Source organism: Dama dama, chromosome 29 (genome assembly GCF_033118175.1).
Source record: "Dama dama isolate Ldn47 chromosome 29, ASM3311817v1, whole genome shotgun sequence".
NCBI classification, from domain to species: Eukaryota; Metazoa; Chordata; class Mammalia; order Artiodactyla; family Cervidae; genus Dama; species Dama dama.
Genome location: NC_083709.1, coordinates 37,936,218 through 38,180,234, shown reverse-complemented (window position 1 = coordinate 38,180,234; position 244,017 = coordinate 37,936,218). Strand labels below are relative to the sequence as shown.

Genomic DNA, 244,017 nt, shown 5'->3' with positions numbered 1-244,017 from the left:
ATTGGAGAAGGAAATGGCAACCCACTCCAGTGTTCTTGCCTGGAGAATCCCAGGGACGGGGGAGCCTGTTGGACTGCCGTCGATTGGGTCGCACAGAGTCAGACACGACTGACGTGACTTAGCAGCAGCAGCAGCAGGAGAAGAACATTGTTTCTGAGTCCTTCAAAGAAAACCTAGGTGCCAGAGGTAATGAAAATAGTACTTTCGGCTGTTGTGCATAATCATATTTATGGCTGTAAAACACTTTAGAGACTTAACTTTTGTTGGTTTCCAAGCCTACTAACTCAACAGACCTGCTTCGGGTTCATGGAATCTACATCTAATAGATTAAAAAAAAAAAGAGAATGCCTGATATTTCACCTTTTGACACTTGCAGTGCCACAGCAGGGAGTCACAGCCTTCAGTGGTAAAAATATAGTTGCCATGGGTGGAATAGTAGAGATGCCCGGGAAAATTCCATAGGCAATGCAGGTTTAGAGTGTTACAATGGAGATGAGCATGAAGCAAGCAAATGCATAATTGAGGAATTCAGTGCAAGCGATGGTGAAAGATTAATGAACAGCTAGAATACACTGACCACATCTTCAGTTTATTAAATACCTGTGCTGCTTTGGATAGCAATGCCTGCCAGACTGATAGACGTGCATACGATATACACACACGTCTTTGTTCTTTGCTCTCTTAATCAAGCAGTAACTTTCACTGTGGGCTTCCCCGGTGGCCCAGTGGTAAAGGATCTGCCCGTCAATGGAGATGAGGATTCGATCCCTGGGTCAGGAAGATCCCCTGGAGAAGGAAATGGCAGCCCACTCTGGTATGCTTGCCTGGAAAATTCCATGGGCACAGGAGCCTGGCAGGCTACAGTCCACAGGGTCACAAAAGAGTCAAACACAACTTAGCAACTAAACAGCAACAAGAAAAAAAAAATACTTTTGCTGTAACTGCATCATAAAAACAAAAAGTCTGCCCTAAGTTCATACCTATTCTAGCAAGCGACCCCCTTGTTCCCTTCACCTTTTTCTAGTCCACGTCCGCTGTCTGGGGAGAACCTAGAGATACGACCCTATAGAACCATGTAGGCAACAATGAAATGGGTCAGCCTTAGGTTTAGAAAGTCCTGCACCCAGATTCATGCTGTGGTCTGGATCTGTGAATACCAGCATTCTGAGAGACTCCTTCCTGAAGCAATCTGATCACTGTTGTGCTATCATTCATTAACTACCACGGAAATCTCCAGCTGTCATCATTGAAGTCTTTTACGGGCATGCCGTAGATATTAAAGGAGCATGTTAATATTACATCATGTGCAGCAACAGCTGATGCTATTTTATGGAGGCAATATTAGAGAGTGTGCAGAAGTATCAAACTCCAACTCCCACCATCTCTGCTTCTCACGGCTCTCCTGAAGCCTGATGCGGGGCCGCAGTGTCAAGCAGCTTTAATCACAGCAAAGATTCAACTGATCATTTCAACGGAAGCCGATCTTATCCCTTAAACTAGGTATGTATTTAACGATTATAGAAGCCTTTCTCTACACTCATCACCCAACTTCTACTGTAAACATGAAGACAGGAGGATTTTCTTTGAAGTTTCCCAGGGCCAGAGAGAACATTTCTCCTTCCTTCTAGTTCAAGCCAGTATGTGGGAGTGTACCCTAGGAGTTGTATGACTCTCTGGCTTCTCTTAGGCCTTGTGTCAAGTGGAATGGGCCTTCTGGCCAGCTGGGACATTACGTTTATATGTGCTCAGTTGTATCTGACCTTTTGCAACCCCATGGACTGTAGCTTACCAGGCTCCTCTGACCATGGAATTTTCCAGGCAAGAATACTGGAGTGGGTTGCCATTTCCTACTCCAGGGGATCGATGTCCTGATTTGTGAAATCTACTCAGAGCAAACTCAAGGCTTATTGGGGCTGTCTCATAAGTTCTGCTTGCTCCCCTGAGATCTCCTCCATGAGCCTATCATAAAGTCTGAAATTTCCAGCTCTCTACTTGAGAGAGAGCAAGATCCAGACGGTGACTGTTAAACTGCAAATAACTTGATGACATTTTGGAAATGTTGTTAATTTTCTTAGGGGTGATAATGATATTATTATCCTTAATTGCATAGGAAAATAACCTCATTTTTGGGTGATGCGTATTGGAGAATTAAGGGTGAAATGGCATGATATCTGCAATTTACTCTTGAATGGGCCTACAGTATAAAAATATGTAGTGAACACACATACACACATTCACACAAATGGAAAGATAAGTCAATATGGCAAACATAACAGTCACTTCAGTTGAAGTGGAGGCTATAGAAGTCTTCTGGGATCTAATTTTTTTCAACTATTTTGTATGTTTGAAAAATCTTCATGATAAAGAAGTAGAAAAAATTTAGATGCCAGAACATATCTCAAACCCAGTGAATCAGTTGCCTTGGGTGTGAAACCAAAAAAGCCTTACTTGTGAGCACCTGAAGTAAGTTTGAGGCATGCTAAAATATGAGAGTTAACGAATTATAGAGCTAAATGCTAATAGAGGGGTACATGTAATAGGTATATAAAAAAAAGAGGTAATGATTTGGGGGAGAAAAAAAATTCAATTGAACACCTCTATTTCCTTTGGACAAAAACTGCAGTTTAGTTAACTGAGCAAGGGAACTGGTATTCATAAGCTGCCTGAAAATGAAATTTGAGGAACTTAGAAGAGAGTTTTGGTGAACAACAGGAGGATCAAGAAGGACCGAGAGAACAGCATGATGTTCTAATTCAAGAAGAAACCTGAGCCAGTGTTCAGAATTCCTGTGACCGGAATTCTGCAGTAGCTCCCACCTACTCATTATCTGCCCTGGTGGAAAGATCACCAGCAGAGCTTTAAAAATATATTGACAATTGCCTGATGGCCCCAACATCTACCTCTAATTATTGGAACAGAACTTCTGTATTTTAAATGCTCATGGACCATTCTAACACACAGCCAAGGTGAAGGAGTAGTTACCTGTATACGAAATCTGAACTTTCCAGTTGGTAAATTCTGTATCCTCAAGGGCAGGAAGCTGTCATAGCCATCTTGGTACCTCAGTGGGTCAGCTCAGTGCCTGACGTTTAATCCATTCTGAATAGATGTTAACTGGGTGAACTACACAGATGAATGCACATGAATTAGGAGCCCTGGGCAACTGTAGACAATTTGAATATCCTAGAAGGTGAGAGAGGGAAGGGAGCTCAAGGGTGAAGCAGAAAGGAGAAAAAGTAGACACCAAAGAAAATTCCACCTGCTTTGAACTATTTTCCTTAGAGCTGTGCCTGGACTCATAGTCACCTTTGCAGAGGGCCAGGGGAATTAGGGGGCTTCCCAGGTGGCACTGGTGCTAAAGGACTCGCCTGCCAGTGTAGGAAACATAAGAGACATGGGTTCAATCCCTGGGTCAGGAAGATCCCCCTATGGAGAGCATGGTAACCCACTCCAGTACTCTTGCCTGGAGAATCCCATGGACAGAGGAGCCTGGCGGGCTACAGTCCATGGGGTTGCAGAGTTGGACATGACTGAAGTGACTCAGCACAGCCATGGCCATAGCACAGGGGGATGAGGGGCGTAAAGCCTCTTTTTTCAATCTCTGCACATGGAGGAGGCCCCTTCAATGATAGTTTCACCCTGTGTTCTCATGGTCCCAAGAAGCTCCAGGACATTATTTTTCAAATGTTCAAAGATTACTAAATCCCATGGATCCCAGGGACCTTGATGGAGGCACCCTTTTAGTGTTTTATGTGAACAGCCGTAAGAGGTAAAATCTGTGCATCCATTTAAATTTTTACCTATTTCTTGTCTGGGGTTTAGGCAGGATGCAGGTTCCCTTCATTACTGGAACTGTGACATAAAGAGGCATGTACTGGAAACTCTTATTCCTGGGATATTGAACATAAATAGGCGTGTTTCCCTCGGCTGGTAGACAAGAGGAAATTGTGACCATTTCCTTGAGAAACATTAACCCAAGTCCACACCCAGAGATGGGTCACTGGTTGTTTCTTTTGGACGAAAGGACGAGGAATGAAACAAAACAGGAGGGAGCACGGCAATAAAATGAAAATCTGAGCTCTCTCCCGGAAACACGGGTGGATGACTAGGGCCTGGCTTTGGAAAACTCGTATTACGGGAAAGTCCATTCCTTTGCTTAAGGTATGATTACTCACCCGTTTCACCATTGCCAGCTCCTGAAAGTGAACATTAAACAAGGCGAAGAGGACCCACTGATGTATATTTAAAACTCCTTCTCTGTTCTTGAAATGGAAACTTGACTTTCTTGAGATTAGCTCGGAAGAGATTTGTGAACATGATTTCCAAGTTTTATTCCAGCTCTTCTGGCTTCCATGGTTTCTCTCCATTCCAACTGACCAGCTCCACTGTTAAAATGTTTGGCTCATGAAAATCTTGTAGAAGCTCAGGAAAATTCTAGATGATCTCCCCTGAAGTGTGTCCATAACCACAACAATTATGCACATTTTGGGGGGGGGGGGAGTCATGAGGCCCTCTGAATCTACTGTGTAAATCCATACCATCTAATCTGCTCAGAAATCTTCAAAAACTCTCCACAGTCTATCAAATACATTTTTAAGCCTGTTGGCTGCCATTCCAAGTTCCCCACCCTATGTACCCCACAGACCTTTTCAAGAGTAGTTCCCAAAATTCATTCATTTACCTTTACAAATATTGAGTTTTTATTCCTTACAAAATATTAAAATTATACATTGTAGGCATATGTGTATGTTTCTGAATATATGCAAATATGTAAAAATATCAAAATATGTAAATAATAATACTATTATATAAGAAATAAAAAGAAATATATCTAATAATATATTATATGTAATATATAAATGTAATATAAATATATAAAACTTTAGAAATGGGAGACTATATATATAGTAGTAATATATAAATGTAATATATATATTGTAATATATAATTAATATATAAAACTTTAGAAATGGGAGACTAACAAAGATGTATAATATACAGGACTTGCTCACTATTATTGCTTTATAATTTGCATATATTATCTCTGATATTATATTATAAGCTACAGGGTGGGAGGAAATGTGTTTTATCTATGTTTGCTTATCTGAGGGTCCTCAGAATAATGTCATGTATAGCATAAATTATCAGTGAAAATTCAGAGAATACATAACATTCTTAATTAAGAACTAAACTGACAGGTTAAGGAGACTATACACACCAAAAAAATAAATTATCAAAGCCAAGTTAACCACTCCCTGTAAGGAATACTTCATGCTATACTTTCTAATAGAGATAAAATAGTATAGAAAAAACACCTCTAAAAACTGTTGTAAAAACAAGCTGGAATCCTGTATGGAGAAAAGAGTAACCATGGAGCAATTTATATAGAATATCATGTTTGTAGTAATTTAAAACTCAGCTTTATTGTCACATTTTCACAGATTATTCAGTCTAACATAATTAACCTCTGGCACACTTGTCTATTTTATTTTTTATCACTTATAGCCATCTGATATTTTTCCTTTTCAGTTGATTGATTGATGAATTGATTGATTTTCAAGTTGGTTGTCTCCCTGCACTAGAATATGAACTCTGTAGGACCAGGGACCTTGTCTGACTTGTTTCCTTGCTGTGGACACAGCTATAGACCTACAGCTCTGTCTTGCACGGAACTGGTGGACAAATAAATACTTGCTGAGTAAAGGAACATATACACAAAAATAGTATGCATTACTTATGGATGTGTATGTACCTTTACAAAAATATAAAAGGTATTGGAAGTGTAAACAAGACTGGGGGGTGGTAAGTATTGAGTGCTCAGGGACTTGGGGGATAGATCAGCATGGTAGTTAGAGAAGACATATATGTGAAGTGGTTCATACTTTTAAGAAAATAGACAAGAAGCACAAGATGACAAAATGTTAACTATTCTGGTAGTGGGAAATTAAGGGTCTGTTGTATTGCTTTTTGCACTTTTCTATGTCCTTTAAATGTCTCAAAACAATTTTTTTTTTTAAAGTCTGAATAGAGAAGAGTGAATTTATCCTAGCTTTATAGGATCTAAAGCTCTCTAACGTGCTGTTACCTAAACCTGATCATCACAGTAATTCTGAAGTAATTATTACCAGTCTTATTTTATACAGGAGGAAAATGAGACCAAAATTGAGGAAGGGAGCTTGCCATGACCACCTCCTAAGTCAAGGCAATGCTCTGCTGAGAACTTGACCTAGGGATGACCTCTCTTTCAAGAGATAATATCACTGTCCTTCAAACATGAGGGCTAGACCAGAGGTAAAAAATAAATTAGCCTTGAGAGCTATAGGCAAGAGACCTAGAGGAGTTAAATCTAAATTGACAAACAGCAAATCAGGAAACATTTTAATACAAGTAGAAAATATGCTTCACATGATCTTGGTCAAGTTGCATAAAATTTTTAGGCTTATTTTCCTCTCCTACAAAATAGGGTATTTACATACCTCATGTGATTCTTGTTAGTATTGTACTATTTATGTATTTACACATGACTTAAATTATACAATTTATTTAAAAGACTCAGGACAGTATCTGCACTTAATAGACTGTTCAACATTTGTGTGTTTCCTCTGTTTCTTATGCTGCCATGTATTATGTCAAACAGTTAGACATTGCCTTTTTTGTAAATAAAAATCATCGAATGTGGGCAATTTCATGAGTTTCATGCTGCTGCTCTTTGAATGTGACCTCCGCTACAACCATCAGCTATCTCATCTCAAATTCACACATGAACAAGGGCAGAGCAGAATTTGAATAAAATTGATGATTGTTTGGGGCTTGGGCTGGAGAGTCTATTTGCAAGGATAGATAAAAGGGATTTGCAAGTGTGTGAGGAGGAGAAAGATAGTCAATTGGCAGAGATAGGTTTACATAATCAGGGTGAGGAAATTGCAAACTAGACAGCTGCTCAATAGCTTTTGGCACCAAAATATATTGACCAGCTGGGATATCATTAATGCTTAACAGTTTTATCCTTATGACCATATCTTGGCCAATTAGGTTGTCTTTGACCACAGAAGGGTATAATATATTCTAATATAAATGTTGCATGTATATCTCTGTAGCACGTATTCTATTGCATTGATGTGTTGTAGAGTATACACTAAATATAAATGCATTTGTTTCTTCAGAACACCAGGTTAGATGGTGTGACTAAAGAGGAACAGAATTAAAATAGACATTAATTTCTTTAAAAAAAAATTATTGTTCCGGGATATACATTCTTGGGTACACTGAAAGTAAAGGGGTTCAAATAAAATTATTTTTAAGATGAATTTTTAAAGAATGATTTTAGAAAAAGAAATATGGTTAAGGAAAGTCAGTTCTGCACTCTTTTCATACAAATAAATACACACAGGAGAAATGACTGACAGACAGTGATTGAAGGACCTTAACAGAAAGCGGTTTGCAGTGTTAAAAGAAACACTTGGACCAGTGTCATTAGTCTATGAAACCATTTCAGAAACACTCTTACTAGATAATCTCCCAATAGTGCCCTTAAATTAATGGAGAGGTAAAACAAGGGCAAAATATAAGACGAATGCTATAACGTTTCCCAGAATGCATCATACGTGAAAATTTAATACATTAAAATATTTGGAATCTTTTCAGAATTTGCAACTGTGGCATTTACAGAATAAAATTTGTAACAGAGTTTTTATGCAGTAACACAAACACAGTCATACAAACACAGAACCATTACTAAACTACCTAAACCAAAATGTATGAGGAAACAGATTCCACCTGTAAATTGTTTTTTAAATTTTAAATCATTTGCAGTTTACTTAATTTGACTTCTACAGGAATTCCTTGGTTATTTGCATTAACATCTCTGGATTAACCTTTAAACCTGATACTGATCATATATTTTCCTTCCCCATAATTTAGGTACTGGTTTGTTTACCAATGATTGATTGTTCCTTCTGCCCATGTAAACCACTAAAAGTAACATCTGTGTTCCTTCTTCAAAGCTAGAGACCTGACATTAAGAATTTTATATGGGAAGTATAAAAAGTAATGAGGCAACCAAACACCAAACTCTTTCCACTTATGGACCTACTTAATCATCTGATAGAAGTCAAATAAAACATGGCCTGAGAGCAAAGACAGCTACAAGGATCAGGAATCCTCTCTACAAATACCACATAGACATGTATACATACATGCATACATATATTGCTCAGTCGCCCAGTCGTGTCCAACTCTTTGTGACCCCATGGACTGCAGCCTCCCTGTCCCTCACCATCTGCTGGAGTCTGCCCAAGTTCATGCCCATCGCATCAGTGATGCCATCCAGCCATCTCATCCTCTAATGCCCTTTTCTCCTTCTGCCCTCAATCTTCTCCAGCTTTCCCAAGGCTAACTGAATTCTGCCAAGAGAAAGCCTCTGGTCATAGCAAATACCCCTTTTCAACAACACAAGAGATGACTTTGCACATGGACATCACCAAATGGTCAATACCCAAATCAAACTGATCACATTCTTTGTAGCTGAAGATGAAGAAGCTGTAAACAATCAGCAAAAACAAGACCTGGAGCTGACTGTGGCTCAGATGTATACGTATATATATGTATATATAAATACATATATATATTTGCTAATGCTTTGACAAGGTATTAAAGAAACCCATTTTATGGTCTAGTTTATTTCTTTTCCATCTTCAGATGGAGGGCTCTTACCAAAACTTGTAGACAATAAATCATGTAGTAATAGTAGCAGAAAGGACCTTAGCAATTGTCTAGTTCAAGTCCCTCCTTTATAGATGAAAAACTTCAGGAAAAAGCTTCTGCAGCTCATTAACGTGCTATACCCAGTTAGTGTCAGAGTCGAGACTAGATCCCAAATGTGCACTGATAAATGGATGAATAAATATCATGACCTCTAACTCATTTTCACAACTATTTTGTAAACCATCTTTCTCTTAAAATATTACATACCCATTTAACATTTCAGACTGAGTAACCAGTAATTTTGCTGATAATGGTAAGATAGCTTTTCTTTCTTTTTTTTTTTTTTATGTTGAAAATCCTGGGATAAAGGGATCTTGGACATGAAATTCTGCCCGAAAGCCAGCCTGTTCGGGGTAGCCATGCTGATGCTCTGTCTTCCCCATGCACTGACATTCCTCCACCAGCATCACCACCTTGACCACCATAGCCAGGCCGGTGCAGTTGAGCTGTAAGTGCCTCGTGGTGAACTTGGCAGGCAGGCAGTGGGAGCAGAATGTGTGGGGATGCTGCGCAGCTTCAGGAAAAGGCAGGGACCCGCATTTTCCAAAGCAGAGGTTGTTCTGTACAACCACTTCCTCACAGTCTTCATGGGTGATAGTCTAAAAGGCAAACACATCTCCATTAAATTATCTTGAATCATTTCTTTAACATACATGATGCAGAAGCTCTAGACTATTAAGTCTGAGGATGTTAGTTGCTCAGTCATGTCCAACTCTTTGCATCCCCATGGACTGTAGCCCACCAGTCTCCTCTGTCCATGGAATTCTCCAGGCAAAAATTCTGGAGTGGGTTGCCATTCCTTTCTCCAGGAGATCTTCCCGATCCAGGGATTGAACCCAGTTCTCCTCTATTACAGGCAGATTCTTTACCATTTGAGCCACCATGGAGGCCTTTCCAAGCCTGAGGATAAGTTAGACTAAAATTTAAAAATCTTTCCAATGTTGGATACATTTTGCAAATATCCAAGTGATGGTATCTTAGGAGCATAGAGCTACCTCAAGTAAATTTCTTTTATTGGGTAAATTAATAAATTAACCTGTAGGAAATACCTAAGGTAATATGAAAACGTTTACACTTGAATGCCAAACTCTTAAGTTTGATGTTACTGGTCTGAAAAATTCTAATGGCTTGCTTCTTGTCAATAATGTGTCTTACCCTTCTACTCTTCACGGTGCATTGTACATAATAAATTCTCATTACATATTTGTTCAATAGCTCACAGAATAGATCAGAACATCAAGAGTTTAATTCTGTCCTATTTTGCAGTGTTTATAGTACATTCAAATTTATTAAAGTTGCATGGAGCAAAGTTGCAGCACCTACACCTCTAAATCATGTTGTGTGACATCATCTCTGCCTCTCCCGTAACCCCAGACACCTAGCTTTATGTGCCCTTCAAAATATATGAGCCAAACACCTTACTCTTAATTTGATTAGCAATAGAATTCAAAATAAGAGTTCGAAGGAAACTTGATTGCCCGGTTCTTAGGAGCAATTTTCTAATTATACATGGACCAACAAAGCAGTCATTATTATTTGATCATTGCCTCGTCACTGTAAGTATCCTTGCCTTTTCAGAATACTTAACTGCCTTGCACAGTCAATTACCTTATAATACTGCCTGCTTAATTGGGTAGCTTTACTGGACTGTAAAATTTTATTCTATCCTGCATTGCTTTTGGTTCACTATCTCTGTGTTTAAGGACCTGATGCAATTTCTCAATTTTAATCTAACATTTGGAGCGTGGGCTTTGCCAGACTGACTGGAGGAAGTAGATAGTAGAATGCTCCCTGGTCTTAATAGTGTGGAATCAATCATCCTAACCACAAATCAGCCAACACAACATGAATTGGGAGACAGGCATTTCTAAGGGGAGGAAATGTGATTTCATATCAAGATTACTTTTTGAAAGCTTATGAGAAAATCTGCTGTATTAAATCATTTTTGCTATGGTAATGCTAGAAATAATCTGGCAACTTTTGCCTGACAACCTGGACATAGGTGATAGACCTATGAAGTAGCTGGGTGTGAAATACAGAGATTAAGACCATCATACATGCATGTTTGGGGAGGAGTCCAGCATATCCCACTTATCTGCAGATGGAACCCACCTGCTCATCCATGTCTAATGGAGTGTAGAGATGCAGCTAGGGAGAAGTTCCAGTGATCACTCTAAGTTCCCAATTTCGTAACTGGGGGTACAATCAATTACTTCTCCAGATAGACCACACCAGTGTAAAAACAAATAAATAACCCCCCCCCAAAAAAACACAAAGCTCTGTGTGATCAATATGAATGATTACTAACATTAGCAGTACCATCATACCATCTTTGTAGCATTTCCAAGGTTAGAAACAAATTTAGGGAATATGAGCATACTTTGCCAAATCCCATGATGAAGGTCCAAGGACCAAATCTGGAAATTAGGAGACTCAGACTCCTGGCACATTCATCCCCTGCCTTTCACCCACCCCAGCTGTCTACTCCCTCCTGAAAATCTGGATCCCCGCCCCCACCCAGAACAAATACCTGGCTGAAGGGCACTGTCCTACAGGTCTCCTGGTGTACTTCATGGCTTTTGATAGGCAGGATGATCCCCTGAGAAGCTGGACTCATTCTGAACATGAAGTGGTGCCAGAATTTCTTGGCTTCTTCCCGGAGAGGAGACTTCTCCATCGGCATCCTATCCTTGGGCTGAGTGAGGCCCCAAGTCCCAGGGAATAACTGCTCACTGACCAAGCCCTGGGATGGGTGCAGCTCTCTCTCGGGCTTCTTCCAGAATCTCCCAAACCTGGAGAGCATCTTTTCTCTCTGCCTCTGGCCCTCCTCTGCAGGGTTGGCACCTATCAGATGTGGCATGGCCACAAACAGATCTGGCTTCTCCTCTGCTTCCTCCTGAGTGCCCATGGAGAGCTCTCTGCGATTCCTTTCTAGGAGCATGGGAGAGACAGAACTCTGCCTCTGGCGACCATCCCCGCGCTGCACAGCCTCCCCTAGAGGCAGGAGCACCAGCAGCTGAAGGAAGAGAAGATGCATGCTGTCGGGGCTGCTTCTTGCAGATTTACAGACTGTGAGGCCCAGAAAGAGGTTCACTCCTTGCAGGAATGTGACCAGGGAGATGCTATATATGGATACCTGCCTTGTGGGATGGGAAGGCAGGTGGTCAGTAGCCAGGCAGAGTAAACACATCTCTTGTTTGCTTGAATTATGGAGTGCTAATAGTGTTCTGCCTTCATTTTGGTTTTGTGTATTTTAGAAGGCTCCAGTGAAAGCCAGGGACCCAGGGGGTAATTAGCTGACACTTTATCGTCTGAGATTTAAGGAGCAGTATTAGTGAAAACAACACTTCTTTGCCTGGATTTCCCATCACTGTTATTAGGGCCAGAGTAAGCTAACATCTGTGGTGCATCTGCTTTGTGCTGAGATTGAACTGACATGTTTTTAAGAGAGAGTTTAGTCTCTCAGTCGTGTCCAACTCTTTGTGACCCCCTGGACTGCAGCACGCCAGGCTTCCCTTTCCATCACCAAAACTCCGGAAGCTTGCTCAAACTCATGTCCGTCAAGTCAGTGATGCCATCCAGCCATCTCATCCTCTGTTGTCCCCTTCCCCTCCTTCTCCTCTTTAAGAGAGAAGTGTATCAGGTAAAAATTAATGTATACGTTTAACCAAAGTTCAGGCCATTAGGCTCTACACACACACACACACACACACAGGAGCAGCCAAAGAAATATATAAAAATTGTAAGAAAGAGAAAGGAAGAAATAGAGGGATGTTACATTCATTGAGAAGGGGAGGCTCCTACTACTGAGATGTGGTTGTCGATTTTTGCATGGTAACAGTAATGGGAGTATAGTCTCCTTTTCCACACATGGAAACTCACAATTCCCAAATAATACCCTCACCTTAAGAATCAAATACTTGGTGCTAAATTTCACAACTGGTTAATCATCAGATAAACTTTTTCAATTGTTCACACAAATCTCTCAACAGGATTCTATGTAATAGACTGACAGCTCATTAGCCCTCGGTAAGGAGGGGGAAATGTCTTTCCCTCAAGCCACCCTACTGACATTTTTTTTTTTCTCAAAACAAAGAGCCAGACTTGAAAACGTAGATTCTACAAACCAGGTTTGATAGCTCTGGGGCATGAAGCTGGCTGGCCCACATCATTTTCTTTATTCTGCAATAATTGATGACCAGGTTAAATAAAGATGGAGGCAAACATGAGTATTCAGGGATCAAAGGAAAATTTGTTAGATGACTATCATTTTTAAAACATTATAAATCAGTCAAAGGTGTAAGAAAGAAACATTTTCACAAAAATGAATCTCAGAATTCAGTTCCATCAACCCTATACAATATTTGAATAGTATTTCCATTGGGAATCAGCCTAACACCTGCTTGCCTTTCTCCCCTTTTAATTCAGTCATCATATTTCTTGCTTTCAGTAACACACATAATCCTGGAACATGACCCCTTTTTTCAGTAATGATTAATCTTTTTTTCTAAGAAGTGACCCACTGGAATATTTTTTCCAGAACTACTGTTCTTCTTAGTAGTTATGCCTGATTTCTAAGAGCTCAGTTCAGTTTAGTTCAGTCGCTCAGTTGTGTCTGACTCTTTGCGACCCCATGAACTGCAGCACGCCAGGCCTCCCTGTCCATCACCAACTCCTGGAGTCTACCCAAACCCATGTCCATTGAGTCGGTGATGCCATCCAACCATCTCATCCTCTGTCATCCCCTTCTCCTCCTGTTCTCAATCTTTCCCAGCATCAGGGTCTTTTCAAATAAGTCAGCTCTTCGCATGAGGTAGCCAAAGTATTAGAGTTTCAGCTTCAGCATCAGTCCTTCCAGTGAACACCCAGGACTGATTATCTTTAGGATGGACTGGTTGGATCTCCTTGCAGTCCAAGGAACTCTCAAGAGTCTTCTCCAACACCACAGTTCAAAAGCATCAATTCTTCAGCGTTCAGCTTTCTTTAGAGTCCAGTTCTCACATCCATACATGACCACTGGAAAAACCATAGCCTTGACTAGACAGACCTTTGTTGGCAAAGTAATGTCTCTGCTTTTTAATATGCTGTCTAGGTTGGTCATAACTTTCCTTCCAAGGAGTAAGCATCTTTTAATTTCATGGCTGCAGTCACCATCTGCAGTGATTTTGGAGCCCTAAAAAATAAAGTCAGCCACTGTTTCCACTATCTCCCCATCTATTTGCCATGAAGTGATGGGACCGGATGCCATGATCTTAGTTTTCTGAATGTTGAGCTTTAAGCCAACTTTTTCACTCTCCTCTTTCACTTTCATCAAGAGACTCTTTAGTAATTCTTCATTTTCTGCCATAAGGGTGGTGTCATCTGCATATCTGAGGTTATTGAGATTTCTCCTGGCAATCTTGATTCCAGCTTGTGCTTCCTCCAGCCCAGCATTTCTCATGATGTACTCTGCATATAAGTTGAATAAGCAGGGTGACAATATACAGCCTTGACATACTCCTTTTCCTATTTGGAACCAGTCTGTTGTTCCATGTCCAGTTCTAACTGTTGCTTCCTGACCTGCATACATGTTTCTCAAGAGGCAGGTCAGGTGCTCTAATATTCCCATCTCCTTCAGAATTTTCCACAGTTTTCTAAGAGACAAAGCCTCAAATAAGTCCTTTTACCTACAATAATGATTTTTTAAAAATGAACCATCATTTTTTCAGAAATCTAATCAGAAGAGATGTATTTTACTTGCACCAAATACCCAGAGAACCTGTGCTAGTATTAAGGTACAGTTGATCCCTATTAAATAAATGTTAGTATTTGTCATTTTTAAGAGTATATTTTAAAAATTGCCTACTGTTTGAATTTCTTAATTTTCCTCAGCCATCCAATGGAATAGACCTCTCAGAACTGGCCACTCTAATTGTATAATTTATATTAGCTGGCCACTTAATTATAAATATGGTGTGGGAGCTAACTATGATAAGTTCCTGGTTCCTTTTACTTTTTTATTTTCAGTTTTTAAAAAAATCTTTATTATTGGAGTATAATTGCTTTACAATGTTGCATTAGCTTCTGCTTTACAAAAAAGTGAATTGGCCACATGTATACATATATTCCCTGCCTTGCCCTTAAGCATCCTTCCCACCCCTCTAGGTTCCTAATTCCTTTTAGACTTTACTCTTCAGTGCCTAAAGTTCCACTGCCATCAATCACTGTGTCCAGCATTTTCCCAGACTGAAGTCTATTCCAGAAATTCTCCTTGGAGTCTCAGGTTGCCTGTCTCTGAACATAGGATACAGTTAAAATAATTTCTTTTGAGTTTAAATTTATAGAAGGGTCACTTGGTGGGTCAGGCATCATATTAGACACTAGGAGATGATAAAAAAAATGATGAAAACTTAGTTTCTGCCCTCAAGTAGTCTAGTGGTGTCACACATTTTATGACTTTATTATATTAGCTGTAGGAATGTCAGTTATCCATATTTAACCTTTATTTAGTCCTAACTCCTCTTCTTCTGATATTAATTTTGGTGTTTATAAATGTCACTTAAAAACTCCTCAGGGAGGATTTGCTTTTGCCGTTCTGTTATTCCTGTTGAGAAATGTGTAAATATCTTGAAGGCAAACCTAGCAAAGTAAAGCCTTCTGTGATGAGTACGATAGTATGGAAGTTTGTCTTCAACCCCTGGCTTTTGCAGCTAAGGGCAGGAGACATTCACCGTTCACCACTGTGTCCTTCCCTCAGTGCTGAAGCTGTGTATGTGATATATTACCGTTTATTCTCCAAAACAGAAACACTGTGGGGTTTTTCAGCAAAAAATATGCTGCCTCTGTGGGTCTTTGGTAATAGAAGCATATAGTGATCTCCCAATTCGGATGAAACCAAATGGAGGTAGGTGTGGAGGGGCTCTCCAGACACAGCAGGGAGCTGTGGTGTGGAGACAACACCACAAATTGCTGATGTCCTTGGTAGCAAATGCCAAAGCAGAAGGCAGGTCTGAGAGCTCATGAGCCCAAGCCTGCCTAGAGCTGCTTCCTGAGACCACCTCCCGCCTGTGTGTGAGCCAGAGTGCAACTGTACTATTCTCAATTGACAACTTGTATTAGGCACGATCTGAACTCAGTTTAACTTGACCTGTGTGTGTGGGTGCTAGGCTGTCTTCAGGAGCTCCCAGGGTGTCTGTGAGAGAACAGTAACAGACAGGTTTTCTGTCCCTCTTCCAGACTCTCAGAAAGAAGCTAAAAGCAGTATAGTGCTCTCCAAGGGAAAACAGACAGTTCTTTTCTAAAAATCCCAGACCTAAATCAACAAAAGGTGAGAGGCAGTATTGGGGCGGGAGGTAGGCACTAGAGCTAAACAGAGAGACAGAAAGGGGAATCTGGGTGGATGGATTTGTGGAAGAAATCTGTTTAGAGCACATGCCATTGCTTCACAACTATCTGTCTTTTCAAAATATAGAGTAGCAACAGGACTGTCGGAATTTAGATTATTTAAAAAGAACTCAGAAGAAGGCAGAATCTTTCTTTTACCAAAGAACAAGAAAGGCAGCAACTTTAAGGTTTAAGAGTAAGTGATGTCCCCTTAAACCCTTTACCATCATGATTTAGTTTAGTAAAGTATTTAAAACATAGAATTCTCCCCCTGTACTCTACTCCCTGCTACTTTGTATAGAAAGAAAACATTAGGAAGTCCTTCTTCTCCAAAGGAGGGACTTTCACTTATCGGACTCATAGATACACTCATTCACACAGAATATATCCGAGTGCCAACTCTGTGCTAGGTCCTGGGGATAAATTAGCGACAGTGTCCTTGTCCAGGCCTAGTGAAGTTTGCGATCTAGAGGGAGTTTATTCAAAATGAGTTACACAAGGAAAACCAAGGCAGACACCATTCCTAGTACTGATGGGGGACTTTCAAGTGGATACTAATTAAAAAGGCACAGTGGACTGTGTTTCTGCTCATTTTATTTGATAAATATTTGCAAATAAAAACTGCACAATGTAGTATGGTACATATATGCAAATATTTTATTTTATTTTTGATTAGGTAATACATAAGTATAGTAACAAGATTGAGATCATAAAAAAATTTGTATGATAAAAGGTAAACCTTCCTCTGACCTCCCAGGCTTGCTGTCCTGCCATGTGGCCATCACTGTTGTCAACTTATTTATAGTCAATCTTTTAAAATAAAACAAATAAACAAAATTTTAAATTAAAATACTTTAATGTGAAAGAGCCACTGAGGGATGTCAGGGAGAGTGGAAATTTAAGTCAAATTTTAATTAAAAACCTTTGCATAAATGAAAAAAAATTAAGTTACAAAAAATAAATGTTACCTGTGTCCCCCCTGCTCCATATTCATATGTTGAAGTCATAACCCCCAGTACCTCAGATGTAACTGTTTTTGAAAACAGGGCCTTTAAAGAGGTAATTAAAGTGAGGCCACTATGGTGGGTCCTAAACCAGTAAGATCGATGTCTTCATTAAAAAAAAAAAGAGAGAGAGAGAGATTGGGACAAAGACACACAGAAGAAAGACCAAAGACAAAAGAAGACGGCTGTCTACATGCCAAGGAAAGAAGGAAACAATCTTAACAAACACAATGACTTCAGACCTCCTGCCTCTAAAACTGTGAAAAAACAAATCTGTACCATTTAAGCCGCCAGGCCTGTGGTACTTTGTGATGGCAGTGATGGCAAACTAATACACCACTTGAAGAAAAAAAATGTAGCCAATAGCAAAGGACAAATATCACATGGTGTACCGCATTATAAAACTTCTCTATTTCCACATTTAGGTACAGATTCCAGTATTACCTTTTAAGGTCAGATTATTCAGTTTCAGCGAACTTACTGTTCTGTGTCCAAATCACTCCCACACCATGAGGAAGCATTTTATTTTTTGCTGCTGGGGCTATATCTATTACCATGCGCAAGTCATGGAAAATACCTAAATTTGACAAATAAGCTACCTACCAAGGTAGCCGAGAGGGCTCCTATAAATCTGAAAAGTAGGCCAAGGCAGCCGAGGCAACTTCGCCCTGTGCCCCACCCTCCACCATCCATCCATCCCTCACCACCCACAGCCTCTAGTTAGAGTCAGTCCAAGATGTCTTCACTGATCCTAAACCTCTGTCATCACCTTCTTGCTATTTCTTAAAATTTACCCTGATCAACTTTCACTGCAGAAAGCTGAGAGAGAGTAATATAAGTGGAAGTGGCTTCAGATTTGAAGCCAGAAAAGCTTTATCTGATTCCTGGCTCTGCCTTTACAGTTTATAAGCAACATGATCTCAGGGACTTGACTTCGTGTCCCTAAACCTTGCCGGAAACAATACTACCTGCCCTGCCTTCCTCATCGGGCTCATTGCCTTTCTCTTCACCCCAAATCCTACTGTTAGCCTGGGTAACTTCAGGATGAACTTCAGGATCCTGGGTCAGTTCAGGACAGGTCTGAACAAATAACCTGCCGTCAGTGTTACATGATGTCCTGTTCAATACCCTGGCTGCAGCCTGGTAACTTCCACTCAACAGGCCGCTCCATCCCCTTTACATTCTGACCCCTGTTATCCCCAGGAATTGTTCCACCTCTAGACTGTGAACGTCACATTCCACTTTCTCAGCGCAACTTTCTGTGGCTTCTATTCTCTCAACTGTCTCCACAGCATTTGTTTTCTGCTTCATCCTTATAATGGTTCCACCAGAATTGCAGTTAAATAATTACTTGTGTGAACATTTAATATTTGTCTCCACTTCGGAGTTTGAAGTCCATGAAAGCAGGGGTTCTGCCTTTCTTAGTCACCATCTCAGGTCTTTTCTTATAGTAGATGTTCAAAAATACTTGTTTAAAATGAATGAATGAATATCTATAATTCTCTGGTCTTCATTTTCTTCCCTATCCAGCTTGGATCCATGGCCCGTCATTTCAAATTTTTACAGTATTCCCAACTTCCTCGCTCCCCTTTTTCTTGCATGACCTAGTAGAATTCCAAACCTGGAAACACCCCGCTCCCTCTTCCCTGGGCTACTTTGACATAGAATACTGGCAGAGATAATGACAAAATGGTGAAAACTGACTCTATATAAATTATCTCCCATTTTAACTGAACTGTCAATTCCACCAGCAATCTTTCTTATTACTCTAGTCAGCTCTCTTCATTTTCCAGGTAGATCATTTAAAAGTCTTCTCTAATAATCTCACAGCTCTGACTTCTCTGCCTTTCATTTTCATTTCTCCTCGACATTTTCAGCAAATGATCTCACCCCCGTCTTCCACAGAGAAAGACAGAAGCAATCAGATGGGAGCATTTCCTTTACTGGACTGTCAGACCACAACAATTCTTTTCTCCTTTCCACTCTGTTCTTGGAATCCATCCTTTCCCACCTCCCTTATTAATAGTCTCTCCCACCCTGTATCATTCAATTCCCTTCACTCCACCGGTTGCCTCCCATCAGCATTTATATAATGTGTGCTTGTTTTGAAGCTTTTAAAAATGCCTCTTTGATTTCACAGCAGTTTCCAGATTCTATTCTTCAGTGGTGTCTTCTGCCTTCCTAGACAAATATTGGGAAAAAATTGTCCAAGCCCAAACTCCACTTTCTCACTTCCACTGACATATCAACCCACCGAAGTCTAGCTTTTTGCTCCAGCACTCCTTTAAATCTTTCTTCCGAGGATCACCCATGACTCTGTGTAGCTACTAGAATGCTCTGCAACATTAAACTCATTTCTTAGGAATTTGGTCCTAAATAAAATGGAGAAAGAATGGGAGATCAGAGTGGGCAAAAGAACTATGAGAAACCTGAAATCTTAACCTCCAGGAGCCGACCTATCATCCAACCAGCTTCCTGGGGAATAGAAGTTTTACAAGGAATCACCTCACCCATAGAGTTTCCCTGGTGCCTCAGACAGAAAAGAATTTGCCTGCAGTGCAGGAGACTCAGGTTTGGTCCCTGGATTGGAAAGATCCCCTGGAAAAGGGAATGGCAATTCACTCCAGTATTTTCACCTAGAGAATCCCATGGACAGAGGAGACTAGTGGACCACAGTCCATGGGGTAGCAAAGAGTGGGACATGACTGAGCAACTAACAAACACTTTCACTTCACTTTCACCTTACCCAGAACACCAGGATTTATTTGCAGCTCCTTCTTTACCCTGCCATTTAGTGACTCCTCAGCGTTGGCTCCATTTGAACGCATGTGTGTCTTCCTAACCAGGAGGAGACTCTCCTCAGAGGCGAGGTCTATGTTTGCTGGAGACTGCACAGTCAGCAACTTGGAGAACAGGAATTTTGCTGAATGCATTTTTCTGCTTCTTTCCCCTTCCTGGCGCCTCACTCTATGCTTAGGTTAATGAATGTTGGCTTCAACACATCAAATCCAGGAAAAATTTTGGATAGCAACTTCTGCCATGGGTCCTTGTCATGCTTTCCTTTCTAAGAGATAGCACTTTGTCCTGGAGAACTTATCCTTAATTCTCTGTGTTTAGACTCTATTTTAAAATCAAATTTCCATTAGATCTGGGAAGACTCAAAATAAAACTTTATTTTCCAACCTGGCCATAGTCTCAGAGTAGGTCTTTGAACTTTGTCATACCAGCCGCAGGTCCCAGGCAAATCTCTTCTGAAAGATGATTATACTCCCAGAAAAGGCAACTCAGGCCAGCAAACTCTTGTGTCAGGGAACTTTACACGGTTCATAAATTGCTTTCCTCTAGTTGGAAGATGGGGATGGTGTATCACCAACAGAAATGAGTGTAGGGGGCATCTGTCTGAAAACTGTTCCCCCACTGGCCACCCTGCCAGTTTCTGCTTTTACAATGCAGGCAGATTGAGGGAACCATATTGTCCCTATAAGCTCATAACACATGGACAAATGATTAAAAACACATGGAAAACAGTTCCACGGCTAAGCTAAAATTCAGATGGGAACGGAAAATCAACTTGCAAAGCTTTCAACTGTCTCGAGGCCAAATGTAGGACAGAATGTAAAGAAGAGTTGCCAAAAGGGAGGGAAGTTTGGGGGAAAAAAACGAAAGCCATGGATAGGAAACCTAAAACAATGGCACCTTGTGTTGACAACGCTTCTCTAAACCTCTCCAAGAGTAGGCACCAAAATCAACTCTGGAAATATTAAGACCTTCCTTTCACAAAAGATTTTAGACAGATTTATATTTTCTACCCTCTATAAATAAAGGTTGGCTTTGCCATCTTGGCAACACCTATGCAGAAGCATAATGTTAAGTATCTGTAACATAAATATTAAAATATTACACATTTTTCCCTCCAAGGTGTGGGAATTAAGTTAAAAGGTGGCATGAGACAAACTGTGAAAAATCATGAGAATAAAGTGCTAAAGCAAAGCAGAACTTTCCAGGAAGGCTTGCCTTCTGTTGTGTTCCTGACCCTGGGCCTGAGTTTGCTATAAAGTCGGGCAGGCCTTCGTCACATTTGCAAAAGTTCAACTCTTGATTCAAACTGAAACTCTTAGAGGCCTGCTATTCATGGCTAGTCACCACCATGACCTAAGGATTCTGCTTGGTGGGAAATCTTAGGCAAGAAGGTGATTTACTGGATGTCAGTCTCAGCTGAACTTCTCAATCCTTCAGCTTCTAGACGAATCTTTCTTGACTCCCGTACACTTCAAACCACCACTGTCTCCATTTAGTGGGACATTCCCTGTGGCTCAGGTGGTAAAGAATCCATCTGCCAATGCAGGAGACACGAGTTTGATCCCTGGGTTGGGAAGATCTCCAGAAGGAGGGCATAGCAACACACTCCAGTGTTCTTGCCTGAAGAATCCCCGTGGACAGAGGAGCCTGGTAGGTAGGCAAAGAGTTGGACATGACCGAGTGAGTAAGCACACATGCACGAACAACCCACACACACGTTCTCTCGGGCCCTGATGAATCCTCAGTATATGTAGCGAGTGTGTCACTTACTGAATATAAAAGGGAATTTTGAGGATACGGCCTCACTGGGGAACCACTCTTAGAAAATAACTATCACCCAAGTCCTTACCAGTAAACAATCTTTTAGCAAAACAAACAATCCTTTCTGTGAGTGGAAAAGCTATTTCCTAACTTTTCTTTCTTTATAATAATATTTGGGTATAACAGATCTGCATTTGTAGAGATGTGGGTGGACGAGGAGGCTGGACACCGTCGGGGAAAGTGAGGGGTGGGATGAATTGGGAGATCAGGTTTGACATCAATACACTACCGTATGTACAATAAATAGCGAATGGGAAGCTGCCCTGAGAGAACTCAGCTTGGGGCTCTGTGATGACCTGGAGGGGTAGGGTTGGGGAGTGGAGGGAGGTCCAGGAGGGAGGGGATATATGTATACATACGGTGATTCACTTCATTGTACAGCAGAAACTAGCAGAACACTGCAAAGCAATTATATTCCATTTTTTTAAAAAAAGATCATGCATGAAAGCAGGGCATCCTGGAGTTTTAAAGAAAGAAGTCAGTCTTCTAGGTTCTTCCAACAGCTGGAAACATCTCTACGTTCAATAAAATGTCCTAATACATGGGAATGTTCTCACTGGTAATATGCAACTTCAAAACCCCAGCTGTCCCACTCCTGCTCCTCCTCCCCTGTTTACTGGTCAGGACAACACTGCTTGAAATTGTCACCCTCTTCCAAGTACTGTGCATTACACACACACACACACACACACACACACACACACACACATTCTTATAGCTCTTCAACCTTTACAAAGATGTGTTTTATTGAATGCCTACTATGATCCAGGCATATTCTTCATAGTTTCACACTTAATTCATTTAACAATTTCTTTAGAAAGTCATTATTACCTTCACTTTCTACATGAGAAACCTAAGTTTAGAATACACAGCTAGCCAGAGGTGGGATTGAGATGTAAAACTATATCAAGCTTTTCTCCCTTGTCAGTTTGCCTATTGCAATACGGCTATTAAACTTGTGCACACAGTATTTTAAATTCTGCTATTTAAAATTAACTTTGTACAATAGAATTATCATTTTAAAGGAGGCAATAGAATATTCCATTAAGCATTCTTCTGTTGTTGAACATTTAAATCATATAAATTTGTTCCAATTTTTATTGCCCTGAAATAGATATCTCTGGGAGATAGTGAAGGACAGGGAAGCCTGGCATGCTGCAGTTCATGGGGTCACAAAGAGTTGGACGCAACTTTGCAACTGAACAACAATTCATATAGCCTTCCTTTTCTTTTGAAACTTTTCCATGATGTTGTAGACATTATTTCATTGTTTTACTTCTCTAAACAGCTTTATTGAAGGATAAATGAGATACAATAAACAAGATATATTTAAAGTGTATGGTTGGACAGATTTAGACACATACATACATATAAGTGTGGATGCACGTGTGCTAAGTCACTTCAATTGTGTCCAACTCTGTGTGACTCTATGTCGCACAGACAGAGGAGTCTACCAGGCTCCTCTGTCCATGGGATTCTCCAGGCAAGAATACTGGAGTGGGTTGCCATTCCCTCTTCCAAGGCATCTTCCCGACCTATGGATCGAACTTGTGTCTCTTATATCTCCTGAATTGGCAGGCTGGATATGTATATATGCGTGTATCTGTGAAACTATCACTACAATCAAAATAGTGTGCACATCCATCCCCTGCTAAACTTTCTTTGTGCCCCTTGGCAACCCTTTCCTCTGTCCTTTCCTGTCCTCCTCGGTCATTTCCAGATAACATCTCACTTACTTTTTGTCAACATAGATTATGTTGCATGTTCTAGAATTTTCTGTTAGTGGAGTATACATACACTGTGTATTTTCTTGTTGTCAGGCTTCTTTCACTCAGCATAAATATTCTAACAATTATCCATGTTGTAGAAAGTTTTCATTTGCTCTACTCCTGCATAGTATTTCATTATAGGGATATGTTATAATTTATTTATCCATTCACATGATAACAGATGGTTGTTGACAATTCTGGCTGTTACAAACAAAGCTACTATGAACATTTATGTACAAGTCTTTCAATGGAGATATGCATTTTTCTCTCTTGGGTAAGTACCTAGGAGTGGATTGGTTGGATCATATACATGTTTAACTTTTGAATAAATCACCAAATTTCTTTCCAGTGTTGTTGGGCTACTTTATATTTCCACCAGCAATGTATGAGAGCTCCAGTTCCTTCAACATATAGTACGGTCAGCCTCTTTAATTTTCGCTATTCTAGTAGAGAGTAGTACTATCTTATTGTGACTTTAGTTTATAATTCCTTCAGTCAGTTCAGTTCAGTCGCTCAGTCGTGTCTGACCCTTTGCGACCCCATGAATCGCAGCACGCCAGGCCTCCCTGTCCATCACAAACTCCCGGAGTTTACTCAAACTCATGCCCATAGAGTCGGTGATGCCCTCCAGCCATCTCATTCTCTGTCGTCCCCTTCTCCTCCTGCCCCCAATCCCTCCCAGCATCAGGGTCTTTTTCAGTGAGTCAACTCTTCGCATGAGGTGGTCAAGGTATTGGAGTTTCAGCTTCAGCATCAGTCCTTCCAATGAACACCCAGGACTGATCTCCCCTAGGATGGACTGGTTGGACCTCCTTGCAGTCCAGGGGACTCTCAAGAGCCTTCTCCAACACCACAGTTCAAAAGTATCAATTTTTCAGTGCTCAGCTTTCTTCATAGTCCAACTCTCACATCCATACATGACCACTGGAAAAACCATAGCCTTGACTAGACGGACCTTTGTTGGCAAAGTAATATCTCACTTTTTAATATGCTATCTAGGTTGGTCACACCTTTCCTTCCAAGGAATAAGCGTCTTTTAATTTCATGGCTGTAATCACCATCTGCAGTGATTTTGGAGCCCCCAAAAATAAAGTCAGCCACTGTTTCCCCATCTATTTCCCATGAAGTGACAGGACCAGATGCCATGATCTTAAGTTTTCTGAATGTTGAGCTTTAAGCCAACTTTTTCACTCTCCTCTTTCACTTGCATCAAGAGGCTTTTTAGTTCCTCTTCACTTTCTGCCATAAGAGTGGTGTCATCTGCATATCTGAGGTTATTTATATTTCTCCCAGCCATCTTGATTCCAGCTTGTGCTTCTTCCAGCCCAGTGTTTCTCATGATGTACTCTGCATATAAGTTAAATAAGCTTGGTGACAATAAAGAGCCTTGACGTACCCCTTTTCCTATTTGGAACCAGTCTGTTGTTCCATGTCCAGTTAATATAGGAAAACATATTTTCATGTAATCTTTCATCCATATATTCTCTTTGGTAAAGTATCTGTTCAAATATTCTACCTCTTTAAAAAATTTATTATTGACTTCTTAATAATATGATATAATATATTCTTTTTTTATAATATATTCTTATATTCTATATGTTGGAGTTTAAAAAATAGTTTGCACACAAGTCTTTATCAGATATATGCATAGTAAATATTTTCTCCCAGTCCATAGCCTATCATTTTTTTTAAACAGTGTTTTGGATAGGATGTATTATCCTTTTATAAGCATTGTTGGATTTTAATTGGCAAATTTTGGGAGAATTTTTCCATCTATATTCATGAGGGATATTGATCTGTAGTTTTCTTTTCTTATAATATTGTTGCATGGTTTACTTGTCACAGTAACACTGGCCTTAGAGAAGGAGTCAGAAAATATTCTTCCCTCTGCAATTTTCTGACTTTTGTGGACTTGGAACTATTTCTTTCTTAAATATTTGTAGAATTCAATAGTAAAGCTATCTGAGCCTGGAATTTTCTTTGTAAGAAACTACAAATTCAGCTTCTGCAATAGTTTTAGAGTTTTCTCAAGTTACCTATTTTTGCTTGATTGAGATTTGAGAGTTTGTCTCTTTCATGGAATTTGACCATTCAAGTTGTCTTTTGATACAAGTTGTTCATGACAGTCCCTTATTTTTCTTTTAGCAGCTACAGAATACATAGTGTTGTCACCTGATGTTACTTCTCATTCCTGATATTAGCCATCTGTGTCCTCTTCTCATCTTTTTCCTCATCAGTCTGGTTAGAGATTTACCAACTTTATCAATACTCTCAAAAAAGTAGCTTTCGGTTTCACTGATTTTCCCCTACTGATTTTTGTTTTCTATTTCACTGGCTTCTGTTCTGATATTTTTCATTTCCTTACTTATGTCTTCTATCTTTTGAAGTGGAAGCTGAGGCTAATTCTTTCTTTCTTTCTAATATAGGCATTTAGTGCCATAAAATTCCCCATAAGTACTGCTTTAATAGTATCCTACAAACTTTAATGTGTTTCCTTTTCATTCAGTTTACCATACTTTTTAATTTCCTCTTTGATTTCTTCTTTACTTCCCGCACTAAAGAAGTCTATAATTTAGTTTCCAAACACTTAAGGGTTTTCCAGAGATATTTCTGTTATTGATTTCTCATTTAATTCCATTGTTGCCAGTGAACATACTTTGTATGACTTGAATTCTTTAAATTTATTTTTTATTGAAGGATAATTGCTTTACAGAATTTTGCTGTTGACTTGAATTTTTTAAAATTTATTGAGACTCATTTTATGTCCCAGAATATGTCCTGCCCTGGTACATGTTCCCTGAGAACGTGAAAAGAACATATATTCTCCTGTTTTGGGGTGGAGTGTTCAATAAATGTCTATGAGGTTAATTTGGTTAACAGTGTCCATAGTTTTATAACCTTACTGATTTCCTGCCTACTTGTTCTATCGATCCTTGAGAGAGGGGTATTGACATTACTGGCTATAATTAGAGATTTTGTCTATTCCTCCTTACAGTTCTCTCAGTTTTTGCTTCATGTACTTTTAAACTTAGTTATTAGATGCATAAATGTCTTCTTGATTTATCAACTCCTTCAAATGTTAAGTTTTTATCCTTGATAATATACTTTGCTCTAAAATTTACTCTGATAACATAGCCACTCCAGCTTTCCTTTGACTAGTTTTAGGACAATGTATCTTTTTTCCATTTTTCTTCTGTAGGGTAAGTTGGGATTGATTGCCTTTGGGAAACAAAAATACAGATAGGAATAGAAGTAAAAGGTGAACTCATATACTTCATTGCTCGGAAAAAGTATTGCAGGTTACCATAAGGCCTTTAATGGAAGTGTCAGTTGATTTTTGTTCCTTTCTATCTTAAGATAAACTAAATTTTATTGCCTAGCAGAATATATAAGACCCATAAAAACTACTCAAAATGAACAGTTATATGTGTAAGTTATGAGGACAGTATATTCATTTCCTGCATGATCCTGTTCTAAAGACTTATAAAATTAATTTTAAGAAAATCAAGGCATTCTGGATATTATAGGCGTCCAGACACATGCCGCCATCAATAACCGTTCTCCCATGATTAATGGGGGGAGAGAGGAGGAAGATCAATAAAGCAGCACTGTAAATTTAAAACTCTGTCACATCAGCATTTTCTTTCCCTTAACCAACTGTATTAACAAATAAACAAAAACCTGAGAGAGACCTGGGGCAAAGACTGGAAAAAGTATCTTGGATGAATTGCATAAACATACAGCTAATACATCAACCCATTTATAGTTTTCTAAAACACATCTTTATGTGGTGATTTTTAATAGCATTTTTTATTGAGATATACTTCCTATAACATACAATTCACCATTTTAAAGTGTGCACTTCAGTGGTTTTTAGCATATTCACTGTGTTGTGCAACCATTGCCACCATCTAATTCCAGAGCACTTCCATTCCCTCAGAAAGAACCCTGTTCCCAAAGCAGTTAGGTCCAATTTCCCCTTCCACCGAGCCTCTGCCTAAACATTTCACATAAAGGGAATCACTCAATATGTGGCCTTTTGTGTCCATCTCCTTTGACTTAGAATAATGTTTTTAGGTATATGGTGAACCTCATAATACTCACCACTGGAATGGTGAGGTATTTTACTGGAATATAATAAACCATTTGCTCAGAGTGGTAATAAACATATGGAATAATTACAAGAGACCCAGCCTACAGTTTGGAAGACTGTAGCTCTCTGGCGCTGATTTCTTCTCACTTTAACTTCTGAGGACTTCGTTCCTTTCTGCCATATGATGTTAGAGGAGATGACATCAAAGATCTCTCTTCCTTATTCCTGTTACTCCAGGGATCTCAAAGACACAGAGACACACACTGCTTGTCTCTTTGGAAAAAATAATTGTTACAAAATTAATTAGCCAGATTTGAAATCTTTCATTCCCAACCTGATCTGGAGACAGGAAATTTGAAACAGCTGTTATCAATAACACCTTGACCTGATTATAAATTCAGGAAGTTCACACCAATTTCTTAATCAGTTGGGAAATAAAAGACAGTCTGAGCTCTTTGTATCAGCATGGCTTTCCTTTCGATTCTGAAAAGGGATAATGTAATCAATCACTTCTACTGTGACTTTCTCCCTGATATATATATTAAAAAAATAAAAGCTCCATGCTTAGAAGCAACTATTAGAAATTTACATATACGTACCATGCTTTTATACTTTAACTTCCTATCTCATCCACCACATATATCCAGTATCTACAACAGTATCAGGCACTTCACAGTCAATATTTGTTGAATGGATGGTGGATGGATGACTGGATAGATGGATAAATGGATGGAAGCTGTAAAATGAAAGGCTGATCTAAATAGTAAGGATGAAAAATACATGTTCAATTTTTCTCTCCATTTCTTCTTAAATGGGTAAAATAAATATAAAATGTTAAACACTAAAGGAATAGTAATTCAGAACTAGAAATAGCTTATTTTATTAATTTTTGTACAACACTAGGTACAGTACAATTAATATGCTGCTTTGTCACAGAAATTAATCAGTACTAGTATATGGTTTAGATTATACAGAACCATAGTATTAAATATGTGCATATTCTTTTTGGCTGTTTTAAAAATAAACCAAAAAAAATGTAAATAAACATCACCTAGTTCATTTTTACCACCCCTTTGAAGAAGATGGAATAATTGTCATGTGTTTTCTGAGTTTATATTTAGCAGATATATACTACACATATGTATGTCTTGTTAAACACCAACAGTCACAAGATTCTGAAAGCTACACATTATTGAGCTGGGTTAATGCCCTTGGATTATATGGGACTTTTCCTGAGTCAGTATTCAAGTCTGGAGAGAAGAACTGGGTGGCATTCAAGTCCTTCTTTCTGATGCTCTCTTTCTTAGCTACCAATCAACTCCCATCTCTTCCTATTCAATCCTTCTCTCCACTCTCCCCTTATCTATAATCTCCCTTTCCCATTCTATCAATACCATTACTCCATTTCCTTCCTTCCCACTCCTGCCATAACCTAAAGGATGACGATAACCAATCAAGGTGGAGAGAAGCATGATGATCATTTACTACTACTCCCCCATCAGTCAAAGACCAGTCATGAGAAGGAGATGAAGGTCATGTACCCACATATTGCTTAGCATCCACACTTGCTTGAATTTTTATTTGTACCTTCTTCCAATTAGTTGGATTTTACCACTTGATTAATGTTTTCATGACCAGGAATATTTTAAACATTCTTCTAGATTTCTTTCAGTTGCTATAAAAAGCAAAGCATTCTCTCCTTGTGCTAATATTTGCATTACATTTTAATACCACTGACATGGCAGAAATGTATAATAAAACCTACCACACTGACTAGGTTTACGCAATTGCCATGGTTCTGGATTTCCAGTCAATGTGGATCTAGGAATTCCTCATTCCTTGACCATTTACTTTCCATCCTAGGATACAATCTTTCAAGTAAACAACTCCTCATTTCTTTATTCAGCATCCCATCTTTCAACATTGCAGAGGCCCATGGATCGGAAGGGACATCAACTGATACAGAGAATGGGTTTACCCCTTCTGATTCAACACCAGAAGCTGCTTGTATCATATGGAAGACCTCTATATCAGGGCAATTCAGATTCTACTTGTGATATCTAAGGTAAGGAGCCTCCTGACTCCACACTGATGTTGGAATTTAATAAGAGGTAGAATGTCTAAATCTCATTCCAATCTGTCTTTGTATATATTTCTATTAACCAAAATCTTGATAAACAAGTACGAATAAAACAAGCTTGTTGTTTCTTATATCCAAAAAATGAGACTGAATTTCTTCAGTCACTTTTAGTTTCTCGCAAGGTATTATTATAACAAAACCTGCACCAAAACTTTGATCTACTTGGTAACTCTGTTTTGATTCTGAAGTGACTCTGGTACTCATAATAGCAAGCTACATGGGGCACAACCATATTTTTCAGGGATTATGAAAAGGAAAATTGTGAGTAAATGTTTCAGAAATAAATTTCTAATTTCCTGTAATTAAGCTTTGATTTCAGAAGGGAGTTCTTGTAAGGCTGCAACATGCTTTACTGCTACAAAAATGTTTCACTCAGCTGCCATTATAAATTAATAAGGTACCTTTTCATTAGAGGATCAGGTTAACATGGCAATTCTACACATATTAAATATTTAAGGGCTCACAATTATATCAAAATCCTTTCTGAGAATATAGGCTTTCAAGGACTCTGTTTTCAGTACTCCTTTTCTTTGTTCATCTGCATAGTTCATTGGGACACTTTTGAGGAAGCCATATTTTTCTTCCATGTGTTAACCATCATCCATATATGCTTTTTATTCCAAGTGTCCTTGAGAAACACTACTCAGTGCTACAAGCACGAATGAACAGAGAAGCTCATTGTTGCTTCAAATGTCTCCTGACTCTGTAAAGCCGGGGAAACCCAATTATTCGCTTTAGAATGGCACAACCGTCTTACTGGAAAAGGAACTCTGTTGTGGGAAGTGACGGGTAGACTTCTGAAGGACAGGTAACCCCTGAATTCTTACCTGAACTACAGCTTTGCAGATGACCTTCCATCTGCCAGATTCTTCCACATAAAGCCTTCCTTTTTCACCACAGAGAATTCTCCTTTTTATCCACAGCCTCTCAGCTTTCACATTTGAAAGGACTCCAAAGGGACAAAGCAACCCTTTGCAATTCAACCTTGATTTAATGAACTGGCATGGTAAGCCTCATTCAGATGGAAGTGGTGGAAGCACCTGCAATATAGATTTCAGAATGTACTCATTTAAAGCATTGGGGGGAAAAATCTGAGGACCATGAAATTACTGTTGACTGAAATATAAAGTCTCCAGAATAATCAAATTTTGTACCACATAATACCTTGAGGATTTATTTCAAAATGTACTGAGTTGCAAAAAATTTATCTTTTCCTCTAAGAAACATTCATTTATCGATCTTCCTGGAACTATTGTTTTTCTTTTCTAGATAGAATCCTTCAAACACTTTGATAGAAGAAATGTACCACATCAGTCACGACCCTTTGCTTTCTTTTGAGTAATATGCACAAATCCTGGAAATAAATAGATAAAAACATCCCAAGTGGACACTTGTAGGGCCAGTTAGAGTTTCCTAGAGCACACATAATTGTGAGATTTTCCCTTTCTACAGTCCTTTGTGTGCCATTTTCCTGGCCTTTGAACCAAAACACAGTCTTTGCCACGCTTTGAACGTTGCGGGGGCCCTCTCCTCCAGTTGGTGAAGGTCACAGGTTCGCCGCCAATCCACTCCCAGTGGCCAGCACGCACTTGGTCATTCAAACCTAACATGAATCAAAGAAGGGCGCCAAATGATCGTTACTACATTTACAACTTGGTGTCATATCAGCCCACTGTTCTAAGCTCAGTAATCACATGCAATTGTGAGCCTACATTCTAAAGCACGCACTAGGACCTGGGAATCCTGTAAGATACCCTGAGACTATGAGGCTTTGGTGTAAGGCCAGGTAGGAATCCAAACCCTAGCTGCACCGCTTGCTAGGTGAACATACCTGGGCAGGTTATTTAACCTCTCTGGGTTCTCCGAGTGTTAGTTTTCTCATCTCAGAAATGTGTATCTAAGAAGAACTAGCTCTATGTTGAAGATTAAATAAGATAAGGCACATAAAGCTCATGACATAGAAGTGTTAATAAATGGCACTTATTATTCATACTTCCTACAGGCAGAGTACCCATCACAGGGAAACAGATACATTCCTGTCTATTTATCTTCCTTGTGATTCTTGGGTATCATATTTGAAAGTAGCTTATTAAGTATTATTTTTAGTCTGGAGCTTAAGATTTTTTTAATCTGCTACAGTTTTAATAAAAAGCAGCTTTTCTCAATTTGCCTCTCTACTCCCACTGGCAATTTTTTTTTTTTTTTTTTTTTTTAGTTACACCTCAGTGTTACAAAGCTCTTAAAATTTTTCTTAAGGAAGCATTCCTGGGATGGGTTGAGAGAGTAGCATTCGATGTATATATACTGTGTTGTGTTCTGTGCTGTGCTTAATTGCTCAGTCGTGTCCAACTCTTTGCGACCCTATGGGACTGTAGCCTGCCAGTCTCCTCTGCCCATGGAATTCTCCAGGCAAGAGTACTGGAGTGGGTTGCCATGCCCTCTTCCAGGGGATCGTCCCAACCCAGGGATCGAACCTAGGTCTCCTGCATTACAGGTAAATTCTTTACCACTGAGCTATTAGGGAAGCACCCATATATATACTACCATGTATAAAATAGCTAGCTAGTAGGGAGCTTCTATAATACTGGGAGTTCAGTTTTGCATATAGGGTTATCGTTATCACCTTTCTAAATTCCATATATATGTGTTAGTATGCTGTAATGTTCTTTATCTTTCTGGCTTACTTCACTCTGTATAATGGGCTCCAGCTTCATCCATCTCATTAGGACTGGTTCAAAAAGAGACACAGAAATACAGAACAGACTTTTGAACTTTGTGGGAGAATGTGAGGGTGGGATATTTCAAAAGAACAGCATGTATACTATCTATGGTGAAACAGATCACCAGCCCAGGTGGAATGCATGAGACAAGTGCTCCGGCCTGGTGCACTGGGAAGACCCAGAGGAATCGGGTGGAGAGGGAGGTGGGAGGGGGGATCGGGATTGGGAATACATGTAAATCCATGGCTGATTCATATCAATGTATGACAAAACCCACTGGGGAAAAAAAAAAAAAAAAACAAATAGGAAAAGGAGAACGTCAAAAAAAAAGAAAAAAATACTGGGAGTTCAGACCAATGCTCTTGTGATGATCTAGATGGGTGAAATGGGGGGAGGCCTCAAGAGGGAGGGGATGTATACATACAGCTGATTCATGCTGTTGTACAACAGAAACTTACACAAAATTGTAAAAAAATTACACTCCAATTTAAAAATACTAAAAAAAAAAAAAAAAAACTTTAAAGAATTTCCCCTCCTCACTCTCTTTTAGAATAGAGATAAAAATAAAAGAATAAAAAAAGAATCCTGTGCAATAGGATTACCTGGCAGCTCACAAACCAAATTTGACCGTGAAAATGGTCTTTGTTATGCAGCATGTAACCTTCTCCCCATTGGTTCTCATTGGATATTTTGGGGGAGAATAATATGAAGTCCTCTTGGTTGGGAATGACTTGTCTCCTGGATTGTTTCTGTGAATTATTGATCAGGTGATGCTACGCCCCAAAACTTTGTGGAATTAGAAACTTGACATTAGTCATTGTGGACACAGGGAAAATTTATCTTCCAGGCTTCACATAATACTCTCAGATGGCTTCAGAATTACACACTCACTGAGTATCACAGAGATTTTTAAGAAGCTGAGTGGGTTTATTATTATTTCCTTAAATACAGTATCTTGAAGAGATGGTGAGAATATTTACTTTAGTATATCCTGAGAACTCTAATTCTAAAGTGGCTTGAAAAGATTTGTGATTACTGTTAAAATTGTAGAAAATATTAAAACTTTAGAAAAAAAAGGACACAATTAGGATTAGCTATAATTTTAACTAGAGATAAAAAGTATTTCTCTTTGGCTTATTTCTTTTTATGTCAATACATATAGGTATATATTACATGTGTATACATCACTTGTATATATGCTTTTTTATTCTAAATTATTTCATGCTTCATATGGCTGTAGACTGTTTTTCACTTAGCACCTTGCCACCAATGCAGTACATTACATATTTTATATATAATATGCATCCATTATTGAATGAATCGATAAACATAAGGCAGTTATATCTTTAATATTCTTTCATATGGCTATATTATAATTCATTAAACCATTCCCTATTTACAACTATCTTAAATTTTTTGCCTTTAGAAATAACATTTAAAAAGTTATCTTGCTTTTAAATTGAACCACATTACTTCTTTGAGATAGATGCCTATAAATGAAAGTATTATGTAATTAAAATGAGTTTTAAAAGATAGACTGTCCAACCATCTAACTATTGCTTATTATTATAGACCACAAGTATTTGACCCATGGAAGGGAGACATTCTCTTTATGGTCTTGCCCTCCTCCTCAGGGTAACACCAATACTTGCCTATCCAAAAGGGCTTCCTTCCGCTGATGTCCCAAAGCCATCGCATGTGCTGCCTGGAGATGACAGTTACAAGGCTGCCCTGGTGACTACGTGCAAACAGAAAAACCAGAGCGTCAGTGATGGGGAGTTCAGCATTTCTGCTGATGTGAGATGCAAAATGGAAATCACAGCTAGTTCAAACTAGAAAACTGGCATATATGTAGAAAGAACTTTCCAAGATTTTAATACTCCATTTTTTTTATATTAATGAGTATCTGTGGGGGAGGGGGCGCTTGCATCCGTTCTAGGTCACAGGGTGGGGTAGGTAACAGCAAAGAAGTGATACTGTATTATAATATCTGGGCTTTAAAGCACAAATTCTTTTCAGAAAATCAGCAGCTGTTCACTTATATAGACTAATTACTTAGTGTCAAAAAATGACCTCTCTCATGGGAAGTTTACCTCTAAATTGCATAAATTTGGCAATTACCTGGTTAATTTGATTAGTAAGGTAACCCAAACTACCAGATAAAATTACTGGAAGCCAACATTTTGAGCTTAATGTGTTTAGTCAAATGCCCAAATATGTTACTCTTTTTCATCCTACTCAGGGAAAGGAGCTCAGCCTCACCATCAAACCTTTGTATGTTATGACGAAATTAAAGCACCTGTTCTTACAAATACATATAAACATCTTCTCCAAAATATAATTGTATTTTTTATATGTTTAAAGTTTACAGCGTAGTGCCTTGACTTACATAAACTGTGAAATTTGGTTACCACAGTAAGTTTAGTTAGTACCTATTACATATAGTCACCAAAAAAAAGAAAAAATGTTTTTTCCTTATGATGAGAATTCTTAGAATTTACTCTTAACACCTTTCACAACTACCACACAATAATCATGTTACACATCACAGCCGCATTCTTTATCTTATAACTGGCAGTTTGTATCTCTTGATTACCTTCATCCAACTCTCCCACTCCAAATTCCTCACTTCTTATAACCACAAATTTGATTCATCTGTTGATGGACACTTACATTGTTTCCATGTCTTCACTTTGTAAAAAAATAAATGCTGTTATAAACATGGGGGTGCAGATACCTTTTCACCTTTTCAACCTAGTACTTTCATTTCCTTTAGACATATTCCCAGAAGTGGAATTGCCAGATCATATCATAATTCTATTTTTAACTTTTGAGGGGCCTCAGTACTCTTCCATGGTGGCTGTACCATTTTACAATTCTACCAACAGTGCATAAGGGTTTCCTTCTCTCCACATCCTTGCCAGCATTTGTTACATCTTGTCTTTTTTGTGACAGACACTAACAGGGAATTCTTTATGAGTTATTTTTGCAGCTATTCCTATAAGTTATTCCTATAAGTAATGTTTGATCCCAGTTCCCCAATAGTGTTCATTTAAAATTCTTTAAAATGCTCTAAGTAAAAAGCCAATAGATAATTCTTTTTTCTTTTCTTCTTTTTCTGATACAGAAAGTTTCAACAACAAAAAAGGGTAAAAAATCACCACGATCTTCTTGCCTAGTTAATATCTATTGATGTTTTAAAAATCAAGAAACATAATTAGTAATACATACTTGTCACAAGTTTATGTTGCTGAACTGAATTTTTTTTTTTCATTTTACCTACAACTATCCAAGCTTTAGATTCATTTCTCTGCTTTTCCAGATCATGTATGGTGAATATAATCTAATCTATCTCTTAATGATATTTTTCCTACTAATACAGTACTTTAGTGTGATATAATGCAGTGATGACTCCTAGGCCTTCTGAGATATGTAGGCACTTTTCTGCTTCTCTGAATGTCCTCACGGTGCCGGATTCAGGTCGTGTGACTTGGTTCTGACATTTCTATTTACTGTCAGCTTCTGTCTGACAGTTGCAACAGACTTGATAGCCAATTCTCTTCCCTCTCCCTCAGATCCAATATGGCAATTCTGTGTTTAAAACACAGAATATGAAATGTGTATTAAAAATAGCCCAAGGGAGGGTTTGAGGGGCTGCTTCAATTAATGTGACATATTAGAGTGTGGGAGACCTGGGTTCCACTTCCTGCTCGGTCCCCAATTTCCTTATGGATGTAACTTCAGCCTCAGAGTCTTTATCAGGAAGGAATAGATTTTATTCAAGGATATTTAACACCTCCTTCTGCTTTAAGATCCTTGAAACTATCTTTAAAATAAGACTTTGCAAACTCCATTTTAGCTGCTCAAGTACAAGTTTGACTTCTTTATTGATGCTCTGAGAAGAGCAAGAGCAAGAGGAGAAAATAGCTGTGTTTAGAATAGGTAAAATGTTAGGCCACAGTTATTTACAAAAATAAATATTTAGGAATTTTCATTTTATAAAAATGCCAATCATTTCCTTTTATTCCCATATACAAATAGAAGAGAGAATATTAACCATATAGATACATATATACTATAGAGATAAAAAAAAAATATAGAGAAACATACAAATAAAAAATCTTTTAACATTTCTGAAATTTGAAGGCATTCAAAGTGTAGAATTAAAAACATAAATCTGAATTTTTCCAGTTATAGAAATAAACATCTACTTCGTTAGAACTTTTTGATTAAATATAGATATATTTTAGACTAACTCTTTAAGGATAGGTCAGCAGGGGTTCCAGACACTCCTGTGGGAAACCAAAATGGTTTCAGAGATAATGATTTATAATAATAGAATTACCAAATGTACAGTGACTGCCTAAGGAAATGAGCAGATGAGATTATGATATGTAAATTCAAGAAATACCTAATCTCGGAGTCTGGTTCCTCTGGGCTAGAAAAATAATAAAACACCAATGGGGAGGAAAGGAGAAAGGAGATAAAGATTGAGTTGAGTTAGCAATCTGATTAGGGGCAACAGATAAAGTAAAATTTGCTGTGTTTCTTAAGATATACATGCTGTAAATGACCATCTGTAAAAGACCATCAGGTAGCAAAGGAGCCTGAGGAAATATAAATCAGAATTGAAAAATGGTCCCTGAGATCTAAAAAACACACTAGATGTGTATTAATTCTAATTATAGACTCTAAAACCATCTCCTAAAATGTATTCATGAGAAAGTAAATAGCCAAGTTATAAAATGTTGCAACTATTAATTTTACATCATAGAAAGAATTGATAATTCCCAGGGGAATATTCATTGTTCAAGGCAAAGAGGTTAGAGAAGAAGAGGTCTAGATGAACCTGAAAAGTAATGGGTGAGGGAAAGCAGAGGCCCATAGAATGAATGAAAACATGTTGAATGACAGAGGAGGTCTTGGGGCTCAGAGGAAAATTATACTGAGGAGGTGGCCTTACCATTCAAAAATGTTCCTTTTAAAGTGACTGATCCAAATCTTTTAGTTTGTTTTTAATCTGCTGCTAGATATTTTCTGAAATGCCTCTAACTATTTTTAAATGTTCTTGGGATAATCATTCTTCATGTCCTTTTGAAATAAAATGCATATTGAAGATTCATACAAAAGTCAGCAGGTCAAATATTTATACCCATTCTTCACTTAAAATTAGAAAATTTGAAGTATTTTTGTGATATTTAAAAAATCTTATAGCAAATATTTTTTCTTTACCTCTTATACACCTTTGAATACCATCAGAAATGGTATTTGATAGACACCTTAATTTCTGGAGTAATATGGTACATACATAACATACACTTCAAAATACTTTATATTACTGATAGATACATAATGAGTCACTTTCTAAAATATGATGGAAAATCTCCAGTTGCCCCCTAAAAACTTTCTCTTGTTCTGAAAATTTTTTCAGTTTTACATCTAAAAAAAGGTCTCAGTACAATAGTTTAAAGCAATTCCCTGAAACCAGTTTACAAAATTAATTTCACAAAGATATGAAAAAATTAATTCTGAAACTGCTTATTACATAATGTTTGATTTGCTGTATATGGTCACCAATCCCTTTAAATTCATAGGGGAAACAGAAAATTTCCATCACTCTTATACCAGATTTTATAATAGTTTACTACAGCACAAAATACCTATGTATGTATTTCTTAATATCATTATTCTGAGATTATGATCTTCCAGATTTTGGTGTCAAAAAACATTTGTTATGAAACCATGGCAATTTAAGGTAATCTTATTGATGTCATCATTTTGCTAACCCTGCATTAGTATCCTAATATATTTTTTATTTTATTGATCCACCTAATTGCCCAAATCTGTTATAGTTCTGTACACTAACAACAAAATATCAGAAAGAGAATTTGAGGCAATAATCTCATTTACTATTGCATCAGAAAGAATAAAATACCTAGGGATACTTAATGAAGCAAAAGACCGGTACTTAGAAAACTATAAGGTGTTGATGAAAGAAACTGAAGATGACAAACAGGTAGAAACATATACTGTGTTCTTAGGTTGGAAGAATCAATATTGTTAAAATGACCATACTACCCAAGGCAATCTACAGATTCAGAGCAACCTCTATCAAATTACCAGTGGCATCTTTCATAGAACTGGAACCAAAAAAATTTAAATATGTATGGAGACACAAAAGACTCCAAATAGCGAAAACAAAGAAGAATGAAGTTTGAGGAATGGTACACCCTAACTTCAGACTATAATATAAAGCTACAGAAATCAAAAGAGTATGGTACTGGCACAAAGACAGATACATAGACAGATGCAACAGGAAATACCCAGAAATAAACCCACACACTTCTGGTCAATTAATCTATGACAAATGAGACAAGAATATACAATGGAGAAAAGATAGTCTCTTCAATAAGTGGTGCTGGGAAAACAGAAAGCTACATGTAAAAGAATGAAAATAGAACATTCTCTAATATCATATACACAAATAAACTCAAAATGGATTAAAGATCTAAATTTAAGAAGAGATACTATTAAACTCCTGGAGGAAAACATAAGCAGAACACTCTTTGAAATAAATCTCAGCAATATATATTTTTTTAATCTGTATCCTAGAGTAACGGAAACAAAAGCAAAAATAAACAAATGGGACCTAGTTAAATTTAAAAGCCTTTGCACGGCAAAGGAAACCATAAACAAAATGAAAAGACAACCTACAGAATGGGAGAAAATATTTGCAAACAATGCTACTGACAGTGGATTAATTTCCAAAATACATAAACAGCTTATATTGCTCAATATAAAAAACAAGCAACCCAATCAAAAATGAGCAGAAGACCTAAATAGACATTTCTCCAAAGAAGACACACAAATAGCCAACAAGCACATGGAAAGGTACTCAATGTTGCTATGTGAATGTTACTCAATGAGGTATCACCTCACATGGGTTAGAATGACCAACATCAAAAAGCTTATATTTAATAAATGCTGGAGAGGGTGGGGAGAAAAAGGAACCCCCTTATACTGTTAGTGGGAATGTAAATTGGTGCAGCCACTAGGGAGAACAGTACAGAGGTTTGTTAAAAATTTTAAATCATAGTTACCATGTGACCCAGCAATCCTACTCCTAGGCATATCTGGAAAAGAAGAAAATTCTAATTTGAAAAGATTTTCATACGCCCCAATGTTTATAGCAGCACTATTTACAAAAACAAAGACATGGAAGCAACCTAAATGTACATCAGCTGATGAATCTAAAAAATAAAACAAATGAACTTATTTATAAAACAGAAATAGAGTCATAGACACAGAAAACTCATGGTTATCAAAGCAGCAAAGGGTGAGGGATAAATCAGCAATTTTGGAGTAGCATTAGCATCTATTAAAATCATAATAAAACATCACCTACACCCACTAGAATGGCTAAAATCACAGAGACTGACTATGTTGTAGAGTAAATGGATAAATTTTGTCAATATTTGACCACAAGTCATCTTTCATTGAGTGTTCTGTTATCTAATTACACTTTGTCCAACCTGTCTGGTTTCATAACCATCAATGCCTCTTATATTGTTCTAGGCCTGGTGCTATGAGATCTTCCATTGCTATATATTTCCAAATCAGTGGGCTGGGATTCCTATTTAATCAATAAATGATAGACTCTGCCATGCTGCTGACTCCGAGAATCTTCTGACTTTCTTCAAAAGTTGGAGAGGCTAAAAAAGAAAACTGTGACATCGGCAGAGTTTATCATAAAAGAGCTATGATACATCAGTAAGGTCAGCCCAAATCTGTTCTGAACTACAGAACTCCCTCCAAGCTCCTAAAACAAAGCCAGGTAGATGTTAGACACTCAACACTTGAATGAATGAAGAAACACTAGAGTTCCATGAGAAAACAGAAACATTAACAAAGAAACATCAACCAAATGAGAAATGGGGTTTCTTACTGTTCCCTGCAAGCTTGGGCAGCTGTAGTCCACGTGCCTTTCTGCTCTGTGATCAAGGAGTGGCAATAGCCTGAATGACGGTGCCACCCAGCTGGACAGGATTTATCTTCCACTGCCTGAAAAATAGTTGTCCATGCTCACATCACAATGGTCTTTACAATCTAGAGTCTGTTCTCAACATAGAGAATCCTGTGAGTCCTCTAATGAAAATAATTTTGTCACTAGCAAGAGGTCAGCCCCGATCCCAATTCTCCACTTTGAGAACCGCAATGATTTCTTATGGGACACATTGGTAAAGTCAGCCATGTTTTAATTTTACACCTTTAACATTAAATAATTGAATAAAATAAGTAAGCCTCTTTTTAAATTGTAGTGCTTAACTACTGTGTTTTGTGATTTTTAAAACATCAACTGGCCATCTTTTCCTCTTCACCTTCAAAGCATAACAGGGCAGGCAAACAGTAGTGGACAGGGCACCTCCTCTCCCTCTCTCGGGTTATGATGGGACTTGACTGCTTGGCCTGTCCCACCTTGGTGTGGGGGCTCCAGGATCTCCAGGCAATTCCATTGCACTTGTACAGTTTTTGGAGGCTTTCTTCAAAGTGGAAGAGTCCCTTTAATTCCAGTGTGCAGTTCTTTGGGAATGAAGGCAATAGGTCCTATGGGAAGGAAAAGTAATTTAGATTTGACACCCTGTAAATTGATCACACTGTTACCTCTTTTAGGTCATCATTTGCTGAATAGTGTTTGAATTGAGTAAACTATTCCCAAACTTGAAGGCTGTTTTCAGCTCAGGAAACAGCTTGTTGTAAGGTGAGTAGGAAGTGAAGAGATTTTCATACCTGTCTGGGGAAGTGTGAGCCGGTTGTGGATTCCTCCTTATCGGCTCGAGGCGGTTCTGTCACTTTGGTTGCCTTTTGGGGCTCACTAATAATGGATACGCTGGCCTTCCGTCTGTGAGTTGGGGAGCTGTCATCCTCCAGTTTCAGGGAAATCATCCCATGATACTTGAGGAAATCAGCAAACAACAATGAAGACAAAACAAAACAAGACAGCAAACAAAAACATTTGTTGTGAAAACAGGCAATTCAAAAACTGGATCAAAATAAAGAGATAAAAGGATTTTTTCCTGACCACCCAAGCCTCTAAACAAAATTCAAACAGGATTTTAAGGAAAATATATAAATATAAAAGTTACGAAAGGTAGTTTAACTAGATATTTTGCATCCATAAATACAAAAAAATTTAGCAATTCTCTCAGACTGGCAGGCCTGGGGGTTGCAAAGAATTGGACATGACTGAGTGACTGAGAACACACATTGCTTACACACATATGCTTACGTTATAGATTCTGTCTGTTCTATTTCTATAAACAGAGGATGGAGGCACCTGAAATCAAGACAGGAAATAAATAGGAACAAAATTGGCTTGAATAACAATTAATAATAGGGCAAAACCCTTCCAATAAGATTTTTTAGTAACTAAAAATTTCTAAACATATTTTTAAAAGAATTTCCAGGCCCAAATAATTGGGGAATTTTTAAAAAGTCACTGAACTAACCACAACTTATCACTGTTGACTCAGCTATTCTTAGTCCCAGTTAGAAAAGACATCCTTATTTTTTTGGTACATCTATAGTGCACAGAGGTCCAAGAAACACACACACACACACACACACAAACACACACTTACTCATGAGTGTATGCCTAGTGAGAATGCTATGCTAGTAAGTTCAAAGCCATGGTTTCCACACCCAAATGATCTCATTCTTTTTCAGGACCACGAGTCATTCCCTATCTGTCTTGACCACAAAAGGAACCAAAGCAGAAATCATATGGATGAGTCAGGTTATCTATCACTTCAGTCAGTACAATTAATGAACTATGTTGATGTTTGTATGTAAAAGCCACTTCGCGATGGGACAAGGAACCATGAGAATCTCTATGGCCCCCATTCACTGTGAGAACCAAAACAGCCTCCTCAGCTGTTTCAGTAATTTCAGATTACTTATTAAGATCCTTTGATCCTTTTCATATGCACTCCACACATCAAAACCCAGGAGGTCCCCATCCTTACTGTTTTGCCATCCCCTTGGGTCCTAAGCTTCACTGGAGAAAGATCTTCAGAACCAAAGTCCTGCAGGGCATCACCCCTGGTGACTGCTAGCTGCTTAGAAGCTGGAAGGGGTCTTCTTTCCAGATGAAAGGAACCAGAAGTGGTGGGTGAGGAAGCCCCTGGGGAGAGCAGGTGCCAAATGCCCTTCTCCCATGCACGGGGCATGTTTGGATTGAAGGCATATGAAGGATGGCACTGCCCTGGTAGCACACAAAATGGTAGGTCAGTTCATTTTACACAAACAGATAAGTGATCACATCGACGCAGCTTGTCATTAAATTCAGATGGATGATTTTCCCACCAGATGTTGCCTTGCTGCCATTTGCCAGAAACCCCTTTACTCTTCATCAGTTTCCACACAGGAAAGCTATGCCCTTCTGCACATCTACAGGTGATTATGAGTCATGATACTGACTTCACAAACCACAGATGAAAACCATTGTGGTGATTTTATAATCATCCCATCTACTTGGAAAATAGACTGCCTTCATTTCATATCAACAGAACGCCTCCATATTATTGGGTTTATTCCCTGATCAAGTATCATTCCACAGACACTTTTACTTGTTCACCCTCTCCCCAGTCTCCATAGGTAGAAACTGGAATTGTTGGAAGATGTTAGTGAAATCAGATAACAGTTATTCAGATGAGCATTCAACTGTTAGAACAAAGATTCAGTCAATCTTAATGGCTCTCCTTTGAATAGAAATATTGCCAATTAGTATGAAAAACGTCTAAACCCAGAAGGCACATTTGGATACCTTATACTTCATGTGTCAAACGTGTACTTCATCTATTTATGTACTTAATGTGACCAGAAAAGTCTACTGGAAATAAAAAGAATTTGGTGAGGCAAGGTGTTGCGAAGAGATGTGGAAATATGAGTATGGTAAAGGAAAGAGGTAAGTGTCTATATTTATTATAGAATGAGAAAGAGAAGTGGAGATAATTAAGCGAAGAAAAATATATGGCCCATAGGGCATGACCGGTGTAAAAATTGGAGCGTAAGACTAAGCATTGTAACTGGACACTTGTCAAATGCTAAAAAGATGAATAAGTAGAGGTTATTTGGCAGAAAAAAGTCAGTGTACCAAGGACTTTGGCTGATCTTTATTTAGTTCACAGGTTGTTCTTTAGCATATACCATCCAGGACCTGTTTGGCTCTGCAACCCAAGGTTATTCATTAATATTCTCCAGCTGCTCCTGAATCCCCACGCCAGCTGCACCTTTCACATCTATTTTCCTCCCTCAGAATTTTCGTGGTCACACTACAGTGAGGGCTCAGATTTTAGGCATTAAGAGCTCTCTTCCACAGAGGAAGATAATTACAGCCCTACAAACTCGGGGCGGGGAAATAATTGTCGATAGATTCTCACCAACATTGTTTCCCCCTTGGTGAGAACAACAAACGGGTAGGGAAAAAAAACAATGAGGCACTGACTTGTTGCTTTTCTCCAATGATCGTTCTTAGCAGGAGGAAAGCCACATGAAGCAGAAACCAGAATAAAGGGCCTACATCATGACTGAGGTTGCTTTCTTGACAAGAAATTAAGCATTTTGATTTGAAAGCGTTATCCAGCACACTGGCTGTTGAAAGCAAGCAGCTACAGTGCCAAGACTGCTCGTGATTTCAAGATGAGGATCAAAAGAATACCTCCTTTTGAGTCCAAAATTTTCACTGCAGTTTTTGTCTTTGTGCCAAGAACCGCATTCACAGGGGAGTTCAGAATTACTTCAAAGACCTCATCATCTTCCTCTAATCCGTCATAGGTAATTGCTATATTCCACATCTTAGTTGACATTCCTACAAGAAGTAAACATTTTAATTACTCTTTAATTGCTATTTCAATCAACTAGGTGTCAGCGAAATATATTAATTAACATGTCTGCAGCCAGACTGCAGTAGCCTGAGTGAGCCATTGTACTGCAACCAACTTGCTGAAGTCGTGCTGTTCTCCCAAATAATATTAAAAGACCACATTTGTTCCTGGACAATGATGATTCCGTTTAAATGCAAACACTGTAGCAAAAAAAAGCAAGCTGCATTAGGGAAGGGATGAACAAAAAAGGGTGAGCTAAGACCCCAAGACTTAATTTTTTCCTAACCTGCCCCTTCTTATTTTAAGAATAAACAAGTACTGCAATCTTAAAATCTTAATAGTTTGGAAAATCTTAAGATGTTGATGCAGTCAGAAGTGATTATTGGATGGTACTCCACGCTATTCATGGAACCCTTGAAATGATTGATTTCTAACGACAGCTGCTTCCATCGGCTGCCCTACTTCCTGCGATCCTTGTAGCCCGCAACCGCTTTTTCTGATGATGTAATACTCCAGAGTTTGATATCCTCCTATGGAGAATTTATAGGCTGGGGGGGTTCTAGAAATAGATGGAGCCAATTTTTTCTTTTTTCGCACTTTCTGTCTGCCTCTGTTCATGGAGTTACAATCAAGCTTGGATCACAGTAACTTTGCGAACTTAATACAAAACAGTTTTGATGTTACAAGTGTATCTCCAGCCATCCTGTCACCACTCAGATGGAATGCAAAGCAACCCCGGAAGCACAAAATATTAATGTTGGAAGAAACTTCAGAGATTGTCGAATCCTGACTATTTTCCATGACATGTATAGCAGGACATCCGCCCCAAGGGTTTATTTAGAAGAAAAAGAGTTGGCGGGAGGAAAAGAAAGTATTGTTTAGTGGAGAAAGATGGCTCAATTTTAAGGGGAAAAAATAAAGTTATGGTGTAAGATTCAAGAACTAGGTTTTGAAACTTTATTCTGGGTCATTTACTCATCGGCTATTCAAGTGCTTTTATTTCTATGTGCTAAGTTGCTTCAGTTGTGTCTGACTCTTTGCAAACCCCTGGACTGTAGCCCGCCAGGCTCCTCTTTCCATGGGATTCTCTAGGCAAGAATACTGGATTGGGTTGTCATGCCCTCCTCCAGGAGATCTTCCTGACCCAAGGATCAAACCAGCATCTCCTGCATTGGCAGGCAGATTCTTTACCACTCCCATGAACTCATTTATATAAATAGTTAAACATTTTTTTCCAGCCTTTTCATCTAAAAATCTGAATTCTTTTCTCACTGTTCTCATCTGCCAACAGATACAGAACAGACAGTAAATACTACATGTATGTGGGCTCCAGAGTTGGAAAGACCAGGAGGGAGGAATGGGAAAACAACATGAGCAAAGTCAGAGAGCAAAGCAGAGGCCTTAATCAGGAGGGCTGAGCAGAATAGCTGGCTGGAGTCGAAGGGTCTTGCCAAGGAAGAGAGGTATAAGGCAGCACTGACATCTTGTAGCCAGATTGCAGAGAGCCCTGGACCCTAGGTGGTCAGATTCAGGCTTTAAATCCCAGGCAACAAGGAAGGCTCTTGAAAATGGGTGTCTTAGAAAACTGAAACTGAAAAGTATTATGTGGGAAGATTTAGGGGCCCAAGCAGACAAGCAACGAAGCTAAAAGTTGGGAGTCCACATAGGTAGCTGTTGTAATAAACTGGCATGAAGAGAAAAGACTTGACAATGAAGAAAGCATATGAATACTAGGGCTTTTAATAATTAGAGAGCTCTTTTGACTCTCAAAGCCCGTAAAGTTAAGCAGTGGTCAAATAAAAATCCAATACAAAAAATTTTTGTCCAAGTCTCAACCATTTGCCCTCTTAAGGATTTTTTTTTTTCAATTATAGTAACTCCATCCTCCCACCTTTAAAGAAAACCCCTTAAAGTTTTTTAAAACCTTATGGAGTAGAACCATATAATTAGAGAAAATCTATTCCAAGTTTCACTGAAGTACTTTTGATTTGTTTGCCTGCATTTCAACTCTGCTTCTATGTTTACCAGGTGTGCACATAAGACCCACTTTTTTTGGTTAATGGGGTTAGAAATAAGAATTTTCTTAGTCTTTCTTTTTCCTTCCTCTCCCACCTTCAAGGTGCAAAGTATTTGTGAAGTCACAGTGATTATAAACAATTTCAGAAGGCTTGAACTGGCCCCCTGTTCCCATAAACAAAAGGTGCTGAAGAGGAAAGAGAAGTGTCAGGCTATGCAGACAGAGCCCACTTTACAGAGTGAGTTAATTCCTGGATATTTTCCTGCAAAACAGATTTCACTATTGAAAGACATTTTCTCAATTTTTTTTTTTTTTTTTGCAAATGCCACATGAGAGAGCTGTTCCTTTAGAAAACATTTTGACTCTTAGGCATGGTGAAGTCTCAATTAAGAATGTAGCAAAGCCTTCAAGAACACCTATTTTAAAGGAAAACAATCATTTTCTTAAGAATATTTGCACTTTGACTCAAGATTAGACACAATCGCAGGTTGCCAAGTAGTCAGGGTTTGTTTTCGATTTGGCACAAAACTGCCAGGCGAGTACAGATCCCTAGAGCAGAAAGTCCCTCAGTTTCTCTTCAGCTTCTTCCAAGAGCCCTCAAACCTTAAAATATTCTCTCTGGTTTCTCACTCTCTGTTCTTCCCCAATCATGGAAACCGCTGCTTTTAAAGAAATGAGCAGATTACTTTGGGTAAAAGGGGTGGGAATGGGGATGAAGACATCAGATCTAAAAGAGGTAAGGATTAACAAGATGGGAGTAAGTAAGTATTTGCAGGATCAGTGGACAGGGGGAAATGTAACAATTTCCAAAGGAAGATAACAGTTTATGAAAGTTTCTGGCTAATGAGTTCCAAAACAATGAGCAACCAAATGCTGTTTCTTTTTCATTTATAAACTATGTTTTCTTATTTTCTTCAAATGTTTAAATAATCTATAAACTCTTAACTTGCATCTGGTCCCATCACTTCATGGAAAATAGATGGGGAGACAGTGGAAACAGTGTCAGACTTTATTTTTGGGGCTCCAAAATCACTGCAGATGGTGATTGCAGCCATGAAATTAAAATATGCTTACTCCTTGGAAGGAAAGTTATGACCAACCTAGACAGCATATTAAAAAGCAGAGACATTACTTTGCCAACAAAGGTCCATCTGGTCAAGGCTATGGTTTTTCCAGTGGTCATGTATGGATGTGAGAGTTGGACTGTGAGGAAAGCTGAATACCAAAAAATTGATGCTTTTGAACTATGGTGTTGGAGAAGACTCTTGAGAGTCCCTTGGACTGCAAGGAGATCCAACCAGTTCATCCTAAAAGAGATCAGTCCTGGGTGTTCATTGGGAGGACTGATGCTGAAGCTGAAACTCCAATACTTTGGCCACCTCATGCAAAGAGTTGACTCATTGGAAAAGACCCTGATGCTGGGAGGGACTGGGGGCAGGAGGAGAAGGGGACGACAGAGGATGAGATGGCTGGATGGCAAAACTGACTCAATGGGTATGAGTTTGAGTAAACTCCGGGAGTTGGTAATGGACAGGGAGGCCTGGCGTGCTGCCATTCATGGGGTCGCAAAGAGTCAGACACAACTGAGCGACTGAACTGAACTGAACTGACACTCTTAACTCTTTAGAGCCTCCAGAGCTCTTTAATATCTACTCAAAACAGCATGCAAACTCTTCCAGAAAAATGGGCATTTCTCTCACCCAGAGAAATGTGCAAGGGGACTGCTCAAAATCCACCCAAAGCCCAACTCACTCCTGATCTTGTCACAAACAGACCTCAAGTAATAAAGACGATAGACAACAAAGACTCTTGCCTCTCAAAAAGTGGAAAGACTGAACCTGCCTTAATCTGAAGTACGTACAAGCCACAGTGCAAGTGCATCAAGTCCTTTCGCCTTGAGGTTGATCAGAACCAGTGCCTGTGGCAACTCAAAGGTAAACTTCAATACGTAATAGGAATAGTTCTTCTCACCAAGGGCGGTCAGGCTGAGGAACAAGCTGAGGCAAGTCAGAAACTTAAGCATCATAGGAAGGAGGCCAGTAGCAATATTGGGGTTGCTGTTGTTCAGTCGCCCCGTTGTGTCTGACCCTTTGTGACCCCATGGACTGCAGCACAACAGGCCTCCCTGTCCCACACCTTCTCCCGGAGTTTGCCCAAGTTCATGTCCATTGTATCAGTGATGCCATCCAGCCGTCTCATTCTCTGACACCTTTTTCTCCTTCTACCCTCAATCCTTCCCAGCATCAGCAATTGTGGCATGTCAAATGTGAGGCTCTTTGTTATAGGTTGTGTCACTCAGAAATCCCTATGGTGGAGTCCTAAACTTATTTGAAAATAAGGGCATTACAGATGCAATTCACATGAAGTCATACTAGAGTAGAGTGGACCCCTAATCTATTATGACTAGTGTTGTTATAAAAAGCAGGAATCTGGACACAGACACACACAAGAATGCCTGACTCAGACAAAGGCAGAGATTGGGTGATACAGCAGGAGCCAAGGAAGCCCAAGGATTCCAGCAGAGCATCAAATCACGGAAACGAGGATGGAGCAGATTCCCTCTCAGCCCTCAGAAGGAATCAACCCTGCCCACATTATGATCTTGAATTTCTAGCCTCCAGAACTATAAGAAAACAAATTCCTGTTTTAAAGCTGCCAGGTTTGTGATACTTTGTTAGGACAGCTCCAGCAAGCAAATACAGTCACCAAACATTATACAACTTGCAGCCACGTCCAACTCTGTGACCCCATGGATTGTAGCCCACCAGGCCCCTCCTTCCATGGAATTCTCCAGGCAAGAATACTGGAGGGGGTGGCCATACCCTTCTCCAGGGAATCTTCCCAACCCCAGGATCAAACCCAGTTTTTCCACACTGCAGGCAGACTCTTTACTGACTGAGCCACCAAGGAAGCCTGAGCTGCAGAAAGGCATTCTTTTCTATGTTTAATAGTAAGTTATCAGTTTTGAAGTGGTGATGGTATTCAGGCAATTTTGTTTTGCCTTTGCCAAAATGTCAGGGGTCAGTGGCAGACAATGGCAAAAGTTTTGATCAGGTGGCCGGTTCTTAGAGTACAGAACGTGTCCTCTGCAGGAGAGCACAAAGATACAAGCCCTGGCTGCCTCTCAGAACTTTTCCATTCATCCCTGGGCAGGTGATCAAGGTCTATCCCACACAGAGGGAAAGAGAGAGAACCATGCGGTACAATGAGGGGGAGCTACCAGCCCCCATCTATAGAAGCCAGAGAAAGGGGGGGAAGGGGGCATGGCTTCTGCCTTGGTGCCCCTGCCAGGCACAGCTGCCAAAAGTATGTCTGTCTTTCAGGCTAACTCCCCTTCTGCTGCTGCTATCTCCTCTAGGATGTCTTCCAGGATTTTTCTCAGCCAGCACAGTGGCGAATCCTTGGGGTCCCGATGCACTCTATCAATGAGTTGTTCTCATGTCTGTATTTCCCAAAGGATAGAACATCTATGGGGTAGTTCCCTGGTAGTTCAGCTGGTAAAGAATCCATCTGCTATGCAGGAGACCCCAGTTTGATTCCCGGGTAGGGAAGTTCCCCTGCTACCCACTCCAGTATTCTCAGGCTTCCCTGGTGGCTCAGATGGTAAAGAATCCACCTGCAATGCAGGAGACATGGATTTAATCCCTGGGTTAGGAAGATCCTCTGAAGAAGGGAATGGCTACCCACTCCAGTATTCTTGCCTGGACAATCTCCATGGACAGAGGAGCTTGGCGGGTTACAGTCCATGGGGTCGCAAACAGTCGGACGTGAGCGAGCGACAAAACAGCACAGCACAGAACATCTACGAGAGTGGGCCCCATGCTTTTATATTCACTTTTGCACCTAGCAAGTTTTTTCCAAAGGCCTAAAACAAAATAGGTGTTATCTAATTAAATAATGATTTTCCCTGAAAGCTGCTCATATCAAGCTATTCCAAGACAGATAATTTAGAAATGCCCTTTAGGAATTGGAATCTACATGACTATAACATTCTGAAGTTTTCCATCAAAATATGAGACAATTACATTATTTCAGCTTTGTGTCAGACCTTTAAATCATTTTCTAAAATGGCATTTCTTCTGGATTTTTGGATGTTTGCTTTAATATTTTATATATTTTATTTGTTATGATCTTTCATCTCATTTAAAATAAAATATCCACTAGTAATAAAATAAAATATGAGGCACAAAACTCAAGGCCAAACTGATCTCTCTGGAAGCGAGGTGATACTGTTCCCTGAGGAGTTCTAGTTGGCTGAAGTTGCATAATAGTCTGTCTTTTCCACAATCTCTAGACTGTCTTACAAAAACATGAAACAAAGTGTAGACACACAGTGTACCTGGGTCAAACTGAACCAGCTTCGATGGAGTCATGGTGAAATCCTTTCCAAGTGTAGCTGACACTTGGTTGACCTTAAGAGGGAAAAAAAAAAAAGAAGACATTCTTTTAACAAAAATATGCTGTGATAGAGAAATATTGAGTCTAATCTCATACTAGACTAACTCATGTTCTTAAATCTGTTTCTAACATAAACTTATGTTTTATTATAATACATCATTTTGGGTCTATTTTCCTTAACGTTAACTTTTTCCCTAGACTAATATCAATGGAAGTAAACATAAAACTTTTTATTTTTTGGCTTCTCTTTTATAAATAATTCAGTTGTTAGAGAAAGTAATGTGAATTTTAAACAATATTTTTCTCTTTGCTACAGATATCATTTTATTCCAGGGCCTTCCCTCTATCCCAACATGGTCCTAAAATCACACCCTGGAGGAAAGGAAGGGAACAGAGGAGAGAAGGAAAAGTGGGCTCTCCTGACGGAGTGCTGCTCTGTCAGCCAGTTGGAGGGATCCCATGAGCTCAGAGCGCAGCCTTCAGACCAGATGAATGAACACAAGTCCGGTCCATTCTCCTGTCTGAATGGAACCATTCCCCTTCACAGGCAGGAAGGAGGGCTCTGTGGGGATGATGGACCTGGGGAACAGCCACACAGAGGCCACCCACACCCAGAACTCAAGGCTTTAGAAGTTCCTTCAAGTAAGTTGTAAAAAAAAAAAAAAAAAAAATCGCTCTAGTCTAAAGAGACTACTGGCTGCTCCCCTGTTCCCGTTCCCTGGGGCTGAAGGACAGAGATGATTTAAGGACTCTGACATCGTGCCCTTAACTTCCCCCAAGGAGCCTAAATATATGTGAGGAACCCATAGTTAGTTTGAAACATGGTTGAAAAAGAGTTTGAAAAAAGAGGCTTCAGCTGGTTTGAAAAAGAGGTCATTGAATGAGATGTTTGGGAAAGTGGGTTACTCATTTGTTCACTTTCTTACAAGGGACGAAGGGCACAATTCAAAATGCACAGATTCCTATTTCTTTGGTCTCAGACATGATCTCCATTTCTACCAAATACCCTAACATCTGCCAGTGGTCTGCAGTGGAAATGCTTTGCTCAAGAAGAGTCCAGCCAGCTGAATAAAGCTGCACACATAGAGAACCAATATGTGGACGCAGCGGGCGGAGGAGAGGGTGGGACGAATTGGGAGAGTAGCATTGACATATATACACTACCAGTGCAAAACAGCTATATATATTGATACATCGACATATATACACCAACATGTGTAAAATAGCTAGTTACCACGTGGGAAACAGACAGCTGCTGTATAGATAGGGTGCTCAACTTGCTGCCGTGATGACCTAGATGAGTGGGCTGCAGGTGGGAGGGAGAAGATTTAAGAGGGAGGGGATACATGTATACACAGAGTTTATTCACTTTGTTATACAGCAGAAACTAACGCAACATTGTAAAACATTTACACTCCAATAAAAAAAAAAAAAAGAAGAGTACTGCCTCCTAAGCCCCTATTTGCTCTTTCTCTACGATGCCAAGGCTCCTCCCAAACAACCTTTCCCTGTGGAAAGGCAGCCCATTCTACACCTGTACCCACCATATGCTGGGAGTTGCATTTCCCCATGTGGTTCTTGCACGTGCAATTACCTAGTATTTACCACCACTGAGTTTACAGAATCCTACGTGGGAAAAGAAATGGGCTAGAGTGAGGTCAGTCCGGCTCAGGTTGGTGATTCAAACCAAGGCAACACAGAGGGTAGAAGCACTTTCTTAAGCAGCCAATCAGCTCTGGTCTAAAGTGGCAGGCTGTGCTGTGGGCAGAGTGGTCCCTGAAAGACTCAGGCTATTTGAGAAAGGCCTGCAGACACAACCGGCAGCTTGACTGTGCATGCTCAGCTTCAGCAGACAAAAGATTCCCTGCCACACCAGGACTGTTCTTCCTGCCTGGCAAGGTGAACAGTTCTGTGGCCCAAAACTCCAGACTAGAGCATATGGTGCTTTCTCTGGAGGCCCAGAAGATTATTAGGAAACCATCCACGCAGAGTCTTTCTTTTTCCATAACCAATGTACTGGGAAGTTATAGGGGACACCAAGTTTTCTGATCCTTTAACAATCATAAAGCACCCGTAGATCAGGGATACAGAACCTGTGCCCCTGGAAAGATAAATGTTGAGTCTGGTATATAGTATAATCTATGTGCACAAGGTTCTGAAGGTGATTTGAACTTATTATTGTAATTGAGACTTCACTGAGATGGCATTTCCCCCCAGAACCTAATATCATTGCTTTTTTTCCCCCTTTAGATTAAGGAGGAAGTCTTTACCAGCATTAGTATGTACAGGCTTTTCATGCTCTCATTCTCCCAATGTGCAGTTTTTCTAGTGACTCCTTAAAAATGCTTCCATTTGCTCCATGTTCCATGTCAGCAGAAAGAAATATCAGGTGACTAGTCCAAAATTAATTATTGAAAATTTCTTATATTTCAGGGTGCCTCTATTGCTACATAGCCTCTTAACTTTGCATGACTTGGCTGATGCTTAAGACAGGTATAATCCCTGACTTTTCTCATCCACTGAGACCATAGGAACTGATCTTGGTGCATGCTAAGAGAAAGCCATACAGGGACTGAAATTTGCAGACAACTTTCCTTTCCAAAGCAGAGTTTGGCCCAAGTTCACTAAGTTGGGTAGATCTTACGAAATCAAACTTCAAGAGTTAAAGATCAGATTTAAAAACTAAAGATGGGTTAGAAATAGCATATGTTGGAGCTAATGGACCTTGATAAATGATGGAGGGACAAAGAGGTTTTGTCCTTAGACTCTCCGGAACAGAGTAACACTCCTGCAGTTTGAAGTTTCCTTAGTTACTCTGAATTTCTCTAAGGAAATAGTCAAAGGCACCAACCAGCAACCTAGGCTTTAGCTTGAAAGATGATAGTTTAGAGTTGTTACCTGTACACTCACAAAGGCCGAGTCCATGGAATATCCCCTTCTGGTAATTTCCAAGGGCAACATGCCCATATTCTCACAGACCTCATATTCAGTCCGCGACCATTCAATATGAGACCACTTCAGTTCCAAACTATGCGTGTAAGAAAAGAAAAAAGAAAATCATGAGACATGCAAAGTGGAAGTCTGTGGGGCTCCTCTGCTGGGTATAAAGCAACCACTGGTTCAAACTGGGAGAAAAAAAGTGGTTCATCAACCTACACCAGTGCTACAAACTCCTTGCATATGTCTGGTACCTTTTAGTTCACAAAGAACATCTACCAGCATTATCTCATTTGTTACTCTCAATACTGCTATGAGGTAGACAGAGGATGTATTAGAATTCTATTTTATAAATGCAGAAATAAGATTAAAAGCCTATCCAAGCTCCGCAGTTATCAATGATAAAGAAAGGGACTCAAACTTGACAGTGTTTGGAAGGGAAAGGAGCAGGTGGTTAAGTTCAAGGAGACATTAATTTTTGGAAAGGACATAGATATGAAACTTCTCTCCTATATTTTGGCCTCCTTCAGGGGTACAAGATCATTTCTAGGCACAGATCTCCTCTAAACTCAGGTTCAGTTTAATAACAAGATGTCTTTGAGGAGTGTCTAGGAATTAGAATGTGCATGTATGTTACAAGTTTATCCATCTCTCCTCTGTGCATGTGAAAGGAGTGTACTAACATATAGCTTTATTGCAGCTTATACAACTGAATCAACCTGATAAAGAGAGAGAGGTCTTTTTTTCCACTCTATGTTTAGTGAGTACAACACTGGATAGACTTTAATCCTCATAATACAAAGAGGTACTTTTTATTGTCTTTTTCCTTTTCTTCAGAAAAGAACACTGAGCTTAGAGAGGTTAAATAACTAGCTCAAAGGCAAAATGCTATGACCAAGCTAATAGACAGCGGAGATAGAATCCTTAGCATAAACCTGAAACCAAATGTTTTGTTCCTTCTCTACCATTCTTCTTCCCAACTAAAGTTCTTCATGACTCTTGTGGTCTGAGCTCAAGCAGTGGACTACAATTTTATCTTTATCCTGAAATATTTCCCTTTTTGAGGTGAGAAAACTTGAAATGGTTCACCTGAACAGTTCTCTTCAAAGGTTTTCTTCCATTTTTTACCCCCATAACCTTCAGCAACATAAAGACATGAACAATCTTCACTATGATCATTTAAGTCACTTCCATTGTTTTGGTTTTATTCATTTTCCTTTCACTCTCCATTCATAAAACCCTCAGAGTTTGCCTTACTGTATTCCCAAATGTCCACTTAGATTCAGGTCGTTCCTCTAGACTTTTAAATTTGCTTCTTACAGTGTGTTTCTTTGCAGAGCTTAGAAATTCTGGGTGCTACCGAGTAGAGTGTGGAGTTCACAATTTCAAAGAACACGCCACACTTTCCTGGAGATCATTCCTAATAGAGAGTAATAACAGTCAGTCATGTGTTACAGTCACATCCTATATATTAAGTTCACTAGCAAAACAAACTCAACAGCACTGTGTTCTATTCTACCAACCAGCGGCCAGTGAGACAAAGGTAGTGTGGAAACACGGAATTATTCCAGAATTATTTTATTTGTATTTAATACAAATAAAAAGAATTTGTATTAATATATATGTTTATTCAATCAATAGACATGACATTTATTGTTATTGGCATGCTGGGCTTCACAAAACTTTGACATGAAAATAGGATACTTTTATTAAATAATATTGGGAACCTTGTGGGCCTTGATGAAATTGATTTCAAATCTGACAGGAGACAGATCAAGAAAGAAAGAAATGACAATGCTTAAAGAATCACAAGATAACAAGCAACACAGATGTTATAAACGCCAATAGAAATAACATGTTGCAAAGAATTCCTAAAGGATCCAGCCACATAAGAAAGGGAAACAAAATCAACAAGAATGATTGGAAGAGAAAACAGGAAGATAAAACAGGAAGGAAAAGGGAGCAGTGGGAACCAGTGAAATAGATACACAGGGATGGATTTCAACTAAGTCTGCCTAAGGTTCAAATGAGTTTCAAGGTTCAATCTTCTAGGAATCAATACATTGCTAATGCTAACCACAACCAGCAAAAATTCATCAATGTCACTCTGCAGGTCCAGATGACCTTGAGGTCTAAAGTGAAGTGTGATTTGATTGCTGATCTAGATCCATAAGCGGATCACGCAGAGTGACATTCAGTTTCAAAGCATTAAGGGTTTTGGTGTTCGGGAACGTGAACACATCACCCTGATATATCTTTGGAATGCTGCACAATGCTTAGAGGTTAAGGTTGTAATTACACAATGTTCTATTTTACTTGCTTAAAACTATTCCCTGCAAATAATAAATACCTATTTAAAAACTATGAAATTTAAACCAGGCTATATATTTTTCAGAAAAATATATAAATCATGAGGCACTTGCATACCTATAGGATATGTGTGACACATGCTTTGAAAGTGTTTTTTGTTTTCTGCATACTGTATTTAAGAAGGTCTTTCTACACTGAGCCTACAGTTGCTTAAACTCTACACAAACACTTGAAAGAAAAGTAAGAGATGTAGTCAGTCAGCTGGGAATTCTCCCTGCAAGAAGCCACACAGAAGTATGTTTGGTATCATGTAGATAAGCAGGTGCAGAAGCCCATGAGAGAGCTGTGGAAAGCTCTGGACTGGGAGGTGTCAGGCAGACAGGGGCTGGTTCACATCTTCACATGTTAATGACTCCCCTCTTCTCTTCTCATAAAGTTAAGCTTGTTCTGATGTCAGAAATGAAGTTTACAGACACACTTTCTGTGAAACCCACATAGCAATCATTGTAAGTCAGCAGGACACAAGAACTCCTCAAGCCCTGAGGTCAGGATTTCTTGGCCTTGGAACTACTGACATTTGGGACCAGGTCATTCTTTATGGTGGGAGGCTGTCCTATGCACTGTAGGATGTGTCCCACTGGGGACCTCCTCACTGATCTAGTGGTTAAGACTCTGCCTTCCAATGCAGGAGGCACAGGTTCTATCTCTGGTCAAGGAATTAAGATTCCACATGCTGTGGGGTGCAGGCAAAAAAAAAAAAAAAAAAATGTTTAGTAACATCCCTGGCTTCTACTCACTAGATCTTTTAGATGCAGCCATGCCATTCCATTCCAGTTACAATAGTCAAAACTGTTTCCGGACATTTCCAAATGTCCCTCATGGGGAAAGTCATCTCAGGTGAGAAAACTTCCTGAAGTGATTTCGCAGACTCATCACAACAGAAAATTCTATTTAATCTATAAGCCAAATTGTGGTTCTCAACAACTATTGTGAATGAAAGACATAGTCTGTGGGGTCTGCCCAGACTATTTAATTTCTATTCCTCCATCCTATGTCTTTCACGATGTAGGGCTGAAACCATCACAATATTGTAAAGTAATTATCCTCTAATTAAAATAAAAATTAAAAAATAAGGGCAACAGTACCTAGCATATGTAATAAAAAGATATAACATCTTACATGAAAAAGAAATTAAATGGGATGAGACTTCCAGTTCTTCTTTCAGTCAAAGACAAGGCAAACTGTTTAATCACCCAATTTAGCAATCTACCTCCACAGTCCAACATATGTAATCCCCCTTAATCTGATTAACTCATTTTCCAAAGTACATATAACATACTATTTAATTCACTTAGGTACTAAGGTAGTTAGCTAAGTAAACAGGGGTCTTTAGTTCACTGATGTATCACCAAGTGCCTTGTAGGGTGACTGGGACATAGTAAGTGCTCAATAAATATTTGCTCAAGGAAAAAAATAAAAATAAAAAATATTTGTTCAAGGAAATAATGAACTTTGTTTAACCTACTGTTTGAAAAGCTAAATTAACCACTGAAACTTTTTTTCTTCCCAGTCTTATTCACATATTTCACACAGCTTGAAAAGAAAAATTCTAGGCCAGATGACCCTCACATGTTTTTTCTAGCCCTGACTTATTCTGGATTCTTTAGGTCATATTGAATTGTATTAGCTTGAGAGAAAGATGAGATTGGTAAATGAGCATTCTATCAGAAAACATGATGTCTTATTTTCTAAGGCACAGGCGTGCTTCTCAACATTTGACAGCATCTAGAAACAGCTTTATTTTTCATAATGGGAGGAAAGTGATACTGGTATTGAGTGAGTGGAGTCCAGGGATATTGCTAAATATCCTTCAATGTACAGGACACCCAATTCACCCTCCACCCAAGCCCCACGACAAAGAATTGTCTGGACCAAATAGTCAAGAGTGTTGAAGCAGAGTCAAAAATATATACTTTCCTATATTCTATTTTGTGGCTGTTGTTGCTCAGTCACTAAGTCATATCTGACCCTTTGTGACCCCATGGGCTGCAACACGCCAGGCTCTCCCGTCCTTCACCATCTTCCAGAGTTTGCTCAGACTCATGTCCATTGAGTCGGTGATGCTATCTAACCATTTTGTGGCTACTCGGTTCATTTATATGAAGGAACAATGAACCAAAAGAACCATTTGGAATTAAACTCTATTTTGGGATTTGGGACATTAATCTAGGTTAACAAGCAAATGTAAAAAAGGTACTTGGTTGCTCTCTGCCTCAGTTTCCTCACTTCCCCAAGTACAATAATAATGAGTCTGTACTTCAAAGAGCTTGAATGAACCTTAATGAATACTCGTTAAGTACTCTGAGCTTCTCAGTGAAAGGTTTTATAGTAGCTAAAACTGTGATTAAATTATTCTTATAACTAGATCTTCAGTTATAATCAAGTAGCATATGACTTAAGAAAATCAAAATGTTAAAAAATATTTTCTAAGGATTCAATCCAAGACTTATCAATTCAAAGAGGATGCTATTAAGCTCCATAAAAATGCTATGAACACCTGTGTTTTCCTTTCTGTCTTTCTCTCATGATAATGGAGAAACGGTGTTTAGTTAGGAAGCAGCATAGTGAGTACCCCAAACAAATGCTTTGGAGTAAGATACATCTCATAACCACTTATTAGCGTGTGATTATGGTCAGCTACTCAGTCTCTCTGGACCACAATTTTCATCATCTGTAAAATGAGGGAAATTACATTCATGTCAAATGATGCAAATTAAAATTTGCTAATATGTATAAAGCACCTGTACACAGTGGGTGCTTAATAAGGGCTATTTCCCTTTCCTTCCTCTGTAGTTTCTTAGATCTAATCTAGAGACAAATACTTTAACTTCTGGCTTGCAGGTAACATGAAAGCTTTACCTAACCAAGAGTTTCAACCTCTTCCCCTATAACGTGTTTCATAAAAGTTGTTAAAGCATCACTAAATTCGCCTGCTAGGGAGGAGAAGGAGCGAGGTGCTTGGAATCATGGAGCAGCTGGAGAAGCAGTCGCTGAGTTATGAAGAACTTCAGCAGGGGTCAACTTTCATTCTGAAGTTCACCTTTTCTGCAGTGGGTGCAAGAAAGAGGTCAACACTGAACGCATGTTAAGAAACTGCCTTGGTCAGACGTCAGCTACATTCTGTGGTCTGCAAAGGTGTTTTTGATGAATGATGAGGTCCTATGTGACAGAGTTTGGGTGGGATGCAGACCATCTTGACATTCACACTGGACGTGAGAACGGCATGCTAAGGCATGTGCAGAGAAGATGGGCACTCACATTGAGGTCAGGAGGTCGTGGTGCACTGTGGGCTCTGCCATTTATTCACTTAGTGGCTGCTGGCCAATTACTTAAATGCTTTGAGCCTGATTTCCTTATCACCCTCAGAAAACTTTTTTACAAATTAAAATGGAAAACATATGTGAAAGCACCAAGCACAGTGCCTGAAATTTAGGCACTCAACCAAATCTAAATTTTGATGCAAATTCCCGTGGATTTCAACATTCTATAGTAACTTCTAATTACAAATGTCTCCTAAACATATCACATGAAAAGCTTGTGCCATGAGCTATTCTGGGGCAGGGTGGTCTTGGTTTTATAATCAAATCATATAGAGAAATGTTGCATACTATATCCCTCTCTTGAAGATTCCCGATGCACACATGCATCTTTGTGACTTTGGCAATGTGATGCATTATGCAGCACTCAAGCTAATTAGTGAGTCATAATAACTTGATCACATCAAGATTTCCTAACACTATTTCTAATGGAAAGTCTATTGACCCTTCAGGACTGATGCACAATAGGAATGCTGCCATAGCAAAAACTTATTAGCAATCAAGACTCCGGGACAATTCTCACTGAACATGAGTCCTTCTTATTCTATGAAGAGCCTCCTTTCTGCTCCTGATTGCATCCACCAGTCCCTTTAGCTTCATTGCAGAACGTTTTCACCCCTTGAAATATACAGAATATCAATCTATTAATCCTAAACCAAACAAGAACACAAAGTTCACCACATTTAGATTATTAACAAGAATATGGATTTTTCACTTTGTTAACATCTTAGAGTCCATTTCTAACCCATGATGGACCTTAGCTGGCCACCAAAGGCCTCTGAGATACTTCTTCAGTCAGTCATTGTCCCCTGCATGAATGCACAACAATAGTAATCACCACCACAGGTCCTGTTTGTCAAGGACTTTAAATAGATGCTCCCACATGTTTTACCTCATTTGTTCCTCTAAATAAATTGTAATACTGCCTCCAAATTACAGATAACTAAGATAACTAAACACTTGACCTAGGTCAATGGCAAAGTCAAAGCCCAAACCCTGTTCTTTGGTTCTGAGTCCAGTGGTTTACTATATATTATCTATCCCATTACCCCCTGTTTATTAGCCATTGAGTACACACTTATATTGAGACCTATAATTTACACTTAAGCTCCTTGAGGAGTAAGTCTTCTTCCTTTCTTGTTGCTTTGATGGCCAAAGATTGGAGAAAACTCTGGAGCTGAGTCTATGGCTTCTTTCCCCTTAGGCCAGTTCAGCACACTCATTAAGAGTAGGCAAGAAGTCCTTTAGTGCAGTGAGGAAAACCACAGATTTGAGAGTCATAATTTCTGTGCCAAAATCTCAGCTCCTTCTCTGATGAGCTGTATGAGCTTGGAAAAGTCACTTCCTATCTCCTTGCCTCAGTCTCCTCACCTGTAAATTCTGGATTATGATGGCACCTAACTTAACGGTTGTTGTGATGATTAAATGAAGAGCAATAAAGTAGGAGCAGAAAGCTATAGTATAAATGACTATGATTTATTCTACATAGGCAGCTACATTCCTGCTAGCTCTGGGAAGACAGATCATTATTCATAACATTGTTTCCTACTGGAAAAATAAAGTTCTTCTTGTTCCAAAAAGTATCTACTTACAATGAGTTTAGAGACAACTATATCCTTCAAAACCTATAAAGATACGTGCTTAGTAACTTCTACCTGCTTTCCCCTCCACCCACTCTAGAGAAAACAACTTAATATATGTCGAATCAACTCAAAGTTATTTGGGGATTAACTCTCAGTGGACATATTTTGCATTATGTTCCACTGACTCCAATCATTACAAGCTGAATTAGAAACATCTTCAGCATAGGTACCTGAAAATAGGTATCTAGTAGAAGTAGGAGTCTATTTTAAAAGTCTCAAGTAAAGTTCTATATTCTAAGGTTCTGCAATAAACTTGAAGATTATGCAAAATCATAAATCACCTTCAAAAGCAGTGTCCTTGGTTACAGTGAGGAATTGGGGGTGCAGGGGACAGTATGTAGAAACTTCCCTGGTGATCCAGTGGTTAAATGCTGTGTTCCCAATGCAGGGGGCATAGGTTTGACCCCTGGTTGGGGAACTAAGATTCTACATACTGCAAGATGTGGCCAAGGCAAAAAAGAGGTTTGTGGGTGAAGCAATATCAATCTAGCTCTATTTCTGTGTTCCCATGTGGATGACCAATGGTCGGCATTAGATCAGTAGCAAGTCTGATCAATATTTTTATGTTTATATGTTGAACTATTAAAAAGCAAGTGAAATCAAGTTATTAATATTTTGGAGTAGGATTTTTTAAAAAATTCTTGAGAATTGAATACATTTGTCTGAAATTGCAAGTAGGTAACATATTTTCTATAAAGATTATAATCCCCAGGAGCCATTTTTCTGAGGCAAGAGCATTTTAATGGGAAGTGGGCATCTCTTAATTTTAAAGAGTCATGATAGAATTTTCATGTCAGGGTCCAGTTCTTCCTTGCCCACACTATTTCCCAGATGCTTATACTGTGCATCTGGCCTGTAGTAGCCACTCAATAAAAACCTGGACCAGATTTTCTTCTAATACTACTGGCAATAGAGGTGCAATTCTGAGAGCAGGTTTTGTTCAAGATGCATTTTTCTAACAATGACTACAGAGACATCTGCTGGCAGATACTGGAACTACAATTCAGGATCAGAAAGAAAAAGCAAAAATGAAGAGATCAGAGGTGAATTTCTCTTGTCTTTCTTTGTCCATACTCTGTCATAAAAGCCCCGTAAGAAGCTGTCCTCATTATGGTGTGTGGTTTGATAGAGTCAATACTAAAACTAGAATAAATGAACAACTTTTCTCTGAGGTGAGTGGGAAGGGTATCAAACTTCGAAAGAAAGAAAACCTACTATACGTGGAGAACTGGATTGTGATTTCTGGGACCATTTGATAGCTGTTATTCAAGGTGTACCTTAAAAAAAATCTAGACTAGTGACCTGGTAAGTGAAATTACTATGGTCTGTTAATATGGTTAATTTTGAGGATTTGATCCTCTGGATTTTCTGAGGGTCCTATATTTGACATAACTTCAAAGTATTACTTAATACCTCCCCCAAGTCTGTTTTCCTCTTTCACACTGTCTTCACCTTATCCATGTTAGGTTTATTAACTTACAAAAGAAGTCGCTAGTAATTGCTTGGGTTTTGGGGGAAGAGAAGTTGTTTTGCTAAACTTTCCTGACTCCCTCATTCTCTAAATATTTTAGAAATTTAGATTTAGGAAACTGTGGGTCCTAACACAGTCCTAGAGTGACCTCTTGCTGCATGATATGTACATGAGCCTACAAGCCCAGTCCTGGATACCAGTGACTCGTCAAGACAGAAACCTCTGTGGGTGTGAAAGGATATGCATTTGTAAATGCATGCATAAAATGAATGACCCAGCCCCAAACAACTAAACGTTTTAACACTCCCATATCCTGTGATTATCAAGCAGCAACAGAAGTTTGAACTTCCCCAGTGGCTCAGTGGTAGAAAATCTGCCTGCCAATGCAGGAGACACAGGTTTGATCCCTGATCCAGGAAGATCCCCTGGAGGAGAAAACGGAAATCCACTCCAGTATTCCTGCCTGGAAATTCCACCGACAAAGGCGCCTTGAAGGCTACAGTCCATGGGGAAGCAAAAGAGTCAGACACAACTCAGTGGCTAAACAGCAACAATCGAAGTTTCTCTTTCCCAAATAAATTCTATGAGCCTGGGAAGTCATCTACCAATGTGTCCTCTTAGATTCTGTTTGAAAAAGAACATTTTACTTTCCTCATCAGATACTTTCTGGACATTATATGCAGGACTATTTAATAAGCAAAAGAATCTACCTTTGGGGAGTGGCAGAGTTCCCTGTGGGATCCATGACTTGAAATTCCATGATATCTGAATTTACTTCCAAAGATGGGTTTATGATGTAAAGAATGGTCTTACTATTTAAGTCCTTTTGGCTAAATTTCTCATGGATAAATTCACCTACAAAAAAGAAGTAAATGATTTTCATCAGTAATCAAACAAAATATTAGATAAGAGCTGATACAATATTTATGGCCGTTTTATTTTTAAACTCCTCTTTTAAAATATTTAAAGTAAATCTTTTAAAGAAATTAATAAAATGTAACCATCTTAAAATCAAAGTCAATGAACTTAAATTAGGCTTCAAAATTACTTTGTTTCAAACATTGTACCTTAAATATGAAAACAGAGAGTGAATAGGAAAATCTAGCAATAAAATCTAAAATTCTGTGCCATCCTGTGATCACTATCTTCATAAAGTAGAAATAACATACAATTCAGAGAAAACTTACATCAAAAAACTGTTTTTAATGAACTTACATCTCTCAGAAATTCATGATATAAGAAAATGAGTCACGAATATGAATTTGGTCCTGACAATGTATTCCTATGAATACCTTACAATCTAGCTGTTGAAAAACAAGTTATACATAAGAAACAGCTGTGTATCAGTATCTAGTTCTCCCACTCAAGATGAATTTAGGAAAAGTCAGCTTTAAGTCCTCTTTAGCATGGATACTGACTCATAAACTGCATCTATCAGTAAGGCTTGGGGAGTATTTACCAAATGGGCCTGAACTCAATTACAAATTACCCTCTAGACTGCCAACCACTGAGTATTTTAAAATGAGCAAGGATTAAGGAAGGGATTACCTGTCATTGAGTTCTCCAGATGCCCATGTTGGGGGCCTCGTAAAATCTTAAAGATGATCTGATTGTCATCAGTGTCGGGGTCTGATGCCTTCAACACGCGGGAAGTGATGTAAATCCCGTAACAACCATTTTTCAGGAGCCCTACTTGAGAAGGGGAATGCAAGTGTGTGATGCGGGGGGCTGCTTTGTCCAACTGGTCCACCTGAATGATCAATAATCACACACAACGTTAAGCAAAGGCTTCTCATTCCCAAGCAACACGGGGGCTTAAATGGTTCAACAATGACAAACTCTCCTGAATTTCAGATTCCTTATCCTCCTCGTTGGTTAACCCTTGTTAAAAGCTACCTCATTCACAATATCTTCAACAAATATCATAGTATCCAGAAGAGAGGGCAGCCTCCTGTTATAAACTTTGACTCAGCTTTCTTTACTTGCCCACTGTCTGACTCCCCCATTAGACCTAAGCTCCCTGAGGGCAGGCACTGTGTCTTTTTTCCCCTCAACTATTCCCTGCACCTGGCACAATGCCCAACCATTACAGAAGCTCAGGAAATGCTTGTTGGATGAATATATCAAAACTGACCCAGGAACTGTATTGCAAACTTAATATTCGTTCTACAAAAGCATTTCCCCCTTCTCCCAGTGCTTGGTAATTTACAGAAACGATGCTATAAAGGTCTACAAATACACTGAAACTTTCTTTGTCATGTCTTGGTTTAAATAGCAAAAATATTGAGTAGCAATAAAAATACTTCAGTAAAAAAAGTGGAAGGTGCTTAGCTATGGGTGTTGAGTATTTGTTTTATTGATAGAACCAGGTAACCGAACAGGTAGACTCAATTTGTAAAGGCTGTGATGGGCAATTACTCATGAGTGGAAGAGGTACATAAGTCAGACACTACCAAGGACCTCACTTGCATATGGTATGGAATCATCAGAAATAGAAATGACTCTTATTGGTTACAGAGGGAACATTTTTGGAAGAATTAGCATAATTCATCACTGATACCACAACGAGATACAAGAACACAATCTTTGCTCCCTTCATTTCTAATCACGCAAATCTTAACTTTATCCCCAAATGAAACTATTGTAATTCTAGCAAAGTAAACGAGTGTCCACAATAAGACCATATATTTTTTGAGTGCTTATATAATAAACTGTCAGTCAGCTATTGATAAGAAAAAGAGATAGGATAAACTAGTAACAAAAAAAGTCCCACAATTCAGTGTTAACCAATAAAAAATAAAAACCAGAAAGTATCAGAATAGGAGACAACTACCATTTTTGTTCAAAACAAATACATAAATATGTTCACACAGACATAGACAAAATTTTGGGAGCATGTGTACAAACATGTTCATTTGTCTTCAAATGGAAAAAATAACTTCTTTGAGTATTTCTATATGGAATTTTTTAACGGTGAAATATTTTTCTGTTAAGTTGGCAATCTGCTTTTTTAAATAAAAAAGTAATCACACCTCACCTTGTTAAATGTTTGAAGAAATAGACATTTTTATATTTTGTTGGAAGGAAAGCAAATTAGTGAAAACCTTTTGGAGATAAATTTGACATATATGTATATTAATAATATGCATATACTGTGATTCAAAATTTCTACTTTTTCAGTATACCCTACAGAAATAGATATGTAGACAAAGAATATATATATGAATATTAATTAAAATATAATTTGTAATAGCAATTAATAAAAAATTCCATAAAACTTGGAAGTCCTACAAGGGAATTGTAAACTATCTCTGCCTGAGATTGAGCGCCATGCAGCCTTTATCAATTATGTTATCAAGGAAGATTTAATGACATGTGGAAATTTTTATGAGTGGAAACAAGTAATATGCTTAATAGTACATTAGAATATCATCTCTTTTTTATTTCAGTAAAAGACTGCAAGCAAGCCACTGATGACAGTGGGATAAGGAAGAATTATTTTCTAGACCTTTTCTGTAGTTTATGAATTTTTTAACAACAGTTATTTTGTAAGCTGAAATAGCAACACACAATTTCAAAGGTTACAGTCATTCTCCGTTCCTAAAAAAGTGGGATGGCACCCTCAGAGCTGTGAGGTGGGGAGGCAGTTATCATGGCCTTTTGGGGAAGAAGCTCCAGGGTGACTAGTAGGAAGTACAGTCAATGGCAAGAGAAGAAAAAAAAAAGATATTTTAAGACATGTGAGTAATCCTCAAAGTTGGTAAATACTTGAATGTCTGGGGTTTTTTTTTTAATTATATTTTCCTTAAAAAATAGAAGTATTATAAAAGGAATAAATGCCTGCTGTGATCCTTTGCTTTTAAAAAGGTTAATATCTACACTTTGGTCTTTGGGCCCCCTGCTGTGTCTTTGGTCCTACTCTGTGTTAAAATCCATCCTAAATTTCTAGTTTCTTCTTCAAAAGCAGGTCTTTTGACTCAGGATATCAGAAGCATTTTAAAATATTAGAGTACAGACATTTTTTTTAAAAAGGCTACATCCTTACAACGATTTGTGTTGGATTTACTAAAACTATGTCACACTTGCCTAAACCATAGGAAGCAGCGACACTGGTCCTCTGTCCCTCACCCCCACCCCCATCTCCTTCTAAGAAAGATTACAGAAATCATTGCACCAAGACTGCAGAATCTTGGTCAGCAACACAGGAAAACCATAACTCAAAAAGATACATGTGCCCCATGTTCATAGCAGCAGTATTCAAAATAGCCAAGACACGGAAGCAACCTAAATGTCCATTGGTAGATAAATGGATAAAGAAGATGTGGTACACAATGGAATATTACTCAGTCATAAAAATGAATGAAATAATGACATTTGCGGCAACATGGGTGGACCTGGAAATCATACTAAGTGAAGTAAGTTAGAAAGAGAAAGACAAATATCATGTACATGTATCATTCTGTGTGGTATCTAAAGATCACACAAATGAGCCTATCTATGGAACAGAAACAGAATCACAGACATAGAGAATGGACCGGTGGAGAAGGGGTTGGGGGAGGGATGCAGTGGGAGGTTGGGATTAGCACATGTAAGCTCTAATATATATTAATAGAATGGATAAACAGCAAAGACCTACTATATAGTATAGAGAACTATATTCAACATCCTACAATAAATCGTAACGGGAAAGAATACCTTAAGAAAGAAGGAATGTAAATATATGTACAGCTGAATCATTTTACTGTACAACAGTAAGTAACACATTGTAAATATTCAATTAAAACACAGATGCAGAATCTTAGACAGACAGACAGGATTTCCTACAAAATGAATGTCAGGTTGGTGCCTGTTGGTGTCAATAAAAGACAACTGTGTTTTGTGTTTAAGTCCTGTAGCTTTGCCCTAAGTTACTCAGTTTGGGAACATAAGTGGTACACCTATGTTTAGGAGATTCAGTTCAGTTCAGTCGTTCAGTTGTGTCTGACTCTTTGCAACCCCATGGAATGCAGCACGCCAGGTCTTCCTGTCCATCACCAACTCCCGGAGCCTACTCAAACTCATGTCCATTGAGTCGGTGATGCCATCCAACCATCTCATCCTCTGTTGTCCCCTTCTCCTCCCGCCTTCAATCTTTTCCAAAATTGGGGTCTTTTCCAATGAGTCAGTTCTTCACATCAGGTGGCCAAAATATCAGAGTTTCAGCTTCAGCATCAGTCCTTTGAATGAACACACAGGACTGATCTCCTTTAGGATGGACTGGTTGGATTTCCTTGCAGTCCAAGGGACTCTCCAGAGTCTTCTCCAACACGACAGTTCAAAAGCATCAATTCTTCAGTGTTCAGCTTTCTTTATGGTCCAACTCTCACATCCATACATGACTACTGGAAAAACCACAGCTTTGATTAGCAGACATTTGTTGGCAAAGTAGTGTCTCTCCTTTTTAATATCCTGTCTAGGTTAATAGCTATTCTTTCAAGGAGCAAGCGTCTTCTAATTTCATGGCCATCTGCAGTGATTTTGGAGCCCCCCCCCCCCAAAAAAAAGTCTCTCACTGCTTCCATTGTTTCCCCACCTATTTGCCATGAAGCGATGGGACCAGATGCCATGATCTTAGTTTTCTAAATGTTGAGTTTTAAGCCAACTTTTTCATTCTCCTCTTTCACTTTCATCAGGAGGCTCTTTAGTTCTTCTTCGCTTTCTGCCATAAGGGTGGTGTCATCTGCATATCTGAGGTTATTGATATTTCTCCTGACAATCTCAATTCCAGCTTGTGCTTCCTCCAGCCCAGCATTTCTCATGATATACTCTGCATATAAGTTAAATAAGCAGGGTGACAATATACAGCCTTGATGTACTCATTTCCCAATTTGGAACCAGTTTGTTTTTCCATGTCCAGTTCTAACTGCTGCCTCCTGATCTGCATAAAGATTTCTCAGGAGGCAGGTCAGGTGGTCTGGTATTCCCATCTCTTTCACAGTTTATTGTGATCTACACAGTCAAAGGCTTTGGTATAGTCAATAAAGCAGAAGTAGATGTTTTTCTGAAACTCTCTTGCTTTTTTGATGATCCAGAGGATGTTGGCAATTTGATCTCCAGTTCCTCTGCCTTTTCTAAATCCAGCTTGAACATCTGGAAGTTCACAGTTCACGTACTGTTGAAGCCTGGCTTGGAGAATTTTGAGCATTACTTTACTAGCGTGTGAGATGAGTGCAACTGTGTGGTAATTTGAGCATTCTTTGGCATTGCCTTTCTTTGGGATTGGAATGAAATCTGACCTTTTCCAGTCCTGTGGCCACTGCTGAGTTTTCCAAATTTGCTGGCATTTGAGTGCAGCACTCTCACAGCATCAGCTTTTAGGATTTGAAATCGTTCAACTGGAATTCTATCACCTCCACTAGCTTTGTTCATAGTGATGCTTCCTAAGGTCCACTTGACTTCACATTCCAGGATGTCTGGATCCAGGTGAGTGATCACACCACCCTGATTATCTGGGTCGTGAAGATCTTTTTTGTACAGTTCTTCTGTGTATTCTTGCCACCTCTTCTTAATATCTTCTGCTTCTGTTAGGTCCATACCATTTCTGTCCTTTATTGTGCCCATCTTTGCATGAAATGTTCCCTTGGTATCTCTAATTTTCTTGAAGAGATCTCTAGTCTTTCCCATTCTATTTTTTTCCTTTATTTCTTTGCATTGATCACTGAGGAAGGCTTTCTTATCTCTCCTTGCTATTCTTTGGAACTCTGCATTCAAATGGGTGTATCTTTCCTTTTCTCCTTTGCCTTTTGTGTCTTTTCTGTTCTCAGCTATTTATAAGGCCTCCTCAGATAATAATTTTGCCTTTTTGCATTTGTTTATCTTGGGGATGGTCTTGATCACTGCTTCCTATACAATGTCACAAACCTCCATCCATAGTTCTTCAGGCACTCTATCAGATCTAGTCCCTTGAATCTATTTGTCACTTCCACTGTATAATCATAAGGGATTTGATTTAGGTTATAACTAAATCAAACAGTCTAGTGGTTTTCCCTACTTTCTTCAATTTAAGTCTGAATTTAGCAATAAGGAGTGCATGATCTGAGCCACAGTCAGCTCCCAGTCTTGTTTTTTCTGATTGTATAGAGTTTCTCCAACTTTGGCTGCAAAGAATATAATCAATCTGATTTCGGTATTGACCATTTCGCCTAACTCATCACTCAGTGGTGGTCAATGTCATATTTTCTTGCCAGAAAGAGCTCTTAAAAGCAAGAGACTGAGGAGGTCACCTCTTCTGCATTACAGATGGGTCAGTCAATTCCTGAATTATTTGACTTCTCTGCTCAGAGACATCAGGAAGTTCAGGGGAGTTATGGGAGAAAGTTTGAGGCTTTCCTTCTGAGGTTTTTTTGTTTGTTTGTTTTGTTTACACTAAAGGCAAGGAAAACCTTGTACTTTGGATGAAAAACTTTTGCAACATGTATTCAACATTTCCCTATCAGTTAACTCTACAACTTCAAGAGATAAGGCTCTTGCGATAACTACACTCTAAAAGATACTTTTGCTATTGGAAGAAACCTATTTGAAGTTCTAGTACTCTCTTCAAACTCTAACCCCTTTTCCCTCCCTGTTCTGGAGTGTAGATAGGAACTCTTACACTGGCATCCAGAATTGATAATTCCTACAAAGTTGTAACCAAATAGAAGTGAAGTGAAGTCACTCAGTCGTGTCCGATTTTTTGCAACCCCATGGACTGTAGCCTACCAGACTCCTCCGTCCATGGGATTTTCCAGGCAAGAGTACTGGAGTGGGTTGCTATTTCCTTCTCCAGATAGACTGGAACATTATTTCAGATTGGGCAGTACTATGACATTTCTCTACATAGCATGGGGGTAGGGGTAGTCAGGAGTCAAGAAAAATATTAACTGACTGAAGACTGGGAGGGAATTAACAACAATTAAGACATGTAATAAAAAAAATTAACTTTACTATGCACAAGGTATTTCTTACATACTCTACGAATAATATCAACACTTTCTCTCTTCTCCCAGTATATCATAATCTCATTCCACTTTCTGGACCTCCTCATAGTCAAAGATTCATCTTATATCCACTCCATGTTATTGTAACTCCCCACTTTCATCCTCAGATCTCACCTTAGATAGAGACTGTGATGGTTATTTCTACATGCCAATTTAGCCAGGATGTTTGGTCAAGCTAGATGTTCCTGTGAAGGTATATTTTTAGATGTGATGAGTATTTCAATCAATAAACTTTGAGTAAAGCAGATTACCCTCCATAATGTGGGTGGGCCTCATCCATTCATTCAAAGGCCTTAAAAAAACAGACTGAAGTCTCTTGAAGAGGAAGGAATTCTGCCTCCAGACTGCCTTTGGACTCAAGACTGTAATATCAACTCCTTCTGAAATCTTCAGGCTGCTGGCCTGCCTTGTCGGTTTTGGAATGTGTCAGACCCCACAATCGCAAGAGCCAATTCCTGAACAGAAATCAATCTTTCTCTCTTCCTCTCTCTCTTATCATTTATATGCATACAAATTATATAATCCTATTGATTGTTTCTCTGGAGATCCCTAAGACAGAGATGAAAGAGCAAGGGGAAATTATTATTATTTTACATAATCAGAATGTATTCTGCATTAAGACAGATTTACATCTTTTATGCTGTTGGTGGAAGTGTGTAGAACAGGGTGAACTGTATCCAAGGAGAGTGGATTCAAGGCTTTGAGAGCCAGAATATACTTGATGTGTTTTGACTAAAAAAAGAAAAACACGTTATGCCCTCCAAGAATCATCGTAACAGTCATCATAACTGTGGCAGCACAGTACCACAGGACGGACACAGCACTGGGGATGAGGAAGACTGGAGCTCTTTCTGTGTGTTTGACCAAATTGTTTAATTTTTGAACTTCTGAACATCTATAAAATGGAGACAATAAAACTTAGTTCATTGGATTTTTATGAAAATTAAATGAGATTTATATAAAGCAGGTCTGACCTACAGTTAACACTTTAAAATTGAAGCTTCTATAATTATTTTTCTCATCAATACATGGCTAGTACTGATGCAGCTCCATAAGTTTTTGGGTGTTTAATTGAAAACCATTAAAATTACAGTTAACCATTAACATGCTCTTGGACAGCAAGGAGATCAAACCATTCAATCCTAAAGGAAATCAACCCTGATTATTCACTGGAAGGACAGACGCTGAAGCTGAAGCTCTATACTTTGGTCACCTGATGCAAAGAGCTAACTGACTGGAAAAGACCCTGATGCCGCGAAAGACTGAGGGCAGAAGGAGACGGGGAAGGCAGAAGATGAGATGGTTAGATAACATCATTGACTCAATGGACATGAATTTGAGCAAACTTTGGGAGACAGTGGAGGACAGAGGAGCCTGGCGTGCTGCAGTCCATGGGGTCACAAAGAGTCGGACAAGACTTAGCAATTGAACAACAACAATGTCAGTAGATAACATAGGCCAATAAGCATCATTATAACAGTATAGTTAGATACTATAAAAGCAATTATGAGACTGAATACCTAACATATTTCAGGCAACATGTTAGTACCTTGGATACCTTATCTTATTTAATTCTTACCACAATGCTGTAAGGCATGTTTTTTAAGAAGAAAACCATAGAATTAGAAGAGTCAAAAAACTCTTTTAAGTTCACACAGCTTTGAAAATACTGAAAGCAGAAATTCCAACCTAGGTGTGTGTCTCCAAATGTATTTTGGTCCTTTGTGCATTACCACTGACTCCAAAGGTCAGTCATTACCTTGTACACAGGCAGCACATCTGTTTTGTATTCATATTAACGTGCCTGGCGCCTTGCTTAGTGCCTGGCAAACTGTAGACACACATTATACATTTGAATGAAAGAAGGAAGGAAATAGGAAACAGTTCTCCTGAAAGTCGTGTTCTCCTATCTCTGGTCATGAACTGTGTATTTGTTATACTTGCCTGGATGGTGAATGATACAGGTTCTTGCCACACTCTCCCATCCACAAGAAAGCCATTGTTTGTCCCGTCTGAGGCCATAAAAGTGAAGTGGTCAGTCCGAGAATCCCCTCCCAAGTGCCGATAGGCCACATGCCCGCTGTCCACGTCCAGCTGAGTGAAATTGTGTGGGATCAGCGCCATCCCCCGCAGGTAGAGCTGGCCATGTCGTGGGAGCTGGGCCAGAAGAAAGGTGAGCTTCTCAGCTGGAGTGTCAGGGTCGGTCAGCTGCAGGAGGTCAGGGGAGAGCAGGCCCGTGGCCCCTTCAACCAGTCTCAACCCCTTGTTCCTGGTCACCACAGGTAAGGCAGTGTCCACAGTCTCCAGTGTGATCTCAAAAACCCCAGGCTTGGTCTGAAGTCCATTGCTGACGATGAATCTGGCAAAGAGAGGCAAGGCAGCCTTCAACATGGATTCTTGTGTCACCATCTATTGGAATGAAATGATAACAATACACACCTTTACTCAAGGACATGTTGTGTTGGGATGTGAAGGAAAGCTCAAGAGCAGATCTTTCAGGAGGACACCATTCTGTCCATTAAACCAGTCACTAGACAATGTGTCCATCGACCGTTCTAACCCCCCAAGTATTGCTCAGGAGCATGGATGGTGGACTCCTGGGATGGGGCAGGTTAACTGTGCCAATGATCTTTCTCAGGCTTGTCAATACTTAGTGTCATTTCTTGCCCCAAATAGGAATTTCATAGACCAGACTCTTTTGCAATTGCATTTTCTTTGTGATATTTTAATAGACTCAGTTCTTAAGGCTGATGATTGGAAGCCCATCCAATAAAGTACTGAGTAGGCTGAATTTGGCTAATTCACTCAATTCATATATTTTTCTGTTTGTTTTCACATTTGCCCATGACAAGATATGGGGGAGTTATGTTAGACAAAGATTATTCCCCTGCTTTAAAGAAAAGAAAACTAGAGTGGAAAGATTCAGAAACATGGCAGATCATAAGGCAGGGAGGAGACAGAACTGGGAAGGACACCCGGGTCCTCTGACGCCACACCTTCTGTTCTTGCAGTTTTAGTGATTGCTGGTTTAACAGTCCACTAAGAAAGGGTTGTGGTGCCTAAGTGTCACTGCAGACCTAGAAGAGAAAACTGAAATGATACAAATCCAAGCTGAGCAAGATGTTTCTTACACTTGAAGCTCTGTGATACCATGGCAAGCTTCTGATTACATTGATCTCTAAATCACATTCCACCCACACCAACAATCTCAAAGCTAAACTAACCAAAATCATCCTTAGAACATTTCAATGTGTAATTTCTATACAAAGGACAGTGGAGACTATGATGAAATTAAGCCAACAAAATCTGTTCTTGAAACTCCAACAAGTTAGGAAATCACTAACCTCAAATGGAATTGACACATTCACCACTGGCCAAAGAAAGGTACTTCAAAACAATCATGGAATTGTGTCTATTTGTTTTTTTTCCAAGTACCAGTTCTGAAATAGTCATGGAGGATAGAAACACGCTTATGTTCCACGGATGTAAAAATCTCCTAAAACACTGCAGTGCATATAACACTGAATGATAAAAGAATTTTCTTTGGAGGTTCTTTTTTAAAATTAGAGAAGATATGGGGTTTATATTTATTTTATTAATTTGACAAATGTGACTACCAAGTTTTTTATTCTCTACAAAAGCTATCTTATCTTTCAGGGATAGAAGGTTGATGCTTTGCTGTTGAACATGAAGGAATATGAAACCAGGTTGTGTGGGCGTGATGAGTCTGCCAGCCTGCCTGAGGCAAAGGACTCAGGGACAAGAGCAGCTGGACCAGAAGTTACAGGGAGATGAGTTTGGCAGATACAGATTTTGCTTTGAAGGCTAGGCTAACATTTTTGAGCTTTCTAATTATCAAGCTGGTAAGACTGCCTACCAGGAAAATAGGATGCGATGCATGGAAAAGGAATCCTTGTCCAAAAAGTTAAAACTGCTAAGTGAAATACTCCGAATAAAGCACATTTTTGGATATTTCACATACCTTGACTTGTAAAGAATACAACCTGTTTTTTTTCCTCCCACAGCTCAAACAAGAATATGGAATCAACTTTAGAATTGTAGATGGAACAAAATCATAGTTTCCTTAAAACAAAACAATATGTTTGGATAAATATACTCTAAGCAAATAGGTAATTTCATTGCTGGATCATGGAGTGTTTGCCAAATCCATTATTTTTTAAAAAGAAAAAAAATCACAACTGAGGAAAAATATTTGTGTATGCTCTTCACCTTTTAAGTTATTAGACACCTTGACAATATCAAAGATTAGGTGATACACATTTTTAGGTCCAAAAATCATGGTCTGTTTTCAGGGGATGCTTTTCATGGAATTATGCCCATATTCCATTGTTTTCTGGTTAACTTTCTTATGTTTCCTCCCTGGAGACTATCTGAGCAGAGGTAAAAACTGGAGACTGGGCATCCTCTCAGGGCCTCCATTTTCATGTCACCTCTCCAGAAACACACTTCATGCCTTCAACTTTGCCCCTCTTTCACAATAAAGTGGCTATCTATGTAAAAACATGCTCTTTGGAGAGTTTTAAATTGGCAATTTATAGTTGAGCACAGCCTTAAGCCAGAGAACATGTAGGCATGTCAAATACTGGTGGAGAAGGAAGAAAAAGAAAATGGGAGAGAAGGGGAGAGACAGCCATCAGGAGCAAGGAGGCGAAGCAGGAGTCCCAGGGCCACATCAGAAGTGGCCACTTTGAGTGTCTGATTCTGACTTTCTCCTCTGGAGACTGAATTCCAAAAAATGCCCCACTGGGTGCCCCAAGTTCAGTCTCAAGGTGGCTGCATTAGCCACATACATGTGACCTGTGTGAGGCCACTCAAGTTTCCTCATGATCCAGGCAGTCCATCTCAGACTCCTCTCTGCCTCTGATGGGCATCTGACCACAGTGAAAATCAGCAGTCTGCCCTCAGTCAGAGGGGAATGAGGGTGAGTGGGTTAGGGACCATTTAAGATAAGAAACATGTTTCCTGAGGCCAGTGTTCCCAGCTGGGATGCTCCGGCAGCTGTCTGCACTGACAGAAAGCTATCAAGCCAGTGGCTAAAAGGATGCAATGTCCCAATATGACTGGATCAAGTACATCGCTCCACATTCACAAGTCACAGTGCAAACTATTCACAAGTGGAGAACATTATCAGAGAAAGTGAGAGAAGGGGTGAATTGGTCATGGTTGGCTTCCCAGTCAAAAGAAAAAAAAGCCTAGCAGAACCAGTGTGACAAGGTCAATGCTCTGTGCCTGCAAAAGTTGACCAGATGATCTTGCAAATGGCCCACACCATCCCCCTCAGAAGAAACCTTCCAAATAGATTTTCAAGTTTTAAAACAACAGTGCCATTGCTATTGTGGCATCCAATCAAGCTTAAGAAGCCAGTGGTATTGAGGTGGAAGCTCCTTGTGTGGGTCCATTTTGTTTAATTCCCTTTATTATGCCCCCCCTGAGAAGAAACGCAGCCAAGATGACCACTGTCTCATGAAATTTGGGGAATGACTCTCAGATCTGTGTGGGGTGCCTGCCCGGCCTGATTTCACCATTACCATGGTGCTTTCAAGCTTTCTGCATTTCCTGGCAATAGAGTTGGCTGAAGAATCTGCCATCTGTCATGGCATTTAAAAGATAAAAATGGAATCATAAATAGAGCCAGTTCTTCAGGAAAAAAAAAAAAAAAAGTCCAACCAGCATGTCAAAATGGAGGACATTAGCATGTTCTTTTAGAACCCGGCTGCCAGCAGCTGAAGTCAGCTTGCTAATCACTTGGTGTCAGCTGTCCCAGAATGTGCTGCCAAATCCTTCTTCCAGGCCAGCAGCACCAAACAATACAGGAGAAATTTATGATTCACAAAATATTTTTGCAGAAGGTAAAATCTGACCATTAAACTCCCCCGTTTAATTAATGCTGCCATAGCTTACATTAAAAGTGAAGGGAGGAGGGAAGCTCTCTGCCACAAATTTATCTCTTCTCCCCAGCCAAATTCCTTGCCAGATTTAACAGCAAGCAACATAAATTTAGGTGATTAGATTGGTTGCATATATTTAATTTTTAAAAAGCACCATGATCACACTTTCATTAAAACAGCCTTTCAGCTTTGGTTGAACGCCACCTGACAAGCAACACAACGGTTGGGTTAGTGAAATGACAAGATTAAAACAAGAGTCTTCAGCAGATGTGAGGCTCTTCCATTATAAATATGTAAAACTGCTGGCCAAACATCAGAAAGACACACACGGAGAAGGGTCCTTCCCACAAGTAAAGATTCTCCACAAGGTTTTTGGTACAGTCAGGGATAATGGAAAGACCTCTCCACAATGAGCTCTCAGCCCACATTTATCTTTGATATTCAGCTATGTCAGTTTAGGTGACTTTTTGCCTCTTCAAGACTCACTTTTCTCACCCATAAAATGGGAACAAGACATCTCTCTCAAGGTGGTGGTATAAGGCTTAAGAGCAATGATACTTGTATAAAAAGGGTCTGGTACACTGCTTGATGGGGCTTCACAGGTGGCACTAGTGGTAAAAAAAAAAAAAAAAAAACCCACCTGCCAAGGCAGGAGACATAAGAGACAAGGGTTCGATCCCTGAGTAGGGAAGATCCCCTGGAGGAAGGCATGGCAACCCAGTCCAGTATTCTTGCCTGGAGAATCCCATGAACAGAGGAGCCTGGCAGGCTACAGTCCATAGGGTCGCACAGAGTCAGATATGAGTGTAGCGACTTAGCATGCACACACACACTGCTTGATCCATTACAAGTGTATCAAGACTAGCTTTCTTACGCATAAATGAAGGGACTGGATTAAATCAGTGTTTTCCTACCCTTGCTGTTCATTGTCTCGATGAACCTGTTTCCTAATCTTGAGTCATGCAAACACCATCTTCACAATTTTTGCCATTTTCTGGTACTACTTGTACTCTTATTACCTACTATTTTGCTTTATATCAACTCATTGTTCTTCTTAAATAAATGTACTTGAGAAGAAACCTTTTAACGACTAAAAGATCAAAGTTTTCACTCATAAAAACGAAATCACCATAAACACGACAAAAATAAATACAAGAAACCAACTGTCTTTCATTCGCGCTAGACGTTGTTGGCTGATGGCTTGGAGCCTGAGGCCTGTACTCTGTTTGCTAAAAAGGGAAAAACAGTCCATACTGGAGAGCTGTTAAGGACATATGAGCACAGGGCGCCTGAGACCTCCTTCTAGAAACAGAAGGATTGAGAATATTAAAAAGGAGTTTCTCACTCTTGAATCTCTATGACTTAATGTCTCCTTTCTGGAGACAGCCAGAAAACATCATTTTGCATCTTTGTAGCATTGGTGGTACCAATCACTCATTTTACAAAATTGAGTCACAGAGTTTCTGCTAAATGAAAACCTTGCCCAGAAGCTCTCTGTGCAAAACAAACTAAAAATCAAACCACCAACAAACTAAACAAAACAAAATTATCTCAGTAACTCGAGATGTGAGCTGCAGAACACCAACAATTCTGCCCCTTCATGTGCTGTCTGGGAGAGGACCTCAGAGACTCCTGTAAATTTTCAGACACCTCAGAACACACTGGGAACAATGGATTGGGCCAGACTGGACATGGCTAGCCCCAACGGCATTGGAATCACCTGGACAGCTGTTAAAAATACAGATTCCTAGGCCTGAAACTGGACTTACTAAGGTTGTCTCTTTGCAGTGAGGCCCAAGAATTTAAATTTTGTCAATCTCTCAGGTAACTATCTTGAGAATCTAGAAACTTAGAAACTCCTAGGATGAATGATTTTATAAACACCCTCGTGTATAGTTTTTCCAGTAGTCATGTATGGATGTGAGAGTTGGATGGTGACTAAAGCTGAGCGCCAAAGAATTGATGCTTTTGAACTGTGGTGTTGGAGAAGACTCTTGAGAGTCCCTTGGACTGCAAGAAGATCCAACCAGTCCATCATAAAGATCAGTCCTGGGTGTTCATAGGAAGGACTGATGCTGAAGCTGAAACTCCAATACCTTGGCCATCTCATGTGAAGAGTTGACTCATTGGAAAAGACCCTGATGCTGGGAGGGATTGGGGGCAGGAGGAGAAGGGGACAACAGAGGATGAGATGGCTGGATGGCATCATTGACTCGATGGGCATGAGTCTGAGTAAACTCCAGGAGTTTGTGATGGACAGGGAGGCCTGGTGTGCTGCGATTCATGGGGTCGCAAAGAGTTGGACACGACTGAGTGACTGAACTGAGCTGTACTGAGAAACACTCAAGCACTGAATTGGTAATAAGATACTGTGCAACCAAATGATTATCTGCTTGTTAAAAACATTTGTCTAAAGAAAAAAGGAGGTATTAGTCTAAACTTCCCTGGATTTTTTTTACCTAACTATACAATTCATCTTTTCAAATCATCATTCCAAATAGCAAAAAGGCAAGCAAAATAATCTTTACTGACATTTAAACATTGTTTATCATAGCAGACATACTGAATTAGATAAGATATATGATAGAGGAGAGTGGCATTTGGACATGGGTCTATCCATGTACCTGATAGTTTATGGGAACCTGTCAAATAACATAGGAGTCTGCTACAGTTGTGTTATTTTATAGCATTCTTTTGAAGGCTGTATTCTGACATGATAAAAATCATAGTGGAGGACAGAAGCTTTATGTGTATGGAAGATGAATCAATGCTCTCAGAGCCTCTTTCTTAATTGGAAAATTCAGGGTTAGATGTGCACCAAGGCCCCCCAAAGGCTAGTCCAGGATTTCTGGGTTCTCAACCCAGCCCTGGGAATCTGTATTTATATCAAGAACTCCAGGTTCAGCCAGTTTTGATAACTGCTCAATGATAGACCCTCTAGTGTTTTTCTTGCTTTATGTGACTGGAAACAGATTTCAGTATTTTAAATGAATGTAGGCTTTCATTAATGTTGTATCTTTGCCTTTTCAACAGATTGTTATTCCTCCCAGTGATTTATTTGATACAGAATCCTTGAACAGGTGCACAGCCCCCAATTATAACACTGTTTCTATGGGGAAATATGATCCACTTTATGACAACATGATTTATGATATAGTTACCCGAACACATTGTGTCAAAAGACACTGTCTGCTTATGCCAAATGTTTACTAGCAAATTTCTTTTCCTTGGATAGAAAAACAGACTCAAATAAAGAGGTAAATTACTTTGCCACATCTCTCATTAGTGGAGATCCTCAGGTCTTCACATGTCTCTTCACTGAACAGCTTGCATGGAGATTTGCTTAGGTGTTTATTTCTTGCCTGGCTACTACTGTCAATTTAATTGTATACCCTTCTCTCTCATCCATCGAGGCAGTGGATGAAGAGCAGATTTATCCCGGAGCTGGAAAAGGACATATTTTCCCCTGCCTTTGTCTTTCTAAGCATTCATTCTGAAAAGTTCCCTCAGGGCTCACCTGAACATGTCTCTGTGGGCAGGTGTCGTGCTCTTATCTACATAGCAGACTGTCTGTCCTGCTACATCCATTTGGCTGAAGCTCGTAATGGGGACCCCAGGATAGCGGACGTACTCAACCTGGCCAAATCGCGGTGGGGAGGTGATGACGTAGAGAAGTTCCTCAGGCTTGTCTGTTCCATCCACAGCAAGGAGAGTGGTGGTCGTCAGGAAACCTCTGTCACCTTTAGACACCACAAGTGGCTTTGCCAGGATGACAATATCACCTGTGTGGCAGAAGAGATGGTGGTCAACATTTGAAAAATAAAACATCCATGGTGAAGGTAAAAAGCAAAGGCCAAACTGTGTAGAAATCAAAATCTCAACTCTAGGATAAGCATAGAGACACAGATGTAGAGAACGGATATATTGACATGAGGAGCAGCAGAGACAGGAATGAACTGGCGGATTAGGTTTGACATACAAACATACATATGCATGTGTGCTCAGGTGCTCAGAAGTGTCTGACTTTCTGCAACCCTGTGGACTGTAGCCTGCCAGGCTCCGCTGTCTATGGGATTCTCCAGGCAAGAATACTAGAGTGGGTTGCCATTTCCTCCTCCAGGGGATCTTCCCAACCCAAGGATTGAACCTGCATCTCCTGTGTCTCCTGCATTGGCAGGTGGATTCTTTACCACTGAGCTACCTGGGAAGCCCATACACTACCATGTGTAAACATAGCTAGTGGGGAAGCTGTTGTATGGCACAGGCACTTAGCTCAGGGCTCTGTGATGACCTAGATGGGTGGGATGGGGGGTGCTGTTGCTGGGAAGGAGGTCCAAGAGGGACAGGATGTATGAACACATGTACACATAGAGGGGGTTCACACTGTTGTAAGGCAGAAACTAACACAACATTGAAAAGCAATTATACGCCAATGAAAAAAATATTTAAGAAGTGACAAAAAAAATGCTAATATGATATAGCAAGGTTTCTATGACTGGGATTAATCAAAGAATTTGGCCAAAGATGTGGGCAGATATCACAGAGAAGGGGCAATACATAAGGCCAATAAAGATGCAAGATATGCTCAATCTCAGGAAGAGTCAGGGAACTACAGATCAAGATCACAATAAATTGCCATCTCACATCGCTCTGATAGGCCAAGATGTGGAAGGCTGAAGACAGCAAGTGTGGAAGGGGATGTAGAATCTTGCATACAGTTCTAGTTAGAGTGTAAACTGGTACACAACCTAGAATTATTTTGCAAAAAGTTGGATACTCACATCTGCCTTGACCCAGTGATGCCACTACAGTGGTGTGCTGGAAACATGTGCACTTGTACCCAGGAGGCCTGTGCTAGAAAGGTCATGGCAGCGCTGTTTGTAAATGAAAACACTGGAGACAACCCAGATGCCTTTTCAGAAGGTGAATGTATAAACAGGCTGTGGCCTATTCGTACAGTTGAATTTTGCAGAGTAGCAAAAGGAATGCACTAGAGCTACATGGAGTCACACAGAGGTAGCTTATTAACATGTTATCAGTTGAGTGAGCAAGTCCCAGAGAACTGTAAACAAAACGAAGAAACTTAACACAAAATTCAGGATGGTGGCTTTCTCTGGAGGATGGAACAGGTAGATAGGTAGATTCTGATACTGCAGTATTTCAGTTCTTGTACGTATGGTGGCTGCACAGGTGCTATTATATGTATTTAAAAGACTCTATGAGTGAATGTCTGAACGAGCAAAGAAGTTGATCACACAGAGACAAAGGATACAGAGCTTCATAAATTAAAGGTTATATCAAAGTTTGCTCACCCGAGGTTCATCAAAAAATGATCATAATTAAAATACCCTTGAGCTTCAACTTTGTGCTAGGTAAGGGATAAAGACCCTTAAAACTTTACACCAACATTGTGATAGGCCACTGCCAAGTGTCTAGGCTATAAATGAGGAAACTAAGGTGTACAAATGTTACCAACGTGGTAATGATTATACAATTAGGAAACATAAAGCTAGAATTTATACCCGAGCCATCTGACCCAAGAGCACACACTCAAACATGTCACTATTTTGCTTATGCTCTTTAATACTGGAAAAGACCCTGATGCTGGGACAGATTGAAGGCAGGAGAAGGGGACGACAGAGGATGAGATGGTTGGGTGGCATCACTGACTCAAAAGACATGAATTTGAGCAAGCCCTGGGAGTTGTTGATGGACACGGAAGCCTCGCAGGCTGCAGTCCATGGGATCACAAAGAGGTGGACACAACTGAGCAACCGAACTGAACTGACTCTTAAATATATATAAGGAATTCTTATAAACCAAAACTAAAAGGGTAAATATCCCAAAGGAAATATGTGTGAAATAAATGTCAGGTCATTTCTATTTAAATATACAGTCAATAAGATTTTGAAAAGATATTTAGTCCTATAAAGAAATACAAAATGAAAAGAAAACATCAAGGAGGTATAATTTTGCTCCAGGAGTTCTCATTGAGGGACAATTTTGCCTCCCCTCCAGGGGACATTTACCAACATCTGGAGACATTTTGTTTATGCTATCTGAGGGGAACTACTGACTTCTATAGGTCCATATAGTCAAAGTTATGGTTTTTCCAGTAGTCATGTACGGATGTGAGAGCTGCACCTTATGGTGCAGAAGGCTGCACCTTATGGTGCAGCAGCAGAAGGCTGCTGCTGCTGCTAATAAGTCGCTTCAGTCATGTCTGACTCTGTGCGACCTCATAGATGGAAGCCCACCAGGCTCCCCCATCCCTGGGATTCTCCAGGCAAGAGAAAGAAGGCTGAGTGCTGAAGAATTGATGCTTTTGAACTGTGATTCTGGAGGAGACTCTTGAGATTCTCTTGGACTGCAAGGAGATCAAACCAGTCAATCTTAAAGGAAATCAGTCCTGAGTACTTGTTGGAAGGACTGATGTTGAAGCTGAAGTTCCAACACTTTGGCCACCTGATGCAAACAGCCAATCCATTCCTAGCATCCAGACCCTGATGCTGGGAAACATTAAAAGCAGAAGGAGAAGAGGGTGACAGAGGATGAAGTGGTTGGATGGCATCACCAACTCAAAGGACATGAACCTGGGCAAATTCTGGGAGATGGTGAGGGACAGGGAAGCCTGGCATGCTGCAGTCCATGGGGTTGCAAAGAGTTAGACATGATTTGGCAATGGAACAATGACTAAATTCTAGTAGGTAAAGACCAGTTCAGTTCAGTTCAGTCGCTCAGTCGTGTCCAACTCTTTGCGACCCCATGGACTGCAGCATGCCAGGCTTGCCTATCCATCAACAATTCCCGGAGCTTACTCAAACTCATGTCCACCGAGTCAGTGATGCTATCCAACCATCTCATCCTGTCATCCCCTTCTCCTCCTGCATTCAATCTTTCCCAGCATCAGGGTCTTTTCCAATGAGTCAGTTCTTTATGTCAGTTGGCCAAAGTATTGGAGTTTCAGCTTCAGCATCAATCCTTCCAATGAATATTTAAGACTGATTTCCTTTAGGATGGACTGATTGGATTTCCTTGCAGTCCAAGGGATTCTCAAGAGTCTTCTCCAACACCACAGTTCAAAAGCATCAATTCTTCAGCGCTCAGCTTTCTTTATAGTCCAACTCTCACATCCATATATGACTACTGGAAAAACCATAGCTTCGACTAGAAGGACTTTTGTTGGCAAACTAATGTCTCTGCTTTTTGATATGCTGTCTAGGTTGGTCACAGCTTTTCTTCCAAGGAACAAGCATCTTCTAATATCATGGCTACAGTCACCATCTGCAAGGATTTTGGAGCCCCCCAAAATAAAGTCTCTTACTGTTTCCATTGTTTCCCCATCTATTTGCCATGAAGTGATGGGACGAGATGCCATGATCTTAATTTTCTGAATGTTGAGTTTTAAGCCAACTTTTTCACTCTCCTCTTTCACTTCCATCAAGAGGCTCTCTAGTTCTTCTTTGTTTTCTGCTGCTAAAAATTCTATGGTGCACAATAAATACTTACATATTCGAAAATATTGATATTGCCATGACTGGGAAACCCTGTTTTAGATGATCAAATTAGTCTTTTTCATATATTATGCTTTTTAACTCAAAATGCAACTTAAGTTCAATGTAGAATCAGCAGCCAACCTAATGTTGCACCAAAACCTGAGCCGCAGATGCTTCAGAGGGAGTTAAGATGAATACATCAAAGAATAAAGAAGAATGAACAAAGCCAGGAAACAAAATTCACCCACAAGATGAAGAGCAGAAGATAGAGCTGAGGGGAGGAAAAATATGTAGGTATTGCCTGAACCCAGTTTTTCAGCACTGTTTTTCACATTAGTCAGAGTATGGATGAGGGCCAACTATGGGCAATGTCCTTCTAAACTTCTCTCAAAGATGTCCGAGTCATTTTTTCCACCGTGCAAATCAGAAGTCATGGCACTATGGGAAAGCATAAAGTTATTTATAATGGCTCCCAAAAAGTGTTCAAATATGCTAATGTTAGGGTCTAATTTAGTCTAACAATTCAGTATAATTTTATTTAGACATGAACAATTCTGATTATAAAGTTACACTGCAACCTGAGAAAATTTCCACCAAAAGAAGGAAGGAAGGAAAAAAAAATCAAAGCCGTGAAGAAGGAGGAGGAAAGAAGGAAGAATAGGATTCTGCACAGAGATAAAAAATACCACCAAATTTAAAAAAACTTCTGAACTACTGAAAGTTTCAACAGGTTACTGTGTCTACTTGATTAAGTTTTCACAAATCCTGTTAGAAAATAATCACATGCCCATTGTAGCAGAGACTAGGGAGGACCTCACCAGGCTCAGTACTTTTTCTTCTGGATGTACTGTTCCAGTTTCCACCGCCCAGTCTCCTTAAGGATTCAGCCACTGGGATGTATAGAGGGCAAGTACCCTACTTCCAAGCCTAGCCCATGAAATTCTCCCATTTTCCTCCACATGCCCATGTGTTCATGCACAGCCGTGTACGACTCTTGGCAAGCCCATGGACTGTAGCCCGCCAGGCTCCACTGTCCATGGGATTCTCCAAGCAAGAATACTGGAGTGGGTTGCCATTTCTTCCTCCAAGGGATCTTCCTGATCCAGGGGCCAAACCCATGTCTCCTGCGTCTCCTGCACTGACAGGAGGATTCTTTACAACTGTACCATGTGGGAAGTCCGTTATCATCCACATCTCACTCCCAAAGTGACTCCGAGGCCCAAAGTGACTCCAGGGAATGCACCATGCTAAGAATGACAGGGTAGTCTGCTACCCTAATACATATGTTGTCTGCCCAGATACTTCACTTGTATTGCATTTTGCCTGGACAAGTATTTATGAAGAATGTAGTCTTACTTTTGCAAAGAGAAATAAATGTGTACAGTAACATGAACTTATTATGAATCTTCAAGGAAATAAGCAAATAAAATATATAGTCTTCCCTCTCAAAAAAAAAAATCAAAATCAATCAATCTGGCTTAAAATTTGTTTAAAAAAATTCAGAACAGCTGTAATTTTACCATAAACATGAAGTAAAACTTTTACTGTACCTAAGCATCCAATTTAATTTAGCTCTGAGCTTTCTGGCAGCCAAGGCAAAACAAAAAAAGCATTCTGTTAATCTGTCAATCAAACATGTACTAAGGATCTAAGACTTTGCTTGATCCTGAGAATATATAGATCTTGGACTATACAGATGAATGAGATAGGATCTTTACTCTCCTCACACAAGCTCTAAGTGAAAGTATCACAGTTGAGAATCAAAGACCTACTCTCTCCCTTGCTGAGCTTTCAGTACTTTTTTTACTCTCCTCCTTCTGACATTTATGTGCTGTTGAGTCCCATCATGCAAATGGTCTGCTTAATTAATTCAAGAGAAGCTTACTATCAGGACTTCCCTGGTGGCCCAGTGGCTAAGATTCTGTCCTCCCAATTCAGGGGACCTGGGTTCAATCCTTGGTCAAGGAACTAGATCCACATACTGCATATGAGAGTTCACCTGCCGCAACTAAAGATCCTGTGTGTTGCAACAAAGACCCGGTGCAGCCAAATAAATACAAAATAATTTTTTTTTTTTAAAAAGAGAAAAGCGTTATTATCTTACAACATTCTCCCTCATCCCTAAAGAGTATGTGTTAGCACTTTCAAAGTGAAAAGAGTAACAACTTTCAACCTTTTCAACAACAAAATTCCTTTTTATTATTTTAAACTTTTAAAAAATATGTTCATTTCTATTTCCTTTATCATTAGTGCATTGGAAATCTTTTCCCTTTCAAATTCTGTTTTCAAGTAATCATTCAATTCCTGAAGGTAAAACTAGAGTTGGTGCATTGATTTGTAAAATTTTCCTTAAAGCATAAAACCTTGACAGTTAAAGTAACCTGTGCAGCCATATTGCAGACAAGGCTGGATTTTTCATGGGCTTTTTGAAATACTGAAAATAACACATGAATTGGCTACTCTTGTAAACCAGGCAAAACAAGTGAGGAGCCCAAGGATCAACTCATAACTGATGGAATTTCAAGTCTAAAGGATGGAAGGGAGAAAGGAAAGGAGGGAAGGAGGAAGAGAGGGAGAGAAGATGGGAGAGGTTTACACCAGTGCACTTCTGCTGTGCAAGTCTGTCCCGATAAAGCCCACTAGAAATGCTTTACCTTTCCCCATATCCTTGATGGTGATGTCACAGTCAAAGGCCGGTGACCTATGGTCACCATCCCAGAGGTGGAAGGTGAAGCTGTCTTGGTTCTTGGAGTCCATGGCCCCGGTGTGTGTATATCTCAGCAAGTTCAAATCCACTTCTTCCTGAGTGCATTTCATGCCAGGGTACAGAGGGACCCAGTCCCTCCCTATCTGAAAGATGCCAGAATTAGTCAGCTGCCCAGGTTTCCCCCTCCTCACAAGGTGTGTTAGTGAACATCTTCCATATCCTCTGAAAACTTCCAGATTCAATTATTTTGCCATTCTACCTCATATTTTCCATTGAAATAAATGTATTGAAATCATTTCAGGCCTTGGGGGAAAAAACTAGCTGTAAGCAAAGAATTTTTGGCAAAGTCATATGGCAATTCAACTGCAGTGCTACTAAGGTATTTATCATAAGCCATCATAGCTGATTAAATATTTCAATTGAGGAGAGCAGGTGGGTAATTGAGCTGTTGGAATTGATTCTTTAAAAATTAAACGTGTTTCACTTGGGATTTCCTTTTTTCTTTTTAGTTCATATCATTGTCCAACTAATAAAACCTGTATTTCAAACCAGTTTGTTACTGGAGTTATCTGAAGTAGATAAAACACAAACAGAATGGGTGTATTTACTGTCCCTATGTTTTTCAGATTTCCTAAAGACCAAAGAAAATGATCAAAACTTCTATTATTCCCTACATTTATATCCTAAGTCAGCACAAAAATAACTACAAATATCATATATGTATTGTTAATTATACTCTTCTAAAAATAACCCAGCATTATTTAAGCATATATTCTATACAGAACTCAGTGCAGAAACTGTGGCATTTTCAATGAAAAGAGGTCTTTATGCTGAGGGAGAACTAACAACTGAGAGTATTATAAAATGCAGTAATAATAAATGTGTCTCTGATTAATAATTCTGTTATTCTCTTAAGATGTATAGCTTTCCCTAAGAGTGGCTTATAAAAGTCATCTGACATAATTCAAGAAAAATGTTATCTTAAAAATTTACTATATGATATTATCTCCAGTGCTTTTCCTATGTTTGAAGAGACTGTAACAGAAATTTAAACATTTGTTTTTTATTTCCCTTGACACATTATTTCACATGCCCTCCTCTCCCCTCACCATGTTACCACTTCCTTTTGTCACTCTATCTGATAAAGTTCTCTCCTCTTTAATGTTTATGCCCAGCTGATGTTTACACATAGGTATGCTGTGCCCCAGTTCTCACTGGGTGAAAGTTAATTATATTCTAATAAAGTTCATTGTTTGTTTGCATTACAAGGTCTATTTGAAAATTTAATTTTTAAAGCAGACACTCTTCAGGTTTTAAACCAGACAGCCTGTAATCTTTTTAACTTTTTTCTTTATAGTCTTTTCCCAGAAAGTAAATACAGAAGAAGATACATTTTGCTTTCCCTCATCTCCATCTAATTCCCTACTTGCATCCCCAAGTGTGAGCTTTGACTTGACAAAATCCATCTGCAAGCCCCCAAAGAGGAAAAAAATAAGAGTTGGACTCAAGGTGGGTAAAATGCAAGATAGTCAACAAGAAAACAAACATGCACAAGAAAGTCCAGGAGGCCTGGTCCCTGGTTTGGAGAGACTTGAAGAACCCCTAGGGAGCTGGGAGAGAACTCTATGGCGCCACATTGGGAACCTGGACCCATCTGGATTTTTACATAACCAAAAACACTTTTGCTCCCATGCCACCCAAATGTGTGAGCTCTCACTGCATTTCTGCTTCATTACTCTCTGAAATGAAATAAGGCCACAGCTGCACCTCAGTTTAAATCAGTGATTTCTCTTCACTTCGATTCTCTGTGGTGCCCACAATCTAAGACAATCGAGCTGTTCCACACAGAATACGTCCTTGCTGCTATTATCAGGCTGTGTCTACATTTTATTAAAAGTTAAGCATTCAAATAATCACATAGACATTTTGATGAGTTACTCGAGTGACCTCAAGTGACAGATCTGTAACTTGTACTGAGTTGATCCTTGGGCATCACATACAAAGTCTGAACTAGTCTGGTGAGCACCATTTGTTAAAAGACTATCTTTTCTCCACTGCTTGGTCAAAAATCGGTTTGCCACACTGGTGTGGGTCTATTTCTGAGCTTTCAGAAATAGAGATTTCTGATTCCTTGGTAGCTCAGACAGTAAAGAGTTTGCCTGCAGTGTGGGAAATGGAGTTCGATCCCTGGGTCGCAAAGGTCCCCTGGAGAAGGAAATGGCAACCCAGTCCAATATTCTTGCCTGGAGAATTCCATGAATGGAGTAGCCTGGCAGGCTACATGTAGTTCATAGGGTCACAAAGAGTCGGACACAACTGAGCGATTTCACTTTTACTTTTGTTCTGTTGCATTGATCTATTTGTTTATTCCTGTACCAAACGTACACTGTCTGGATTACTATAGTTATACAGTCAGTCTTGAAGTCCGGTAGTGTCAGTCCTTGAATTTCATTCTTCTATGTTGTGTTAGCTATTCTGGGTATTTTGCCTCTCCAGAGAAGCTTTAGAATCAGTTTGTTGATATTCAAAACTGCTCTAAAGAATAAAGCCCATTTTTTAAAATAAAAATATGATGGAAACACAGATATCTCAAAGTATGCCTGATTCTCATCAGAAACTAGACAACTTGCTTTCCCCCGTAACTTCCTATCTTCCAATTTAGGTACAATCCTAAGGAAAAATGAGCAGTGAAAAACTGTGATTTTGGTTGAATTTACCCTGAAATGAGTAAGTAAATTTAGAATAGTGTGAGCTCACTCCAAAGTAGGAAAATTAAAATTTCTACTTTTGGGCCAAATATGATTATGACAGAATAAATTCAGTTATGCAAATCTGTGCATTGAAAAAATTTAAACCTGTTACAGTCAATCTGAAAAATGAAAGTAAAAAGGCGACCAACCTTAAGTTGAAGTTGCCCATTTTGGGGAAGTCTTTCAAATAAATAGTAAATCTTCTCCCTGGGTGAGTCTTCATCTATGGCTGAGAGAACAGCACTAGAAATAATACGAGTTTCACCCATATTCATTGTAATTTCAGCCTTCCTGTAAAAAAGATATCTGGGTTGATACCGAAACAGAAGACATTGCTTTAACAGGGGGCAGTCATAATGATTATTACAGTGCTCAAGCTTCAAAAATTAGGGAATGATTTTCAGTCTCCAAAGTGCCAAACATGATGAGTCAGTCTTGTGAAACCAGCTCTCATTTCACCTTACCTGTGAAAGTGCTGAAAACATTTAGCCAGGATTGATGAGCATGGCATGAGGTAATTACCTACTCCTGTTTACATGTATAGACTTTATAATTTTATATTAAAACTTATTTTATAAACTGATATTTTTCCAAAATTTTATTTGATACAAATACAACAACAGCTCCATGAAGTAAGTGGGCTAGGTATTCTCCTTCTAATTTTACAGACAGAAACTTAAAAAGCTGAAATGGCTTACTCACAGGTATTCTGGTACCCTTTATGATAGACCATTATGAATTTGGTGATATTCAGGCAATCTGTAGCCCTCATCTTCTGGATAACTAGCATTCTAGCATTGTTTTCACAGCAATTCATCTTTTCCAAGTGCCACAGCTGCCCGGCCAACTCCTGGCATCTTGAAGAGAAGCCTGGGCAGGGAGCAGCTGCTCCTTCTACCATAGAAGCTGCTTCTGTGGTTTCATGTGTCCTGTAAAGGGTGACCGCCTTCATAGCCAATATTGCCATTTTCCCTGGTCTCACCAAACTAAAGAGGGGATTTCTTTCCACCTGTTGTTTTTTGTTCTTGGTTTTGGTCATCACACATGAACAAACTGTGACACTTTGTTTCTGAGAAAAACTGGGAAGTTTCCTTGGGATTAAGATCAAGGACATTTTTGTAGCAAACTGACCATTCTCAACAGCCTTCCAGTCCTCTGCTGAGAAGTCAAAGCCCAAACACCTCAGTTCTAACCTTACTAGGTTTCTCTTGCCTCCTCAGAACTGACACCTTCCCTGGTAGTAGGAGGCAACTTTTGCTCTCCTCTTTACAAGAGACTATATAATACCATTGAGGTAGGAGATAGATGGTAGGAGATAGATGGGCCCCTGGGCTGAACAGCTGGTGTTCGTCAAGTGGAGTAAAATTGCAGTGTCTCACCCAGACACTCCAAGGACAAAGCTAGTGGCAGAAGCTGGGTGCTGCTGAAGTAAAGAGACAAGAGGACCAATCCTGAGGTCAAGGAAAACTTCTCTGTCTGCACAGATGCAGGAAGACTCCTTGGTGGTCAAAAGGCAGGAGGCGCCACCTGTGTGGACATGTACCCACAAGCGTCTGCAGTGGAATCCATCTTAGTAAAAAGGTGCGCACACATGTTGGGGAGAATCCTTGAACAGGTCACATATGGGAAAAGAAACAAGATAGTTGGCCAAAGGTAAACATAGATCTGGAAGTACTGTCCTATGTAAGTGATTTAAATCACCTCTTTACTGCACTCCTCCTCATTAGGGTGGACACACATACCCTTTCTCTCCAGGTGTGTATTTCTCCCTTGCTTCACTCTTAAACACACAAAACGATTCTCTATGTGCTCTCCCATATGCTATGCTGTGTCTCTGATAATAAACTTTGTACCTGTTGTTACAGTTTTGGCCTCCTTGAGAAATGCATTTTTCAATAAGGATAAGAGCCAGAGTCACTTTGCTTCTAGCCTCCAGACCCTTGTTGTCTAGTGGCAAGGATTCCTCATTTTCATCCAGGCTACCCAGGTTCATTTCTGGGGCAAGGGACTAAGATCTTTCTTCAGGAACACTCATTGCTCTCTCTCCAAGATCAACAGCATTCTAGGAGGCTAGAATGATGGTTTGGGGCTTATGGAGATTAGTGGTGATTTTATTTATTTATTTTTTTGGGCCTCACGTCTTGTGGGTCTTAGTTCCCTGACCAGGTATTGAATTCCAGCTTCTGGCAGTGAGTGCATGGAGTCCTAACCGTTGGACCCCCAGGGAATTCCCAGTGGTGCTTTTAATAGAAATAGATGAACTGAAACAGGAAGCCAATACAATGAAGATGATAAGGAGTCTGGTAGAAAGAAATGGTCAGAAATAAATGTCAGAGGGTTCAAGAGAGAAGAAAGTGTGTCACCGTGTGTTACCCTGAAAGGGATAAAGGCTTAGTGTAGGTAATTTATTTGGGAAGTGACCTCAGGAACAAGTGAGAGGGAGGGGCACTAACAAGGTCCGGCCAGATGAGAAAAGCCATTAGATTTGGTGGGAAAGCCATTAGATTTGGAGACAGTTGGCAGAAATGGAAGAAGCAAGCACAAGCTATTTCTTCAACCAGTTTGGCACTGAAATGAATGAGGGCCTGGGTTACCACTGCAATCTAAATGAAGATATCTGCTTGCAATAATGATAATAACTAACGTTTATGAGAACTTACTATGGACTAACCAGTCTTTCAAATACTTTTACATATTTTAATTCATTGAGTCCTTTCAACAACCACATGAAAAGGATACGTTATTACCCTCATTTACAAAGAGGTTGACAAAGAGGTAGCAAGAGGTTAAGTAATACATTCAGTATCAAATCAGGGCTTGCCTAGTGGCTTAAATGGTAAAGAATCTGCCTGTAGTATGGGAGACCTGAGCTTGATCACTGGGTCAGGACGATCCCCTGGAGATGAGAATGGCTACCCACTCTAGTATTCTTGCCTGGAGAGTTCCATGAACAGAAGATCCGGGTGGGCTACAGTCCATAGAGTCACAAAGAGTTGAACATGACTGAAGAACTAGAACTTTCACTTTCTTTTTCCCCCAAGATCACACTACCCACAAGTGGCTGAATCAAGACAGTTTGGCTCCAGAATTTGCTCCCTTCACTATTAACTATATCCCTGTGTCTTGTTAGCAGAAGGAATGAAAAGGGAAGAGATGGAAGATGCAGTTGAGAAAAAATAATGGAGCATGTTCTGAGAGAAGGCAAGAGGTGATATGCTCAAGGACACATATGGAAGGGAAAAGAAGAAAAGGGGAAAAAAAGGAGAGATTTCAAAGCAGGGCTGAAGGAACTTTGGTGATTCTGTAGATGAAGCTATGCCAGGAAGTTTAATGGCAAGAGCCTAGCAAGAAATAGTAAATCAGATAAAATTGAATGAGTGCCTTAAGTCATTTTACCTTTCTGGTCTCAGCTGTCTTAGTGAAGAAAACAATAGCTAATTCACACAATTTTGGTGAGGATTTAAATAAATATATGTGAACAAATCCAGCACACTGTTGTATAGAAAGTATTTAATAAACATCATTTTTCACCTCTCTCCCTCTTTCGTAGATAAAGTGAGGTCATCAGAAAGGAGGCTTTTTACTGCCAAAATATCTTTCAGATTTTCAATTTTATAAATTACGATTATACTAATCGAACATTCCAGCTAGAAAATAAGGAAATAGTATGTGTATCACTGATTCATTTTGCTGTACAGTGGAAAGTAGTTTTAGTCACTCAATCATATTTGACTCTTTGCGATCCCATGGACTGTAGACTGCCAGGCTCCTTTGTCCATGGTATTCTCCAGGTAAGAATATTGGAGTGAGTAGTCATTCCCTTCTCCAAGGGATCTTCCCAACCCAAGAATCAAACCTGGGTCTCCTGTAGGCGGATTCTTTACCATCTGAGCCACCAGGGAACACAACATTGTAAAGGAACTATAATCCAATAAAAATAAATTTAAACAAATAATTATTCCTTAAATAAGGAAAAACGTTTCTAAAGAAAGATGAGTTATAAGCCCAGAAATCAATACAATTTGAAAAAATTTTTATAAATACACAAATCCTAAGGACACACACACAAAAATTTCCTATTGAATACTCTTAGTCAAACTGATGTCTGAGATGCAACTCTCCAAAAAATTATCTCCAGCATCCAAGGACCTCAGTGGCCATAAGGAAACAGCAAGATAAGGAAGGGATTTGTTTCTTTTCTGCAAAGTGGAGGAGACTTTGGGAGTTTACACACTTTCAAGAAGTTGTTCACTTCCTAATAAAAACTTAGACTGTCTACTCAATACCCATCATGCTACACCATTGACATGGTCAGAGAGGTACCAAGAAGTACACAGCTCCCTTGATCTAGGGAACTTAGAAGAGTTGGGCTTCCTAAAATTTTAACCTTTAGTTAACCTTTTAGTTCTCTACAGTTGCCAATGATAAGAGAAATGGCTGGAACTAAAGAAATATAACTGATGAAGATTCTGTATCTATGATCAAACTGATCAGGTACTGAGAAAGTTTGCAAAGTATAATACAGAATTTTTAAAAGGTGGTCATCTTGACCTCAGGTGGCAACAGGATATTGATCCCTATGGAACGCAGAAAAGGACTGGAGGACAATGAAATATGAAGATGAAAAAAATCATGGCAATATATTTCCCTCAGCCACTCTTAGCTCAAAGCTTAACCAAATCCACAGTAAGGACTGTCTTCAGTTGTATTACCACACTTTAGTTGAATTTATTTATTAATTACTCTTTGGTTTGTGTGTACGTGTATGTGTGTGTGTGCTTAAATATTTAGCACACTGTTCATTCCGTATTGTATGTATGGTCATTTTGAATTACTGACAACTAAATAGAAGTTTTAGAGGAAAACCAAATAATTAAAAGGCTAATTTGAGAAATTTAAAGGAGGAGTTATGTTAACTAACATTTGCACTGAAGGTTCTAGGTGCTTAAGTCCGTGGGAAAGTTGCAACAGGCAGGAATTGTTAAAGACTTCTCTCTGGAGGAAATACATTACACTTGCATCTAGTATTCCAGACCTTAGAACTTCATATAGAATCTCAAATGGACTCTTTTCAGGTAACTTACTTGCTCAGCATTGGTTTCTCATCATTAACTGGGGTGACCTCTACAAAAATGGTTTTAAGTATTTTATGTTTCCCATCTGACACCTGGATTGTAAAGTCATCAGCAAGACTCTCTGAATCATCATGCATGTACATCAACCTCATTCCTGGACAAAGGGAAGAAAGAGAGAAAGTAAATCTTTCTTATGATTAAACCATTTCAAAACCTGTCACAAATAATTTGTTTTAATTTCCAAGGCATTGTTATTAGCATGAGCTCATTAATCAGCACAATAAGGTAAAATCAAATTATTTTATAAAGTAAGAATACCCTCTAGTTCATTAAAAGTTCCTATTTAAATAAGTTAGTATTTGATAAGGGTCTTACTTAAAGTCATTGAGGAAAAATATATTATTCAATAAACCAAAAGAGAACAATGGTGACAGGGTATTTAAATGAAACATAAAATTAGTTCATTACTTAGGGGAATTTGTATTTAGATCCCTACCTCAAGCCAACAATCAAAATAAATCTTAGGTGAATCAAAACTTAAATAAAAAACTATTTTTAAAGCCTATATAACATTCACATGGAAAAAATGAAACTTTCATATGTAGCTGGCAGAAAAGTAAAATGATTTTTTGGAAATCATTTTGGAAAACAGCTATTTTGGAAAACAGTTTGACAGAGTTTTAGGTTTGATCCCTGGGTCAGGAAGATCCCTTGGAGAAGGAAACACCAATACACTCCAGTATTCTTGCCTGAAAAATCACATGGACCGAGGAGCCTGGCAGGCTACACTTCAGAGGGTCACAGAGTTGAACACATCTGAGCACATGAGCATATGGGATAAGATCAATTTTTCAAAAACAGTAATGAAAAAATACTTTAGGCTGCTATTTCAATGTGTCATTTCCTTAAAGAGCAAATTAGCACCTCAGAGAATAATGAATTATTATAAGTTGTTCTATATTTGTTTCAAATGTGGAGGTTTTGACAGACAAATCTCTTTAAATTTAATTCCATGATCTCAATAGTTTTAAAAAGGAATTTTTTTATTATGTGATTAAAACCTTGGGGTAAAATACCAAAATTAAAAAATATCATTTTTACTGATGCTCTTAAGGTGAAAGAAAAGATACTATTTCTTTTTCAATTACCCACTCTGTCTAGCTGAGACTTTATGCTCTGCATTAATCCAGAGCCCAGAGAAAACCCTTGAGGGATAAATGAATATAGGCAAAGGCCATTTCTTCAATTCCTCTTTCTGTGGTTTATTACTATCTTTTCTGGGTTAAATTATTAAATCAACAACAACAAACAAATTGAAATGAAACATGATATACCATTCTTGAGAAGTTCCATGGAAAAGTTGTAGACAAGTTCATACTTCTGGTCAGGGTTGGCTGATTGCTTATATTGAAAAAAGTTTCTGCTAAATGCCCTATTGATGAGGAGGCCATGACGTGGTTTGTGAGTGATACTGAACAGCAAGGGGTTCTTGGGAATGTCCCGGTCAGTAGCACTGATGATGGAAGAATCCAGCTCTCTCATCTGACCCTCACACACCTAAACAAAGACAAGAGAAGTCAGCCACATGTGAAATGAAACCTGTCTTTCTTTTGGCAAAAATCTTAAAAAATAATTTTAAGAGATCCCCACAAATTTTCCATGAGGTTTGTGTGTAATGAGTCCTAAAAAGAAATTGCTAGTTTAACATGACCTTAGAAGACAATAAGAAATCTATTCATCTTTCTCATGTGTTTTTCTGAAGATTTCAAAGCACTTTATTCATTACCATGAAGGACTAAGGATATAAATAAATAAATAAGGATATAAATAAATATAAATATACATATATACACATAATCTCATATATATGATTCATAGTTCAAAGATCAGGGACTAAAGCAACCAAAAGGATGCTTGCTTTCTGGAAATCACAGAGTTCAGTTGTAAAACTGGGTGTAGACCCTGGCTGTCCTAACCTGCCATTTTAACCTCTGCACCTTGCTGCTCTCACAGTTCTTTTTTTCTGCTTTACAAATGGCATAGATATTTGCTACACACACTGGGGGGTGTTAGGTGTATTTAATTTTCATCATTGCAGCAAACACTGCTATATCTCAATTACAGTCAACCACAGTTGAGAGGATGCTCCTGGATATACAACAGTATATATTTTAATGCTGGGTCCCTGATCGCTTCTCTGTCCTCACACCACTAATTTGCCTGAACAACCCCATATCCCACTTCAAGTTTCATAATCCTTTAAGCATAAAGAGAACTGAATGTTTTTCATTTCATGTAGGATCTAGTTATTTAGAAACATTTGTACCATTAACATGGTGCTTAGTCATCTTCATCTTCTTTTCTCATAGCAAGGGAACAAAAAAAGTATTTCTGCTTCCAACTGTGAAATATAGCAAGATCTAAATAATATGAGTATATAAGTTTAGTATGTGTTTATTGGGCACGTACAGAATCACTGTAAGAATATGAATATTCTAAAGAATCAAAGTCCAGATGAGACTGTGATGTCCTGTTCATCATTAATTATAAGACAAGGAAGAAAATATCTAGCTCTACTAAATACAGATAAACAAGAAGTAGGAGAGGGTGGAGGAATCCAGGAATGTCTTTGTGGCTGAGTGGACATTTTAGGTTTGAAGAAGACATGGGCTTTAGACTTGTGAAAATACTCTCTCTTCAGCCTCTCTTGAGGACTTTGACAAGAGCCTTCCTACAACTACTTGCATGTACATAACAAGAATCATAATATCTGACATTTAGGCTAAAATTGTGCTGGTTCCCTTTTATCTGGCCTACATTCTAAAAACTGAGATGGCAAAAAAATAAGAAAATAAAAAAAAATAAAAAGCGAGCTGGCATAATAATTTAATGCACGGTGATAGAAGTAGGGAATCATCTTTGATAGTAACTTGCATTTTTCTCCAAAAACTTAAATAAAGCAACCCAAAAAAGATGTTCTAATCATCTTTCTTTATAAAGCTTGGGACTCCTGGACTCATTGTATGGCAACCTTTCCCATTTACAAAATGGTAAATTCATTCACAAGATGACTGGGAAATTTTATCAAAAAAATGTGAGATTCTTCTTTGCACATTCAATAATTTATTGAGATTATAAATAAAAGGTTTAGATAAATAGACATAAAACACAGAAACTAGTAGACAGCTTTGAAATGGATTATAATAACTTAAAATCTCAATTTTTTTGTGCTGCAAGTTGCAGCACAACTTGATGGAAGCCCAGCTAGCTATAAAATAAATACACTTTTCCACAAGAAAGCAAAATACATATGACTATTTTAAAAAATCACTGGAAGCTTAAAGCCAGCTCTGCCAATAACACATGGGGCTCCATATTTGTTACTCTTCAACAGCCTCTGTAAGCAATTCACAGGGGAGGAAAAAGGCATGATTACTTTCAGAGAAGAGCAAGAGACAAATTCCCAGTGGCCTAATTATTTCAGAAACTCCAACCCTAGATAGATACAAGACAATAGAGGTAGGTATAGAAGGAGTCATTTGTAATTTCTTCTCTCTCTCATAATTACTGAAGTGCTCTCTGGAGAAATCCATGTGCCAACAGAAGAGGAATGGCAGGCGCTGGCTTTTAAGTCTCATTCTGAGACTTTTAAGTCTCATCCTTTTAAGTCTTATATACCATTAAGACTTGGCAGAAAATTAAAATCAAATAAAGACTTTTGCATTTAGAATTTGATGATTTTTAGTGAAAAATAAGACAAAATAATGGTTTCAAAGCAACTTTGATCAATGTCTGATAAAAGACGACAGACGTAACAAGACTAATATGAATGACACCTATTTAATAAGGGTTTCTAAGGAGATGGTTAGATAGTGTCACCAACTCAATGGACATGAATTTAAGCAAACTCCAGGAGACAGTGGAGGACAGAGGAGCCTGGGGTGCTACAGTCCATGGGGTTGCAAAGAGTAAGACATGACTTAGCAACTGAACAACAGCAAAATGTGTCTGATCATCATGATAGTCATGGCCACCCTAAAGGAAGATCTGATACACATTTTGCAGATGAGGAAACAAAAACACAGAGAGAAATAACTAAACAGGACACTACGACTAGTAAACAGCAACACCAAGTCCCTCATATTCCAAAGCCAGTACTCATTCATTTAATCAGAATATGCTGTGAGTATGTCTAGATTAAATAATTGCATAAAAATTAGGATTGTGTAAAAAGAATTATATGCTCATATGAAAATATTAAAATATAGCAATTAAAGGCTTTTTAAAGCAGAAAGCAGGGTATATTAATGATCTCTGATTTGTAGGTGAAAACATACAGAAAAGTCATATACATACATACATACATACATACATACATACATATCATTAGCATGGGCACAAATTACTTCTGTGGAAATTAATTACTAAAAACTCAACTGATGGGGAGTGACCATGCAGAGGGACTGTTAAAGAGGGAGAATTTCATAGTTCACTGTGTAAGTTTCACAACATTCTAACTTGTTTAACCACATATTTATTATTTTTTTTAAGACAACAATTATCTCAGCAGTGATATGCTGGGCCATTTTAACTATGTCTAAATTTTTAAATAAAACTAACAAATATTATTATATAATATAATGGCATTTTAAAACTGCACAAAAATAATGGTCCTAATTGTATTTTTTCCAGTCATATATCTTTATAAACAGCTATATAAAAAGAGATGCCTGTAGTTTGTGAATTAAGAGTCCTTGCTATTGTAACACTGTTTAAGGTAGCATGCTATGGAATCAGAGCACCTGGGTGCAAATCCCCTGCTTTTTACTTACTGCCAAGCTCTGTGATCTGGGGACACTAACTTAACCTTTTTAGTCTCATTTTTTGCAGTTATTACATGGCAATAAAAATGCCATCACTTTAAAAGCCTATTATGAGGATTCAATATGAACACATGTAAAGGGTTTGCAACAGGACCTACTAGCAAGTACTGCATTCTATATACAGACAACTATAATTTAAACTATGCAATTGCTACCTGTTAGCAATTATTATTATTATGACCATCATCATTACTATTAGAAAAATATTTATCAAGTGATTGCATTACATAGCATAGGTTACTGCCCTCTTTACTCACTAACTTGATGTGTTAAGTGCACATAGACCAATGTAAATAGATTAGGTGAAAACAAAAACTAGAAAATGATAAAGAGAGGCTAAAAATTCAAATTATCTTTCTTACAGTAATATTCTGCACTATAAAATCAGGAGCTTCATCATTTGTAGCGTTGATTATAATGTAAAATGGTATCTCCATGGAGCGTCGCTTCCCATCGGTGACATACAACATAAACTTGTCAGCCGTTGGTTCCATCCCCAGATGCCTGGACTGCACATAGTTAATATGTAAAGCCTTCATGTCTTTCCACTGAAACGAAGCTAGAGCACAACAAGATGGAGTAGGTAAATAAGAAAAATAGATTTTCCCAAGCTACTGGTCCTTAGTCCTTAACCCAATAGCCTACTTCTCAGCAGAGCAAATAAGAGATCATAGCAGTTGACCTAAGGATCAGTTATCACAGACTTCTATAATGACTATACCCATCAACATAAAAACATATCCATAAATTACCAGGAAGAATTAAAAGTTGCATGGAGAACAGAAGGGCTGTAACTGCTAACTAGGACATAGGGACTTCGTGCCCATCATTCACATACTTGGAGTGAATGTCAGAGAGACCTTCCCTTGATTAAAACCAGTACTCTGGAGTGAGCAGTTCTTGTCATATTTGAACAAGAAAGGAACCATCTCTTTCATATAAAGGCAAATCAAGAGTTCATCAATCATCTGCCTGTTAGTCCCTAAGTTGTCTCCAGCTCTTTGCAACCCCATGAGCTGTAGCCCGCCAGGTTCCTCTATCCATGGAATTCTTCAGGCAAAAATACTGGAGTGGGTTGCCACTTTTCTCCAGGGGATCTTCCCCATCTAGAGATCTAACTCCAGTCTCCTGCATGGCAGGCAGATTCTTTACCATTTGAGCCACCAGGATGGTAGCCTATTGTCAGCTTACTTGATTGCATATCAAGCAACTGGCAGGAATGAGTGAAATTAACTGACCTGCTATTATGGTATTCTATATTGACTTAAATCAAAAGATAAAAACACTCTGTGTTGTGTATTAAGTCACAGGCGGCAGTTTAATCGCTAAGTCGTGTCCGACTCTTGCAACCCCATGGGCTGTAGTCTGCCAGGCTCCTCTGTCCATGGAATTGTCCAGGCAAGAATACTGGAGTAGGTTGCCATGTCCTCCTCTGGGGGAATCTTCCTGACCCAGAGACTGAACCCGGTCTCCTGCATTGCAGGCGGATTCTTTACTGAACTGAGCTAGCTAAAGCCCCCACCCTAAGTCACAGGAGAAACTGCAATTAATGCAATTAATCTTTAATGCATCAATCTTTCTTCCAACTCCACTGAGACATAATTCACATATCACTGTATGAGTTTAAGGTGTAAGACATGTTGATTTGATACAAGCATGTATGTCTTCTCTGAAGAAATGTCTATTCAAGTCCTCTGCTCATTTTTTAATCAGATTGTTTAGCTTTTTGTATTGAGTTGTATGAGTAATTTATATATTTTAGATTTTATCTCCTAACAGATAGGTGGTTTGCAGATACTTTCTCCCATTCTAAAGATACTCTTTTCATTTTATTGATTGTTTCTCTTCCTCTGAAGAAGTATTTTAATGTAATCCCACTTCTTGATATTTTGCTTTTTTACCTTTGCTTTTGGTGTCAAATTAAAAAAATTGTCACCAGACCCACATTAGGGAACTATGCCTATGTTCTCTTCTAGGAGCTTTATGGTTTCATGTCTCACATGTAAGATCTTAATCCATTTTGAGTTATTTATTTTTGTGTTGTAAGATAATGGTCCGGTTTCATTCTTTTGAATGTGGCTGCCCATTTTTCCCAACACCACTTTTTTTTTTTTAATTAATTAATTTATTTATTTTTTCAGTGGGTTTTATCATACATTGACATGAATCAGCAATAGATTTACACGTATTCCCCATCCGGATCCCCCCTCCCACCTCTCTCTCCACCCGATTCCTCTGGGTCCTCCCAGTGCACCAGGCTGGAGCACTTGTCTCATGCATCCCACCTGGGCTGGTGACCTGTTTCACCACAGATAGTATACATGCTGTTCTTTCGCAACATTCCACCCTCACCTTCTCCCACAGAGTTCAAAAGTCTGTTCTGTACTTCTATGTCTCTTTTTCTGTTTTGCATATAGGGTTGTTGTTACCATCTTTCTAAATTCCATATATATGTGTCAGTATGCTGTAATGTTCTTTATCTTTCTGGCTTACTTCACTCTGTATAATGGGCTCCAGTTTCATCCATCTCATTAGAACTGGTTCAAATGAATTCTTTTTAACAGCTGAGTAATATTCCATGGTGTATATGTACCACAGCTTCCTTATCCATTCATCTGCTGATGGGCATCTAGGTTGCTTCCATGTCCTGGCTATTATAAACAGTGCTGCGATGAACATTGGGGTGCACGTGTCTCTTTCAGATCTGGTTTCCTCAGTGTGGATGCCCAGAAGTGGGATTGCTGGGTCATATGGCAGTTCTATTTCCAGTTTTTTAAGAAATCTCCACACTGTTCTCCATAGCGGCTGTACTAGTTTGCATTCCCACCAACAGTGTAAGAGGGTTCCCTTTTCTCCACACCCTCTCCAGCATTTATTGCTTGTAGACTTTTGGATAGCAGCCATCCTGACTGGCGTGTAATGGTACCTCATTGTGGTTTTGATTTGCATTTCTCTAATAATGAGTGATGTTGAGCATCTTTTCATGTGTTTGTTAGCCATCTGTATGTCTTCTTTGGAGAAATGTCTGTTTAGTTCTTTGGCCCATTTTTTGATTGGGTCATTTATTTTTCTGGAATTGAGCTTCAAGAGTTGCTTGTATATTTTTGAGATTAATCCTTTGTCTGTTTCTTCATTTGCTATTATTTTCTCCCAATCTGAGGGCTGTCTTTTCACCTTACTTATAGTTTCCTTTGTTGTGCAAAAGCTTTTAAGTTTCATTAGGTCCCATTTGTTTAGTTTTGCTTTTATTTCCAATATTCTAGGAGGTGGGTCATAGAGGATCTTGCTGTGATTTATGTCGGAGAGTGTTTTGCCTATGTTCTCCTCTAGGAGTTTTATAGTTTCTGGTCTTACATTTAGATCTTTAATCCATTTTGAGTTTATTTTTGTGTATGGTGTTAGAAAGTGTTCTAGTTTCATTCTTTTACAAGTGGTTGACCAGCTTTCCCAGCACCACTTGTTAAAGATGCCAACACCACTTCTTAAAGAATGCTTTGCCCATTGTATTCTCTTGGTTCCTTCATCAAAAATTAATTGACCATATATGTATGGCTTTATTTCTGGGCTCTCTATTCTGTTATGTTGATCCATGTGCTTGTTATTTTTTTTTCTGCTTTGATTATGATAGCTTTGCAATAATAGTTTGAAATTAGCAGGTATGATACTTCCAACTTTGCTCTTTTTTCTCAAGATTTCTTTGGCTATCTGAAGTCTTTTGCGGTTCCATACAAATGTTAGGATTATCTGTTCTATTTCTATAAGAAAAAAAAGTCATTGGAATTTTGATAGGGATTGCACTAAATCTACAGATAGCTTTGGGCAGTAAGGACATTTTAACTATATTAGCACTTTCAACCCATGAACATGGGATGTCTTTCCATTTGTTTGTGTCCTCTTCAATTTCTTTCATCAAGACACTAATTTTATGTCTTACAGTTGGTATATCAATTTTTCACTACCTTGGTTAAAATTACTCCTATATATTTTACTGTTTTTTATGCTATTATAAATGAGATTGCTTTCTCTGTTTCTTCTTCAGAAAGTTTATTGTCCATGTACAGGAATACAACTGAGTTTTGTATGTTGATTTTGTACCATGAAACTACTGAATCTGTTCATTAGTTCTAATGGTTTTTGGTGAAGTCATCAAGAATTTCCATATATAATACCACATCATCTGCAAATAGAAACATTTTACTTCTTCCTTTCTGATTTGAATACCCTTTATTTCCATCTCTGGCTATGATTTTCAGTACTACATTGAATAGGGGTGATGCAGGTGGGAATTTTTGTCTTGTTCCTGATCCTAGAGGGAAATTTTTCAAACTTTCACTGTTAAGTCTAGCTACAAGTTTGCCAATTTCCTTTACCTTTTAAAAATATCAACTCAGTTTCATTAACCTTCCCCATTGTTTATCTGTTCTTTGTTTGTTTCTCCTCTGGTCTTTATTATATCCTTCCTTCTGCTAAATATGGGCCTAATTTGTTCTTGCTTTTCTAATTATAGGTTATTTACTTTTTTAATGCAGCACTTATCATTATAAAACTTTCCTCAGCACTGCTTTTGCTGCATTCCATGTATTTTGCTGTATTGTATTTCTATTTTTATTTAAGATTTTTAAATTTCTTTCTTATATTTAGTCTTTGATCCATTGGTTATTCAGGAATGTGTTAATTTTCACATATTTGGGAACTTTCTAGTTAACTCTAGTTATTGACTTTAACTTCATGCCATTGTGGTTAAAAAAAAAAGATACTTGGTACAATTTCAATCTTTTTAAATTGTTAAGACTTGCTTAGTGACTCATTCGTTATATGATCTATCCCAGAGACTGTTTCCTATGCATTTGAGAAGGATGTGCATTCTACTTTTGTTGAATGGAATATATGTATATCTGTTGGGTTCATTTGGTCTAATATATAGTTCAAGCCTAATGTTTTCTTACTGATTTTCCATCCGAATGATTCATCCACTGTTGAAAATGGGACACTGAAGTCCCTACAATTATTGTATTATTGAGTATTACCCTCTTCAGTTCTTCTAGTATTTGCTTAATATATTTAAGTGTTCCAATATTGTATGCATATACATTTACCACTATTATATCCTCTCAATGAATTAATACTTTATCATTATATAATGACATTTTTGTGTCTTGTTATAGGTTTGACTTAAAAGACTATTTTGTCTAGTTTATGTATATCTACCGTTGCTCTCTTTCGGTTTCCATTTGCAAGGAATATCTTTTACCATCCTAACATTTTAAGCCTGTGTCTGTCCTTGAAGCTGAAGTGAGTTCCCTATAGGCAGCATTTAGAGGTGTCTTGTTTTTCCTATTCATTATACTAACACAACTAATTGTAAACCCAGCTTCTCTCGTATTTAAAATGGATATGCCCCAAAAGGTGCTTACAGAATAATTTACTTCTGAAGTGTTGCTTTTGAATGATTTTGGTTTTGGCGTTTGTTTTTGCTTTGGTTGTTTTCTTTTCAACTGAAACACCAGAGCTATTCAAGTTTCCAAGACACACTTTGTTTTTAAAATTAATGTCATTACCTTCAGTATTTCCATGATATATTTCCTACTCTTTTCTGCCTGTATCTTTTAAAAGTGAGAATAAGACTGTGAGTTCCATCAGATTTATTCTATCACAGTATTCTGTGTTGCTATGAGGGCCTTTTAAAATGTTATTTCTTCAATATTTATCCTTAAATTTTCCATAAGTGTAATTTCCATTTATTTTGAAGTAAACTCCCATACATGGGAAATTTTAAATGAAAAATTAGAATGAAAAACAATAGTATTTGAAAGTATCAGTGATAATAATAATTCCTCAAGTGTAGTACTTTGAACATTGTTTAAGTCCTAACCCAGTTATTACACATAACCTAATCAATGAGAGTCTCAAACAAAGGCTGATTATTGCTGGACATGAAACCATGACTTACCTATGCTGATGCCCATATTGCTCTTTTCAAAACCTGCAGAAGGGAGTGTGTTTTCAAGGTAGCCAAACTGGGGAGGAGAAACCAAAACAAACTCCAAGTCATCTGCTGCAGTGTCAGGGTCAGTGGCAGACAAATGGTTAACGGTAAGGGCTGCTGAGAAACCCTCATCTACAACGAATATGGTACCTGCATACAAATAATAACACAATTATGACTTACTGTGAAATCCTCTAATCAGAATAGTGAGGACAAAAGGGAGTGATTGAAATTCCAATTCAGAGATGCCTCCTATAAGCAAATGTACTTCCATGGGAGATGTTCATTTCCTTTGGCATAATTCTCCTTATGGTGAAAATATTCAGGGGTAATGGGTGGAATTTAATTTGACTTATGGAATTATATTTTTTCTTGTCTAAGAAAGCCAGACTATTATGGAAAGATAGAAGAAATACTAAATGCTCCAGTACAGCCCTTTAGTCATTTTCAAGGAACTCTGATTTCCCATGTGTCTCTATAGAAGTGACAAATGAAAATAAGAATTGCCAAAATGTTTTAATGATAAGCCACTGAATGTGGTTTATATACTATTCAAGATCAGTTGTTACCTCTGTTTGTCAGAGCGTTAATTGCCTGAGAACTATTATGAATTGCTCATAACGAGCATTTTTTTTCATGCCATAGTGCTTAATTATTCTGCAGGGATAATGCTTCCTTTCCAGAACACTGCTTGGGAGACAGTTTGCAAATTACAATAACATTCATACATATGCTTGCATTTCTTTTCTGAGAGTCAGAACATATACATAGTGCCTACAAAGAGATGATTTCCTAAAAAGCAAACAAGGTTAAATATATATAAATAGTCCCACTGGTATACTCATTCTATTCTAACAGAAATTATTATGGATAAAATAAATTACTGTCTCTACCAGGTAAATGATACTTTCCCATGTGAAATAAAACCAGAATATCTGAGTAGTACAATGTTGTCTTCATTTTAAAACACACACAGACACACACACACAAACACATTCTCTCTCCATATGGATTTATCTAAATTTTTAAACAAGTTATTTCTTTTGCCCTGTAATCTTTCACAGATCTGAGGTTTCCACAAATCTGTATTGAGACAATTATTAGAGGCAATTTTGTATGGTGGTTTTCTATTTTGACTCTAATAAAGGGCATTATTTCACAGGACCACTAGGTGAGATAACAGAAGCTTAAGAGAAAAAACATGGCCACCTATTGCAATTGAAGGCGGTTGGTTGTCCACTGGATACACTGTGATGTTGAGATCATACACTGGAAAGGACTCATGAAGAGGAACAGATGGATGAGGTCCATTGTAACAGCAGCCATTCACAAAAGGACCAGCTTCTCTGTCCGAAACCACCAATGTAATGGTGTCGAAACAAGGCATCAGGCCAATCTCACCACCTGGAAGACACAACTACAGCTGAAAGATGACTTTTAAAAAATGCAGAATACCAAGATGAAATTGCCTTAGACTTCCTCTACAAGTATAGAATGGCAAGGAAAGGAACTTACATGGTTAAAATGTGAAACTCAATTTTATTACTACGAAATTAAATAGAGTCATGAAAATAATGCAGAAATGCTTGCCCATCTGTTGCCTCTGGTGAAAACCCTGCCAGCCATCTATCACCATATGGAGGGGCAAAACAGGGCTAACAAGGGCCTGACAGTTCACAAATGAACAAGGGAGACACAGAGCTGGACTCGGGATGGCTTCACTCTTCTCCCATAATTATTAGTGTTAGGACCAACCGCAGGGAAAACAGAAGGCACCCTGTCCCTCTGGTAATTGTCCTCCCATCTGCATTAACCACCTTAATTGAACAACCACTCACTGCAGAAGAAGCTGGATAGGTGAAATACAAAGACAACCCACATCTTTGTCATTTGTTTCAGTATTTTCCTCATTACGTATAGTCAAGATGTTAGCAAAATAGCAACAGCACCTGGATAAGAAGAGACCCTAATTTTCATCTTCTTTTTACTCTTGAGAGCTTCCATCTATGTGATTCAAAATGGTCCCAACTTAAGTTGTGAGAGGAAGGAGGAAAAAAATATCAGGACTAGATACTTTATCAGTAAATAGGACAATCTATTCTTGGATTACTAATGAACAGCACAGAAGTAGGAAGGAGTGCTTACTATCCAGGGGGCAGAAAAGTTCTGTAGATGTGCTTTTGATAATTCTCATACATTACTCTAAAAGTGCCAAGAGGGAAGCAATTATGTTTGAAGTTTCAATGAGACTAGGGCACAAAAGATCAGGAGCAACATCTCTTTTCACAAGACACATTGGTCAAATCTACAGAGCATTGTACTTGGAATTATTACACCTGTTTTAAAAAATGACATGGAACTTAAAAAGGAACAAAACTGGGTCACCTGTACAGATGTAGATGAACCTAGAGTCTGTCATACAAAGTGAAGTAAGTCACAAAGAAAAAAAAACAAATATTAATGCATATATCTCCCATGTAAGTAAGGTCATACTAAAAATCTTGCATGCCAGGCTTCAGCAGTACATGAACCAAGAACTTCCAGACATCCAAGCTGGGTTTAGAAAAGGAAGAGGAACCAGAGATCAAATTGTCAACATTCAAACTGGATCATAGAGAAAGCAAGGGAATTCCAGAAAAACATCTACCTCTGTTTCATTGACTACGCCAAAGCCTTTGACTGTGTGGATCATAACAAACTGTGGAAAGCTCTTAAAGAGATGGGAGTACCAGACCATCTTACCTGTCTCCTGAGAAACCTGTATGTAGGTCAAAAAGAAAGTTGGAACTCTGTATGAAAAACTGAGTGGTTCAGGATTGAGAAAGCAGTACAACAGGGCTGTCTGCTGTCACTCTGTTTGTTTAACCTATATGCTGAACACATCATAAGAAATTCTAGGCTGACTGAGTTATATGCTGGAATCAAGATAGGTAGGAGAAACATCAACAAACTCATATATACAAATGATACCACTCTAATGGCAGAAAGCAAAGAGGAACTAAAGAGCCTTTTGATGAGGGTAATCAAGAACCTTTTGATGAGATCAAACCAGTCAATCTTAAGGGAAATCAACCCTGAATACTCACTGAATTTTGCTGAAGCTGAAGCTCCAATATTTTGGTCACCTGACATGAAAAGCTGACTCATTGGAAAAGTCCCTGATGCTGGGGAAAACTGAGGGCAGAAGAAGAGGGAGTCAGAGGATAAGATGGCTGCATGACATCACCGATGCAACAGACATGAACTTGGGCAAACTTCAGGAGATGGTGAGGGACAGGGAGGCCTGGCATGCTGCAGTCCATGGAGTTGCAAAGAGCCAGACATGACTGGGCAATTGAACAACACCACTAATGCATATATAGGGAATCTTAAAAAATGGTACTTATGAACCTATTTGCAGGGCAGGAAAAGAAATGCAGATGTACAGAACAGACTTGTGGACACAGAAGGGGAAAGAGAGGGTGGGACCAATTGAGAAAGTAGCATTGACATACAAACACTACATGTGTAAAACAGGTAGCTAGTAGGAAGCTTCTGGAGAGCATAGAGATCCCAGCTTGGTGCTCTGCGATGAGCTAGGAGGGTGGGATGGGGGCCTGGGGTGGGAGGGAAGCTCAAGAGGGAGGGGATTTAAGTATACATATAGCTGATTCACTTCACTGTACAGCAGAGATTAACAAACATTATAAAGCAATTATACTCCAATAAAAAAATGGCAGACAAGGAAATATTCAAGATGATATTATTGAGTAACGATATGATTAAAGAATGAGAAGACTGGGCTTATTTTTTTTTAAAGAATAAAGTTGAGACATTAAAATTAAACAATCAGCCTTCTACTTTAGGAAAAGTGGGGGGAAGACACCACTCATCTATTCATATTTATAAAAAAGTTAATTGGCATAAAGCTTTTTTATTCAATACTCACTTGATAAATACTTATTTAATGCTTGTTGTGTGAAAATTAGTGTTCTGCATGCTCCAGAGGAGGGAAAGACTGACATGTTGAAAATGTCAAGACAGTTCAAAAAAATATCAAATGTTCAAAGACCTACTGTATGTCAGGAGGGGACACAGTCTAATGGGAGGGAAAGAAATCCAATCTGGTTAAAAGATCACAGATGTGTGTATATATTAAGTGGAACCATATAAAATTGCTACTCTTAGCCATTTTTAACCTGTTAAATGGAATATTCATCTATCTCAGCCTGATTATTATGCATTAGGTGCTGAGGGTGAAGGAGGATGAGAACATAGGCTGATGATGGCATGGGGGGCAGAATGCACATGCCAGGGAAAGTCAGAGAAATCTTTCCAGATGGCCTTGCTCACTTTGTACTGAGCATTAAATAATGAGTGGTTTATAAGGCAGATAAGGCAGAGAACTGGGAGATGGGAGACAAGACGTGTAGGAAGAGGGAGTGGGGAAGAGATATGGAAAAATAATTCTAGGAAATGAAAACAGGTGACTCAGCAGTAAAGAATGTACCTGCAATGCATTGAGGAGATGCAGGTTCAATCCCTAGCCAGGAAGATCCCCTAGAGAACCAAAAAACTGAATATAGTACATTCAGTAACTGTAATTTCAATATCAGAAAAGCATGTGAGACATTTGTAGAAAGAGCTGGAAAAGTTGGCTGAGTGTTAAGCCACAAAAAAACAGCTACAACATGGGTCGAAGAATTCTTTACCTTGAAATGAGATACAGTCTAAAGATACAATTTATATTGAAAACAGTTAACTGGACTGCTATTTATTAAATAATTTTTGAATGGCCTCATATTTAATGTTTGGAGAATAGCAAATTAGTAATAATTTTATATCATAAAATATTATTCAATGATTAAAAGATGGTTACAATGATTTTGTAACATTTAATAATATTTAAAGGAACTGCAGATACAACATGATTGCAACTATATTAAAAATTATAATTAAAAAAAGGAAAAGAAAACATTATAATACTGAAATGTTAACAGTGATTATCTTTCAGAGGTAAATAAGTTGATTTTTCAAAATTTTATCATAATTTTCTAAGCTTTCTGTAATGAGTATATATTATTTTCATAATCACAAAAATAAATAAATAAATAAAATAATGGTGAAACAAGTGATATCAGGTTTCCCTGGTGACTCACCAGTAGAGCATTCACCTGCAATGCAGGAGATGCAGGTTCAATCCCTAGCCAGGAAGATCTAGAGTAGGAGGGGCAACCCACTCCAGTGTTCTTGCCTAGAGAATCCCATGGACAAGAGGAGCATGGCAGGCTACAGTCCATGGGGTTGCAAAAGAGTTGGACACAACTAAGCAACTAAAACAACAACAACAATTGTTCTTTGATAATCTTGCCAACCAATGTATGAAGGTAAGCACAGGGTCACTGAAATTTTAGCTCCTATTCTGAGTTTCTCTTTACTCATTCTAAACAGTGCTAATCACTACCGAGTAACTGAGTGAACATTACAAGCAAAAGTATCATTAAAATAAAATATTTTTTGAATACAGTATTTCTGTTATTTATTAACATAACAAAAATGTCTATCTGAAAGAATCTGTACCAGTGTCCTACTAGGTCTTTGAAGGAAAAAAAAAAATGTGTTAATACTCCCTTGTATGGCCGTCACACTAAACGTATAACTATACGTATGTCTACTTGTTTTCTGATAGTCTGTTTGGGCAAATCAAAAAGAAACACCTATTTGTGAACTCTGACATTGAGAGACATTGAGTAAGTGGACTATACTTCTCAGGACAAGGAAAGAGCCAACAAAACCTCTTCCAAGTCATGTACACATGTGAGAGTTGGACCACAAAAAAGGCTGAGCATGGAAGAATTGATGCTTTCCAACTATGGTGCTGGAGAAGACTCTTGAGAGTCCCTTAGACAGCAAGGAGATCAACTAGTTGATCCTAAAGGAAATCAACCCTGAATATTCACTGGAAGGACTGATGCTGAAGCTCCAATACTTTGGCCACCTGATGCAAAGAGCCAACTTATTGTAAACGACCCTGATGCTGGGAAAGATTGAGGGCAGGAGGAGAAGGCGACGACAGAGGATGAGATGGTTGGATGGCATCACCAACTCAATGGACAGGAATTAGTGCAAACTCTGGTAGAAAGTGAAGGACACAGAAGCCTGACATACCGCTGTTGATGGGGTCGCAAAGAGTCAGACACGACTTACCAATTGAACAACAATAACAGAGACTTAACAGAGCAAGGATAAAGAGATATTATTTCAAGAAAAAAGATGTCTAGTGGAGTGATTAAAGTATGCCATACTAATTGGCCCTGAGGCAGCTGGTATCCTAATAAGTTGTTTTTTTTCCAAAGTACATTTAAAAATATTATTTCAAAATGTTTTCCCCCATGTCCAAATTAAACTTGAGCTATCTCAGTTCCCCTCCTTGAATTCCCTCCCACATCACTGCTTGTATTCTCTTTCTCTGCCTTTTCAAATAAAAAGATTTGAATTCTGATACCTCTTATTTCCTGTACCACTCACCTGGCCTGGCACACTCAGTAATAATTCCCCCTGGAATCTAGGTTAGCGAGGCATACGGATGAGTAAACATGAAACAGTAATGGAGTGTGATAAAAGTTAGTTAGAGGAAGTCCATGGCATTATTACTGAGGAAGTGCCCCCAACCCAGAAATCAGCTGTGGCAGGGGTAGTGATGTCATGAAGGACAGAGGTGTTACTATCATCTTTCCATGGGAATGGGGTTCATCTTCAGGTCTGGATTATACTCCTTTGAGCATACTATGCCTACTACTGTGATTTATAGATTTCAGATGTTGACAACATTTTTTATATGAATATTTTACGTAAGTAACAAATGCCACCTAAATAGCAATATAATGCAATGCCAGAAATGTAACTATGCTAACAAGCATTTACTGTATTTCCAATCTGTTCACAACTGTCAGGTGCTGTGGGCAAGTTACACAAAGCATAAAACATCATCTTTGCTCCTCAAGAACTCAAAGGGCAAACCAGTTACTTCTTAGGAACTAGCTGATAATCAGAAAACTTCTCAAGTTAATAATATAATTACCGTAGGGAGCCTACTTCAGGCATTTTTGGTATGATACATGGAACCAGAGTGGGATGGCCAAATAGCCTTCTTCAAATTGACCAAAATAGGGATGGGGAGGAGCCAGAGTGAATTGAAAGTCTATGTGGAAGCATCAGGAACATAGCAGCAAAAACATTTGCTCTTTCTGTGAAATTCACTGTATTACTGAGAGATCTAGAAACACTGCTGAATATGGTGATCATATTTGAAAAATAGGATTGAGACTGAGATTATCAGAGCCCACAGCAAGACGTGAGCTAAGACTCTGTAATGCTATCGCATCCCCACGCCCAGACTCATCACAATGCTGTCACCTACCTGTGTGTTTGTACGTCACAGCCCCTGCGACAACATCTTCCTGAGAGAATTGATGTACCGTGACCCCAGCTCGCCTCACAGTCCCATGCTGAGGTTCTCCAACAATCACGAACATCAGCTTCAAATCTTCGCTGTCCATATCAGTAGCAAAAATGTATTCAGAAGTGATGACCACCTCTTCACCCTCGGAGCAACGCATCATGGGAATGAGGTCCGCCTTTAGCACTGGTGGCTCATCATTTACAGGGAACACCTAAGCAGGGGGGGGAAATGCATGTTTTCGAGAAAAAGAAAGCAATGACAAATTGTCCAACTGGTAACTCATTGCTCATAATTGGAATGACAGACTTTTTCAGTCTTCCAGACACGCGAAACAATAGCTATGGAATTTGGCCAAGCAGTTTGTATCTTTTAACTTTCCCCATACGAACCATCTTGGAAGAAATGACCCATATGAGAGACATTTAAGGTAGGAATGGGGGAGTATGGTTATGATTTGGGACCCAAAGCTCTCATTTGTTTCTAGACAGACAAAATATAAATGTAATATAAAGCGTCTGTCACCTAAGCCCCTATCCTCCTTCGTCCAATCCATGCATATTCTGGAGGAAACCTAGTCCTTGTGGTCTGAGCATTTACATTTACCACATCAAAGTTATTTATATTTCAAATTACTTGGTGATTACAAAACTCTCCTCCCCTTTCAACTTCTTGCCACCCAGGAAGTTTCTCTGGACATATAATAAGTAGCAGCTGCATTTCAAACATTTTGAGTTAAATTCTGAAGCTCCCTAACTGTTAAATCAGTGCTAGTTTTCAACGTGGTAATACATTTTTCTCTCACTGTCATTAAAATAAAACTCTTAAGGAGAAAGGAAAGAAAAGCAACATGAGATTGCAGTGACTGTCCACAATGTTAAAAGATTTTGTATAAATTTGAAAAAGTATGTTTTCTAAATAGGAATAAAGGACAGTCCTCCTCTGAGTTCACAACCACAACTTGGTGTGTGATGTACATTTATTTATGAAGTGTGGCCTGTGAATACCCTCAACCCTATATTTCCTTCCCTGACACTTCAACCAATATGATCTTTTTAAAAAAATTATTATTTTTTATTTTGGCTATGCTGGGTCTTTGCTGCAGCACATGGGCTTCAGGAGTTGCAGCGTGAGAGCTTAGTTGCTCTCACTGTGCTATGTGGGATCTTTTCACTCTTGTCTTTCACTTTTATCAAAAGGCTCTTTAGTTCTTCTTCACTTTCTGCCATAAGGGTGGTGTCATTTGCATATCTGAGGTTATTGATACTTCTCCAGCAATCTTCATTCCAGCTTGTGTTTCATCCAGCCCAGCATTTCACATGATGTACTCTGCATATAAGTTAAGTTTCACATGATGTACTCTGCATTAAAGTTAAATAAGCAGGGTGACAATATACAACCTTGACGTACTCTTTTCCCAGTTTGGAACCAGTCCGTTTTTCCATGTCCGGTTCTAACTATTGCTTCCTGACCTGCATATAGATTTCTCAGGAGGTAGGTAAGGTGGTCTATTATTCCCATCTCTTTAAGAATTTTCCACAGTGTGTTGTGATCCACACAGTCAAAGACTTTGGCATAGTCAATAAAGCCAAAAGGAACAGACCAACTAAATGGCTATCCAAAGGTGGCATACAGGTATTGTACTATGAGAAGCTGGCAGATCATGGAGGACTTCTCCGAGAGCCATTAGGTCCCAACTTCTTCGGACTAGAGATATGATGTTATTCATTTCTATTTGCCCAGGCTGAGCACAGAGCCTACGATATATAGCTTATTCAATGACTTTCTTCTGCTGACACACAGTAAGGAAGGAAGACAGGAAAAGAAGCATAGTCCAAGTTCAAAGTAAGAAAATCTGAGTTGATGGGTGAATCACAAGACAAAGCTCGAGTGAAAACATCTTTAATTTCAGAGGTATATTGGAACATTTAGAGGCTAAAGTCATGATATCTGGGGCTTAAATTAAAATAATTAAGGAAAGAGAAAATAAATGAAGGAAATATGGTAAAACGATAGCAATTATTAAGATGAGGTGATCGGTATATGAGACTTTATTATGATATTCTCTCTACTTTGACACCACCCTTATGGAAAAAGAGAAGAAGAACTAAAGATCCTCTTGATGAAAGTGAAAGAGGAGAGTGAAAAAGTTGGCTTCAAACTCAAAATTCAGAAAACTAAGATCATGGCATCCGGTCCCATCACTTCATGGCAAATAGATGGGCAAACAATGGAAACAGTGAGAGACTTTATTTTGGGGGGCTCCAAAATCACTGAAGATGGTAACTTGTAGCCATGAAATTAAAAGACCCTTGCTCCTTGGAAGAAACCTATGACCAACCTAGACAGCATATCAAAAAGCAGAGACATTACTTTGCTGACAAAGGTCCATCTAGTCAAAGCTAGGGTTTTTCCAGTAGTCATGTATGGATGTGAGAGTTGGACTATAAAGAGAGCTGAGCGCTGAAGAATTGATGCTTTTGAACTGTGATGTTGGAGAAGACTCTTGAGAGTCCCTTGGACAGCAAGGAGATCTAACCAGTCAATCCTAAAGGAAATCAGTCCTGAATATTCATTGGAAGGGCTGATGCTGAAGCTGAAACTCCAATACTTTGGCCACCTGATGCGAAGAACTGACTCATTTGAAAAGACCCTGATGCTGGGAAAGATTGAGGGCAGGAGGAGAAGGGGACAACAGAGGATGAGGTTGTTGGATAGCATCACTGACTAGATGGACATGAGTTTGAGTAAGCTCTGGGAGTTGGTGATGGACAGGGAAGCCTGATGTGCAGCAGTCCATGGGGTCACAAAGAGTTGAACACTATTGAGGGACTGAACTAAACTGAACTGATGTGGGATCTTAGATCCCTAACCATGTCCCCTGCATTGCAAGGCAGATTCTTAACCACTGGACTACCAGGGAAGTTCCCAATGTGATCTTTTTAAAATGTATCTTTCATCAAGTCACCATTCTGTGCATGGGTGCATGTACATGATTAGTCATGTCTGACTCTTTAGGACCCCGTGGACTGTCACCCACCAGGCTCCTCTGTCCATGGAATTTTCCAGGCAAAAATACTAGAGTGGGTTGACATTTCCTACTCCAGGGTATCTTCCTGATCCAGGGATAGAACCTGAGTCTCCTGCATTGCAGATAGATTTTCTCTCTCTTTTTTAAGTCTTTATTGAATTTGTTACAATATTGCTTCTGTTTTATGTTTTGTTTTTTTGGCCAGGAGGCATATGGGATCTTAGCACCCTGACCAGGGATTGAACTCATGCCCCCTGCATTGGAAGGCAACAACTTAACCACTGGACCACCAGAGATGTCCCCAGGCAGATTCTTTGTCACTGAAGCTTCACTAGCTTCTCAGGGACTTTCCTAGGGTCTCTGGCCTCATCTCATGCAATGGGGTGCCTTTGTCAATCCGTTCCACTCCACTGTTATCCCCAAGACACTGTGTTCCACACACATCAGGTCTTTGTACCATCTTTGCATCCTCGCCCTGTCCCTTGCCTGCTATGTTCTCCCCTAGCTTTTTACTTGATTTCCTCTATATTTAGGTTACATATGGATTCCTCCAGGAAAACTTCTTGACAACTGAAACTCACTTAGAAACTTTCTTCATTTACCCTCTTTTAGTACCATGTTGACTTGTAGAACACATCCATATTTTAACTAATTATTTCAGTGATAATCTGTTTAAAGCCCGCCCTCCTCCCTTGCCCATAAGCTTCAGAAGAAGAGGAAGTATATTTGTCTTGTTCATCCATCATAGCCCAAGCATTTAGCATAGGACCTGGCATATACAAGGCACTTATTAAGCATTAATGGGATAAATGAATGGACGAATATAACTATGTATATATGCCCTGGTCACTCCGCTATTTAAACAGGCTAACAACTCGACAACAAATATACATGAAATCACGTTGACACTTTCCTTTACCAGGTAGAGAATAGAGTGATAAGCCCAGGCTTATTTCTTTAATTAAAGGTAGAAAAAGTATGCAATACTCTTATCGCATTTTCTATTGGCTTATTAAGGGACAATATCTCTGTTCAAGTCCTCAAAGAAGGTTGAGTGAAGACCCTCTTTATTATTGCTCTTGACCCCATCTGATTCTCACTAATACATTCACGATAATCACCTCGCAGCAGTTCACAAAACAGCCTCAGCTTTCAAATGCATAAAAGTCCAAAGGTGATAGAATTAAAAACATTTCTCCTGGATGGAAAAAAAAAAAATCATACATAATTGTCCCCAAACTGCCTAAACTTCTGATTGACTTTCAAAGGACATGCTCTTTTGTCTAAAAAGTAACAGAGATTCTTTTCCTCAAAGGCACAGCTTATTGTCATTGATAAAAGATAGTCACAGACAGAAGATAGAGTTGGGATTTTCACCAGAAATTTTCTTTTCAGGAAAAAAATGTAACTCGGAAAAGCTTTCTTGATATGTAAAAGTCCACCGATACAGAAAACTCACCTTTATGAAGCTGAAATGACATACTTCTTTTCATCTAGGGATAAGACCATCATGAGAACTAAGTGGGAAAATGAAAGGAAGGGACTATGCATTGAACCTGGCATGCGTAAGTGCTCCTGAATTACAATCACCTGTTAATTGAGCTCTGTGGCAGTGGTGAAGAAGAAAGAACGCTGGCCTGATGACCAGAGTAGAGATGTCAACCCAGGTCTACATGGTCAAGTTCACGGCTTTAGACAAGTCATTGAACTTTCTCAGACCTTTGCTATAAAATAAAGATAATTCCTTTCCTGTGTACTTTCAAAAACACTAGATGGGTGTGATCATTCTAAATTAATTATTAACTGTAAAATATCTTGCAAACACATTATTATGACCTTTAACAATAATTTCATGCCATGAAGATCTGACCAACTGTAACAGAAATAGAATTTGGTACAGTAAGAGTATTTAGAGGATCTTTAAGAAGCATGGTAAGTCTTCTGCAGACTTTCCTTTGTCACTAACTATAAATAACTGCAAATCCTGTGAGTTATGCTTGTGAACATGGATAGTCACTCAACAAAGAAACCTGAGGATTCCCATCAAGCCTTTGAGCATGTACTCAACCTTCATGCGCAGATTTTCCTTCATTTGTCAAAAGGGGGAAATTAATCATCTCAAACAGGACAGGGGAATGTACAATACAGGAATTCACAAAAACTCACATTGTGCATACAGATATGGCTCCTTGCAAACAACAGGAAAAACCCCTATGATGCTAGCCTAACCCATCCAACTGCTAAATAAATATTTTTGAATGTTACAGCTCAAAATATTGGAAATATATAAGGAACCAATTGCTTCTTCAATTAAGTCTCTGAGTTTGAGGGCAGAGCATTCCTATCTTTAAATGGACTGGAGTGAGAAACCAGTATGCCCACCTCACCAATATATTTTTGCCCTCTATTGCCTGTCCTGACACATTCCAAGACATAAACAGGCACTTTCTTGCTTTGGCATCCATGTATCTTCATTTCTATCAGAGACCCTAAGAAGATTCCAAATCCAAAACTTTGTTTCTATATGAACCAAGGAGGAAACTTACTACATACCTCAATGTGTAGAACATATTCAGCTGCATTTGTGCCATCTGTGACCTGAAGTAGTATGTCATCCTGAAGTTCCTCAGATCCATCATGCTGATATCTGTGGGGATGATAGTTGTCACTAATCTCTCAAGGCCACAGTGAGTGCGTGCTGAGATTCCTGTCACAAGAGCTTTTCCATGGTTTTAGCCCTATGTTCAATCAAATAAACATATAACCAAAATCCCAGTATAATCTTGAAGTCACTTACATAACCATTCAAGCATCCTTGATGGTAAAATTGCTCCACCCGGGAAAAAATGTGTTCTGTGCATTCTTTTTTTTTTTTTTTTTTCCATTTATTTTTATTAGTTGGAGGCTAATTACTTTACAATATTGTAGTGGTTTTTGTCATACATTGACATGAATCAGCCATGGATTTACATGTATTCCCCATCCCGATCCCCCCTCCCACCTCCCTCTCCACCCGATTCCTCTGGGTCTTCCCAGTGCACCAGGCCCGTAACTTGTCCCCAAATCAAAAACTTGTCCTCCATCAAAAAGTCCTTTAAGTTGTCACTGTAAAAATGGGAAGCAGTGGATGTAGCTCTGCTTACATACAGAAAACACTGCCTGGGGCCAAGGGGACCCTAAGACTGAGCAGTGACAGACAGAAGTGGGACAATGAGAGGATTTTGGTGATTCTCCCTCCTCCCCCACTTTTAGGGCTAATCCTTCTGTGCTCTGAATCAGTTTAGCTCTGCCCTGAAACCTCATCTATGGATTACTCTCTACCTCTCTCCCGCCATTTCCCTCTTGCCAATGACTAGGTCTTTTCCTCTCAACCTAAGAAGATTCCTGAATCTCTTCAGACTTAAAAATACTTTTTCCTTGATCTATTCTTGACACTATTTTCTTTTCTTTCTCCAATCAAGTTTCTTAAAGGAATTGTCTAATTCTAGACTTTCCATTCACTCTCTGGTCTACTGTAGTGATACACTGTAAGTTTTAAATAATTGTTGAACTGAGCCAAATGTTTAGCTTATTGATGATATTGACTCACTCATGCACTAGTTAGGGATTCAATTTCAGTGGTGGAAAAAACCCACCTCCAACCTCCAGTTTCCCTCCCAACATTCCCAATGTGCCTCCTATGCTTTATTTTGTCATGCTCCCTGATCAAAAGTAGACTGACATGTGATAATGTGCTAATTCAAATAAATTTTACCATGCTATTATCCTTAAAAGGGCCAAATAGATCTAGGAGTACACATTCCAAGCTATGACAATGGAATCAAACAGAACTTCTTTTAAATCCAGACTCATTCACAAACTTCCTAAGTGACGTTAGTTAACCTCTTTGTGCCTTAGTTAACTCAACTATAATATGAGAACAGAACCATCTGCCTTATCAGGTTTGGTTGCTATGAAGTTTAATGAATGAAACATAATTGCAAGTTTCTAGAAGAATGCTTGAACTACAGCTCAAGAATGCTTGAACTATGTGCTGGCAAAATTGGTACCTTTTTTCTATCAATTATTCATTCCCTAGAAAGAATTGCCTAAACAGAGCTCTCTTTCTGAAGGGTAGGAAAGAGCTGAGATCCTGGGGTTGGGGGAGAAAATTTTAATGAAAATAAGAGTAGTGAAAAGAGCTTAAGATGTTGGAAGCTGTAAATAAAACAGTGTAACTAAACTTCTGGATGAAAATGTTCTTCCTGTACACAAATCCCCCATCTTTATCAATTTCCAAATGCAAAACTAAGCATTTGAAGCCTATACTTTATCAAAAAGACCAAAATTCTAGTTTGTAACTTGAATTTGCACAAGTGAGAAGTTAACCAGTATGTCTGTCTACCTGACAACTGCTTTTGAGTATCTTGCATTATTTTACAGAGAAAGAGTTTTACTAGATATTTTTTTTAAGTGTCTTACATAATGACATTAGGCAGAGGAAAGGAACATCCTCAAGGTGAAGGGAACTATTAATACTATAGGCCCACTACAGAACTATGAAGCAGGGATTACTCCATCCCTGACTATAAGAGACCCAAGTACTAGTCTGTGTCCTACCCTACCTAACCTACCCTACTTATTCGTCTGCAAATCACCTCCCCAGTAGAATGGATTAAAAAGTCACACTGAAGACATCAATCAACAGAATTCTATCCCAGAATTTCCCAGGTTATGAAGTTGGCTTTTCTGAAAGCCAAATTCAATTATGTAGATTAGCCTTATAGATTAGCTCAGACTCAATTCATCTAGTTTGACTGCTACCCTTTGTGATATGTGCTGTTGCAGCAAATTTAATATTCATGGCAATTCAATTTTTGTTGTTCAAATATTCATAATATCATTCCCATCAGTACAGCAAGCCAAAGGGGAAGAAAATGTCTGGAGGGAAAACTAAAGGGTTGTTATTTCTAATGTTCAACTGCCCCTTGAAAGTATTAGGTGGCATGTTGCTACTCCTGCAAGAATTGAATAAACTTCTTACACTGCCTCACAATTGATTCAAATGGGAGCCAAAGCGTGTAAAACAAAGAATCCAGGAAATGTTCTAACCTAAGTTTTAAGGCCTGGAGGTCTCCCCAGGAAAACGTAGCCCCCGTGTTTAGAGGGAATCCATTTAGCTCCACCATTCCATGCTGAGGCGGACTCTGCAGGGAGAGGTGGATGTTGTCCAGTTTGGTGTCCTCGTCAGAAATCAGGACATGCTCTGTGCTGAGGACACACTGACCTCCCTCAGCCACTCGCAGAGGTTTGGTCAACACCTGGAAGGAAGGAGGAAACATTTAAAGCCTTGTCCATGAGGTGTACCTGAAAACAGAACTCATGAGAGCAACAGAAAACTTTCAGCATTATCTTTTTTTTTTTTTTTCTTTATACATTTTTTTAAATTATTTTTATTTATTTATTATTTTTTTTTCCAGTGGGTTTTGTCATACATTGATATGAATGTCAATCCAACTTGCAAGAATGTTCTAAAGGGGACAAATTCATAGTTGAACATCTTGGCTAACAAATACTTTTTGCTTTCAGTTCTAAGCATTGATGGACCCAAAGAAACAAGGCAGATCTAGAAACCTGGAAGCATCTACATTTCATTGACGTCAGATCCTGAATCAGTTCAGTTCAGTTCAGTTACTCAGTCGTGTCCGATTCTTTGTGACCCCATGAATCGCAGAGAGCCAGGCCTCCCTGTCCATCACCAACTCCCGGAGTTTACTCAAACTCATGCCCATCGAGTCGCTGATGCCATCCAGCCATCTCATCCTCTGAGCAATTAGATTTATCAGCAGCAATCAGATTTATCATCAGAGTATGATATCTAAACTATGTATCTAAACTAAGAAAATAACATTCCTCATCATGTCTATATCTATCATTGCTTGGCACATATGTACCTTAATTTACAAAATGAACAAAACCTATATTAAATTTCCTGAGGGAAAGAATCCATGTTTTCTTATACCCTAAAAATTCCTAAAGACTGGAGTGAGTGACTGGAGCATTTAAGGGTTAGGGTAGTGAGCATTTTAGAGATGGAAGTAGAACAGGGAAACTGAAGACTGGAAATTGAAGAATTCACAGGAAATAGATTTATTCAAACAATTAGACTGAAATATTAAAGCCATAAAGATAATTTTCTATAATAGAAAAGACCCACTGCTCAATAAAAATTCATTTGAAAGTAAAAAGCAAGTCTGAACAACTTGGGATATTTATCATTACTTTGGGAGTTAGCAAGAAGTGTTCCATGGTCAAACACAACCTGAAAATAGTCACATATTAATACAATATCTTCACCTTGGAGGTTTATAAGACTCATAATCATCTTCATGCTCTGAGATCCTAGAGTAGGAAAATCTGTTGACTTTATTTAACCTACTATTTTCTCAAATTTGTATTACTACACAGAATCAAAAACAAGTTGATACAGCAGGGCTACAAGTCATGGGCTTTGAAGACTCCTCACCAACGGTCTGAGGTGACCGCTTTGCTAATATGAGGACACAATGTTCTCCAAGGAAGCAGCTGCTCTCTTCAGAGCAGCTGCCACTTCTAGAAAGGAGAAGTTTCCCCAACGAAAGATCTTGAAAAGGGGGTTGGGAGTGAGGGGGCAAGAAATGGGCAGAGGAAAGGGAAGTGAGCAAGAAATCACAGCGTCCACTTACATCTCTGCTCCATCCTCCCTCCCACCCACCCACAGCTGCCCCAAGGGCAGCCCGTGGGTCATAGAAATGATGACACCAAGCTCCCTGGGACAGCTGCCTTGTATTCTTTAGTAGACGACTTCTTTCAGCAAAGCAAAACATAAAGAGCCTTTTCTCCCTAAAACCACTCACTCCTACCTTTCCCAAGAGGCTTACTCTCATTTGCCACACCTACATTTCACTGACTGTAGGAGAAAGAAAGAAAGGGAGCTCACATTTAAAGAGGATTATTATCACTGAAACATGGTCCACGTGTGCCAGCCTCGTTTTGTCCTGAGTTACATCAATTAAGATCCCAAGATGCTAAGTTTCAAGGAATATACTTTGCCTCATTCAATGACTTTTAAATATATATGGTTTTAGAACAACTTTCGAAGACTAAAAGCATAAGGCTAACTTACTCCCACTTTTTCATCATTCACTTTCCAGTCGCTCCCTGAACCCAGTGCTTAGGTTTCTGGAACTTCAGGTCAGTATGGCATCAAGATTCATGGTTTCACTCAACCTAGTGGTCTGTGGATTTTTAACATCAGGGAACAGCTCCCACGACCATTTTCACGCAGGAGACTCATTTAATTTGACTTCTGTTGTATTATTCTCAGTTCTCTATGGTACTATTTCATTCGTCTCATACACTGTAGAAAAAATACAGAAGCCCCTATGCCTCTCGAGCCCCAAGTCCTCGTAACTTCCATTTACCTTCAAACGACAGAGGTAACTATTCACTTCACTCTTTCTGATGGTTCCCCCCTCCCCACCCCACAGATCATCTTTCTCTAGCAAAAGGTTTGGATATTTTACATAAAAAAAAAACAGCTTCTCTGTGATTGTTCTGGAAAACACAGTAGCTTCTTTGGATGCTGGGCTATTTTAGTGCATGTATCTCATACAAAGGATGATCTGAATAATATCTAATCAAATTCACAAACATTCAAAGCTGTATTTTCAACATGGAACATGATCTGGTCCCTAGCAGGGAAGGAGACAAAGAATCCAGTTTAGATTATTTTGTGTGACCTCTTGGGGGGCCCATCTTCTACCAAAACTTGCAATCTCAGAGGCCTGAGGGGTCAGGCCAGTGAAGTAAATGAGTGTCCTGAGCTGGATGGATACTTTGGTGACTGGGGAACATGCACTGTCCAGCTGCTACAGAGTGGGGGTGGGGAAGCTGCAGAAGCCAGAAATCCAGAAACAAACACAGAATGATATTATTGAGATAATTCACACACCATACAATCTACCCCTTGAAGGTGTAAAAGACAATGTCTTTTAGTATTCTTCTTTTAGTATTTTCACATATTCAAAGTTATGTAACCATTATGATCAAGTTTAGAATATTTTCACACACACAAAAAACCCTGTCTTTGTTAGCAATTACTCCTTATTTCCCTACAATCCTTCCCTCTCCCACCCTCCCATTCCCCCAGCTTGCAGTCCTATGCTGTTCTGTGCCTCTGCCCATGGGATTCTCCAGGCAAGAATGGTAGAGTGGGTTGCCATGCCCTCCTCCCGGGAATCTTCCCAACCCAAGGATCAAACCCAGGTCTCCCAAATTATAGGCAGATTCTTCACCGTCTGAGCCACCAGGGAAACCCAAGAATAATGGAGTGGGTAGCCTATCCCTTCGCCAGGGGAACTTACCAACACAGGAATTGAACCAGGGTCTCCTGCATTACAGGCGGATTCTTTACCAGCTGAGCTACCCGGAAAGCCCCCTTGCAGTCCTAAGCAACCACTAATCTACTTTCTTTTCCTATAGACTTGCCTACCCTGGATCTTTCATATAGATGGATTTGTATAACATGTGGTCTTCTGTGACTGGGTACTTGTCTTTGAAATAATGTTTTCCAAGTTCAACCAATTGGTAGCACATATTAGTACTTTATTCCTTTATAGTTGAGGATTGATATTCCAATGTGTGGATTGCCACATTTCATCGATCCATTCAGCAGCTAACAGAAATTTGGGCAATCCACTACTTTCAAGTATCATTTAGACTCATCAGAACAGTTGTGCAGGTTGGATAAGTGCCTTGGTCCCTCAGCATGAGACCTCTGCCCCACAACTTTGGGCGGATGCAGAGATGGTGAGGAAAGCATAGGAAAGGGAGCATCCAAGCTTTCCTGGTTTCATTTCAGGTGGGGGCCTGGGAAGGTGGCCTCTCTCCCTAGGGATATGACATGGGTGGGTTCTAGTCCCCGCTGGTTCCTAATGAATGGGTAATCATACTTTGTCTTTCCACTTATGAGGGAAGAAAAACAAGCCTAGGAATAGCCACACTCATTAACCCTAGCACTCTGATGGGGAGGAGGCAGGTGGGGAACAAACTCTCATGATGAATCCTAGCCCTGAAGATAAGATGTGCAAGGTAGCATCGCCTTGATAGTCTGGTTTTAATGAGAGACCCGAGTGCTTTAAAGCTGACACAAACATGAGGGAGTGGAACAGGATAGGATGCAAGGGTCCATCTTAATTCATTTTGGAAAATTAAAGCGCTTATTTAGATGACAGAGCAGCATAGCTAGTCTGTGGGGAGAGCAAATAAGCCTGTCTGGTTGCTAAGAGACTCCTAATTTAATCTCCTTCCCCTGATCAACACATGAAACTCAGTAAAAAGGAAAGGAAATGAAAGAGATTTTGACAAAGCTTTGAAAATCATGCCAAATGATTTTCATGCCAAATAAAGCAACTGGAAAATCTCACCTTTTAGATAGAAAGTCCCATAGGAGGTGAACGACTCCCCTCCCCACGCTTGTGTTCCCTACACTGTCGTTGGAAAATAGAAAAGTCCTTAGAAAAAGCCTAAGGAGAAGTGAGCATTTCGAGTAAGTCTTTAAAAACCTTTTTCTCCTTAGGTCCTCCCTCCTCTTCATCCTTCGTATCAAGCATGATACCTACCTTTGGGGCCTGATTGTCCACCGGAAGAATCGTGATGTTAAAGCAGATCCCATATAGCGTCCCACCGTGCTGGTTACTGACAGAAAAGGCAAACTGGACGTGTCTTGGATGGGGACCTACATCTTGCATGGGTGGCATATAGGCCACTTTCATATGGTTCACAGCATGCTGCAAAGCAAATCAAGATGGACTTGTGGGTACTGACTGCCAGGATCAGAGACATTTAAAGACCTGGGGCTAAGAGACCCTTCGGGTTAACTTAATATGGAACATCGCAAGCACTCCCATCATCAATCTGAAGATTCTACAAGGCTCTATCTTACAAATCACATTTTAAAATGGGAAGAAAAAGAACAAAGAAATTAAGAAACTATGCCAAGTGCTTAAAGTCATGCAACTCTATAAAAGACAGGGAACTTGAATTTCAACTCTACTCCACCATGAAGGAGCTGTGTGATATTGGTCAAGCTACTTAAACTTGTGAGGCCCAGGCACCCTGGAGCCCAAGTTCCACAACAAGAGAAGCCACTGCAATGAGAAGCCTAAGCACCGCAACCAGAGAGTAGCCCCTGCTCACCACAACTAGAGAAAAGCCTGTGCAGCAACGAAGTTCCACCACAGCCAAGAGTAAATAATTAAATAATAAAATTATGAGGCCCCTGTTTCCTTATCTATAAAATAAGGTAATAAAATAATAGTACTTATCATGAGGGTTGGCATGTTCATTTACTGCGTCTAACTACCATGGGGTCACAAAGAGTTGGACACGACTTAGAGATTGAACAACAAACTACAGTGAGATTCAACATATTGAACCTTAAACCTGAGGCGGTGCTGCTGCCTAAGCACTCATTATTTCTGTGACCTCACTCAGGCCTTCAGAATAGAGAACCATAGGAGTAGGGAGAAGGTTAAGGAAGGATTTTGGAAAGCAGTAGATATTAAGTACATACATTGAATTATGTACCCTATACACAGAAAAAAGATATGCTGATGTCCTAAACCTCAGCACCTCAGCATATGACCTTGTTTAGAAACGGGTGTGGCAAAACTCACAATTAGTTAAGGTAAGGCTGTACTGGAATAAAGTGGCCCTTAATCCTACATAACTTGTGTCCTCATAAGAAGAGAGAGACATAGGGAGAACACAGCCGTGGGGTGACCGAAGCAGAGAGTGGAGTGATCATCTACAAGCCAAGGAATGTAAGATTCCCAGCAAACCACTAGTCGCTGGGAAGGAAAAAGGTAAGACACCCCCACCCCACCCATGAACAAGGTTTTGGAGGATGGTATCCCTGCTGACACCCTGACTTCAGACGTCTCACCTCCAGAACTATAAGCCTACACACTCAGTCCTTTAAAGCCACCTAGTTTGTGGCAGTTTCCATAGCAGCCCTAGGAAACTAACATGTAGGTTATTAGATGAACTGAAATTGATGGAATAAAACATATGCATCAGGTCCCTAAATCAGAGCCCTAAACCAGGAACCTAAGTTGATGCAAAAGGCTGTATTGAATTATAATGAGATTTTATTATACAAATATATTCAGCTGGATCAAGCATTTTCAAATACATGTCACTTGCTTAATGGAAATGTGCAAGCAAAAAAATATATAGACATCAGGTATTTGTTGCTTGTGGCGGATGTCAAAGGCCAAAATTCTCAAGTAAAATGCTAGGAGCACCAGACCTTCTCAGAGGACACTTTCATCTGTTTGTCAACATTTGAGCATAGCATCATACCTGAGTAAAATATTTTAACCCTGGAGCTGCAGGAGTCTTGGTTAGCCTTGGTATGCTGTCCACCATGAATAATTTCCCAGCATCTAAGTGTCTAAAGAAAAATAAAAGAGAGCACATCAGCTACTTTTCCAGGTAAAAATTAAGTCACACATTACCTGCAACCACATTTTCTAAAGCTAAAAGTGCTCATTGTCAGAATAAATCAAATGTTCCATCTTTATATTCTCTCTTTATATCAGGGGCAGGGACTTAGACTTACTAGCCTTAAGTCTAATATCATGAATGCCATTCTCATCATAACTGTAAAAAGTATGTACAAAATTTCTACCCTGACAAGATGAAAGGGAATCTAACTACAATGAGATATAGTTAGATACTCATCCTAAAAACATTTACTCACTATCATTTAGTACATAATTCAAGCCTAAGGGATATTCATGGCACTTTCTGGATTGGAATCATAGAATATGACCATTTTTATAGCCTGAGATATCTAAAAATAAAGCTATGAAGACTCAATAAATTGTACCTAAAAGAAAAAAGTGTTCTCTTTAGAAAAAGGGATTAAAGACTGTTTTCAGCCTACTTAAGCTAAAGACACTACAAGTTGCAGGCCATTTACCAATTAACATAGCCTTTAAAGGAAGGCATGAGACAAGTTTGAGATTAGAATAAATGCTGAATTGAAGTTTATGTCTGACTAACAAAACAAGCGAACCAAGGACTACACAGTGACACTTTCAACTCAATCCTAGAACACAACCTTCAACTAATAGCCCAAGTGATGACTTTTCATAGAGATACCTGTGGCTGGAGGAGAAAAATGGAGGAGTGGTTATTGTGTAGAGCAGCTCCCGGTCATGTGATTCTGTATCTATAAAATGTAGATGTTTCTTAGTGATGTAGGCCACCTCCGTTTCCTTGACAACTAAATGCCGAGAAACTCCAGGAGCCTCTTTTGGAAGCTGGTCATCTACTGGGGTGATATGGATTGTCACCACCTGGAAAGAAATTATCTGTGTCATTCATTTGAAATACCAAAAAGACATCAGAAAAAAGACACTCCACTATCATTCAATCAACTATGATTTTCAAAAACTGCCATCTAATAATACACTTCCAGTGAAAAAGTTCAGGAGCTATTAAGAGCATGAGCTAAAAATGGATCATTCTCCATCCATTTTCCACTGTATCTTAAGAATACAATTATCACAATTACATTTAATGCAGTCCTGAGTGCTATCAAATGGGCACACAACACACAAAATATATTCCTGGTTTTATTTGTTGTTGTTGTTGTTCAGCCACTAAGTCTTTTCTAATTCTTTGTGACCCCAATGACTGTAGCATGCCAGGCTCCTCTGTCCTCCACTATCTCCAGGAATTTGCTCAGATTCATGTCCATTGAGTCGGTGATGCCACTTAACCATCTCATCCTATGCCACCCCCTTTTCCTTTTGCCTTCAGTCTTTCCCAGCATCAGGGTCTTTTCCAATGAATCAGTTCTTCTCATCAGGTGGCCAGAGTATTGGGCCTTCACATAGAGCAAGAATTATGACGGAGTGGAAGGAGGAAGAGAAAGCCCAGGCTGTTGGTAAAGAGATGTAAAAGCAAAACCTGATGCTTTCAAACTGTGGTGCTGGAGGAGACTCTTCCTCCTTCCACTCTGTCATAATTCCTTGACATAACTTTTGGTTCCTCTTTTTCTACCCACATAGAACACATCACTGAGTCCTAAAGTTTGCATTTACAAATTTTTCGAAACAGTGACCACACCCTCCTCCCCAGCTGTCAGCCCCACTATTCCTGATCTTGCTCCAGCTTGCATAATTTCTTCCTTGTATCATCGTAACAGCTTTCCATCAGCCCTAATTTCAATAACTAATCTTGAATTTTCATACCTCTGGTCTTATCTTTTAAAAAACACAAGTGAAATCAGGTTATTCACTTCCTCAAAGATCTAAAAAAGTTACAAATGAAGTTATCTACAAAACAGAAATAGACCCACAGACATAGAAAACAAATTTATGGTTACCAAAGGGGAAAGGCAAGGGAGGGATAAATTAGGAGGCTGGGATGAACACATATACAGTACGATATGTAAAATAGATAACCACCAAGGACCTACTGTAAAGCACAGGGAAATATTCTCACTAGTTTTTAATCTATACAAGAAAAGAATCTGAAAAAGAATGCATGTGGGTGCTCAGTCATGTCTGACTGTGTGTGACCCTATGGACTATAGCCTGCCAAAATCCTCTGTCCATGGGTTTCTCCTGGCAAAGATACTAGAGTGGGTTGCCATTCCCTCCACCAAAGGGTCTTCCCGACCCAGGGACTGAACCCACATCTCCTGTATCTTGTGCTTTGGCAGGTGGATTCTTTACCCCTGAGCCACCTGGGAAGCCCCTGAAAAAGAATATATATACATAAATGTGTGTAACTGAATCACTTGTTGTATACCTGAAATTAACACAACACTTTAACTATACTTCAGTAAAATTTTTTAAAACAAGAAAGTAAAAAGGAAATCTTAAACAACCACCCAGGAGGGATAGAATTATTCAAACTCCTTAGCATGGTATTCAAGACCCTTCACGGTTTAGACACACTCTTTAACTTTGTCTTTTGCCACCTTTTAACATTAATCTAGCACCCTGCTTGCACAAAGCAGATCCAGTCCTAGTCCCCAAACATGCCTCTCTGCTCTGGACCACGTTGTTTCTTCAGTCTGGAATGCTCTTCTCCTGTTTTCTCTAGCAACTCAATTCTTTCGTACTCTTGAAGGCTCTTCTTGAAACGTTTTCCAGTCTCTCGGTTGGATTTCATTTTTCTTGAATTTTCATTATCCCTTGACAAACACTATAATTGCAGTGTCTTGCATTATTAGTTGTAGTTTACATGTCATCTCTCCTAGACTGTAAGTTCCACAGGAGGAGGATCACAGTATAGTTCCACATGGAATGTGCCAGTGAATGGACAGTCCTGAGTATACCACTTGGTAATTACCTATCTTGAACAAGTCATTCATCTTTTTCGAGTGTCCATTTTCTTATCTGTAAATTTAGGCATAATATCAGCTCCACCACATCTAGCATGATATTTTGTAGGTAGGAGGCACTTTATCATGTTTTCTCACTGAATGAGTCTACATGTCCTGTTGTGATGTTAAGAATTTTCTCAAACATTCACAGGTTTAGATCTTGCAAGGAGGGCAAGGAGATTTTGCCAAACAGTTTTTAGCATCACTTTTTTTCTTTTTTTAAAGAATAATCCATGCCTGGTTGGAAGAAAGGAATTACTCTCTCTTGAAATGGTACATTTGCTTGGCATCATGAAAGCCTGATGCATTCAGTTCAATTCAGTTCAGTCACTCAGTTGTGTCCGACTCTTTGCGACTCCATGAATCGCAGCACGCCAGGCCTCCCTGTCCATCACCAACTCCCAGAGTTTACTAAACTCATGTCCATCGAGTCGGTGTTGCCATCTAGTCATCTCATCCTCTGTCGTCCCCTTCTCTTCCTGCCCCTAATCCCTCCCAGCATCAGGGTTTTTTCCAATGAATCAACTCTTCGCATGAGGTGGCCGAAGTACTGGCACATTAAAGTATTAATATTCTTCTCCTGGTTTTGATTTATTTAATATTGTCACTGAAACACAGATCAACAATGCCAGTTTTTTCTAAGAAAGTGGTGGTCACAATAACCAGTTTGAAAATGAAGAGAATTCCTTTTTAATATTAACCTACAAAGCAAAAATTAAAACATAGTTAAGCTTTTGCTATAATATAAAAGAGACTGGAACATCAGCTCAGCCACCTACAAGCTTTTGCTGCCTGGGGCAAATCATTTGACCCTTTTGGGGCTCAGTTTTTCTTTCTGTACATTGGGAATAATAAGAATGGCCATTACAGTGAAGTGTTGTTAGGATCAAATAAGATATCTGACATCACACAGAGTACCTGGTAGTAGGTGCTCAATAAATCAATTCCCTATCTCCATTCTTCATCACTTTTAGAAAAGTATATAGCATATTTACTACTCCATTATAAAGTATTTCAATAATTAAAAACTAAGCCCAGTTATCAAAATAATGGAACACAATGACAGTCATTTCTTTAGTTTCCTGGAATCTATGTCATGATTTTTTTTTTCCCAATTACAGTTTTTTGCTAATCTACAAAGTTCAGAAATTCTCTATGGGACCTCCCAGTCATGGTGTGGATCAGTGAGGCTCCACTTAATTGAAAAACTGGATTTAATAAGGAAACAATACTTATTGTGCATTCAAAGAGACCATTTTCTATGCAAATTTATTCTCTAGTGTGCTCTTTGTAGAAAAAGAATGTACAAGCAATGCTTTTTTATACCCCAGTAGTAATTCTTGGTGGGCCCATTTTTCAACATGCTTTATGATTGCCTAAGTTGATGTATCTTTACATATTTATGCATGTCCAAATAATTACTGTGTGTGTGTATTCTGTGGGTGAGAAAAATCCAATTTTAACAAACTCCATAGAGAAATAAACTGTTCCCATTCTTACTGAAATTTGGTTGTAAAAAGGACCTAATTAAATACCCATTCCCACACAGTGGAAAACTAGTGCCCATACCAGTCACTGGGCTCTTGCCTGCTGCCTTCCTCTACATGCCTCCAGTCCACTTAAGGCCACAGGCACCCACAGACAGACTGGCGGGAAATCAGTACATAAAGAAATAAATCAGTATATAAAATGACAATGACTGACCTTGACCCTCACAGTACAGGTGACAATATGACACTCCACCAGATAGTATCTACCTTTCTTGTGGACCTGAATTCTTGATCCCTTCTCTGCTATGAGGTTTGATTCCTATCTGATTCCTTCTTTTTCATCTTCCTTTGAGATTGTGTGTGTGCACGCTGTTACTTCAGTCGTGTCTGACTCCTTGCGAAACTATGGACTAGAGCCCTCCAGGCTCCTCTGTCCATGGGATTCTCTAGGCAAGAATACTGGAGGAGGATGCCACGCCCTCCCCTCCAGGGGATGTTCCTGACCCAGGGATCAAATCTGCATCTCTATGTCTCCTGCTTTGGCAGGAGAGTTCTTTAACACTAGCACCACCTGGGAAGCTGATCCTTTGAGATTTTCAATGCTATTTTTCACCCACAGGAATTATCACTTCAGTTCAGTTCAGTTCAGTCACTCAGTTGTGTCTGACTCTTTGCAACCCCATGGACCATAGCACGCCGGGCTTCATTATACATCACCAACTCCCAGAGCTTGCTCAAACTCATGTCCATCGCATTGGTGATGCCATCCAACCATCTCATCCTCTGTCGTCCCCTTCTCCTCCTGCCCTCAATCTTTCCCAGCATCAGGGTCTTATCAAATGAGTTATTTCTTCGCATCAGATGGCCATAGTACTGGAGTTTCAGCTTCAGCATCAGTCCTTCCAATGAATATTCAGTACTGATTTCCCTTAGGATTGACTGATTGGATCTTCTTGCTGTCCAAGGGACTCTCAAGAGTCTTCTCCAACACCACAGTTCAAAGCATCAATTCTTTGGCACTCAGTTTTCTTTATAGTCCAACTCTCACATCCGTACATGACTACTGGAAAAACCATAGCTTTGACTAGATGGACCTTTCTCAGCAAAGCAATGTCTCTGCCTTTTAATATGCTGTCTAGGTTGGTCATAGCTTTTCTTCAAAGGAGAAAGCATCTTCTAATTTCATGGCTGCAGTCACCATCCACAGTGATTTTGGAGCCCAAGAAAATAAAGTCTCTAACTGTTTCCATTGTTTGTCCATCTATTTGCCATGAAGTCATGGGACCAGATGCCATGATCTTTGTTTTTTGAATGTTGAGTTTTAAACCAACTTTTTCACCCTCCTCGTTCACTTTCATCAAGAGGCTCTTTAGTTCTTCTTCGTTTTCTGCCATAAGGGCGGTGTCATCTGCGTATCTGAGATTATTGATATTTCCCCCAGCAATCTTGATTCCAGCAGACCTGGGTCACAGAGCATGTGGCATAAGCCCTCTTGGAGGAGGTCACCATTAACCTCACCATAGAGCCACCGAGCAGACAACCCACAACTGCAGAACAATTATACCAAATAAATTCTTGCACTGGAATTATACCCAAAGCTAGTTTTGCGCACTCCACTCTCCAGTCTGACTTCTGTTCCCAGCTGCCTGTTCTCTCCACTGGCCACATTACATTTCCTTCCTCCCACTTCACACACAGGCCTTTGTGGCATCTGCTTCCTTTTTTTCAGTTTCTTAGTTCTCTTTCTTCTCTTCTTATGTTTGTCTCTCTATTTTACTGCTAACATTACGCTCTCCTAGACTAAGACCTCAAGTGTAAGCTTTATAAAGTTCTCTACTGAGAAGAATAAAGAAGAAATATTTTCTTTTTATGGTCAGCTTTATTGAGGACTATGCTACATACAATGAACTGCATTCAATTTAAGTCTATAACTTGATGAGTTTTGACAATTACATATATCTATGAAGACACCACCGCAATTAAGATACATAATATCTCCCATGGGTTTGCTCTTTTTTTTGGTTGGTTGGTTGGTTTGATAGTATTTTATCATATAGAAAGAAAGAAAGTGAAGTCACTCAGTCATGTCTGATTCTTTGTGACCGCATGGACTGTAGCCTACCAGGCTCCTCCATCCATGGAATTCTCCAGGCAAGAATACTGGAGTGGGTTGCCTTTTCCTTCTCCAGGGGATTTCATTGTATAGATATACCATATTTTTTTAAAACCAGTCTTCTGCTGATGAGTATTGTGGGTGCTGATACAAACAATTCTACACTTAATAATCTAAGAAAATATTTTTCAAAAGCAAATTGAGTAAGTGCGGCTTTATTTGGCAACAGTCATGATAACCAAGATGGAACGAGACGGGCTTCTGGCTAACACTTTGTTGATGGATAGGTAGGTTGCTCAGTAGGAATATCCAGATGGGAAGGATGAGAGGAAGTAAGCGGCATCTCCACTTATGCAACTTCCTCCTTGCTTTGACCAGACACTCACGTGAGAAAATCTTTGGTCCCTGTCCCTATGGAAGGAAGTATTCTAACAGTATGGCTGAAAAAAATCCAGGGTTTGAGTTTAATCTTCAGTGACCTAGGAACCTTCTGATCACAAAAGCTCCAATCAAGTAACCATTTCATCTGGTCTTATAGTTGAACAGTTGAAAGTTACATTTTGTTGAATATTTTAAATACATTTTTATCTGTTGGACATGACTAGATACTTGTACAAATTGAAGATGTAATCATCAAATAGACCAGGTAATCATTTGTATTCCTTAAGAATCAGTTTCAGTGATAATTATAACATAGAAACTCTTACCAGCACACACGTATACAAAATAATTGTTTTGTTTTTATACACCACACTAATTCCTGAAAACTCTGAAAACTAAAGCTTTACACTTAGTACCTCCCTATCTCACTTCTTTCCCAGTCCCTGCCAAATGGTTGGGTCTTCTTATTTCCTCCCAGTTTCATTACAAGTTGAAAGAAACAGAGTTAGTTTTAGAACCAACATACAATTCTTGGGGTTCTACTCTGAGGCAGGTACCAAGATCTGAAGATACAGAGATAAATATATCAGGATCCCTGTCATTAACGAGCTCACCACTGATCCAATAAAATAAATAATGGCCTCACATTATAGTAACTTGGTATCAGATCATGTAAAAGGACCAGATAGCCAAACCTGGAGAAATGGGAATAAGAGGATCAGAGAAGGATTCCTAGAGCAGAAGATGTTATAGCTGAGAGCTGGTCCGTATCTAGAGATGCTAAAGCTGCTAAAGACCAGAAGAGGGAGAGTTGGGGGAAAAAAAACAACTAGATGAATTCTACTCAACATATTGCTTCTGGATCAATGAATTTATTTTTGTTGTTTAATCACTTAGTTGTGTTCCACTGTTTGTGACCCCATGGACAGCAGCCCACTAGTCTCCTCTTGTCCATGGGATTTCCCAAAGAAGAATACTGGGGTGGGTTATCATTTCCTTCTCCAGGGGATCTTTCTGACCCAAGGATCAAACCCATGTCTCCTGCATTGGCAGGCAGATTCTTTACTACTGGCTACCAGGGAAGTCTATCAGTGAATTTTATTTGTCCTCAAATAATTGTCCTCAAAGGATGAAGTTAATTGCTTCTTTTCTTAAGAGACCATGTGAGAGATTCGGAGAATAATCTAGTTCAAAAAAGATGAAGGTTGAAACAAAAGCAATGACAGTGGGGTGGGGTAAGTAGAGATAGATGAGAGAAATTTCTCAAGTAGATTTAGTAATACTTGCTGACTGATTGGTTATACAGATAACTCAGTAGAAAGAGGGTAGTGGTGACTACAGAAATTCCATTTACAATGGCTTTGCACAGTTTTAGCGAAATAGGCTAAATGTCTTGTGAACATGTTGAGTTTAAAATAAATGTAGAGATGTCAGGTAAAGATGTAGGTACACAAGTCTGAGCTGGAGGATATTTAGGAGTCAGAAAATAGGTGGCACATGAAAACAGAGCAAAATTCTTTTTCTCCCCATTTCTCTCTCTCTTTCTCCCTCCCTCCTTCCTCATCCCTCTCTTTCTTTCTCTCTTTTTCCAACCCTTCCTTTTTTTTCTTCTCTCCCTCCCCATTCAACATAGATTAAGAAGATAAATAAAAGCAGAGAAAAATATGATATGATTTCCTTAGAAGCACAACCATAATGGGAAATAAACATAACTGGATCTGACTTATTTAATCTGACTTACTTGTCAAGATTTACAAATAATTTTAGTTCAGTAAAGTTTTCATTACTGCTGTCTTTACTAGAGAAAACTGATGTCTATACTTGTGAGTATCAAAAATATGATCTATAAAATATACAATAGCAGAAAAGTAAAAAGTAGTCCTGAATCTCCTATTTTCAAAAAGGCCGTAGTTTGCTAAAAGTGATATGGTATTCTAGTCAGAAACATAGCACAGTTGAATGGATACAACAGAAGATGTGGAAGTAAATCCTACTAATAGTTTTCATTTTGGACTATCAGATCAACTAAGATTTCAAGAAAAAAAAGAATCAATAAATGGCACAATTATATACATTGATGAAAAGAGGAGGCTGTTCTACGTAAAGGAATTTTTTTTTAGTCAATAAGCAGATGCATTGAGAATTTCCTCATTCATTTTTTCATTACTTCTTTTAGCAAGGAGCATCTACCTCCTTCAGTTTCTGAGCCATCCCTATCATTCCTCCTGATCATCCCCTTTTGTTACTTTTATCCTGGCAAACAGATGAATAGCCCAATCATCTACGTCTTGGCTAATGTCAATGACGGTGACACTATGAGATGATATTATATAACCAATAGGGATCAGGTTTAAAATTTGTTTAGACCCCTATATATGCTAACTTCTGAAATAAGAGGTATAAAATGCCTAGCAAAAAGAACTAGTGTGTGTCACTTATTTTTAGAAGACATTTGTCCATCCCTACCACCAACTGCCCTCTCCTCACAAGAAATTTACCCCTTTATAGCTATCCAGACCCTTTTTTTTTCTGTAATTTCTATAGGATGATGGCTCCTTAAGCCTATTTTTATATTCTGTATATTTAAATAAAATCCTTGAATGTTAATAAAACTCTTAGTTCTTCAAAAGCAATAATAAATAAAAGCAAATATATTCATTGAGTACTTACTAGGTGCCAGAAGGTTCACCATATTCATATGTATTATGTCATAAGGAAGTTCTTTTATCTGTTTTACAGATAAGGAAACTGAGACACAGGTCAGTTAATGCCAAGGACAGGAGAAAAAGACAGTCTAACTACAGAGCCTATATTTTAACCACCACACACAAAATAAATCAGTGTTGTTTTTTTTTAATGTTATGAAGCAAGCAAATCTCATAAGATACTCTTCATAAAAGGGTCCCATAGTTAACTAACTTTGGAAACACTGCATACATGGAAATGTACATAACCCACTTTAGTATTCTTGGGCTTCCCTTGTGGCTCAGCTGGTAAAGAATCCACCTGTAATGAGGGAGACATGGGTTTGATCCCTGGGTTGGGAAGATCCCCTGGAGAAGGAAACAGCTACTTACTCCAATATTCTGGCCTGGAGAATTCCATGGACTGTATAGTCCATGGGGTCGCAAAGAGTCGGACATGACTGAGTGACCTTCACTTTCACGTAAGTTTGAACAATGTGAACATAAGCTGTTCACATAAATTTGGGGGAAAGTAAATTTTAAAAAGCAGTTATGTTGCAAGGATATTGACTTAATTTTGCTTCTTCCATTGCTCCTCAAACTTTGGAATCTGTTTTCACAGAGTTTCTAATAATATCTTCCAGAACTGATATCTGTGGACAAGATTTTGGGAAAGTGTTCAGAGATGGGCTCTTACCTGTGGCACTGAGAGATTTGGAGGTTCGTGGCTGTCCCACAGGACAAATTCAAATGAATCTTCAAAGATTTCTCCACCAAAGTGACGATAGTAAATGATGCCATTGAATAGATCCCTCTGAATGAAGCCAGGGACTGGATAGCCTATAGAGTCCACAAAATACCATTGTAACCATCTGCCAGGTGCTAGGGTAAAATAATTTTGGATTTATCTACAAGTTTTTTCTGCCTAGTATGTTGCATGTACCCAAGGAGTATTTTTTTAAAAGTATAGCTGATTTACAATATTGTGTTAGCTTCAGGTATATAGCAAAGTAATTCATTTTTTTTCCAGATTCTTTTCTGTTATAGATTATTAGAAGATTCTGAATATAGTTCCCTGTGCTATACAGTAAATCCTTATTGCTTATCAATTTTGTGTATAGTAGTTTGTTTGAGGAATTATTATTAAATGCTCTATCAAAGCAGGAGGAGAAGGAGGTGACGGCTTAGATGATTAAATGGCATCACTGACTCAATGGACATTAGTTTGAGCAAACTCTGGGAGATAGCGAAAGAAGGGAAGCCTGACATGATGCAGTTCATGGGGTCAGTCTCAAAGAGTCAGACACAACTTAGTGACTGAACAACAAGAATCACAACTTATAAATAATAAAGCATAAAAATTAAAGTTATTACCTCTGCCTTAGTATATAGAAAAATTAGTATTAGAAAAATATTTTCAAGAAACAGTCTTAAAGTCAGACAAGATGGCAGAGGAGAGAAAGACCCTGAGCTCACATCCTCTCGTGGGCATACCAAAATTACAACTATCTTCAGAACACGCATCCATGAACAAGTCCAGAACATACCAGAGGAGATCTTCTATAATTAAAGTTATAAAGAAGAAACCACAATAAGGTTGGTAGGAGGAGTAAAGTCACAATATAATCAAGTTTCATACCCCAGGGTGGGCAATACACATACAGGAGAATAATTACAAGTGCAGAGTTTCTCTCAAAGGATTAAGAGCTCCAAGTCTAAGCCCAGGGATCCTGCACTTGGGAAGATGAGTCTCCAAGGCATTTGACTTTGAGGACCTATAGGGTTACTTTTGATAGACCCAGACAGCTGGGGGAAATAGAGTGTGTGCATGCATACTCAGTCACGTTTGACTCTTTGCAAGCCCCTGGACTGTAGCCCGCCAGGCTCCTCTGTCCATGGGATTCTCCAGGCAAAACTACTGGAGTGGGTTGCCGTTTCCTCTTCCAGGGGATCTTCCTGACCCATGATCCATGGGTCTCCTGCATCTCCTGCACTGGCAGGCAGATTCTTTAGCACTGTGCCACCTGGGACATGGGGGAAATACAGACTTCACTCTTAAAAGGCACACAAAGAATCTCACATGCCTCAGGACACAGGGAAGAAGCAGTAATTTGACAGAAGTCTAGGTCAGAAATTAAAAGATGCTTGCTCCTTGGAGGAAAATTTATGACAAACCTAGACAGCATGTTAAAAAGTAAAGACATTACTTTGCTGACAAAGGTCCATCTAGTCAAAGCTATGGTTTTTCCAGTAGTTATGTGTGGATGTGAGAGTTGGACCATGAAGAAAGCTGAGCACCAAAGAACTGATGCTTTTGAATTGTGGTGTTGGAGAAGACTCTTGAGAGTCCCTTGGCCAGCAGGGAGAAGAAACCAGTCAATCTTAAAGGAAATCAGTCCTGAATATTCATTGGAAGGACTGATGCTGAAGCTCCAATACTTTGGCCATGTGATACAAAGAGCCAACTCATTGGAAAAGACCCTGATCCTGGGAAAGACTGAAGGCAGAAGGAGAAGAGGATGCCAGAGGATGACATGGATGGATGGCATCACTGATTTGAGGAACAAGTTTGACCAAGCTCTGAGAGTTGGTGATGGACAGGGAAGCCTGGTGTGCTACAGTCCATAGGGTCACAAAGAGTTGGCCACGACTGAGAGACTGAACTGAACTGGACTGAACTGGGTCAGAACAACTTGCTTATCTAGGAGAACCTTCTGGACAGACATGAGGCAACCACAGTTCACTCTGGGGACACAGATACTGGCAGCAGTCATTTTTGGGAACCTGTTCTACCACACAGACACTGGCTCTAGCAAGCACCATTGTGGAATCCTCCCTCTATCTTATTAGGGCCAAGACCCAGCCCCGATCCAGCCCACAGGCCTGGGAGCTCCAGTGCTGGGATGCCTCAGGCCAAGCAACTAACTGGGTAGGGACACAACCTCACTCAGGCTGTCTTACGACCTCCTGAGCCAACAGTTGCCTCTGGACACAGCCCTGCCCACCAGAGAGTGCAGGACCCAGCTCCAACCATCTCTGGGTAGACACCAACTCCAGAATAGCCTGAACCCCAGACCTACTCTCCAGGGAGCCTACTCTAGCCCCTGAACTAGTATCCACCAAGGAGCAGGTGCTAACTACATAAAATCAGATATGCAGCCTGCAAACACATCCTGACCAACTGGACCATGGTCCTGTCCACTAGCAAACCAACACAAGCTTCAGGACTCCCCAGACCCTGCACTCAACAGTGTCAAAAAGTAGTCCCATGCACCAGTGATGCAAAACCAGCTCTAGGACCCTTAGGTCCTGTAACTAGACTCGAGTATCTGACTCTGCCTACCAGTGGGCCACACTAGCCCTAGAACCTGGTTCTACCCACCATTGGGTGGTAACAGCCCCAGAGTCTCCTGGATCTTGACCCAACCCGAGAATAAGCCAGCACTAATGCCACCTTGTGACCCGGTCCCACCAACCAGCAGCCAGCAACCTCCACACAACCCAGGGCCTGGCGACCAAACGGACAGGGAGTAAACCAAGCATATAAGACTGCCTACACAGTCAGCCCAGCACAATAGGAAGACACACACATTCCCTAGAACATATCACTCGGGTGATGAGAGCAGGATGTGTTGCTAGGACACATATGATGTCTCCTACAAAGGGCTGCTTCTCCAAGGTCAGAAAGCATAACTAGCCTACCAGATACATAAAAATAAAAACAGCAACCTAAGTAAAAGGAGGCAACAAAGGAACATATTTCAAACAAATAAGATAAAACCCCATAAGAATAACTAAGCAAAGATAGGCAATCTACTTAAGAGTTCAAGGTAGTGATTATAAAGATGATCAAATAACCCAAGAGAAAAATGGATGCACAGAATGAGAAGTTTGTTTTTTTTTTTAATGAAAAGTTAAAAAATATGAAGGACAACCAGACAGAGGTGAAGAGTACAGTAACTGAAGTGAAAAATACCCTAGAAGGAATCAAGAGTAGACTAAATGATACAGAGGAACTGATCAGCGTGCTGGAAGACAGAGTAGTAGAAATCACTGATGCGAAGTAGACAAAAGAAAAAAGAATGAAGAGAAAATGAGGACAGTTTGAGAGACCTCTGGGACAACATCAACAACCCTAATATTCACATTATAGGAGTCACAGAAGGAGGAGAGAGAGAGAACCTATCAGCATATTTGAAGACATAAGTCAAAAACTTCCCTAACCTGGTAAAGAAAACAGCTATCTAAGTTTAGGGAGTACAGGGAGTCCTATACAGGATTTACTCAAAGAGGAACACACCAAGACACATTATAATGATAATGGCAAAATTAAATATAAAGACAGACTATTAAAAACAGCAAGAGAAAAGCAACAAATAATGTATAAAGGAACCCCACATAAATCTATCAGGTGAATTTCAACAAAAATCCTGCAGACCAGAAGAGAGAGGCACAATATATTTTAAGTGACGAAAAGGAAAAACCTACAACCAAGAATATTCTACCCAGCAAGACTTTTGTTCAGATTTGATGGAAAGATCAAAAATTTTACAGGCAAACAAAAGATAAGAGTTCAGCACCACCAAAACAGCTTAACAAGAAATGTTGAAGGAATTTTAAGAGAAAAATAAAATACCACAACTAGAAACATGAAAATTGCAAAAGGAAAATTAGTAAAGGCAAACATACAGCACAAAGTTAGTAAGTCATTCACACACAAAGATATGAGGAAGATTAAAAAACAAAAGTGGTAAAATCATCTACATCCACAATAAGCAGTTAAGGGATTCATAAAACAATTAGATGTAATATATGACATCAAAAGGGCTTCCCTGGTGGCTTAGCAGTAAAGAATTGGCCTGCCAACACAGGAGACACAGGTCCAATCCCTGGGGTCCAATCCTCTGGAGAAGGAAATGGAAACCCACTCCAGTATTCTTGCCTTGAAAATCCCATGGACAGAGGAGTCCATGAGGTTGCAAGGGTTGGATGCAACTTAGCAACTAAACCACCACCACCATGACATCAAAAGCAATGAGGAGAGAAGAGTACAGGGTTATTAAAATGTATCTGAAATTAAGACACTGATGAAAGAAACTGAAGACAACATAAACAGATGAAAAGATATACCATGTTCATATACTGGAAGAATTAAAATTGTTAAAGTGACCATATTACCCAAGGCAATCTACCGGTTCAATGTAATCCCTATCAATATATCAAGGGCACTTTTCACATAACTAGAACAAATAATTTTAAAATTTGTATGGAAACACCAAACTCCAGATTGTCAAAGCAATCTTGAGAAAGAAGAACAGAGCTGGAGGAAATACACACTGCCTTCAGACTGTCCTACAAAGCTACAGTAATCAAAACAGTATGATACTGGCACACAGCAGACACTCAGATCAGTGGAACAAAATAGAGAACCCAGAGATAAACCCATGCACTTATACTCAATTAATCTACAACAAAGGAGCCAACACTATACAATGGAGAAAAGACAGTCTCTTCAATAAGTGGTGCTGGGAAAACTGGACAGTTACATGTAAAACAATGAAATTAGACCATTCTCTAACACCATATGGCTTTCCTGGGAGAACTGGGTTTGATCCCTGGGTCAGGAAAATCCCCTAGAGAATTCTTGCCTGGAAAATTCCATGGACAGAGGAACCTGGAGGGCTACAGTTTATGGGGTCACAAAGAGTTGGACACAACAGAGCTTTGAACAAATACCATAGACAAAAATAAGTTCAAAATGGATTATAGACCTAAATGTAAGACCTGAAACCATAAAACTCCTGGAAGAAAACTAAGGCAGAACGCTCTAACATAAACTATACTGAGTTTTTGTTTTGTTTGTTTTTGGATCTGTCTCCTAAAGCAAAAATAAACAAATGGGACCTAGTTCAACCTAAAAGTGCAGTGAAAGAAACTATCACCACAACAAAAAGACAATCTACTGAATGGGAGAAAATATTTGCAAATAATATGACAAATAAGGGATTAAAATCTAAAATACACAAACGGCTGATATAACTCAACAGCAAAGTAACAAAAAAAACCCAATTAAAAAATGGCAGAAGACTGGAATAGACATTTTTCCACAGAAGACTTACAGATTGCCAACAAGCAGATGAAAAGATGCTCAATACCACTAATCATCAAAGAAACACAAATGAGACATCATTTCACACCTATCGGAATGGCCATCACAAGTAAGAAATGGCTAACACAAATAACAAATGCTGGCAAGCATGTGGAGAAAAGGAAACCTTGTACACTATTGGTGGGATGTAAATTGATATAACTACTGTGGAAAGCAGTATGAAAGTTTCTTAAAAAACTAGACATAGAATTTACCATATATCCCAGCAACTCCACTCCTAGATATATACTTGAAAAAAATGAAAACACTAATTTGAAAAGATATGCACACCCCAATGTATATTGCAACACTATTTACAATTGCCTCGATATGGAAGCAACCTAAGTGGACATTAATAAATGAATGGGCAAGGAAGATGTACCATTCACATGCACAAACACACATAATGGAATACCACTCAGCTATTAAAAAGAATGAAATTATGCCACTTGAAACAACATAGATGAACTTGCAAGGTATTATGATAAATGAAATGTCAACCAGAAAAAGATAAATACTACATATCACTTACATGTGGAATCTAAAAAGTAAAACAAACTAGGGAATGTAACAAAAAAAGAAACAGACTCACAGATATAGAGAACAAATGAGTGACTACCTGTGGGGAGAGTGAAGGAAGAGGGGCAATATAGGGGTATGGGATTAAGAGGTACCAACTGCCATGTCAACTACTATGCATAAAATACATTATATAACACAGGGAATATAACCATATTTTATAATAACAATAAATAGAGTATAGCATTCAAAAATTGTGTTATCACTATGCTGTATACCTAAAACTTATATAATATTGTGCATCAACTATACCTCAATTTTTAAATAATCTATTAAAAATAAAACAAAACATGCTTAAAAAACAACTAGTCTTAGGTAAAACTGCTTGATGCCTATTTTATCAAGCTCCTTACCCATCTACTTCAAAAAGTAGTTGTGAAATTATTCTAACAAAAAGTAAATAAAAGTTATTCATGAAATTTTTTATCGATAATCTAAAATAGGTCAAAATACTTCTTCAACATTATTTGTCCTATCACCTTGCATGGCAGACTTAATTTTTCATAGTGTAGTGGTTACCTTGAGGCCCAGTTCTGGAACTTTCTAGATTCCAGATGGATAGATCAACTTAACCTCTCTAAGTCTCAGTCTTCCCATCTGTGAAATGGGAATAATAATAATAGAATCTTACCTCATAAACTTGATGTCTCTCTTAGCACAAATTCTAACACAAATGATCTTAACTGCCCAGCACTCACCTATCAGCCCTGGCGCTGGTTTCTTCATGATCTCTCCAGCTTGTGGGGGTTTTGTGATATTAAAGAAGATGTAGTCATCACTGGAGTCCATGTCTGAAGCTCTCAGCATGGAACCCTGGATTAGTATGGTCTGCCCCTCCTCCAGTTCAATCACAACATTTGTTATGAGGAATGGCGGACTGTCATCTTTGGGCAAGATGTTGATGGGAAACTTATGCTGGATGCTGTGTTGGCTGTCAAATATCCTGAAGACCACAAAGTCTTTGGTGGAGTCACTGTCATCATGATGATATCGAACGACTCCAGCCTGAAGGTCAGCCAAGGTGAAGAGAAACCCCTTCCTCCCTGATGGAAAGAACAGAGATGAGGCAGAATGAGAAAGATACGGAGGTAGCAGGTTAGTAAAAGCAGCACTACAGGAGTGGGTGTGAAATGGAAAGTAGGGCAAGCAATACTTTCCTTACCTGGAAAAACCATAGATTGTTTAGTGGGCTCTGGGGCTCCAAAGACCCAGTTTGAATACTAGCTAGTTGTAATACTTATTAGCAGGGTGGACTTAGGCAAGGTATTTCATTTATTTGAGACCCATATATAAAACAGCAATAATAATACCTGCCTAACATTCCCTCTTAAGAATGACAGCGCTCAAACATAGCGTATCTACAATAAGTATTAATTGTTCTTCAATTCATTGTTATCAGCCGACAGCACTTCTTAGAGTAGTGGCTTCGAACTAGCAACATCAGAACCATTTGGGAAGTCATTATAAATGCAAGTTCTCAGGCCCTACCATAGACCGACTGAGTCAGAAATTCTGCGACTGGAACTCAGCAATACATGTTTTATCAAGCCCTCCAGGAGCCTAATGCGTGCTAACGTTTGCGAAGCACTGGCTTAATGACCAAGAGCTTGAGCTGTGGTAGCAAATGGCTTGAGTTCACATACCAGCTCAGCCACTTTCTAGACCTTAGACAAGTCAATTTCTCTTAGTCTCAGGTTCTCATTTACAAAGTAAAAATAATAGTACCTTGCTTCATAAAGTTAATGTGAGATAAAGTATGCAGAATGCTTTGTACAACTGGGCACAAAATAAATGTTTAATAAATGTTTGTACTATTTTCTGCCGCCTCTGAGCTGGAATATCATTATGGGGTATGACTCTCCGCTTCATTTCTATAGTAGTGATAAACATTGCTTCACTCTGCACAAACTACTAATATTTCAATTCTTTCTGCAGATGGCCCATAGCTCTTCCCACTCCAGATGGTTTTATAGATTAAACATGAGTATAGTGAACACTGTGGGTTACTTGCCCATCCGCCACTTTCTCCTCCTTCTCAGTACCAGAATCCTAGTCTTATTTGGAATGGCGATATAACCATTTAAAAATACTCAGGTTCCCAGACTCTGTTGCACCTAGGGGATAGTATGTAACTAGGTAAGACATGTAATTAGACTTCATTACTTCAGGCTCCTGGGAAAAGTTGTTAAACAAAGCAAACTTAGATGGCATAGCTTTTTTTTTATTGTTCCTTTTCTTTCTTCCTTCCCCTAATGCTCATTAGAAGCTTAGACGTGTAGGTACCATTCTGTGACCACTGACAGGGCAGAATATAGCTGCTGGCATCATAAATACAGAATATCCACCTCTATGTAACTTGTCACAAGGAGAAAGTAACTCTTGAAAGTTTAAGTTGCTGTAGTTGGATTTTTCTTACATGCAACTGAACACTCATCTGAATTTATACAACCAGCCTTGAGCTAAGCTCCCATTGTCCTAGGATTAGGCAAGAGAATTTATCATTTTTATTTTTATTTTATTTGTTTCAGAATTCCTAATCACACATAATGATAAACAAGAGTTCTCTTTCTGCTTTACAAATAGGTAAACTAAGACGATAATGGAATTAATTCCTCTGAACTCATTACAAGGAAAAGACTATATTATTATTAACTATGGATATTTTTTATTAGGGCCATTACTTTGTTAACTACCACCCTTATAATTATAAACCCATTTCTTTTAAACTATGGTAGCTGCTACTAATAACATGAGCATAATTATTACTAAAGTATTAACAACAGGTTTTTCTGTTTTTCATCACATTTCTCTGAACCAGAGAAATGAAAAGGAAATATTTTGTCTTTAAACCAGGTTAAAATAATCAGTTAAGGAGTAAATTTAGAAGGAGCCCTACGTGGGTTCAAAAAGCAAATCTGAGATTTAAATTATGGCTCAAATATAAAATATCATTCATAAATGTTCACCCATTAATTTGAGCATCTACTACAAAAGTCAATGGTTTCAAGATCTCTGGATCTAGGGAATATGATAATTCACTGAGAAATGGAGCCCAAGAAATACCACATATACCCTGTTAAATATGATTTGCTTTTGGAGAAAATAATTGTTGGGTTTGATTCTAAGTGACAGAGTTTGCTCCTTCACCTCTCAGAGTAAGCCGTCCGTGCTGCAGGCCATCCACGGTGACTACCTGGACAGCATGAATGTCATCATTGTCCACAATCTGAAACTGTTCCCACGTGATGGCCCTAGACTGTCCCTCCAGGAGATTCAGACCTATAAGAGAAAACAAACAAACAAAATGTCCTGGAAAGTTCTACAGCATGCCAAATGACTACTTTCAGACAAGAGTAATAAATTTTCACTCACAAAACTAGATAAAAATTGTATCTTCAAAAACTTCTCAAGAAATTGTAATTTAGCTTTTAAGTAACTTTTTTACTTTTAGTACTATTAACTCCAACCTGATGACTGGTTCCTTATGATCTATTCTTTAGAGGCACAATGGTGCCAAAAATAAACACTAGAAAGAAATAACAGATGTTTTGTTCACAGGGGTCTCTAGTCCAAAAATGTACACAAGGAATATTTCAAAGGCTGTGTTCACATATTTTAAGTGGGCAAGAGTCAGAAGAGCTTTCACACATAAATTCTAAGAGCATAAGTAGCCCACAGGATAGAGTATTAAAGTGGTTAAATATTCATTAAATGTACAAATACAGAGCTACTGTGCTAGGGGAGTGTTTAATGGTGTTAGACAGGAAGAGTCTGACACTTTGTAATGAGGGTTGTGTTTTAGTCTAGACGCTAATAAGGAAGGGACTTTTGCAACTAAAGGAATTTAACAATAAAAGCTTATCCTTGGACTCAGCATGCTGAAGGAAATCTGGGGAGAAAGGGCAGTGCTGCTCAGAGCCAAGAAGACAGAATCCAGACTGAATACTGCGGTTAGAGACAGGGAACTGTAGTACCATCAACCATTCCCATCACCCAGTAGAGCTGCTGGGTCAACGGACTGAAGAGAATCTTGAAAGGGGGCAAAGCCTTTCAAAGAAACAAGTGTCTTTATGAATTATGGATTTCTCATGGTGTAAGCCCAGTAGTGGGATTGTTGGGTCATATGGTAGTTTTATTCCTAGTTTTTTAAGGAATCTCCATTCTATTCTCCATAGTGGCTATAACCATTTTCCTTAATGATCACTGCAGCACTATTTACAATAGCTAGGACATGGAAGCAACCAAAATGTCCATCAACCAGTAAATGGATAAAGAGGTTGTGGTACATATATTCAATGGACTATTACTCAGCCATAAAAAGGAACGAATTTGAGTCAGTTGAACTGAGGTAGATGAACCTAGAGCCTGTTATACAGAGTGAAGTAAGTCAGAAAGAGAAAAACAAATATCATATACCTACAACACATATACAAACCTATTAAAAAATGGTACTGATGAACCAATTTGCAGGGCAGGAATAGAGACACAGACATAGAGAATGAACTTGTGGACACAGCAGGGGACGGAGAGGGTGGGATGAATTGAGAGAGTGCACTGAAGTATATACACTACTATGTGTAAAATAAATAGCTAGTGGGAAGTTTCTGTGTAACACAAGGAGCTCAGCCTGGTGCTCTGTCATAACCTAGAGGGGTGGGATGTGGAGGGTGGGATGGGAGGGATTAAGAGGGAGGGTGTATATATATATATATATATATATATACTATATATATACTTATATACTATATATACCATATATTATATATATACTATATATATATACCTAAGGCTGATTCACATTGTTGTACTGCAGAAACCACCACAACCTTGGAAAGTAATTTTCCTCCAATTAAAAAAAAAGAAACGAGTGGATGAAATTTAAAGACAGTGTACTGGTAGACACAGTGAATGCATTAATGCTTCCCCTCAAATCTGCCTGGCTTCCCCTGCCCCCTGATGTTGACCAACTGCCTGCTTTCTAGCCTGGCAGCTCCAATAAATTTCCCACAATCCCCACACAGTAAAGCCCCGACCGCCATCATTGCTTCATCTTCTGATGTCGCTGCCCTCAACTGCCCACCAGACCAAGTTTTGGCATGACCTTCCCTGTGACCATGGCCAGGTCTCACACCATGGGACTCAAGGAATTTGCACAGTGACTGCTAAGAAGAGCCAAGTGACACAACCCCAGGCATGTGGGAAGTTAGCCCCAGTGAGGCAAACTGAGGTGAGAAGAGATGGAAGATGCCGACATGGGGTTGCTCACCCCTTCCCAGCCGCACCCCTGACTCTTCCCACACAGGACGTTTCCATCTCCTCCTGCAGTCATCAGCACTATTGAGCAATAAGCTTTATTTTCTTGTAAAGCTACGACCAGCTCAGTCAAACCACCCTTCTCTTTGCTACCCTCCAAACTCCCAACTTCCCTTCCCCTTACTCCAGATTTCAGTACAGGGTTAGTCTGCCTCAGGGGCTCTTTGCTAGGGAACCTGAGTTAAGACATAAAGGAATACTGAAAGAAACAAAAAGAGAGAGAGAGGGAAAGGAAAGAGAGAGAAGTGAGGGAGAAGAGAGTGGCAGGGAAGGAGGGATGGAGGACAAGCACATGTCAAGACTCTCTGTGGCTGTAATAAGGGTTTTGAAGTCAAGAGTGCACAGTACAGCTCAGAACAAGGCATCATGGGATGCACAGAGGAACAAGCAAGAACACTAGAAATTTCTATGGCAAGATATTAATGGTGATTATGTTTTGTGGTAGAGTAGTGAATAATGTTATTCAACTATTATTATTTCATTCAGTTATTCATTATTATTAACTCTACTTATTTGCTTTCCAAGTTTTCAATAATCTTATATTAAGTTCACAATAAATAAAATTTTATTTTAAAAAGAATTCTGATGTCCAAAGTAGTGAAAGCCAGATCCAGACCTCTTAACAAGCCTAGGTTTCACAGATCACACTTACACGTGCAGACCATTAAGTTTCTATGCTGTATACTAAACTTTGCTGTTATTCAGTTGCTAAGTCATGTCCAGCTCTTTGCAACCCATGAACTATAGCACGCCAAGTTTCCTTGTCCTTCATTATCTCCTGCAGTCTGCTCAAACTCATATTTATTGAGTATTAAGTCGGTGATGTCATCCAACCAACTCATCCTCCCTCACCCCCTTCCCCTCCTGCCCTCAATCTTTCCCCCCATTAGGGTCTTTTCCAGTTCTTCGCATCAGGTGGCCAAAGTATTGGAGTTTCAGCATCTGTCCTTCCAATGAATAGTCAGGGTTGATTTCCTTTAAGATTGACTGGTTTGATCTCCTTGCAGTCTAAGGGACTCTGAAGAGTCTTCTCCAACACCACAATTTGAAAGCATCAAACTTTAGATCACTAATTCTTTCTTTTCTCTCATTATCCCTCAAATAGAGGTAGAGCAGGACAAAAAAACCAGACTGTAAATCAAGGATGCCCAACTGACATTGTTCGTCCCTACTGAAACTCACATATATATAAACACACACAACAGTGTGTTACCCATGTGCAAGCAAACACATACACACATGTGCACAAAAGATAATCCACATAAGCTGCCACCTGAGGATTTAAATCAGACAGAGATATTTTCTGTGTTAAATGAACCTACCAACACTGCTTATAAGTACATTTTGAATGCCATTGATGGTAACGGTGGGGAAGGAAAAAATCTTCACTTACACTTCACATTTACATCTGATCTAAATATATACACTGCATTGTAAGTCTTCTCAGAAATGAGAAACAGTACAAAGCCTTCTTTTAAAAGAAGTAAAGCAAGAGGAAATTGACATGGCAGAGTAGGAGGATGCAGAATTTACCTCTCCTCTCCCTCCCACCTTACGAACACACCAAAAATACATCTATACATGGAGCAATTCTCACTGGAAAGGGACTGAAGACTGACAGAAAGACCCTTATGCAACCAAGGCTAAAACAAAGTTGTGCAGGAAGGGAATAGTAGAAATCACGCAGGGGCCTGCTCCCCTAGGAGGGGCCACAGGACAGGAGGAGTGTTACAAGGATAAAGATACTCCTGCGGAGCGAGTGGCTTAAACCATACACTGGGTGCACCAGCCCTGGGGTCAAACGGTGGGAAGACCATTGGGTGGTTTGAAAATCAGTAGGACTAACAACAGGGCTGTAAGAGATCTAGACTCTACTCATGAAGCACCCACACATTCTTGTTTACTCCCAATACAAGAAAGAGAAAGCAGACTGAAATTGCTCAGGACACTGGCTGGCTTCTCACAACTGCCTCAAAGCATGCTCTGGCCCATGCTGAGTGCCCTTCCCAGCCCCACTTGCTCAGAGGCACAGTTCCCCACTAGAATGAGGCTGCCTCAGCTGAGGAGAGCGCCCAGTTGTGGGGGATGGAGCTGGCTTGGGCCCAACCCTCACGGCTATTGCTCCAGTGCCTTGGGGCATGGCCCTGCCCCAGTAGGGTGGTGGTGTTGGCAACTGAGCAGAGAAGCCCTGGTTCACTCCTGGCTCTGGCTCCAGCTCCTCCGTCTCCTGCCCCAACACCTACCAAGTCGATAGAGGCCACTATACTCTGAGGAAAGACATGAGTTGTGTTCATGTCAGATCCAGCACTCCCATGAAATCCATGGGGAACATGCTCAGACTGTACAGGGATGTTGCCACACAAGGACATACATTTAAGACCATGACGGGTAACTTTTACCTCGTTTTATAGAGACAGAAAAAGTTAACCAAAGCAGGAAGATGGAGAATTTTATTTCAGATGAAAGAAATAAAAAAAAGAAACCTGTAAAACCATCCAGTGAAACAGAGATGAATGAATTACCAGACAAAGAATTTAAAGATTAGTAATAAGAATGCTAACCGAGGGGAAAGAATAGATGAACTAGAGAATTTGAAAAAGTCAAAACTGAAGTATACAACAACTGAAATGAAAAAAACACTAGGAATAATTAACAGACTAAGTGACACAGAGGACATATAGTGCTCTGGAAGATAGAATAATGGAAAATATCCAGTCAGAACAACAAAAAGAGAAACAAATTTTAAAAACTGAAAACAGTTTAAGGGACCTCTGGAACAACATCAAGCATAATAACATTTACATTACAAAGGTCCTAAGAGGAGAAGAGTGAACAAAAGAGGTCAAAGGGTATTTGATGAAATTATGGCCAAAAACTTCCTGAACCTGAAGAAGGAAACAGATTTCTGGGTACAGAAAGCATAGAGGGTCCAAAACAAGATGCAAAGAGAACCACACTAAAACATATCGTAATTAAAATGGCAAAAGTTAAAGAGAGAATTCTAAAGGCAGCAGGAGAAAAACAAAGAATCACATACAAGGGAACCCTCCTCCCCCAAGGCTATTAGTGGATTTTTCTGCAGAAACTCTGCAGGTCAAAAGGGAATAGCATGATATATTTAAAGTGCTAAACGGGAAAAAACCTACAACCTAGAATATTCTATCCAGCAAGATTATCATTCAGAATTAAAGGAGAAATAAAGAACTTATAAGCAAAAACTGAAAGAGTATGTCAACATTACACCAATTTTTAAAGAAATATTAAAGGCTCTTCTCTAAGTGGAAAAGAAACAAATGGGCTCCAACAAGAAGTAAGAATCTATATAGCAAAAGAAAAATCCACTAGTAAAGGTAAATATATAGTAAAGGAAACTTGCACAGTAAAAGACACCATAAACAAATGAAGACAACTTAGTGAATATACAAGCATATAAACAACTCACACAACTCAACAGCAAATAATAATAATCCAATTTAAAAATGGTCAGAAGATTTGAATAGACATTTTCCCAAAGAAGATACATAGATGGCAAACAAGCACATGAAAAGATGCTCAACATCGCTAGCCATCAGAAAAATGCTAATCAAGAAAGAGCACAGTGAGATATTACTTCATACCTCTCGGAATGACTGTCATCAAAAAAACACAAATAACAAATGTTGGCAAGGATATAGAGAAAAGGGAACCTCATAACTGACCCTAATGCTGGGAAAGATTAAGGACAGGAGAAGAGGGCGACAGAGGATGAGATGGTTGGATGGCAGCATCAAATCAATGGGCACGAGTTTGAGCACACTCCAGGAGATAGTGAAGGACAGAGAAGCCTGGCGTACTGCAGTCCATGGGGTCACAAAGAGACAGACACAACTGAGCAACTGAACAACAAAAACAAAATTGGTGTAGCCACTGTGGAAAATAGTAGAGAGGTTTCTCAAAAAAAATAGAAATAAAACTGCCAAATGACCCAGCAATTACACTGCTGAGTATACCGGAATAAAACAAAAACACTAATTTGTAAAGATACATGCACTCCAATGTTCATAACAGTCTGATTTACCATAGCCACCATATGAAAACAACCCAAGTGTCCGTTAACAGATGGAAGGATAAAGAAGATTTATGACTTATATATATGACGGACTATTACTCAGCCATAATAAAGAATGAAATTTTGCCATTTGCAGCAATGTGGATGCACATAGAGCATATTAGGCTTAGTGAAATAAATCAGAGAGAGACAAACACTCTATTTTATCACTTATGTGTGGAGTCTGAAAAATAAAACAAATGAATATGAGAAAACAGAAACAGGCTCACAGATACAGAAAACTAGTGGTTACCAGTGGGAAAAAGGAAGGGGGGAAGTGCAATATAGGGAGAAGGAATTAAGAAGTACAAACTACTAAATATAAAATGAATAAGCCACAAGGATATATTGTACAATACTGAGAATATAGCCAATATTTTATAACTTTAAATGGAGTATAATATATAAAAATTTCACTATATTGTATAATATATAAAAAATTCACTATATTGTATACATATAACTAATGTAAGATTGTAAGTCAGTTATATATTAAAAATAAGAAGACAAAGCAGTTTAAACTCTTAATTATGTATTTTCATGTCCATGCAACCCAACTTAAAAATAAGATAATGGATTATAGTCTGTGTCTTTCTTTGATTCCTTTGAACAAGTTTGAGTTGGAGACCTTTTCTCTCTCAGTCCAACTATGCTCAGTATCACAAACAGTCACTTTTTTGTCTCAATCAGCTGAAAGAGACCTTTTGGCTTATTTCCTGCAGAGGAAAGAACTTAGTTTCAGGACACGAGAATCCTCAATTTAAATTTCTCACCCTGACAGTAGGAAAAACAAAACCAAAAAACCAACTAGATACCCATAGCCTGTCTGGTTTCGGTTGCTTTGTGTGTAAAATGGGAATAAAGCTACCTTTTTTCACTGACCAGTGTACTTTCTTCCCTTCCCTATTTCGTTTGACTCCTATATTGCACTTCACCTGTGTTCCAGGACACTCGTGGGGCATTTGTATCTGCTGGTCTGATGGAGATATGGACGGTAATAGGTGCACTCTTCTCAAAGAAGAAGTCATAGACCTCCAACTCCACCTGTAAACAAAGAGTTGAACATGAACTGCATATTGACAATTTATAATATAAAATACCATTAATTCTGGGATATATACCGCAGATGGAGGCAAAACCAATTCAGGTTTCTGCTCTTGCCTGACCTCATTTTTGACAATGTAATCTCACTTTTTCCATCTCTATGTCTCATTCCTTAATTTATCAGTGTTTTCAAATTTTCTTCTCTATGAATGAAGTTCTTAACCTGAAATAAGCAAGTGTGCTAGCAATGTGTCCCTGCATTTGTTCAGGAGACTACATCAGTCCAGCATCAGACCACTTCAGCTTCTCGCAAAGGTGTAGGATCTAGAGCAGTGGTTCTCGACTGTGATTTCACCCCCCAGGGGACATTTGGGAATATCTGAAAACATTTTCGGTCTCACAAATAGGTATGCCCATGGAGGTGCTACAGGCAACTAATGGATAGAAGCCAAGGAGGCTACTATTAATAACATACCACCATGACCAGGTCAGTCCTTACAACAAAGAATTAGCCAATTCAAAATGCCAACAATGTCGCAGAGATCCTGATCTACAGGCAGCTATCCCACTAGATATATTATTAAATATCTATATTTATTTGCTCCCTTGAATTCCATAGCTAATAAACAGGCTTATACATTTTGAGCTTTATTACATGCTATGTGTGTATTACATCAGGTGCTGACAGAGAAGGATGAGGTATAACACTGTAAAGGAAGGCAGGCTACCTACTTTTGAAGAATGTGTGGTCCATTTGAGAGGATAAAAGAAACAATCAGATAATACCATATCAGCAAATACTACATAAAAAAAGAAAGAGATTCCAGAGTGACAAATAAACACATTGAAAATGAAACTATACTGATATGGGGGATATCATTTTGGCGGTCTAATATAAATATGTATTAGGTTGAGCCCTATCACTAAGGAACTTTCCTCTAAGATAAATGTAGTACCTAATAGAGTGAAGTTGAATTTTCATGCCTACAAGAACAGACTACCGGGTGTAACAGCCAAGGGAAGGATCAGCTAGCTTAAAGTGCACTGGCCACTGCTCTGCTCTCAGAAATCCCACCCCAGGTGGCTTCCGGCTAAAATAACTGAACAGTGCAAAATCTCCACTGAGAAAGTTGAAAGTCACCTTCTAACAAAACAAACCAAAAAAGGACACATTTGGACAGGTTCTTCTTTAGTATTACATTGTACAATGCCAGACATAACACATGCGAAGCAGACAGAGTCGCAATGCTTTATTTGTGAACGTGAGATAAAACCGGACATCTAAAGAGAAATTACCTCATGCTATGGAAGAAATGAGAAGTGAAGACAGGAAAGAAAAAACCAGTTGCCACTTACTATCATGAAGTGAAGGAAATACAAGTAAAGGGCAAAGCATGGCATTTACAGTCCGCCCTTGAGACTAAAGGCTAAAAATGCCTAAACTAGATAGAGGGCAATTTGGTAACCCCAGGGACACATATTTTCCTTAATAGACCTGTTTTCCCTCATTTTTTAATCAACTTGCTGGTAGGTCTACATGTTTGTGAAGGGTTATTACGCACAAGTCTGTAACCAGCTGTTCTCTACTCTCATTGAATACAAAACAAGAGGAAAGAGGCAGAAATAGCAGAAACGATTAAGATTAGATAGAAAGAGGACTTTCCTGATGGAAAGTGATAGTGAAATGAGTCATTTTAATGAGAATATGGAATCTCCTACCCTAAGTAAGCATTATTACTTAAACTTAAGGATTCCAGTAGAAAACCTTGATGGAAAATAATATAAAATAATTTATTATTGAAAGAATTATAAACAAATAGAAGTTAGACCATCTCTAACTTCAATGGTCTATGTAATGCAAGAAGGCTGTTGGAGGCACCAGAGTCTCAACCTGCTGAACCTGGGGCCAAATGTGGCCTCAGAAATGTTTTGCAGCTGGTATTTTATGTTTTAAATTTACAATGTCTTCTATGTTTAAAAGTTGAAACATTTTAACTGAAGTATAGTTGATTAACAATGTTATATTAGTTTCAGGTATAGCATGGTGATTCAGTATTTTTGCAGGTGATACTTCATTAAAAATTATTACAAGAAAAGGGCTACAATTCCCTATGCTATCCAGTATATCTTTGTTGCTTATCTACTTTATACATAGTAGTTTTTAATCTATTAACCCCATATCCCTACTTTGTCCCTCCCCCTCCCCTATTCCCTTTAGTAACTACACGTTTGTTTTCTAGGTCTGTAAGTCTGTTTCAGTTTTGCATAAACATTCACTTGTATTATGAAACTTGAAATATTTTTACCAAAAGAAAGTAGAGCTTTCCACTTTTCTTGAAAAAGGAAAGCTACAGCAACACTGGGTACATCCATATTCTCACATGCAGCAGTCAGCCGGAGCTGAGTTACCTCTGCTCCCTAAATTGCCAGCTCCTTCCTCACTTCCCCCCAGTCTCCCTCCAGATGGGTTTGTTCATTTGCATAACCTGCCTGGTTTGCAACCTGATTTGCAGTGACAGATTCTCTTCTGAGGCAATGACCATACAAGGTAACCTGCAGGCTAAAGAGAAGTGGCTTTTTCAGTGACTCTGATTACCAAAGATTCTAGCAGCTCTGTCTCTCTTCCCTCTCACCTCGTAAAGTCTCCTCTCAGAATGGCTGCTGTTTGGAGGCTGATAGGCAATCTGCATATCTCTTAGATCCTTCCAGGTGAAGGAGGACACTGGTCTGGTGTGATCCCACAGGTGAGTCACATAGCCCTGGAGCGGGGCTTTAGTAATGTTGAACACCAGCAAGGGTTTGGGGGTCTCATCCTCTTCACAGTCCAGAACCAATGTAGTCAATGAGGTCAGGATGAACTGATCCACTTCCAGAATAAACATGGCCATGAATGCAGCTCTTGGCATCTGATTAGGAATTCCAGGTCTGATATAGACAGGCAGCCACGCGCGCTCTGACTTGGAAGGAGAAAGAAAAGATAAAGGGGAAAGCTATAAATGAAGCTATTGATATAATAGCAGGGTAAATCGCACGATATTTAACACAAAGCCACAGCCTAGTGGGTGCATCCAGCAGTGATCTGAATCATTTAGAGAGATTTTAATCACATACTGATGCCCAAATTCCATTTCCAGATGTTCTAATTTAACTTTCCTAAGGAGGAGATTAAAAAACAACAACAACTTAATATTCTTAAAGTTCTCTAGTGACTCCAATATTTAGCCAGGGTTGAGGTGGAGCACCAATTTTGTCATTAGATGGAACTGTTCTTTTGATTCTATGTCCAGCATATATGGTTTATATGACTTTGGACAAGTTACTTAACTTCTAAATCTTGATTTCCCCCACCTATAACATGGACGTCCTAGAGGTCCTAAGTACTGAGTGAGGATTACAAGAGATAGCCAAAGTAAAGCACAAGAACTTGCCTAGCAGTTCAGTGGCTAAGACACTGCACTCTCAATGCTAAAAGGCCAAGGTTCAATCCCTGGTTGAGGAACTAGATCCCACATGCCACAACTAAGAGCTTGCATGCCACAACTAAGATCTAACAGAGCCAAATAAATAAATTTTTTTTAATCTTAAGAAAAAACAAAGCACTAGCAGTGTCTGGCACACACAACCAACCTCCCCTGCCCACCCCATCCACCTCTTGTAGGTTTCAAAGGTGACAATGGCAGGATGAAGGAACCTGTCCTTAAAATAGCTGCTCATGAAACTGAAGGACGTTTGCTCAGTCGTGTATTAGTTAGGACCCTGGGTCTCTAAGTGAGGAGTAGGTCTTCAGAATTGCAAGTAACTCTTCAGGCTAGAAATATACCTTCCCCAAGTAACAGAGCTATGAAGAAGAGGTTCTCATTGTGGGGATCTCCAGGGAAATCATGAACTTGCATCCTGGGATCTGAGGTCCCAACAAGTGCTGTGGGCAGAAAGGATCCTCAGCAGAAGATAACTGGTCATCACAAAATTTAATGTCCCCCATTATTGGGACACCAGGCTTAATGATCAGAGCCACATGAGTGCAGTACTGCTGAACACTGGATACTTATATAACGGAATGTTTAAAAGGAAGTTCTTGACTTAGTCTCAACTGAAGGTCCAAAAGAGAGCATTTCAAAGACAATGTAAGACAGGTACTGTAGGCAGAATTTACAAAACAAATTGTCTGGAACCAGTTCCAGACTCTAGAACCTTCTCACCCACTCTAAGAATATAAAAGGGTTGAGAGAAGTAAGAGAAAGAGATTTCTTTACCGACAGAAGTTGCTCTGTGTTGGGCTGAGTCACCGCCTTGATGCCTCACACTGTACGCCCTCTGTGAAGAGGAGGGGAGGGGGGGAATGCTGCATCCCTTGTCTCAGGTGTCAGCTTCTAACACACCAGCCTTAAATGTGTCTTTTACCAGTGGAGCACACAGGGGATTGATGCTGGGCTTATCCCTGAGGAGGCTAAGTGGCTGGAGGCAGAAGAAACATGGTATCTGTGCTGGGATCAGTCTCTAGGCCTTGTTTGCAGCAGGAACGAATATGTGAGTGTTCTCAGATACGGAGCAAGGGGTACAGAGGGCTGGTCTAGGGTCATCTGGGTCCCTGACCTGTAGGTGCATCTGTGAGAAGCCAAAAATCTCCACAGAAAGAAGCTGGAGGTGGAGGTCATATCCTAGAAGCACTGGGAGGAACTGCAATTGACTAGAAAAGATGAGAGGCCTTTGCAGAAGGGAATCTCCAGGAGAACAGTGAAACTGCCCTGAGATTAAGAAGCAGCTTGAAACATCCACCCAACTCAGAGAGCACAAAGCCATATTCCATCGATGCCTGGTCAAATAAGAACTCTCTCTCCAACATTCCTCCAAAATCACCCACTCCTCAGCCTGGAATTTCAGAAACTTGCTAGCAAGGCTCAGAGAAAGAGAGAAAAGCAAGAGAAACAGAAGGTGACAACTCTTCTCCCTCCCACACTGTGGTTTATAAAAACAAAAGAGTGATAATGCTGAGTTTAGACTATGTAGTCCTAATGTGCCACTGAAAAGCATTTGAAGATTTATAATTAAACAAGAATGAGGAAATCATAGTATAAAAGGATTGGTGCCGAACAGTAAGAAATATTAAACCTAGAGATTAAGCCTGAACAAATATTACTTGAAACACTAACAAAATGGATACAAATGTCAAAAGAGTATACTTGAAATAAAAGATGACATAAGTATCATAAGGTATAAAGATGATATGCTAGAATTAAAGTTGCAGATTATGTTAACCAAGCCTGGTGGTGGGTAATTGCAGTGAGAAAGTATAAATAGGATCAGACCTCATAACATATATGAAGGAAGCAAAAGACTTCACTGTATTTTTTACTTAATATGTTAAAAATAAAGGTTAAAGAATTTTTTCAATTTAGAACTAAATTTTAAAGTGGGATATTAAATAAATAAAGACAAAGGCAAATAAAATATAACCTAGAGTGCAAGATGATTTTATTAATTAGCAAGAAAACATAAAACAAGATGATAGAAAAAAAAACAGATATCCATTATTATAGAAATATTTTCCATATTCTCTTAAAACAAATATTCTGAAATTAAATATCCAATTATATCTGCCTCACTGGAGAGGCATTTAAAATTATATACAAAGGTTAAACGTAAAACGATGACCCAAAAAAGTCTGCAGATGTGACTGTAAGAATTTCAAAGAGAGATGAATTCAAGGCAAGAAGAACTAAAAAGGACAGTGTGTGCAGTTAATAGTGATAAAATGTACAAGACAATGATTCTGATAAGCATCACTGTATTTAATGTTATTCTGACCAAACTAGTGGGGAATACAGCAGAAAAAAGAGGAATAATTACTGAAAAAGAAAGGAAAAATTATTATCATCAGTGGAAGATATGATTAGTACAGTCTTTAAAAGCCTATAGAATTGAAAATATTTTAGAATAATTTAATTCAAGAAAGAAGCCAGACAAAAGAAAATTAGACCAAGAAATAGCTTTCCTGTTTATCATCACTAACCAACAAGAAGAAATAGTGGAGGAAAAGAAGACTAGTCAGAATAATTTCATGAAAACAACTGCCTAGGATTGGACTTAGTAAGTGTTTGCAAGTGACATGAAGAAAACTGCAAACTTAAGAGAAACATATCAAAGATGATTTGCCTCAATGAAGTGAATAACCTTTGCCTGGAAAAGATGACTCAATATGGTAAATGTTCCAATATTCCAATTTTTCTCAAAATAATTTGAAATTTTAATCCAATCCTGATAAAAATAATTAGGCGCTTAAAAAAAACTAACATAAATATTAATTATTTGTCTAGAACTAAGAATAGATAAGAAAATTTTGAAGAGGACCATGAGGAGAAACTTGCCTATAAAATATTAAAGTCCATTTTAGGCCTTTTATTTTGGAATAGTAAGGTACTGGCACAAGAATAAGTGGGCAAATCTAAAGAATAAGAGAACTAGCCTTGAAACAGACATATAATGTCTTTCTATACAACAGAACAATCAAAAAATCAATGGCAAACAGGTTTATTATTCACCAAATAGTGTTGAAAATTTTGACTACTTGGAAAAAAACTGTTCTGCTGTTTTACAATAAGATAAAATTTATTTCAGGCAGATTAAAAAGGTAAACATAAACAAGAAAATATTTTTAAATCTATAAGAAACTATGGGTGAATAATAAGTTAGTCTCTTGATGAGGATGGATTATACCAGCATAAAAATGATAAAATAACAAAATTCAAAACTTCAAATATAATATAAATTCAATTCCATAAACTGACTCTGGCATGCATGTCTCCACCTCTGTGTGTCTGTGTGTAAGTATGCGTATATATACACATACATTTATACACATATAAATATTAGAAATACCCTAGTTCCATTTTCTTATTTTTTCTTTCTGTGCTTTTTTTTTAAAAAATAGTCTCTGCCATTGAGCATATTACTATAACCATAAAAGAATCTGTTTATGACATGCCAAACTGACTATGGTATAAGTTAATTCTAAATAATACAGGAAGGTCATTTGAGAGAGGAAACTTCTAATAAAACTAATCTGAAAATATCAACAAAGAAAGCCCTATATCAATATACAAGGAAAAAGAAGAAAAATCAATTAGGAAGAAAAATGTCTCTAAATTTTGTTTTTTATGGAGATAAGAAAGCATTAAAAGTCAAAGATGTTTCATGTCAAAACAAACAGAAAGCATGTACTAATCGTTAGGAGACTGAGAATTTAGTCTTGATTCAGCCATGCATGTATGGTCAAGATATGCAGTTTTTGTGGCCCCAGTATAAAATAAGGGGCTTGGTCTAAACCAATTGTTTCCAAAAACATCAGTTTTTTCACTAGCAAAAAATATGTGTAGAGCTTATTATGTGTTCAGCTTTGTGCCAAGCTTTGTAAGCATCACCTCATTAAATCCTCTCAATAAGAAATACTGCTATGTCCATTGCAAGATCTTAAAAATGAGGCATAAAGTACAAAATCACACAGTTAGTTAAGTAAACATTTGAACCCAGGCAACCCAGGCCCAAGGGCAGGCTCACTATTAATGTCAGACTTAAATCTCTTCTTTCAAAGTTTCCCAAGTGATTTACCTGATCAAATTGACCAGACCACCTCACAATTTTTCCAGTTCTCAATTATAAAATACTACAAGCCTGTTTAATCATTTCTTTATCATTCTTTGTTTTATTAACTCCTGTGGTAATAATGTTCAACATTCAACTGGGTCTCTTAGGAGAAATGGTACCAAGAAGTGAGACTGAAAGATGGAGGTCTTTCACAAATGTCATCTCAGATCATCTTAAATGAGCACAAAATCTGAACTGTTTCAGCAGGTTCATAGTCACTCCAGCTTCCCAAATAAACACATTACAGAGTACATGAGTTAGTAGAGAAGCATGCCAATCTTTCATTTAGATTGACTTCACTTTCTGTCATGTTTCAATAAGAAGAAATCAAGAGGAAGAAAGGGAAGGAGAATTTAAGAGAGACTGGCAGAAGGAGATGGCCCTGCTATAGCCCTAACAGTGAGATGAAGACCCCCTCTCTCCTAGTTTCCTATGGCCTTGCTGAATGGGTGTGTGGACCCTTTGATTTCTTCCAACAGAGGGTCTAATAAAGGGGTAAATGAAGCATCAAAGAGTAGGAATTACAAAAGCAAAAATGAGAAGCTGAAGAATAGTGAAGGGCAAGGGAGAGAAAGGTTAGCACGTAACCTGATTCTGGTCCTTTCTAAGTTGCAATGGTAGAGCTACAAGATTGCTGGAAAAGGGAAATTACACATGGGTATTATGTGCAAAATCAATCCTGTTTTAAGCACTCACTGGCAGAACAAGCCTGCAGTTACAGTGTCATTAGGCTGGTCCACCCACAAGCATACAGGAACCCTCGCTGACACGGGAGCCAGCACAAGTGCCCCCAGGGAACCAGCTCCTAGCTGGGGACCCAGACACGTAAGCCCATAGACTACCTTGTATGTGATTTCACTCCTGCTATCTGTGAGGTCCAGTTGGATGGAGATGTAATCAATGTTGGGAGAAGGGGAACTCAGGTGCTGGTATCGAAGCCCCATCAGCAGGAACTCCTCACAGCTCGCTTTGAGACTTCCGACTTTCTTCAGTCCCAGGGTACACCTGCCCCCTGGACACTTCAGCTCTGTTCCCAATTCTAGAATGTATAGCAGGGAATTAAGAGAGGCACTTGTACCTTAGTGATTATCTTTAAAAACCCATCCTCCCTCCCATGGACACTTATTCCCTCTCACTGACCAAAGAACATTCATGTGTACCCGCCAATCGTTCACTGAGTGGGTAGTCTCTCTTCTGAAAACCTACCATTTCCTTACTGTAAAAACAATCAACTGATTATCTAACAAGGTCCTAACCCACCAAAAGTGCTTGAGAGAAAAAACATAAAATGCATTTTCTGGTGGTGGACCATCTCTGACAAATAGGCTCACTGTAGGCCTTCTACAATCCTGCTTTTGTCTGTATTTACAGCATCCAGTTCTATAACACCACCATGCAATCTCTGCTAGAATATTCTATTCATTGAAATACAATCCCCACTTAAACACATCTGAATTCTGCATATTTTCCAGGTCTACTTAGTCTTTTTACTAAAGCTTTCTTCAAATATTCATTGACAACCTGAACCAACCTAATCTCCTCCACTAAAAACTGCAGTCATCACTCCAATACATAGCCTTTTTGTCTCTGCCAACTGTATTTTTCACTCTTGCACAGTCTATGATATGCACAGGCCACGTATGTTAGTGGCCTTTTGCACACTTCCCTGATGTAAAAACTGGGTATTCTATTCTTACCCAGAAGGCTGCAAAGACTAAATGAGATGACATATGTGCAAACATGTCTTTAGTTATAACTTACTGTCCAAATTCCAGGTATGACTACGACCATGATTTTTCCTTATGTTTCTTGGTCTTTCCACAGTGCCTAGAACACTATTATGCATCTAGGAGGTGCCCAAAATGTGATAACTAAATGAATAACAAGAGGAACATTATCCATCAACTCTTCCTGATTTAAACCATATCTCCTGCCTACCAGCTTTACCCCAAACCTGCTTCAAGTCTAATAACACCTAATAAATTCCCCAGTTACTCTGGCTATCACTGCTATTGCTACTTACTATTAATAATAAGAGCTGACAGTTACTGAACACTTGCTAGGAGCCAGACACTGTGTTAATTGCTTTGTGTGTGTGTGATCTCATTCACTGTCACCTTTATACAACCCTATGGAACAGCCACTATCCTTGCCCGTTTTTCAGAGACTGAGGTTAAGAAACTGACCTAACATCACACAGGAAGTAAATAGCAGAGGCAGTTTTCAAGCCCAAGTTTTTCTGTTTCCAAAGTCTGCACTCTTAGCCACTAACCTACATTTCCAACCAGCTACAAATTCTATTAAGTAAAACTCTTTGTCATGGTGGAAGATGACCATTTAAGATCTGGCAGATTTAGTAACATCCAGATAAGTATTAAAACATATCATACGAGACTCAGGAAAGAAACTATGTGGCTGATCTCCACGAGGTTCCTCCAGCTGGGGCTCCACCAGAACCAGCTGGCCGTGGGCTGGCAGCTGAGTTCCCACAGGGTCCAGTCTGACTGTGCATTCCAGGCTGGCCATCCTCTCGTAATCAAATCTGAGCAGGTTCTTATCAATGACTCGGGACAGGCCATAGAACTCAGACACCTCCAGTGCATTATCACTCATGCGGATGATGTTACAGTCTGGTTCCAGGAGGTAGACCCGCAGGATAAAGGTTTCCGTGAAGGTGTCTGTCTCAGTAAACCTGAGGGCAGAACAGAGCAAAGGCAACATTATCGGTGAGCAGGTTCTTCTGATACTTGTGCACTAAGTTGACTTGAAGCTTAAAGATTGTCTTTCACACAATCTGTGTATCAGGTAGAGCTTGGATTTTACTTTATACTCTACACCCCACCTCCCCATCCTTTTCCCTGCTCCTTAAATTGGTGTCAACTCCTTTTTATGATACTTCCCTTTCCTATGACCCTCCTTTTAATACCTTCTCTCAAATCTATCATCAATACGGGTATTTAATGACTGCTCTGAGCTCAGAGTCTCATCTCGAGCATATGTGCAATTTAAGAGTATCCTGCATATCTAGTTTATGCACTGACTTTTAATTCAGGAGTGAAGGGATGAGGGGTTTCTGAAGCATCATGCCCGTTTCACTTTTCACAAATGCCACAAGAGGAGTTATTTGCAGTCTAGCTGGGGAAGCTCAGCTCAGTGGGTGGCATGTAAAGGGTGATCAGTGACTGTAACCTCCAATCCCTTCATTCGCTTAGGAACTACGTTCTCTGGATATTTGCAGAACCTAATAGGGATGGATTGTCATTCTTTTTTTAATTAAATTTATTTATTTTTAATTGAAGGATAATTGCTTTACAGTACTGTGTTAGTTTCTGCCAAACATCAACACGAATCAGCCATAGGTATACCTAGATCCCTTCCCTCTTGAACATCCCTCCCACCTTCATCCCCATCTCATCCCTCTAGGTTGTTACAGAGTCCTGCTTGGAGTTCCCTGAATCATACAGCAAACTGATGGGCTGTCATTCTTTATTGAAGGGAGAAAATTAAAGTGATGGTCGTGCATCAATAATAGATTCTCCATTGATGTGCTTTATAATGGCCCAAGCACATGCTAGACTCCTTACAAAGAGTTCAGTCTTCACAGGAATCTATGGCAGTGTTGTTGACTCCATTTTACAGATGAGGAAACTGAGACTTAGAAAGGTCAAGTAGCTTACCAAAAGGGCCAGAGATGAGGTAAGAGTGTAAAAAACATACTGTCTGCTTTTCTGCCTCCACCTCCTCTGAATGTTCGACTTTAAATCCTCAAGACCAAGAAGATTGACAGGTCCTCTAACTCTGCACTTCAAGGGTGTTGCTCCACCCGCCTCATCCTTTAGAAACTCAAAGAAATGGGAACAGCCAGAATTCATCAGCAAGCTTTCTGAAGCCAATTAATTTGTTACCTTTAAAGTCTTAGGAAGATCAAACAGCCCTGTATGCTGATTGCCTAGTTCAAGGAATCCTTGGGTGCCATCTCATTTTCTGAGCACGGCATTTGCTTCATGCCTCTCTTCTGGCTTGTCATTCTGCATCACAATTATCTAGCCATCTTTTGCATCAGGCCATGAAAACCAGTCCATTTATCTTCTTGCTTTTGTTTCCTAAGCCTACCTAGCACAAGCCTGACCTATAATAGGTGATCAGGATAATTCACTGTCTGCTACAAAACTCTAGACTAGTATTCCTCTGGTACTTAAGGGAAACTCATGCTGCTGTATTTTAGTCAAATACTCTTAAAAGTGACAAAAACCAAGTAAAAAACTATATAAGGCCTACTCCACCTACACTGAATTTTCAGTTGCTTCTATGAAGTGAGCAATAACATAACCAGGAGCTTAATTTTTCAATTAACTTTTTATTTAGATATAATTCACATAATCCTTTTTAAAGTTTACACCTTTTTAAAGTTTACAACTCAGTGTTTCTAGTATTTTCAGAAGGCTATGCAACCATCCTGCTCTCTAATTCCAGAACACTTTTATCACCTCCCCCCATAAAAATCTACACACGTGAGCAGTCACTCCCCCTTCACCCCACCCCCAAAAGCTGGCAACTGCAATCTACTTTCTGCCTTTCTGAATTTGCCTTTTCTGGACATATCATATAAATGAAATTAAACAATGTGTAACCTTTTATGTCTGACTTCTTTCATTTAGCATATTTTCAAGGCTCAGCTGTGTTATAGCATGTAACAGTACTTCATCCCTTTTGTGGCTGAATAATATTCCATTGTATAAATATACCACATCTTGTTTACTCATTCATCAGACTGATTATTTCAACTTTTTGACATGTACAAAAAATGCTGCAGTGAACATTTGTGTAAATTTGTGTAAATTTTTGTGTGAACATGCGTTTTAATTTCTCTTGTACACATGTGTATCTAGGAGTAGAACTGCTGGGTCATAATGTCACTTTGTCCAACTGCATAATTGATCATTTTAAACCTTTTTAAAATATAATATGTTTAAAAATAGAAGATATTGCCCTTCTTAAAAGTAAGCAGTTGATAATCAAAATGAAGAATTTCATTCACTTTTGGAATATATTTTCTTCCTAATTCTCATTAAAAATTTGTAGTTTGTAACCTCCATTTTTAATCATAAATGGAGAGTTGAATGACCAGAGATACCCGTACAAGAACTATAAAGGGAAACAGGAGAAAGCTAATAATTTGCCATAGAAAAGCCCCAAGGAAGAGGATATAAATAAAAGTAACTGAAAGGTTGCTACAATTCTTGCCTCATCCATTCAGGTCTCCAGTTCCTACTACTAATTACTTACTTGTTTGAAATCTAGTAACTCCCACCACAGCAATACTTAACCAAAGAAACAGAATCACACAGAATGGTTATCTGACAAAGAATGAAGAACGCTCCTGTGCCACTTACCTGTAAAGTCTAAGCTTCACTGTGTCTTCATCGAGAATTGGGCAACCGTTATGAGTATATTTTACTTCATTGGGAAGGAAATGGCAGTCAAAGACCTAGTTCATGAGAAGAAAGGGATACATATGTGAAAATCATTGGTACACTTTTTAGTTTTTCCAGCAGATAAGTATGGCCTGGAGAAATTACGTTCTCTTAGCATTATGTATGCGTATGTATGTTTAGTTGTGTAGGATCTTAATTCCCTGAACAGGGATAGAACCTCTACCCCTGGCAGTGGAAGTGGAGTCCTAACCACTAGACCACCCAAGAATTCCCTGTATGTGTGTGTTTTAACCACCAGCACCTCTACCCAGCCCCATGTCCATGCTGCTGCTGCTGCTGCTAAGTCACTTCAGTCATGTCCGACCCTGTGCAACCCCATAGACGGTAGCCCACCAGGCTCCCCCGTCCCTGGGGTTCTCCAGGCAAGAAGACTGGAGTGGGCTGCCATTTCCTTCTCCAACGCATGAAAGTGAAAAGTGAAAGTGAAGTCGCTCAGTCAGGCCCGACTCTTAGCAACCCCATGGCCTGCAGCCTACCAGGCTCCTCCGTCCACGGGATTTTCTAGGCAAGAGCACTGGAGTGGGGTGCCATTGCCTTCTCCGCCATGTCCATGACCATCCTGCTTATACAGCTGTTGCCTGTTTTGAGAATATCTGAATTATGAAAGTCCAAGCAGATGAAGCAGATAAATTAAGCAGTGATGATCTCTAAATAATTATCTTTTTATATTATATTTAAAATATGGTCCCATTTTTCAAAACATTATTTGCCAACACCTTTCAGGGGTTTACAGCAATTAAGGAGGCATACCTGTATGTACACAGGAAAAGACATGTCTTACCCCACATACCAACATGCTATATTAGCTCTGTGTGTATTTTTTCTTCTCCTTTTATTGCTTTCCTTTCCAAATAGTGTTTTTATATTTAAAGATGAAGCTGCTTAATATGGACACTATTGTGTTTGATCAAAGACAAACAAGACCCACAGTAGTTTCTCATTTATTTGCAAAAGACTGTGTTTAATAGTCATGTAATAACAGAAATGACTTATGAGACAAACAGCAACATCAAGGCAATTTTCTCTCTTCAAGCAGAATTATAATTAACTGTACCACCTAACTCAGAACTATTAAGGAAATCTCTAATTGTTATATTCTGGGGTCATATTTTTTAAAAAAATTTTCTCTTCCAGTCATACCATTCTGTACAATCTGACCTGGTAGAGTACTAAGAAATACTCTCGAGGTATTTACATGTCATCACTGCTGAATTCATGCTTCTTAGCCTGTACCTAAGTACAGCCTCACACATTTACCGAAAACATAATCCTTTCTGACTCTACTCTAGTCAGAAGGTCTCTTCTTTATCTCCTTCCTTACTGTCAGAAAGAGGAAGCAAAGACGTCTGTAGAAGAGGAGATCATTTATTTGTATTCCTGTTCTACACACATCTTCGCTTCCTCTTTTTAATTGACAACAAGGAAGGAGATAAAGGAAAGACCTTCCCCATATCATTGACAAATAGTCATGGTAATAAAAAGACAATCTGCTTTGTTAAAAGAAACATCTGTTTTATGTTTCGTAATATGTTTTCCTTTTATAAAAGGCGACAACCATAATTGTCCATAAATTTACTAAGCAAAACAAAGGAGAGCTAAATCCTTTTCTAATTACTGTCTAGCTTTGTTTTTTTCCACTCCAACTGCTTTTCAATTACAATTTATAATTAAATTGTCACACATTCCTAACTCATTACTCACTTTAATGACAGTAAACTGGTTCAAACGAGAGATATTTTCTTACCGCTGTATTTCCTATTCAAAAGAGCAAGCTCAGCTCTAAACCGTGGTGCTTTTTCACCCAGGAAATTTCTTGCTTTGGGACAGGTGTGAGCAATACTGTGTGGGGTAAGTCTTGTTCTAAAACATGAGGAAAACATATCGCCATCGACCTTCTCTAATTGACTATGTCAAGAGGGTTCTCTAGACAGAAGGTACTGGTGTGCGCCAAGCGCATCCGTTTCCAAATATCCAATAGGAAAATGAACCTGTTGGTCCTAAGACAAACTTCAGTAATGAAATGAAAACACTAATTGAACAGATGTTAAACAAAACATTTTCTGTGCAAATCACATGAAACTGTTCATTACACAGCAGGGTGTTGTTAATACAGTCATCTCACTAGGAATGGGCTCACATAAGCTTGCTTTCACCTTCCTAGTAAGCTCTATTGAAGAGTAATGCTTACACTGTGTGTTTGTGTGTGCGTGCACTTGCATGCATGCATGCACATGGTTATGCTTAATTTCAAAAACTCCAAAAGACATAAATCCCTAGGGAGAACTGCATCTGCCTGTATTAAAAACAGGCACATATTCCTCAAAAAAGCACTTTTCACTTAGGAATCTTGGTTTTGTTGAAATTATCACAATAAAAAAATAGGAAGATCACCTGGTGATCTGAGAAACAAAGTTTTTCTGGATATACAGATTTCTTGGTAGTACAAAGCTCCAATATTTGTCCAGAAGGTAATGAAACTCCACATTTTAAGAAAATAAATATATTTACTTCATGTGTGCATGTTCAATCGTGTCTGAGTCTTTGTGACCCCACGGACTGTGGCCCACTAGGCTCCTCTGTCCATGGAATTTTCCAAGTTAAGAATACTGGAGTGGGTGGCCATTTCCTACTCCAGGGAATCTTCCTGATTCAAGGATCAAATATACATCTCTTGCGTCTTGAATTTTACATTGGCAGGTGGATTCTTAGATGAGAAAAATTCATTTGAGATGTCAGAGGTACCTCTGGGTATGCGTACACTGAAGCATGATCCTTTAATGAACCACAGCACACTAGGGGACCCTCTGTGGATGTTTGGAGCCATGTCCCTTTGACTTACAATGCTGACTTTCCTAAACCAGACAGGTACATTGTTTTTGTTCCACATCATCTTTCTAGTAATAGATTTTTGCCCTAAGATCAGAGAAAGTTTGAAAAGGAGGTGACTGAGAGATCTCCTGCAATCCTTGATTCTTGTGACCAAATAAGTGTTCTGCTTACATCTGGTCACAGGGATCCGTTTTTGCTCTCCAGGGCCTCAGAACTGGCCAAGTGATGAGGACCATTAAAGTATCACTAAAAATGATGACATTTTCATTATTCTCATAGAAAGTGCTATATGTGTTTAGAAGTCATAGGCTATTTGTAATGGAGAGAGGGACAGGATATCCCCAGAGGTTTAAGTCACAGTAGATTCTCCCCAAAATGCTTTCCAAGGAGGGAGAATCTGGGGAATAATAGGGTGTTGTTTTTGCATGCTTGAGGCCAGAGTTTAATATCTCTGCACTACAGGGGGAATTTTTCCTCTCTTCTTCCCTCACAAAATAGTCAACTTTACTTCTAAATAAATGTTGAACAATTTTTTTTTATATATTGATTGGAAGCATTATCAAATTCAGTCTTTATAAGGCATCCACTTTTTTCCATACAGCCCTGAGTCCCCACTCTATCAAGGACTCCAGTCATGTAGGTTTAGGGTTCTATTTTGCTGCTCCCCAAAACCCCAAGGTTTTACTTTTGACCCCAGTGCCTGTAGTGAGGGCTCCACTGATGCTACTATCACATTTAGTGCATCAGGGCTTGAGGCGTGAGCCATCCCAGGCCTCTACCTTTCCCCTAACTTATAGACGTCAATCAAACACACCTTCCAGCAGAAGTAACATGTTGGAAGAAAGTGGGGAGATAATGCAATCACTACACACTTGGGAATACAAGTGTGACCTGGGGCCATTAGCACAAACTAACACTGTTTAGATGCCCATCTGAAGATCATTGACTGATAAAAGAAAAAGCTCATGGGAAACTGGAAGGAGACATTTAGTTACAATATCATAAGCAATACTCCCAACATGAGAGCCCTCCATAGAATTCTGATGTGTTTCATAATCAGATATAACCATAGGGAGGTAAGTGGAATATCTAGAGATTTCAATTTGAGCTATCAGTCTCTTTTTTTAAGATTTTTGGGGGGAATGTGAACCACTTTTAAAGTCTTTATTGAATTTGTTGCAATATTGCTTCTGTTTTTTATGTTTTAGTTTTTTGGGCATGAGGCCTGTGGGATGTGGGATCTTAGCTCACTGACTGGAAATCAAACTCATATTTCTTTTTTTTTATTTTAATTGGGGGCTGATTACTTTACAATACTGTAGTGGTTTTTTGCCATACATTGACATGAATCAGCCATGGGTATACATGTGTTCCCCATCCTGAACCCCCTTCCCACCTCCCTCCTCATCCCATCCCTCAGGGTCATCCCAGTGCACCAGCCCTGAGCACTCTGTCTCATGCATCAAACCTGGACTGGTGATCTATTTCATATATGATAATATACATGTTTCAATGCTATTCTCACAAATCATCCCACCCTTACCTTCTCCCACAGAGTCCAAAAGACTGTTCTTTACATCTGTGTCTCTTTTGCTGTCTTGCATATAGGGTTATTGTTACTATCTTTCTAAATTCCATATATATGCGTTAATATACTGTATTGGTGTTTTTCTTTCTGACTTACTTCACTCTGTATAATAGGCTCCAGTTTCATCCACCTCATTAGAACTGATTCAAATGCATTCTTTTTAATGGCTGAGTAATATTCCATCGTGTATATGTACCACAGCTTTCTTATCCATCTGTTTGCTGATGGACATCTAGGTTGCTTTCATGTCCTGGCTATTGTAAACAGTGCTGCAATGAACATTGGGGTGCACGTGTCTCTTTCAGATCTGGTTTCTTTGGTGTGTATGCCCAGCAGTGGGATTGCTGGGTTGTATGGCAGTTCTATTTCCAGTTTTTAAGGAATCTCCACACTGTTCTCCATAGTGGCTGTACTAGTTTGCATTCTCATCAACAGTGTAAGAGGGTTCCCTTTTCTCCACACCCTCTCCAGCACTTATTGCTTGTAGACTTCTGGATGGCAGCCATTTTGACCAGCATGAGATGGTACCTCACTGTGGTTTTGATTTGCATTTCTCTGATAATGAGTGATATTGAGCATCTTTTCATATGTTTGTTAGCCATCTGTATGTCTTCTTTGGAGAAATGTCTGTTTAGCTCTTTGGCCATTTTTTGATTGGGTCATTTATTTTTCTGGAGTTGAGTTGCAGGAGTTGCTCGTATATATTTGAGATTCTTTGTTGCTTTGTTTGCTATTATTTTCTCCCACTCTGAAGGCTGTCTTTTCACCTTATAGTTTCCTTCATTGTGCAAAAGCTTTTAAATTTAATTAGGTCCCATTTGTTTATTTTTGCTTTTATTTCCATTACTCTGGGAGGTGGGTCAAAGAGAATCCTACTGTGATTTATGTCAGAGAGTGTTTTGCCTATGTTTTCCTCTAGGAGTTTTATAGTTTCTGGTCTTACATTTAGATCTTTAATTCATTTTGAGTTTATTTTTGTGTATGGTGTTAGAAAGTGTTCTAATTTTAGAAAGTGGTTGACCAGTTTTCCCAGCACCACTTCTTAAAGAGATTGTCTTTTCTCCACTGTATATTCTTGCCTCCTTTGTCAAAGATAAGGTATCCATAGGTGTGTGGATTTATCTCTGGGCTTTCTATTTTGTTCCATTGATCTATATTTCTGTCTTTGTGCCAGTACCATACTGTCTTGATGACTGTAGCTTTGTGGTATAGTTTGAAGTCAGGCAGGTTGATTCCTCCAGTTCCATTCTTCTTTCTCAAGATTGCTTTGGCTATTCGAGGTTTTTGTATTTCCATACAAATTGTGAAATTATTTGTTCTAGTTCTCTGAAAAATACTGTTGGTAGCTTGATAGGGATTGCACTGAATCTATAGACTGCTTTGGGTCGTATACTCATTCTCACTACATTGATTCTTCTGACCACGCACATGATATATTTCTCCATCTATTTGTGTCATCTTTGATTTCTTTCATCAGTCAAACCCACACTCTTTGCACTGGAAGCAAAGTCTTAACCACTGGGCTGCCAAGGAAGTCCCCTATCTCTGTCTCTTTAGTTCTTCTTTACAACATCTATTATCACTTTTGAATAAGCTGATGGATTTTTTTATTTTCAGCTAAATAGACAGAAAGAACATTGATGCTCACAGTTCAGCAAATAGAAATGATGTATTTTGCCAGAAGAAGTAGTCACATCCAGTGTTGAATATTATCAAAACTGTTTGCATTGAGAGGAAAGTTAAACTACAGTAAGAAGTAATAATACCAGAAGTAATATTCTACTGTGTATAGAGAAAAACTTTTACTTTAAACAAATATTTGATAATTCAGGCTTTCCTAAACCCAGTGAATTAGAGGATAACTCTTTACCCTACAAAAGGATTGAGCACAGAATACCCTTAAATGACAAGGTCTCCAAGGCCATGATTAAAAGGAAAAAAATGTACGTGAGCATTTTTGAAGAACAGTGACTATTTAAAGTATCTTCATACCTCTTTTCCAGATCTCTTCCATTACTCAAGGGACTGTTTGAATGATGGTAATAGATGAAAATGTCTTCACATTTTATTTTTGCTATTCTGTGGTACAAGTGTGTCCTAAAATTGTCCCGGAACCCTGACATCTTATCCAAAGGCACCTTGACTGGCCAGGGTGAGATAATCTGGGGCGGTTATAGCCCCATAAAGACTGTCCATATCACACTACACAGGAGACTGCCCACTCCAACCCTTGGAAGGCTGGCCCTGTTTTCATTTTGTCTCTCTCTGTCCCCATTTTCCTCTCTCTGTTTCCCCGCTAAGTTTCTCAGAGAGCGCTGATGTACCTAAAATGAGTGGTATTTGATTCCCTGATCTTAGTAAGCTTTACATGCATTCTCTTCAATAAAGAGGATAAATTGGAAAGACTTGTCAATTTATGTATTTTTCATTTAAAAATCCATCCATCCATTAGTGTGAACCAGCCTTCCACCACAGGTATTAACATAAACAGGAGTAACTCCTGTTGGTTTTGTAATTCACAGTCAGCCAAGAACATTCAAAAATAGTTTTGACCAATATCAAATCATTACCTGGTACACCTGAAACCAATGTTGTATGTCAATTATACCTCAAAAAAAATTTAACAGGTTTCACCTTGCATAGAAAAAACAACACATTATTATGCCAACCAATTGCAGCTCCACCATTTCAAATCTGAACTTCTTAACATCACTCACCTCTGGTAGCTTGAAGGAAGACCTTTTATCTTTCTCTCTCTCTCCTCTCCCCCCTCCCTCCCTAACATTCTCACACACTCAGATTCATACACACTACTAAATAGCAAATCTCAGATATGACCTACCTGTGGAGTGAGTTTCCCAACCCTCTGGGTTATTGGCTCATTCATCACAACTTCCACTTTGCAGGCATCTTTCTCTTTGGGGATGGTGAACTTCAGGTCATCTTGAGACAGGAAGGCAGAACTGCCCTTCATCACCCTGACCCCTTGGTTAACACGGACAAAGGTGGAGCTGGCCCAGCCTGAGAGCAGCAGCAGCAGGAGCAGGGCACCAAGCCCAGCCCAGCTCAGAGAGCTCATGCCGACAGGGGCCAAGTCGTTTCCGTTCACCAGGAAAATCCCTTCAACAAAGGAGGGCTTCTTGGCTTCCTCCAGGGGTGTCAGCTCATAGTCCAAGGGGCAGGGAGAAGGGTCCTGACAACGTGCCCCAAGATCTTAATGTGTCCCTTTCATTTCAAACTCAGACAAGGAGGTCTTTCAGGCAGTCCCAGAGCTTTTAATAAAACTCGCTGATCACTCCTGACAACGCCAGCAAGATTAATGTATACCTCCCAAGTGCTTTTTTAATCCTGCAAATGGGACAAGGGGTTGGAGGAAAGTGAGAGAGAAACCAAAAGTTTATGTGACTCATTCAAAAGACCCCCACCGTCAAAGGAATCTTTCAACTAGCCTATAATTTCAGCTAAATTAAAAACAAATAAACTAACTTGACCTCCAGGCCCATGTGAAAAGCAATGCAGTCATTTCATTCCCCTGCGGTAACTCCTGCTTCCGGACTCCACGGGTCCCCACCAGGATGTCAGCTGTGTGGTCTTACAGGAGTCAGCTCGCCTCACTGCCAAGGGCAGCGTTTGCTCCCCTGCCTTCAGAGAAAGTTGTCAAACTGTGCTTCTGTTTCCTCACTTGATAAATGAGGACTGTAACCAAATTTGTGCAAGAGAACTGATAGAATTATTTGCCCACTGTTTGAAAACATGATTAATTCTGAATCAGTGCTACCCACTTTTTTTAAAAAGGCTTAATAATTTGTCACCTGTGCACACTTTGCCAGGCAATGAAGACACCTAAGAAATGCTTGAGTGGAAATTGGCGAAAAGATATTTTTTTCTAAGTGAACATTTGGGGTTTTGTTTTAGGTGTAACAAGCACTAGGAATTGAGTAACATAGCTTCAACATACACAGCTAATGACATGGCAGATGTACATACATTTATACATCATCTACAATGCTAATTACTTAGAAAGTAGTGAATTTGCCCAAGTGGAGTCCTTTTTTCTATTTTAACCACTTAGAATTTCATGATTTTTTTTCTGTGTCCTGTGAGAACAGAAATGATTTTAACCCAAAGTAAATGGTATTGAAACATATCTTTAACTCCAACATATGATTAGGTGAACAAAGCATAGTTCATTATGCCCATGGAAAGGCCTTACACTTTCATACTTTTAATGATTTCTATACATGAAAATAAATGTCAGAAGGTGTAGACAGAAAGGCCCGTCTCATCCTCTTCTAGGACATTAGTGGAAGGCTCATTCTCTTGTCACTGTTTGAAGCCTTTGCTTTTGAGGTAGTGCCTGATCTGTGTCACCTGACACCAGGGGTTACATGCTTCACAGAGCAGCCTGTTTTCTATTCAGTCAGTCCCAAAATAAAACAGTACCACCCTCCCACTGACCATGTTACACACTCTCAGGCTGAATTAGGTTGGCTTGTTTGGGCAAGAATGCAAACTGTTTGTTGAACTTTCACAACTTGTTTCCATTAACCTCTGACATCTAAGGGCATTCAAAAAAGCAGTGCATTCAGAGAGAAAGAGCCAGCAGGGTGGGTAGGTGTCTCCCCAAACTGAGAGATCAAAGAAAAAAACTTCGCTTTCTGAGATTGAAATGAATTAAATCAACCTATAAAGGATACTACAAGGACTCTATACTCTCAGACACTCATCTCCCTTCTTTCCTGCTACTCCACAGACTCTCTGGCTTTTTCATGTTGGGGACCTCCAGGTCTAGAACTGTTTTCTGTCTACTCTCAACTCCCTAGCAACCTCATTCCTTGGTTTTAAATACCACTTACTTTAAATGTGGCTAATGAGTCCTACATTTATATCTCTCACCTTCTCCCTTAATTCTAAATCATACATGCAACTATTTGATATCTCCCTGTGGGTGCACGTGAACACACCCCAGGGGACACTAGTGGTGAAGAATCTGCCTGCCAATGCAGGAGACCTAAGAGAAACAGGTTTGATCTCTGGGTCAAGAAGATCCCTCGGAGAAGGACACAGCAACCTGTGGGTGTGTAACAGGCAGCTCAGTTTTTTGTTTTTGTTGCTGGAGCCAAAATTGAGCTCTTGATCTCCCCTCCCTGGGTCTTCTTTATCTCAGTAAATGCAACTCCAGGTTTTCATTTGTTCTCTTCTTTGCTTCACACATCTAAGTAAACAAACAAATAAAACTGTTTGTTCATTGTGGTGGACAGAACCTTAGGGTGACCTCCAATAAATTCCAGTCTCCTAGTACACAGAAGTTCCCTCCCTTTAAGTGACAACAGAACTAATGATACATTCAACCAACCGAATAAAACAAAGGTGATGGGATGTCATTCTCATGACTAAGACTCTCTTAGCCAGTGGGCTAGAGGCTCTCCTGATGAACTTAAAGAAGCTTGCCCCTAGGAGTTCTGCTGTCACAAGGCAATGACCTCTGCCAACCTAAATGAGCTTGGGAGAAGGTTCTTCCTGACTCAAGCCTCTGAATAAGAAGGGACACCCATGGACACCTTGATTTCAGGGTGATGACAACCTGAAGCAGAGAACCAGGATAAGCCAATCCTGGACTCTGACCAGTGAAAACTGTGAGATAATCAATTGTGTTGTTTTCAACCACTGTTTGTAGTAATGCGTTAGTACAGCAATGTAAAACACCACTTTTTTTCAAAACATATCAAGAATCCAAATACTTCTCACTGTTTCCATTGGTACCGCACTGGTCCAAGCCACCACCAATTCCACTGGACTACAGGAGCATCCTACTGGACCTCCCTGCTTCTCCTCTTGCCTCCCCTTTAGGCATTTCTCAGCATGGCAGCCAAGATGCCTATTGGATTTTACTTATATCACATCCCTTCTCTGCCCTAGACCTCCAACAGCTTCTCATCTTAGTGTGAAAGCTGAAGGCCTTGTGATGGCCTGTAAGGTATTTTACCATGTAATCTGTTTTCCCCCTTACCTCTCTCATCTCCTGTTTGTCTTCCCTTTGCTCACCCTTCTCCAGCCACACTAGCATCTTTGCTTTTTTTTTTTTTTCAAACAAACCAAAATCAACCTTCCCATTTGTGGCTCCCTCTGGCATAAACATTCTTCCCCTAGACATCCCTCTTTCTACCTCACCCCTTTCAAATTTTCCATCAAATGTGACCTTGATGCTGTGGCCACACCTAGCTATCTCATTAAAACTATGATAATCTCATCCCCAGGTCCTTTTCCTGAGCAGTGATAACCACCTAACATAATACATTTGCTTATTTATATTGTTCATGTCTACTTCTCTCATGAAAGTAAGAACTTCCTTTTTATTCATGGGTTTATCTTTATGCTTCTTTCCCTTTTGTTGCCCAGATTGAGAAGGCTGCCTTGCACTAAGAAAGAGAACCACACTTCAGGCTACCAGAGCAGTGAGCCAGAGGGAGTGTGGGTGTTCGGGGCATTTGCAAGGCAAAGTCAGCATACCAGCCTGTTCTTCCAGAATTTTACTTGGCAGGGAATGTAAACTGCTTTCCAGTTTAAGCCACTGTTGAGTGAGTGAGTGGAAGTTGCTCGGTCATGTCCAACTCTTTGTGAACCCATGGATAGTCCATGGAATTCTCCAGCCCAGAATACTGGAGTGGGAAGCTGTTCCCTTCTCAGGGGATCTTCCCAATCCAGGGATTGAACCCAGGTCTCCTGCACTGCAGGCAGATTTTCTACCAGCTAAGCCACCAGGGAAGCCCAAGAATACTGGAGTGGGTAGACTATCCCTTCTCTAATGGATCTTCCTGACCCAGGAATTGAACCAGGGTCTCCTGCATTGCATGTGGATTCTTTACCAGCTGAGCTACCCACTTTTATTTGGGGTATATTTCATTATTTGTGACTGAACTTTTACACTGTTAATAACCACCTTATTCTTCAAGTTTTTTTATTATAATAATTGCATTTAGTCACTAATCAGCTAAGTATTGTAACTTCTTACCTAACAGCATATGGGGCAATAGCTCTTTCTCTATCATAGTAAGTCCTTTATCAGAAAATAAGGTCAAAAACCAAGATTCTAATGTTCATCTACCAGGAAGAGAAAGGGGAGAAAGAAAAGTAAATCTGTTTCTGTGGCTCCTTGTGTCACAGTGATGTAGGAAGGGTAGACATGAATCTGAAGATCTGGATTCTAACCTTGGTTTTTACGAACATCTGTTTCCTCTTTCAAAAATGGGGCCATCCATCTTGCCTCTTCCAGTGTCCCAGAGAGGCCAAATGAAATAGTCCATGTGGAAATATTTTCTTAATTGCAAAGCCCCATGTAAATGTAACACTACTATTACAAAATATGTCAAAGGAATGAGACAGCAAAGCTTGTCTCAAGAAAAACAGAATGGCAGAACTTGGTCCTGGATGCAGGCAGCAGGCAACAGAATAAAGTTCAGTATAAGTCAAATAAAATATATTCTATTGACATTCAGATTTTCTCTTTTTCTTCCTCAGTGTCCTAAGACAGAGATAGTAGTAAAACACTGAATCCTAATATTTCAGAAACAACCTGAAGCAACACAACTAGGGAGTGATGAAGAGAACAAGAGTAATAATTTCCAAGTTCAAAAATCAAGCAAAATTCATCCTTCAGTCAACTGGTCTACCAAATTAGGTGCACTACAGATCAGAAAGAGTATGCTATATTTGTGTGTTACTCATATTCTAATTTTGCTCTTATATTTTTCTCTTGGTGTTGAGAAAACCGAGTATGTAGATATTACATGGAAAGTATTTTTCTGAATTTTTACTTGAAGAAGGTGGCAGGGGAGGGGAAAGAGAGAAAGATTTGGATGAACAGAGAAGAAAAGGGCCAAAAAAAAAAAAAGTAAATAACAACAACAACAACAACAAAAAAAAAAAAAACCCACAGAACAATAGTAAAGGAAATTAGGATTCTGAATCAAACAAGATTTCAGAGATGATAATTCGTTTTATCTCCACCAAATAAAATGATAGAATTGTTTTATCTCTGATACAAAATTGCAATGTCCAGGGGCAGCCAATATTTACTGGACAACACCCCAGTGGGAAACCTAACAACACATCTTGAGAACTCCATTTCTTGACCCCAACACAGGGCCAAGTCAGAGCCTCAGAATCCATCTGTCCCCAGCTTACTCTGATCACTGCTGTGGGCAACCTCAGGGTCAGCCGAATGACTGGTAGCATTTTTGCAAGGGGAAGCAAAAAGGTGGTCAGATTCCATAAGGACTCTTATAAACTAACTGACTTTTCGCCAGAGGGACTTAATTTGATGCTGCAATAGAAACAAATTCTGTCTGCTTGCTTGTACAGTTCAGCTGCTCCTCAGTATTTCACAACCCTCATGTTAACCCTGTAAATCAATGATGCTCTTACAAGCCATTTCCCACTCTTGCCTTTTTTCCTTCATGTGGAAATCATGTATTCTAAAGATACCTGTACAAGCCAACAAAAATGTTCAAAGATGTTTGCAAAGTGGAAAAACCACCCTGCTCTGAATTCTTCCTTAAAAAATTTCAGAAAGGTTTCTCTATCCAAACTTTCTTAGTAAATTTCCTGAACAGAAGAAAATGATTTAGTAACGTTTAATTTGGTAGAGAGGAATTGGAAAGACTGATGCTGGGAAATATTGCAAGGAAAAAGAGAAGGGGCATAGAGGATGAGCTAGTTAGATAGTGTCACCGACTCAGTGGATGTGAATTTGAAGAAACTCTGAGAGACAGTGGAGGACAGTGGAGCCTAGCATGCTACAGTCCATGGGGTCACAAAGAATCAGACACAATTTAGCAACTGAACAACCAACAGTTTATTTCATAATTACACATTCAGTTTAATCAGAGGAGAATGTATGCTCCATGTTGATAAAAATATGCTGATATCATATGTTGGCATCATATGTATCTGAGATAACATCATATGTATCTGAGATAATCTGTGCACAGCAAGGAAAAAAACTGGATCCCAGCTATCCTTTCTCTCTGCAATGGAAATTCTTGATGGACAATGATAATAATGTGCCTTGAAGAGATTCATATTTACTATTGCTCTTCTGAATAATTTTACAATGATACCTACACAATACAAGCACCTTCCCCATATCTGCCCAACACAGAAACATCATCCATAGTCTATCATAGCTTTTGCTGGCTTGCTGTGCTATTTGCAGAGCCCCTACTGGCCTGATATCCTTCTCGGCACTCTGGATAGTTATCACCAATCAACCAAAGATGCTATAAACAACAAAATCTTTTATCTTCCCTATATTTGAAGTTATTACCTCATGACTCACAGCTTCAGATCCTACAAGTACCCTAAAGTGTTTAAGAAAGAAAATAAACTAATAGAGAAGTAACATTTTGAGTAAAAAATGGCCAACTCATGATCAATCCATTCCCACTCACTAAAACCTAGAGAGATTTTGAGATCTTTGACTAGAATGAAGATTTTCTGACTTGTACTCTACATTAAAATTTGTGAGACGTCAGTGAGAAGGAACATAGAAGCCATCATGGAATGACTTACAATGAATTTTTGAAACCATGATTTTACTCAAGTTAATTTTCAAAGTAATTTATATGCATCAAGGATAAAGTTTTAAACACAAACTCATAGCTGAATATAATTATCCATAGAACAGCTGAAATGATTCCGAATCAAATGTGATATAAATTGATTCACCCAGGAACAATGAACTGGAAATCAGGAGAACTGCCCCCAGGGAAAAACTTAACTGTCAAAACTCAGAGAAAGTGGTTCTCTTCTTTTGCATTGTAGTTGAGAAAATTAAGAATTAGACAGACTTTACCAAGGACTTCAGATCCACCACCTGCTTTGACCTTCTTTCCCTGAGAGAGATAAAGAAGTCTATACACCATGGAATATTACTCAGCCGTTAAAAAGAATTCATTTGAACCAGTCCTAATGAGATGGATGAAACTGGAGCCCCTTATACAGAGTGAAGTAAGCCAGAAAGATAAAGAACATTACAGCATACTAACACATATATATGGAATTTAGAAAGATGGTAACGATAACCCTATATGCAAAACAGAAAAAGAGGCACAGAAATACAGAACAGACTTTTGAACTCTGTGGGAGAATGTGAGGGTGGGATATTTCAAAAGAACAGCATGTATACTATCTATGGTGAAACAGATCACCAGCCCAGGTGGGATGCATGAGACAAGTGCTCGCACCTGGTGCACTGGGAAGACCCAGAGGAATCGGGTGGAGAGGGAGGTGGGAGGGGGGACCGGGATGGGGAATACGTGTAAATCTATGGCTGATTCATATCAATGTATGACCAAAAAATAATAATAATAATTAAAAAAAAAAAAAAAGAAGTCTAATTGCTCCTTTTACAAGCAATAAGGAGTCAGTCTAAGGCTGGCCTGAGATCATAGCCAGAGGCAGCAGAGCCTGGGAGAATCAGGGCTCTGGCAACCTGGGAAAGCGCTCTGTCCACTATCCTGACAATCTTGCTCCATTTCCTCCATCATAGAGCTGCTTTTGAGCCACTACAAAATCAGCCCTGTGCTCAGTGGTGTCCAACTCTTTGCCACCCCATGGACTGTAGCCCACCAGTCTCCTCTGTCCATGGAATTTTCCAGGCAAGAATACTGGAGTGGGATGCCATTTCCTCTTCCAGAGGATCTTCCTGACCCCAGGGATCAAACCTGAGTCCCTGTGTCTCCTGCATTGGCAGGTGGATTCTTTACCAAAAGCACCACCTGGGAAGCCCAAAAAAACAGTCCTGAGAATACACAAATACAAAGCTGGTTCCTCTCTTTCAAGAAGCTCATCACCTCTGATGGAGTTTTAATTGTTCAATGATCCCACAAGGGTAGAGGATCCTCAGCGATCTTACCCTTCATGGCTTTTCCAGAGAGAATTCTCTCAGAAAGGGAGAATAGAATACTGGAGAAGAAAGAAATAGATTGCGACTTCTAACATTTTTTCTTAACAATTTTTAGTACAGTTGTCCTCTGTGTCCACGGAGGTTGGTTCCAGGCCCCACCCCCACTCCCCCAGACACCAAACTGCAGGATGATGCTCAAGTCCTGAGTGACACTGTTGCACTGAAAAGGAAAAAAGAGGAACGAGTTTTTCTTTCTTTTCTCTCCTGAGAACAAAGAAGATAAAGAGAACAGTGAGCAGGACTGATCACTCTTAATTTTTACTTTAAGTGTTCCTAATCTGTAGTCTACAACAAGGCTTACTATTCTCCAAACTAAGCTGACCCTGAAGTTAAAGTTCCAATACTTTGGCCACCTGATGCGAAGAGCTAACTCACTGGAAAAGACCTTGATGCTGGAAAAGACTGAAGACAGCAGGAGAAGGGGACGACAGAGGATGAGATGGTTGGACGGCATCACTGATTCAATGGACATGAGTTTGAACAAACTCTGGGAGATAATGAAGGACAGGGAAACCTGGTGTGCTGCAGTCCATGGAGTCTCAAAGAGTCAGACATGATTGAACAACTGAACAACAAATCTGACCCTGTGTAAACTACATCCTGCACCTATTGGCCCCCTAACTCCATAGGAGCTACATTCTGCACCTATTATTCTTTAATTCTGTGCTAATTATATCCTGCACCTGGTGCTTACCTTTACCACAGACCATCCCTAGTAGTTTTCTTTCTTTCTACATTTCAGAAAGAAGGCCACAGCACAATAGACCAGAGACAAAGGGACCCAATTACCTGGCTACCTGTTGCCAGCTATCATGGCTTTGAAACAAAGCAAGAAGAATAATGCAAGACTTTATCCCTGGGTTGGGAAGATCCCCTGGAGAAGGGAAAGGCTACTCACTCCAGTATTCTGGCCTGGAGAATTCCATGGACTGTATAGTCCATGGGGTTGCAAAGAGTCAGACAAGACTTAGCAACTTTCACTTTCACTTTATTAGTCTGAGTCTTATCATTTACCCTAAAACCAGGAGACCCAGGCTATATGAAGTCTCTCAGTTCCACAAGGAAGAGAGGCACCGTCCTGAGGTACTAGCCTGCTGTGTTCTCTGTTGGCAGAGGATTTATTCAGGTTCAGTGGGCAGAGAAAGTCAATATTTTGGCAGTAATAGCATAGCATTTACATATAACCCATGCAACATCCTCCCATATATTTTAAATCATCTTTAGATTACTTATCATATCTTAATACAATGTAAATGCTGTGTAAATAGTTGCTAGTACACAGCAAATTCAAAGTTTGCTTTTTGGAAACTTCTGGAATTTTTTTTCAAATATTTTCAGTCATTGGCTACATACATACGAAATGCACAGATATGGAAGGCTGAATGTCTTTTCTCATTTTTTGACAACTAGTACTTTTTGCTTACTATGTGTGTGTGTCTGAGACATATTCTTTATATGTTTATTTTCATTTATTTCTCACAACAAACCTACAAAGCAGTTACTATTATCATGCTGATTTTATAGATAAATAAACCATGAGTTAAGGACGTGACATCATAATCATGTAAAAAACACAATATATTAAGTGCTTACTATGGATTAGGCATTGTTCAAAGGACTTTGTATACGATATCTCAACTCCGACAGTGGTTTTCAAAAGCAATGATTTTACAGATTGGGAAAATAAAGTAAAAGAGGTTAAGTTACTGGCCCAACGTGTTGAGCTTGACTCAAGTCTGTGTCCTTGCAATTATAACCCATATTTACTGACCCCAGGACCTGTGCACTTAACTGCTATATTATACCACTTCGCATTACAACAAAATCTTAAACTCTGCTATTGCTTCACTATCCCTGGGGCCTTTTTCCTACAGTATGCAAACCCTAAACAATTTCCTATATGGTCCCAGACAGTAATGGTTGGCTATTGCAGGAGTTAAAGTTTCACTGGAGGCAATGTTCTTTCAAGGAAGTGGCTGTTACTTTAAGATCATTTAATTAACGCAGAAATCCTGCCTATCCATATCTGAGTGTTCCAACTCCTTACACTACAAGCACAGTTTAAAGGCCTCAAGGCAAGCAAGCCACTTCCAAATTCCACTCTATTAAATCAATAAAATATGTATTGATTTTGTTTATAACGTTTTGCTTCCTTCATTCTGCCAATTTTTTTCTAAAATGGAATCTAAATCACAGATGTGTGGTTTACAAGAACACTCAGAAATCAATCAGTTTTTATCCTTCATTTCATTTATCAATTTAGCTTTTTCTGAAAATAACTTCCTTTTGTGTGTATAAAAGAAATGCATGCTCATTAACTAAAGGACAAAAATATAAAAACATAATGAAAAGGAAAAAATACACTTTCCCAACACCCAAAGAAAACACCCTTAGGTTTTCTTAAGTATGTATATGTACACAGTTTTTAAATTTAATTAGAACTACACTATAAAAAGAGTTGCATATAATTCTTTTTCAGTAATATAACATTCTTTTCTAAGCATTTTCCATATTATTAAACATTCCTTGTGATCTTTACTTTTCATTTGTGCACTGCCTCCTCTACATGGACATCTATAGTCATTTCATTGTTACATTGAGCTAGTTACTAGGTTAATAGATTGTGTTGAAAAATCTTTAATTAAATCAGCTTGTTTTTCTAGTTCTTTCCTTTTGATGGTTGTTTGGAAGTGGGATTATAAGGTCAAAGGATGCACAACTTTTTTAGACTTTCTTTAGTTCAGTTCAGTTGCTCATTCATGTCTGACTCTGTGAAACCCCATGGACTGCAGCACACCAGGTTCTTGATGTGATACTACATGGAAAGATGGCACTAATCTACCCCCTTACCAGCCTTGGTCCCACTGATATTCAATATCATCCCCTTTAATTGTTCCTCACTTTCCAAGTGAAATGTAGCCTGTCACTATTTTAACTTGCATTCCTTTATTTACTTGAGATTTGGCTTTTTTTTTTTTTTTTTTTTTTTTTTATGTCCATGAACACTGGATTTCCTCATGTAGAAGCCCATTTATTTTACAGAAGAAAGGAAGCCCTATGGCAATTAAGTGACTTTACCCAATGTTGAAATAACTGTTAAGGCCCAAGACGGAGCCACTCCCTCCCAGGATGCCATGTCAGCCAACCAAACCTTCATGTCCCTGTAAATGTTCTGCTTGACCAGAAACACGGTGTATTTAGTCAGCCAATCCCCAAACACCAATTCTGGACCTTCTTACCCTAAAGAAGGTTGACTTTGTCAACCCAGCCCCAGCTAATCAGATGTTTTCTTTTTATTCATTATCTTATAAAAGCTTCTCGCCTTTTGCCCATTTGCAGTTCTCTCAAAGGAGACTATTCACTCCATAAAGTGTTAAGTTTGTGTGTATCACCTAAATTGTCATCTTTAATTGTCTTTAAACACCAAGATTATCCATAATCTGGAAATGAGCCTGCATTGGAACCTAAGGTCTCCTGACATCCAGACCCATGCAATGTCTCCTAACCCATGCAGCTCACCCTAAATCACAGGTGCTTAGTCCAATAATATTCCTTTCAGTTAGAACTAGACATGAAACAACAGACTGATTCCAAATAGGGAAAGGAGTATGTCAAGGCTGTATATTGTCACCCTGCTTATTTAACTTATATGCAGAGTACATCATGAGAAATGCTGGGCTGGAAGAAGCACAAGCTGGAATCAAGATTGCCGGGAGAAATATCGATAACCTCAGATATGCAGATAACAGCACCCTTATGGCAGAAAGTGAAGAACTAAAAAGCTTCTTAATGAAAGTGAAAGAGGAGAGTGAAAAGTTGGCTTAAAGCTCAACATTCAGAAAACTAAGATCATGGCATCTGATCCCATCACTTCATGGCAAATAGATGGGGAAACAGTGGAAACAGTGACAGACTTTGTTTTTGGGAGCTCCAAAATCACTGCAGATGATAACTGCAGCCATGAAATTAGAAGACACTTGCTCCTTGGAAGAGCTATGACCAACCTGCATATTAAAATGCAGAGACATTACTTTGCCAACAAAGGTCCATCTAGTCAAGGCTATGGTTTTTCCAGGAGTCATGTATGGATGTGAGAGTTGGACTATAAAGAAAGCTGAGCACCAAAGAATTGATGCTTTTGAACTATGGTGTTGGAGAAGATTCTTGAGAGTCCCTTGGACTGAAAGGAGATCAAACCAGTCAATCCTAAGGGAAATCAGTCCTGAATATTCATTGGAAGGACTGATGTTAAAGCTGAAACTCCAATACTTTGGCCACCTGATGTGAAGAACTGACTCATTGGAAAAGACCCTTATGCTGGGAAAAATTGAAGGCAGGAGGAAAAGGGGATGACAGAGGATGAGATGGTTGGATGGCCTCACCAACTCAATGGACATGAGTTTGGGTAAACTCTGGAGTGGATGATGGACAGGGAGGCCTGGCGTGCCACAGTCCATGAGGTGACAAAGAATTGGACACGACTGAGCAACTGAACTGAACTGACTCTAGATCATGAAAGTAAGCCAGACCTTGTGGAGCCACCAAACATAAAAATCTTTCTTTGTCCCCCATTTCTTGATTACAGGAAATAGGCTTCATTCAGCCACTGTGACCTTCCCTGAGTTTCCACTGGCAGGTTCAAATAGTCACTAATTAGGGAAGCGAGAGGATGCAGAGACAAGGGAAGAACAGTTAAGAAATAATAGTGCAGCTTTGGGGTAGGGTCCTGGTTCCCCCTCATGGGACATACATGACAATATCTTTGAGCTGTTTTGCAGACACTGAAACTCTCACCAGGTGGGAGAAGTTAACCATAAACTGCCCACAAGCACTTAGACCCAAGATCAGTTGGACCCAGAAGGTTGAGGATGCTGACTCCCACTACCTCACCACTAACCAATGAGAAGAATGCCCTGAGCTGTCACACTCTCTTTGAACCATTACTATAAAACTTCTCACTGCCTACTCCAGGTTGGGACACTTAGTTTTGAGGGCCTTAGCCGACTGTGGCCCCTTTGCCTGCCAAAGCAATTAAGCTATTCTTTTCTACTCCACCCAAAAGTCTACCTCTGAGATTTAATTTGGTGTCAGGGTACAGAGGCCACATTTGGCTTCAGTCAAAGGAAGCACAGACTCAGAAAACTATGGAGAGAAAGACCCCTTGGGTTGTACCATCAAGCACAGGGTTGCCAATACGGATCTTTGACTATCACAAAAACTCATTAGAAGGTTTCCTTTCTTAGATTTTTCAACACTTCAGTGTCTATCTTGCTGAAAAGGGCCATAGTTCGCAAGCTGTGTTTTTTTTTAATGCACATGTTGGAGATGTTAAAAAGTTTTCCACAAGTCTTCTATATCCAAATATACATGAAGTACAGAATGCCAAAAACTCCTTTTAGAGATTTACAGTATAATATGAGCTTATTAAAGGCTCTAAGAATTCCTGCAGAAAGAAATCATTAAGTCCAAAGTTTGCAAACTTATAGAAAACCATTTTTAATTTAAAAATCCAGGTTCTTTGAAAAATCATTCAAGAGACATTAGTCATAGAAATAAAATGATTAAAATACAGGATGGCCACATGGTATCTACAAAGTTTCTGTTCACACTTGATAAATCCACAGTTAATGAATCTACATCAGAAATCCAAATTCCAGGGCACTCTTTGGAAACCAGACATTCAACCTTTCTTTACGAAGACTTTCTACTAAAACTACCTTCAAAGATAGAAAAAACTGATCACAGAGGGAAAAGACTTTGCACCTCGATTTATAGTTTTGTTCTTAATGACTATTAAAGTTTCTTAAGTTATCAGAGGTATTTACCTGAACATTAAGAAATGGCCATAATTTATTTTCATTTTGCTTTTAGTCAGAGGGTTGTATCATACAAATTTTCACAACAGCTTGTTTTAATTGAATAACTTAGGATAGAAAACACTCACATTCACTATAACTGACTATATCCATTGACAGAATTACAGAACTGGAAGGAGCTTCTCCTCCAAATTGTACATGTTATCTTCAGCAACAGCAGCATCATGTGTTATGAATTTACTTTACCTCTGGTACTGTTTTAACTCATTTAATCTTCACAACAAGTTATGGAATAGATCCTATACCAAAGACTCTAAGAAAACAGATAAATAACTTGTTCAAGGCAAATGTTAATAAACCATGGAGGTGGAATTCAACCTCAGCAGACAAGCTGGAGAGCCCAGATTCACACTGTTCGCTGTAGCACCCAAGGCCAAGGTGAGGAAATAGGGGCCTAAGAGGCTGTGATTTGCCAAAGGTTGAAAAAAATTGCTTGGGCCTGCTGCTTTATTCATTAACATAAGCAGAGTGTGGCAAGTAAACCACAGTATTATATACTGAGATGCAGTAAACTATTGTGATACTTAAACTTAACAGTTCACTTTTTTTTTAAATACTTGTTTGTTTACAAATAACTCTGTAAACAACTTTCTGATTTATCAGTACTATACAAAGAAGGATAGAGGGCTTAATTCTCTGATGCAGGATTGGAGCTGAAGTGAAAGAAAATATAGTGGTAATCAGCACAGATTCTGAATCAACTCTACCAGACTGGTATATCTTTCCTGGTTCAATCATTTCCCTGAACAAGTTCTCATTCTTCCCTGGGCTCCGTTTCCTCATCTATGCAATAACTGACACATTTCAGGGTTGCCAAATAGTTAAATGTACTATTATATATAAATAAATCGTGGCTCAACTGAGGTCCCCAAGACACACACAAGGCTCAACCAAAGCCAGTTTCCTCTCCTCCCCTTTCTACCCCAGGCCAATCAAAGTTTTGTTGTTTTTTTTTCTAAAACACACTGAAAATGTTACCACTGTAATAGTGGATGCATGTCACTAAACATTTGTCAACACACACAGAAGGGACAACACAAATAAACCCTAATATAAACCCTAAATGAACCCTAATATAAACTATGGGCTTTAGATAAACGTTATTGGCTCATCAGTTGTAGCAAACATACCAGACTAAACCAAGATGTTAATAACTGGGGAAACTGAAGGGTGGGAATGTGAGAACTCTCTGCACTTTCTGCTCAGTCTTCCTATAAACCTAAATCTGCTCAAAAACTAAAGTTTATTAATTTTCTAAAAGTTATTAGTTGAGCCATCCTTGGACATGCTCCACAACTGAGGTTGAACTGACCCTCCAGTAACATCCAGACAGAGGTAGGAAATTTTACATAAAGCTGTGTAGAGCCACCAGCAGCTAAAAGCAACCAAGACAAACCACAGCGACTTCTCACTTGCATCACTTCTAAAGTCTGGAAATGAGTGTGATTTTCTCCAGGCAGCCTAGCTCTGTCCTTTCTGGGGATCTGTGTGTCCCCTGCTTCTCAAGGGCCACTCAGATACCATCAAGTCTCTCTGGTTCCTAAGACACGCTCCCACATTGAGACTCCACATGTGAACACACAACCCAGCGCCAGGGTTAGTTCTGCACACGCAGGAGTCCCTGATACCTCTGTGACCCACTGAGCTTAATTGCTTTAAGATTCTTAACGGCATGAACAAAAGCCAACCTTGATCTGCTTCCTTTGGCAGAACTTGGGGTGGGCTATGGAAAGTGCAAAGATGCACTCAGCCAGCCAGACTAAAAACGCTTCAAGTACTGGTTCAAAAATGAAATCTCCATAAACACCACAGGCTGCAAATAAAGTATCTGAAAGTCTGATTAGATGACTTACTGTTGAACAAATCTGTGGTGGAGAATAAAGCAATGTACAATATAAGAACAGCAGTATAAAACAATACCAAACACCAATAAGTTAGAGAAGTTTTTTAAAGGAAAAAAACACAGAGCACAAAAGTACTCTTGGCTAAAGTACTTCCTTAGAGTCTCCAAGACACAAATAAGCTATTTTTTTAAAGTTGGTTTTCAAATAATTTGTCTAGAAGTAAAATGGCAACCCACTCCAGTATTCTTGCCTGGAGAATTCCATGGACAGAAGAGCCTGGCAGGCTACAGTCCATACGGTCGCAGAAAGTCAGAGACGACTGAAGAGACTTAGCATGCATGCACACACAAGAAGACATTTACCATAGGCATGGGTGTCCAGACTAACTGGCAAGTGCAATTCGAAATGTGATGCCACTCAGCACTGCATAAACTCATCATGGTGGAAGAATTTTTCGTGGGAAACCAAATTAATGTTTACAGTGTTGACCAGAGGCGTTGGGAGTCCTTCCCTTAGTTTCACTCAGGTCAGTACACCAAATTCCAGGGCAATGTCTGTGTCGTAACTGTGCCCCAAGGGGGCCAAAGGTGCTGTTTTCACAGCTCCCAAAGTGAATGGCGCCCCCTAGAGGTAAGCAATGTGGCGGTTGATCCAGGTATCCCAGGACCTGAGGATACGAACTGGCTGCAGGGGAGACTTCACCCTCCTGGTTTTAGCCCCACTCCACTGGCCCAGAAGGAAGCAGCAATCTCCGTGAAGGTTCAAGGTGGTCTGCCCTAGTGTTGACAACGGGAAACACCAAGTGAAAGAGCTGGCTCTGGCATCACCCCTACACTAGTGAGGCCCATCACTGACTTCCCTTCCCCATCATTCAAGCACCTCGCCCAGAGTTTGAGATTTAATTTATATTGGTGGGGGTCCAGGCACGTGAACTCAAAACTTCTTTAATGAGCAACCAGAATTGAGAATTGCTGCTGGAAACAACTGCACTTTTCTCTCCTTCTCCTATAAGAGGTCAAAGGAACTTTGGTGCCCAGACTGAAGCTAGGTTCTTTGACATGTCTGAAAACCACCTCAGTAGAGTGAAGTAGTAAGACTAGGGCTGGGGAGCCACCTCCAAGGCCCCTGGAAGAGGAAACGGCAACCCACTCCAGTATTCTTGCCTAGAGAATCCCACGGACAGAGCAGCCTGGTGGGGTCGCAAAGAGTTGGACATGACTGAGCATGCGCATCAAAGGTACATGTTCTCTTTACCATGTTATTATGTTAAAGTCTTGAGTCTAAGTCTTAAAAATTCTGAAAAATCTTAATTTTGAAAGGCTGAAGTCTTAAGCTTTAGGTTTTAAAGTCTTCATGTCAGAATTCTCTGGCCACAGAGCTAGCAATTCAGATGTGGCACCTGTAAGCACGGAGCTGTCTTTGACAGTTAGGCTGCTATGCAGTGCCATGCGATCTCTGGCCATGTCTCTATCAGCTCACACAGTTACCATCAATTGGCATTCTTAATGTAGGCAAACTGTGGTGCAGAAAGAGATACTTGAGGACCTCCAGAGTCATCCTACCACTGTATCCCATAGCGTGTGATGTACATGCACCATAAGGGCCTGGCATCAAAGCAACTTATAAAGCCACAGACCAGGGAATTCCACTTCATGAGAAGTAAATAAAGACTAGTAGTTCCCAATAAAGCGATTCAGCAACAGTTAATGACTGAAGTGACATAGCCTCTGTAATACAAAATGGTGCACAGGGCAGACTGCTCATTCCTAACACAAACAGGTCAGCACCATGTGGGCTTTATGGCCAAATAAGAAAAGGCAAAATGGGTGCCATCTGAGATTTTCGAAAATGCAAAGGGAGTCCTGCTTGAGGAATTTTCCCCGTCACCTCATCCTGAAGCCAAACTCTAAATCCAGAGTGCAATAGAAACTATTTTTAAATGTGGGTTTATGAGACCACAGGTTTTATTCTATTTTCTTTGGCTGCAGTAATATCTAAAGAATTTGGAAGATCAGCTAACTACTGCAAGGTGATATGGTGGTAATGTGTTATGGGCTGAATTTCATTCATCCGAAATTCATATACTGAAATCCTAATGCCCAGGACCTCAGTATGTGACTGTATTTAGAGAAAGAGTCTATAAGGAGGTAATAAAATGAGGTCATTATGGTGAGCACACCTAAGTACAGAGTGGGTGTTCAATAAATGTTAGTGCTTTTTACTACCACTATTGTTATTATGACTATTGCTATAATAGTCATCAAACATTTACTTTTCCCCTTTCCCATTATATATCTCAATATGACCAACAATACTGTCTCCTTGGAACATTGTCTCAGGACTTCCATGGTGGTCCAGTGGCTAAGACTCTGCACTCCCAATGCAGGGGGCCAAGGTTTGATCCCTGGTCAAGGAACTAGATTCCACATGCTGCGACTGAAAGGGCCTATGTGTTGCAACAAAGACTGAAGATTCCACGTGCCTTAACTAAGACCTGGCACAGCCAAATAAACATATCTCTACCCACTCCTTCACCAGCCTTGTATTTCCTAAAAGGAAATTACTACCAGTCCACTGAAATGGCTGTCTCAAAGGCTGCCAGTGACTGCCTAATGGAGACAGCAAACTGGACTTTTCTCTGAACAGTTCTTTCTTATGATCAGTCCATTCTGATCTCTGAACAGTCCATTCTGATCTCAATAGTGCCCAACAATGCCCTCCACCCACACTGTCTGCACAATCGCTTCTGTGACTCAATACACTTCCCGTTTCCCTTTCTATCTCACAAATGCTTCTTTCTCCTTTATCTTCTCTTCCTTTTCTTTCCATCCTCTGTTTTGTTCTCTCTTGGTCATATAGTATCATTGAAAATACAGTATTCTTTAAAATCTGACCTTACCTGGCTTCCCACTACATAGCTGCTTCCATGGTCTTTGGCCATCACCTCTGGATTTCTGTATCCCCAAACCACAGGCGTCCCCCTCCTGCAACCTCAGGTACTACATCACTGGGTCTTGATGGACATTCTCACCTGTATGCCCTTCCTCATGTCTGCCCTACCTGGAATGTCTTTGCTTCCATTCTTATTAAAATCCTTCTCACATGTTAATGCCTTGTGAACTGCCTCCTTCAAGATGTCCTAAGACCTCATCATTCCATTTGGAAAGATTTTCTTCCTGCTATTGCAAAGAAGTCTCACTTTACTTAAACCCACCATGGGGCATGTGTCACATCCTACACAATTGCGTGACTCTGTTTTTCAAAGCTGGAGGACAGAACTCTCTGCTGTGTGTGATATGCACTCAACACATGTATTGACAGATGAAATCAGTGATGAGTTGAACTGTACATTTAGCATTCTTGTCAAATCAAGAATATCAGCCCACATTGACACTGTTGAGTTCTTCTCATTTATACTTGGACCTTTCTGTGAGAAACAGCTTGGGTGGTGCCCAGAGCTCCACTTTTGGCACCCTCTGGCTCAACAATTTTCCAAATTCCTAAACAAAGATAAAGAGATTAGCTTATCCAGTTCACAGACAGCCAAAATCCAGAAAGGTTAACTGTTATCACTGAGGACATAGTCAGGATGTATATCTTAGATAATGGAGGCTGGAATGATGAATGGAAGCCACCAAGTTCACTTTCAACAAACACAAACATATAAATTTACATTCCAAAACATCAACTGCATGTGTATGGGACAGAGAAGATTTACTTGAGCAATAATTGATGAAAAAAAATTGTCTTCAAATACCTGCCAGAGGAATGACTTTATTCTGTGGTTCCCATACACAGAACCAAGAGGATGGGTTCCTCTGAGAAAGAACTTTCCTTCAAAGCCATCCAGTAACAGCAAGGGCTGAGGAATAGACATCAGCAGGGTTCTTCGTCTCAGGGAGTACGTGTAGGTCAGGTACTTTCTGGGGTCCCTTTAACTGCGGGACTGGATTTTCCTATGTAGTTGTCCCCTGACATCTCTCCAGCCTCTTTCTCACACAACTCTCCTCCTCGCCACTAACAAGCTAGTCACTCGGGTTTTCATTTCTTTCCTAAACCTGTGGCATTTCCCCATTCCAGGCCTTTACATGGTTTGTTCATGCTGTCCCCTCTGCTAAGAATGCCCTTTCCCCTCTCCTGCCTACTCCTACATTTGGCTAAATTCTACGCCTCCTGCAGGTCTCAACCTCCCAGACTAGGTTAACTGCTGGCATAGAATCCTGCAATACCCTTACCACACGATGCCCACCTGCAGTCATTGAAAACATGTCTGCCTTTGACCTTAGTCTGAAAGCTTTTTGAAGATAACAACCATGATTGTTCTGCTCACTCAAATTATCTCCAGTTTTGGTCACTGGACTTGGTGCAGAGGAGGTCCATAGATGTAAGTTGAGAGACTGACTTACTCCAGTTTAAACTTCGGCCTTAAAACTGGTTAGAAGAGTGAGAAAGACAGAGAGAGATAGAGTACTCACACCACATGTCTGAATGGCTGTGTCTTTCCATTTGGTGACAGCTCCTAGGCTGACCACAGGGCAACTGGAGAGTTTCAAAACCACAAACAAATACTCCCCCTTGAGGCTGGGCTGCCTGCTACAGTAGAGCAAAATCCCAAGAGAAACAAGATGATTCCTCTCCTTATATATGCATCTGAAATGGCTGTACAAGTCTCTAATTCAGAAGGGTCAGGTAGAAGAGGACAGAATGATTTTCACACTGCCTTTGTTCTCTCCCTATGAATCCCTCTGGCGATCTCTGAGCTTATGAATCTGTTTCATGCTTCTTCTTAACCTGGAAGAAGGAATCAAGGGAGAACAAGGCTGTTGCCCAGAGGTAAAGGCTGAGGAAGTGGTGGACAGATATCCGTTCTGCCCAGTCTATGAGGCCTGGAAGAAAGCTCTATTTCCCATTTCCCCTTTGACCTATAGATTGAGTGGCTTGTCACACATTCAACTCTTTCCAGCCTTCATACCTGTTAGTCCTCTTCTAAAGAAGAAATGTTTACTGAGAACCAATCGTATGTCATATACCATCCTGGGTGCTTTCCAAATGTCATTTAGCCCTTCTAAATACCTGGGAAGGTAAGCATCAACACATTTATTTTACTCCCAAGGAAACTGGTAAGTAATTTGGCCAACATCATAAAACCAAAGAACATTACAGCCTAGGATGGGAACCCAAGTGAAATTTATTCAAAGGCCATTCTTTTTTTTCTACTATACCACTCTGATTTAATATTGAAGAGGGCTGTCTACAAACACTAACTTTTGTTTTCACAACAGGCACTAATGCCTACTGAAAACAATATTTCATCCTACCACGTGATAGCAAAAGAGAAGATTTATATAAAACAGAACTAAAGCACTGCTCTTGGATGTTATTGTGTTTTTTTTTTTTTCAAGAAGAATCACTTTTACGGAAACAAAAACAAATCTAGGCAATAGACAGGATTTGATAGGAAACACTCAACAACATTTGAACATTTAGATGAATCTTCATCTGGGAATTCTGATCCCCTCTGGAATTCTCATAACTACTCAATGATTTTGGCTTATAATTTACAAAATGAAAAAAAAAATTGTGCTAACAAGAAATTTAGACCTGGGATAGAAAATACTGTGGTATTGAGTGCAACCTCATAAGATAAAGTCCTGGTTTGTTTATGGTAAGAGAAGAATTCAAGGAGCATCTGTAAATACTGAGCAGATGGTAACACTTGATAGGATGCAGAGATGGATCCCAGGGAGGTGGGCCATGTCAATGGAAGGACTTGGAGCTCAGCTGAGTCCTGGAGCATTATCTGCTTCTCTCTCTAAGGAAGCCAGATACGAAGGTTTCAGGGACAAAGTTGAGAGCAAAGAATGACAATCTTAGCAGCCGCTGACGATGCACTAAAGGAGTCTTCGGACATCCTATCAACAACTCAGAAAAAGAGAGGGGTGAAAGTGAAACCAAAGCCTATTTTGCCCTCCCCATTAAACTTACCAACAAGAGAGAAGATTTTTTGTCAAAAATATCTTAACTTTGCAAGATCCCTATACTCTGTCCTCCAGTGAGCACTTCCCCATCCTAATGCAGTATCTTCAGACAGCTGGAGGCTTCATTTGTCAGAAAAACACATAGATCATGCCTATATTTTGATCTTCTTATCTTGATGGTCAAGTTTTAGAACCCTTTGAAATGTTGCCCCATTCACTGTAGTAAAAGAAACTACAGTATACAAAAAATGTAAGATTTCATTAGGGACTTGTTTTGTTTTTTTTTTCCTCCAGCCCCTCTAAGGTCTCTGTTTGAGCTTCACCCAACAGCACAAAAGCTATCAAACCACTTGAATGAAAGGGTCAAGGAGCAAGCTGTGCAAGTATGGAAGCCGGCAAGCCCTGTTCAGACCACCCAGCTCTCCAAAGGCTGAGCAACACCAGATTCAGACAAGATAAGAGGCTGCTGGCCCATGTAACCCAGCCCAGGGAACAGCTTTTCCAGAGAGTTACAGGCTTCCATTGTGAGCATGACTGTGTGCTCTGAAAAGGTGGCGTTTGTCTATAACTCACTAGATCAGCAGTCTTGATTCTTCGTGAAAGAAAACTTCAATGGTACTTTTTTTAAATTTTTAAGAAAAGCAATAAGCCAAATCTTTGGGCCTGTGGTCAAAGCAAACACTGAAAAGCTCTCACCCCTCTATATCTATGTTTAGAAGACTGAGGCATACCCATCAATGTCAGAATATCAGAGTTAGAAAGATACTGGAAGCGCATTTAATTCAACACTTTTGTTTTATTGATGGCAGAAGTGAAAGTTAGCAAGAATAGGTGACTCATATAAGATCGGTTAGCGACACCTAAGACATGAAACACCATGAAGACAAAGTGTCTATCCAAATTATATACACTGATCTTTCTGAATCCTTGGCACCAGCCCAGAGCCTGGCATGTAGCAGGCACCTACAAATATCTGGAATGAAGAGAGGAAAAAAAGAAAAGGGCACTGATGACCATATCCTATTTTCTTTTTACTGTAAATATATTATGTCATTCATTGTCACTGGTGACAGGGATGGAAGCTGAGTTCTTCCTTTCATATGCTGTCTAATGAGGACCTCAACATGATGGAGGAATCATTTCCTATTTCTCCCAATCCTGGTGAGTTTGTCCAATCAAAACAGATTTCTAGGAATTATACTTCTACTGAACAGGTCCCAAGAAATAATCCAACTCAGTTCAACCCACTCAGCCTAATCTGTTCCCAAGAGCAGACCATTCCCAGCAGGTTGATAAAGAACTAAGAATAGCCTTGGGCTTAAAGTTTCCAAGACAAACATAACTTGGCCATGCAGAGCAGGTCAGACCACACAATCCAACACAAGGAATTGGGGCACATTTCCCTGACTGCTTTTCTTACTCATGGCAGGAGAGCTGGTTAAAAGTTCTAGTTTGTCAGTCAAGCATGCAAAACCATGCTTCATGTAACTTGTGTTCAACATCAGCTCACACTCAAGCTTATTATTTAGGTGTGAGGTTTAACATTAACTGAGGACATGACAAGAATTTAATTTGCCAAGAACGATGTAAAGCACTACTCATCCAAGTGTGATCTTGCCTGCATGAGAATCACTGGGGAAATTCCTGCCCCCTCCAACCCCTACCCCCTCAGCCCCCCACCCCCGGCCCACCAAGTCTAAACTCCTCTGGGGGTGCGGCCTAGGTGCCTGCCTTACCCCAAGTGGTTCTTAGGGACATTGGGTTTTGAGGATCTTTGATGAAGAGAAAGAGGGGAAAGTATTTAACACTTTCCTAGTGTTATTTCTGAAGGCAATTTTATCAAAGAAAAGCAGAGGACTAAGAAGCAAAGCTTCAAGCTTTAAGCAGTGCTGAATATGGTGGCATCACTTTTCCGGAGCAGAAACCTGTAAAGCATTTGGATCTCCTGCTTAGGTCTGTAAAATAGTCCTGAAGAGGTTAATCTCTCCAGCAAGATTCCCAGGCCATAAACTCCAACCAGCCCCCGAAATGCTCTTTTTAAGCTTTGTAATTCATACCACACAACAAGACTGCACACAAGCGTTGAAAAAAACAGAAACAAAACTTAAATGCCTTGAAAATTATTTCTGGGATCCAGATGACAACTAAAAAAAATCATTTACTACAGCACAAAAGTCTCTAGGCCAAATCCAGATTCATGAAAGAGATTAAAAATCAGTCAGAAACTTCAGAACAATATGATTTCTTTGCCTCTCCAACACTGGCTTTCAACTCCATAAAAAAAGAAACCATACTTTAAATATGTATATACATATATAACTAAACTAAAGCAAAGCTATCCAAAAATCACCTCATCCAAACTTTTGTATCTTTATACCATGAGGATATTATCTGTTTTGTTAATTTTTGCATTTTTTCTCTTTGCCATTTTGTTTAGCTGAAAAGAAATATTCTGATTTGGGGGGGCAGGGAAAAGGGACAATTCAGAATGTAAAAATGTTTTTTCACTGGTGAATGCTATTGGGGATAGATTGAGAAGAGAATTATAAATTTGTATTATGTAATAAAGAGCCTCCCATTTGGGACATAAGGCTCTTTAACACTCCAATTTGCCACCTTGTGAGTTTACATTAGAATTAAACTTTTGCAAGCAGACTTGATCTACTTCTTGTATCATTACTCGGAGTTAATGCTACCACACAAATAACCTCTGGGGCATTCTAGCAGAATGTTCACAGTCAAGAGGAGAGGAAATACATAAAGCAGATACTTACAGGTAGTGGTTTTCCTTGCCAAGTCAAAAGCTAGAAACCCTTGGCGCAGGCAGGCGGGATAAGAGTCACTGACCCGGTAATCTCTGATTTAAAGGGCTTTGAGAGGAAAGGGGGAGGAAAAACAGCCCAGGGAGGGGAAGAGCTGAAATTCCAGTCTTTCAGGTCAGCTGAGTTTTAGCTCTCTTTGTACTAAAAATCCATTAACCCACCCCATAAGAAAATACAGAACTGAAGTTCACATACACACTCCACAGTCTTTGCTGGTCTTCTCCAAGGCTGCAGTCGCTGCTGAAGCTTTGAAAACTTCCCGATTGCCAAGCTCAGGACTCCCAGGGAAAAGGGATGATCAGGGATGCCTGCAACTGTTTGCAGCGAGCCCGACCTCCCTGGCAGAGCGCCACAGCTCTCCCAGTCCCTTCTGCCGGCTGGGTCCGCAGGGACAAAACTGAGCTTTTGTTAAAGGTCGGTGGCGTCTCTTCTTAGTCTCTCCCCAGCTCCCTTTCTCACTATTAGTTCTGTACTAACTGCTCCGCCACTGGCTGATCCCAAGCTGCCTCTCCCGTCACAGCGCACAGGCACACACACTCACAGACACACACACGGCACACACCCACACCCCATCCACACAATCACCCCACACACCAACACAGGCACCCACACATGTGCATGCACCCACACCTACACACAGACACATGCATTCACAGGCAAGCACACACATTTACACACCCTCATACCCATGTGTGTGCAAACACACATATGCATAGGTACACACATATGCGTAGGTACACACACACACATGCTCATACCCACCCACACTCATACTCACACAAGTTTTTTCCTAAACCTTCAAACTCTTCAAACATTTTTTTCCCTAAACCTCTCCTGAAATAAATTCACGCCTGAAAGGTTTTTATTCAGATTCAGAAAAGATGTCCTGCATTCAGAAGGGAGGAGGGAGAGGGAGGGGACCTGGCCTCTTTGAACTTTAGTCACAGCCTTTAAAGGAAAAGAGGAGATTCTAGGGGTTGGTTTTAAGTACCACTTTAGTTCTTCAGTTTATAAGGCTTTTCATGTATCTGGTTCTTTTTTAAAAAGCCAGAAAAATTCTGTAAATCTCATCTCATTTGCATATAGTTTATGACCCCACTGATTCCACCCTATCACAGGTCAAGAAACGTGCTCTCAACAGAGATTCATTCAGTTAAACTGGGCGGGATTCTGTGGGTGGGTAAATGCTTTGTTCCTTAACAACTGCAAGATAAAATGCTTTCCTGTGTTTCATCCCCACCAGAAAAAAATAAAACAGTGGCATTAGTATCTGGGCTAACTTTTAAATTGACCATAAATAGAAAAGTTGGAGTGTTATCTTGCTTTGGGGGAAATGTTTACATTGAGACATGTCTGGTTATTCTAAACCTTTGCCTAAAGAACAAGGCACTGTAAATCCAATTCAGACAAGACTTGTTTTCCTGAACAAGGTCACCACATAAGACCCTCTCTCTGGGAAGCAATGAGAGGGAGAGAGAAGAAAATGGAGAAGAAAGGGAAGAAAATTATGTGAAGAAGGAATAAAGCAAAGAAAAAATGAAAAAGAATTCAAAGGGAGAGAGAGAAACAATTATTTCATTCTAAAACATGCCTTATGGATGCTTTAGCAATGAAAGGTACGTGTACACTTACTCGGAGTCAGCAGAAATTTAAAATCTTCAAGAATCTCTTGATTCCTTCCTCTTGCTCTGAGAATAAATGGATGAAAATGTCTCCAAGAACCACTAAGCTCTCTATAAGTAAACAGTGTTCACTACACAAAAGTATTAGTAAACAAAATATAGTGGCAATGTATGATTCATGTACTAATCTTTAAAAAAACAAAAACAAGAAATAACCCCTTAATGATGACAGGAAACACAGTGTGATAGACAATCCTATTCTCAGACTACATTTAAAACTTGCCCAGCTTATGAAAATCTCACCTGCAAAGAAATGAAGATGATTTTAGATGCTATTAGTTGAGAAAGGAATGATAGTAGGTAGTTGCATTGATGTGCTTCTCCTAACATCTGGGCTAAATAAAGCTTGTGGATTCATATGGAAACAGAAATAAATGTTTTATACTACTTCTGTAGGGGAAAAAAAAATCCCTTCAGCATTCTAAGCAAAAAACAACAAAAACTTACATATTGCAACATATTTCGGGAAATGTAATTTTCATTAAGTTAATTATACACATGCTGGTTGGCCTAACTTTGTGCTGAACATACACTAGAATAAACAGAACTAGAGTTAGTTTAGCCAAAATATCTTGAAATCTGAGGTACCCACTTATACAAATAAGTGAGTCTTTCTCATATCTTTCACCAGTGGATAGCGGCTGTTGAAATAATATAGTTATCAACTTTAATAAAGTGTTCTTTGAACGAGTTGAAATGCAAAGTCAGAATGTTTTAAAAGAACTTAGCCAAAGAAACAACAAAGAATTCTCCCACTAAAAGCGTGTGTTGTTGAACTTAGTACTGAAACAAAATGCATTTTAAAGAAGTCATTCTATTTCTAACCCTAGGGTTAGATGTGATGTGAAAAATACAGAATGCCATGTGTTGGAAATGACCATACCTTTTTGGATTGTAAACATGTACAATTTTGTTAAACTGCCGTAGAATATAGCATTCTCTAAGGAGCACAGCCAACACTTTCACCAAAAGCCTATGTTAAAAAAAATAGGAGTGTGCCTTTTAAGTGTTGCTGATGACACCTAGCACAGAAGTGTTATCCATCGTACTGTGAAGATGGTTTTCCACTGAATTCTTTTTTTTTCGTATTTATTTTATTTATCTGTCTGCATCGGGTCTTAGTTTCGACATGAGGGATCTCTGATCTTCATTGCAGCATGCAGGATCTTTAGTTGCAGCAGGCAGGATCTAGTTCCCTGACCAGGGATTGAACCCTGGCCCCCTGCACTGGGAGCATGGAGTCTTAGCCACTAAACCACCAAGGAGGTCCCTCCACTGAATTTGTAAAACTCAGTGGCTATGGGAAACAATGCTGCAAAAAAGACTATTGGCTAGGAGTGGAAGGGTCCACTTTAAATAGATCAAATTAAAGCAAATAAGTAAGTAAAATGAAAGCAAGATTAACACCCTTATGTACAAGAAAAGAACAGAAACACAACCTAGTGGGAGTGTGTAGAGGCAGAGACTTGCCGTCCTCAGAGTTTGGGATGGCTAGAGAATAACAGGGAATGAAATAAACCCAGCAAGGTGGAAAAAAGAGCCATGTGCTCTGCTTGAAATTCTAAAAGTGTAGACCAAGATCACTTTTTTACACAGAAGTGCAAAATTCTAAATAACACACCTTCAAATCTAACCTTTCTATGTATTTTTAAAGATATTATACCCAAATAGGGTTTATTTCAGGATTAAAATGACAGTTCAAAATAAAAACATCTAACAATTTAATACGTTGAAGGAGGAAAAAAGCCATGTGATCATCTCAATAAATGCCAAAAAGTGGTATTCAGTAAAATTCAACACTCATTCACTAAATAAACAAACAAAAAACACTATTAGCCAGCTAAGACCAGAATGGAAATCTTTTTACCCAAAGACCTCTGTGAGAAATCTTATCCTTAATGGCAAAATTTTAGTAACCACTAAAAAGAAAATGCCTGCTACAATTACCACAATTCAACATTGTAGAAGTTGTAGCCAATACAGTAAAAATAATAACAATAATGAAGCATGAGGATTGGAAAGGAAGAAAATATAACTTTTACTTCTAAAAGTTTTTTTTAAGATTTTGTTTTAAAAAATCTAAAAGATATTCAATATTTCTAAAAGATGTCTAAAAGTCTCCCTGTAAAATATCTTAGAGATCTTCCAAATAAGGGTGCCAGAAGAGGGTGTCCTGACAGGAGAGACATTGAAAGAGCAGCCTTTTCTAAATAGACACATGTACACACCCAGCAAGACAGCTGTTAATAAAAAAAATCCTTCTCCCAGCGCTTTGTTTTATGTTTGGAGCCAGTGGTCCAGCTGGAGAACTGAAAGAATGAAAGATTCAAGTTCTCTCATTTTATGAGGATGGATGCTCAAATCACATGTACTTCACAGAATCTATTTGAGAAAATGGTTCCCCTCCTCCATACTCAAAGCTATTGGTTGTGGAAGTGGAAACTCCTAGGATTATCATTTCCATATTTGTCCACCACACTGAGGTAGGAAATCAGAATAAACTGACTCATTTCGTTCCACTGCACGGTACTTTTCTCATTAGTAATTAACACAGCTTCAAACACTAGCATTAAAGTAAACAGACATTAGGATTTCCATGTACATATTAAAAGCATGAAAAAAATCAAGAATATTTTTTATCTTCTTCTTTTACAGGAAAAGGGAAATGTACCAAAGGCAACATAAGCAATTTAGTTTTGAGTTGTTTTACATTTCAACTATCTTTGTGAGAGATTTGGTCTTTCAAAGCTTAGCACCAGGACAGTTTTATCTTTCTAAGCCTAATACAAGGAGTTAGGAGTCTTGGCTTATTGATTAAAAAAAAAAAAAAAAAAATATCCAACTCTCTCAAAAGATAATGTATTTTGCATCATAAAAAAAAAAAAACAAAGTAAAAATAGTTGCTATATTAAAAAAAAATCATGGTAGGTTAGTCCAAGAGGTGAACACTGAAAGTAACAGAATACACCCATTGGCAAAAGATGTTTTCTCAGGAGTAAATGGCACAAATCTATTAAAAAATCCCCCCGGACTTGTTTAGAAGCTGAGGCTGAAGTCACACAATGAGTGTGCCTGGCAGAAACCAGAACATGCTCATCTATTAAATTATCTTCAACAGGGTTATTGAACCTTAGTATATGCCAGGCACTGTGCTAATCCTAGGAAAGACAGAGATGAGTAAGTAAGACCTAGTGCCTGCTCTCAAAATCCTTACAATTCACTAGGAGAAGACAAGCCAACAGAAATAACTTGTACACTGAGATGTGATTAAAGATCACTAACAATTATTGAACATGTACCACCTAATGTACATTTTTACTTACATGCATTTATTAGCTCATTGGACCTAAACAATTCTAATACCTTGAATGGATCTTGGGATTCATTAACTCAAATCCAGCATTAGCTCTCTGTCTCTCTATTGATAAACTTTGTCTCTGCTTTAATTTGCATATTAACCTTATTTTCTCCTGGTACATAGAGGCTTTTTTGTGATAAAGAAAACCACCAGCAGCCCAGGTCTAGTTCCTATGGCTTACTATCCGGAAGGAAGAGAGTCATCTTCCATACTAGTTTTAGCAGGAGATAGAAGCCCAGGGCAACTAAGAAAGAAGAGGGAGCCGTGAATGTTGACACAACAGGACAATGTAGAGGGGGGAAGATTTTCTGAATGGGAACAGGGAAGAAGGATGGGAAAGCAGCTGGGCAGGACCACCAGGCACCATGAGAGATGTCAGTTTCAATCTTGAAGGCAATGGGAACCCTTTCTTATTGAAATATATTTGACATAAAATGCAGTGTCAATTCAAGGTGTACAACATGTTAACTTGATAGATTTATATACTGTAATTTAATTGCCATTGTGGTGATAATTAGCACTGCTATCATGTCACATAATCATCTTTTCCTGTTAGTGGTTGGAATAATTAAGTTTGAGTCTCTTAGCAAGTTATGATACAAAATTATTTTCTATTTTGACTACATGGTGCATTAATTCTCAAGCACTTAAAAGAGAAGGGCGCAATCAAGCCATGAAAAGAGATGGAGGAAATTTAAGTGCATACTTCTAAATGAAAGAAACCATTCTGAAAGGATACATACTGGGTTATTCTGACTATATGACTTCTGGGAAAGGCCAAACTATGGAGACAATAAAAAAGAATAAGGGAATAAGGGATAGGAAGGATAAATAGATCACAGAAAAGCTTTAGGGCAATGAAACTACTCTGTATGGTAGATAGATGTCTCACAAATTTGTCCAAACCCAAAGCACATACAATACCAAGAGTGAACCTTAATTAGACTATATAATCTAGATGGTAGTGATACCCCTCTGGTGGGAGATATGAGAATGGGGGAGGCTGTGCATGCATTGGGGTAGTGAGTATAAGAAAAATTTCTGTATCTTTCACTTTGAGTGATACATTCCATTCAATATTTCTGTAAACTTAAAATCTCTCTGAAAAATTACATCTAATAAGTATATTTTTAACATTCAAAAGTGTAAAAAAAAAAAATAGGTACTTCTGGTCACAATTCCCAGAGAATTTCTCAAAGAGGAAAGATGGTCTTTAAGAATTCCACATGGAGGAATTGGACCCCTTGTGCACTGCTGATGTGATTATAAAATGGTGGAACCACTATAGAAAACAGTATGGAAGTTCTTAAAAAAAAAAAAAAGACTTACATAATCCCACAATCCTATTTCTAGATCTATGCCCCTCCCAAAAAATGGAAGCAGGATCTCAAAGAGATATTTGCACAGACACATTTATACCAGCACTACTCACGGTTGCCAAGGAGTGGAAAGAACCAGAATGCCCATCCATATATAGAAGTATATATAAGTACATTCATCTTAAGTATAGAGCATGATGAATGTGCCTGCTCACATCCACTCATGTAAGTACAACCCAGATCAAGTCAGAGGGTATTTTCACCACCCTCAATGATTCCCTCATTTCCCTGCCCGGTCAACACCCTCCTCCTCACTCAGTGAAACTCAAAGGTGACCACTATTCTGGTCTCAATAACTATAGATGGGTTTTGCCAGTTCTTGAACTTAATATACATAGAGTCATACAGTATATATTATCTTGTATCTTTCACTCAACATAAGTTTTGTGAGATACATCCATGCTTTTCACCAACAGTTTCTCTCTTTTTTATTATAGTGTAATATACCATTTGTATGAATACTCAATAATTTACTTACATATGTCTCTTTTGGGGGTTTTTCTGGATTGGGACCAATCTGAATGAAGTTGCTGTGAACATTCTTGTATTTGCCTTTGGGTGGACCTATGTACTATTTTCTCCTGGGTATATTTCAGGTCTGAGATTGCTATGTTATAAAGTATATTTTAGCTATAGCATTTTAAAGCAGGATTTTAAATAATTACATTAACTTCCAAGTCTAGTCAAACCTAGCCTGACTCTTAATTCTACATTATTCACCGCAGAATTCATTGCAACACTATTCACTCCATAAAAACCTGTCCAGAGTCTGCTATGTATCAGGAACAAACCAGTGAACAAGGCAGGTGTGAGTTCTGCCTGCATTAAGCTTACCATCTGGTGGCTGATGAACAGTGAGCTAGAAATTAGAATGTGATGAGTACTAAGAGGGGAAAGTGTGGGCATTATAGGAGTGTACAATAAGGGACCTGAGTGGTCTGAAAGTGGAGGCATTTCCTGGCTTCTACTAAAAGTAAAGAGTTCCAATAAAGTAAAGAACTAGTTGTGATATAAGCACTATATAAGGAATCAGAAGATCAGATTCTATTTGCTGTTTTCCCATCAGGCAGCTGTGTGACTTGAGGTGAATCTCTTACTTTACTGGGTCTCACTCACAATAATAATACCATTTTACATTTGTGTCAAAGTAAAGTATTCCTCTTAAATTGGTTGAATAAATAAGTCTGTAATCTTATTTTACCAATTATACAAAAAACCATTGTCAGAGAAGTACTAATAAGTCTCTGACAATAAAAAAGGTATTTTTAGTCCCTTTATATACAAGTGAAGTACAGAAAACTCAGTTTCCTGAAAACAAATTAGTATATTTAGCCATAAGAATAATTGTTAAGGGTTTAGCTAACACTACCTTGGTAATCACTTCACAAAATACAAATATATCAAGTCAACACATTGTATACAAACTTACACAGTGTTATATCTCAACTACCTCTCAATTTTTTAAAAAAATGGTTAAATTCATTGGAGATTATCAGTAACAGGTTTTTAAACACTTTTGGTTTAGAAAAAAACACTTCTGGTTACTAAATCAGATTACGGTATCATTCTAATAGGCTTTACCCTCATCAAAATGCAGGATGAATGTATGTTTTAAATACCTTCTAAGCCAAAACTTCTCAAAAGTAGCCAGGAATACCTGGGGGTTCCCAAGATTGTTTCAGGACTTCCATGAGATCAAAATTATTTTTACAATATTAAGATATTCTCTTCCTTATTCTCTCATGGGTATAAAACTTAGTTTTCTACAGGCTATGTGATGTTACAAGAGATTGAATGCAGAAGCAGCTGTGAAAATCCAGCTGTTTTGTACTGCTAGACATTAAAGTGATTTGCAAAAAAATATAAAACAACACCACTTTCTCAGGATTTTTTTTGCTTTCAAAATTATAGTTATTTTCCACCAGAATATTTATGGTAACATAATAAATATACTTTTGCTCCTTTAAATAGTTAAATATTTCTCAGTTTTAATTTCTAATATGCTAAATATATGTGTAACTCAAATAAATGAAAGCTCTGTAGCAATGTTCAATAAAATTTGAGAGTACAAAGAAACCTTGAGACCAAAAGTTTGAGAACTACTGATCTTGCAAACATTCCCAATATCCTTATGTAACAATTTCTGGATCGACAGTCTGGCTTTAGCTGTGGTTACATTAGCCAAGATTGAATCAAAGGAAACAGGGCTTCTGGAAAGCAAGGAATAAATTAAAGATTACAGAGCTTACACTTTCTCCTCAAAGAATATTTTTCCTATCTCCACAAATAGTGTTATGATTCATGATTCCATATTTGCATTCATGATTTTATTTAATCCTCAAAACTTTGAGGTGAATAGGGAAGGCATTATCCTTCCGATTTTACTGATGAGCAAAGTGACCTAGAGAAATTCATGTCCAACAGGCTGGACTGGGATTGTAATAGAGATGTTTATGATACCCTACCTAATGTGCTTTCCATGAAGCAGAAGGAAGGAATCGTATCTAAATACTCTCTAAATAACCAAGATTATCTTCTCTCTAAAACATACTTTCACCAAACCTGAAAGGCTCTTCAGTTCAGTTCAGTTACTCAGTCATGTCCAACTCTTTGTGATCCCATGAATCACAGCACACCAGGCCTCCCTGTCCATCACCAACTCCCAGAGTTTACTCAAACTCATGTCCATCGAGTTGGTGATGCCATCCAGCCAACTCATCCTCTGTCGCCCCCTTCTCCTCCTGCCCCCAATCCCGCCCAGCATCAGGGTTTTTTCCAATGAGTCAACTCTTTGCATGAGGTGGCCAAAGTATTGGAGTTTCAGTTTCAGCATCAGTCCTTCCAATGGCTCTTAAGAGAAGCTAATTATCTGGAAGTATCTTTTTCCTTCAAGGGTAAAAAGAAAAGTCAGACGTCTATTTTATCTTTGCATTTACTGAAAGTAAGCATGGTCTAATGTGGATTAGAAGCAAACATATATCTTCTGAGGCAGAACTATATGTTAAGCTTATATATTGGATAAAAAGAATAGAAGCCATCTCTGACACAGCAAACTGGTAGCAGTTAATGAGACCCAAGTGAGTTTTTAAATTCCAAAAGTTAGATTTTACAATCATTTTCCGAGATCAACCATTGGTTGTTTTGTGAAATACTGATAATTTTACTTTTTTCTCTAATGCTCTGCACAGTTTGATGAATTTTCCCCTTTAATATGATTAATTTCTTAAATGGATGATTAAGTAATGACTGATACTTCTATTTCTGCTTGAGATTAATGGCATGCCATGATTTAAAATGGCATATAAATACAAAATTGAATCCTCTTTGCTGACTAAGGTGATCTGACTTTAAGCAGACAAGGATCTTAGCTTCTATTTGGGGTTAGTTGGAATAAGGGATACAAACAATAAAGACAAGTTTTATTATTTCTATATTCACAGAAATACCAATAAATTGAAAACACTGGACTAGGTGGATCAAGGAGAATCTTTAACATAGGTAAACAATAAGGTTGCTAGAAAGACTTCAAATATTCCTAAATATAAAATAATTTTAACACTTATTAATTATCCATCACTGTTAAGATATGTCAATGCCTTGAACTAACATAGAGCATTTTAGACTTCTCCCAATAAATGTCAAACGTGAAGTATACATTTCCAACTTTTATATTTGAAAATATTCAGATGTACTTGTCATTTTGGTAGCATAATTAAAATTGGAGTTAGGGAGAAGTAGTGAAATTTGGAGAGGGACATGACAACCCACTTCAATATTCTTGCCTAGAGAATCCTATGGACAGAGGAGCCTGGTGGCCTGCTGTCCATGGGATCACACAGAGTCAGACATGACTAAAGCGACTTAGCATGCATGCATGCATTGGAGAAGGAATTGGCAACCCACTCTAGTATTCTTTCCTGGAGAATCCCAGGGACAGAGGAGCCTGGTGGGCTGCCGTCTATGGGGTCGCAGAGAGTTGGACACGACTGAAGTGACTTAGCAGCAGGGAAGTTTGAGGGCTGCAATGGAGAGTGATGTAAGAATTTCTGTTTTGAAACAATCTTCTTATATTCAATTAGAGTAATCCCAAACCATCCCCATCATGATTACAACGGAAGGTGACAAATTTGCCAAATTTTGGTGCTTTGGAGCTGTTTTTATAACAGAATGCTGCAACACTCTACTTGCCAAGAACAAAACAAAAGAGTAGAAAGGGAGAAATCCTTCAGTCTCCTAATGAAGCGCCCTTAGATTGCATGGGAATGACCAGTCAACAGCAAGTGGTACTCTGTTCCATGCAAGTCACAACATTTCAGCAGTAATTCAGTTTTCACAAAGACAATCATAAATTCCCTTCTTGAAAGGCCAGTCACCACAGTCACAGGTTGAGCCATTTGATCATTGGAGAATCTGAAGATAAAGCAAGATTTGAAAATGTGACCTCCACCACTTTAGCATATTCCCTGAACTACCACCACATGAAGCACTCCTGGACTGCAAGTTAGGGAGGCCATTTACCAGCATAGCTGAAGAAATTTCCCATCTCTTTCCATAAGCTCCCAGAAAGAAAGACCCTTCACCTTGATATCTTCAGGTATAACTGAATTTATCTCAACTTTTAAAAGGAGTTATCAACAATGTAGATTAATGGAACCCTATTCCACAGATTGAAAAGGGAATTCAGAAAAAAAAAAAAAAAACACTATCCAAAGAGAAATGGAATTTCTTTTTCAAAACAAGCTCCATTTCTATGCCTATGCATCAATGCATATTTTTGGCACATTGTCTCACCACTCTACCCTAGAAATTCGTAGCATATGTTTTCAAATTATTCACGAGTATGCATAAATATTAATCAAATAGATTATTTCCTTTAAGATGAGACTTGATTTCAATGTGTAACATAAATCTTAGCCAAGTAAATATCCTCAGACATTTGTGGCAGATCCTACTTCATAGGCTAAGGCTCTGGGGGCATATTTTGTGGGGGTGTAGTAGCATCTGCTAACTATCAAGAGGCAAGGGAATGCATTTTATGATGACTGCTTCCTGGAAAGATAAATAGAAACTTAATTTTTCAACATCCATTCCCTTTAAACCTTCAATTAAGAGCATTTTTACAACTGATAATCCAGTTTCACAGTGATAACCTAGCAGTGGAGGAAATATATTTTCCTTCCAGTCACTTAAAAACAGACAATTGCTCTGTGAAGAGGTCTTTTGGTGGTAGAATATATTGCACATTTTTTCCATTCTAACCCCAAGTCAAAATTGATTTAAAGAAACTGAAAATGGCCATATCTTTTCCAACATGTCTGATTCCTGAGTAATCTAAGTACCGTTTGACAGCATTTTTAGATACAAACAAAACTGTTAGTTTTGTTACTTTCAGAATCAAACCAAATAAAGGTTCTCCTTTCTAAAAGTCTTAGGTCAGCATCAAATTAGCAAAAGTTGTTCTTTGGTGGTCTCTCTCCTGGGCAAGCGCAAAAAGTCAGACACGACTGAGCGACTAAACTCAACTGAACTGAACTCCTGGGCAAGTGCAGGAACATAATCAAGTATTTAGGATGTGGTCATCTGACCTGCAAACCTTTGGCTTAATGTATTATTAAACTAAGATCACTGGAGTCATGGATCCAAATCCTAGGACAACTTTTAACCTCACAGAAAATTCACTTTCTCAGGTACACTTTGGTAATATTCTCCTGACTTAGATTAAGAGAAACTACCTATAAGCTTGCAGCACCCACTGCTTCACTTCCTATAAGATTACTGAAAACACTGTCAATCGCATGACAATTTTTTAAACTAATATTTATAAAGCATTTAGTAAGTTATAGGCATGGTGTCTGTATTACCTTTCTTAAACCTCCCAAAAACACCATAAAGAAGGTGGTTTTATTTTTACTTTGCCAGTAGAAAACAAAAACTTAGAAAAGTCCAATAATTTGCCCAAAGCCAGGAGCTAGTAGATGAAAGAACCAAGATTTGAATCCATATCTATCTGTCCTCCTGGGAAATCTATCTGAGGTCCAAACACTTGTGAAACTAATTTTCCTGGGTGACAGAATGATTTTCCTAGTGAATATAGAAACCATACAGTCTACACTGGTTCCACTATTACTTTGACCAACTAAGCTCATCTTTTTTTTAAAGAATTATTTCATTGGGATATTTTTGATAATTCTTCTTACGAAACCCCAAGCCATAAACAAAAGTATAAAGTGGAAAGTTTTAAAAACTAACAAAATTCTACCACTCAGAAACAGTTTAATTCCTAAGAATCAGCTCCTTCTAAAAAGTTAAATAACCGATAACATGCAATGTTGATGAGGACAGATAAAACAGACACATTTATAGCCTGCCAGTACAAGAGAAAAAGGGGAAGATCGTTCTGGAAAACTACTAGCAGCTAACCAAAGAGCTTTTAAAATGTTTGTCCCTTTGACTTTGCAATATTACTCCTTGTCCTATACAATCAGGAAAAGGTACAGAAATTTATAGTTTTTATAAGTTACTTTATAAACTTATAAGTAAGATGTTACTTGTAAAAGAATTTAAAAATAAAAGTAGAAATAAACACTCAAAATTAGAAAAGATTTTCATTGTGAAATGTACAAACAATATCACATATCATTAAAAATCACTCATGATATAATTTAAGTGAAAAAGTATGATTTTTGTATAATATTATTTTAATAAAATCATTTATTATAACAACAAATATTTATATATTGATAGTAGTAATTAATATTAAAGTACAAATGTTATTATCAATAAATGATATATCAATCAAATATTAATATAATATTGATAACAAGTGTTTTAATATTATGTTTTAATAATATATATTGATAGTGACTATTAATTTCTATAGTAATAAAATATTACTATAGTGATTTATTCATTTTAGTTCAATAATATCTAGCAATTAGTTGAGTGTTCCCCTCTATGCCAGGCCCTGTGTTAAAATATGTTTTAGATTATTCAATTTAGTCCTTATACCAATACCCTAAGTACTCCTATTGTGTCTTTATTTTAACTTCAATAACCCTTTTAAAATAACTTCTCACTCAAAGAAAACTTACAGGAATACTACAAAGAACACCTCCGTACCCTTCACTTGTATTTACCAATTAATATTTTGCCATGTTTCTCTCTCTTTTTTTGTGTATCTCTCTCCACAAACACACATGTACATACATTTTCTGAACAAGCTGAATAACTTGTATAAATCATGTCCCTTTACTCCTAAGCACTTCATTGTGTATTTCCTTAGAACAGGCATTTTCTTTCACACCCACAGTAGAGTGATCACGTCAGGAAATTATACACTCACACAATACAAGATCTTCTCCCCATAATGTCTTATATATCAATATTTTTCAAATCCAGGATCCAATCCAGGATCACTCATTGCATTCAGATGTTGTGTCTCTTCAGTCATCTCTGATCTGAAGCATTTCCTCAACTTTTGCTTTTCATGGCATGGACATGTTTTAAGTGCATGAGCCATGTGCATTGTAAATTTCCCTAAAAATTTCCTTTCCTGTTTGACAGGAGTGCCATATATGTGATATTCTGTCCTCAGTGCATCATATCAAGAGGTACATGATGTCAGTTTACCACATAACTGGAGATGTTAAGGCTGAAGCCATCAGGTAGTATCAACCAGATCTGTCCACTGATGTTACCTTTTTTTGATTCTTTGAGAGTATGTATAAATGCATCATTCATCAAACTTTCACCTACTATTGTAACATCTATAGATAATTGTCTATATCCCTTTTCCCCAACTGTGAGAATTCTGGCTGCCAGCAAAATCAGTATCTTAATATTTACTCATCTGTTCAGTGCTACCATATATAGAGAGTAATTTCTTAATTGCTAAATTCATATAATGCAAAAAAACTAACCTAATACATATAGCTCAAATTTATCTTTTGACTGATGATAGCAAAATTACCATGTTCAAAGATACTTAATTTAGCTCTTTTTCACCATTCTGAGTTAATTTATTTGAAAGTTGGGTTCATCTACTTCTATTTATATTCTAAGGTTTTTTCCCACTATATTCTTATTGATGCAAATTTTTTGAAAGTGAAATAATATTAGCATGATGCCAAAAATCAAAAACTGCACAAGAGAATATACTCGCTTTCCTATATTTTCTACCCTGTTCCTACCCACCCCTTGTAGGTAATCAATCTCATTAGTTTCTGATTGATCTTTCTTACAATGTATATTTTATTATTATCTATGTTTCTTACACAAAGGTATTATACTGTATATACAGTCCTCCTTTGCCCTTTGCTTTTTCTTCTGTTTATGAAGCTATTTATCCTTCTTTCTTAAAGTTGCATGGTCCTCTTAACATAAATATTTCATAGCTTGTTCAATAAAAATCTCCTATATTTGAGGATTTAGGTTACTTCCAATATTTTTCAATTATGAATAATGTTGCAATGAGTAATCTTGGGCATGTATATCTCATATTGTGAAAATACACCTTCAGAGTAAATTCTCTGCAGCAGGATTATTGGAACAAAATGTAAACATACATGCAGTCTGTGTAAGAAGTGTCAAATTCTCCTCTATAAGGTTGTGTAATATTGAAGAGTGCCTACATGTCCCCTGCCTCATTGACAAAGTGTGCTGTCAAGCCTCACATTTTTGCCATTAATTAGCATTTATCTTATGAGTGAAATTGAATATTTTTTCATATGTTTAATAGGCAGCTTATATTTTTTGTGTGAGTTATCCTTTATGTGTTTTCCCATTTTTTCTATCAGGTTTTTGTTAGCATCCATCTTTAACATGTAAGGCTACAGACTCAGGGAAAAGAAGTAACTCAGGGCCATACAAGTAGGAATTGCTGGAGCTGAAATTGGTTGTTGACTATAAAGGAGAAAGTTGCACAAATTATTTCAGTTGTTTTCTGGATCTTTAGACTTAACTCTCCAAATTTTCTACCATAGGAAACATACGTTAATTTGATAAATCAAAGTGAAAGTAAACTAATGTTTAAATTTTAAAAAAAAGAAAGAGAAGAAAAACCAGCTGCTCCTACGCCGCAGCAGCTTTCAACCGTCTGCCAGGATAATCTGTACCTCCAAGGTGGGAGCAGCCAGCCACGCAGACTGCCAGCTGCCAGAGGCTGCAGGAGTTGCCATGTTTGTGTTTGTTTTAAATGGAAAAGTAAAAACACTGGGAGAAATAGGAAGAAAATATTGAGAAGGTGACATTTAAGAAGACTGAGACGGCATACTGAAGCCAAGCAACAAATGGGGAACAAAAGCACATCTTGTACAATCAACAGCTAGAGATTCATAAGAGAAACAAGAGAAAAGGAGGGGAGGAAGCTCACCAATAAGACATACATCTCAAAGATGGTTTCGGAGTCTCAGATGTGACTAGGGTGACGCTGTCAGCAGAAAGAAGAACATAAAAGTAATGCAACCAGTCTGCTACCTCGAAGAACTAAAGAATGGCAAAGTCTGACACAGTGAGCTATGAATTAATTCTTCTGCTAAGCAGTGGATCTGAGCGCTGACAGTGGATTCACGTCACCAGAGGAATATTTAATACAGACAGGAGCCGGAGCCCCATCTTCAGAGAAATAAATTAGAATCTCAGGGATGGGATGTGGGCTTCCTGTTAAAAACCATAGATCCAGTCATAGGTCAAAAAGGATTAGAGAAAGAAGTCAGCTCTATATTTTAACTCAACAACTCCACCCATCAGCGCATATACAGGGATTGTATTACCATCATCATCTTCTTCATCATCATTACCACCATCATCACTGCTCCCATTCAGTAAATCCCTACTACACTCCAGATTCTATGCCTGGTACTTTATACTCTTCACATATACTATATCTTCACAGCAACTCTTCAGGCAAGGTATTATATTTTTATTTTAAAGCTGATGAAACTAAAGTTCAGAGAGATTAAAAGATTTACTCAAGTCAGGTCTTGGCATGTTTTCCATCTTGCTCAGTATTGTGATTGCAGCATGTTGTTCATGTTTGTTAACTTCACCAACTCTGCTTACTTTATAATACAGAAATTCCATTCCTAGATAGGCTCTCGAGAGAACTGAGTGCCCGTCTCTAAAAGACAACACTTCTACAAGAATATTCATGGCAATCAGAACAGCTCTATCCATAATTGCCCCAGTGTAGAAACAACACAAATGTCCATTAGCGGAAGAAAGATTAAACAAATTGTGGGCTATCTACTCTGCAAAACTACTCAGCTATTAAAAAGAACAAACTTCTAAACTGATAAACACAATAACATGGACAAATTTCAAAGACATATGACAAAGACAAATTTCAATGAACAAAAGACATACAAAAGAAATCCATATGCTGTGCGATTCAACTTATATGAATTTTTAAAGATGAAATTAATTTATAGTGCCAGAAATCAGAATAGTGGTTATACTCAGGGGAAGGGGATGTGGTGTATGTGGTCACAGAGGTATAAACATATCTAAAAGCTCATTGCTATGTATTTTATATTTGTGCGTTTCACTGTATATAAAAGGGATCTCAACTGAGTACTGTACTTAAAAAATAAATAAAAGCTAGTGACTGAACCAAAATAACAGAACCCAGGCTTGTCTGAGACAAAGCCTAAGATCTATAAGTAGAACCACTTTCCTTCTAATTGTGTATTAACTACCTCCATTCAAGTCTCACAGTTATTCAACAGAACTAATAACAGCCCAAATACCTAATCTTAGGAGAATGAATAAGTACGTTAGGTATGCCAATATAATGAAATGCAATTCAGCCACTAAGTGGTGATTATGAAGATTTTTAAAGCAATAAAAACAAATGCTTATGATATATATATGAAATAAAACAGAATATTGAATTGTAATCTACCTAAATGATTATAACTATGCAAGCATTAGGGATGTCAATAAATAAGAACTAGATGGGAGCACTGGGCTTCCCAAATGGCACAGTGGTAAGGAATTCACCTATCAATACAGGAAGAACAAAAGATACAAGTTCGATCCCTAAGTCAGGACTATCTCTTGGCATAGGAAATGGCAACCCACTCCAGTATTCTTGCCTGGAAAATTCCGTGGGCAAAGGAGCCTGGTGGGCCACAGTCCATGGGGTCACAATGAGTCAGACACAACTGAGTTACCGAGCACACACACCCACAGATGACAGCATTAAAAACTCCTAATTTGTTGTAATTGAGAGACTGCGGCTGATTTATGATTATTTGATTTTCATTATTATTGTTATCATATTGTTTTGACAATGAATTATAAAAGACTCAATATATACAAAATCTTTTAAGTCATTGTCTGTCATATTTCCAATTAAACAAATCTAACAGTTTCTATGGAGAATCCATTATGACCCAGAATTATGCTGGAAGGTGAGTGGGGCAGTTAAATTAGTCTCTCATTCCTCCAGTCAGTGAAGTTTCTTGAACCAATTTTAGAGCCAATCCTCTAATTTAAGAGTTAATGATGACATAATGTATAACTACATGTAACTAAAAAGTAAAAACAAAAAAATAAGAATAAACTATTTTAAGGAGCTATTTGAAAAGCCAACTCTAGCATATTAAAGAATATGAATACAAATTTTTGATAAGGAATAACATTATTCTAATTGTGGTCTGTTAGTGAACAATGCCCATTCCAATTTGTTTTGTACAAGCCCAATTTTTTAGTTATGTATTAGTCAAGAGAAGCACAATATATCTGCATGGTCAGTTTAAAACAGTGGCATAACTTTGGGTTAAATACGGCAGATTGTAAACATGTATTTTTTTCTGCTTCTTTTCCAAATTCTAAAAAATCATCAGTAAAAGTATAAAGTGGCACAAATCCACTCAGCCAAACAGAATAGTAAGACAACAGAAGATGAGCCCATCAGCTGATGAATGGATAAACAAAATGGGTCATATTCATGCAATTGAATATTATTCAGCAATAAAAATAAATGAAATGCTAACCCATGCTACAAAGTGGGTGACCCTTGAAAATTTAACTCTCAGTGAAAGGAGGCAGTCACAGAAGTCATATATTTTATGATTCCATTTATATGAAATACTCAGAAAAGGTACAGTTACCAGAAGCAGATTGGTGGTTGCCAAGGTCTGGTGGGTAGGGAGGAATGAAGAGTGACTGTTGAACTGGTATGGAGTTTCTTTGAGGGATCATAAAAATATTTTGGAACTAGATGGATGTGGTGATTGCACAACATTGTTAGGGTACAAAATGCACTGAATTATCCACATTTAAATGTTTACTTTGATGTTACGTGAATTTTTCTCACTCTTTTAAAGATGACAATACCAGATGAGAGATGAATACAAAATCTGGAAGTTGACAAACAAATGGACAAATGACAATTGACTTACAAAGCAGATGAAAACTTATATGTGTGATATAGGTCTCTTCTCTAGGGAAAATTATCAGCTGAGTAAAAAGTAACTACCCACGAAGTCTTAGCACATTCTTGCCTGTCAACAAACTTTAGACAGAAATGACCTTGAGATGCCTCTTTCTTAAATATGAATGAAACCGATAGCTAAGAGCCACAACACATTTGAGGAAATATTATATCCATGAAACGAGAACACAATGCTATATTTTAAAGAGTATTAAGAAAGAAAGAAGTAATGTTTGGAAATTAAATACTTGACCGGAGAAGCTAAAATTTCAAAAGATGTTTCAGAAAATATAATTGAGAAGACAGACAGAAGATAGAACACAAAGACATCTGAGGAAAATAGGAGAGAGAAGGTAAGTCAAGAGTCAGTCCAACTAGTTAGTGTTCAAGAAGAGAACAAAGATAGAGAGGTGGGGTTGGCCAAATAAAGACCCACAAAAATATCCACATCATCATTCCTGCAGTCTGTGAATGTTACCTTCTATGGCAACAGAGACTTTGCAAGTGTGGGTCAATTCAGAATTTTGAAATGGATTATTTAGATTATCCGGATGAATCCTAAATGCAACCATGAATGTTCTTACAAGAGGGAGGCAAAAGAAGAGACACAGAAGAGGGGCAGGTGACATGACCACAGAGGCAGAAGTGGAAAACTTGTGGCCAGAACCCAACAGATGGCTTATTCCCCTTTGCAGCTGGGGATATATGGGGTGATTTTTGTTCTTTCTTTGGAGGAATTCTTTTGGTTTGTTTTGCTTACAGGTTTCCTCCTCTTTTGCTTCTTTTAATGCCATCAGTAGAAGAATCCCTGGAAAAGTTTAATACAATTTCTGTGCTAACTCTCTGAGCTTTTTACTACCGTTTAGGTTATCCTCTCACACAATTGTGCACAAACTCTTTTCTACACCACAAATGTATTATGACACCTACGATGTGCTAGATAGCTTCTGGTATTACATAAGGTAACGGTATAGCAGAGCAGCCTCCAAAACTGCTCAATACACTTAGAGATCCTAGCTTAAGGATAATCCTAATTATTTTCTAACTTATTGAATTACCACTGGCAAGCATTATCTACATGTTTTAATAATTTTTATTGGGAAACATGCTATAATAAAACTAGAAACCAGTATTTTTCATGCAATACAAATGAAATTATTCTTCTTGTAGTTAAATTAGGAACAATTGCCTATTTCAACAAATATAAAGAAGTTGAAAAAAAATCTGTTTAGTCAGAGTCATTTCTGCACACAAACAAATGGAAAGAATCACTAGTGACACTTATTAAATCTGTAATTCATGACCCACAGGCTCTAAAAATTTCTTTCTGATAGAGACAACAACAAAAACTCTTAAGCATGTATCCAAGGATTGTAATTCAATCTCTAGATACCATAAAACTGAGTTGTGTGTGTAAATACACAGAAGGAATTACACAGAGAGTATTGAAAACCTTTTACTTGTGATGATGGATGTGATCTTAGCTCACAGTCCTTTTCATGATATACTGGGTTTCATTGCTTCCAGGAGCTTGTAGTCTCCTAACTGTTTTATCATCCAGGAAGAAATTCTTTAAACAAGAAAGAAAGAAAGAAAAACAAAACAAAGATACACCAAATGAACTCCTGAATGAGAGATATCCAGAGTCTCTCCCATCCCATACAATTTCCCATATTAACTGGAGTTTGCGGGCACTCAGAATGGCTAGCATTTGATGGAATCTGGGTGGATGCGCTTCACTGCAAAACTGAGTCTGCAAGCTAACAGAGTTAGAAAACATATGGAAAAGGAAATGTAGACTTGCCAGAAGTCCCCACTTTTCTCAATAAATATTTTTATTTGTATATATGCATTCCACCTTCTTCTAGAAAGAACTGAATGAATCCTTGACATTTCTCCATCTGTATCAAGGAATCCATTCTTAGTTCTTTGCACAACCTGCAAATATTTACTTTTATCCCCAACCCAGAGAGAGAAATGCAACAAGATCTAAATCCTTGAGAAGTTCAATATTTTGGAAGAAAGTATTTTGTCTTTCTAAGTTCAAAACAAATGCAGAGAATGGAAAAGTTTGGAGAGGTGGGGAGAATTGGAGATGCTTGCTGCTATAGTGAGAAGAAAGAGACTTTGATCAGGAAATCAGTAAGAGCTATTATTAAGGTGAATACAAGATCCTTATAAATTTAATGTGTGTAGGTGGTGGTGGTTTAGTCGCTAAGTCATGTCTGACTCTTGCGACCCCACGGACTGTAGCCCGCCAGGTTCCTCTGTCCATGGGATTTTCCAGGCAAGGGTACTGGAGTGGGTTGCCATTTCCTTCTCCAGGGGATCTTCCCGACCCAGGAATCGAACCCAGGTCTCCTGCATTGCAGGCAGATTCTTTACTGACTGAGCTATGAGGGAAGCCCTCATGTAGGACCTATCTTCAAATAAAATATATGGTAGATTCTACATGTGATTAGACCATAACTACATTATAGTTTCCCAAAAAAAGTGTTTTTTAAAAAAAGGTCCCTGAGAATTTGTAAAAATTTCTGAGAGAACTTAGACTTCCAAAGACTGTGGAAATGGTGGTGTTCAAGTCTGTATCTCTAAGGAGTAAAGGGGAATCAGATAATATATGGATTACAGGTGGAGTAGAGAGGAAAGTTGGAGAAGGCAATGGCAGCCCACTCAAATACTCTTGCCTGGAAAATCCCATGGATGGAGGAGCCTGGTAGGCTGCAATCCATGGGGTCACTAAGAGTCAGACACAACTGAGTGACTTCACTTTCACTTTTCACTTTCAAGCATTGGAGAAGGAAATGGCAACCCACTCCAGTGTTCTTGCCTGGAGAATCCCAGGGATGGTGGAGCCTGGTGGGCTGCCGCCTATGGGGTCGCACAGAGTCGGACACGACTGAAGTGACTTAGCAGCAGCAGCAGCAGCAGAGAGAAAAGTACATTGAGACAGGATGAAATAAAATCATTTTAAGGCAGAACAAGAAAAACCTTTACACATGAAATCCTCTCTCTGTCCATTTGAGCATCCCCTTATTGTACAATGTGTATCTGTGTTATACATTAACTAGATCCCCCTTAGAAGACACAGGAAAGTCTACTCAACAAAAACAAAAGCTATTTCCTCCTGACACCAGCAGGGTAACTCCTTTGGAGATAATGTTCCTTTCTCAATCCTGTTCAGTTCAGTTCAGTTCAGTTCAGTTCAGTCGCTCAGTCGTGTCCGACTCTTTGCGACCCCATGAATCACAGCACGCCAGGCCTCCCTGTCCATCACAAACTCCCGGAGTTTACTCAAACGCATGTCCATCAAGTCAGTGATGCCATCCAGCCATCTCATCCTCTGTCGCCCCCTTCTCTTCCTGCCCCCAATCCATCCCAGCATCAGGGTCTTTTCCAATGAGTCAACTCTTTGCATGAGGTAGTATTGGAGTTTCAGCTTCAGCATCAGTCCTTCCAATGAGCACCCAGGACTGATCTGCTTTAGGATGGACTGGGTGGATCTCCTTGCAGTCCAAGGGACTCTCAAGAGTCTTCTCCAACACCACAGTTCAAAAGCATCTATTCTTTGGTGCTCAGCTTTCTTCACAGTCCAACTCTCACATCCATACATGATAAGGGGTCACAATAACCCACTACTCACCTTGTAGGACTATGCAGACTGTCAATATATTACTTTGATATGTAGCCCTTTGTCTCAAAAACCCACGTAACTCTGCTTTGACTTCTCACAGGTGAAATGGTCCTCAGAGCTTTCTGACAGACTGTCTCCGGATAATAAGTCTCTGCTGCTGCTGCTAAGGTGCTTCAGTCGTGTCTGACTCCGTGCGACCCTATAGACAGCAGCCCACCAGGCTCCGCTGTCCCTGGGATTCTCTAGGCAAGAACACTGGAGTAGGTTGCCATTTCCTTCTCCAACTAATAAGTCTCAAGTTAGCACAAATAAAATTTACCATTTATTTCTTAGATTGGATGTGATTAATTTTTGTTGATGGGACCACATGCAGAAAACCCCTCTTCATTTTAATTTTCCAGGAAGGATCAGTAGAAAATATTTTTATCCCTTTCGCAATGAATAGCATGGAAAAAACCGGAGCACAATTAAAAATTTCTGACTCTATCAGAGTCTCTATACATTATATATGTATATATAATATACTGAGGAAAACTGGAAGGACCAGAGAAGGGTGCAGATATCTAGCAGCCAGGAAATGGTGGTAGGATGTGCTAGGCTAGATGGTGGAAGAGGGGCTGGCCTCTCATTTGCACTCAGGAGGCCTCTGTGACTGACCCACAGCGCTCTGATGGGGGCCTGGAATCTCAGACTAGAATATGTACTCTCTGTGCCCCATCACCTGAGACAGCAATGCATGTCAGATGAAAGGAAGAGCTGACTGGTTTCTTCTCCCTTTCACTGAGTCCTGGGACTTTTGCTTTGAATGGGGTCAGGGTTTTCTGTCTGTCTTTTTTACCACATTCAGTGGAATTCTGCATTTGAAAAAGAAAAAGATATCAATCAGGTAGAGGAACTCTAGGTACAGCTCACAGAAAAAGACTGATTCTCAGGTTTTTTCTTTCTTCTCTTCCTTCCCATTTCTCTAAATTAATCACTGAAACAGAATGACATCAGGAATGGGAACACCAGGGAGAAATGAGGACATCTAGTCTAGGAGAATAGCTTGGAAAAGGCAAAGGGGAGAACGGGGACCAGGGTTCCTTTCCAAAGCTCACATACCATTCACCTGTATGTGGCATAGGGCTCCAGAGTAACCCCAACACCGCAATTTAGGGGCCACAGGATGGCATATTAGCAGAATTTAGAACACCTGAGGTGAACAGGTCCTCAACATGGCTTGTCGGCCATCATCCTATCTTAGGTGTCTGTAGGCCAAGCCTCCCCATTTTGTTAAAGCTGATCTGTGAGCAATGCTGAGACCCTGAAAGCCTCTGACTAGGTACTATTCCATCTGGATTAAGGGAAGAGATCCCATAGAAAGGAACAGACATGTTCCTGAAGATATGTCTTTCTTCAGTAGAGGACGACTGTTTGAAGCATCAGTCAGGACCACATGCAGAAAACCCATCTTCATTTGAATTTTCCAGGAAGGATCAATAGAAAATACTTTTATCCCTTTAGCAATGAATAGCATGAAAAGAACCAGAGCACAATTAAATCAATACAGAAAGTCACACAATTCATTCATGAATATCACATCATTCATCCTGTAATGAATGTCTTCTACTTGCTTAGAAAGAGAAGAGTGAGTACTGGGTCCCAGCTTTTCATTTTGTCTTTCAGCATCAATGCAGAGGCAGGAAGAACAAAGTGGAGCTTCAAAAGGTAAGTTTCTACTATTCAATCTCCAGCTGTTACAGGGCTATCTTTCATCTCTCCTTTCCATGAGGCCCCAGGGCTACCATGGCTGACAACGTCAATTTCTAGAGTCTGTTCTTAAAAAATAGAGCCCTTCAAGGAGAGACATGTAGGAAGGAAAGCAGAACCTGACAGCCAGATCCTCCAGAGTTTCCATCAAAGAGTAAATTTTAAAGTAGCAGGAGGCATTTGCTTGAGGTTTCATCCTTGGAAGAAAGGGACAGGAAGAGCTACAGCTCAAAAATTAAACAATGGCCACCTCTGTGCCCAGCCCAGGCCTACCAGATATCAGAGTTGCTTCTATGGGCCAAGGTAACATCCATCTATGGTCACATTTTAAGGAATAAAGTGGCACTTGGGTGTAAAACTAACAAGGAAAGAGAGTTCCTCCTTGAGTGAACTGGAGGATTCCGCAGAGCCAAATATGCCAATTCCTGCAATGACAGGACTCCTTCCTTCTTGGAGCAAAGGTAGGGCTGAGGACTATATCCTGCAGCCTAAGGGTCTGAATGCTCCAAGCATGATAATGCTGGTCACACAGACCACACGAATGACCATCTATGTTTGAAGCAACCCTGTTCCATGCTCCCCTGGAGTCTGTGTCCCTAGCTAAGCCTCGACAGCCTAGATCAGGATTGCCCAGGCCAAATGCCATTCTCACCAGAGCCCCAGACTCTGTCTCTTGGGTGAACTAGCAAATTCTCCTCCAACCCCTACCTCTTGCAAAAGATTATTCAAAGAAATGCAGTTAGAGAAAATGAATGAGTTCTCACATGATCACATCCTCTGAAGAGGATGGTCTCTGTTTCTCCTAACCAGCAGTATTTATTCCCAAGCCAACTTGTTTTTTACCAAATGGAGAGTATTTGGGGGAAAGTGTAGGGAATTTCAGGAATGGGCTTAGAGTAAAACAAAGGCTTTTGCTTCAACTCTTATTGAGAGCCAACTTTGGCTTCTCAAAGGTGACCAAGTTTAGGAAGGAAGTTCGACTGTGACACTACACGCCTACCACCATGCTGGGTTCCTTCCTTTGTACCCATGAAGATATCCAATTTTCAAAATTTGTAAGTATAATATGCTATCATAAAAACATATACATATGCACAAACACCCACTTTATAAGCATTCAGAGGTTTAAGCAATGAGAAAATTCACTAAAGGCCAAGCCTTTAGTTACACAAACATCAAAGGTTACACAGACATCAAAAGAACAAGGATTACATATTCAGCCTCCCAGAAACCTCATATCCTCTTAAAATTGAACTGGATGTTTGGGGGTTGTGACGCCCTGGGTTCAGAGGGTAAGTAGAAATCCCAGTGACCTTGAGTCTTCGGTGGAAGATAGCTCCCACCTGCTCCCAGGAGCCCCATCCATTCTTGGTGGAGACTGGGAAATGAGCTCTGCTCCCCAGTTCCTAGTTTAGCCTTAATAAAAGGGTACATCTGATGTCAGCTCACCTGTCTCCAGGTTCTACAGATTTCAGCTCAAGAGAAACATCCTCAAAGTGAATTGTGAAAAGGGAAAATTAAAAAATAGAAAACCCAGAGAGATGTCCAACAACAATTATCAGAGAAAGAGACAGAAGGAAGAAAACACTAAAATATATAGGATTTTTTTCAAATCCACCTATAAAATAATGACAAATCTTCAGAAAAGGGGCAGAGAAGTTGATGTTTAATGTTGTGAAGGAGAGGAAGGAGAAAACAGTAAAACTATCCAGAGTGAGATCTCTTTAGATGATGTCTTCTGACTAGGAATTGCTAAGGTAACAAGCCAACTGCAAACATAATAGCAGAAACAGTTTCTAAAGAAAAAACTGACTAATAAATAAGACAGGGACTGGGAAAAAGCAAAAGAAATATAGCTACCTAGGCTCCTCCCCTTCTTTGGTGCATGTTTCTTCTAGTTCAAGAAGCAAAACAAGAACTGCTATTTTAATCAAGTTCCTGCCTTTTAAAGCCTTACAACCTTCACCAGAGCTTAAAACATCCTCCAAAACATTTGGCCTTTGTCAGGGCTTCAGATGGATTATAAAGCAAAACATGTGTCCTATTTCACTCAATCACAACTCACAGGGGCCTCTTAATGGGCACTAAATCATAGTATCTTGGGAACTTCCAATTGAAAACAGTCATTTCTTCATCTTGCCTGGGGCAGGGGCAGGGTGCCCACACTCTGTATCCTCCAGCTACTTGGCCCTTTTCAATATTTCAGGGGATGTGACATCTTCATTCTCCACTCAGAGATAAAGCATTTCATCTGTTAGGACCCACTGCGAAGAGATTCTCTGAAATGCTTGTCTTCTGCTCTTAATACTCTAATATTTCTCATTAGTGAGTTTCTCTACCACTCTCAGAGAAGGAGTTTTCCCATCAGGAAAGAAGGAAGCTGTGAATAATGTGGCTGAAGATTTTGGAAAGAACATAGAAACTGGGGGCCAAAATACGCCTGCAAATAAGTGGGTTGGGTTTACTTCTTGTTCCCTAGACATCTGGCATTCACCCCCCCTTCCAATCCAGGATTTCTCATCTCACCCCATATTGTATTGTTCTATTTATTCACATTTCTTCCATCCAAGTGTGAGTACCCGATGTCCATAATGAATACATGTAACATGAGCACTGATGAGCCTAATGAAGAGAACTTAACATTCCTTTATTACAGCAAGGAAATGACTGTATGAGCTTTGCTGAGTGGTTTTGGTTTCTAGAGATGGAAAAGATAACTCACTTTGGAGTAGAAATCCTTTTATCAGGGCCAGATAGCAGAAAGATCCATTGGTTACCCAAATAAACAAAGAGCCGCACTAGAGCTCTGTCTGGGAACACGGAGGCAGCCTTCTGGACTGAACTAGACCTCAAGCTCTGCCTCTTCAGACCGAGGGACCACTATACTCTCCTTAAATGACTGATACCCCAGGCTTGCCTCCTGCTTTAGTAGAAAAACAGAAACCAACACACAAGCCTTCCAGCATGCTTTTACCACCAAAGCCCCAGCCTGTTTGAGACTGTGTTTCCCTCTTTGTCATCGCTTCCTGTTAAGAGAGACTATTGAAGGCCACTTCGGATGGTGGGCCAGGATCCCACACCCTCTCTCTCTCTCAGGAACTTCATTTTTTCACTTTGCAGCTCCCCATCTGGCAGTATACTCCTCTTTTCTTTCCACGGGATCATTCCCATTGGCATCTGCATGCTCCAGTGAGTTCAAAACACATATGAAACAAACTGCCCTTAACCACATAGTCCCCTAAGTACTGGGCCAGCCAAAAAGTTCGTTTGGGTTATACATCAGCTGTTCTCCTTCTCGGTCAAGACTCTCAGAAATGTTGCCTACAAACCTTTTCAACTTACTCTTTAGCCCTCCCCAAAATACCAAAAGTCACCAAAGCTTTCCATTCTGTCAGGTTGAATGAACAATTGTCTTCATAAAAAAATCACTTCCTCCTTCATGAATCACTGTCCTTTGCTTCCTCCCACTTTCTTCTGTTCTTTTCCTACCTCTGCGGTTCATCCTCTCTCCTGTGCCACCTCCTCCATCCTAACCCTATAATTGCCGGAGTGGCTCCACCCTGTGCCCCCTTCTCCTCTTAAACCATCCTCTATGAGCAGATGATTCCATCCAGTTTCTTGACTTTAAGTAAATATTCTGAAAAAAGTGAGAGTGAAAGTCGCTCAGTCGTGTCTGACTCTTTGCGACCCCAAGGACTATACAGTCCATGGAATTCTCCAGGCCAGAATACTAGAGTGGGTAGCCTTTCCCTTCTCTAGGGGATCTTCCCAACCCAGGGATCGAACCCAGGGCTCCCACATTGCAGGTGGATTCTTTACCAGCTGAGCCACAAGGGAAGCCCAAATAAATATGCTAGTGACTCCTAAATTTCTATCTCTAGTCCTGATCCTCTGGACTCCAGAGACATGTACAACTCGTCATTTAACATTTCCATTGATTTGTCTAGGAGAGATCTCAAACTTGAAATATACAAAATAGAACTCCTGATTGTCCAATTCTTCCCCCAACACTTGCCCAAGCAAGGCACTCCCCAGGCTTTTTCATTTCAGCAAATTCTAACCAATCTTCCCAGTTTCTCAAGCCTGAAAACGGAATCATCCTTTCTTGCAGCTTCCCATATCTTACTCAACACCATATCACATTGATTTAATAACCGAAAACTGTTTCAAATCTGTTCAATTATTTCCATCTTACAGCCTGTAAATAACCTTCCTGCATCCAATGCTGTCTCCTCCAATCCACCTTTCACGAATCAGCCAGGCCAATCTTTTTAAAAAATTATCTGACTTTGCCACTCCCCTGCTTCCCATTGCATTCTATATAGAATACAAATTCCTTAACATGACCAAAAGGCCTTTGTAATATGGTCCCATCTATCATCTGCTTGACTCCTGCATTCCAGCTCCAAAGGGTGAGCTGGAGCCTGTGGACTGACTGCCCACTCCCATCTAGCATGCCTCCCTGCATCGCATGTTGGGAAAGCTAAGAACTACAGTTCCTTGATCTGCCTTGCAGCTAGGAACCAGCATGTGATCTCCTTCTGCCAATCACAAGCACTTGTAAAAAATGACCTGGGAGCCCAGTTAAGCAGGGAAAAGGCAGAAAATGAGGCATCTCTTTTGCTGGTACAAAACTGGGCCAGAATCAGCTCGGTTCTGCAGTCACTGGTCTCCAGATTTGATTTCCTGCAGCAGCAACAGTTTTCCTAGTCATAGAAGTAATGATGTGGTTCAATGAGTAAGAGGTTGTCTCTAGAAGCTTGGTTTGGACTCTCACCCAAAGAACTTCCCTTCCAGCTCCTTCAGTGATTTTGTAAACCCCTGAGTACCTGGTAAATCTCTTCTTCCTCAACCTAGCTAAAGTAGTTTCTGTTGTCTGCAACTGAGCCCTAGCAGATGGACTGACCAACTTTTTATTATTTGGTTGGACCAAAATCACTGCTTAGAATGTGAGTTTGTAATCATTCTGGCTGAATCTGAACCCTTGTTCCAGGACGTACACACTATATGACCTTGGATAAGTTACTTCATCTCTTTAGCCTCAGTTTTCTCATTTGTAGAGCAGGAATAAAAATAGCATCTATCCCAGAGAGTGTTTAAGGATACGATGAGATAATACTGGTAAAGCATTTGGTATAGTCAGTTGGCACACAAATAAGAGCTCACTAAGTGTTAGCTTTTATAATGACTGTAATTAAGTATTATTAGTATTTCTTTACACAAGGCCTTCAAATTTGCTCTTTTATATGCCTAGATTGTGCTGCCTGCTCTGCATTCAATTGACTCCCACTGATGAGTTTCAAGTTTCGGCTTATACATCACTTATTCAAGAGTTACCTCCTCTTTCATTTAATTATGCCTATCCTCTGTTTTCCCTCCAAATGGCACTTTTCCCTCTTGGATGCTTATGGATTCAATCCTAATCTCTCCACCAGGGAAACACAAGTTCCAGAAAGGCAGAAGTCGTGACAGAACATAATCGGCACCCAGCATTTTGCTTAAGATACAAATGAGCACAATAAAACTTTCTCAAATGTGACCAGTGAGTGACCCATTCATCTGAGTGCAAATGTCATAGAAGCTGCTGAACATGTGCAGAGCTGTCACCAACAAATTTTAAAAGAGGGAGCCCAGCCCTGCTTTGGCATAAAACAGCCCAGTTGTGTGTTTAGGAGATTAACTGTAAGTTTTCTTTATAATATGAAGTTACATATTGATAGCACTCTACAGGTTTACAAGCCCTTTTAGATATATTAATTTTAATCCTCACAATAACAATTGTCTTTGTATCCCATCTAATGAAAAAGGAAATATAGCCTTCAAGGTGTCTACACCATGCCCTGCATCACATAGCTATGAAGCAACACATTTCACAAATCACGGACTGGTAGACATGACTTCCAACCCTGGCTTTGCCACTTTTTTGCTGTGTGGACTTGAGCGAATTGCTCAGTCTCTCTGAGATGACTTCCTCATCTTTGAAAACACAGTAATAGTATATGTGTTGTTGGGAAGATTAAACATATAATAACTGAGATATGTACTAGACAAGTAACAGACAACCCAGATGTTATTACCACCAGCAGCAACATCATTGTTAAATCGTTCAGTTTTACTGAGCAAGATGGTAAATCAGACTTCTCAATCAGACCACTGGATTCTTGACCAATGAAACCTTTGAATTACATATGAATCAAAGCTGCAGCATGAATTCCACCCTCCATTATATTAAATGAGAGATTTAATAGCCGACATATCAGCCACGGATGCACAGATTAACATTCATACGAGCTTGTTCCATCTCAGCAATCAGAGTGTAACTCCTTGTAGTTTCCTTGATTGCAGAAACTAGAGCTTCCTTTTTCTAGAGTGCTTTGGATGTAAGTTTTGATTATGTATCAGTGGATGAGTAGGAAGCAAAAGAAAAAACAAAACAAAACCAGCTATGGACAGGAAGTCCAAAGCACTTCAAGAAACTGAAACTGATATTTCAGAACAAATTCTGCCAAACAGATGATCCAAATCAGCCAAAGGTTCCTGGCCCTATGCTCAGAACTTTTGTAAACCTTAGACCAAAAAAACCAAACAGTCCTTTATCCTGTTTCTGGGAAGGAATCAACTCTCTGATGAGCAGACTGTTAGGCCGGGTGCCACAAACAACAGTCATGGATTTTGCTGTTGTTCCAGCTGACCTGGTTTGGCCACGGTGGAGCAGGTATGACTGTGTCACAGGGAATCAATGAAGTGAAGACAGATGGTAATAATTCAGAGGCCGGATGGCAGACCTGAGTACTAACATTTATGTTTTCAGCATCCTTTAGATGCTATCAGCTAAAACCACAGCTAAATTGCTCACAACCAGTGCTTTTCAAAGGGATTATAAGGGTTCCCAGTTCTTGCTCAGGGCTATGACCTCAACATCTTGAATATCCATAATACTAATAAAGATCCCTGGTTTTAATCCTATGAGAATGACCACATCATTTCCTGTTTCCAATGCAACTGAACACAACGAATGGGATTCAGACCTCTGGCTCTCCCAGGACAAAGCAGATCTCGTGTGTTGACTGACTGTCTTACTGAGGACCTGGGCTGCTGCATATCCCCCCTGAGAAGGGAAAACTCCTTCATCATCAGTAGAAAGGCTGCTCAGATATGGTGAGGTGCTAAAAAGCAGTATAAGTGTGTGCCCAAACCATGCATGACAAGAAACCCAGCTTATTAGTAAATCAATCTCTGCAGTACTGCTCCAGAACTTCATGTCTTAATCATAAAAATAACAGCTGCTATGCCGAGAAAACAGCTAATATGTCTTGAAACAATACAGCCAATATTTATTTAACACTTAACTTTTGCCAAGCACTGTGCTAGATTTCAGAGAAAATTAACTCCTCAATCTTTATCACAGCCAGGTGAAGTAGGTATCATAATTATCCCCATTTCACAGATGATAAATACAGGCTCAGAGCAGTTAAGTCACTTCTATGATGTCACACAGCTAGTTAGCAGCAAAAAGAACACTCAAACTCAGGACAAACTGACCTGAAAGCCGTCTTTAATGTAGCTCTATGCAAGGTCTTTTCATGCGTCTGGCCAGCTGCCCCTAAAGTCAGCACTAAGAAGATAATATTCCTCTTTTCCTTTCATCCTTCAGGTATCAACTCAGTAAATGAGCAGGACCCTTATGGGGCTTTTCCAGGACAGAGCCCTCCCCCATATCCTCTGCTGTAGCTCCTCTCTGAAGCACTAGTTAATAGTAGCTGATGCACATTTCCTGAGTTCTTTTACAGATGCTAAAACCACCACCAAATGCAAGAAATTAACTACTTGATGATCACAGGCACATAGTTCCTAGACCTAAGGATTGATAATGTTAGCCCCTGTGACACTGCTCTGTTCCCTCACCATCAATCAATCAGAGAAATGTTCACGAGTGGACCACATACCCTGGCAGACACCCTCCCTCACCTTGTCTTTAAAAATCCTCTCCTGAAACGTATCAGGGAGTTTGGGTGTTTAGAGCACGAGCTGCCCTGGACTCCTTGCTTGGCACTTGCTATAAAAGCTGCACTTTCCTTCACCACAACCTGGCATCAGTAGATTGACTCAACTGCATGTGGGTGAGCAAACCCAAGTTTGGTTTGGCAACAACAACACTCAATACCTCTTCTTCACAGCATCTCTTGTAACATCTGATCTCTTCCACTAGACTGGGGCTTCGGGGAGGGCAGGGACCAGGTGTGTCTTGTTCATGATTAGAACCCCAGTGGGCAAGAGAATGTCTGGCACCTACCTCATAGGCATCCGAGATATTTGTGGGATTTATGGATTCATGAATAATATTTCCATAGTGCTTCTTTTCATATTTTCACAGTGCTTCTCTCCAGAATTTCCTCTGTCCTGGGGATCAGAAAAGCAGGTGAACCAGGGGGCATGTTTTTTGAAAATGCTGTAAATCCTCAAACAATGCTGATCCTTTGATTTTAAAGGAGCTCAAATTTCTCTGTGGTGTGTAAAAGCCAGTTATGTCAAACATATCACAAGGCAATCACTTTTTAGCTCTGTTGTAGTGGTCAGAGAGAAAGGAAGTTTGGTGTGCTAACACACATTCACAAAGGTAAATCTTTAGGATATTAGGTCTCGTTATTGTCAGCAACAGTCATTGCATTAAAGGACAGCGCTTGGGAAAAGCATGGTCTTGCCTCTTTATCGCTAACCAGGACCAGTTCCAGGACGTGTGGGATGCAGTTAAAAATGAAAATGTGGGTTCCATAATTCAAAACATATTAATAATTTCAAGACAGTGACAACACGGCATTAAACTAAGTTCAGGTTTCTGGTCAGATTCACAGGCTGTCCACCCACAAAGTCAATCCTGTGATTGACAGCTTCAGAACTCTTCCTAAGTTTTTGATTATTTCTTTTATTTCACCGTACTCTCAAGATTGCATGAGGTAGATACTTACACAAACTAGACATTTAGGCATCAAACAAAGAACATTCTTGCTCTAAGTGAATAGTGGAAAGGGACTAACAGAAGGACCAGAAGAGGAAGAGAGAAAAAGGATGGAGAGGTGGAGCCAGAGAGAGATACCTGTACCACTCTGACCAATCTCCAAGGAGGGGTGGGCAATATAAAGGCAGAGGTCCAAACTATTATGTATGATATAAACTACAAGGATATATTGTACAGCACAGGGAAGGTAGCCAATATTTTATAACAACTATAAATGGAGTATATAACCTTTAAAAATTGTGAATCACTGTATTGTATACTTATAACTTAAATAATACTGTACATCAACTATACTTCAATTTTAAATATATTAAGAAAATAAAACTCAGCTGAACCTTTCTTTTTTTGACCTTTGATAGGGAAAGAGGGATTGAGATAGAGTAAGTGGTTTCAGATGCCAAACCCAAGGAAATAATTATCAGCCCAACACGGAGGATTATGAATATTATTAATCTACTTTCTCTGTTTCTCATGAAGCAAGACTATTGAAAGTCACAAATAGTCTCTCCCAGGAGTTGCACCATAACTTTTTCAGCTTATGATCTGATTGAACTTCAACCCCTAACAGCACTCTGAGGCCACCCTAGCACATGGTGTGGGTGTTTGAGGATCGGAGTAAACCTCTGCACAAGCCTCTCTCTCCTCCAACAGGACTATAAAAAGTAGGTCCTGAGCAGAGCCCAGGAGAGAATTCATCCTATCCAGGGCACTGCGCTTTTAATTAAAAACTCTAGTTGGCAGGAGAAGCCTTTAAGTACTTGGGGGAAAAAAAAGAAATATTTCAAAACAAGATTCAGTCTCACTTGTGATGAGATTTACACAGATTCATAAGGTTTAACCAAAGAGCAGTCATTAATTAAACTCAGGCAATAAAAAAAAACCTCATGCTGTATCATCTAAGGTCTCTAAACACAGGCATTGGCCTAGAATCTGGTGTCCATAAGGGGGACCAGAATCAACCATCAACTGAAGTGTTGCTTTCTCACCTACAGTATGAATTCAGTGAAGAAACATGAGATCCTAGGTTTTTCCTTCCGAGACTACTTTTTAATTGTGAAGAGTTACTGTTAGATTGTGGGTTAAAAAATTATTAGGAATGGGGGAAAAAAACCACAAAGATTAAAATCCTACCTTCAGTGCTTCTTTACTTTATGACTTTGGGTATATTACCTATCTTCCCTCTCTAAGTCTCAGTTTCCTCAACAATAAAATGACATAACAATTAAAACAGTATAACAGTACCACCCAGGAGGGTCATGAGGATTACATAATTTTGTAAAACATTTAATATGGTAGCTGGTAGATAATGATCACTGAACAAGAGTTATTAATTACTGACATTACTATGACACTGAGGTTTCAACTCACAATTTCAAGATTGATTAATGGTCCCAAAGGTAATACTTTTGTCATTGTTAACACCATCTTATTGTCTGGAACTCAGAAAAAATATCAGTCAGTAGTAGACATTTAATAAATACATATTGAACAAATGATTCACTCAAAATCAGTGTCTGTTTATAACACTAGATTTCAAGCTTCATTGAGATTAAGATCAAGAATTAAGCATCCATTTTTTTCAAAACATATATATTGGCACAATGGGTAAGAATCCACCTGCCTATGCGGGAGACACAATTTTGATCCCTGGGAAGATTCCTCATGCCATGGAGCAACAAAGCCCATGGACTACAACTACTGAGCCTCCATGTTGCAGCTACTGAAGCCCACGCACCTAGAGCCTATGTTCCACCATGAGAAGACACCGCAATGAGAGGTCTGCGCACCACAACGAAGAAGCTACCCAGCTCACTGCAACTAGAGAAAACTATTCAAAGCAATGAAGATCCAGTGCAACCAAAAATAAAATAAATGAAAAAAAAAATTTTTTAAGCTTATCTATTAGGCTTCTACTGTGTTCCAGGTATTATGCCCTCATAGGCTCTATTTCAGACAAAGCAGATGTTCAACAAAATTTTATTTAACAAAAGATCTCCTAATCCTGTTCCTAAAACTCAACTGCAACATAATGGTTGGTTCAGTGGACCTATAAAAATCCCTTTTGGGCTCTCTGACACATAGCCCATTGTTTCCTGGAATTCCTTATTTCAGAGAAACCAAAAATCTGTGAAGAAGCCTAAGAAACAATTAGTTTTCTCCAGAAAGCTGGTCCCTGAATTAAGCACTACTATGTCAAAAGTTAACAGATGCTTCTGAGGGCAGGGATTTTTTTTCAGCTTTTAATTTTATTTGTCTCTGTTTTAAAAATAAATGAATGAACAAAAATACACACATAAACAGACCCCAAAGACTATATGTAATTAGGATCACTTTGGTTTATAACTACAATCCCAAACTTCTCTGAACTTTAGTGATTTAAGAAAAGGGATCTTACTCTACAGAGCAAAGTGAATTTTTATAGTCATTATGCAGGGAAATCAACTTCTGTATCCTCAAGTCTGCCTCCAGTGATCTTCTGAGAGGCACTGCATCAAGTGTCAGAAGTAGAAACTTGACTCAGAGCAAGCTCCCAATCACCCAAATGCTTTCTGAACAGAGGAGGCATAAAGAAATTAATTTTGAAATGAATGTACTCCTTTAATAATAAACAGCCTGCCACAGAATTCAGCACATAGTATAGTCATCCCTTGTGCTTCCCTGGAGGCTCAGTGGTAAATAATCTGCCTGCAATGCAGGAGATGCAGGTTTGATCCCTGGGTTGGGAAGATCCCCTGAGAAGGAAAGGGCAATCCACTTCAGTACTCTTGCCTGGGAAATCCCATGGACAGAGGAGCCTGGTGAGCTACAGTCCATGGTGCCACAAAAGAGTCAGATATGACTTAGCAACTAAACATCAACAACAACACAGTCATCCCTCAGTATCCATGGGAGACTGATCCCAGGACTCCCATGGGTACTGAAATCCACAGATTTTGGTATCTCAAGTTCCTCATATAAAATGGCATAGTATTTGCATAATAACCTAGGCACATCCTCCTATATACTTCGAATCATCTCTAGATTATTCATTATACCAAGCACAATGTAAATGTTATATAAATACTATGTAAATAGTTGTCAGCATGCAGTAAATTCAAGTTCTGCTTTTTGGAATTTTCTGCAATTTTTTCCCAAATACTTTCTATCCATATTTTATTGAATCCATGGATGCAGGACCTGGGACTATGAAGAGCCAATTGTAAACACTTTATACTTATTCATTGATTGATTGGATAACCAGTCATAATGGAGATTTTTTTGATCTAGGCTGTAGTCTAATCTTTAGTAGCTATTGAGTTATATCAAAGCCTGAAATCTGTTTCTTTTTTGTTCTTTTTTTTCCAAAACAAACTGCAGTTCTTTGCAGTAATCACTTATACATTCTGGCAACTTGAATTAGAATTAGAATGTTAAAATATATGCCTGACTTAGAAGGCTTAGCTCCAGGCTGGACAGAGCAGAGTTATCAAGGCAGTCGCTGTCTGTGAAGCACTGGTGGGCTTTAACTTGTCAGACTCTTGGAACTCTTCAATGAAAAATCTCACAGATAAGGTAAATCCGTCCATCTAACTCCAAGTACGGAAAGGCCATTTAACAGCCTTTTCAGATTCCTCAAATATTTTTTAATAAACACACTAGGCATTTTTAAATGGGATTTACAAACTTATTTTAAGAATTCATATCAATGTATGACAAAACCCACTGGAAAAAAAAAATAAAAATAAAAATAAAAAAAAGAATTCCAAAAAATAACATCACTGGAATAACATCATAAGCAATAAAATGTGTCTGTGTCATATTCTCTAATTTGCTTTAAGGTGTCAGTAAAATGTCACCAAAATGAATCCAGGAGTGCAACATTGCCCTCTTGACTTTAGTGTCTTGGTTTTATTCATTTTCTAGGCCAAGTGGGTGCAAAATAAAAGGCAAACACGAAGTAGATATTTTTCTTTTCAATTTCAACCAGCAATTTGTGCCTCTCTTTGGAATAGAAAAATAAAATATTTTTAAACACATGAATAGAGACCAGTTTTTCTATGTGTAGAGCATGCTCAGGGAGAACCCTGCAAAGGAGAAAATTTCTAGAGGCTGTACTTTTCATGTCTAGTGGAGTTATTTTAATTGCTTCCAGGACTGATTTAACAAATGGTTTCATGATCTCTGAAGAGCTAAGTGTGTTTGGGAGACAAATATATACACATATACAGAAGAAGAAGAGAGGGAAGTTCCACAAAAGGCAGCGTAGTGTGGTATAAACAACGTGGAATTCAAAATTCTGGATTTAAATCCATACTCTGACACTTCCTGGCCATGTGGCCTTGGGTAAGTCTCACATACTCTTGAAATGTCTTTTCTGCTATAAAAAACAAACTTAGATACCAGAGCCTAGAATGTAGGGCATAATTTTTCAAAATGCGATTTGCTTCACATTAGCAGGTCATAGATTCCCTGGTGGCTCAGTGGTAAAGAATCTGCCTGCCAATGCAGAAGACACAGGTTCGATCCCTGGGTCAGGAAGATACCCTCGAGAAGGAAATGGCAACCCACTCCAGTATTTTTGCCTGAGAAATCCTATGGACAGAGGAGCCTGGTGGGCTACCATAGGGTTGCAAAGAGTTGGACATGACTTAGCGACTGAACGTGCATGTACACAGAGCAGGTTATAACACCAATTTGAGTTACTATCAACATTTTAATCAAATGAAATGGTACAGGATAGAAAATATCAAGGGTGCATTTCATAGCATAAGGGTAAGCATTATTTCCTGAAAGTTTCATTTTAATTTTATATATAAGTATATAATTACGTTGTATATGCACACACACCTAATTAAAATGTATTTCTTGCTAAGGGTTCACAAGCAAATGTTTAGAATTAAGTCTTGTATGTATTTCACAGATCAGAAAAGGGTGTGTATAATGAAAATATTTAGCAGGTAGTAGATGGCCTGTTATTATAGATGATTTCCCTTCCAGGGAGAAACTACCATATGCGGGCAAATCTGTTACAAAATCACTGTTTGTTGTGGACTCAATGTTTACATCCACCCTGTCTCCCGACAAAATTCATTGTTAAAATCCTAAATGCCAGTGTAATGTTGTTAGGAGGTAGGAGCCTTTGGGAAGTAACGAGATCATGAGAGCAACACCCTCATGAATGGAAAAGGAACCCCAGAAATCTCACTGGCTCTCTTGCATCATGTGAGATGTGACTGGAAAATGACACTGCAACCTGAAAGAGGGCTCTCCTCAAAACCCAACCACAGTGACATCCTGATAAACCTCCAGCCTTCAAAACAGGGGGAAATACATTTCTGTCATTTAGAAGCCATTCAGTCCATGGTACTTTGTCCTAACAGCCTGAACCAAGAAGCCATTTATTATGTACATGCCCAGTGTTCCTCATTGTCTTTCCCTTAAGCACAATTGGAAACTTTAGCATTTTGTTAAAACTAGTTGCTATGAGACATGACTCACCAAATTTTCAGAGAGACTACTTTAAGACTATCGAGGAGTGGATTTCACAGAATGAAGCTCCCTGCATTGAGAAAATGGCCAGCTGCCATTTACTGCGGACAATTATTAAGAGAAAATCATCTCTTCTTACTTTGTCTTCACTAATTTTCTGGATGTTAGCTTTCCATCTTTGCAAAGAAAAGCAACATCCACAGCAGAAAGGATGATCCCTGAAACCCTTTTAGGAACCAGGCTCTGAAACTATCCCCTTTTTACAGGTCTCTCCGGTGTGTGCTATTTTTGCCTTTGCAGTCATGAAAAAACTGAAGCTGTGAGTAACTTGCCCAATGTCACTCAGCTAGTATGTAATGGAGCTTGGATTGGAACTCAGGTCAAACCCAAAGTGTGTTAGTCGTTCAGTCGTGTCCAACTCTTTGTGATCCCATGGACTATGTATAAACTGCCAAGCTTCTCATCCATGGGATTCTCCAGGCAAGAATACAGGAGTGGGTTGTCATTTCCTTCTCCAGGGGATTTTCCCAGTCCAGGGATCAACCCAGGTCACCTACACTGTATGCAGATTCTTTACCATCTGAACCCAAAGACCATGCCTTTCTTATCTACCACATAATAGCCATGACCACACATTCTCCAAAGCAGTCAATTATTCCCTTTCACTCCCAGATAAAGATGGCTTTTACCTACTGGAGTGAAGCAGGAATTCCACTGGAAGCCAGACTTCTCTCTACACTGTTACTTGCACCAGCAGTGAAATCATTTGTTCTCTATCAGGGAAAATAACCCACCACTAATGTTATGAACTGCTATTGGGATTTCACTTATCCCTAAACATATAAAGACTCTACTTTCCTAGGCTTCTCATCCTTTTTGTGGGTAAACCAGGAAATTCTCATGTTTACTCCCCAACTAAAGTATTGATATTAAATGAGATTTAAGGAATCGAGAAATCAAAGACCCTGCATATACACAGGCACATGAGGTCGTCTCAAACTGCTACCCCCAGGGGAATGATGAAATTCACGCATCCTATCTCTCATTTGGCAAGGGCTGGAATGGACATCTTTTCTAGACAAAAGCCAGACCAGGCAATTCACAGAATGGAAATGCCTGTAAAATCCAGTGTCTGGAAAATAAAGAGTTCTTATCACTGAAATGTTTGGGGATGAAAACTCCTGACTTAGCTCAAAATACCAGAAAATAAAACACAACTGGATTCTGAAACAACTCAGCCTAAAGCACTGTCGTAAATCAATAAATGAATGAGGCTGGTCCCACAGCTGAATCTAGGGAGGAAAATAATTTTGTGAGTAGGGTCAGGTCCATTTGATATCTTTCAAGAGGAAGTGGTTGAAGTTTATCTCCCTAATATTTCATTTGCACTTTTTTTTGGTCATGAATGTTTTTGACTATAAGATTTCTTTCCTCCCCACTTCTATCAAAACCAACTCTCAAAGAAAGGATCTTTGTTCATTTGTTCCCAGTAAGGTAAAAAATTAATGGTATAACTTAATTACAAGCACTGAAATTGAAGCTGTGATCAAAAATCTCCCAAAAAACAAAAGCCCAGGACCAGATGGCTTCACAGGAGAATTCTATCAAACATTTAGAGAAGAGTTAATGCCTATTCTTCTAAATCTCTTTCAAAAAATTGCAGGGGAAGGAACACTTCCATTCATTCTACGAGGTCCCCATCACCCTGACACCAAAACCAGACAAAGACAACACAAAAAAAGAAAACTAGAGGCCAGTATCACTGATGAACATACATGCAAAAATCCTCAATAAAATTTTAGCAAACAGGATTCAGCAACAAATCAAAAAGCTCATACACCATGATCAAGTGGGGTTTATTCCAGGAATGCAAGGATTCTTCAATATACGTAAATCAGCCAATGTGACACACCATATTAACAAATTGAAAGATAAAAACCATGTGATAATCTCAATAGATGCATAAAAAACCTTTGACAAAATTCAGCACCCATTTATGATTAAAACTCTTCAAAAAAAATGGGAATAGAAGGAATCTACCTCAACATAGTAAAGGCCATAAATGATAAGCCTACAGCAAACATTATTCTCAATAGTGAGAAACTGAAAGCATTCCCCTAAGATCAGGAACAAGACAAGGGTGTCCACTTTCACCACTATTACTCAACATAGTTCTGGAAGTCCTAACTATAGCAATCAGAGAAAAAAAGGAAATAAAAGGAATCCAGATCAGAAAAGAAGAAGTAAAGCTCTCACTGTTTGCAGATGACTTGACACTGTACTTAGAAAACCCTAAAGATAGTATCAGAAAATTACTAGAGCTAATCAGTGAAGTAAGCAAAGTTGCAGGATACAAAATTAATACAAAGAAATAACTTGCATTTCTGTATACTAACAATGAAAAATCAGAGAGAAATTAAGGAATCAATCCCATTCACCATTGCAACAAAAAAATTAAGTATCTAGGAATAAACTAACCTAAAGAGACAAAAGAACTTTACATAGAAAATTATAAGACACTGATGAAAGAAATCAAAGATGACATAAACAGATGGAGAGATATTCCATGTTCCTGGGTAGGAAGAATCAATATTGTGAAAATGACTATACTACTAAATGCAATCTACTGATTCAATGCGATCCCTATCAAATTACCAATGGTATTTTTCACAGAACTAGAACAAAAATTTCACAGTTCATATGAAAACACAAAAGACCCCGAATAGCCAAAGCAGTCTTGAGAAAGAAGAATGGAGCTGGAGGAATCAACCTTCCTGACTTCAGATTATACTTCAAAGCTACACTCATTAAGACAGTATGGTACTTACACAAAAACAGAAATACAGACCAAGGGAACAAGATAGAAAGCCCAGAAATAAACCCATGCACCTATGGGTACCTTATTTTGACAAAGGAGGCAAGAATATACAATGAGGCAAAGACAGCCTCTTCAATAAATGGTGCTGGGAAAACTGGACAGCTACATGTAAAAGAATGAAATTAGAACACTTCATAACACCATACACAAAGATAAATTCAAAATGGGTTAAAGACCTAAATGTAAGACCAGAAACTATAAACTCTTAGAGGAAAACATAGGCAGAATACCCAGTGACATAAATCAAAGCAAGATCCTCTATGACCCACCTCCTAGAGTAATGGAAATAAAACAAAAGTAAACAAGTGGGACCTGATTAAACTTAAAAGCTTTTGCACAGCAAAGGAAACTATAAGCAAGGTGAAAAGACAACCCTCAGAATGAAAGAAAATAATAGAAAATGAAACAACTGACAAAGGAATAATTTCCAAAATATACAAGCAGCTCATACAAATCAATGCCAGAAAAACAAACAACCCAATCAAAAAGCGGGAAAAAGACCTAAACAGACATTTCTCCAAAGAAGACATACAGATGGCTAACACATGAAAAGATGCTCAACATCGCTCACTATTAGAGAAATGCAAATCAAAACCACAATGAGATATCACCCCACATGGGTAAGAATGGCCATCCTCAAAAAGTCTACAAACAATAAATGCTGGAGAGGGTGTGGAGAAAAGGGAAAGCTCTTGCACTGCTGGTGGGAATGTAAATTGATACAGCCACTATGGAAGAGAGTATGGAGATTCCTTAAAAAACTGGAAATAAAACCACCATATGACCCAGCAATCCCATTCCTAGGCATATACCCTGAGGTAACCAGGGTTGAAAAAACACATGTATCCCATTGTTCATTGCAGCACTATTTACAATAGCTAAAACATGGAAGCAACCTAGATGCCCATCAACAGATGAATGGATAAAGAAGTTGTGGTACATATACACAATGGAATATTACTCAGCCATAAAAAGGAATGCATTTGAATCAGTTCTGATGAGATGGATGAAACTAGAACCTATTATACAGAGTGAAGTTAGTCATAAAGAGAAAGATAAATATTGTATTCTAATGCACATATACGGAATCTAGAAAAAATGGTTCTGAAGAATTTATTTACAGGGTAGCAATGGAGAAACAGACATAGAGAATAGACTTATGGACATGGGGAGAAGGGAGGAGAGGGTGAGATGTACGGAAAGAGTAACATGGAAATTTACATCACCATATGTAAAAATAGCTAACAGGAATTTGCTGAATGGCTCAGGAAACTCAAACAAGGGCTCTGTAGCAACCTAGAGGGGTGGGATGGGGAGGGAGATGGGAGGGAGGTTCAAAAGGGAGGGGGTATATGCATACCTATGGCTGATTCATGTTGAGGTTGACAGAAAACAACAAAATTCTGTAAAGCAATTATCCTTCAATTAAAAAAAATTTTTTTAAAGAATAAAAAAATTAATGGTATAACCCAATACAATTATCTATTCTAGGGGCTTCTGAATTATAATCAGGGACAAATATAACAAATATTTTTAATTGTTTCCTAATTTTGTTCCTTTATGGAGAAGCTAGGTTTTCTTCCTGATCCCTTTCATCACAGAGGCTAAATAAGTCACAAGGCTAGGAAAGAGGAGACAATGAGAGGCAACATTCCAGATTGTCAGGGAGGAGAGGCACTAAAACATGTATTCTTCCTAGATCAAGGAGTAGATGGAATATAGAGGGAAATGGAGGTAAATCAAGAAGGTTAAGCTCCAGATAATTTTTCTTCTTCCACCAGCTACCCTAGAAACATCCAGAACACTGGAGCTGTTGGCCCATGTTACTCAGGCATCGTGTTGGGGAGGCCATAGTCCAGAGATGAACCTTCGCCTTCAGCTATGCATAAAACACGTTACAGTGTAGGAAAAAGTGGGGGCCTTGGCTGGGGTTATCAGTAGGTTACTGACAACCTTAAATTATTATACCAGGCTGAATGACTATTGAGTTGGCCATGAGAAAGTACTAATACACTACACTTTCTTACCTACAAAACAGTAATTTTACAATTTTACTTGAAAAAATGAAATGGGGCCACTTAAACTAATTTTCTTTTCTTTTTCTGCACTTGAATATAGTGAGATTAAATGATTAACCTGGCTCCTTTGGTCCACTTCTCCCAACCTACTTTCCTTTCTTTTTCCCCCTGCTCCATAGACTGGAAAGCTGACCTGTGTGGGCTTGATCAACAGGCTCCTGGCCCCTGGCTTCCCGTTGGAAACACTGAGAGGAGACGAGAGGAGAATGAGGTGACAGTACTTACTCCCATCCCTCTTTCTGCAATGTCACTTAGCTATGTCCCTCCACTCCAGCTCACTGATCGTCTCAAGGTCACATTCTGGACAAACCTCTCCCTCCCCGTCCCTTCAGGCTTGGTGTCAGCTCTTCCTCCACTCTTATTAACCCTAGATTACTGCACTACCCCCTTGTAATTCTCCTGTATTCTTCCCAACTTTGTAAATTATCCTAATTTCGGTGTAATTTCTTGCTGAAACCTAAACTGATATAAAAGAAACTAAAATACTTCAAGCAATGGCTCTGGATCATGCACTGAGCCAGGCAGTTTATACGTACCATCTCATTCCATCTCCACAACAGCCCAAAGAGAGGCAGCTGTTATAATCCCCATTTCACATATGAGCAAACTGAGGCTCAAAGAGTTTAAACCACTTGCCCAAGGATACAGAACTAGTGAATGAAACAAACTGGTTCTAAAGTCCGTGCCCCTGCTCCTAGTACAGAATAAACTGTTGAGGCAGAGGTTGAAAATAATGGTGATCTTTGAACTGAGTCTCAAAGATGGAATTTTCCGGAGTAGGCAATGGTAGAAAAAGAGGAGCATTCTAGTAGGAAGAAGCAATGTGTACAAAGCCATGAGAAAGTACCCTGAGTCATAAACCAAGGGGAAAAAACAAACAAAAAAACCTATGCCTTGGAGTCCTCCAAGAGTTCTCACAGAGTCTTCTGCATCTTTATCAAATAGTCAAATCTGAAAACAATCAGCCAATACCCAGGGTCTGTTACAATGTAGTATAACTGGGCTTTTGGGTATGTTTGGCAGTGTGGTGAAATGAACCTGAGCTGGATCAGATAGGGAAGGTAAGGACAGTGGACATGATCAGGGGATCAGTTATGGTTGTGGCTGCAAGCAACAGAAACCAGCTCAGCTCACACAGCAGAAAAAGAATGCATTAGAAGGATATGAGGTAGCTCTAAGAAGAGGAAAAGTAAAGAACCACCATAGAATGTCAGCCCCATCTGACAGATAAGGGAG

At 39.1% G+C, this 244,017-nt stretch overlaps 2 protein-coding genes across 5 annotated transcripts; both read right to left on the bottom strand.

Moving 5' to 3' along the window:
• Positions 1-9,047: 9,047 nt before the first annotated feature.
• On the bottom strand, positions 9,048-11,800 carry CER1 (cerberus 1, DAN family BMP antagonist). The gene is made up of 2 exons (XM_061132522.1): positions 11,294-11,800; positions 9,048-9,362 (listed from the first exon to the last, which is right to left on the bottom strand). The coding sequence occupies exons 1-2, from the start codon at positions 11,798-11,800 to the stop codon at positions 9,048-9,050; spliced, it is 822 nt and encodes a 273-aa protein (XP_060988505.1).
• Positions 11,801-28,475: 16,675 nt separating this feature from the next.
• FREM1 (FRAS1 related extracellular matrix 1) lies at positions 28,476-199,669 on the bottom strand. 4 transcript variants are annotated; one of them, XM_061132198.1, is made up of 38 exons: positions 199,298-199,657; positions 175,108-176,831; positions 174,459-174,964; positions 167,098-167,192; positions 164,095-164,396; positions 162,547-162,743; positions 156,697-157,020; positions 153,955-154,063; positions 146,767-146,898; positions 144,318-144,662; positions 137,590-137,732; positions 127,986-128,182; positions 127,182-127,272; positions 125,438-125,605; positions 120,888-121,096; positions 118,350-118,443; positions 112,727-112,979; positions 106,537-106,731; positions 105,292-105,477; positions 99,704-99,900; positions 95,793-96,015; positions 94,468-94,612; positions 89,533-89,674; positions 86,581-86,776; positions 79,948-80,212; positions 72,466-72,880; positions 64,055-64,256; positions 63,217-63,361; positions 53,667-53,796; positions 50,710-50,782; positions 44,188-44,337; positions 42,494-42,732; positions 41,758-41,805; positions 41,259-41,423; positions 40,947-41,075; positions 40,417-40,532; positions 34,124-34,209; positions 28,476-31,354 (listed from the first exon to the last, which is right to left on the bottom strand). In XM_061132198.1, exons 3-38 carry the CDS (start codon positions 174,693-174,695, stop codon positions 31,155-31,157), a joined length of 6,543 nt encoding a protein of 2,180 aa, XP_060988181.1. In that variant the 5' UTR covers positions 174,696-174,964; positions 175,108-176,831; positions 199,298-199,657; the 3' UTR covers positions 28,476-31,154. The 4 variants fall into 4 exon arrangements, with proteins under 4 accessions (XP_060988181.1, XP_060988184.1, XP_060988182.1 ...); XM_061132199.1 differs by lacking the exons at positions 28,476-31,354; positions 34,124-34,209; positions 40,417-40,532; ... (5 more) ...; positions 50,710-50,782; positions 53,667-53,796 and adding an exon at positions 54,718-55,125 and having other exon boundaries at positions 174,459-176,831; positions 199,298-199,666; XM_061132200.1 differs by lacking the exons at positions 28,476-31,354; positions 34,124-34,209; positions 40,417-40,532; ... (9 more) ...; positions 72,466-72,880; positions 79,948-80,212 and having other exon boundaries at positions 86,595-86,772; positions 174,459-176,831; positions 199,298-199,669.
• Between the last annotated feature and the right edge of the window lie 44,348 nt (positions 199,670-244,017).

Coding starts and splice junctions, on each gene's coding strand:
- CER1 (XM_061132522.1), bottom strand. CDS start 11,800: ATGCATCTTCTCTTCCTTCAGCTGCTGGTGCTCCTGCCTCTAGGGGAG. Junction 9,363..11,293: donor GGACAGTGCCCTTCAGCCAG/GTATTTGTTCTG, acceptor TTTGCCTTTTAG/ACTATCACCCATGAAGACTG.
- FREM1 (XM_061132198.1), bottom strand. CDS start 174,695: ATGAGCTCTCTGAGCTGGGCTGGGCTTGGTGCCCTGCTCCTGCTGCTG. Junction 125,606..127,181: donor GGTTAAAATATTTTACTCAG/GTATGATGCTAT, acceptor TTTGCTTTGCAG/CATGCTGTGAACCATATGAA. Junction 72,881..79,947: donor GCCCACAGAGACATGTTCAG/GTGAGCCCTGAG, acceptor TCTCTTTGCCAG/ATTCATCGTCAGCAATGGAC.